Raw genomic sequence first — 274929 nt, 5'->3', positions numbered from 1 at the left:
GTCAAGTTAATCCGCCGCGATTTTGATCTTTGATTCACGGTGACTTGAGAGCAGTCATTCTCAACCGGAACTGGTATCGTGACTTTTGTTCGTTTGCCAAGTTCCCGCACGGAACGCAGCAGGAAAGCGACAAGAACAATTGCATATTTTGTACATTCCACGCGTCATGATTTGTGTCGTTTTGTCTTTTTGTCTTCCAGAGGGAGAAAACCAGAATCTTGTTCTTGTACAATCTCAGCCTGCACAGAAGAATGTTGCGCAGGCCCACGCGCACGGGACACGCACACACAAACGTACGCAAACGCATTCGACGTTCCGCACTGCATCGCATCGAAAACAAAACCAAACAAGCGGACAGCGAGTTCTCACAAAAATGTCTGCGCGCGCGCGCGCGTGTGTCCGCAGGTGTTGGCGTGTTTGTCCGGACTGTGTCGGAGGCGACGGGCGGCGGCGGGGGAGGCCGAGCTTCAAAGTGTTTAGGGAGCGCTGACGGGAATGTTCCGCCGTATTAAACTGATTTCAAATGTCAAAGGTCAAATGTCATGCCCGCACACTGGCACTCCACGCTCGCCCGTGACGTCACGGAGCCCTTTTTGCTCTCGGCACACGTGGGGCACGCGGGTCGAAAGTGGTCAAAGTCCAACAAGCGAAAGTTAGTTTGTTGTGCTCTGACACCACTGAAAGAAAGAAAATAGAAGGAAAAGGCCAATCACGCGGCGGGGACGACCGATCTCCGTCGGCTGATGGAAAGCGCACGCGCGCCGCCGCGTCCTCACGGGAACCGCTTACGCCCTCCTTTTCTCTCGCGCTGCGGCCCGGGAGAGGTCGGGCCATCCCGTCTGACTTTGGCCGCCGGGCGCGCTACACCCAGGACCGGTCGCCATCCCGTGTCAAGAGACGAGCTCGCACTCGCGCTGCGACCAATTAGAGGCGTGGCCGTTTACGAAATTACGAGACGAGAGCGAGCAGACGGGTACGCGAGCTCCCTCCAGTGCTACGCTAAAGACGGGCTACCTAAGCACACGTTGGTTGTATTTCACTTTCAAGTTTGTTTTTCAACATTTATTTGATGTGCCTGACAATTGAATCATTTAGGTCGCATTTTTATATTTACGATATTGAAAAGCAGCGTGCCGGCACCGGTCAGCACATCCGCCTCGCTGTTCTGGGGACCGGGGTTCGAATCCCGGCCTCTGCACGTTCTCCCCGCGCCTGCGTGGCTTTTCTCCGGGCGCTCCGCTTTCCTCCCACGTCCCCAAAATTGCCCGTCGGTGTGAATGTGAGTGCGGATGGTTGTTTGTTTCCATGTGCCCTGCGATTGGCCGGCGACCGGTTCAGGGTGTGCCCCGCCTCCCGCCCGAAGATAGCTGGGTTAGGCTGCGGCAGCCCGCGGTACAGAAAATGGCCGGATGGATGAAACGCAGTGTAAATGATCAGAGTGCATCACGTAAGTAGTTTACAACAATGCCAATATACTTTTTCGGAATGTCTCGCTTTTGGGTGAACACTTTGGCCTACTATGCTCCTGTACTTCAGTGTTGGTCATTATGGTCGAACTTGGTGAAAAACGTCGAGAACCTCCGATTTAGCGTGTTAAATGGGGCTAACGTGCGAGCACGGGACAACGTCCTAACCACACGCGGGAAGATTTGAACCCTGAACCTCAACCCTGTGGGGCAGATAAGCTAACCACTCGTCCCCAGTGTCAAGCGGAATGAAAGTTTCGTTGTTTTTTTTGGTTTCCATTTTTTCACAGCGTCACAAACATTTCAAAGTCAAAAGAAAAAAACAAGTTGAAAAGGGTGCTTTTATTTTGAAGCCCCGTTCTGCGACTTCCTGCGCGCCCGATAACGTCACCACTGAGTCCGTTATAAAGGTGCGTTCGTGACGGACTTCAGACGACTTTGGACTGCCGGGGACGGAACCGGGCCACACGCAGGTGGACTCGACATACTTCCGGTTGTGAGGTGCCCCGAGTTCGACGGCAGACGGACAGTCTGACCAGGTTCGGTTCGGTTTCACGCCGTCGACGGATGTGGCGCTCGACAAATAGGAAGGCAGCCATGGCGGCGAGATGAAACAACTTTTTCCGCCACTCTCGCTGCTGCTGATCAGCGCTGGCGTTGCGTTCACGGACGCCAGGTCCTTGAACCCAACGCGCGGCCCGGACACCGCAGGTAACGCGCGCACCCTCACCGAGACGGCGTTTGAGCCGGGGTGCGCAGTCATTTATATCCGCTGGACAGTGGACACGCCCACAGACGGCGCACGTCACGTGCTCTTACGCCAAATTAGGAGAGGTCAAGTGTGTTAAACATTAGGAGAGGTCAAGTGTGTTAAACAAAACAACACACAACAGGTGTGTGTGTGTGTGTCGGTGGTGTGTGTGGCCAGTGGATGTAGAAAGTCTTCACGCGCTTGTTGAAGTGCTACCGCTTCAAGGTTTTTGTGATATAAAAAAAAAAAAATGAGAGCCAAGATAAATCTTTTGTAAAATCTTGTCACCATTATTTTAAAATCTTCGCGAGAGAAGAAAGGAGTGAGCAGATGTGTTTGCACAAGTGTGCACACCCTCTTATAACTGGAGGTGGCTGTGTTCACAATGAACCAATCACATTCACACACACACACACACCTGCCACCATTTGAACGTCCTCGTTAACCCCAAATACATTTCAGATGGGGGTCTGCGGGTGTGTAGACTTTGTCTATCCACTCTGCTGTAGTGTTGTCACTGTGTACGAGCGTGTGTGTGTTGTGTTCAGGTAGCGTGCGATGGTGGAGCCCGCCGCTGCAGAGAACTCGACCCTTCGTGCTAGTGGGTGGGCAGAGGCGGAGCCTGAAGGAGGCGCTGCAGGTCAGAACAGGTCAAAGGTTATTGGCAGTACTTTTTCCACGATTAGGGCAGTTTTTCCGTGTGTGTGGGGAATGGATTCATTTCGGCATTGTGAAAACCTCGAGGAGCGCCGACGCCCTCATCTTCATCTTCGACATGGCTCCTAGGAGGATGTCATGCGTTGTGAGTCACATGACCTTCTCTCAGGAAGTTCCTGAAGAGGGCGTGTAAGGACGCACGCGTCTGAGATCGCTTCCTGTAGAAATCCCCCGACACGCACACACAATCACATAGGAGCACACCCACGCGGACACGCGAACCACACGCACACACGAGATGACGAGAGGCGCCCGTTGAGCAGGCGGGTGCCTCTCGGACTTTATTGTGACAAGTTGACTCCTTGTGTGATGTCATGACCAGGAAAATAATCACATTTCAAGAAAAGAAAACCCGACTTCCTGTCAAGCGTCTGTTGTGCAGGAAGTAGTGTCACCTGAAAGAACGGGAAAAGCCACCCATTGGACAGTGGATATTGTTAGCCCCGCCCACATCCGGAGGGACTGGTTGAATGGTCCCGGTTGCTTGTGGTTGTAGTTGATTGATTGTGTCCTGGTTGCGGTTGTTAATGGCGCTGATGTTTTCAGGACGGTCACCCGGAGCATCTGCAGTGTGGCCTGGAGGTCCGAGGTGAGGTCCTCGTGTTGGACCTGCAGAAGAACCGGTGAGTGAGCGCAGATGGAGCCACGTCAGCTGGAAAAACTGACTGCCGCGCTTTGTCCTCAGCGACCTCCTGCCCAAAGCGCCAAACGTTTTCTTCTACCTCCCCAACGGCACCGGAGTGTCCCTGACGGGCGACCCCGTGGTGAGTCCCTGAAGGCATCTCTCCGACTGACAGGCGGACTGACCGAGCTGGTTTGTTTGTGTCCACAGACGCATTGTTATTACCACGGGAACGTAAGAGGATTCCCGAGCTCTCGAGCGGCAATCAGCACCTGCTCAGGACTCCGGTGAGTCGGTGGTGGCGACCCCTGACCTCGGAGGGATTAACAGATTTGTTCAAGCGTCAATGCTACACAAGTCCTCATTGTTCTCGGACACGTGCGCGTGACATATCGCTCCTGGAACGAGTAGTGGCGGGCGGTGCGTTTTGTACGTGGGCCGTCAGTGTAGACTTTCCTGACTTAATCCGTTTGTAAATTCCACCATCAACACAGTTATACAAACCATCAATATGAAATGAAAATGCCACTGTGCACAATCAATACCGTGACCAAAACATCCATCCGAGATGCTGATTGTGAAGCATATCCGCGTGTGCAGATCGCTACAGACGGGTTTCTCTAGTCCAACTTGGCTGCAATGGGTTTTGCTCAGACCAACCAATCAGGATGGGAAAATGCTGAAGAAAAAGTCCCATTGCCAATCTAGTCGATGTTCCATGAGTCGGAACGACGGATTCTGAAGGCCCTGGGCTGGGATAGATTGACCTGTAGCTCTTTTCCACTGCAGGAACTTTACCCTGGAGCTCGGACCTTTTGGAAAAATTGAGTTCCGGGGTATTTTATTGAGGCCCACAGAGGACCCTGCTACTTGGGTAGTAGTTTTGACAGGTCCAGGAACCTGGGAGGGGTCTACCAGGAAGTACTTGTACCAAGAACTGAAACTTCCTGGATCTTTAGGCTGCACATTTCGACCAATCTGAAGTCATTTGCTTGGGTCATAAGAAGACCCTGTTGGGGGGGGGGAGTATTTCTTTTGGGAGGTCCAAAAACCTTTGGGAGAGGGTCTGCAACGCTGAATCTAACTGAATGGAACCTTTTTGTTCCAGTATGTAGCAAGAACTTAAAGCTTCTGGATCTTTAAGGCCGCCTGCCGCACAGCGAACGACGCGGCCCGACCCGACGGAACTGCCGCGCGGTGTGCGCGGTTTGGCGTCCATTTCCACGAGTGGCCGATCGGCCGGTCACTGGTTGCGGGTCAACACCGTCGCGATGTCGCAGCTTACAGCCAATCAAAATTGACAGAATCTTACATTTCCGGGTTTTAAGCGAGCTGCTCTGCCGCGCCGCCTCAAGCCGTATCCGTAGTATCTAAAGTAGGTATTCGTATCACGATTCGTGGTTACCGATGCGATTCACGGAGGATATTGGTTCGTTCAGAGCGATCCGATCTGAAAATGATTCAGTAGCCAAACATGCATCCAGTGTTACTGTGAAATAAATACCTGCATACTGGACACTGCAGGTAAAATTTCATAGATTCTTGTTGTTTCTTGTAAGAGACTTGGGTAAAAAGTAATTATGGACATAAAATATAACGATTTTCCTGATGGACTTTCCTTTTATCTGTTTTCTAAATGGACTATGAGTCCATTAAAGTTAATTGATTGTGTTGCTTTGCAATAAAATAAGGGGGGAAACAGTAAGTTATTGTTCTTTACAGTATTTCAGCTATGCTTTTACTTGTTGGGCCAGCATATGTACATATGTACATATCCTCAAAAGGAGATGTTTAATTGCTGTTAGAATTCTGAGGGGGTCGTTGTCAAAATGTCACCACTCTAAGGTGTCCCTCGATGGACCCAAAGTTTGAGAATCCCTCTTCTAAAGAGTCAAATACTAATGGCCAGAAACAAAGCACTGTGAGGTTTCACGAGGAAACTCTTGTTAGGAATAGTGGTGATAATAAATACAGAGCTAAATAAATGAACAAACCTGCTCCTTGTAGTACAAACGTGAGCCTGGAACAGCGACCAGTCGTTGAGGAGTTTGTACACTCTTGTCTTCGTTCTGGCAGCGTGCCAATCCTTAAGAGTGGGTAGGTGGGTAATTCATTTTTTCGTTAGTCTTGGCTCACTTTTGTGGTCGGATTTCGTCCTTCTCTGTGGCAGCACCAAACCAGACTGTGATTTATGAGCCGTGCCCCAATTCCAATGAAGTTGGGACGTTGTGTTAAACATAAATAAAAACAAAACACAGTGATTTGCAAATCATGTTCAACCTTTATGTAATTTAATACACTACAAAGACAAGATATTTAATGTTCAAACTGATTTTTAGCAAATGATAATTCCCTTTTTATGGCTGGGTTACTTGTGACTCGAGTCCCATGAGTCGAGTCTGACTCGAGTCCCAAGTCACGTGACTCGAGTCCTATGACTCTAGTCCCAAGTCAGGTGACTCGAGTCATATGACTCGAGTCCCAAGTCACGTGACTGGAGTCCCAAATCACGTGACTCAAGTCCCAAGTCACGTGATCGAGTCATGGGACCCGAGTCCCAAGTCATGCGACTCGATTCACGAGTTATGTGACTCAAGTCACGTGACTCGATTCCCGAGTCACGTGACTCGAGTCACGTGACTCAAGTCCCGAGGCATGACTCGAGTCATTTGACTCGATTCCCGAGGGATGACTCGAGTCATATGACCAATGCGGGGTTGGTCATATGACTCGAGTCTTGTGACTCGGTTCCCGACTCATGTGACTCGAGTCATGTGATTCGAGTTATGTGACTCGATTCCCGAGTCGTATGACTTGAGGCCCTTGACTCGATTCCCGAGTCGTATGACTTGAGGCCCTTGACTCGATTTCCGAGTCGTGTGACTCGAGTCAGACCTCTGGTACATCGCGATCATGTTCAAAGCCTTGCTGGCCCCGACCGCGTGTGAAAAGTGATGACGTCGTCACCCGTCTTCCTCCTCAGCGGCGTGATCGCCGTCAACGCCTCGCTGAGTTTTGAGGTTCGGCCGCAGGAGCTCCGCCGCAATGGCGAAGGAGGCGGGGCCAGCGCAGGTGGAGGAGAAGATGTGGGAGACCACCTGATCTTTTCCAGTGGTCACGTGGCGGACGAGGCGGCGAGGGGCTGCGGGGTGGCGCACGAGCGTGCCGACACGCGCCGGCACGCCGGCGCTTACGCTCAACACAGAGTAAGAGAAACAATGCAACATAATGCGGCACAACATAAAGTCAGTAAGACCACCCCGCATCGGTTTCTATGTGTGTGCGGGCAGAACAAGCGGGACCTCCTGTCCGAGACCAAATACATCGAGCTGGTTCTGGTGGCGGACCACCAGGAGGTGAGTGGACACGTGACGTGTTTGACCGCCGCTCTGCGATTGCTGTGCCAACCTGTGTCCTTGTTGTTGTGCAGTTCTTGAACTACCAGAAGAACAACAAGACCATCATCTACCGCATGCTGGATGTGGCCAATCAGGTGGACTGGGTGAGACCTTGGAACCTGCCGTCACCATGACGACAACAACAGCAGGACCCCCAAAACGCATGGCTCACCTCTCTCTCTCACATTTCAATGTGTGTGTGTGTGTGTGTGTGTCTCAGTTCTACCGCCCTCTGAAGGTGCGCGTGGCACTGACTGGTTTGGAGGTCTGGAGCGACCGGGACAAAATCCGCGTGGAGAAGAACCCGAGCGCCACACTCAACAACTTCCTGCTCTGGCGGACAAGGGAGCTCCTGCCACGCCTTCGTCACGACAACGCGCAGCTCGTCATGTACGCCCGCCGCCACAAGTGGTGCACGTCCTGCCACCGGCAGTTGACCTTCTGCTGACTCGATTTGCTCTTGAAGTCCTGCTAACTTCCTGTTGACCTCCATCTGGCTTCCTGTTGATCTACTGTTTGTGTGATGTCAGGGGCAGCGCCTTGGATGGCACCACAGTGGGCATGGCGGCGCAGGCGTCCATGTGCTCCAGAGACCGCTCGGGAGGCGTCAACGTGGTGAGTGCTGCGATGGCTTTGTCGTCGTCACCCACTGTCGCCATAGCAACACGCTGCCATTGCGACCAGGACCACCTGGTCAGTGTTCTGGGCGTGGCGTCCACGGTGGCTCACGAGCTGGGACACAACCTGGGCATGAGCCACGACTCCCGCGAGCGCCGATGCCACTGCGCCAACCAGCCTCGCATGGGCGGCTGCATCATGGAACCCTCCACCGGGTCAGCACCGGCACGCAACTCAACCCTGACTTCAACCCGCTTACTGACTTCCTGTTGACGTCCCGTTGACCTGTTGCCTTAAACCCACCGCCCCCCTCGCCCCCCTCGCCCCGTTCCCAAGGTTTCTGCCGGGTCAGCAGTTCAGCAGCTGCAGCGCGTCCGACCTGTCTGTCAGTCTGCTTCGGGGCGGCGGCATGTGTCTGTTCAACGTGCCGCCGCCCGAGCGCCTCCTGGGCGGGCCCCGCTGCGGCAACCTCTACGTGGAGCCCGGCGAGGAGTGCGACTGCGGCCTGCTCGAGGTACGGGCCCGGCCGGCGGCCGCCGCGCCGCGCCGCGCCGCAGGTGGGTCTCGCGTGTAACCGCAGCCTGCTGTGCCCCGATCGGTCAGGAGTGCCAGGACCCCTGCTGCGACGCGTCCGCGTGCCGACTGCACCCCGGCGCCCGGTGCTCGGCCGACGGCGTCTGCTGCCAGGACTGCGAGGTGGGCGCAACCTTTGCTCATTTAGCCCGTGTCCTCGCTATTTGGCTTAAGGTCTCTTCTCGTTCGCAGCTGCGGGCGGCGGGGTCCGTGTGCCGGGAGCCCATCGGAGAGTGCGACCTACCGGAGTTCTGCACGGGCTCCTCCCCCTTCTGCCCGCCCAATGTCTACGTACAGAACGGCGAGCCCTGTGAGGATGGCGCCGCCTACTGCTACGGCGGCGCCTGCGCCAGCATGCGCACGCAGTGCCAGACGCTTTGGGGACCGAGTAAGTCGCACTAAGCTAACTCGTCATTCGTGCGACGCAAGTGTTCTAACGGCGCCCTCGCCTGGTCAGACGCCACCGCTGCACCGGCCGTCTGCTTCTCGTCCGTCAACAAACAAGGAAATAAATACGGAAACTGCGGGCAGCTTAGCAACGGGTCGTATGCCACCTGCGCACACAAGTCAGTCAGACACACTGAGTGTGTGTGTGTGTGTGCGTGTGTATGTATGTGTGTGCGTGCATAGATCTTGTCTTGTCTGCTCTGCCATCCCCGCTGCCCACGTGTGGGGGCACGTCCGTACTTTCTGCGCGTCGCGTTGCAGTGACGTGCAGTGCGGCAGGATCCAGTGTCAGGGTGGGCTTGAGCGCCCCCTGCTGGGCACAAACACCGAGATCCTGACCACCACCGTGCGCTTCGACCTCCACGACCTGGTGTGCCGCGGGACGTTTTTCCACCTGGGAGACGACGTGTCCGACCCCGCCTCCGTGGCGCAGGGCACCGCCTGCGGCCCCGGCAAGGTCAGGCCTGCAACCCGCCCCCTCTGAGACCCCCGACCCCAACCCACCCGTGCAAAAATATCTTTAATGGACAAGTAAAGCGACACAACACAGATTGACAGAGAGTGCAATCATTTAGTCTCAATTTGAAACGGGGATGGGCAACTTAAAAGATGGCTGTCCGCGCTACCGATGGGGCCTCATGCGACGGCAATTTTTGTCTTAGCGCAGCTTTTAGCCATTGCGTCGTTCCTCGTGTTATTAGGGTTACCACATAGTTTGAAGCATGATTGGCTCCTGCTTCGCGGGACGGGCAAGCTACGCAGATGTAACGAGTTGACCTTTCCCAAACGTTTCACATTTGTACAAAATCCAAAGAAGTTTTTTGTGGTTTAGATTTAGGGATAGGGTTCGGGTTTAAGGCGGTTTAGGATGGATTAGGGTGGGTTAGGGTTAGTGGGAAACCTTTTAACGCCGCCACATTTAAGTCACATACTTCTTTTCCTGTCTGGCAGCAGAAGGGCGTGTTCTCCAGGGATACAGCAGCCAATCATAGTGCAGCGGCGCGTCGGTTGTGGAGCAAGTGATATTGCGGCAGGGTGCGTCCTGCCAGGAAAGCAGCGGGAGTCCTAGTAATGACCAGGCTGCGATGGATGTCCAGTCGGCAACATTTATCCCATAGTTTGCTGCTGTACAATCTTCATTAAGATACCGGAAAAGACGCCGCGGTGTAGGCTCCTTCGGCTCAGCGCCTGGCCCGGTCAGTCGGAGCGGGGTCCTCAATAGCGACGACTCCGGGGAGCTCGTCCCCCTCGGATCTTGTCGGAACTCAGACGGCGACGGCCTCAGAGTCGGTCAACGTCACCCGGCCCTCTCTCTGAGCGGGGGCCGAGGAGGGAGGCAGTAAAACAGGCCTATGTGTACTTTAACTAAATGCCAAAGAGTAGAAATGAGTCTTAAATGGGGATTTCGACATTTCGTCTGCGGTAGCGGCTCTCGGCATTCCAGAATACCGGAGCCCGAATAGAAAATGCCGCGGAGCCCGTGGACTTCTTTCTGGCTCTCGGAGTCGCCAGAGACCAGCGTGTTGCGAGTGCAGGTTTCGGGATGGAGCGTACGGTACAACTACTGTCAATCGGCGAGAGGAGGGTGGGTGCCCTGTCGTGTCATAGTTGATGAATATATATATATATATATATATAGCGAATAAATTCAGCTGGAATGCAGGTTTTGGGAATGCGGGAGGAAAGCGGGCTACATGGAGAAAAAACCCCACAGGCACGGGGAGTACACGCAAAGTCCACAGAGGAAGGCCGCGGCCCGGATTTGAACCCGCAACCTCTGAACCGCGTGAGGTAGGGTGTGCAAACCGGTCGGCCCAGTTTAAAGCAACATCAGATTGGGATGAATTAATTGTTCGGAATTACGGAAGGTTTTTGGTTAATTGTGCGACAGCAATGATGTCGTTAAATCCCAAATTGCTATCAAAAATGTGTAGCGGTGCCTTGAGATACGACTTTGAATGAGTTCCGTGACCACGCTCGTAACCCGCCGCACTTTGAAACTACCGTATTTTGGCGACCGTAGGGCGCAGCGTATCGAAAGGCGCAGGCTCAGTTACGGGGTCTTTCTGTGTTTAACACGCAGCGTATTATTGGGCGCAGGCATGCTAAAACATGCGCTAGCATGCACGCACGCTAAAACAATGTTTTGAAAAACGTATTTTGAAATACAATATCAGATCTTCAACAAACCTCTTTTCGCGGAGCGCTCGGGGGTCTGTCACGCAGATCCGGACTCGTCTTGGGATACCATCGGGATGATGTCGGGGCGGCTTCGGCTCAGTAGGTAGAGCGGGTTCGAATCCCTGCTACGAGCGTCCGCATGGCCAAGTGTCCTCGGGCGAGACGCCGAACCCTAATTTGCTGCCGGTGGGCCTGGCAGCGCCTCGCGCGGCAGCACTCGGCCATTGCTTCATGAATGTGAGGCTTTGTGAAGCGCGTTGGGCACTGCGATGGTGTAGATGAAGCGCTATACAAGCGCAGTCCAGTTACCATTTATTTCGCATACGATATCAAATAAGCTACATTTTTTTAATGCCTCACGAGATTCAAATGAACCTCGCTGGTTGCATTCCTTAACCGAAGGGCACTGACGTCCGTATTATTGGGAAGCTTTTATTTTGAAGGCGGCTTGTTACCGTAACGCCGAGTATGAACAAAATGAGGGGCGGCTGGCTTGACCGCAGTCGTTTTCGGGGGTCCTTAGCCAAACCGATGCGCTATATACCTACTGGGGGCGTGGCTTTAGCGTCCTCTTTCACGCGCACCCTTCCCCCTTTGACGTCCGCACGCTGTCCTCGGCCACGTCCGCCTTTCCTCTGTATAAGCGGCGTGTCGGCAGGAGATGCTCCCGGTCGGTCAAGCGGAGCGCTCATCAAAGTCACACAGCAACATTTACAGAATTTGGAACTCGGCGCCGCATTATAAGGCATTATCCGTCCATTTTGGAGAAAATTGACTTTTAAGTGGTGAAAATACGGTAGACAAAGTGTAGTCGTCTTGTTTTATGTTCCGTTTGACAGCTGGGCATGGCATCAAACAGCTTGAAGCCTCTTTTGAGAACAAGTAGTATTGCAGGTTGAAGCAAAACTCTGGTCTGAATGACGCATCACACGTGGCAGCGGTGTGAAGCGATTTGGGAGTCAAAGATGTTTTTGTTTTGACGATACGAAAATGCCTCAACGCGGCCGTTGTGTTCGCAGGCCTGCTTGGACAACAAGTGTCAGGACGTGTCCGTCTTGGGCGCGGACGAGTGCCGCGGGAAATGCAACGGCCACGGCGTGAGCGGCCGCCGCTCGCTCGCTCGCTCGCACGGCCGCCGCCCGTTGTCGTGGCGACCGCTCAGCCCTTCCTGTCTTCTCAGGTCTGCAACAGCAACAACAACTGCCACTGCCGACCGGGACGGGCGCCGCCCGACTGCGCGTATGCCGGCCACGGGGGCAGCGTGGACAGCGGACCCGCACGCGCCGCCGCAGGTACGCGCGCGCACACACACACACACACAGAAGTGGCTGCCCTTCGAATCAAAGTGCGCGCGTGCGTGTGTGTGTGTGTGTGTGTGTGTGTGTGTGTGCGTGCGCGTGCGCGTAGAGTCGGATCCGGTCCTGGTGGCCCTGCTGGTGCTCTTCCTCTTTATCGTGCCAGCACTTCTCCTCTTCCTCGCTCTTCGCCTCCCTCGTGTGCGTCGCGCGTGTTTGACTTTGGGAGGCAACAAACTCTTTCCCAAATCCTCACATAACCGGTAAACATGCAGTGTGTGTGCGCGTTTGCGTGCGTATGAGAGAAAGTCCGATCATGTGATGTCGGGGCTGTCCAGGACCCCGGCGACGGAGCGCAGTTCAGAGCGCAACGTGGATCAAGTCCGGCCGCTGAGGTTCCACGTCAACGCCCCCGAGACTCCGCCCCTCAAGGAGGTATTAAACACAAACAGGAAGTCGACGAGTTTGCGAACACGACGTGCAGGTGACATCGCTCTGCTACTTCCTGTTTTCTCTCCAATCAGCCTCTTGACAGACCAGCTCCTCCCACTAAGCCGCTCCCCCCCGCCCCTCCGCTAAACCCCTCGCCGCAGGTAAACTACTTCCTGTCTGGCGTGACCACGTTCTGTCTGCGTCTAACGAATTCAGCGGCGCTTTAGAACACGAGCTCTCAACTGTTGTCATCCTGGCACCCGCGATTTCCTATTGTTGCTGTCGAGACCCACTTATAGAAGCTAAGGACAATAAAAGCATTTTTTGGGTTAAAAAATAGCTCTTGAAAACATGTACTGCACGTTATATTTTTAAAGTGAGTTTGGCATATTTGGAGCCATGTTCCCCGCTAGCCAGAGGCTGAGCTGCATCGTATTTGAATGCGGCGTCAACTAGTGACGAGACGCTTCGTGTCACATATCTAATATATTCCATGTGGGAATGAAACAAATCTCAATACGAATATGACCGATGTACATTTTTGCTAGTTGTCCGTGACCTACTTTTGGGTCCCGACTCGGGTCGGGCGTCGAGAATCGAGAACCGATTGGCACCGATCGGAACCGGGACTTGCGTTCCGGTTCTCCCGGAACCGTTCGAACATAAACATTTCGGTTCCCGGTTTCGATGCCTCCGGTCCTCCGACCACGAAGAAGTGGGGAAAACCAACGAAGAAGAACGCGCACGAAGACGTGCTCGTGCCCGGCGGCGGCAGCAACGAGCAAAAGTGTCTTAACTTTGTTCAAATGAACGACCGGTCGCCTCAGTGCAACACTTGGAATAAGATGACATTGCGCAAAGGAGGCTTTCACGATGTGTAGCGTCGCGTCCGACAGGTCAGTCAAGTCGACCCTCAGACAATTGGGTGAGTGAAACAATCAAAATACGTCTGTGCCAACATTGAGACAGCTAACAGGGTCAACGGTTGGTTGCACTTTGGCACTGATGGCTTTTAGCGTTTATTTTAGTCTTCAAACCGACGTCAGAGCCGATAACGGGGAAAAAAAAAGAAAAAGCTGAACATTGAGATAAAACATGGCCGTAGCAACTTTACATCACAATGAATCGGGACAAAATTCACATCAACGTCTCACAGTATCACAAACGCTAACCTTGCGCCTCGTCAGGAATCAGCGTTTTACAGCATTTGGTTGCATTCATTTAAAAAATCGAATCAAATCACCAGTGCCGTGCGAAGTTACCATTCGTGCCAAATCGAGTTCTGGTGCGTAGCGTACCCTTCCAAATAAAAAGGCGACGAGCTTCAAACGGGAACGCACATAGAAACCATTTGACGTGGTAAAACGGTCCCAAATAACTTTGAACAAGGCGATATTTAACTCTTAGCTGAAACATGAATTCATGAATATTAAGTCAATCGGGTTGGTTCCGCACATTGCCTTTGAGTTCATGGGTTTGCTATTGATACCGGTTCTAAAGAACCCCGAGTCCGACGGTCATTTTACTCTCTGCTGCGGGCTGCTAAGAAAATGGATGTTCATAATTTAGGACACCCTTGATTTAAAACCTGCAAACCATTTTGACCCAATCGGAACCGAGAATCGTTTGGAACCGGAATCGAACGAATTCGAACGATGCCCAACCCTAGTCCCGACCCATCAGGTGAGTTGAGAATGTTCCAGAATGTTGTGTAGCGCCCTAGATTGTTCTCATGAGGATTCTAAAGCAGTGGTTCTCACCCGTTGTCACCCTGGACCCGCATTTTCCTTTTTGTTGCAGTCGCAACCCACTTGATGAACGTGAAGAGCAATCCAAAAAAAAAAATGTGTTTCAAAGTAGCCTCTGAAAACACATACACACACTATTTTATGGACCACCAAAAGCACCCACCAGTTGAGAATCTTTCTTCTACTGTTCTAGACTGCGGTGGAGTGTTGTTAGCCTTTCAGGGTTAGGAAAAGTGTGTCGAAAATTCCACAATGTTCTCATGTCAGTGGGTGTTGTAGAAAATTACATCTCAAATGTCGCTTTGTGTTCTAGAGCAGAAATTCCCGTCGTGGACTCAAAAGTGGGTCGCAGACAGCTCGTAAAAGAATGACGTATATTTGTCTTCTGATTTTTTTACCCTGCAGTACAGGGGCGTTCTAAGTTCCCACGTGGAACGTATTAGCTAAGCAGCAGGAAGGGTAACTGCCTCGCGCTGTAGCCACGAGTTGACTCCGTAAACAAATACAGTGCATTAGTATTCTAGAATAGGACGAGTGGCAGTAAAACAGGCCTTTTGAAACCGAAAGTGGAATGTTCTAGATCGGTAACAAGAGGTTGCTCTCTCTTTCAAAAAGGTTTGTGGCCCCTGCTCTAGAATGTTGTAGCAGGCTCTTAAATAGTGTGTACAAAGTTGTGTAGTGTCAAGAATGTTCTAGTATAATGTTCGAGAATGTTGTAGCGTGTTTTTAGTGTGTAGAATGTTGTGTAGTGTCAAGAATGTTCTCAAATAGTGTGTAGATGTTGTGTAGTGACTTGAATGTTCCAGAAGAATGTTGTAGAACATTATTAAATAGTGTGTAGAATGTTGTGTGGTGTCTAGAATCTTCTAGTAGAATGGTCTAGTGTGTAGCAGAATGCTGTGTAGTGTCGTAGAATCCAGTTGTGTTGTAGAAATCTGTGTAGAATGTTGTGTAGTGTTGTAGTGGAAAGCTCTACAATGTTGTAGCATGTTCTCAAATAGTGTGTCGAATGTTGTGTAGCGTTCTCCAATGTTTTAGTAGCGTATTCTCGACCGTTGCTGTCGGGTCTGAAATGTTAGCTAATTTGTTGTTGTGACTTCAGCGTCCGGCTCCGCCGACAAAGCCTCTTCCACCCGCCCCTCCCACCAGAGGAGTTCAGGTACGACCCATTGGTTGGACAGGAAGCACGCTGACCATTGATCGGTTGTACAGGAAACATGCTCACCATCGGCTGGTAGAGCAGGAGAAAACTGACCATTGATTGGCTGCATAAAAACAATGCCTGACTTTCATTGTGTGAGGATATGTCGCCCTCTCCTGGCAGTAGAGACAAGTGCCCAACACTCATGAAATGAGGTCATAGCAGGATGCGCTTTGACTGGCCCTAACAATCTCTCTATTTTAATTATTTATTTAATCAGAATATTAAAGATTGTGACATCCACCAAAAATTAATGTTTTAAACATTCCTCGCTTTCGACTTCCTGCTTGACTTCTTCTAGCCGTTTAGCTAGCAAACTCGTTGCATGCTAACGTTTAGCTTCAGATGTCGCAATGACACAACTTGGCCGGAAGTTAGCGTCCAATGCTGGCATTAGGATGTTTTATGTCTTCTGTCTTCACTCGTGCTTGTTAGCATAGTGTGGTGCGCACAGGATTTATCTGTCGCTACACATTTAATTGGAAACTATTACTAACTAAATTGTTAATCTGGTAAACGCAAAAATATAAAAATGTGTTTATAAAGTTAGCTGGGCGGCACGGTGGACGACCGGTTAGCACATCTGCCTCACGGTTCTGAGGACCGCGGTTCAAATCCCGGCCCCGCCTGTGTGGAGTTTGCATGTTCTCCCCGCGCCTGCGTGGCTTTTCTCCCGGCACTCCGGTTTCCTCCCACATCCCAAAAACACGCATGGTAGGTTGATGGGAGACCCTAAATTGCCCATAGGTTTGAATGTGTGCGCGAATGGTTGTTTGTTTCTATGTGCCCTGCGATTGGCTGGCGACCAGTTCAGGGTGTACCCCGCCTCTCGCCCGAAGATAGCTGGGGTAGGCTCCGGCACGCCCGCGACCCTTGTGAGGATAAAGCGGTACGGAAAATGGATGGATGGAAGTTCGCTGGTCCAACATCGCATGTGGCTTTTCTTCTTTGCTTTCGAATGCGGGCCTCTCCTGTGGCCCTCCACGCAAGGCAGTGAACACTGCTCCCTGCTGGTCAGAGTGAAACTTTGCAGCCGAATTCATCATCATAAAATGTTTTAAAATATTCAACAAATAACCAGTAAAATACAACCTATCCACACTCTGTTAGAAATCAACACTAAATAAATGCTGAAACAGTATAATTCATAACTTAATAAACTATGCTACATTAGCATTAGCACATTTTATTTCTTCACTACACATGAATGGTAGCATACTGAAAACAAAATTCAGTATTCATTTGTGTTTGGTAACATAAGCATGCTTTTATATCTTCACTTCATGCATGTTAGTGTTAACATGTTTTCATAGCTTTGCTACTCCACGCACATGTTAGCGTCAGCATGTTTTTATATCGTTGCTACTGTGCGCGCATGTCAGCATTTGCACGTTTCCTGACTTTCTTCTCTTTGTCGTCCTTGCGAACATTCAGCCGCTAGCAAGCCAGCCAGCTCCGCCCACTAAGCCCCTCCCCCCTGACCCTGTGCCCCCGAGTCAGGTACATGCGTCAGGGTCACCTCGTAGCATTTGCCTAGATGTAGGAAGTACATGTGTGTGTGTGTGTGTGTTGTAATGTCACACAATTCTCTTGTCAGGCATCAGCTCCGTCCAAACCAGCAGAGCCCAAAAAGCCGTTGCTTCTTCCGCCCCCCACCCATCTGGCCACCGCGTCGTGCACAGCGTCCGCTAACAGGTTGGAACCGTCGCAACACGCACTGTTGACCAATCAGAAGTAGCTGAGTGCGTTAGCCTGGAAGCCTTTTCACACACGTCTTGTTGTTGCCAACATTATGGTGCGTGTGTGCGCGCGTGCGTGCGTGCGTGCGTGTTGGCATCATGTTGCTAACATTGGGCTTCATTCACTAATGGAGGGACGGGCAAATGCTGAGCCGCATGTGGCCCACGCCCACACTCCGGGTGGCCCCTTGATTCATTTTTGAACTTGATAAAAGTGCTTCCTCTACAATACCTGATCAGTCACTTCGTAGCGCTTCCGCCGGTTCTTCTTCATTAGAGAAGAAGAACAGAGAAACACGTCAGCCTTGATTGATTTTTGCAGCGATGCCGGTGACTCCGAAAATCCGCCATTTTGAGTAACGAGCGAAGGGAAAGTAATTCGACTACAGTTACTTCTGTAATGCAACAACAGTTACTTTTGTATCATCAATGTTTCTCACCCAACAGTAATTTGTAGCTGGTGATTCAAACAAAGAGCAGACCAAATGTGCCGAAGAATAGAAGCACAGAAGAAAGCGGTCGGGACGCGATTGTTGATGACACGATGCGCGGCGATGGTGCAGTGCCATAAAAGTGCAAAGAAATGCACGATTTCACTGTCGCCACAATATTTGTGTTATTTTGCGTCGTAAAAAGCGTATTGGATTCGGTACGTTTTTATTGACACATTAAGAATACAGTTTTACTGGCGTATTAAATTATTCATAGCGAAGTGCGCGATCGTCAGTCGGTCATGGAGGGGAAGGACTGACTCATTGAAGGACTTACAATACTTAGCGTAAATAATATTTACAATGAAAAGTGAGAACTGTCAAGTTCGTCTGCGAGTTGGTTGAACGCGGTGCACGGCTGACGTCACGCAGTAAGCAAAAACGTTTTCTCGCTCTTCGCATCAAAATTACGTGGTGGGAGCGACGGTTTGTGTCCGTGTGTCAGTCACATTCACATTTACGTACACGCACGCATACACGCACACAGACACACGGTTACTTTCATGGACCGCAATCGGCAGTGTCGTGAGAATTGTGTGCTCGTTTACGTTCAGGAAGTTACTCTATTGTGTTGGCATTTGTCAAGTCTGCACTAAGTTGCTCATTTAATGTGGCTTCAACTACACGAATATTTAAGTTATTGGTTCATGTTGATGACATCATTCTGTAACTTGTCCATCCATCCATTTCTACCGGTTAGCCGAGGTCGGGTCGCGGGGGCAGTAGCTTTAGCAGGGACGCCCAGACTTCCCTCTCCCCAGCCGCTTCATCCAGCTCTTGCGGGGGGATTCCGAGGCGTTCCCCGGCCGGCCGAAGGACGTAGTCTCTCCGGCGTGTCCCGGGTCGTCCCCGGCGTCTCCTCCCGGCGGGACGCGCCCCTAACACCTCACCGGGGAGGCGTCCGAGAGGCGTCCGAATCAGATGCCCCGGCCACCTCGTCCGGCTCCTCTCGATGCGGAGGAGCAGCGGCTCTCCTCTGAGATCCTCCCTGAGCACCGAGCTTCTCACCCTATCTCTAAGGAACAGCCCGGACACCCCGCGGAGGAAACTCATTTCGGCCGCTCGTATCCGGGATCTCGTTCTTTGGGTCACGACCCGCAGCCCGTGACCATAGGTGAGGGTCGGAACGTAGATGGACCGGTAAATCGAGAGCTTCGCCTTGCGGCTTAGCTCCTTCTTTACCACAACGGACCGATACAAAGTCCAGATCACTGCAGACGATATGCCTGTCGATCTCCCGTTCCGTTCTTCCCCGACCCCAAGATACTTCAACTCCTCCACTTGGGGCAGGATCTCATCCCCGACCCGGAGAGGGCGCGCCGCCCTTTTCCGACCGAGGACCACGGTCTCAGATTTGGAGGTGCTGATTCTCATCCCAGCCGCTTCACACTCGGCTGCGAACCGCTCCAGTGAGAGTTGGAGATCACTGCTTGATGAAGCCAACAGAAGCATATCATCAGCAAAGAGCAGAGAGGCAATACTGAGGCCACCAAAGCGGACCCCCCCTCTACGCCTCGGCTGCGCCTAGAAATTCTGTCCATAAAAGTTCTGAACAGAATCGGTGACAAAGGGCAGCCTCGGCGGAGTCCGACCCTCACCGGAAACGAGTCCGACTTGCTGCCGGATATGCGGACCGAACTCTGACTCCGGTCGTACAGGGACCGAACAGCCCGTATCAGGGGTTCGGTACCCCGTACTCCCGAAGCACCCCCCACAGGACTCCCTGAGGGACACGGTCGAACGCCTTCTCCAAGTCCACAAAACACATTTAGACTGGTTGGGCGAACTCCCATGCACCCTCGAGGACCCTCCAGAGGGTGTCGAGCCGGTCCACTGTTCCACGGCCAGGACGAAAGCCACACTGCTCCTCCTGAATCTGAGATTCGACTTCCCGACGGACCCTCCTCTCCAGCGCCCCTGAATAGACCTTACCGGGGACGCTGAGGAGTGTGATCCCCCTGTAGTTGGAATACACCCTTCCGGTCCCCCTTCTTAAAAAGGGGGACCACCACCCCAGTCTGCCAATCCAGAGGCACTGTCCCCGATGTCCACGCGATGTTGCGGAGACGTGTCAACCAGGACAGCCCCACAACATCCAGAGCCTTGAGGAACTCCGGGCGAATCTCATCCACCCCTGGGGCCTTGCCACCGAGGAGCTTTTTCACCACCTCGGTGACCTCAACCCCAGAGATAGGAGAGCCCGCCTCAGAGAACCCCAGACTCTGCTCCCTCACGGCAAGGCGTGTCGGTGGAATTGAGGAGGTCTTCGAAGTATTCTCACGACGTCCCGAGTCGAGGTCAGCATCGCCCCATCCGCTATACACCGTGTTGATGGTGCACTGCTTCCCCCTCCCCTCGAATTTCCTCGAAGCCGTCCGTAAGTCTTTTTCCACGGCCTCACCGAACTCCTCCCATGCCCGGGCTTTTGCTTCAGTGACCACCAAAGCTGCATTCCGCTTGGCCAGCCGGTAACCATCAGCTGCCTCAGGAGTCCCACAGGCCAAAAAGGCATGGCTCTCGCCGTGGGCAACTCCAGAGTGGAAGAGAGTCCAATCCCTCTCAAGAGGACTGATACCAGATCCCAAGCCGTGTGTGGAGGCGAGCCCGACTATATCTAGTCGGAACTTCTCGACCTCGCACGCCAGCTCGAGCTCCAGACAACTTAGCTCCTAGGACCATTGGGACACACAAAACCCTCCACCACGATAAGGTGACGGCTCAAGGAGAGGTAACTTTGTGGCGTATATTACCAAGTGATGGGTACGGTTAAGCTCATGCTTTTTTTGTACTGTGAATAAGCGATATTACTGCCACACGGTAACTGCTAAAAAGTTACTTTTTTCTAACGTCGTTACTTTTGACCGGTTCAGGGTGTACCCCGCCTCCTGCCCGAAGATAGCTGGGATGGGCGCCAGCAGCCCGCGACCCGCGTGTGGAAAAGCGCTAAAGAAAATGGATGGATGGAAGGATAGTTACTTTTGAAATCAAGTCATCAGGAAAGTTACTTTTTCAAAGTGACTGTGGCAACACTGGATTTTTGTGACGCTGACGAGCCGTTGACGTAAACGAAGAGTCTTTCGTCACAGAAAAGGGAGAATTTATGGCGTATTATCAGAAAGCGCATGCTAGCATATCCTGGTGAGACACCAGGTAGCGCTAACCTTTGCTTAGCGTTCGACGGAACTGACCGCTATCACACACAAGTCACAGTTTCACGTTAACAACGTGCGACGTGAATTTAAGCCGATGGCCAAATAAGACCCACATTCGACCAACTACGGGTAACGTAAACACACTTAAACAATCATGATTAGCGTCCCTATTACGGTAATGTCGATCTCAACAAAAGTACACAAACAAATGATTTATTTCTTTTTTCTTCACAAGAACCGTTGACAGTTCCGTGAAAGTGCGCGAGGAGTTGGTCAAAGTTGCGTCCTCCTAAAACATGGACATATAACGGCAGCGTTAATAGCGTCGCCACCGAGAAGCGGCTCAGAAAATGGATGGAGGGAGCAACATTGTACAACATGACAATCTTCGAGGAAGTTGATTTCGGTGGAAAAACCTTCCACAATGAGTTCTTGCACTTTATGTCGGTTTGCCCTTCAGCAGTTTTGTGCCATTTTTCAACGGTCATTTTTATGCACGAAAATCCGTCGCTTGCTTCAAACCGTTTGTTGTCGAAGAGTGGATCTCTGTTATTTTGAAAGCTGACCCTTCATTTTGTGTCTGTACGCGTGATCTGAGGAGCTTCTAAATTTGTTTGCACCAATTCAAGTACGAACGTATTGATGAATCACGATTGTGCGTTACATTTCCACGTTTATGTGCACTGTTAGTGAATGAGGCCCCGTGTGTTTTGTTTTTCAATGTTGATGCCAAGCAGGAAGTAGTAAGCCTGCCTTTTTATTTCATTTTTTCCAGCCGTGGTGGTCGTCGTCCTCCGTCGCGTCCCACGATCCCGCCCAGACCGGAGCGACGGTGACGAGGCGGCGCCCCCCGCTGGTGGCTGCCGCGCATTCGAGTGCCTTCGCTTCTCGTTGGCTGTCTGCAGGAAGCCACGCCCACTTCCAACCACGCCTTCGCAGGACACCACATGACTATCGGAGGGAAAACCAAACATGAAATCAACTTTTTGGGGAGGAAAAAATATTATTAAAAAAAACCAAAGACGGTGGGCGTGATGTTACGTCCACAGGCGTGACGTGACCTTCACAACGAAGTGCGTGTGTCGCACGGTTGTGCCGATTTAAATGTCGTGCACGTCACGTGTGCACCCGACGACAAAAAAAGTCTCCACGTAAACCCGGCTACCGTGTGGTTGGTCAGCTGAAGACGAGCCCTTCGCCTGTGGATCAAATATACGTTGACGTTCGCTGTCCTCAACTGCTAGCCGAATAACGTGCGCCACCGAGGTTACGCTTAACGTTAGTTCACGTTCCCGTCTTTGTGTTGATCGGGGACTGACGCAACAACTCGGAGAGGCACCGACGTTTTAAACCGCTCGACCGCGGCAGAGCGAGCTGTTCCGCTCCTTAGCTCGCTAGCTCATTCAATTCGATCAAACGGTTAACTTTCCTGTGTGTGTTAATTGGAGACTAACACAACAACTCAGAGCGAAGCGCTGATGTTTTAAATGACTCCGCCGCGGTGGAGCAAGCTGTTTAGCTCTCGAGCTCGTTAGCTTGCAGGCTAGCGAACGTAATAAACGGTTAACTTTCCCTTCAGTGTCTCTGTTGTGTGGATCTACGTGCTCCACTCGGAGCAAGCCCGTGGAATACCGGACGGTGCCGACAACGGCGAGAGCGTACCGGTCCGCGGCTACGGCCGTCCAATTTTGTCGGCTCACCGTGGGCTCGCCGCAACGATGACAATTTGAGTCCGGAAAAACCATCGTGTCCGTTTTATTTATCGAACGATAAGTCGAATAGTAATTGTTGTGACTGGCCTGCCTTTGAGGCTCCAGCGCCTCCACGGGACCGGAAGTGATGTCATCCAACACGGAGGCCGCCTGTGCGTGTTTGACTAATATTTGTTCCTAATATTTTTTGCAAAATATTAGGAACAAGCACTGTTACGCTGTAAAAGCACAAAAGTAAACATTCTACATGTTGCATGTGAACATCATAGAATGCTGCCACATTTCTAAGCGCTCGTGAAAGCCATTTGACCTTCTAAGACGGGACAGTTTGTTGGCCTCGTGGAGCATTCTGCGCTGCGTTGGTGCGGCCGCTCCGAGGGGGAGTCGAGACGGGAAAGCCGAAGCTCGTCCGTTTGGAGAGCGTTCGTGCACTTTTGTGACCGTGTCCGGCTTTTGTGAACTGGCATTTTGTTTTCTGCGGGGCAGCTTGAACCGGCGCCTCCAGTCTCGTCCCCGATGGGACTCCAGGTGGGCCGATCGGGGTTTGGTTCGTTTTTGCTCGTCAGTCGATCGAGCGAACCTTTCATACTTAAAAAGCGAGGCAAATGATCAAAGACGCAAACGCATCCCGCCCGCCCGACCGACGGTGTGGAAAAAGAGTGACAGATAGCGAAATGCGTAGCGCAAGAGGTTGACACTTCGCATACTTGTGGCTACATGTATATCAATTATTGATGTGGACATGCGCCCGAAGTCAAGTTGCCCAAAAGAAAGCAGAAGACGATCAGCCGACCTTCAACCCGACGCGAGAGACGTTTGTTGCATCATCGAGCCGCCGAGAAGCGAAACGGGAAGTCTGAAGGCATCGAGCCCCCTCGCCGTGTCGCCGCTTCCTGTCTTCGCTCAGTCACTCTGCGCCTCGACGATGGCCGTCGCGCTCGTCTTGCTGCTCGCCGCCGTGGCGACGGACGCCGTTTTGCCGCCGCGCGCGCACGTCTCCTTCGTCTTCGGTGAGTCATTCTTCTCTTTTCGCTTCCTGCGCTGCCGGCAGCCGATCGGGCCCCGCTCGCGCGACGACGTGGTCTGTAACGTAACCACGGCGACACTGACCGTCACGACGAGGACGACGGAGGCGGCGGTCGGCGTCGCCCCGGCGACCGCTAACTAACAAACGGCCGTCGCCGTCTCGGCAGCCGGGACCGCTTCCTGTTTGAAACTCAGACAGGAAGCGGTCCGTTTGTGCGTGCGCTCAGACTCCCCCGACAGGCCGCTGGTGCGCTTCCCGCTCGTCGACGTCCGCAACTGTACCTCGCTGTTGCTAAGCGACGACCGGGACACGCTGTACGTGGGCGCGCGGGACGCCGTGCTCTCGTTGGACGTGAGCGGCGGCGAAGTCATCACGCTGAAAAGGAAGGTGAGTGGACGCCGCGGGCGGCAGTCGGTCCCGCGGTGCCCGAATGCAGCGTGTCGCACCCCGTCCGCAGGTGTCCTGGCCTCCGACCGACTCGGACGTGGACGACTGCCGAAGGAAAGGGAAGGACGCCGCGGTAACTTTGACCCGTGAGGATTTGTAGGCGTCTGTGTGCAGTGTGGAAGGTCAAAGGTGACGTGTGCGTGCGTGCAGGACTGCGGAAACTTTGTGAGCGTGTTGCAGCACCTGAACGCCTCGCACGTGTACGCCTGCGGCAGCTTCGCCTTCGCCCCGAGCGACACCTTCCTGGTGAGTGCGGGTTCGAATCCGGGGCCCCGCGCGTGCATTTATTTTGCTGCGTGCTCTCGTGTGAATGCAAAATGGCTGCCTCATCGCAGATCCCTCCGGTGTACTGCGACGACGACGAGGCGCTCTCCGGTGGCGTTAACGGAAAAGAAAGCTTGAGTGACGTTTGTTCACGAAGCAAAAAAAATAGGAACTGCATTTGTATGGAAAAGGAAAATGAAGCAGTAGGAGAAAAATCGGGAAAAGGACTTTTCATTGGGGACACGACAGGAAAGATATTTCTGTATTCAAAGTTTTCGAAAATATATGCTTTATAAAGATATCTTTTTTCTTGATAGCCAACAACTGCCAATAATTCAAATACTCATATCAGCAACGTGAATTGAATTTGAAGAAATTGGATGGCTGGATAGAAATAAGTGGATGGCTTCTTGTAAGCAGGAAGAGCAGGCATCCGGTTGTTGCATGCTGCCATGACACGCTTATTAGATGCTCGCACGGCCCGCAGGACGCCAACACTCTGGCCATGACCCCCCCGCGGGCCGCCCGAGGTCGCTGCCCGTTCAGCCCGACCCAGAGGAGCGCCGCACTCGTCGCGGGTTCGAACGCCGCCGATCGCCGTCAGGTGACGTCCTGTGCGTGAGCCCCGCCTCCTGACGCTTGGTTTGACGCTCAGACGGCGAGCTGTTCACCGCCGCCGCCAACGACTTCAAGGGCGTCACGCCGCTCATCGCGCGCCACTTCAGCAAAGACGGGCGCCCGGACGTCATTCAGGACTCGTCGCCGATCCTGCTGGAAGGTGCCTCCTCCTCCTCCTCCTCCTCCTCCTCCGCCCGCGCCCGCTCAGGCGTCGCTCGCGTGGCTGCCACCCTCACTTCCTGTTTTCAGAGGCCGACTTCGTGGGTTCCGCGTTGGACTCCGCCCGAAGGAAAGTCTTGTTCTTCTTCAGCGAGCCGGCGAACGAGTTCAACGTCGAGGAGCGGCCGCAGGTGGCGCGCGTGGCCAGCGTCTGCCAGGTGGTCGCGGCACCCACGCACGCACGTCAACACCAAACACGTGTGCGGCACGCACGCCGACCACGTCCTCTTAGCTGCGCGGCACCCGTCGGCCAGGTAGTCATGTGCTCGGCGTGCGCGCGCACACCCTCGTGAGTGTGCGGCACGCGCATGCTAAGCACGCATCCACAATCGCGCAGCCAACGCATGCCAGCCACATGCCAAGGACACGCCACACTCCAAAAAGGCAAAATCTCGCTTGGTCAACTGATCTTATTTCTGGTGAAAAATCTTCAGTTTTGACTTTTTTCCAAATTTTCATTGGCAGATTTTTTTCTCTTCTTTTCGGACCAAAATGTTGCATGACTGAACTTGATAAGAAGATCTTGTATCTTTTTGTCTTCAAATAAGTCCAGTAAGATCTTTTCACTGGCGATAATCTAAATTCAGCGGGTACAAGTTGGCCTTTTTTGCAGCGTTTGTCATGCCAAACACACGGCGGGCACACACTCGGCTCGCTGACATGCGGTCGCGCGGTTGGCGCAGGACGACGTGGGCGGCGCGCAGATCCTGCAGAAGAAGTGGACGTCGCTGGTGAAGACCACGCTGCGCTGCCTGACGCCCTTCCGCGTCCTGCGCGACGTCTTCGCCCTGGCGCCGCCGGAGGGGGCGGATGCCGCCCACACGCTCTTCTACGCCATCTTCGTCTCGCAGTGGTAAGCCACGTTTGGTCCAAACCCTGCGTGTCGGCTCTTAAGTCCACTAGTACACTCTTTGTCCTCTCAAGTAAGACAATTCAGCACACTCGTAGAGTGACTGTGTCTTAGTGACGAGTGACACTTTTAGCCTGCTCCTACTACTACTGTGCTGCACTAGTTACACTACTAGGCCCATCTAGTAGGCATGTGTCACGCGCTACTAGCCTCTTTATTTTCATAAAGCCGTTTCAGCATTGATATCCTTCGTGTCTAGCCTATGGACCAGGTACCAGTATGTGCTTTGTCCTCACTAGTAGGACAACTACACATTACTAGTGTGGGAAAACGGAGCGCCACTTGACATCTGCATGCTGCTAGTACTGCTCGTGACACAAAATTCAACTGGTTTACATCTGTTGCTTCACTAGTAGTACGAGTAACACGCAGCAGTCAACTGGTGCACACTTTTGCCTTACTGGTAACATGTAGTTGTCCTACTAGTGTTGAGATCCGTCTTACAGTACTGGAAGGCACTAGTGGGAGAAATGTTACTCTTACTCATGAGGACAAATAGTCTCCTCGTACATGGACGTTAAGCTGGCTTTCAAGGATCGCGACGTCAACCGCGTGAGCGTTTGTTCGACGTCCTCGATGTCAAGAAACCTAAATCGCAAAAAAAAAAAAGCATCACAAAAGATGTGAACATCACATTGTTTTCCGTGAGCCGGCACGCTTCCACGCCGACGTCGCGACCTAGCCACTTCCTGTTCCTCTTTCAGGTCTCTTCGCTCCGAGTCGGCGGTGTGCTCCTTCCGGCTGGCGTCCCTCAGGGCGGCTTTCGCCGGCTCCTACAGGAGCTTCGACACCGCCGCGCACCTGTGGAGCCCCCTGCTGGCCAAGAGCTCCTACTTTGGTCAGGTTAAGTCGGGTTCAATGTCTCCCACAATGCATCTGAAAAGTAGTCAACCGTGATGGTGACTCGAAAAGAAAGCAGGATGTCCCGTGGCGCCTTGATGACTCAGCTACGTACCGTTTCCCCGCCGCAGGCACTTCTGCTGTCACGCTGCGCTCACGCCAGATGCTAATTGAAACATTCGGGTACATAAAAGGTCCGCGCAGATCCGTGCCAGGCGACGTATCTGACACGGGGCGAGCACGCAAAAATTCACTCCTTCGCTCATTTGCTCGGGGTTGGGAAATTTGAACGTCAAGCCACAAATCGTGTCCCGACAGCCAATCAGCTTGGAGAAGGGTGAGCCAAGGGCTAGCCCGGGGGAGGGGTGGGGGTGGGTCCCGCCCACAGCGCACCGTCGCCGGCGGCGAGCTGTGCCGACGATCCGAGGCAAAAGGTCGCTGGGCGTCCGGTGTGAACGCAGCATTCAACTTCATTGGCTATATTAGCCGTCGTTCGATGAATTGTTTCAACTCGAGAGTCAACTAAAAATCTTGTTATAGTGATTGGGGGACGAATTAATGATTGCGAACGCATCTCCTCCCTCATCACTACACTGAGATTTTTGACATCGTGGACAATATAATTGACTCGAGGTTGGGTACGATTAATCGAAAACTCCCCATCACTACAATGGGATTTTTAGTGGACATTTTGAGGAACGATCTTGGTCCGCTATATCAAAGTCGCTTTACTGTATAGTGATAAGGAAGTAGGAAATGATATTGTGTGTGTGTGTGTGTGCGGTCAGTGCGGCCTGGAGGGGGCGCCGCATGCCAACTTGGAGGAAGTGAAGCGGACCTTCCTGACGGGCGGCCCCGTGGCTCCGGAGACGGGCGGCCCCCTGGTGGTCTCCGCCCACCTGCGCTACAGTCGGGTGGCGGCCATGAGCGTGCGGGGGGCAGACGGGCGGCGCCACCAGGTCCTCTTCCTCCTCACGGGTGAGACCCAAACACCAAAGACTCACTATTGATTTTTGAGAAGCATCAGCGAGATGTTGTCCAGTGATCTAGTTTGCGTTTTTAGAAAGTGGACTCCTGCACAAAGTGTTTCTGTCTGCACGGGGTCCACGGCTCATTGAGGAGATTGCGGTGTTGGAGAGCGGCGAGCGCGTCACGGCCTTCGTGTTGTCGACCGCCAAGGTAAAGTTCAACTTTACCTGGTGCGACGGGCTTCTGTTCAACGCGTGTGCGTCTATCAGGGCCTGGCGTTCGTCGGCTCGTGGCGCGCCGTCACCGCCGTGCCCGTCGCTCGATGCTCCGCCCACGCCACCTGCGGACGCTGCCTATTGGCCAGAGACCCTCTCTGCGGCTGGAGCCAAAGCAGGAAGCTGTGCGCCCGCTTGGAGCGGGAACAACCCAAAGAAGACAAAGAACACCTGTACGTAGCCCCGGTGCACTGATTCGACTTCCCGACGGACCCTCCTCTCCCTTGATGACACGTCATTCACCGACAGTTTCGATTTGTTACGTGTCACACATTGATATCCGGGTCACGTCTACATATTGACAAGCTATCGACGCGTCCGGTATCTTTCGCATATCGATGATGCATATATGGCCGTGACCGCGTACTGATGACGTATCGAGCGTGAGTGACAGGAAGTGTGCCGGTCAGGGTTCAACTGCTGGAGGGTGGCGACGTGGCGAAGGAATGTCGCGGAGAAGGCGGCACCCGTCCCGTCAACAGTGAGGCACGCCGGCCGCCGAGTTCTAAACGTCGACGGCGCGCGGCCTTTGACGTGACGCGTGATGTCCGACGTGACCTGTGACGTGTGCAGATGTGGTGGCGCGCGCCAATGAGGTCGTCAAACTTCCGTGCGACAAACCTTGGGAGTCGTCTACGCTGACGTGGACGTCGTCGCGATTCCGAGTCCTCCCGCCGCATCTTTTCATCCGGTCGGACGACGGCAGCCTGAACTTCTTGGCCAGCGGGGACACCGTGGGCACGTACCGCTGCCAGGCGGAGGAAGACGGCTACGCGGAAACGGTCGCCGGCTATGACGTCGTTCAGTCGGGCGCGCCGCGTTCCGTGTGCGCCGATTGCGCCGCGGGAGTCCCGGCGGAGTCGTCCTCCCCGCCGACGGCGCTCTGCGAACGGCGGGACTCCCGGGGCAGGCCGGTGGGCGTGGCCCTGGTGACGGCCACCTGCGTCTGTTTCCTGATGTCGGTCGCCATCCTGGCGTGCGTCCGCAGGAAGTCCGCCGCTCGCCACGAGGGTCCGCCCCGCGCCCAGGAAGGCAAATGCGAGTTCGGAGTTTCAGAGCCGAGGGTGGAGCTACGACAGCTGACCGACACGCCCACTTAGCTTAGTTTAGCAACGTTAGCGTGATGAAGCTGAACTTGAAATCTTTACTTTTCATTGTGATTGCTGAAATGTGTCAATAATGATGATTATTAAATCAGCTGTCTTCTTCTTCTGTTGAATGTTCACCTCATCATCCAAACATCCCTTTCCCCCTTCCGCTTTGTCTGAACTACGTGGGCGGGCGACTTCGGTACCCGCCGGACTGGTCGACATGTCGACAAACATTCACACGACTGAACGAAGCGCCAATCCGCCCGATCACCAAATCAACGAGATCTAAATATGTGGATATTATGATTATTATTATTATTATTATTATTATTTGTACATCGAACGAGGTAGAAAGCGTCGGGAAAGAGGGGATGACCTTTGACTTGTACGTCGTGACACGAGAAGTGAGATCGGGGTTACGGGAAATGTTTAGTGATGCGTTCGCGTGTCTTCTGGAACTCTTGCAGTCAATCCCCTCGTCAAATTCGACTTCCGTGTTTTTGGCTCGCACGTTTTGCGGTCCCAGTGAACACGTGACGGGCGTCCGCTGAGCCGAACTCCTGCTCTACACTCTGTATTTCTGATGTATTATGAGCGTCATCCAGAAAATAGGCCACATTCCTGCGTGGCAGATGTACGTCCCATTTCCGACCTTTCGAGGTGCCCGCAAACGCACCCACTCGCCACGGCCAAGTTGACTGGACTCGATCGCGCAACTTCTTGAAGCGAGTTCGAATATCGCACAGGAGGACTTTCAACGTCCGTCGAGCAGCAGGTGAGATTGTTTCTCTTGGTTCGTGTGACCCGTTCACGTCCCTCTTCTGACTAACTGCTTCCGCCTCGTCTCGTTGCAAGCATTCCGCCAGATTCCCGAACCGGGACAGGCCTTGCGTTCGCCCGCGCGACAACCGATCACCGATCACGCAAACGTCGCCTCGACGCTAGTATGAGTCTCGTGACCCCCCGCGGTGCAAATCTGCCATGCTGAAAGATCGGCAAATGTAGACACAGTGGCGTGAAAAAGGGTTGGATCCCTTCTCGAATTCGGATATTGTTGCATCATTTCCCCACTTGGTTTAAGATCATCAAACACAAGTCAATATCAGACCAAGTGAACTTAAGTTTGGGTTTTTGAAAAAGTTTTCAAAGTGACCCGGTCCGGTGCGAGGAAGCGCCGGGCCCCCAAACGCAAGCGGCGTGACCCGCAAAAGGCCGCTCGCGTTGGAAAAGCCTCCGCTTTTGCTCATGTGGTTAATTTCTTGCACCTGCGCTTCCCGGGAGAACTCCGACTTCCGTCTGGCACGGGGTGAATGAAGACTTCGAGACACTCGGCGTTTGGGCGAATTCGATTTATCGAACGGGCCTTCGTGTCCGAGCAGCTGCCCCGTTGTCGGAACGACGGAAAAGCCCCCGAAAACCCCGGGATCTCAGTTTATCGAGGTTCGGATTCTCTGGGCGTGGAATTTGCCCCCTCCCTGGATGCTGCTCCTCACGACCATATTTGGACTTGCACTCCCCTGCGGGGGTCTCTTTTCTCTGTCGATTTCCCCCCTCCTTGGGGCCCTCGGTTGCGATAATGAAAACCGGTCCTCTCTGATGACCCGACCCCGGTTGTAAATACCAGGTCAGGTTTCGGTCGAGGACCAGCCGGAAACCCCGCTATCCGTAGAACTGATTTAAGGATGTCCTGGGATTTCGACGTACAAAGAAAAGAGAGTTTGAGTGAATACAGGTCTTCCACCCTTTGACCCTCCCAAAGGAAGTCTGATTGTGTTACTATGAAAATATACTACACTCAATTCAAACAACTGCGCGAGGAAGCGGTGGGCCCCGAAAGATCTCCGCGGAGATGTGAAAGACTCGTGGCCAGTCGAAGAAAAGGCTTGATTTCAGTCGCTGCTGCTGCTGCTGCTGAGGAAGGCCCGAGCAGTTCCTGGCTTGAGCTTTTCGCACGGTTGATGGTTTTTGTTGAAATCACCTTTTAAAAAACATTTTAGGTTCACTTGGTTTATATTTGTTGGATGATCATATACAGGAAGTCCTCGAGTTACGACGCGCTCGACCTTACGACGCCCGTGCCTCGTCCGCCGTTTTGTCCCAGCGCCATACGTGCTTCTGCCTAGCTAGCGCGTAGCGCTTGTCTGTGTTTGTGTGCCAGGAGTATCTTTGCCTTTTTCGTCCTCCTTTTTTCCCACTCTCAGCACTAATGGTGAGCACAGCATCTTATTTTTGTATTTTCATGTTTATTGAACCCCAGAACCGTCAGGCGGATGTGCTAACCAGTCGGTCGGGCGGGCTCATAGCGAAGTGTTTACGTCCAATTTAGCTGCGGGCTGCTGGGCTAGCTCGCTACCTAGCCCCCCCCCCCCATAGCCGAAGGCACCAGCGGTCCAAATGTCTTTGACAGTTCAGGTTTCTGTTCGAAATGTTATCCAAAAATGAATCAACGCCCCGGTGAATAGTGAGTCGGCGCACCCCTGCTGGGGAAACACTGCAGCAGAGCTCAGTGCTGCCCGCGTGTTGTGGCACAACGTGGTACTACACTGAAGGCGCGGGACTCGAAATTCTAACTTGATAAAGCTGCAATTGTTCGTGAATGCTGTCTTAAAGAATCCCATGGCGGCGTCTTCGTCCGTCACGAGCGTCGGCGGCGTGCTGATCGTCACGCAGGTCATCCCTCGAGACGGAAGCGCCGTCCCGCCGCAGGCCGACACGCCGGCTCCGCCCGCCGATGCCCGGGCCGCACCCCCTGCCTCTCCCGCCAAGGAGAACGCTAAGAGCGCCGCCCACCGGCGGGGGCTGATCCCGGGCCTCGGGGTGAGTGCGTGCGCCCCGCAATGCGTCAAGATGGAGCGCCAAACAAGGACTTCATTTGTGTGCGCAGGTTGTCCAGATGGTCATCGGCTTGCTGTGCGTTCTCTTCGGCTTGACGGGCATCTCGCGCTTCCTGATTGAGCACGTGGCGTTCTGCGGCGGCATCTGCGTGCGTTGACCGCTGACGTGGCGGAACTTTGTTCACGGGATGCGTGTGGCGCGCGTGTCACGTGACAGGCCACGTGAATGTGACTTGTGTCGTGAAACATCACGCGTCATGTGACACGTGTCGCGATGTGCGTCACGTGACTTGTGAGTTGACGTGTCGTGACGAGTGACGCTCGACATCTGTCGTGTGGCGTGTCACGGAATGCGTGTCGTGATGTGGCTTGTGTCACGTGATATCAGGCATATGACATGACAGATGACGCGACACGCGTCATGTGACGGCTTGTGATATTTGTCCTTTGATGCGTTGTGATTTGCGTCGTGCGCCGTTTGACTACACGTGTGGTGTTAGGTGTCATGTGACACGTGTCATGTTAAGTAAGCGTTTGACTCTGCTGTCTTCAGTTTCTGGCGTCCGGTTGGTTGGCGGTGGCGGCTCGGAGGCGGACGTCCGCTACGCTGGTGAGTCTCGTCACGATGACGTCGCGGTGAGCGTCCCGCACCGCCGCGATCGGTCACCCCGTTTGTGGCGTGGTCCAGGTGTGGGCGTGTCTGTGGTCCAACGCCGTCAGCGTCCTGCTGAGCCTGGGCGGCGCGGCCTACCTGAGCTGGCTGCTGGCGACCGGTCGTCCCGCCGAGAGCGTATGCGGCGACCGATTGGCCGGCGACGGCAAAGCGTGGAGCGTCTGCGTCGAGAATCTGTGGTTGTTGGACGTAAGTTGGTCAGCGGACGCGCCCTCGGCCTCGGCTCGGCTTCTTCCTCCGGCGGGCTGACATTGAAGCCGGCCGAGCGACTGTTCCGCGGCGTCACGCGGCGCGCGAGCTGCTGACCGTCTGCGACGAGTTTGGCTGGATCGCAAATTTGAATTAGTGGCAACATCGCAGACATTCCCAAGCGATCAAAATGTCAGGTTGTATCACACGACAACGGATAGCTGAACGACTAATATTAGTGGCGTACTGAGAAGCCCGAGAGAGGAGCCGGGCGCCCAGTCCGCTCTGTCGGTCTTATGTTGCACCCGCGTGGCGAAGGCGCACGCACGCGAATGGTTGAGGGAGAAACCAAACCTAACCAAAACAGTTTCAATCTTGTACATTCTTTTTAATCATGGAATTACTGTATGTCAGGGCTGCGGGATAATAATCGGGAGTATTTGGATCAATATTGTAATCGCAATTATGAGTCACGAATATTCTTCATGCTAAGGAAAAATCTATTGCACGACCCTTCAAGGAAGAATATGCAACCGTTCTCTGTGCAAAGTGAATCTTTAAATAAGAATGAATGATCGATGATGATGATGATAAGCCCGAACCTGTACCCCCCAAAAATCTACCTTAGCGAGGGCTAACCGGATGAATGTGCTATCACGAATTGCAACTTACTGGAAACAAATGCAGTTCATGCATAAGAGGGAACAACGTTAGGCCGCAAGCACGGACTTTTCATTTGAAAATCCCCGTCGCCCCGACGGCGGTGCCTCGAGATACGAGCCGTCGATCGGCCGAGTTTTCGCTTTGGAAAGGAGCGGCGGGGGGCTCCGCTCGCTTGATAACAAGCGGCACTTTGGCAGTGTAAAGAGTCTTCCAAAAAGAGGCCTCGAGCTGCACATCGCCACCGCTAGCAGTTGGCGTTTCAGTCCTTAAAACCGAGAGAATGACTCGCTGTGTATTTGAAACAAGCGCAGCCTCCTTCAAGCATATGATGGAAACCACCACAGCCACGCGGCTAACGATATACACGCACAAGACAAAAAGAAAAAAAATCCGATAAGGCCAGCTGGGTGTTGAAAACAAATGAAAACGAGAGAAGTTCCGGAGCTACGTCCGCGGAGGACGCGAGCGTGCCATGTGGAGGGTTCACTCCAAAGTGATTCTGATTCTGATTCAGAAGAACTGAATGTCATGTGGGGTGCAGATGTTAACAACTGTGTCTTTGTACACAACGGCGTACTATTCGGTTTTGTAAAAGACGTAAAACAAACGTTTTTGGACCGTTGACGGCGGCTGCGCAACAGAAGCAGAGAGGGCGGGGCGGGGGTCGAGCGAGTGCAGAAAGAGAGAGAGAGAGAGAGCATTTAAAGGTACAGGCACGCAAAGGAAACCAGTTTGTGTGAGATATTTCACTTCATAAAAGCAGATGTTCTATTCTGTTTTTATGACCCTATTTTACAATATACTCCCACTTGTCTTTTTTAAAAACGTTGACAAAATGGTGGTGTCTTTTGGGGGACTGGAACTGATTCATTGCATTTCAATGGAGAAATGTGTTTTGAGATACGAGTCCTTTGAGAAGGACTCGTCTGCCTCACAGTTCCGACGACCGGGGTTCAAGTGGAGTTTGCGTGTTCTCCCCGTGCCTGCGTGGCTTTTCTCCGGGCACTCCGCTATTGTATCTACACGAACTTCACTTGCGTCCAGTTCAGCCACATATTTGGGTGTGCGCGTGTCGTCATGGCCACGTGTGTTTCCAGAGGGCGCTGTCGGGCCTTCGCGGCCTGTTCCTGGTTGTGCTGCTCCTGCAGGCCGCCGTCTGCGCGGCGCTCTGCGTCTTCACCGCCGGCGCCATCAGGACGCGACAGCGCTACGCGCCCATCACGGTAAGCCGCGGCACGTCTCCTCCTTCCCGTTGAGCCGCGTGACCCGAAGCGGCCGATCAGTAGTCGCCGCGTCTCGCTTTTGACCTCCAGGTGCCGGGAGAAGATGGCTGCTGTGGCGGGGAGCCAGAGGCCCAGCCAGAATCTCCGTGACAACCGACGCAACTTTGGGACAGCGTAAAAATAGTGGAATCACGGCATCAGAAAAGCAGAAGATTTGAGTTACAATCGGACGATAAGAGTCATAATTGCATATTAACATTTTAGTTATTAGTGTAAAAGCAACAGAAGCATTATAACCTTTGCATGACTTTTTTGTACACTTGCATTTTGGCTCATTAGCAAGCTAAAATGAGAATAAAATGTGCACAGCTTGCTGTAGTTGAAATCAACCAAAACCAATAAAGGGTCAACAAATGTCACGGCGTGCTTGAGTCATTCCGTGCGCTGAGCGGAGGTCACGTAACCGGCAAAGTCCTCCACGCCGCTTATAGCAGCGGTCCGCGGACCGGTACCGGGCCGTGAGGCGTTTGTTACCGGGCCGCACTTAGGACAGAAGTGAGTATTTGCCAGCGACAGTATGCTTTCATCCCTAGGAAGAGAAGCACAGATGCATTATTTGCCTTGAGGGTGTTGATGGAGAGGTACAGAAGTACAGGTCAGAAGGAGCTGCATTGTATCTCTGTCGAGCTCGAGAAAGCCCACGTGAAAGAGCGCCTAGAGAGGCACTGTGGTACTGCATGCGGACGTCTGGAGTGGCAGAGAATGTGTGTAGAGGTGGGAGTGCATCAGGGATCAGCCTTGAGCCCCTTCCAGCTTGCAATGGTGATGGATAGGCTGACAGATGAGGTTAGACTGGAATCCCCGTGGACCGTGATGTTCGAAGATGACATTGTGATTTGCAGGTGGAGGAACAGTTAGAAAGATGGAGGCTTGCACCGGAAAGGAGACGAATGAAGATTAGCCGTAGTAAAACAATATATGGGCACGAATGAGAGGGGTGGAGGGGGAAGAGATAGCGAGGGTGGAGGACTTGAAATACTCGGGGACAACAGTCCAGAGCAACGGGGAGCGTGGTCAGGAAGTGAAGAAACGAGTCCGAGCAGGTTGGAACGGGTGGAGGAAGGTGGCGGGTCGTAATGCGCTACTTTGACTCCGTTACATTTACTCGAGTAACATTTTCAATAAACTCTACTTGTCAGAGGTTTTCTCCGGGCACTCCGGTTTCCTCCCACATCCCAAAAACACCCACGAATTGAAGATTCTAATTTGCCCGTAGGCGTGACTGTGAGTGCGAATGGTTGTCTGTTTGTATGTGCCCTGCGATCGGCTGGCGACCGGTTCGGGGCGTACCCCGCCTCCTGCCCGATGACAGCCGGGATGGGCTCCGGCACGCCCGCGACCCGCGTGAGGAGAAGCGCGACAGAAAATGGATGCACCGTACTTTTGACTTTTACTCGGGTATTTATGTGAAGAAGGATCAATACTTTTAGTCCGTTACAATGATCGACGAGCCGTTCGCTACTTTTATTTATCCATTTCTGCGTGTGCGACTTTTTTTAGATTCCATTTTCGATTTCCACTTAGGGTGCCCGTTGCGCCGATCCAATTTGATCATTAATGTCATTTGACTCCAATTCACCAATCAGATGACACAAGGCAGTTACATGAGCGCGCACGTAGCCGTCATGAGCCAATCAAAATGACTTATTTTGGGGGTGGGGGGGACAGCTGCGCAAGTGTGTTTACTTTACAGACGCCCCAAAAAACAACAACAACAACAACAACGTTGTCATGCAGCTCTTAAATTGTGACTGCCCAAACTTGGATACTTCAGCCCACTTCTAACTTGAAAAAACACCTTGCGGTAAATTGCAGATGTTTCTATCGTTGTTTTGGCAGCGGCTATGGCAACGTTAGCCCTATCTTTTGGTGTCACGTACACAATCACTAAGTCTGCTCAGCAAACGGTTTCTTCATGAAGTCATTGAAGCGAATAAAGCAAATATTACTCACGCCAGAGTAGCATCTGCTCCATTTGCACACCGATTGAGGAGCATCTGCAACATTTGCGCAATCGACATCGTCCCAGATGATCGCGCTACTCGTCACTTGAAACCGCGTCCGCTCCTCGAAGTCTCGGCGCCCTTCGCACGACGGTCATTGCGCCGGACTATTGCAATAGGAGTCGGTCGAACTGCTCTAAGTGCTCGAGGACTCTGCATCTTTTTGCACAATTGTCCCAAAAAAATACAAAAATAAAAATGTACCGGCATTACCAGATAACGAGCAACCCTTTACTGCTCAGTGACTGTTTTTTTTGTTTTGTTGTTGTTGTTGTCAAGGTCTTTCTGTCTCCAAAGCGTCCTCTGTCAATCGACCGTCTGTTGTCGTACTGGAGCGGCTGCGACTCCCGGAGACAAATTCCTTGTGTGTTTTTTGCGCATACTTGGCAAATAAAGATTCGGATAATGTTTCTGTATGGCCCCGTGCGTGTGTTGTTGCTTTTTGGGCAGTTAAAAATTGAAATGGTGGCAGGTGTGTGTTGGCTTCCGTATATTATTATTTGATTTGATTTGATTTGATTTGATATTCATGCTCTGATTTCAAAACAGAAGTTACACACAAGTTCCTCTGTACTTGAGTCGTTCTTTTCATGGAGTGCTTTCTTTCTCTTACTCAAGTCAATACTTGGATGACTACGTTTGACTTTTACTTGAGTGATATTCTTCTCAAGGAACAGCCCTCTTCCTTGAGTACAATATTTGGCTACTCTCGCCACCTCTGATTGTGTGGCAGAAGAGTCTCTGCTTGGATGGAGGGCAAAGTTTCGGCCGGCCACGAAGTACGGATTCGAGACGGTGGCACCGAAGAGCAAATGAAGATGCGGCGCTTCTCCCGAGGAGTGTCGGAAAGCTCAGCACAGGTTAGGACGCGGCCAGACGAGAGGGAGAGTATGTCGGGAGAAGGACGAGGACGATGACGATGACGATGACGATGGAGCTGCCAGGCAAGAGAGAGAGAGAGAGAGAGACGAATTAAGACCGAAGAGAAGGTCGACAGACGTTGTGAGGGCACTCGGGTGCAGAAGATTATGAGGCTTACGTGCGCTGCGGGTCTTTTATTTTGTTGAGCAAAAACGGGAAGCTGCACCGCACTTCCGGCGGCGACAAAGATGGCGGCGCCCGACGAGTTGTTCGTGTGGGAAGGAGACTGGGGGCTGCCGTCCGTCAACAGCGACTGTCTGGTGGTTCTGGTCAGTTGGCGTTCACGATGCCAAGTTAGCATGCTAGCGAGCTGCCACCGAATACGTTCCGATGGTGAACAAATTCGCCACGATGACGTCACGACGGGGCGTCAGCGATCTCCACGAATGTATCAACAACTTTATATTGCAATGATTACTACAATTGAAGTTAGTTATCGACTGTGTTGGGAATCCCTCCCTGTCCAGCGGAGAGCGAGTTGGCCGTTTTGTCGTGCTATTGGGAATTTGGGATGTGTCGTGAACAGACGTTCGCCCCTGAACGTCCACATTGGGAGACGAAGAAAGGCTATGGTGATGTAGCCCACAATGAACCACGACGCTCGCTAGATAGAGCTCGCCCGTTTTGAGCTGCGTGTGTACGGCGAGAAAAGCAAAGGAGCAACGATGCTGCTCCATTGTGCCGCCTACGGTTGCGTAGCACAATTACCACAAGGCCACCGGGAGCCCTTTCACACCAAACGCTATCGCACGCATGCCTCCACGTTCCGTACCGCTTTAGCCTCCTCGCTCGGGTCGCAGCCGAGAGGAGGGCGACACCCTGAACGGTGGCAGGTAAAGTCTATTTCTTAAATGGTGCTTTCGTTTATTGAGGGGAAAAAAAGATTCCAAATGACCTTATAGCTATAGTTAAGTGATAAAAACTCACCAAGTATGTAAACTTCATTTTCATTGAACAAACATTCAAAACAAGAAAACTTGATCCCTCCCTCGGACGGCGCGACATCGTTGTGTGAAGGATATCACCAAGTGGGCTCAGGAACGCTTCACAAAACCAATGTCAGTAAATACACTTCGACGCTACATCCGTAACTGCAACTTAAAACTCTACTATGCAAAGCAAAAACCATTTATCAACAACACCCAGAAACGCCGCCGGCTTCTCCGGGCCCGAGCTCATCTAAGACGGACCGACGCAACGTGGAAAAGTGTTCTGCGGTCCACCGAGTCCGCGTTTCAAATTGTTTTTGGAAATGGTGGACGTCGTGTCCTCTGGTCCAAAGAGGAAAAGAACCATCCGGGCTGTTATGGACTCAAAGTTCAAAAGCCAGCATCTGTGATGGTATGGGTAACATACACATCTGTGAAGGCACTATTCATGCTGAAAGGTACATACAGGTTTTGGAGAAACGTATGCTGCCATCCAAGCGACATCTCATTCACGGACGCCCCTGCTTATTTCAGCAAGATAATGCCAAACCGCATTCTGCACGTGTTAACAACAGCGTGGCTTGGTAGTAAAAGAGTGCGGGTACTAGACCGGCCTGCCTGCGGTCCAGACCCGTCTCCCGTTGAAAATGCGTGGCGCATTATGAAGCGTAAAATACGACAACGGCGAAGCTGTACATCGAGCGAGAATGGGAAAGAATTCCACCTACCGCGCTTCAACAATGAGTGTCCTCAGTTCCCAAACGTTTGGTGAATGTTGTTCAAAGAAAAGGCGATGTAACACAACACAGCGGTAAACATGAGCCTGTCCCAGCTTTTTGGGAACGCGTTGCAGCCATTAAATTCTATGTTCATGATTATTTCTTAAAAAGTTTGAACATTCATATCATGTCTTTGTAGTGTATTCAATCAAATATGGGTTGAACATGATTTGCAAATCTTTCTATTCTGTTTTGATTTATGCTTAACACAACGTCCCAACTTCATTGGAATCGGGGTTGTAATATGACAAGCTACTATGCTATAAGATCTTATTCAGCTGTCAGTCCCTTGTAGTCGGGGCGGGACTCGCCTGGCCCGACAAGTAAGGTAAAACAAAAAAAAGTTGAACATGTCTAAACTCTTTTTAACATACACTCACCTTCTTCTGTTAGCACAAACTACAGGACGCTAAAATGCTGCTAAGTGAAGCCAGTGCAAGCTAAATTGCTGCTCGCACATGTTAATGGAAGCTCAAGCACCGCTAGCCGAGGCTAACACAAGCTAAATGCTAACGGGAGGTAAAACGATGCTACCATAGACGAGTAACGGGACAAATTGTGGTGAGGAATCCAGCGAGACATTCAAGGAGCGCGTATGTATCGAGGGGTTGCACAATATTGGAAAAGCATGACATTGAAATGTGTTGATTTATTTTTTGTAACCCTGCAATATATATTGCGATGTGAAAAACTTACAAGACTTCAAAAAAAAAAACCCATCACACATAGTTGAGATGACAATGAAGTTTTTGGCCAGCAGGGTGGGTTGTGTACACGCGAAACCTCTTTTCCGACCGATTGGATGGCAGCTCGAAGTCTTCACAAGACGTGACCCGTGCGTAGCAGGCGCGATTGTAACCTCGTGCCATGTTTTCTCGGCAGGCGTATGCTCGGTTTTCCGGCGCTCCGCTCAAAGTTCGCAAGGTGTGCAACCCGTGGAGGAGTCCCGGAGGTGAGACGCGCGCCCGCTCCACGCGGCTCCTGCACGGGCCCGCCCGCAGGGGGCGCCTCCTCACCTCTCCTTTGCCTTCAGGGTCCATTCCCGCGCTGAAGACCGCCCACAAGGAGGCGCTGTGGCGGCCCTCTGACATCATCATCCACCTCAGAAAACAGGCAAGCAACAATCAAGACGTATTTGCATATCAAGAAGGTCAACAGTGCGATCGTAAAGTCCTGTCATATTCATATTCGCAACTTTGTCAATGTATTTCTAGTTTGCATAGCTAAGTTGCACAATTGCTTTGTCAACTTCAAAGTATAATGCTATAAAGTTTGAACACCGATCGGTAAAGTTTAGCCTGTAACTTCACTGGTGATTTAGTTTTATTATTGAATCAAGTTGTTCTTCATAAATACGTTTTGGTTATTTATGAGTTTTCCCGTACAAGAACAGTAAGATATCTTGCAGTTCGGATTACATTTACATTCATGTCCTCCCCTCAAATCGGCTGCATTAGCTAGTGACAGTTGCGGATATTTTAGCCAAAATTCTTCGCCTATGACATCAAAAATAGAAAAAAAAACAAATATCCACAGCAAATCAGCATCTGATGGCCAGCGCTCGCTCAAATTGCCGTACGATCATCCGGTGACTTTGGGGTCGTAGTTGAGGGTCGTCGGGAGAGTTGGATTAGCTTAGCCGCGGAGAACCAGCGAGGCCTACGGAGGCGCGGCGTCGCTTAGCGGCACGGGCCGGCGGAGGCGGAGCCAGGAGAGACGCGGCTGCCGAAAATTTCAAATCATTGAGAACTTTCTGAAAAGCGAACTTTAAGCCTGGCCGTTGTAGCGGGGGAGACATTTAGCTGGAGAAAAGCAAGGCGGCATCCAAAAATGCCTTCCCTCCATTTTGTTTGTTTGTTTTGCAAGTGTCTTTACCGTTATTGAACAAATGATATGAACATGTTGTTTTGGACGATATACTGTATGTGTACATACTGCGTATGTTGTGTGTCTATATACACACACATTTAATATTCAGCGCTTTAACGTCTTTAAATTAATTCTTTTCAAATCTTGAGATGTATTGTTAAAAACGTGTTTAGCTTCCGACATGCTTTTTTTTCTTGGACCCCCATTTTCCTCCTCAGAACCCCCTGGCCGCTGCCGGCAGCTGGAAGACGTTACCCGGCGTGCCGGGGGGGGGGGGGGGCGACATTCCTAATATTCGTAGTGATGTGTGCGTGCGTGTGCGCTGGTTTATCTAACTGAAGCAGCCTCACGCACGCTTTGACCAGAATCCTTCCCATCGTAACAACAGGGGGGGCTTTTTCTTCCTTAGCATACTTTAGCTTAGCATAGCAAGCGAGGTGACGCAGAAGAGGAAAAGCAGACGTTGGCTGTTGATGGCGTCGCCATGACGACCTGATGTCTTTTTGTAATGTTTTTATGTTTTTGTCTTTTCCCAGAAGTACAACGCAGACTTCGACCTGTCGGCCAAGGAGGCCGCAGACAGTCTGGCTTTCGTTGCGCTCGTCCAACAGAAACTCACACCGGCCGTGGTGGGTGTGCGCGCGTGTTTGCATGCGTGTACGACGAATGCGCCACCCACGTGTGTGCCACCCAGGCGGTGACTTGTGCCGTGTGTCAGATTTACGCCCTGTGGGTGGATCCCAAGAACTTCGTAGAGGTGACTCGGCGCTGGCACGCCGAGCACACGGGCTTCCCGCTCAGCCTGTTCCTGCCGGGCCGCTTGCAGCGCCACCAGCTGGACAAACTTCGCCTGCTGCGAGGCGACGCCGGCCTGGAGGCCGACGACGAGCTGGAGAAGGAGGTGAGCGTCTACGCCCGCGACGCCGCAACACTTTCCGCCCTCTTTTCTTTTTTTTTTCCCCTTTTCTTTCCACGTGTGACGCATGCGAATGGAAAACGTGCGCAACGGAACAAAAACATCAGCCGCTGAAGAAGTTTCGTCTCGACTTTTAAGATCGCTCCCTATTTTCAGTCTGTGCTAACATGCTAACCAGGATGTAGCACCGCGCACGACTGTGTGATGTCATCAAGTTGTCCTCGCATAAAGCTGGGGATTCATTTTCTTGTATTTATCAGTCAAGTCAAGTTTATTTGTACTCACAAAAGAGTTTGAAAGGGCTTCACAGGAACATCATCATCCACATCCCCGTCTTTACCCCGACTGGCAAAGAAAAACCATTTGGGGGTCAAAGACGGAGACACAGATTTTCGGGGTCCTCCTTTGGTGATTGGCAGGCTACAATAGATGCCGAGTTTGTCGGGGGGCGGGAGGAGGCCACGGCAGTAAAACAGGCCAAACTCTCCCATCTTGTCAGGGGGTGAGGCAGGGTACAAGAATTATTTGCGTACTAGGTGCGCTTTAACGAAACGCGAGACTGCAGAAGTAAAGTCCTAATTCGGGATTGAAATGTTTGTACACAGGCGGCCGCTGTCATTTCCGCGAGGTACGGCGTTCGCGAGCCCCGGTCGCAATTGCCCCAGAAAGTCCTCACGTCTTTTGGAGCTCTCGCTCACCGATCGACCGGCCTGCGGTGAGCGTGAGGCTCCGTACGGACGATACCTTTTTTGCAGCTTGCGTAGTTGAACGCGTGTCCCTGGTGTCCTAATTCGGGATTGAAATGTTTGTACACAGGCGGCCGCTGTCATTTCCGCGAGGTACGGCGTTCGCGAGCCCCGGTCGCAATTGCCCCAGAAAGTCCTCACGTCTTTTGGAGCTCTCGCTCACCGATCGACCGGCCTGCGGTGAGCGTGAGGCTCCGTACGGACGATACCTTTTTTGCAGCTTGCGTAGTTGAACGCGTGTCCCTGGTGCTGATGTGCACTGCTTACACTAACAACACGGCTGCCAACACAGAGGAGGTGGTTTGAAAGCACACGCTCGTACGACCTTTACAAGCCCTGTAGTGATTCTTTTCAAAAAAGCAATTGGCGACTTGAATTCCCATAGGGCTGCAACTAATGATCATTTAAATAATCTATTAATCCTGATTATTCCTTTCAATTTATCAGTGATTTGAATGAATAAAAAAAAAAAGAAATGTCCTTCCCTTGATTCAAAAGCAGGTAGGTAATCATTCCAACTTGACTGTGCAGAAAATGCACAAACATAAATTGACTCGGCGGCACGGCGGACGACTGGTTAGAGCCACAGCAGAACAATAATCGGACAGTCGAGATATTTGAGCGCGGGTGACGTTACGAAGTCAAATTGCGTTGTTATTTGCGGACGGGGGGGACGCCCGGTGAGGACGTGCAACGACTCACCGAGAGAACGAGATGAGAGAGGACAGAAAAGGGGATGTGGGAAACGAGCGAGGCAGCGCTACAGACGAGCGGTGCGGCGGGCTGCTTTCATCGTGTCGAAACCCCCGGAAGAAGCTGGCAGAGGATGTCTTCGTATCATCCGCGGTCGCGGGCCAATTCGTCAGCCACGTGAGGCGATGCGGGCGTCGTCGGCCGCTGGAGAATAAAGAGGCCTTGAGGTTCGTTGCGCACACGCGCGGTTGCCTTCATGGACCCGCACACAATCGGCAGGGCCGCTACGGTCTGTCTAGCTATCAGTTAAGCGTCTTTCAAGAAGTGTAGTGGGAATGGGGTGCTTGTTTAGATTTAGGGGCCTGTATGGCATGTCAGGTCTGTTCCAAGTTGCTCTTCGAATGTGGCTTCAACTACACGAACATTTCAGTTACTTTTTCATGTCGATGACATCATTGTGTAACTTGTGTGGCGTACGTGACCAAGTGATGGCTACTTTTAAGCTAATGCTTTTTTTGTACTGTGGGTAAGTGATCTTCGTAGCACGAGACAGCTGCTGAAAGTAACTCAAAAGTTACTTTTTTTCTAACTTAGTTGCTTTTGAAATCAAGTCATCGGTAAAGTAACTAAGTTCTCTTTCAACGTAACTGTGGCAACACTGTGCTTCCGCCAAAGTACACGTATACACTCCGTCGGCATAAACGCACGCGAAGAAACTGCTTCGAGTGGCAACAACCACCGACGAGGTTTGAAAAGAGTTGAGGGCGACGAATGGCACAAGTCCCGCTGAGCAACGAGATGTTCGAAGTAGATTTTGCTTTGCGGACGTGAACTGCGCATTGAAACGGGAGTTTGTTTGGGAGACAGAGCCCACGGTGTTCATTGGTGGAAATGACGAGTCTGCGGTCTTAGTTCTGAGGGAGTCGTTTCTTTGTCGCTGTTATTTCGATGTATGACATTTGCAGTCAATCTGCCAGAGCAGATGTCTTCGTGTGGAAGGGAAAGTGAGAGATGGGAGCGGTTTATGTGTGCCCAGGAGCCCGGAACAAGGGGGGAAACCGGCACAACTGTGCGGCCCCCCCCTCTCGTTAACAAAGAATTTCTGGAGCGAAATCTCCGATCGCACCCTGCGTGCGCGCGATGGGGCTCTTTGCAGGAACGCAGTCGAAATCGTGCCTCCGAGCCTCCGTCCGGTCGGCCACCCCTGCCGCGGCGCCTTTATGGAATTCGTGCGTGTTCGTCAAGTGGCGTGCGGAGTCGCTGAGCCGGCACATCGGGGAAGGGGGGGGGGGGGGGGGCCGCCTGCTCCTCGGCCGAAGCCAATCGCCGCGGCCGCCGACGAAAATGTGCATCGATGATTTCCAAAGTCAAGGCAAATGTTTGCAAATATCTTATTTGGGGGGGAAAACACAAAGACAAACGGTCTGCAAAATCGGAGAATATTGACTGTTCAGAAGCGAGTTGAAGTTAAACGAGGTCATCATTTTCATTTGAAAATGGAGTCGTAGTTGATGAAGCGATTGCTTGTTGCGCGTCCAGTTCCCACTGACGTTAGGAGGGGAAAATCAGGAAATCTTGTTTTTTTCCGCCTTGCAGTTGTACCGCGACGCCACAGACTGCATGGACCTGCTGACACAAAGACTCGGGACACAGAAGTTCTTCTTCGGAGACTCGTGAGTCCTTCGCCGTTATGATTTTTATCCGCCGCCGCCACGACATTTTGCGTCATTCGCAGGCCTTCGTCTCTGGACGCGTTCGTGTTCGGCTGGCTGGCTCCGATCCTCAAGTGCGAGCTTCCCAGCGGGAAGCTGCGGCAGCATCTCAAGTCTTTGGACAACCTACAAGCGTTCTGCGCCAACATCCTCCTCGTCTACTTCCCCTGTCAGGACACGCCCCCTCGCCCGCTTCCGCCGGCGTCTTCCGCGGCCGCTGGGCTGACCGCCCGCCGCCGCGCGGGGTTTTGCTTTTTGTCCCTCCGCAGGTAAAGAAAGCCCTCGGTCCGGCCCGCCGGCCGAGAGCCGAGACGCCGGGCACGTCCCCGACCGGCGCCGGAAGCAACTGCTGTCCGCGTTGGCGGCGCTGGGCGCCATGTTGTCCTACGCCGCGCTCACCGGGATGGTGTCCGTCCGACACGGCCGCCGGGGGGCGCTGGAGCAGCGCCCCCGTTCGCACCGGGACGACGGCCGAGATCGGGACGAAGACTGACGTCGTCGGAGCGCTTGGGGAGTTCCTCCGCGTGTTCCTCGTGTTTCTTCAGCCGCGTTCCATCCGCATTTCCCCCTCGTTCCGCCGTTTCACGTTTTTTCCGCATTTCTTCAGTGTGTCATCCACCTTTCCTCGGTTTCATCCGTTTTGAATTGTTTTTCCTTCCGTGTTCACGTGTGGGCGTCTCTGAATCGAAGGTTGCTCGTTGTATGTGAATGTTCTTTTTTGAACTATTGACAATAAAGCTCCTGATAGCTCCGCCCCTCAGTCTGGACTCCAGCTGCACGCGTGACGCCTGGGCTCAGGAATGTGTGTGAGCGTGTGCGCGTGCGTTAACGAGCTGATCTGGAAACAGTTTGTTGTCGAGCTCGGGTCCAAAACGAAGGCCCGCCCCCTGCTGTGAGGACCGTTACCATGGCAACCGTTTACTCCAAACACCACTTGTGAATTCCCCTCTCCCCATCGATCGAGCTGACGTTTGATGGAGTCAGGTGACGATCGTCCACCCGCGGCGTGTGACGTCACGACACTCCTGCCCCCCCCGCGCCGAAAGAAGACTCGGACGTGGTGATGTGACGTCACATTTTCCTGCCCGGGTCGCGGAGCACTTGAAGCTGCTGCCGCTGATTTTCTTTTTCTTCTTTCTCATTACACAACTCGTCTTTTTCCCTTTTTCGTTTTTCTGCGTCACTGCATCACTTGCGCCTGCCAGGGTCCGAGCGCCTCAACTCGCTTGTCAGCCGATGAAGATGAAGATGAGGAAGATAACGTTCGTGCTGTCAACCATTTTGCTTTGCGCGGCGGCGCAACTTCCGGAGCAGCAAGGTACCAACACATCGTTGTGCTTTTGTCAGTTTTTCATCATCTTCACTTCTTCTTGATTGAGGGTGGTTTTGTGTGTGTGTGTGTGTGTGTGGGGGGGCGCAAACTTTGGGGGTGTTCAGCCCCTCCTGACGATGTCGCATGAAAACCTCGCGAACCTTACGCACCAAGTGCAACTTTTAAAAACTACTTTTGGTTCGCCAAAAACCACCGGCACGGCGAACAGGAAATGACTGAAGCATAGTGGGCCCAAGTGTTCAGCAAAAGCGAGGGAGAGGTTTTAATCCGTAAACATATTTACTACTGTAACATTGTACATAGTGTGAACAATATGGGAAAATAAAAAACGTCAATGTCATGAAGTTAACATGTGCCTCAAAAATAGACCTGAATAAATGCGACGAAACAAAGGTTTCTAAATGTTAAGTCGTAAAGATGATATGAAAATGTATTGTCCTTAACTATTACCTGTACCAGACAACCCAAAAATTGAAGCCAACGTTTGGTGATTTGTTTGCGTACCGCTGGTGGTGCTCCGACCGCACTTTGAGAACCCTGCACGACCTGGTCCAAAATGTTCCCCGAATGCAATTATGACGCACGTCGTTTGTGGCAAATTATTTTGTAATATCGAATGTGTCTCCCTCGGTCTGCTCCCCAGCGATGGACGTGCTGAGCGCTCAGGACTCCGAGCGCGCCGACCAGTTTTGGGGCGGCGCCGGCGCGACCGCCGACGTCTTTGTGGCGGCGGCCGTCCGCCTGCCGCCCAAGACGGGCGGAGTCCTCCTGGGCGTGTACGGGAAGCGCGACAACAGGAAGTACCTGGAAGTCGCCGTCACGGCCAAAATCAACAAAGGTGCGTAACCGCGAATTTTGTTTTTCATCACCACTTCCCGTCGGTCTCGCTCTCGGCGAGTTAGCGCTGCTCACTTTCTGTGTGCACGCAGTGTCGCTTCGCTTCTGGCGTCCGTCGGACGGTCGGGTTCACACGGTCAACCTGGCGAACGGCAACGTGTCGGACGGGCGACGCCATTCGCTGGTCATCCGTCTGGGCGACCTTCAGCGTGAGAGCGCGAGGGCGGAGCTCTACGTGGACTGCCGATTGGCCGACGCGGCAGATGGCGTGCCCCGTCCGCAGCCCCTCCCCCGGGAGGCGGACGCGGTGGAGATCCGACACGGACAGAAGGGCTACGCACGCGTACAGGTATGCTTGGCCACGCCCCTTAACGGTTCCCTATGAATATTAAGGAGACCGCGTGAGCGTTCGGAATCCTTATATCTGGTTATCTGGTATAGAAAGTCGGCCCTCGCCATATTTCACTTTCTGCGATGTTTCGGAGTTTTCGACTGTACATTTCTAACTTGACATCGCAAATGTTTCCCAATTTGGCGGCTGGAATTTTGCGGTGATCATCCGGATCCGGATCCGGATCCGGATCCAGCGCATTTTCCATGCTCTGGGACCCGCTCAGATTTGTGTAGACTGTGTTGCCTTGTCGGCCGGACATTTGGCTTCCCTGCAGAACCTCGTAGTCTCGCGGATTATATTTGCACGATGTCGCCGACCTACAGCGCTCGGCCGGCCTCTGTTAATTCGACCGAGATGCCAAAAAGACGAGATTAGCGATTCGTCCGTGTCCAACTTTAAAAGCTTTTTGACCGATGACTCCCCTACCGTATATAGGCCGCAATATAAAAATGCATACGCGGTTGCCCCTCACTATGTAGCGGTTCGCTTATTATTTTATTGTACAGTTCAGTTACTCAATTGGATGTTTCTCGTGAAGTCACGTAAATATAGCCTACCGCCACTCGTTAGAACAAATTGTAATCCGTAACGTGTGGTTTGGATAGAGGGAGGATGCAAGCAGCTGCTGGTGCTCTTTGAATCGCTTTCTTAAACAAACGGTCACAAACTAGTCCTCAAAAGCACCTTCTCAGCACATCTTCCAGTAGCCTCGACCGACGCCGTCACCGAACGCCGGAGCGGCTAACGCTACGGCCAGGAAACGGCGGAGTAATCCTAACCCCACGAGCCCAGACCCGCCATTTAAAGAGTCCCAGTTTCTTTGGTGTAGCGTGTGCGGAAGCGGAGCCCCCCTGGACAAAGGCGATAGCTGCACTCTATATGCATAATCTATTGGTTTGTGGTGGTGAAGTGTATGCGCTATCTAGAAATAATACCATAAATATTTGCTCAGTACTTAGCAGAGTTCGTCTTTGGCGGGGGTGGTCAGGAACGTAACCCGCGATAAGCGTATAGCGATCAGGGAGTCTCGGATTCACGGTTTCGCTACGTACAAATGTGAAATCGTTCATCATTCCCGACGACGGAGGGATTTTCAGTGGACATTTTAGGAACTGTCTCGGTTTTAGCGTATCAAAATCCCTATTTAGCGATCGGGAGCGAGTGGATGATTCCCAACCGGTGTGGTCACGATCCCAGAATTGCTACGCTTGCCATTTGCGGAGCAACCAATCTCAACGCAATCAACGCAAACTAGAACTAGTAGACATTCCACCACAGCTTCTTCCCTCTTGCCATCAACTTCTTAAACAGCTAACCTATAATTCCATGACAACAAGCTGGCAATTTTTTGACTTGAGTCGGTTGTCACATTTGTGTGGGGCCAACGATGTGTGACTCGTGCGCTCGCTGTCGTCGTCTCGCCACGCTGCGCTAGTTGCATATAGCGGCCACTCGTGCCAGAGTCGCATCTGCTCCATTTGCACACGGATCGAGGAGTATCTGCAACATTTGCGCAACCGACATCGTCCCAGATGATCGCGCTACTCGTCACTTTAAACCGCGTCCGCTCCTCGAAGTCTCGGCGCCCTTTGCACGACGGTCATTGCGCCGGACTATTGCAATAGGAGTCGTTCGAACTGCTCTAAGTGCTCGAGGACTCTGCATCTTTTTGCACCATTGTTTTTTGTCAATGTCTTGATGTCCCCAAAGTGTTCTGTAAATTGACCGTCTGTCGTACTCGAGCGGCTCCAACGACCGGAGACAAATTCCTTGTGTGTTTTGGACATACTTGGCAAATAAAGAGGATTCGGATTCGGATTCTGATCTCGTTTAGGAATTGCTCTTCCCGGGCCGCACGCGCGCAGACTTTGCAGGCGTTTCTAATTTGTCAGAAGCTTTTTGCGTACACAATTGGAGTGCTGTCTCCTTCCAAAAATTCCAAGAAATCACATAGTGAACCCTAACCCGATGAAAAGCTGGTACCGTGCTCTTTTTGCCGTCGAAATACCTCAGTTCGACACTGGCATCGGTACTTGGTGCAACACTACTCCCACCGCAACCGAACTTGCCGTTTGCCGCTCAGGGGGCCGTGGAGTCCCTTTGGTTGGCGCTAGGGGGCAGCGTGGCTCAAGCCGGCGCCCTGGTCGACTGTCCCTTTCAACGTGACTCCGCCCACAACTTAGGTGAGCGACACGCCCCGGCAGGTCACGTGACCCCCGGCCGCCTTCCTAACGTTTTTTGTTCGCAGCGAGCGGCGACCTGCACGCCGTCCTGGGTGAGTGCGACCGATCCGCGCCGATCGCTTTGAACGCCGACGATGTCGTCTGTTGACTGAGCTTTACTTCCTGTCAGCTGACCACGCCAAAGCTCTGATTGGACAGATGCTCCTCTTCAATCAGATGCTGGGGGAACTACGACAGGATGTCAAGGAGCAGGTGACGTGCGCGCACGCACGGAATACGCACACAAACACACAGATGATAACGCACACACATACAAACACGGCGGCCGACCGGTTCGAGCGTCGGCCTCACAGTTCTGAGGACCCGGGTTCGATCCCCGGCCCCGCCTGTGTGGAGTTTGCGTGTTCTCCCCGTGCCCGCGTGGGTTTTCTCCGGGCACTCCGGTTTCCTCCCACATCCCAAAAGCATGCATGCGAGGTTAATTGAAGACTCTAAATTGCCCGTAGGTGTGAATGTGAGTGCGAATGGGTGTTTGTTTGTATGTGGCCTGCGATTGGCTGGAAACCAGTTGAGGGCGTGTCCCGCCTCCTGCCCGATGACAGCCGGGATGGGCTCCGGCGCGCCCGCGACCCGCGTGAGGAGAAGCGGCTCAGAAAATGGATGGACGGACATACGAACATGCACATATGCACACACGTATACACGCGTGCCCAAACACAGACACGGACGCAATGATACAAACACACACGCATGCCGACACAGTGACACATGAAATGTTTTTATTTGCCTTTATTACACATACGTATGTGTGTGTGTGCAGGTGAAGGAGATGTCTCTGCTGAGGAACACCATCTTGGAGTGTCAAGTTTGCGGTGAGTTTGGAGTGTGCGTGCTTCAACTGAGGACCAGATTGAAACCATTCGTGTGTGTGTGTGTGTGTGCGTGCGTAGGTTTCCACGACGCGCGCTCTCGCTGCTCGCCCAACCCGTGCCACCCGGGCGTGGCCTGCGCCGACAGCCCGCACTTCCCGGGCTTCGCCTGCGGCCCGTGCCCGCCCGGCACCGTCGGGAACGGGACGCGCTGTCACGACGTGGACGAGGTTAGCTCACGCGCACACGCGCGCGAACGCGCGCACACGGAGGAGGAAGTGACACGTTTTGCGATCCCCGCGGCGGCCAGTGCGAAGCGCAGCCGTGCTTCCGGCCGTCGGCCTGCGTCAACACGGACGGTGGATTCCGATGCGGCCCGTGTCCTCCCGGCCTGCGGGGGGCGCCGCTCGCCGGCACCGGACTGCGCTACGCCAAGACGCACAAGCAGGTCGCGCACGCACACGCGTCGGCAACGCCGGGCAGGAAGGGGAGGGTCTCATGGTGTGTGCGTGTTTGTGTTGAAATGTTTGTGTGTTTGTATGTTTGAGTATGTTTTTTTGTGTACATGTTAGTGTGTGTTTGTTATTGTCTGTGTGTATTCATGTACGTGTGTTTGCTTGTGTGTACACGTGTGTGTTTGTGTTACTGTCTGTATTTGTGGAGGTTTCTTTGTGTTTGTGTGCGCGTTGTTTTCCAGGAGTGCGTGGACATCGACGAGTGCGTCGAGGTCGCCGACGCGTGCGTCCAAAACTCGGCGTGCACCAACGCAGTGGTGAGTCGATGGCAAGCCCCGCCCCTTCGCGCCTGGCGCTGACGTGACTCTATTTTGAAAATCGACTTCCTGCCTGGGCGCCGCTTTATTGCGAAAGGCTCGCGCGGGCGCCGGCAGGGCGACGTCCGTGTGTGACGTTGTCGTCGTTTCGCTCCTGCCAGGGTTCATTCCGGTGCGGCGCCTGTAATGCCGGTTACCTTGGCAACCAAACAGTCGGCTGCTTCCCCCGCAGCTCCTGTGCCACGTTGACCTTTAACCCCTGCGACACCCACGCCGACTGCGAGATCGAAAGGAACGGCGTGCCGTCCTGCACGGTGACACACGCGCATGCGAGTTCTATGAATGTTCAGTTTCCGTCACATGCTAACGCGCCCGCACGCGTGTAGTGTAAGGTGGGTTGGGCCGGTAACGGCAACACGTGCAGCGCGGACACGGACCTGGATGGCTACCCCGACCGCTCGCTGCCCTGCCTGGACAACAACAAACACTGCAGACAGGTCCTCGTGCTCCTCTTCCTCTTCATCATCCTCATCGTTCTCCTCTTCGTCTCCACGCCGTCAACGGTGTCATCAATGGCGAGCAACCACGTGACGAGCGTCGTGTCCATCAGGACAATTGTGTGTCGACTCCCAATTCAGGTCAGGAGGACGCTGACAACGACGGCATCGGGGACCAGTGTGATGACGACGCGGACGGAGACGGCATCAAAAACGTGGAGGTGTGTGTGTGTGTGTGTGTGTGTGTGTGTGTGCGTGCGCGCGCGCGCGTGCGTGCGTGCGTGCGGTCACTAGGGTTGGGCGTCGAGAATCGAGAACCGATTGGAACCGGGCCTAACGTTCCGGTTCTCCCGGAATGGTTCAAATGTCAAAATTTCAGTTCCCAGTTTCGATGCCTACTCCGCCGGCCCGAAGAATGGCGAAAAACCAACAAAGAAGAAGAACGTGCACCAAGACGTGCTTGTGCCCGACGGCGGTGGCGCCAAACACGAGTGCGTCTTAACTTTGTTCAAATGAACGACCGGTCGCCTCAGTGCAGCACTTGGAAGAAGGTGACGTTGTGCGAAGGAGGTTCCTTCACGATGTGTAGAAGTCTGACAGCCGACACCGCGCGCAGCCAAGTCAACTCAACTCTCAGTCAATTGGAAGAGTGAAAAATGAAAATACGTCGATGCCAACATTGAGACAGCTAACAAGGTCAACGGTTGCTTGCGCTTTTGCGCTGATGGTTTCTAGCGCTTATTTGAGTCTTCAAACCAACGTAAGCGCCGATGACAGAAAACAAAAGAGGCAAAACTGCAGCGTAGCAACTTTACATCACAATGCATCGGGACAAAATCCCCATCAACGTCTCACAGTATCACAAACGCTCACCTTGTGCCTCGTCCGTGGGTAAGGAAAGGAATCAACGTTTTACAGCTTTTGGTTGCAGGCATTAAAAAATAATACAAATCCAAAAACCACCGGTGCCGTGGCAAAATGCTGAGTTCCAGTGCTTACCCTTCAAAATAAAAGGCTGCGAGCTTAAAACGGGACCGTCAAGTTCAAACTTGCACATAGAAACCGTTTGACGTGATGAAACGGTCCCAAATAACTTTGAACAAGGCGATATTTAACTCTTAGCTGAAACATGAATTCATGAATATTAAGTCAATCGGGTTGGTTCCGCACACATTGCCATTGAGTTCATAGGTTTGCTTTTGATACCGGTTAGCAAGAACCCCGAGTCAAACGTTCATTTTAGTCTCCGCTGCGGGCCGCTAAGAAAGTGGATGTTCATAATTTGGACACCCTTTATTTAAAACCTGCAAACCATTTTGACCCAGCCCCCTAAAAGAATCGGAATCGAGAATCGTTTGGAAGCGGAATCGAAATAAGGAAACCGAATCGCTCAAATTCAAACGATGCTCAAACCTACTGGTCACGCGATGTGTTATCAATAATGTCATGTGTAGGAGTGGTATTGATACGAATTTCGCAATTTCGATTCGTTATCTAGTCTCTTATCAATGGAGATTTTTTTTCATGCGATAAGTTTCCGGTAAGCGATGCCCTCGAGCTGAAGGAGGAGTCCTCCGGAGCCTTTTTCGCCCGTGGGACTCCGGAGGTACCGGCGGGCCAAGCGGAAAGCAACTTTGATGGTCGCTGAGGCAAAAGGAGGAGTCGGCTGAGGTCGTAGAGAACGACTTTTGGACGGCTTTGAGGAAATTCTGGTCCACCGTCCCACGTCTCAGGCGACGCAGTGGGGACGGGCCGCCGCTGACTTCAACCCAGGGCGTTGTGAGTCGGTGGGAGCTCCTCAATTCTACCCACACCCCTTCCCTTCCAGGAAGCGTATGGGGACTCTGAGGTGGGCTCTCCCGTCTCGGGGATCGACATCGGGGACAGTGCCTCCGGATTGGCAGACTGGTGCGGGGGACCGGAGGGTGCGTTCCAACGACAGGGAGTTCACACTCCTCAGCCTCCCCGGTAAGGTCCATTCATAGGTTCCGGAGGGGAGGGTCCGTCGGTAAATCGAATCTCAGATTCAGGAGGAGCAGTGTGGTTTCTGTCGTGGCCGTGGATTACGCTAACCCTGGACCGCTACGCCCTCGGCGGGGTCCTCCAGGGCGCGTGGGAGATGGCCCGACCGGTCGACATGTGCCTCGTGAACTTGGAGAAAGCGTTCGACCCTGTCCTGTGGAGGATGCTCCGGGAGGAAGGGTTACCGGACCCCCTGATACGGGCTGTTCGCTTCCTGTGCGACCGGCGTCAGACTTTGGTCCGCATTGCCGGTAGTGTGTTGGATTCGTTTGTAGTGAGAGTTGGACTCCGCCAAGGATGTCCTTTGTCACCGCTTCGGTTCATTACCTTCATGGACAGAATTTCTTGCTGCAGCCGCGACACTGAGGGGGTCCATTTGGGTGACCTCGGCATTGTGTCTCTGCTTTTCGCAGATGATGTAGTCCCGCAGGCTTCATCGAGCCGCAATCTTCAACTCTCGCTGGAGCGATTCGCAGCCGGTTGTGAAGCGGTTGGGATGAAAATCGGCACCTCCAAATCTGCGTCCGTGGTTCTCAATCGGAAAAGGTCGTTGATCTTTTGTCGCTCGAAGACATGTCTCACGTCCCGTTTGGGAACGGTCAATGCAGAAGGGGGCGTCAGAGGAGTGACGGCGGTCGTCGGTGGCACGGCTAGGGAGGTGCGGGGCGGGAAAGGGTCCTTTTCATTTGTTTTTCTCCATCCGTCCATTTTCTACCGCTTATCCGAGGTCGGGTCGGGTCGCGGGGGCAGTAGCCCGGGAACGCCTCGGGATCCCCCCCGGAAGAGCTGGACGAAGTGGCCGGGGAGAGGGAGGTCTGGGCGTCCCCGGGCCGGCCGAAAGACCTGTTCTCTCCGGCGTGTCTTCGGTCGTCCCCGGGTTATCCTCCCGGCGGGACGTGCCCGCGACACCTCACCGGGGAGGCGTCGGGGGGGGATCCGAATCAGACGCCCCGGCCGCCTCATCCGGCTCTCCTCTGAGATCCTCCCGGATCGCCCGGTCTCTAAGGGAGAGGCCGGACACCCCGCGGAGGAAACTCATTTGGGGCCGCTCGTATCCTGGATCTCGTTCTTTGGCTCACGTGACCGTAGGTGAGGGGAGGAACGGAGATCGAGCGGTGAATCGAGAGCTTCGCCTTTCGGCTGAGCTCCTTCTTTACCGCGACGGATCGATACGAGGAGGAGTTCAAGTGTCTCTTTTTTCCCCCCAAATATTTCTTGTTTGGATTTTCCAACACAAATAGCCAGTAACGCACGATGCACAACAGGAAGATGGAGTCAGAATAAGACAACAGGCAATGCTTCCTTGCGGTGTGTCAAAAAGAGCATCAAATGCTCCAACTCGAAACAGAAGTAGCTGGGGCGTGAGCAGGCTGCGTAGCGACCCTTTTTCCACCCTCGACTCCTCAGCAACAACAACACGTACACGGACTTATTTCCGCTTTGGGATTTCCGGCTTCTGATGATACAGTTTCCGGGACAACCTCCGGTCGGGGGGATTTCCGGAGGATTTCCGCTCCTATTACCGGGGACGTCACTTCCGATGACGTCAACGCTTCCAGCCTAAGGTCATAATGGTCACGCCCCCAAATCTCTGGCGAGTTTACAGGTTTGCATAAAAATCTAAACAAGTATCGTTCACCGATTTGGGGTCGGTCCCGACTGCGCCGAGTGATGATTTCATCCTGGGAATTAGTCTCGAGAGGCCCGACGAGCGAGATGTCTGCCAGCTTCGTCTCCCCTTTCAAAGTAAGATCGCGTCGTCCTCCGCGGTTTTGGCTGCGCCCTCGCCGTCGTTGACACAAGGTCGGATTCAGCCTGACGTTTAAGGCGTTTGTCGTAAAGAGCGGCTGTCGGGGCAACAGCGTATCGTGTATCAGTTCTAGATCGCCGATCCGATAAGCGGATCAGCCTCCCGTCTCTGCTTTTCTTAGCCGAGAGGCAAACGAGATGGCTTCCCCCCTTCAAGTACGTCTTGCACGCCTCCCTCCCGCTTTCAAAAGATCGGGGAGGTCGTTGATCTGAAAAAAGCCGATTATTTCTTTCCGAAAAAAAGGTTTCAAACGTTGGTCGTTCATTAGAAAGTGAGAAAGTTTCCACTGAATATTTGGAACTCGCGCTCCGGGAATTCAATGTCTCTCGAAGTGGGAGCGGGATCGGACATCGCTCTACTGTGGTACTCGCTGGCGTTTACCCAGTCTGATAATCTATTGTCGACGAAAAACAACTCCTTCCTATCAACGGAGGAACGGACACGGGGAGAAGGATGAAGAAAACCCTTTGTTGGATGCATGTAGGAGCCTCCAAGTGTCACTTGGGCCAAGCGACTGCTTTCAGTGCGTTGGCCCAAGATAAGATAAAGTCAGGAATTTAGGAGAGGACCTATCCAAAGCGGGATCCCGGATCAGGTTAAAAGCGCCGCCGACCATCGGGTGATGGCAATCTCTGTCGAGAAGGGAGGTGAAGAGGTGGCGTAGACGCTCACCGGGAGAACTGGAACATTAAGCGGTGCCGTGAAAGACATTTGGGTCTTCGCTAGATTTTGTAGGTCCGGGAGATGTATTTTGGCCGATAATCCGAGCCCCGCCTCTCGCCCTTGCGGAAAACACGTGACCCGTCCAGGATCTCTTGAGGCGAGCGACATCGGAACTCGTAGGGTGAGTTTCTTGAATCAAATCAGCATCCCTTGTAAGTACTCTGTCCCTCTTTGCCATCCCATTGATTCCCTCGACGTTCCGTGCCACCAACCTGCGGCCCTGCTTTTGGGGCGCATTAGACGTTACTCACCCATTTGTAGGCCGGCGTGACGTGACGATGCGCTGTGGGAATGCGGACGGGAGGGAGGAGCAAAAAAACAACAACAAAAAACCCTGACAGCACACATACGTACGCGTGTCGCTTCCCGTCTTTATTCATAGCCACCAACTCATCCAATCCCATACCGTCCTTACTCCCACGAGATCAAATGTGTAACCCTCCTGTTATCATTTCAACAAACAAGTCAAACTACTCCAACTTGACAGCCCGTCATACAATTGACCCAAATATAAACTACTGGCAACAAACGATGCGACCGAATCAGACGCAGGCGTGCGTGCGCCAATGAAGGCGAGCAGAATAACCGAACAGAAGCCATTGAAAGATGCACATTCACATTTGGAGACGCTTGTATTGTAGCAGCGAGCGAGGCAGGCAGCCGAAAAGTCTGTGACAGTGACTGTGCTAGCTGCTAACAGTTTTTGTTCGACCGAAGACCGCCAAACCTGGACATTTAAGTCAAATGATCAAGCGGACGTTGATTTCAGGAAAGCAGTCGCTCCTTGGATTGACCAAAAGCTTTTTTATTCGCGTCTTTCTCGGTGAGTTGAAGCCTTGCCGGGTAGAGCGGAGCCGAGCGGAGGCCCGGTCCGTATCGCTTAGCCGTGACTGCGCGTCGCTCCGTGACGTGCGACGAGTAACCCTCGTAGATACGAACCCGCGAGTCCCGACACTCGAGGTCGGTCGTCCTCTCGCGGGCCTCCCGGACGATCGATTCGGTGCCGACGAAAGCCCGCGATCGCCGGCCCGGGATCGTCCCCCTGCCGTGGGTTAGCGGCAAGGCTACAGTGGGCCCGGTCCAATTCTGGCGGAGTCAGGAGCGGCTCGCCTCCAAATATCTCCGTCGGGACCTGGGGGGAAAAAAGGTCGGGGGCTCTGGACCTTCCGCAGACTCCGGTAGGTCAATAATATGAAAATTATTGCGCAGACTTTGCCCCTCCAAGTCTGGGGGAATGCTAATCTGGCTAGCCGCAGTGGATGGGTCATCGTTCTGAATGTCCTTTTCTTTCTTCTTCTTTTCTGAAGGCCATGGAGTATATTAGGGCTATTTGCGCCAATACCTCAAAGTCTGGTCGAGTACGGGTCGTAAAAAGGATTTATTAAGTCGGGTTCGACGCGGGAGCGCGCGATGCGTGCGTCTACTCCATTCGCCTCTCCACCGGAAGTCGGCTGCGTCCTTTTCCAAATCTGCAGGAGGAGCTATTCAAACGGTCAGTCGGCCCGTCCCTCGTTGTCGTCCGCTTGGAGGGGTGGTCTCCCGTAGTTAGGGTCGGGCATCGTTGGAATTGAGCGATTCCGGTTCCTTATTTCGATCGCGGGTAGACATGACCTCATGAACGGTCGACTCGGGGTTCTCGAAAACCAGTATCGCTATCAAAGGTGCGGAACTAACCCAATTGACTTAATATTCATGAATGAATGTTTCAGCTCAGAGTTAAATAAAGCATTGTTCAAATAAAAGGCTTGTAGCCTTTTATTTTGACGGGTACGCACCAGAACTCAGCATTTTGCCACGAAAGGTAACTTCACACAGCACCGGTGATTTTGATTTTATTTCTTTAATGGATGGAACCAAATGTTGTAAAACGTTGCTTCCTTTCCTTAGCCGCCGATGAGGCGCGAGGTTAGTGTTTATGATAGTGTGAGGCGTTTGTGTGAATTTTGTCCCAATTCATTGTGATGTAAAGTTGCTACGGTGACGTTTTGGCTCAATGTTAGAAAACAACCGCCAAAAGCCAGCCGACCGTTTACCTTGTCGGTTGTCTCAATGTTGGCATCGACATATCGTATTGTTCCGTTCACCCAGTTGGCTTCACCGAAGCGCCGCGCGGCGTAGGCTGAGGCTCGGCGCGGACTCGGGAGGGAGCGCGTCCGACGCTACGCATCGTGAAAAAACCCCCTTTGCGCAATCTCATCTCATTCCGAGTGTCGCGCTGAGGCGACTGGTCATTCATTTGAACAAAGTTAAGACGCACTTTTGTTCGCCGCCGTTGGGCACCGGCACGTCTTCGTGCGCGTTCTTCTTCGTTGGTTTTCGCCGCTTCTTCATTGGTTTTTGACACTCCTCCTCCGGGTTCGGAGGACTAGGCATCGAAACCGGGAACCGAAATGTTTTAATTTGAGCGATTCCCGGAGAACCGCGACGTTAGTCCCGGTTCCAATCGGTTCTCGACTCTCGATGCCCAACCCTACCTGTAGCATGTTAACGTTTGTAGGCCTCGCTACGCCGACGAGGGATCGTTAGCAGCAAACGGGGCAGTTGGACGGCGTAAGGGGCACCTGTGGAGAAGGTTGCTTCCTGAAGTCCACGATCATCTCTACCGTCTTGAGCGTGAAAGTGTCCTTTTGAAATCCGCAGTAGAAGGTATTCAGCCAGTCCTTTATTGTTGACCGCTTGGGGGGCTGATCGCTTGTAGTCGGTCAGTGATTGTAATCCTCGCCAAACTGATGCAGAGTCGTTTGCAGCAAGCTGGTTTTCCAGCTTTTCTGCATAATTTGTCTTTTGTCAGTTGGTTTCTTGCCCGACTGTCAGGGCTCCGTCCCCACTCCGATAGGCGTCCTCTTTAGCCCGGCTTAAGTTGACGAAGTTTGGCGGTGAACCACGGACACGCAAAATGTCTTTGTTGGTACGCACGCAGAAACTGATGTCGGACGTGACACTGTCCGTGTATTTACCCAGGCTGTCAGTTGCTTCAAAGACACTCCAGTCTGTGTCGTCGAAACGGTCTTGAAGTTCCATCTTTGCTCCATTGATCCACCTCTTCACTGTTTTCAGCACAGGATTCGTGCCTGTGTGTCGGTATTAAGTGAATTAAACGGTGATCAGACGGGGCCGATGCTTCAGGGGGAACAGCACGGTACGTTTCCTTCAGTGTGGTATAGCAGCGGTCTAGAATGTTATTTTCCCTGGTGGGACAGTCAATGCGTGCCACTTCGCGGTTGAGTTTTGCTTCGTTGAAGTCTCCATGAATAATGAGGGACGAATCTGGGTGCTTTTTTTTTTCAAGTTGGTTTACTTGGTCCGCTAGCGTTTGTGGCGCGGTGCTTGTGTTAGCCTCGGAGGGGAATGTAAACGCCGGCGGGTATAGATGAAGCAGACTTGCGTGGTGGATAGAATGACTTACAGTTCAAAAACTGCGACTCCAAGTCCGGGCTGCAATGTGTACACCGTTTTCCGTTCGTGTAGAAGCATATTCCGCCACCTTTGGGTTTCCCTGATAACTCGGTGCAGTCGGAGACCGGGCGGCGGCACGGCGTTGTCGGAGATGCGTTCACTAAGCCGAGTCTCCGTGAAGCGAAGCGTCCTGTGACAAGTATGTCGCTTTGCGTGCGCGGCAGGACAACTGCCGTCTGGTTCCCAATAAGGACCAGCAGAATTCCGACAGCGACTCGTTCGGCGACGCCTGCGACAACTGCCCCAACGTGTCCAACGGCGACCAGACTGACACGGACGGAAACACCAGAGGAGACGCCTGCGACCTGGACATCGACGGAGACGGTACCCGAGTGCAAACGGCATACGAGCAGCGCGCTGAAATTCGACTTGACTCACGACGTGTGTGTGTGTGTGTGTGTCTGTGTGCGTGTGCGTGCGTGCGTGCGTGCGCGCGCGCGTGCGTGTTCAGGCATTCCAAACGTGCTTGACAATTGTCCCAAGGTTCCTAATCCCATGCAGACAGACCGAGATCGCGACGGCGTTGGAGACGCCTGTGACAGTTGCCCCGAACTCAGCAACCCTACGCAAGTACGCGCGCGCGCGCACGTACACACATCTGTTCTATCGTGTTGTTTTGGTCATCCTTGCCATCTTTTTGTTTTTCAGACTGATATAGACGACGACTTAGTGGGAGACATTTGTGACACCAACCACGACACGTATGACACACGCACACGTTTGGTTTTGGGTTTCAACTGAAATCTACATCAATGTATAAACGAACAAGATTGGAAAAGTAAGCCGTAGGAAAAGAATGCGAACGAGGACGTTCCAACGTGGCGCGTTGTGTTCAGGGACGGCGACGGCCACCAGGACAACCGCGACAACTGTCCCGACATTCCCAACAGTTCTCAGTTAGACTCGGACAACGACGGCCTCGGAGATGACTGCGACCCGGACGACGACGACGACGGCGTCCCGGACCGCAGAGACAACTGCAGACTCATCGCGAATCCTCACCAGCAGGACTCGGACTGTAAAAATAACCAACTACAATCCGCCTCGTATGTGCGCGCGTGTTGACCTGCTTTCGTGTGCACGTGTGAAGTGAACGGCGTCGGCGACGTGTGCGAGTTGGACTTCGACAACGACGCGGTTCGGGACGCGCTGGACGCGTGTCCCGAGAGCGCCGAGGTGACGCTGACCGACTTCCGAGCTTACCAGACAGTCGTTTTGGACCCCGAGGGCGACGCCCAGATCGACCCCACCTGGGTGGTCCTCAATCAGGTCGGCCGCCGGCTCCTCCCGGTCAACTTCGTCTTCGGGATTCCGTGCCGATGCCGGACGCCGTTCACCTCGTTCTTATTGCTCGATAGGGTATGGAGATCGTCCAGACGATGAACAGCGACCCGGGCCTGGCCGTCGGTACGTCCGTCACAGGACCACGGAAACGGAACGATAATGATACTCATAGTTATTAGGATTAATATTACAATACAACAACCTGTGTGTGTGTGTGTGTGTGCGCGTGTGCAGGCTACACGTCGTTCAACGGCGTGGACTTTGAAGGAACTTTCCACGTCAACACGGTGACGGACGACGACTACGCCGGCTTCGTGTTCTCCTACCAGGACTCGTCCAGTTTCTATGCCGTCATGTGGAAACAGACGCAGCAAATCTATTGGCAGACGCGACCGTTTAGCGCCATCGCAAGCCCCGCCCTCCACCTCAAGGTAGTACTCCGGTCCTGGGCGATTCTTTTGAACCGGGGGCCACGTGACAAATCTGAACTGCGGTCAATTACTTGAACTTTTTTCCTTCTTAATAATCATTGTCTTTCATTGTTAAAAAAAAAAAAAAAAGGAAAAAGACAGAAAAGTGTAAACTATGTATTTTAGTAGCTGCTGCTACTAATCAGACTAAGGATGTTCTCTAAATATTTCAATGTATGAATTGCGGTTGCGAACAAAGAGGGAAACGGGTGGAAAGTAGTTTTCGGGGGCGGAGTCAAATACAAGCAGTGAAAGTCGCGAAGCGGTCCGGCAGAAGTGTCAACGGGTTCCATCTGAACATCAGGTGAAGGGCGAAGGAACCGTGTTCACGTCACTCTCGGCTGTCTTGCAATGGCCTCGGAAACTCAACGTGCAGCGATTGCGACACGGATGAGATGAGAGTGGGGCTTCATTCAAACGTTCCCTCGTTTGTCTTGAGAGAAGCAGCGACTTCCTCATGAAAGCCTTCGCCGTGCTCTACGTGCCACGCAAAACAAAGGCCGTTTTGCATTTACCTGCATGAAGACGGCGCTTCCTGCCGTCCCTCTCGTCGACTGCACGGAAGATGGGTAGCTCGCGTTCACCGCAACCCTCATCCAGAGCCAGGGAAAAATAGTTCCAGTGGAAAGTTCTGTTCTTCAGCTGAAGCTCAATATTCCCCGCGATGTGTCCGACCCTCCTGGCTCCGGTGTGTCGGCAGAGGGTCTCGTCGTCAAATGCTCGCTCCCCTTATCTCTGCACAAATCAGGGCAGCGGTGTCCGCCAAACTGCCCGTCAGAAAACGCTTGACTTTTTTGGGGCGATTTTGTGAGATGATGATGATGATGATGATGATGATGATGATGTAACTTGTCTTGAAAACTGCAGTTTTCTCAAAGGTCCCTGCCTTTGCTAGCAAAACCAAGTCCTTGGCGCGCGCTCCCTCAGTCAAATTCTTGTATTTTCCCTCGTGTTTGGTGACACGGCAGCGATTCAGTTTAGTCCTTGCACACGGGTCAGGTACCCGTGTGCCGCAAACCGCACACGACTTCGGTCAATAAATATTTAGCGCTCCGTTATCTTGCGGAATACGCAGCATTCGGTATCGACTTTTCCTTTTTCACCACGGGCTGACACTTTTACGGGATAGCCGCCCGGCAAGCGCTAGCTCGCCGAATCACGTGCGGACACGGCCGGCGTTTCAAAATACAAATACTCGTTCGCTTTCCTTTTTGAGAGACGGGGACGACCGAAGGCGCCCGTGTAATGCCCCGGCCTGTACTATTTGCACTCTGCTCTACTCAGACTCGACCGACTACTCCAACCCTGTCTCGACTATTCTAGAACTCTCCTCTCCGCCAACTCCTCTGTTGTGACTAGTTTTGCCGCTAACCCTAACCCTTCTACTCTCTACGCTAGTGCGTCTCTAATGTTTGGAGTGCTGTCCGTGGTGTCATCCGGTGTCGCGCTGTTAGCGTGTTAGCATGACCGTGCGCACGTGTGCCGGTTAGGCGGTGAAGTCGAGCACGGGTCCGGGCGAGTATTTGAGGAATGCGCTGTGGCACACGGGCGACACGGGTGGCGAAGCGACGCTTCTGTGGAAAGATCCCCGGAACGTCGGCTGGAAGGACAAAACGTCATATCGCTGGCAGCTCAGCCACCGCCCGCAGGCCGGATACATCAGGTCAGTCGGGAACACACGGATGCTAGACTAGCATGCTCGCCGTCAGTCACGTGGAACGCTGACGCCGACCTAGCACGTGTTGTGCCCCGCTCCAGGGTTCGTCTGTTCGAGGGCTCCGACGTGGTGGCCGACTCGGGCGTGGTGATTGACGGCACCTTGAGGGGGGGCAGATTGGGGGTCCTCTGCTTCTCCCAGGAAAATATCATCTGGTCCAACCTGCGCTACCGCTGCAACGGTAACGACGACGACGACGACACGCACACAGATTGTAGTATTAGCATTAGCATTAGCGTGTGCTCTGTCGTCGTGCTTTCAGACACGCTTCCCGAAGACTTCCACGCACACGGCCGGCACGTAACGATGCACGTCCAAGTGTGAACGCGCGCGCAGGACGGAGCCTGCGGCGGGAGGGAGGCGGGGCCGCACCGGAGTGATCGGCTGTCAATCGAAGGACAAACTTGAATGAATGGCGTAAATCCGTTTCGGGCGTAGTCTTGTCGTCCTATAAAAGAATAAAGCCACCGAGGAAGTTTGTCATTCTTTGAATACAAACATGATGACATCGTCAATGACATGAGATGTCGCAAAGAATTTGAACGTAAAAGTCATGCGTTTTTATTTCCATTTTATTTGATGTTTTGACAGATTTGCATATTTGACGAGCTCATGAGATGACTTTTGATGTTCGAATGAAAACCAAAATTGGGTGACATCTGGTCCAGCTGCGATGATTGACAAGATGGGCCAACGACGGCATGAACGGCGCCTGAAAAGCCGGCCAATGACATGAGAGTAGAGTCTAAGCAGAAGAGGGTCGGAGTCCGAGTAGAACAGAGTCACGTAGAGTCAGAGTAGTATGGAGTCAGAGTACAATAGAGTCGGGTAGAGCCAGTAGAGCAGAATAGAGTCCGAGTAGTCAGGTGCAGGAAGTTGACGCTTGGCAGGATGCTTTCCCAAAAAAGGGGGGCGTGTCCTGGGATGTCACTCTTGACAAGGCAGGTGGAAGCTCCGCCCCTCGGTTCCTGTCTGATGTTGTGAATCGCCACAACGGCCGGAAGTTCAAAAGTCGACTGGCCTACTTGGGACCCAGTGGGCGGAGTCAGCATCATCACTGCGGGTGGCTGTGTGACCTACGTGGGCGTGGTCAGCGTCCGTCATCTTATTGGTCGTCCTCAAAATCCTCCAGAGTTCCACGGCCAGCGCCAACTGCAGGACCTGACGGGAAGCGCGTGACGACGGCCGCACCGCTACCCACAACGCGTCGTCGCCGCCTGCTCACCTGCGCCACCATCAGGCAGACGTCCGCACCCACGATGGTCACGATGTTCTCGTGCAGCCAATCGCTGAGCTGCTCGCCGCAGCCCTTAACGCAGCCTAGCGTTAGCATCATTAGCATTAACTCACAAACATAGAAAACACAGTCCGGCGTACGTGTGTGTGCATGTGCACCTGCGTGTGAGTGCGGTTGGCGTGTGCAATGGCGTGCGGGACGTTGAGGTCAGGCGAGCACCAGGGCGTCGATTCCAAGTTACGTCGATGCGAGCGGAAACATGAGCAAGGAAGCACGCGCGTCGCGCTCGTGTTGAGCATCTGGACGAAGGAATTCCGCAGCCAATCGGAGGAGTCGGTGAGGCCGCAGCACGCCCCCTGCAGCCAGAGAGCAGTGTTACACTTTTAAGGCCTTGTCACTCATCTCCCAGTCCGTAATCACAAAATAGCCATTTTTTTATATGGTGGACATAGATAGTTCTTAAAATGTCTCTTGAAAATCTGCGCTGAAACAATTAATCGAGTGACAGCTGATCTAGCCAACAGAATCTAAATAAATAACTCTTTACGTTCGCAATTATTCATCATTCCCGACTTTCAAACTCATTTTTGGCCACGTTGCAGTAATGGTTCCACTCGGAGGGCCGTTATGGCTGCAAACCAATATGATTGCGTCATATTATTTCATATTCACAAATTAATGGATAATTACTTTTGAAATCAGAAGCCAGTAAAAACTGTTTGTTCAACTACAGTATGAATCCATTTTATTTTAAAAGGGGGGTTGGTAACAAAAAATGCTTGCAATATCTCAATATTTGTAAAAGTGAAGCCAATTTGCAATTTTGGTATTTTAGCAAGAAACACATAGTGGATGCACACACCCACAGGCCACATAAAATGACCTAGTGGGCCGGATCTGGCCCTCGGGCCACCAGTTTGACACCCGTGCAGGAAGGTGAGTGAGCAGAAAGCCCGGCCGGCGGGGGCTGCTTGGGGTCAGCGACGCTGTCCACCGCGGTGGAATGCAGAACTTGGACGTAAGCGGACGCGGAAGGCTGTTCGGTAGCGGAGCTCGCCGCACGCGTGTTCACGACTCACAACCGAAGAGCTTGCTGAGAGAGAGATCGAGGTAGGTTTTTGGGGGTTTTCTTTTTAAATCTCCCCACCTTTCCTGGTGTACATGACAACAACAACCCATAGTCCTTCGGTGAATGTGTTGAGTGAACGTGAACCTCAGGGATGGATCATTAAATGAATGAGGAAGCACTTGAATGAGTTTGTGAAAAAGAATCGCACGGTTCGGTGAACGAATCTTTTTAATGAACTGATTCGATTGATTCAGTACACTCAAAAGAACTGCCGTGCACATCGCTACTGTGTGACATCGTGATGACGTTTACTCACAATCAGCCTACACAAGTAAGCGATGTTGTGAGAAGATGCCGACGTGGCCTTTGAGCGTTACCGGAAGAAACGGCGCCGATGAGGCTTCCTGAGTCAAAGCAGATCCAAACGCCACAACAGGCCACACCCAAACCCAGAGCCTGCACACAGGTCAAAGGTCAGGCGGCATCGGCAGGGGAAATGAAGACTCGTTCCGACTCACCAGAAGGACGAAGCTCAGAAAAAGCAAGAAGAACTTCACGACGTCAACTTTCACCTCCAACTTCATCGCCGTCGGATCTTCACACAAAACACACGCACACACTTCCTGGTACATTTAGACTTCCTGATTGGCAGTGAACTTTAACCTCTGGTCTCCATGGACGCATGCTGAACTTTGGACATTGTGAAAAGCAGCACACACATAACACACGTGTCATAATATAAAAGTAAATAAAAGTGTAGGTTGGGATTTGTTCTTGAGGATTGTCTTCATCAAACACACACCTTTTATGCATGCATGCGTGTGTGTGTGTGAGAGAGGGTTTGTTGGACATTCTTCAGGACCGTTGTCATCGCCCCACGACTTTTGCGGGGTGAGTGTGTGTGCGTGTGCGATGTGGTGACATGGCCCCGCTTCGGTAGGTGACCTATGAACTCTGCCAAGGTAACGGACATCATCTTCCTCATGCTGCTCATCTTCATCAAAGCAGAAGTCAAGAGGGCGCCTCGGAGGATGACCTTGCGACCCCGACGCCGGAAAACAGCGACCTTTGACTACTACGACTACTGTAAGCACACACTAATGTTGTCTTGTATCACTCGTGTGCTTTGTATTGTGTTTCCATGAGTATTGTGTTTTGTCTCACACATAGAAATCTTTTTTTCACAAACATCTCATTTCAGATTTTAATTAATTTTCACCACCACTTACAGAAAACAACTGACATGATTCAAAACACTTTTTTGTTGGTGGAGTCCTCTTGAGCTGTGTGTGTGTGTGCGCAAGTGTGGTGGGGCGGGGTCATGCTTCACCTTCACGCCATGTTGCAGATTTGAAATATTTACTAGACGGGGAAAATATGTATAGTAACTTATGCTTTTGGATAATTGCAACCGATTTAAAAAGGACAATTTTGGCCTAAATGACACGCACACTTGTCTCCACAAATTTGTATGATTATGATGTGGGCACCAGGTTGGTGGTGCCCGTTGGTACGCAAGATGCGTGACTGCTTTGTGTGCGTTTCCATGAGCATGTCAGCCTAACATGTTTCTACCATGTGTGGAAAAGATTGCAGCACATTCAGCTACAAGAGAGTCATCTGCTTTCATAGTTTTGGTTTTAAATAAAAAAAATAATTGTAGCGCAAGAACACAACTTCAAATTAGATTGCATTAAATATAAAGCAAATACTAGAAGTAACTGAAACACGGTGATTAAAATGTTTAAAAAATAAAAAAATACATTGAGATCTTTAAAATATGTAAAAATATGCAAAACCTTGGTTAAAAAGGCTCAACCACTTTAATCCAAACATGTAACTGTTTGAAAAAAAAAAAAAAAAAAAAAAGGAATCCATTGTTGTAATGGACCAATCAGAGCCCTAAACGTTTGCGTTTGTGTGCAGTTTCAGCCACATCTCCACTAAAGCCTAAAAACAAGGAGCATAAAGGTCATGACCCTGACAGCAGGACAGGTGACCTTTGACCTCATCAGGCTGGCCCTCCTGCCGGCGTTGGTGACGGTTCAGCTGACGAACTTATACTAAACAAAACGAGCGCAACTCAAATTATTTTCTCGTCTTTTAATTCGAAAGATTTGCCAAAATTCTCGGACGTACATTTTTTTCCCCTCATAATGAAAAGAACTTAGGAGGAAGCTAACAATGCTAACACAGGAGCAATTCAAAGGCAACAGCTAACGTGCTGAGCGGACGCTAACGCAGGGAAACACAAAAGGAAACGACGAAAAGTGCGGACGCGTTCCCATTGGACGATCCCAAGCGGCCGGAGTTCAGTCCCACCAGGGCAGCGGCTGCCCCGCGAGCGCCATGTACTCCTCCAGCTGGGCGTCCAGCCGACTCTTGGACCTGGACATGTACTGGTCCAATTCGGCGTCCAGCCGGGTCTTGGACCGGGCCATGTAGCTGTCCAGTTCGGCGTCCAGCTCCGTTTTGGTGGGCACGTCTCGGCTCCGCCCCCTCGGCCCGCCGCGACGGAAAAGACGGGCCGTTCCCGGCGGGGTTCCGCCCGGAGGTACTTTCCGGAACGTCGCGGATGCGGCGGGGCGTCGCCGAGCCGGTCTTCCGCTGCTTCCTGCGCGGGAAACACAAAGCGCGGTGCCGGCCGCTTTACTTTGAAAAGCTCCCGCGACCGCGCAGACGTGAAGTGTCGTGGCGTGGGCACCTGCTCTCCTGAAGGCGGCGCGGCGGCACCCGGCTCTCCAGCCGTACTTGTTCCGGAAGGTCCAGTAGCCGAGCTGCCTCCAGCCCAGCCGGGTCCACACGCTCGCACGCCCGGTGGGCGGAGTCGCGACCGCCGGCGAGGCGCACGGCGCCCCGACCTGCAAAACGCTACATGCCTAGCATAGCGTAGCGTGTTCATGTTCGTTAGACTAGGACAAAACTTTAGCAAGAAAACCTCCATTTGAGGTTAGCACATTGGTTACATTTCATCCATTGTCCTCAAGTGGATCATAAAACACGCAAGGGTGCCTTATGTGTTTTACAAAACTTTTGTACGAAGATAAAACACTGTGACAAATGGACAGACCATGTTGAAATATGTTTAGACATAATGCACTTAAGATTATAAGACTTTTTTTGTCGAGTGTTCTGAGTGCTGTTCGCTGGCTGTGGAGTTGACATTTTACATTCACTTCACTTCACTTCGCTGAAACCGCTTTTGCATTTTCCCCAACAATTCCAAACAGCGTCTCCACGTGTCTTCATAACATTTCTGTGACACACTTTTGTCAAAATACCGCAACCTCCAGCAATTCGAGTAGCAACGTGACAACATTTCCCCCAAATGGAAGTCTCGTCAAAATGCTGAGCCCGCTAAGATTGGCCACTTCAACTTGTGGACCGCCTAGCTAGTTCCCCAAAATGTCCACAGAAAAAAATCTATTTGTAGTGACTAGGGCGTTGGGAAAGATGAATGATTGCGAACACAGCGACTGCGTTCAGAATCATTCATCATTCCCAAATCACTCATCAACTTTGTCTTAATTCAATTCAAATCACTCACAGAAGGGTCTCAGAGGACTTCACAGGCCCCCCAGGTGACAAAGATTGCCGACATCCCCTGAACTACAATTAGCCACATGACGAGATTTACTCAAAATGCCGAGTGTGGCCGGAACGGCCGCTTCCACCAGAGTACAACGCAACGAGAATTTGCAAAGTCAGATGACGGCTCCTGGAGAAACGGAGGTTTTGTGCGCGTGGGGATTCCTTTTCGGAGAACGTTTTCGCCCATTCAAAATCTGGTCCGAAAAACACCAAATAAGAGTAAATGTTTAACTTGATTCTCAAAACATCAACCGTTTCGATTGGTCGGCTACTTAGGGAAGCCCTTCTCTGATTGGCTGACAAGTTTCTGTTCAAACTAGTGACTAATAAGCTCGCACGGGCCGAAACTCCGAGGGGATGCGTCAAAATGACCGCAACCTTTCCAATGGCCGAGAAAACTCAGCGCAAAGCAGGAGAACAGATCACGTAGGTCAGTCGGCGATTGATTTTCCCAGCATTCTTTCATTATTTACATGAATTGATTATTATTTATTGAGTTAAAGAGTATTTTACGCTCATTGGAAGTGCTCGTTCCATGTTTTGGAGCAAATTCCACATAGATGGCGGCCACTTGCCACATTCCTACAGGGTGCGAGCGCCCGCGGCCACTGGCGGCAGAAGCGCTTTTTCTGACGCACCCTTTCGCTCTAGAGGTCGGTCCAGCCTAGCTGCCGAATCATTGGCTGAGAATCTCGTTCTTCTGCTCGTTATTTTAACGGCGCAGAAAGGCTCGCTCGCAGACAGGCTTTCACAAATGCTCACATTTCCAAAGTTCCACGACATGCTTGTTGCGGGTCACGCTCGATTCGTCTCTCCAAACCATTTGGATCGTAAAACATGAAAAAGTCGCTTTGCCTCCGTGCCCTGTCGGAAGAAAACGGAGCCTCCCGATTTCCTGATAGCTCACCTGCAGATTGAATGAAGACGTGGAACCCGCCAATAGGAGGACCGACTCGGGAGCGGCCGCCATGTTGGTCCGCATCGTTTGCTCAGCCCGCACCTGAGAGAAGCTAGATCAAAAAGTGTATTTATTTAACCTAGTCAAATTCGTCAAAAAGTACTCTAGACCCCCCGCCCCATCGATTCAACAAGGCTTATTCAATCATTTCAAAAGACAACATGAATTTCCCCACCAGCATTTATCAAGTATATATCCATTATTCGTAAATCACTTTAATCTCGACAGAAAGCCTTGATTCGGTCCATAGCAAGAAATGTTTGTAGTTAGAAAATTAAGTTCAAATGAATTCGTGACTTTGGTAAACATGAGAACATCTCAATTCTCACCGCTGGTGGAGGGAAAGGTTCGCCGAACTTTCCAGGCTAACGCGCGCTGGCCCTCTTCTCATCCTCTTCTTGAAAAACAACACAAAATGGACACATTTACCATGACTGACTCAAGTGCTGAAAGTTGGGCCTTCCTGCGCGCCGCAAGTGCTCAGCAAATGCAGGCGGAAGGCGCCATTTTCAATGCACGACGACGCGCGTTAGCATACAAGCTAACGCTAGCGTGACACACTTGACTCCATTTCACGCCCAAATCGTCATTCGAGCTTGCTAGCGTTACTTTTGAACTCTTCTCATAGGCCAAACGTGACTCAACAGCACGTCAAAGACCCAAGTGTTGCCTTAAAGGCTTCGAGTTTGAATTGGCAAAACAACATTACAGCTAAATCGTTGTCTACCAACGTGCAACTTCACCTTTTACATCCGTTGTCTCACACACACAAGAAGCAAAAGTATACTTTTCAAAGTTTTCTTGGCGTCTCAGTCCGCTAATTCATATTTAGCTCACCTGTGCGCATGCGGGGGTCCTTCGCAGTTTTTGAAGAAAAAGAAGACAAGGTGACAAAACGTTTTACTTCATGAACAGGTGTTTATGATGGAAGCCCATTCCCACCTGGATGGAAGAATACATAAATCAATAAAGGATATTTTGGGAAAGTAAAACGAAGATTTCATGCAGAGACCGATTTGGTCACCCACATGGCGCATGCTAGACTTGACTAGACTTAATGTGGCATCGACACATGGCCCAAACGTTCCACACATTGTTTGCCTTATGGAAGCGCTTGTGCAGGTGAACGCGTTGCGTTGCGTTGCGTTGCGTGTGTAAAAAAAAAAAAAAAAAAAAGACCAAAACTAAACATACATATATATATATATATATATATATATATCTCGGGTCATTTAAGAGTAACTCCCTATTTCGAACTACTTGCAATTTAGCGCTGAACTATAATTGGCTATATATATATATATATATATATATATACACACGCATATATATATATATATATATATATATATATATATATATATATCGGGTCATTGAAAAGTAACTCCCTATTTCGAAGTACTTGCAATTTAGCGCTGAACTATAATTGGCTATATATATATATATATATATATATATATATATATATATGCACACACACACACACACACACACACCGGGTCATTGAAAAGTAACTCCCGATTTCGAACTACTTGCAATTTAGCGCTGAACTAAAATTCTTACAAGAAACGAACAGGAGAAGAAAGGGCGTTGCGTGGCGTTGGATTTGAAATTGGATGCGGGCGCCGGCACTTTCTCGCGCCGCCTGGCAAGCAACCGCATCGCCTGCTTTCACAAGGAACTCCTGAGGGACGGAAGACACAACTTGGGAGAACGTTCTTCCAAAGTCGCCGCTTTGCTAGAATAGACTTGCTCCTCTAATCACGGAACAGACGCCAACAAAATTTTAGAAAAATATTACAACATATCAATAAATATTTTAAAATAGGGAGTTACTTTTCAATCATATATATATATATATATACACACACACACAGTGGGTACGGAAAGTATTCAGACCCCCTTAAATTTTTCAGTTTTATTGCAGTCATTTGCTAATCATTTAAGTTCATTTTCCCCCCCTCATTAATGTACACACAGCACAACATATATTGACAGAAAAAATGAATTGTTAAAATTTGTGCAGATTTATTAAAGAAAAACTGCAATATCACAGTCCTAAGTATTCCGACCCTTTGCTGTGACGCTCATATATTTCTTCTGATCATCCTCGAGATGGTTCTCCACCTTCATTGGAGGCCAGCTGTTTGATTATACTGATTGGACTCGATTAGGAAAGCCACACACTTGTCTATCAATATCAGACCTTACAGCTCACAGTGCATGTCAGAGCAAATGAGAATCATGAGGTCAAAGGAACTGCCTGAAGAGCTCAGAGACAGAATTGTGGCAAGGCACAGATCCGGCCAAGGTTGTCTTTGGGTGTTTCTTCACAGCTCTCACAATCCTTCCGTCATCGACCGCTGTCGATATTCTTGGCCGACCTGTTCGATGTCTGTTGCTCCGTATGCCAGTCGTTTCTCTCCTTTTCAGGACATTCCAAATTGTTGTGTTGTTATGCCAAATGTTTGTGCGACAGATCTGATCGATTTTCCCTCTTCTCTCAGCTTCAAAACGGTTTGCTTTTCTCCCACAGACAGCGCTCTGGTCTTTGTTTGCAGGTAAAAACTCAAACCCAAAAACAAGCACTAATGTTTAAGCAATCAATGTAAAAGTCAACACCTGAGCAACGAGAAACACCAATCAGTCACATGTTCCAATATATTTGCTCACTTGAAAGTGGGTGGCTTCAAACAAAATGTGCTCTGTCATCCGTTGTTTAACACAACTAGATATAAATACCACGAAATTAAAAAAAAAAAAAAAAATGGAATTCTGAACTTTTTTCTCATATTCATCTTTTGATCTGAAACCTAAATGTCTTCAGTATACAACAAAAACAAAAGGAAGTGACCTTGCCGTTCCAATACCTTTGGAAGGGACTTTTTATTTTTTACTGGTAGTAATGGCTTCCGCCATGGAGTAAAACGTTTAGCAGGTGCAGAAACAGGCTTCCCATCAGTAAAGCAACAACAAAAAATACCTGTGGAAATGAGCTTCCTGCCCAGGAATTTTGTATTTTTTTGGGGTGGGAACGAGCTTCCATAATTTATCCTTCTTGTTTCACAAGCACAGACCGTTTCAAGCGAAACCTTTCATCACACTTTAATTTTCATGGGTCCATGGCGCAATGAGCAGTACACGTTTTGAAAGGCCATTGAATTATCATTTGACTTCATTTGACATTTCCCAGTGACTGCCAGTATCAAGTGGGCGGGGTCATATTAGTAGAGGTGATGATTGACAGGTCACGGTGAACAAAAAGCAAAACGGAACAAAACGGGATGAAACCGAACAAAAAGAACGCTCACGCCAAAACACGACAAACATGTCGGGAATGTTACACGGAACGTTTCTCCACGGAACGCTGTCCGACACGCCAATGAAGAAAAAAACAGAAAGAAACACCTGAGAATGCAATCATCATGGTATGCATTATCATCATCTTCATCCTCATAGTCCTCCTGGAATGTGGTTGTCACATGATGCCGTTGGTGAAGTACTGGAATCCGTCGTAGAGTTTGGTGGTGAGCGAGCGCATGGAGCCGACCACCATCTGCTCCACCAGAACCTGCAGCTGCTCCTCGGTCAGGCTCATGTGGAAGCGTTCCTTCAGGCCTCGCATGGTGCTGGAGCCGTGGAAGCAGGGCAGCTGCGAGCCTGTCGCGCACGCGTACGGTCAGGTGACGAGGTCACGGGACATGTTAGCGTGTTCTTGGCGTGTGCCGACCTTGTTGCATGATCTCCACAATCTGGAGCACCCGGTCCATGTGCTTCCTGGCGGCGATCAGGCCCTGAAGCATCAACATCTTGTAGTAGTTGAACATGTCACCATCAGGACCGCCCATCACCTGACACACACACACACACACACACACACACAATGAGGGTGTGGCTACGGCAGCCGTCAGGGCCAACAGGAACGAGAAGAGACCTCGACAAACTCTGCGGTGAGTTTGAAGGCAGACGTCTCAAAGCCGAGGTTCTTGGGAGAGCTGGACAGGATGAAGCCGAAGTCGATGTGGATGATGTGTCCGCACGCGTCCAGCAGGATGTTGCCGTTGTGCCTGAGGGGGCACCGCAACGGAGACGTTTTAGGGGCAGCGCCTCCAAATGTCACTCAGGAATGTTTGAAAACAAAAATGAGCCTCTGACACCAGTTTGACCAATTGACACCATATCGGGTGGACATCAGAGCTGCCACTATCAAATATTTTTAGAATCGATTATTCCATCGATTAATCAAATAATCAGATAAAGATTAGACAAATTTTATTGCAAAATATTGCTTTTCTCAATTACTTAACAGATTATTGTTGTTTATTTGCTTTCACTGCCGATCACAATCTCATCTGCAAACATCATGGTCCAAGGGGATTCCAGTCTAACCTCATCTGTCATCACCACTGCAAACAGGAAGGGGCTCAGGGCCGATCCCTGATGCAGTCCCACCTCCACCTTCCATTCGTCTGTCACACTTACAGCACACCTCACCGCTGTTCTGCAGCCCTCATACATGTCCTGTACTATTTGAACATACTTCTCTGCCACTCCAGACATCCGCATATAGTACCACAGTTCCTCTCTGGGTATTCTGTCATTGGCTTTCTCGAGATCTACAAAGACACAATGTAGTTCCTTCTGACCTTCTCTGTACTTTTCCATCAACACCCTCAAGGCAAATAATGCATCTGTGTTACTCTTTCTAGGCATGAAACCATACTGTTGCTTGCAAATACTCACTTCTGTCCTGAGTCGAGCCTCCACTACTCTTTCCCATAACTTCATTGTGTGGCTCCTCAACTTTATTCCTCTATAGTTCCCACAGCTCTGCACATCACCCTTGTTCTTAAAAGTGGGCACCAGCACACTTTTCCTCCATTCCTCAGGCATCTTCTCACGCGCTAGAATTCTATTGAACAAGCTGGTCAAAAACTCCACAGCCACCTCTCCTAGATGCCTCCATACCTCCACAGGAATGTCATCAGGACCAACTGCCTTTCCATTTTTCATCCTTGTTAATGCCTTTCTAACTTCCCCCTTACTAATCATTCCTGGTCCATCACACTCTTCTTCTTCTACTCTTCTTTTTCTCTCATTTTCCTCATTCATCAACTCCTCAAGCTAGTATTCTTTCCATCCATCCAGCACACAACTTGCACCAGTAAACACATTTCCATCTCTATCCTTAATCACCCTAATCTGCTCCACATCCTTCCCATCTCTATCCTTTTGTCTGGCCAACTTGTATAGGTCGTTTTCTCGTTCTTTAGTGTCCAACCTGGCATACATGTCATCATTTGCCTCTTGTTTGGCCTTTGCCATGTGTCGCATCTCAATGTATTCCTTTCGCCTCTCCTCCTCGGTCCTCTCCGTGTCCCACTTCTTCTTAGCTAACCTTTTTCCTTGTATGGTTTCCTGTACTGTGAGGTTCCACCACCAAGTCTCCTTCTCTCCTTTCCTGCCAGAAGATACACCAAGTACTCTCCTGCCTGCCTCTCTGATCACCTTGGCTGCAGCGGTCCAGTGTTCTGGAAGCTCCTCCCGTCCACCGAGGGTCTGTCTCACCTCTTCCCGAAAAGCTGCACAACACTCGTCCTGTCTCAGCTTCCACCACATGGTTCTCTCCTCTGCCTTTGTCTGCCTAATCTTCCTCCCCACCACCACCAGAGTCATCGTCTTTGCTGTCTAGCCACACTCTCCCCTACCACAACCTTACAGTCGGTAACCTCCTTCAGATGACATCGTCTGCGCAAGATGTAATCCACCTGCGTGCTTCTACCTCCGCTCTTGTTGTTCACCCTATGTTCCTGCCTCTTCTGGAAAAAAGTGTTCACTACAGCCATTTGCATCCTTGTTGCAAAGTCGACCACCATCTGTCCCTCCAAGTTCCTTTCCTGGATGCCGTACTTACCCATCACTTCTTCATCACCCCTATGACCCTCACCAACATGTCCATGACAATCTGCACCAATCACGACTCTCTCTCTGTCTGGGATGCTCAGAACGACTTCGTCTAGCTTCTTCCAGAATTTCTCTTTCACCTCTAGGTCACATCCTACCTGTGGAGCTTAGCCACTCATCACATTATACATAACACCCTCAAGTTCAAGTTTCAGCATCATCACTCCATCTGATACTCTTTTCACCTCCAAGACATTCTTGGCCAACTCTCCATTTCTCTTCCCATCTACACCATGGTAAAATAATTTAAACCCTGCCCCTAAACTTCCAGCCTTTCCACCTGGTCTCCTGGAAACACAATATATCAACCTTTCTCCTAATCATCATGTCAACCAACTCCTGAACTTTTCCCGTCATAGGCTCTGTGCTTTCCTCTTCTCTTTCTGCCCAAGAACCCGCTTTCCACCTCTTCTTCGTCTTCGACCCACAGTAGCTGAATTTCCACCAGCATCCTGCAGGTTGACAGTGCCGGGGACGGACGTTGTTAACCCGGGCTACGACCGATCCGGTATGGAATTCTTTAGATGAACGCTCATATTTGTTTGGCAAAGTTTTAAGACGGATGCCCTTCCTGACGCAACCCTCTGCATTCATCCGGGCTTTGGATCGGGCTACAGTTTGCACTGGCTTGTGCCCCCCATAGGGCTGCATTGATGATTTGGATCTGACGATTAATCAATTGAAAAAAAAGTCGATTAACTGTGGATGAACCAATTAATTGTGACACATCTAGTGAACCAATCTATCATAAGGGAACGGCCCAAAAAGTCTGAAGGACTCACACAGCAAAGTGAAGAAGCAGCGTTCCGTCCATTTTGTTAGGAAGTCGATACCGTAGGCCGCGCACTGACCTGTCCTTGACCTGCAGCAGGTAGCAGATGAGGCTGTAGCCGGCGCAGCTCTGCACAAAGTTCCGCTGGGCCGACAGAAAGGCTTCGGTGGTGGGCGTGCCGTGCTCCTGCAGGAAGTAGTCCAGCAGAGACAGCTGGCTGTGCTTCTTCACCTGATGCAGCGACACGGCGTTCACCACCGGCTCGATCATGCCACTGTCCGAGGACAGCACCAGGATCTTGTAGGGCTTGATCCACAGCGGAACCCGCTCCGCCTCCCAGATGGACTGCGGGCCGGCCGGCCGGACAGAGAGGGAGACCGCGAGACCGTGAGGCCGTGAGCACGCCGGCCGGTGACGCGACGACACTGACTTACCTTCAGTTGCCGCAGCACTTGGAAGGCCAGCAGCTCCTGACGAAGGTCGTCGCCGCATTTGACGATGACGGACAGCAGGCGCCACGTGGGCATGTGCCCGTAAGGAGAACCTTCCCGGATCCGCCTGAAGAACACCACGAAGGTTACGGGACGTGCCGAGGCAGAGGCGGCGGAAGCCGACGCGATGGACGCCTACCGGACTTTCTCCTCCCACGGCTCCTTAAGGGCCACGGCCGACGGGTCCTCGGGGTCCCGTTTGAAAGTGGTGGGGGTCTGCGCCAGCTGCTCCGACAGACGCCGCCTGCGCACGCACATTACGTTATGACGGACACATCAACGCGTTGACGGACACACCGACATGTCGAGCGGGACTTTGACGGTACACTGAAGCGATGACAGACACACCAGCATGGTGTTGACGGTAGGGTTGGGAACGATTAAAGATACAACACTATAACTTTTTCTACTTTAACTACATTTCTCCGTAGCATCACTATTTTCAACATCACAGCACTACAACTTTTGTAGTGCTGTGAAAAAAGAAATTCGGCTAAGTCAACCACAAAAATTGGTCGACGCCAAAATTTCTGTCTCGAGGTAATAGAAAGTATTAATAAACACATATTGGCGCTGCCCGGAACAATTTGGCCACTGTCCATATTTCCCGCACGGACATTTGTTGCAGATGGACATACTGTCGGGCCAATGGAAAACTTTGTCAAAAACGACAGAGGAGCGTGATTTTTAAGACACTATTAGATGTGTAATGGTAGCGCGCACCCCCCCCCCCCCCCCCTTTAAAATGTCATCGCTAGCGCACTAATGCTAACCTAAGGAAAGGCTGATTTTTTGAAAGGCTCAAATTCTGTACAGGGTTTATACCATACACTCAATACCAACATATGCAGTTTAAAGGATAGAAATCCAGCCATCATAAATGAGAATAAAATGCATGTCAGTAGTAGTAAAAAAATTAAATAAAAATAATAATCTGTAGTAGTCTGGTGTTTGACATCCTCGGTCGGAAAGGACGGGGAGGTGGTGATTACTCGAGTACTCGACGTAATATCTAAAGGATAATTTAGTATTCTAAAAAGATTTGATAGTGACAGCCCTATACTTTGGCGATCACAGATGCTAGCTACATTTGCCCAGGAAGTTGTAAACATAAAATGTAATGTCACAGTACGTACGTTTTCTCAAGGCTGCTGTTGAAATGCGGGCAGCATAGTGTAAACACGCAACCGGAGACAATGGCAGAGGTGTGTACATCTCTGCAATTCCAATGGGCTAGTCCTCAGCAAATGAATGCTTCTTCTTGAGTCCTCACTGTCCACTTCTACATACCGGTGTCGGTACTGTGCAACCCCAAAAAATTCCAGTGAACATCCAAGGCGTCCGTTAAAAGGACACCCAACCAGGCATGTCCCAAAGCGAACACAACAATCACCAGCTAAGCCAAGATAGTCGTCACAACTTAAAGTTCAAAAATTCAGTCAGCGCTCAGCAAGCAGTGTGTTTATAGTCATAATTTTTTTCAAAACGAGCAGTGCGTACATGTACAGGGGCAGTCCTAGCTTGAATGGCTTCCCTTCTGGCTCTCAATAGTGTTGGTGTAGATTATTTTCTCTACAAAAATAAATTGTTGTGGTCTATCCAAATAATTGATTAGATTCTTGAAAATAAGATATTTAAGTCTTATTTTACACTTGAAAATACTTGTATGAATGTCATTTTATAGAATTTGAACTCAAATGTTAACTATCGAATCGTATAGTCTCGCTCCCATACTGAACTGAATCGTATCGAACCGTTCCGCTATTAAATTGTTTTTTAAAAATCAAATCGCAACCCGCGTATCGAGATATGTATTGAGTCGGCCTGAGGCCGGAGATTTGATGGACACGTCGGCGTGCCTGGCAGACATGCGGACACGTTGATGGACCTTGTTGACGGACACGCCAACTGACGGTTGACTGACTTGGCAACGTGTAGCCGAACGCTCGATCGAGGAGCAGGAAGGGAAGGACCAACCTGATGTCTCCGGCTGCGATGAAGACGGGTTCTTTGCTCTCTAGACTGCTGATGCTATCCACGGAGAACTGACTGATGTTGTCGCAGCTCGCGTGGACTTCCGGAAGCTGCCAGAAAAGAGAAACAGTCCCGTCGTGCGGCAGCCGTTGAAATCTTTTCGGCGAGAGCAAATCCGGGGCGACGCCCACCTCCACTTGCAGCTCGCCGATGTCGTCCACTGACCAGGCCTCGTCGTCGTTGTCGTAGTTGGGCACGGTGGAGAAGCTTCCGGCGCGCTGCTCCGTGGTCATGCCGCAGTCGGGGAGGTGCTCCACGGAGCGCGTGCTCCTTATGCGGTTCTCGGGGATTCGCGCCGGCACGCTGGACGTCTCGAAGTTGTCCACCTCCAAAACCTCCACGTAGATGAGGTAGGGCGCCTGTGGGGTCAGAGGCGGCGTAACGTGGGCACGGTCTGCGCGGGTGGCCAGATCGGACACTCGTTTCCCAACGCATTTTACCGCCAGCTTAAAAGCGGGTGAGCCAGGGGAGTGGACGACAAGCGGGCCGCCTTTAACGTGCGCGCTCGCCCGGCGGAGCGAGGCCAAGGTCGACCACACGTTTCAGGACCGAGCTCTGCTCTGAAGAGCGGACAGTCGCTACACCCACCCATAAAGGGTTGGAATAGCCTAGAGACACCACAAGATGGTGGCAAAGCATTTTTTTCTGTTAGGCCTTGTACACACAAGATGTTCAAAACTTTAAAGATTAAATCGATGAAGATTTAAAAAAACAAATTTAAATGAAAAAAATTGGCCATTTAAAGGTTTTGGTTCTACTGCACGTGGTGTGCTCCAATAAGCGCAATACACGTACACACAAACGCATAACGATTGTGTGCCACCACCGATCGAGAATCCAGTCCTCCAAGACAGAAATCTCATGTGATCAAATGTAATCAAACAAAAACCAAGAAGAAGAAACATAGCAACAGCAAGATACAAAATCAAAGAGGAGACAGAAATTAAAATTTTAAAAAATAAAACTTGGCGAAGATGCTAAATAAACACTCTTGCACTTCCCGCACTCCACAAGTTGGTCCTCCATTTCTGAGGTCAATCAGACTTTGTGTATGGTTGTGGTGTAACCTTGATTGGCTAGCAGATATGTTGCGGCGATGTTTTCTGGGTGTTTCCGAAGCGGCCAGAGGCAGGAGTGTTGTCGAATGTACATTCCGTTTCACGTCACAACTCACCGAGTCGTGACTCGGGAGACGTCAGATTTTTGGTCTTACATATTGAACACGTTTAATATTTAAGATTCAGACACACAAACACCAAAGGCATGAAAAAGGTGACCCCCAAAAAAAAAATTAAAAAAAGAATTGTAGGGTGGTCTGGGGGGGATCCCCGGGCCCCCGCAGAGAATTTTTGGGATTTTAAAATAAATTCAGCAATCTTGAAGACTCTGAAGAGTACCATAAGGCAAAATTAACAAATGTTCTTCTCGCAGAAAAACATTTATTTACAGCGCTCAAGTACATGTTAATGTACAAATTTAAGATTAAAATTAAATTTGTTTCATTTCTTTGGTTTTTTGTTTTGGCCTCCAACCTGAGCCAGGCCCATGTCCACCTGGACCTGATGCCTGCTTCAAGCTGTGCCACATGAATAGCATCCTCCTCTTTAAGCACTTTCCTCCTGGAAAAGAATTGACTAAAGTATCGTGTGTTTCACTTTATTTTTCACTATTACCAACTTCAAAGGCTAACCCCAAACCCAACCTCCAGGAAAATATTAGGTACAGTATTTTCCCGTTTTTATTGGCCATGTCTGAATTTGAAGTTAGTTCATTGTGTTGTGACATAATCCCTAACATCGCTACGTCGCCCAATACATTTAACATTAACATCAGTAAACTAATTAGATAATTGTAGGCGCGTTTCCTAACTAATACAAGATGTACTAGCGGATCAACGCTTGTCGCCGATGTTACGTGCACGTGACCGCGACCCGCAGCACCACAATGCGAAAATACAAAAGACCAGTGCAACAAATACGACACGGGCTGATCAAAAATGTTGGCCAAACTTTGTACTCAAGTAAGAGTACTGTTACTTGACAATAATGTGACTCAAGTAAAAGTAAAAAGTCGTCCTCCCTTACTTAAGAGTAAAAAGTACACGGTGAAATAATTAATCAAGTACTGAGTAAATAGTAAGTAACTTCAGATTTTTTTAACCGCAGCATGAACATCAATGAAATAAAAATACCAAAATAAAAATGTGAAAGTGCAAATTCTGATATTGCTGCGCGCAAGTGTGTATATGTGTGTGTGTATGCACAGCCAAAACTGCATCTGCAATTGACTGCAAGGTGTTTTAAGTGGGCTGAAATATCCACGTTTGGGCAGACAGTGCCAGACAAACACTACAATACATGAAAGCTGTTGCTTTTATGCCTCTAAATGTAAACATAAGTAGCGCGGCGTTGCCTTCCCAACATGGCCGCCACGTAGGTACGACAATCAGCGGGGCTGGCTTATCTAGTGTTAATACCTATGCCCGGGAAGCCCAATAGAAGACGTCGTGTGAGGTCATGTGACTTTGTGTCGTTTGACTGGTGAAACGGGACTTAAAAGTCACTAGCGCTTCAAATGGATTGGAGCAAACAGCGCCCAATGCGCAAGTCGTAGTCTCGCGCATGAAATAGTTGATAAATATGCAATAATTGTTAAGGGAGTAAAAGTACCGTTACTTCTTAACAGCAGAAGCGGCAGAAGTGTTTTTTCTGGTCTCGTCAACTGCTGTGACTTATCCAAAGTAAGTTCCGAGCGCACAGGCAGAAGCGCTGCGAAGTAATATTCACAATTAGATCTGCGTATGGATGGTGGATGTGTAGAATGGATCTAGCTGCCAGCGTTCAAGGAGTACGAAACAGCCTATGACGACGGCGACCCCACCCCAAGGAAAAACCCATCGGATCGATACGATTCACGGAAATGGCCTATTTTGAGTTAAAAAACGGTGAATTTCGCCAAAAGGCAACTGATTTGCATGTATGAAGATTGTCAGCCCCGACCTGTTTGGGACCCAATAATCGGGACAAATTCACTTTTGACAGACCTCAGACCACAGGATCATCTTACAAGAGTCAGGATAGTCTGGTGTTTGAAATCCTCGGTCGGAAAGGAACAAAATCAGGACCAAAAACTAGTCTGATTATCTTTGTGTGTGTACCAGGCCTTAGAGAAGGCTACTGCGAGACTGAATTAAGCTTTAACTTTGACATGAATCCTTGGCCCCAAGATGCCAAAAGATGGGACCAAAGCAATATCTTTATATTAGACATGAAAAGCCAATGAATTATTGAGTTTTGAACAAATAAAGGAGAAGAGGTCCGCCAAGAGGCAAACTCGCGAACGTCTAACGGCGAATATGCGAGGGCTGACTGTATTTCCGAATGCTATTGTGAAAGATGGCGTGCGGGTGCGTGGGCAGGCCTCACCTTGTCTTTGGAGTTGAGCACCACAGCCTGGGTGTGCGGCACACGCACCACGTGGTGCTCGAAGGCGGCGGTGGGCAGCCAGACGCGGGCGGGCAGCTTGTGGTTGAGCAGCGACAGCTCGGAGATGAGGCGCTGCGTCTTCTGCTCCTTGGTGGGCAGCGTCGCCAAACGCTTGCCGATGCCCATCAGAGACTTGATGAACTCTCGCTGTGGCGCCAGGCGCACCGGCTGCGGGCGGGGCCATCACACCAACACGAGCCGTCACTCATTATTTGTTAGGATTCACGACAACGCGCAAATGCCGGATTCTCAAGGTTAGGGTTGCCAGCATCAGGCGGTACTCGGAACATCTTGGAATCTCTGCGTTTGATATTTATTCTTCTTCTGCCCAATGAATAGCAACGGGACAAGATTTTCCAAAAATGACATGCTGAAGTTGGTTGGATTGGCCACTTCAACTTGTGGACCTCGTAGATAGTTCCTAAAATGTCCACTCAAAATCATTTTGTAAGGTATGAGTGAATGCTTGCGAACGCGGCGACTGCACTCAAAATCATTCACTCATTCCTTAATCCCGATTCACTTGAATGAATGACAAAAATAAATCAATCAATAAATAAAAAATTGGCCACAAATTCCTGGGGAAAATGTATGGATTTTAGGGTCACCAAACAAGACTCCCATAACTCATTCAGTAGCACCCCTTGGAAAGCTGGTAAAAATTAAACTCCGACACCAGTTCGATCAATTGCCATGAACAGAACACAGAAAAACGTCTCAAGGACTATGCCCCAAAATGAACAAGAAGCCCCTCCGTCGAAAAGATGACACCCGACACCAGTTTCAGTGATCAACACAAAGTTGGCAGGACATGCCAAAAATTCTCAAGGACCGTGCAGCAAATCCAACAGGAAGCCATTTTGGTTGATGCTAAAGCTCTTACTTTGCCAAACTCCTACTAAGGATTGCGCTCCAATCAGAAGCGGGTTCCCAAGACGGACGGATGGGCGAAGGCGCTAACCGACGGGCCGTTTGTCCTCGCCAACCGATGTGAGGGTCGGCCATGAGAAAGAGCCCGTTCGTCACTGCTTTCAGTTCTATTACGTCAGAATGTAAAACGTGTGATTGCGTGGACATAGCCCAACACACAAGAACAGGGGGAACTTGACTTGGGAGTTTGATCCCACGCTCCTGACTCAGATCAACCTTCCTCATTGAAATTAATGAAAATGTCCCTCGTCTGTTTTAATATCAAGAGAAAAAATTGTTTTCCTCTCAAAACACAAGTCAAGAAATAAACCGGTTTCACACGCACACACCGAGTACATTGGCGTTTTGGGCCTTTGAATGGCATGGCCGAGTGAGAGTCTTGTAGCGCTCTCTCTCTCTCTGCACTAAAGCTCTCTCAGCAAGCCGGGCCATCTGTCTGTCTGTCTGTCTGTCTGTCTGTTCATCCTTCTTTCTTGAGCAAAGGTTACGTAGCAAAAAGGAGCTTCCCTGAACAGCGGCGCTTTGCAACGTCCGTGCACAACCAGTGATTGGCGAGTTGCATTTCTGCGTCACAGGAACGGAAACATAAAATGGGTGGGAATGTAAGTGCGAATGGTTGTTCGTCTATATGTACCCTGCAATTGGCTAGCGACCAGTTTAGGGTGTACCCCGCCTCTGACCCTCGTGAGAAGAAGCGGTTCGGAAAATGGATGGATGGATACCACGGTCATCACGAGCACAACCAGCACCGGAACCCCAACCAGAAGAAAAGCCCACCAGAACAGAAGAAGCAGAACCGGCCCAGAACCACAAGACAAAGGTCAGCCTGATTGATTTCCCACAATGCAGCGCGCACGGGGTCAAGTTACAAAACTTACAGCAGCGTTGACAGTGTCAACAAAGTCCAAGTTGGAACCTTCCTGAGGGTGAGAGGTCAGAGATCAGAGGAAGCTGTGGACACGAGCCCCGACTCCTGCGTTACAATTTCCTGTTTGCTGATAGGTCACGTGATGTGGCGGAAGTCAACTCTTGACTTTTACTTTAGGAACATCTTGAAGACATTCTAGGTGACCTCCAACCAATCCGCACATAAGACACAGGCCAAACATGTACTGCACATCGGCGTGGGCGATATATCGTCTTGATATAATCCTGACCGTTGCTTTTTAACGATGTGCAATTTTACTTTAGAGAGTATTTATACGGTCTCTAAAAGCGAACAACCGAACGGGTGCATGGTGAAGGAGGAGAGAAAGGAGGAAGCGCAAGAAAGTCCTCATTCGCCGAATCAGGCTAACGGAGGAGCTAGCTAGCATATCCCTACGGCCGCAGCTGCTTGTAAGTGAATATTTCACGATCCCGTCACTGACATTTTCTTTCTGCAGAATTCTAGCCAAATTTGTATGCCAGTATGTGCTGTAGTGACAAACTTGTCTGTGTGGTTTAAAATATTTAATTAGGGTTACATTTTGATGTCATCTTAATTTTTGACAATTTTTTTTTTTTAACAAAAGCTTAAAATGCTGTTGCGCAAACCTGTTTTGGCATATTCTCCTGGACATAACGAAGTTATTCATTGTTGAATATTGCCATACAATATTCTTGTGCAATGTTTTGCAGAAGAATAACACAGTTAACAGACTGTTAACAGTTAACCCAGTCAGTCGCTACGTCTACAAACATCTTCTCAGGACATTGAAAGACTATTGCTTTTTTCAGACCTCGACAAACGTAGCGACTGGGTAACTTGCACATCTGTGAAAGCACCATTCATGCTGAAAGGTACATACAGGTTTTGGAGCAACATGTGCCGCCATCCAAGCAACGTCTTTTTCAGGGACAATGCCAAGCCACATTCTGCACGTGTTACAACAGCGTGGCTTCATTCGTGGTAAAAGAAGTGCGAGTATTAGACCGGCAGTCCGGACCTGTGTCCCATTGAAAATGTGTGCAGGTGCATTATCACGCGCAAAATACCACAACGGAGAACTCACGCTGTACATCAAGCAAGAATGTGAAAGAATACCAGCTACAAAGCTTCAACAATTTGTGTCCTCACTTCCCAAACGCTTCAACGAGTGTTGTTAAAAGGAAAGTGGGAAACATGCCCCTCGCCCAGATTTAACAACAACAACAACAACCTAACCTGTCGCAGGAATCTCACTCAAAATGAGAGAGTATTTGCAAAAAAAATCATCAGTTTAAATGTTAAATATCTTGTCTTGGTAGTGTATTCAATTGAAAAGGATTTTCAAATCATTCTATTTGTTTTACAGAACGTCCCAACTTAACTGGAATTGGGGTTTGGAAATCTTAAATTAACTTATGGGTCACAACTGTGTACATTTGAGTTTTAAAACTGCAAAATGCATTTATACTACTTTAGCCAATCAGAGGTCTGAAAAAAGCAATAGTCTTTCAATGTCATGAGAAGATGAAGCCACCAATTTGTCAATTGTGAATTTTGTGGCGACGCGAATCCCGACACGAACGGTGCAGTTACCTCATCGTGGCTGCTCTCCACCTTCGGGTTGCTGGCCGTCCTCTTCAGGTTGCTGCTGAGGCTGACGGCGGCGGCGGCGTCCGACTTGGAGCGTTGGTGCGTGCGTTTGGAGGGCGACAGGCCGTGCTCGGGCCCCGGGGGGACGGCGGCGGGGGGCGGGGCGGCGCAGAACGGCATCAGCGTCAGTGCGTCCCGGCGGGCCCGGGCGGCGGCCGGATTGAGTTGGTCGGACAGGATGAGCTTGCGCAGTTTGGCGCCTCGAGAGTGGCGCTGCGTGGAAATGTGCATGTCCGACGAGTACGCGGCCAGCAGCCACGCGCACTGAAGACTGAACGAGATGCTCTGCCTGCAGCGATGCACCTGAAGGCAACACGCATGCAAGAGTCAAGGCCTCTTTATACTCCTGCGCTCGCGAGGCCGACAACGCCCGTATTGCATCACGTGACCGACGCATTGGCCCGTGCGACCCCTCTGTGTCACATGACGCGAACACGGCAAAAAATGTTGCTGCGCGTAGAATGCCGCGGACATCATCTCTCGTGATTGGTCCGTTTTAGTCACATGCTGTGATGCCGTACTCAGCGTTCCTCTCGGTTCTACATACCACCTACGCCGCCGCCTTCTTTATCGATTTTGCAGCATAATTAAATGTATCATCTGGTCATCTAGGTCCATTTGTTCTAGCAGACACAGCTCCACGGTCGCCATTGTTGTTGCTTTGTTCCTTGTTACAGAAAGGAAAGGAAAAACGGCTACCGGAAATGGTCAAAAAATGGAGAGGAAACTCCACCCTGTGGCGTCCTAGCCAATACCAGACGTAGCGACACCACCGACTTGGAGAACTGCAGTACATTTTCAAAACTGCACGCGAAGGTTGTGCTCGAGTATAAAGGCAAAGTGCGTGCGGGATAGCCGCAGTGACGTCAGCGCGGTCGCCGCCTGCGCGAGTATAAAGAAGCTTTCACTCACGTGCGCGGTGCTCCGTATGCTGGATATGGGTTTGTGTATGTTTGTATACAGCTTGCATGCGTGCGTATACTGTAAACCGCGTTTAAAATTGTTATGCAAATTATTTTTTTCCCCAGATTTTCCTAAATAGTCAACACAAATGACAGTCAGTGACAGTTTTTACGTTCCATCACTGGAATGTTTTTGAACAAACCTCGTATTTTTGGGGGAAACATAAAAAACTTAAAATGAACTGTTCCAAATGATTACACACAACAGTTTCAAGACATTTTATCGATTTTAAAGAACTGAAAATAGTCACTCATTGAATTTGCAGCATTAGGTCGCCATATTTACTGAAATCAAACAACATTAATGCTCAACTCAACTTTTTTTCTAAAGCACTTTAAATACAAGTCACATTTTAAATATAGGCCCTATTTTGTATAAAAACCAAAAATAACACAGTTGTGTTTTGCGATCAGAGTTTAATTTGTTGCATTGCCACGCTGCATGTGTGCCTTTAAGGGGCGTGGCCTAGCAGGTGATGTCAGGAGCTGGAATTGGTTATCTGCGTGTGAGCGCCTGCACACGAGTTTTGGCCCTACAGCAGCTCCTTAAGAGTGTTTTCATTTTCGATTTTTGTGTTTTACGAAACCGTTCAATAAAGGGCGACTGTGGCTCTCCTTGCCCACATGCCAGGGCGTCACACGACCTCCACTGAACCATTGTTTTCACTTCACTTGAGCAGCGGCGCATCCGAAGACCGCTTGTAATCGAAATTTTGGCCAGCAACACGAAGCAAACAAAAAACAAACAAAAATATGACGAAGCAACAGCTCGGAACTTGAATAACTAAGTTGGATAACTCACTGTACTGTATGTAGCAAACTGAAAAAAATGTCAAAATCTGAAGTCCAGTTGGATTGGCTACTTCAAATAGTGGACCTCCGAGATAGTTCCCTAAAATGTCCACTAAAAAAAATCCCTTTGTTGTGATTGGGGAGTGAGGAATGATTGCGTTCGCAGCGAATGCCAGGCAATCATTAAATAGGACAAATGGAAGATTATTGGTGAGAAGAGCAGCAGAATCGAGGCATTTGAAGTGTACATCCCACGTGTGTGTGTGTGTGTGTGTGTGCGCGCGCGCGCATAGCTCACGCGTGTGTGTTTACCCACCACGTAAGGTTTGATGGCGTCGCCCACGTGCTCGTCCATGTGTACGTACATGTTGAGGAGCTGCGGCAGGAAGAAGTCGACGTCGTCGTGCGGGAAGCTGAAGAGTCGGTTGCCGATGTAGGCCTGCACGCCGGGCTCCTTGGAGTTGTGCAGATAGGAGATCGCCATGGAAACATCAAACAGTTTAGACTCGAACAGGCGCAGGAGCCACGACTGCTTGGATGCCGGGTTGTGCCGCTGGCGCCGTCGAGCGCCCTTTGCCGAGCAGTCCTCTTCCTCATCCGCCTTCGCCGGCGGGGCGGCGGCGCGGGCCTCCCGAGCCGTCCCGTCCCCGTCGGGGGCGGGGTCGACGTGTCTCAGCTTGAGCTGGTGCAGGACCTCCCGACACGCCCTCTCCGCCACCGCCGAGTCGATCAGCAGCCCCGCCCCGTCGGCCGCCGCCGCCTCACCCGCCCCCTCGCTGATGACGCCCAGCGGGGGCGTGGCCGAGGACGGGGACGGCGTGGAGGGGGAGGAGCACACAGAGAGGGAGGGGCTGTCGGAGAGCTCCGCCTTTGTTTCCTCCATTGAGGCCGCTGAGAGGCTCCACCCACCTCCGCTGCAGCGCACACAAAAACGCACCGTGTTGTTACCTCCCCCAAGGAAGGAGAATCCTCTGCCTGTAAAACCTCGGTCAACTTGAAAACTGGTCAGTTTGGTGTTGACTTTTTAACTGAACTTGCAGCATCACGCCAACAGGGCAGCGCTGCATCCGAAACAGTGGCAAGTGGCTCCTAAAACAGTAAAGGACAGATTGTTCTTGCCTACCGCGAATGCTCCCATGAACATCACCGGTGCTGCGGTGGAGAGAGTGCGCAGCACCCAGTTCTTGGGAGTGCACATCACAGAGAACCTCTCCTGGACCAACAACACCTCATCACTAGCCAAGAAAGCTCACCAGCATCTCTACTTCCTGCACAAGCTGACAAAAGCCAGAGCCCCGACCGCCATCATGTGCTCGTTCTACAGAGGGACCATAGAGAGCATCCTGACCAACTGCATACCTGCGCGGTACGGCGCCTGCACCGCATCCTGCCGCAAGACTCTCCATCGCATAGTGAGGGCAGCAGAGAAGATCATCGGAACCTCTCTTCCCTCCCCGCGGGACATTGACAGCACCCGCCTCACCCGCAAAGCCCTCCGCATAGCGGGGGATGCCACCCATCTGTCACACAGCCTCTTCAGTCTGTTGCTATCAGGGAGGAGACTGCGAAGTCTGCGGACCAGGACTAGCAGACTCAATGACACTTTTATTCATCAGCCTGTCAGGAATCTGAACTCTCTGCCCGCTCTGCCCCCTCAACCTCTTCTGTCCCCTGCCCACCTGAACTCTGATGCGCCACACACACACACACACACACACACACACCAGATTCAGGGTTGCACCAGCCACTTTAGCAGCATTGGGGTTTTGTCATTTCATTGACTTATTTGCCTTGGTTCTCTGACCTTGACTATGTTCCACACGTCAACTGATCTTTGATATTGCACATTCAATTTATAGTTTCTATACTGTATATACGATACAAAAATAAACTGATATAACATTGAAACGTGTTAAATGGGAGTCAGCACACACGGGCCACCATTAAATGCCGGAATTCAGTTCAGCCTACTAGAACAGCTGAACTTTATTTGGGGTTAATCAGGTGGAATGTGTATGTTGAATCCCGTGAAGGTGATTGGTTAATTCTGAACACAGCCTGAGCAGCCACATCATCCCAGTTTTGCTCGACCTAAAAAAAGATGATGTTTTCAATTGAGTTGTCAAGTTTATAAGTCACATTAATGGTGGGAAAAGTTTAGAAATGATTCCTCTTGGTCTCATTGTTTTGGTATAACCACAAAAACGTCGCATTTGAAGAGGGGTGTGTAGACTTTTATATTCACTACAGCCAAACAATGGACTGGTCGCCTGTTGGTCTCCGGACTGGCATCTGAGTGGACATCAAGAATAGCAGGCAGCTAACATTAGCGCACAGTCTCGGGATTAGCATTGAACACGAGATGTAGCAGCGCAAGTGTCGGCGAGTAGTAGTTAACGCAACTCTTTTTATATGTTGGAGCTATCGCAAGTCTGTGGGTTAGTGGCCTTGCTGTGTATCCATCCGTCCGTCCGGTTCCAAGCAAGCCTGCCTGAGCTCACTCGGAAGCTTTCCAGCTTCGTTAGCATTAGCCTCGGTGGCATTAGCCAACTGTTGCGACGTTTGCCGAGGACATGGCGGCGCTCGACGCGCAGCTAATGTCGTGTTGTCAGCTCTGTGACGTATTCACGTACCTTGTTATACTTTAGCGGCTGCCAATTGTGTCGTCAAGTCAACTTTGTTTCGCCATTGATGCTGTCGACTAGCCGCAGCCACACCGGATAATGGCCATTGATCACTAGGGGGGGATACGCAGCTTTAAGCGCCTCGTTGCTCGCTTGCTCGCACGCGTAGCTCGCCGCCATATTGGTCCGGTCAACATTCGCGTCGAAAGATGTCAGTAAATGCTTTTTACTGCGTAAGCACTTCTCACAGAAGGTCTCACAAAGTACTTAACATGGTTAAAATACAAAATCATACATCAACCAGGTAATTCAAACAAAACAAATCATCACAACAGAGTTTTGCGAGTCTGCAATCGCTGTGTTCTAACAGCTTTTTAAAAAATGTCTACAGGAGATGCACCTCCTCGCTCAAATGGAAATGTAGGCTACAACTTGGCAGCACCACTCCTGGCACACCGCAAGGCTCTGTCACCTTTGCTGTTTCAATATTGTGTGAGCATTTGTCAGTAAACAATAAAATGACACACCGAATAACAAAGGTGGGCAGTGTTAAGGACGTAATAAAATGTCAATGTTCAATAGATCACGGAACCTTCCATCGTCCTTGCGCGTTCGTTGTCTTTGTTCAAAAAGAGAGAGGAAAAAATAAGACACCAAAGTGCTGCGTCTCAGGGTTCATTCAATCAACTGCACACCAGAGTGCAGGTTCACTGAATGACACACCTGGTTTATTTGAGCTAACTCCTTTTATACACGTTCCGGAAGGTTTCGCTATGACTGTTTGGCAGAAGGTATCTCTGGCCTTTGGGTGTTATCAAAAATGGGGGAGTCATATTAAAACCATCATTCCTCAGTAATCTAAACTCCTACATAACTTCATGGATTTAATCATGTATCATTCTAGTGTTTTGGAAACGGAACTCAATTGTTCGATAATGGAACATAGCTTCATGAGTAAGAAATAGAACCTAGGGGCCCGTCCGTCAAAAGTCACTCTCATTTCAGCAGTCGAAAAAAACCTTAGAGAAATCTGACTTCAGATCTTTCTTGGCACAGTCTAGACACATCAGCTTATGTGTCTTGTTTAGCACTGGTCTTTTTTCAGCTTTTCTTATCTTGGCCGTGTCTCTGAACACTGGACGTCTTGTACTTTGAGGTATTACAGGTAGGTTGCAGCTATGTAATAAGACAGAGCTTGAAGATAATGGGTTCCTGGTAGCTTCACGCTTGATTCTTCTCAAGTCCTTGGCAGTTCATTTGCGTCTTTTTCTCTCAACACGTTTCTTTCAATCCTGTTGACGATTTGGATCAAAACGTTTTGACGGTTCTGCGATCACGTCCCAATGTCTTAGATATTTCAAGAGTGCTACATCCCTCCGACAGACTTCAGAGTCAGTTAAATCTCTTTTTTTTTGGCCCATTTTGCCGACAGAAGCCGCCTAATAATTTCACACACCTTTATGTCGAGTGTTGTACTCCACACCCACACTCATTACACAAATACACTGTAGCTGCTATGCTTAAATTCATTAAGGATTCAAGTTTATCCAGCTGGGAGCTAGGAAGTACTGGATGCCTAAAAGTGATAATATGGTCAAAATAATTGTCTCATAATCTTGCACACGGTGTCATTCATTGCAAACTCCTCAGTCGTTGTTGGTTGCAAAACACACGAATCCTAACTTTATATATGTATTCGAAAAAAAAATGTACCGGCATTACCGGATAACTAGCAACCCTTTATTGCTCAGTGACTGTTTTTTGTTGTTGTTGTCAACGTCTTTCGGTCTCCAAAGCGTCCTCCGTCAATCGACCGTCTGTTGTCGTACTGGAGCGGCTCCGACTACCGGAGACAAATTCCTCGTGTGTTTTTTGGACATACTTGGCAAATAAAGATGATTCTGATTCTCTGATTCTGATTTATGCGAATCAACGTGACCATTACTGTGATGCAATTGAAAGTAGTGAGTGCAATGTAGTACATAGTAACCAAGTAAAAGTAGCGTTCCTTCCTCATACAAACACGAGTATGACTAAAAAGGATGTTGCATTGAAATGACATACTTTCCCCAAGTCATTTTTCCCCCCTCAAAAGGTACTCCAGTAAATGTAATGGAGTAAATGTAGCGTGTTACTACCCAACTCTGGCGAATAAGGAGGAGTCTGACCATTGAGGGCTCTGGAAGCGACACTTTGCACAGAATGGTAAGATGAACAGGGAGCCAGTGCGAGTGACGTGGCTCAACCCAAGAGGTCGACAATCTGGACTCACTGGAGATGATGCTCTAATGACGTTTTGTTGGGAACATTACAATAGTCAAGACATGAGGAGCAATGTTCTTTTCTAGTTGACAATGTGCTAACACTGACCTAAGCTCAGAATTTGGTTTTTTTGGTGTGGAAAAAGTTACAGTTTGAATGTGGTGTTCCTCAAGAAGATTGGCCGGATCCAATATGAGCCCAAGGTTTTTCAAGCTGAGGCACGCACTTGTTGAAAGTGAGCCTCAACAGGTGGCAACTTCAGGATCCAAGCTGTCAGGTGCAACCATTTATTTGGCTGTAGTTAGCATTTGTCAAACAATGCACACAAGTTCTTTTTTGGCATAAACATTTTATTGTATCAAGGAGAGTCCTGGACCCTAGTGGTGCTGCTGTTAGTAAGCTCACAATCATCATCCAAGTGTTTATTTTGTCTTTTTTATAAATGATGCAATTACACTAGCAAGTAGTGCTGATCGTCGATGGGTTCTTCTTGGCTCAAGATTCAAATGAAATATTCTGATGATCTTAAAGTTTGATTGACAGGCATCCGAATAAGGAGCAGGGAATTTTTGGTGTCACGGCCAGATGTCGGACGTGCAGTCTCCTCCGGGGTACCTCAGCTCGTGGGCCAGTGCCGGACCACCGGGCTCTTTGCCAAAGTCCACGAGGAAGTTCTCGTTGAGGGTCAGACCCCCCTTGACGCAGTCCACGTCGAGCTGCATCATCGTGGATCCCTCCCTGCAAACAACATTAGCGACGTCAGCTTCAACATGGCCCAAAGTCATCCAAGTCCGCAAAATAATGCGTGTGCGAGAGGGTTAGGACTGACCGGAGCATTTCAGGGTAGAACTGTTTGTCCCAGCCACTGTACAGTGACGTAGTTACATAAAGCCTGCGACCATCCAAGCTTAGCTGTAACATCTGAGGACCACCATGGACAAGCTTCCCCTAAATACACACACACACACACACACACACACGTAGATAGACAGATACTGTAGACCTGGAGATGGGTTAGATTGGTAGGTAGAGTAGGCGTTTAGATCGAAAGAGAAGACGACTGATAGCGAGCTAGATACTCAGGTAGGTAGATAGTAGGTAGGAAATTCAGTAGAGGGAGAGGCGGATGTTCTGTCTGACAGACCTGGATAAAACGAGGGCGAGGCTGGTTTTCTGGGTCATCCGGGACTCGGACTGGTCCGTCGCTGGTGATACTGCCTCCCAAAAACACCTGCAGACAGACAGACAGAAAGTAAAACCGTCTCCCTTGAAGAGATCCGACTGTCGACCTCCTGACAAATGACACCAGACCTGTCCAACCAGTCGAGGGTTCCTGGTGTCGCTGATGTCATACTGTCTGATGTCACCATGCAGCCAGTTACTGAAGTAAAGGAAACGGTCATCCAAAGAGAGCAGAATGTCAGTGATCAGACCTGCAGACAGACAGGCAGCAAATAAGCGATGGACAGACGGGACGGACAGACGGACTCAGGTGGTGTTGATGCAGACCCGGCATTTCAGGTAGCATCCACCCTTCGACTGTCTTACTGGGAACACTGATGACCTTCTCTGCAGCCCACTTTCCTGTCTGAAGGACAACACAGAACACAGAATTCTGGACAAACAATGGTGGATAACGGTGACATAGAAGGCCTTGTCAAAACCAGACGGGCACAGCTGATCCTGGTGGCGTCACACAGATTGCACCTGCGGGCCTTGCAGGTCTCCAGGTAGGGGTAGTTAGGGTTTGCTCACTGGTGCTTTGTAGAACCGGAACACGCTTCCCTTGAGAGCGCAGCCAACAAAACCTTCAGTGGCGCTTGGGTCATGGAGGAACCGGATCTCCAGTGGAATGGCACCCTCTTCTCCCAGATCCAAGGTCTGCACCCTCTTATGGGTGGTCCAGTCCCACACGTGGAGGGAAGTACCGTACTGACCTGGAAAAACAAGGAACTCATATTGGTTCTGAGGGTAAAGATTCAAATGCTGCCTTGGTACCTACAAGAACCTGAACCTTAATCTTTGAAGTCTCGATTTAGGATTTCCGGTACCTGACTCTCAATCTGTGAACTCCCGATGTGATGTGGGACTTTGGAACCTGACCCCTCAGTCTTTGAATTCCTAATTTGGGACTTCTGCAACCTGAACCTCTCCCTGTTAAATCTTAATTTGGGACTACTAGAACCTGATACTTAATCTGTGACGTTCTTGTCATAGACACGTGTCTGTGGAGACCAGGGAAAGTCAACCAAAAAACCAAACATGCTTTATGAAAGGGCTTGAGAGTGCAGGTCAGCTATAGTCAAGATCTCTGCGTGAAAGAAACAAAGAAAATATTCGTTGTCTTTGTTCTCACCTTCTGCGACATGAGCGGGATTAAAACCATCTGCGAGGGCTTTGGGGGCCCCCCACTCGGTGCTGATCATTACATTGTGGCGAGGCTGGTACCAGAAGTCATAGCCGAAGGGGGCGGCCTCGCCGGGATGCTCCCAGTTGCCGATCACCTCAAACGTCTCGCCGTCCAGTAGCACAAAGCCCCCTAAGAGGGCGACAGAGAGGATGAGTCCCAAAACTTGTAGCTGCCAGGGGTCCGCTCTAGTGCCGGTCTAACCTTTTCCGCCCCCCGACGGGTCCCCCATGCAACTGATCAGGATCTGACCGGTACCCAGACAGTGGGTGGTGTGGGGGTTGGCCAGGCCGCACTTCCAGTACAGGTCCACGGGCTCAACAGTCTGAGAACACGACAAAAACAACAAGAGCCATGTTAGTTCTAAAATCTAGGACAGCGGTACTCAATGACCAAGACCCCGGAGACCAGGACCAGAGACGGGGAGTTGAGACATTGCGACTTGGTCTCGAGTCGACTCGAGTCACTGTTCTGATGACTTGACAAAAACTAAAAGACTTGAGATTAGATTTGGGAGTTAAAGACTCAGGACTCAACTTGAAACGTGATCATTCGTAAGCCTTGATTGTTGTTCATTTTGTGTGTTCAGTTTAAAGATTAAACATCAAATGATTTAGTTACATTATGCGAGCGCACGCTGGGAACGCTCGTGATCGGAAGCTTCGCCTGTCAGTCACTCAAGCCCCTCCCTCGCACAGAGGAGCACGCCCTCTCATATCAGACCGGGGACGGACAAGTGTGATGTCAAATGGACAGACACACAACAACAATCAACTTTGTTCATCATTTGATGAGGCATTCTGGCCAGTAAATAGCTGTCATTTCCTTTGCCTGTTCTTAAACTCAGAACAGTCGCTACCTGACATTAGCTCGATAGGATCCAAAGTTCAGGGTTGTTGATATTCAGGCAAAGACTCTCAGGCCACGGCCGAATCCCCGAGGCCACCTCTGCTCGGCTCGCACACAAGATCCTTTCATTTCATAAGTTGCAAATGCAACAGTTTGTCAAAAGGAAATGACGTTGAGATATTCTGCAAACAGACGCGAGTGCAGTCCTGGTGCCAGTTTTTTGGGGGGACGAAAAAGAACAAAACAAGATGAAGTTATTTGGAGAGCAGATAATTCAACTACATGATGATGATTATTGAAGTGGAGTACGTCATCTTGAGAGGTTTTACACATGCCGTATTCCGGTTGGAGAAATTGGCCAGTAATGCCATTATTTGACCATGTTGTCGTTCTCTCTTAATGAAGACCAGATACTGCAGGTAAGACCGCATTAACATGGGGACTCGGGCTGCCCGAAACAAAATCACTTGGGACTTGCTTGAGACTCGAAAGTTAAGACTTGAGACTTGCACGTGACTTGATCCTATCTCTGGTACTGCGTGACAAAAACCAGAGACCGGGACCACAGTACTCAGCAACTATAACCATACTGCTGGTGGACTTTGGCTATTTGCGAAGGGTTCTGTCCCTAGTTGACCGAAAATTGAAGTCTGCTCTTTTGTTATTCCAGTCTTTGGTGCAGACACCACCTGTAGTTGTGTTGAAGACTTGTTTTCACCATGTTTGAATAATAATTTATTTCAAAGGTGCAGCGAGCACTTTTTTACGACCTGGTTTATGGGACTGACAAGTGAACAAAGTCCATCATGTCCCGCTTGAGAACTCCACAATCGTCCCAGAAGAAAACTTTTAGATCTTTGGAGAAGGTGATCTCCAAGAGAGATTGTGGCAAGCCTAACACACGTAGTGTGGCTAACGAAGCAGACGAGCAGGCTGATACAATATGGCAACATTTGTTCGGCGGACCTTGTGGAGTCTCGGTTTCCTGGGGTCAGTGCCGACGTCGACCACGTAGATCCGAGAGGAGATGAGGGCGGGCAGGATGAGGCGGTTGCGCTTCTTGGACGCGTCGCCGAAGCAGCTGCTGCATGCGTTCCAGCCACTGTGGTGTAGCTCGTCGTTCATGTTGGGCATCGGAAGACGGTGGACCACCTGGAAACGGCCGATACGGGTCAAAACAAGCTGGACCGCATGGAGTGGGAACTGACTAGTAGCGGTTAGGGGGAAATCTTGGGAATTTTCAAAGTCAGAAATTTTCATGGGGATTCAATGGGAATAAACATGAATTGAACAAAATTGAAGGTTGGCAACTTGAATATAGATAGTTGGGAAATATCTTTACCATAATCCTGACAAAAATGAGCAGATTTCATGCGAGTTCCGTTGAATATGAAGAGTTTCGCACTCAGGCAGAGGGCTTTTTTGTTTGCATGTTAAATGAGCAAAAGGCGAAGCTCTTGATTTAGCGCTCAATCTCCGTGCGCACCCTCACCCATAGTCACCAACTGTGGGTTGTGACCCACAGAACAAGATTGCGGACAGAAGCGACCGAAATGAGTTTCCTCTGCAGCCCTTAGAGAACGGCTGAGAAGCTCGGTCACTCGGGAGAGGCTCAGATTCAAGCCGCTGCTCCTCCGAGTACGAGAGGAGCCAGATGAGGTGGCTCGGGCATCTGGTTAGGATGCCCCCCCCCGCGCCCCTGGGGTTGACCCAGGATACGCTGGAGAGACTATGTCTCCCGGCTGGCCTGGGAACATCTTAGGATTTCCCCGGAAGAGCTGGACCAAGTGGCTGGGGAGAGGGAAGTCTGGGCTTCCCCGCTTAAGCTGCTGCCCCCGCCACCCGAGACTGGATAAGCGGAAGAAAAGGTTGGATGATGTCAAATGACTTTTGTTTTCTTTTTCCATTCATATTTGAAATTGGACTTTGCTGTCAATCATGGGGGCAATTTTGAATGGTTAGCGCAGGGGACGAAAAATATTTAACCCAATATTCATGTTTTTGTTCTTCAAAGATGTATGTTCAATATTTCAACCTTGATAACATTCTAATGTTCTTACAGATCAATCTGTTGAAATGTCAAGCGTTTAATTGTATTATTTTTGCATGGTCGTCCGCTTATGACAAAAGGAAATGCTTCAATATGTTATCTTTTCATTGAGTTACCCTCAATTCCCAATTGAAGTTTTCAAATTTGAAATATTTCCAAAATTTCCCACCTCAGCTTCCCATGGAAATTTACTGGAAACCTTTTTTCTCGCCCCGACCCGACCAGTTAAAACAAGACGGAGGAGCGCCGCGACAATGACGACGATGGAGGCGTCACCTGGCAGTAGGATGAAGATTCAGGGTCCACGTCCACGGTGGCCAAGTAGTCGGCCTGACGAGTGGACGTGTTGCGGTAGATGCACGGCAGATACACGATCTTCTCACGATCGCCTTTTGACACACACACGCACACACACACACGAACACAATCTGTGACACACACACACACACACACAAACACACTCACCCTTCATAGCGTCGAGCGGGCTCCGGTATCCTGGTCCGCAACCTGAGCAGCTGGCTGCGCAGACACAGGGGCAAAGGTCACCAGACAGGAAGTAGTGACTGGGTCCAGCGTGACCTCTGACCCTGCCACCCATGTGGAGGCAGAGCCAGGAGAAAAGTCCCCCCCTTTTTTTTGTTGAAAAAATTTATGAAACTCATATTTGTCCCCCAAATTCTCCACACCACATCCTATAATGACAACATGATTTTTTTGTGTGATATTTGTGCGAAATTATGAAGAATAAAAAAATAAACAGTTTTCAGCTTTTGCCATAAAGCTGAAAAGGGAACTCCATAATGTGTGTCATGGAAAATTTCAGATTTGAAAATTGATGCATGATTCTCAGACCAGGGGCCTCATGTACAAAGACTTGCGTGGTCAGACATGAAGGTGGATGTGAAGCGGAGGACAGCTGCCCGCCGCCAAAGTGGGGCCCAAAAAAGGCGCGGAGGGCCTCACCCCGTTCGAGGAGAGAATCGCTGCGATCGTGGGTGACGCTGCTCTCTCAGGGGTGATGGGGGCACACGTGGCTCACTATGATCACCCACAAGGTTAATAGCATGGATTTTGAGAACTCGGAACAAATGTGTTCAGACAGTAACGTACACTCAGCCCGGTGAGATAAAGGTTCATGCGTAAATGTTGTGTGTGTGGGATTTGGAATCAATCTTTGGAATTCAAATAGAAGCACATCAGCGTATCAAAGAGGATATCAACAACTCCGACGCCTTTTATTATTTTAACACACACACTGACCAAAAAAAAAATCATGGGTTTTTTTTAGCAGAAGGGGGGTAAATGATGTCAATTTAAACACATTTTATTCACGTGCAACCGATGCACATGTTCAAATGAGTCTTTTTTTCCAGTGCATGTGCTGGAGTCACCAAGCGATTGTGAGGGCAAAAGGCGCCATAAATGATCGCCTCCATCAATTAATAGGTGTCCTCACAAATATCAGTGGTTCATTAAATACACCGGTTAACAAATGAATTCTGAGTCCTTGCCTGAATTGTATTGTTGAAATCAAATGTTGCCGGGCATGAATTGTTCATCAGTGCGAATTATTCATGCGTCTCTGGTGTGCAGATTTATGTGAACCGTTTCCCAGCATCTCCTCAAGAGTGTCGCCAAAGCACCGAAAGCCGCAGAAACGTGCGTACGCCAGCCATGCAGTTGGCGCGAGGGACCGCACATTTCCACGGTCACGCCACTCTTGATACGTCTGAACTTTGCCGTGAAAAAGAACAGACGCCACGTTTTTGTGCGTCCGCACCTTTTGTTCATGAGGCCCCAAGAGAGACAAAATGAGACAAAGGTCTTTTCGGCCTGAATGACAGACATCGAGCAGGCATCGCTCACCGCACGGGCAATACCCTGGTCCCCGTTCGGTGGGCGGGGCCAGGGTCAGCGCGGGGCCGGTAGCGTCCTGCTGCGGATTTGGACTTTGGCCCGCTATCGGGACTGAACGAAAGAGGAATGCAGTAACATAAGAAGGTGGAAAAGGGTTGCCTGTGATTATTCTCCTCCATCCAGGTCATTTCAATGTCAGGGTGTTGAATTGATGGCAACTGGACTGTTGTGGTTGGCTTGCAAACGGACGACAGAAGAACATAAGAAAAGGTTTGTTTGTAAGACAAACAGAACAAGTGTGGAAAAAGGGTTGTGTAGGTCAGGGCTAAAAGTCAGCAGGATGTTGATGCTGCAAGGAAGGCCAGTACACGCAAGGATTTTTCAAATCTTAAGATTTTTTACCCGTGACAGACTCCGCTCACAAAGAAACAAAATCTGGTATTTGACAGTTTTAGTGTACCGTTGGTCGGTCGCTTCGACAACAGTTCCAAATGCTCCCTAGTGCCTGGGTCCAAAGACACGACCAAAAATGTGCACAAGACTTGACGAAAACAACAGGAAGTGAGCTGACGAAGGCTATCGGTGAGGGGTCAGGTCACACTTATGTAAGGTCCCGCATGCACAGGCACGCACACACGCCGCACACTCATGCACGCACACGATGGAAGTGTGAACTTCGTAAATGAAGAAAGAAGAAATAAAGTGTCAAATGTTTTTCTGCTGGCGAGCACTCACCCATGTCGACTCTCGCTGGTGTTCAGCACGCACACTGGGAGCAACGTCGCCTCACGTACACGCATTTATGGCCCTGCCCCACCAATCAGACGCCAGGGGCGGGCCTAGGACCCCCACGGACATCAGAGGGTGGGCAGAGCCTCAAGCGAGAGGACAAACCCCGCTGGAGAAGACATTTCATGCAAAACAATGAACGTGCGCACGTGTGTGTGTGTGTGTGTGCCACCCAAACAAATGTGAACTTAAACAACCCAATCGTTATCTTCTCTTACTACAAAGGACATTGCATAATCACAATTTGGCCGACCTGCGATTGGCCGGCGACCAGTTCGGGGTGTACCCCGCCTCATGCCCGATGATAGCTGGGATGGGCTCCTGCACGCCCGCGACCCGCGTGAGGAGAAGCGGCTCAGATAATGGATGGATGGACGATTTGGCCGATTGTTTTTTTTCTCTTTTCTCTCTGTTCCAATATTTTTGCTTACTAAACTTACAAACAAAAATATCAAATAATTTCCGTCAATTATCCAGGGATTTTCACAGTTCGCGGCCCAAGGTGCTTGCCAGCAGCAGGGTTCCGCTGTACCTGCCCACTTGTTGGTTGCTTCACGCACACTCAACCCAGGAAAAACGGTTGAGTGACAACACAGCTCGGTCCTCTGCAAAACTTCGCGTCACATGCCAAAGACGGCGAATTCAGGAATAAATGGCTTCAATTTATTTTGGGGAAATTCATCAGCATTTGGGAACCACAATCGTGCCGCGTCCGGTCCCGTTTCATGGACGATGGCTTTGTAAAATAAGCGCACACACACATGCCGGAAGTGCATTTCGGGGTTTGGACAGAGCCACCCGGCCGGGTGACCGCCGCCGAGCCATGCAAATACAATATAGAAAAGTATGCAGTACATGTGCTGTGTTCTACAACAATAATGAACTCTTTCTAATGTTGAATGGAACTGTCGATTAAATAGCAGAGCGTGCACAAGAGATGAACGCCGCGAGCCAGTTAGTTGACGTGATTGAATGGGACCCGCCTATCAAAACATCATCATCTCGTATATTTTCAGCCTCGTCCCCTCCTCTTTGGGGTTCGGAGCCGCCAACTGTCATTTCAGTTCACATTACCGATAAGTGGGTACAGCTTGAAAAAGGACATACCGGGCAATTTCAAGCCAAATTGTCTTGCAAACCCGATAAAAAGCACATTAAAGATTATTTTTTTTAAAATTATTATAATCAAAAAAAACTTTCAAACATTGATGGAAGGGGACCTTTAAGAACGCCGCTTTTAATACTTTATCTCAGCAAGAACTCTGTTGCTTTTAGATCAAAAGTCATATTGTGTTGAGCAAGAAGAACTCGAAAATATGATTGAAAGCTGACAACGTCAGTCATTCCCTACAAAGTTTTCACAAGCAGTAGTTAACAATAAAAATACTTTTATACTGAAAAATGTGAAATGACGAGCATCATTCAGGTGTCTGATTGGCCCCACCCACCATAAGCATGTGACCTACGATGATGTCACATGATTGGCAGGAAGCGACGGACAGGAAGTGACAAAACCGCAACAAAAAGATCACGTCTCATTTGACCTTTGACGAGCTGGTCGCTCATATTGTGGAAGCTAGGCTATATGCTATAGTTAGCGTTAGCATGTAGCAATGCTAACAAAGTCACGCATTAGTTTGCATGGAGCGTTCCGATTGGGTTGGGTGCCGTTAAGTGAGAGGGACTTAGCATTACCAAAACTAGCTCAGTTTGGTAGCTAGAGGCTAGGAGCTAGCTTTCCATGTTTGGGCATCTGCTTCACACGTCGCAGTCAAAATGAATGATGATCAAGTTTTTAGAACGTCAATCGCGAGCGTCACGGAAGTGTCGGACACTTGAAGCCTTTCCAGCTGTGCATCCCAACAGTCCTGCCGGTCCACTTTGGGATCCTCGAATGACATTGAATGATCTGGAATGACCCTCAGCTCTGGTCCATTTGTTGAGGCTTGCCCTGGTTCGTCTGGGACCCCTCCATCCTGGTCTCTGTCCTCGTCTTCATGGTTATCTTCCACTCGTCGCCGACTTCCTCTCCGATCATGATCCTGGTCTCCCTGCGCTCCTTGGTAGCCTCCTTCCTGTACTCGTTCTCCTTCTCGACTTCTTCTTCGCTGTCCTCCTCCATCGTCATAAGCTGGTCTCCTCCATCTATTTCGGTGTCTTCCCCCAGTTCTTTTTCTCCTTCCTGACCGTCCTCCTCTTTATTCTTTTCCCGGTTCATGTTGGTGTCAGCCTCTGGATCTTCTTCTTCTGGATCACCCTCCTCTTTGTTCTCTTCGCGTTTCTCTTCGGACTTCTGGTCGTCTTCAGAGTCATCATCTTCCTCTTTATCTTCTACTTCTAGGAGGTCCAAACGGTCTTCAGAAGGCAGCATTATGTCTTCAAGCTTCTCCAGAAGGTTCTGTTGTTTCTCCTCTCTGTCAAGACCTTCCTCACCAGGGTCTGTCTTTGGCAGGATCCCTGTAATCTCAAAAGACGTCCTCCACAGCTGGCGGAGGTCTTTGAGACGTGTCAAGGCTTGGACCGTCCAGCGGATCAGCATCTGAGCAGCGCTGTCTTGCAGTTGTCCAGGCGCCACCTCTTCAGGCTCTTTCGGCTTGCCTGCACTGAACTTGTTCCAACGAGCTCGGAAGAAACGCTCCAGAGCCGGCTTGATGCCAAGGTCCAGAGGCTGCAGGAGGAAGGAACATCCTTCGGGGATTACGGCGGGGAGGGTGCCCCAGCCGCTCAGGTTACTGAGAGAAACGTCTCCCACGTGGTCTTGGTGCTGGTCCAACACCAACATGGACTTCCTGTGGTGAACTGGCCCAGAAATATACTGAAGCCAAATCCTTTGAGTCCAGAGCTTAAAGGCCTCCTCAGCGGACGGGTTCTGCGAACTGACTTCGAGCACAACAAAGTCTGGCAGAACCTCATCGATTGGCTGTCTGTTGGTCAGCACCAAGGCGGGCAGCATGGTTCCGTCGGCCAGTGCCGACAGACACACGGTGACCAGCGGTACCGATCCTGTGAACTGCAAAGCCTCAGCACGGTGACGCCGGTCCTGAAAGCTCCTCAAATCCACAAAGAAGTACAACTCATCCATCACTGCGACCGAACTGTCGGATAGATGGTGAACCCGGATCACGTTCTGGGTGAAGTCTTTGAACGACTGAACGCTAGCCTGCAGAGATGGCGGTAGAGCGCGAGCCCGCGTCCGTTTCCTGCCTGCGGGCGTCGGGCCGAGCTGGTACCGAAGCATGAAGAGCACGGCCCAGTCGTACGACATGTGGAAGGTGTCGCCCAACTCTCCGTTCTTGTTAAGCGTGGCCGCTTTGTGGAAGAAAACGCTCTCGCTGACAGGAAGCTGCTGCTCGCGCTGGCTCAGCACCCAGGCCACCAGGCAGGCCTCGCCACCCCCCTGGACCCGGACCTCAAGTTCACGGTTCTTTTGCTTCAGATGCTTCCTGGCCTCCTTCAGCCAGAACCGGATGAGCTGCGGCTCGGTGGCGAAGACCATGGAAGCTTGACGCAGTCCGCCGCATAAAGCCAGAAGCGCCACCCTCAGTTGGTGAGCCGACAGGAAGTCTACTCGCTCTTTGGGGACGGGAGCGGCCGCTTGGCTGCTGAGATCTGTCGGATGAGGCGAGGGGGGGGAAGGAACCTCCTCTTTTATACATTCGCTTTCCTCAAGCTCGTCCGGACCCTCGTCTTCAGAGAAGTCCAAGTCCTCGAGAGGGGCCAGATGGTCATGGACTTTGTCAGGCTCCGCCTCGCCACTGTCACACACAATCAACACACAAGTCACACACCAAGACGGCTGCCCAACTGAAATGACTGATTATTATTCCTCAAGTGTAAATGCAAGTCTTCCAGCAAAATCTAGGGCTGGGTGATTCACAAATTCTATCAATGAATTTGAGTTTGTCAGAGCGATGGTGGGATTTTGCAGCCTCCACAAAAGCACCGTAGAAGTGACTGGCGACTAATTCCTGCTAAGAAGCAGATGTAATGAGCATTTTCACAGCAACGAGCCCCGGTTGAAGCCAATTGCGCAGTCAAACACGCTGACCATTTATACGTTACGCAAAAGCAGTCATTTATCCACGGTGGAAACTTTCGAGGTACACTATATTGCCCGAGGTATTGGCCTTGACTCGCATAGGAGTATAAGTGGCATCCCATTCTTTTAAGTCAGTCCATCCTTTGTAACTATAACAGCTTAAAATCTTTCCACAAGGTTTGGGATTGCATTGATGGGAATTTCAGACCAAGCACAGTTGTGAGGTCACACAGTGATTTCGGACGGGAAGGTCCGGGTCTCAGTCTTGGCCCCAATTCAACCCAAAGGTGTTCGATCGGCTTGAGGTCAAGTTTCTGTGCAGGCGAGTCAAGTCCACACCCACCAGTTCCAATCAAAGAAACTCTCTAAATGCTTCAGTATACCAACAGATTCTGAACAATCTGTTTGGGGATGGCCCCTTCCTGTTCCAACATGACTATGCACCCATGCACAAAGCAAAGTCCATAAAGACATGGATAAGAGAGGTTGGTGGGGATGAACTTGACTTTCCTGCAGAGTCCTGACCTCAACCTGACAGAACAAACTTTGAATGAATTGGAGCAGAGACTGAGAGCCAGGCCTTCTCATCCAACATTCTTGTGAGACCTTGCGAATTCCCATACCCAACAGACTCCTAAACTTTTTGGAAAGCCTTCCCAGAAGAGTTGAAGCTGTTATAGCTGGAAAGGATGGACCAACGTCATTTTAAAGCTGGACGTTTTTTGTTGTTGTTAAAAAAATATAGATATTTTCACCCACGCCAATAGTAGAGGAGATGACAAAATGCTGATTAAGCTCCTCTAACATTTTTCTTTATTCTTCAATAGTTAATTTTTGTATATTTAGTGAATGCCCAATTCATTTCCCGTGTTGGCTCAGTTGGTGACGCACCAAAAATGACACGACGGCACGGAAATGAGGCATTTTGCCGAGCAACGGTGGAGTGTAGTTGTAAAACGCTCACTAAAAATATTATTTTGAAAATAGTTATACGATAATTACAGTGTTTCACAAATGAACAACCTCTACCTCTTTTCGAGGTGCTGTCAGCTTCCGTTTTCTTTTGGGATTTTCTTTAAAATCGTGACATGAATAATGTCACTGTCATTTGGTTTTTCTAGAAGGGAAAAATCTGACAATTTATTTGAAGACCCAGCCCTACCCAAACCTGAGCAACGGGATCTGATTACCTCTGGCCGTTTTCGAGGAATCCTACTTCTGTTAGGCCTGTGGAGAACAAGGGCAGCTTTAAGCAGCAATTCACATCAGCAATCAGCACTGAGACCTTCAGATGACCTTGAGAGAGGACAGACAGACCTTTGTTGAGAGGCGACAGTCCGTGAAACTCCCAGAAGCATCGCGGCTCTTTGCACAGTCCGACTCCGCACGCAACGCAGCCCCAGGCGCCGTCCATGTTCCCGTCGCAGTGTTGGCACCTCTTGGAGCAGCCGCCCACCTTGCCCATCTGGTGTCGTCGTCGGACGTTTTGATCTGCCCTTTCTGCTTTGGGCCACCGCACGGCGCTCTTTTCAGACAGCTTCTGGGCGCACTCGGCCAGCTGGATACCCAGACGCCTGCGGAAGGTGACCTGCGTGAAGAGGCCGTCCCGCACCCAGGCCGGCGGGCTGCCCTTGCGGCTCTCGCGCAGAATGATGAAGGCGTTGACCACGCTCAGGTTGACTAGAAACCAGAAGAGACCGCGCCAATGGCGATCCTGCAGTATTCCACCCAAAGGGTTGCAGGCCAGCAGCTGCTTGCAGATGTCCACCCCTCGCATGTTCTCCTGCAGGAGTCGGAAGGCCATTGGCCGGGTCATGGGATCCAAGCCGCCCACTTTGGTCAGGGACCGCCTCCACACGGTGTCCGCTTCCCCCGCATGGGCATTTGTGGACAGGCAGCCCATCTCCTTGGTGTCCCTCCAGCGTGTGGCCAGCAGGGAACCCCAGCGTCTCTGCAGGAAGTCCCCGGGTTTGTCCAGCCGGCCATCCTCCCAGAGTGCCGCGGGCAGGATGCGGCTGGGAGGCGGGAAGGAGCTGGAGGCGTAGATACCCTGCGCCAGAAGCTTCTGCACCAAAGGGACGGATATGAGCGAGTTGGCCATGTAGATCTGGTGGTGCTTGTTCTCCAGACCCTTGACCAGCTCCTGCACCACGTCAAAGCCCGCCTCCTGGCTCACCTTCTCGCCCATCTGGATGAAGAGGCGGTGGCAGTAGCCAGACTTGGAGTCACACAGCAACCACACCTGAGGCTGGCTCTTGGAGTTACTCGTTCTGAGGTCCCCCTCCAGACCGGGAAGCAGCGCTCTGTCCACAGTCAGGCAGCAGTTGGGCCGGTAGGCGTCCCACATGGCGCCGCTCAGGATGTCCAGCATGCGCCTGAAGACGCGCAGTGGGTCGCTGGCTTTGCGGCCACGCTCATACTCGTCAGCGCTGAAGCTTCCCATGCGGATGTTTGACGCCAATTGCTTAAAGCGTTCCGGGCTCATGGTACGCTGGAAGGTGGGGCCGTCGTCACGCTCATTGCAGGACCAGTACTGAGACAGCTCTGGCAGGTTCTGAAGTCCCATCAGGATGCAGAGACCCAGGAAACCTTTGATTTCTTGGGGGGTGACCGGAACCCAGTCCTGGCAGCCTGAGCCCAAGTAGCGGCAGGTCTTGGCGTGGGCATTGGTCTCGGTGGTGATCAGTTCTACCAACGCCGCAGGGAACAACAGTTTGAAGAAATCCACAGCGTCACCGTTCTTCAGTAGAGGCTGACGAGGTCCGCAGGGCTGAGTGAACGGCGGAATGCAGGCCTTGGCGTCCGGGTAGTCCTCAGGTTGTTTCCAACTGGCCGCCAACCTCCAGTCCTCGTTCTGAACTGGCTCGTCGGCCTCAACCACGCGTGGCGTCTCTTCGTCTGAACACAGCTGGATGTCTGGCTCGACGTACACTGGAAACAAGAAGAACTTTTTAAAGAAATGTTTCCGAGTATGGCATCCTCGGCAATGAAATTTATTCAGAATCGTTTTTACTAGGGCAGTACACAAATGGGTGGTGACTCCAATTGGGATTCAAAATGTTCTTTTCAATGAAAATTTCAAAATCCTGAGTCTTTTACTCGTGTCTTTCATACTCAGTTGACACATTTTGCAACCTCTGGACTTCCACCAGAATCAACCCTTTTCCCAGTATTTTTTTCCGTTTTTCAGTTCGCAGGTTCTCGCGTGAGTTCGATGTGTCCTGATAACTCAGAAAAAAATTAGTCACAAAAACAGAAAAAAATGGTCAGAAAAGCAGGTGGAAAGAAATTCGTCAGAAAAACTGACTCAGAAAAGTGTTGTTGTTTTTTTTTTTTTTTTACCTAAGTGAATGCAATACGCTTCCTTCCGTAAGGAAGCACTTGTCACAGATGAATGGAAAGATCTGTGCTATGCGTCTTCTCGCATTGTCTCAACTTCATTGGATCTGTGCGTCATGCAAGGTAGGCAGGCTACTGTATCGTTGTTGTTTTTGTTGCTCTTTATTCGACTGACACAAAATCTGGAAGCGCTCGCTGGTGAGCGAAGTAATTTAAAAAAATGATCAAAAGAAACGTGCAGCATATTGGTCAACAGAGCAATTCATCTTTTAAATGATAATGTGACATCCCACTTTCCGATTTTTTTTTTTGTGAAAAAAGAAAGACAACTTTTCCCGAATGGGTTTGTTATGCCAAAATTAACCAATGAATTTGAAAACAACAGACAAAAGAAAAAAAAACCCTGAATGAGAATTTCCCCGTGTTATTATGGAAGACTTCTTCGATGAGGAGCTGTAGTCCTCCTCTTTTCCTCCTTAGTTCAAGTTAATGAGCAATAAACTGTTATCATGTTTATTTGGTGTTCTATTTCTTTATAATACTGTGTTTTAATTTATTTCTATATTGCATTATGTTTATTTTTAACCACACACTGGTAAAACAGGTAAGTGAAATCTATTTTGGGGGATGGAACGGATTTATTGCATTTCCTTTCATTTCAACAGGAAACATGAGCTCGGTTTATGAATGTTTCGGGTAACAAACAGGGTTAGGGAACAAATTAAGTTGTTCATCATCCGAGGTTCCACTGTTAATGTATGCTCTATACAAAGTCGGTGTCGTAGAAAGTCTGTACATCGCTCCAATGACGGACTTTTTCTATTTTATGGCAGGTACCATTGATAGTTTAAAGCAGACATGCCCAAAGTCCGGCCCCCGGGCCAAATCCGGCCCGTGTTCATATTTCCACTGGCCCGAAGCCTCTGTCATAAAACCAATAATATGTGGCCCGGCAGTATAAAAGACACGCGCAATTTTATATTTCACCACAGGATGGCAGTAAACTTGTGGCTGAATACGGAGATGTTGTGTATCACACCGATGTAAGAGGGCCCAGTCGGGGGTCTGCACTGCAGCGTTTCTACTCACTCAAAGAGGAAATTGGACAATTCTTGGCAAAAAAGGGACAACCGATGCCGGAACTAAGCGATCCTGTTTGGCTTTTTAGTTGACATAACCCGACATCTTAACAACCTGAACACGAGCCTTCAGGAGCAAAATGCATTGATAAGCCAACTGTATTCACATATTAAAGCCTTTCGGACCAAGCTGCTACTTTTCCAAACCCACCTGTCACAAACGCAGCCCAATACCACACATTTCCAATCTCTGCAAGAAATAATGACCCGTTTTCCAGCGCACAATATCAGTGCGTAAATGAGGAGGTATGCCGCAAACATCTCATCTCTGACTGAGGAGTTTCAACAGCGTTTCAGGGATTTTGGAACTATTGAAAAGAAGATCATTTCCGTGGATCTCAGTGACGTTCCAGCCCACCTGCACTGCAGTTGGAGCTCATTGAGCTGCAGTGTGACACGGAGTGTCGCAGCCGGTACCAACGACTCCCTCTTGTCAACTTTTACCAGCAGCTGGATAAAGACAGGTGCCGAGAGATTGGTACGTTTGCTAAGAAAATGTTGTGCTTGTTTGGCTCGACATACTTGTGTGAGAAGACATTCTCAGTCATGAACATGAATAAGAACCGCGTGAGGACAAGACTAAGTGACTCCCACCTGCGTGACATCTTGCGCTTTAAAGTTAGCAGTGTGTAGTTAGCCACAACATCACGTGTTTATGTAGCTAAACCTTTGGCCAGATTTAGCCAGTCCTCGTCGCTGGGAAGCTTTAATGATGTGGAACCAAGTCAAACTCCCTGGACATCGATCAGAAGTAGGGATGAACAACTCGGGAAAATACTCTGAATGGCGAGGCTTCTTTGAAACAAATATTACCACTGCGATTTAACGTGATTTTTTTGGGAGGAGGTTTGTTATCTTCAACATTACTCCCTAAACACAAGAAATAAATGATTCTATAGTATGACTAACACATCATTCACTCTTTCCTGTAGGCCAGGCCTAAATGTTATGATGAATTGATATGAAGAACAAATCTTTATTTTACGACTAAATTGTAGAAAGAAAAGCCTTCAATCACAGTAGGATATTGACTTATTGCGTTAACTTCATGCCTTGTAAAAATGTTATACTGTAAAATGAAGCTCTTGCCAGTGGCAGTAGCGCTGTCGTCAGTGTCGGCCGAGTACAGAGATAAAGTGTGTGACGTGAGTGACGCAAATTGATTCACTGATTCATTTACTTGATAATCCTCGAGAAGGAATTTAAGGACTTTAATATAGAATTTTAGAAAATTCTGACTTTTTAGTTGAAGATAAACATCCATCCATTTTCTGTCGCGCTTACCGGTAAATAGTAGTAAGCTAACTTTGCCGTGGGCCCTTAAATGACCGGCTAGCCACGTACGGACGGCCCTGCTTTGAGCCGGCGCTGGCGCCGCTAGGCACGGCAACCAAAGTGGGATCAGCGGATTGTGCGTAGATGAAGAAGACAGCCAGCTCGTTGCGACAACTAACGTCGACACTTCAAACGTACGCCGCGCTAATACACGGGTGCTTGAATTCGGCTCCCAGCAGCCGGGGAAAGCCCGTGGGCCCGACCGCTTAGCCGGCAGCGGCTGGACGGCCAATTGAAACATTTTACGAAGCGGCGTGAAAACTAAACCATGAACACCGTTCCCACACAGCAGAATGGGCGCGCTGGACTTGAACTTTTATCAGGAAGGGCTTTTGAGTTTTGACGCAGGCAATTTTGATTCACCAGTGTGGCGAATGTGGGCAATATTGGCTTCGCCACATCCTGTTTAAATGAGCCAATGGCGAGGTGGCAAACAGGCAGCGCAAACCCGGCTTCTAAAAAAAGATTCCCATTCAAAAGGACCTCGAAAGTATACAGATAACGACAAGGAAATGTTATCGATTTAAATAAGAAACAAATGTCTTTCATCTCAAATTGGATTTCTCATGAGTTCATAAAATGTATGTTTTTTTGGTTCGGGATTCAGTATTTTAAGAAGTTTGCAAGTTTGTTTTCATATCTGGAGAGAAAGGAAATCACGCACAGTCGCGGTCAATTTTCAATAAATATTGATTTCGGCCAGCGACTTCTTCGCGTATCTGAATTTGAGTTTGAAAGCGCTGGCCTAACCGATCGGACCGCAGTGCGTGTGACAGAAAGCAGCGCGCTCACCTCTGGAGCGACAGGTGGCGCTCCGGTGCTCCAGGTTGACCAGGAGGTGTTCGGCCATCTTGTCCCCAGACACCGATGCGAAGTCGCAGCAGGAACACAGCAGGAAGAAAGGACTGAAAGACAACAACGCCCTGGTCAGCGGCTACTTCCTGGTTCTCAGCAACCAATCAGAGGAGGCGGAGAACGGGGGCGCCGACGCCGGCGTCTTACCAGGGGGGGGGCTGCCGATGCAGAGGAAGAAGTTGGTCTTCGGAGTGCGGCACGTGGTGGCTGCAATCGGACCGCGTCAATCGTGAGCGCCATCCAGATGGCCCCGCCCGCCCTCCCCCCGGGTCGGTGTGGTCTTACCGGATCATGTGGGCGGCGTACGCGCGAGAGCAGCAGCTGGCGAAAGCGCAGAGCAGGCAGCGCACGTGCGTGGGGTAGTGCGCCGAAAAGTCTGAGACCTCTCCGCCGCACTCCAAACACAACAACCTGACGCACAAAAAATCCACATCGTCTCAGCAAGAAATTTCGTTCTGCAATCAGCGACTCACATTTGACACACTCGTACCTTGACCTTCCAGTTCAACTCATTTGCTCGCCAGGCACATGTCACATGCATGAAAAGAATTTAAAAAAAATACAAATAAAAAAAATACACACCGACTCTGAAACGTCATCACAGTAACCCCTCGCTCCATCGGCGTTCAGTTATTGCAGATTTAGTGCATCGCGTTTTTTTTCCATTGGCTATTTGATTTGTCTGTTAGGGAGAAGCTAAATATAGCCTGGGTTGTTAGCAGAAATTACGAAGATTCTTGGCCATGCGTTGATGTTCTTGACCTGCTATTGGCAGTTGAAGCGCTAAGAAAAGCTAACAAACGACCGACGCCTCATTGTTTGACAAATTGCAATTTTGACACGCTGTGAAGGCAACGTTCACAACCGATGCAAAAGTGTACGTACAGTTCCCTCCGAAGGTATTGAAACGGCAAGGTCAATTCCTTTGTTTTTGTATACTGAAGACATTTGGGTTTCAGATCAAAGGATGAATATGAGACAAAAGTTCAGAATTCCAGCTTTTATTTAATCGCCTTGACATCTAGGTGTGTTAAACAACTCAGGACACAGCACCTTTTGTTTGAAGCCACCCCCTTTTCAAGTGAGCAAAAGTATTGGAACATCTGACTGACGGGTGTTTCCAGTTGCTCAGGTATTGCCTTTTAGATTGATTGCCTAAACATTAGATAGTGCTTGTTTTTGGCTTTGGGTTTCACCCGTGAAAACTGCATTTGATGTTAAGCAAACATGAAGACCAGAGAGCTGTCTATGGGAGAAAAGCAAATCATTTTGAAGCTGAGAAGAGGGAAGCGTCTCTGCTTCCTGCGCAAGCTGAGAAGAGCCAGAGCCCCGATCCCCATAATGTGCTCGTTCTACAGAGGGACCATAGAGAGCATCGTGACCAACTCCATCACTGTGTGGTACGGAGCCTGCACCACATCATGCTGCAAGACTCTCCACCACATAGTGAGGGCAGCTGAGAAGATCATTGGAAGCTCTTTTCCCTCCCTGCAGGACATTGACAGCACCCGCCTCACCCGCAAAGCCCTCCGCGTAGCGAGGGATGTCACCCGTCCGTCACGCGGCCTCTTCAGTCTTCTGCCATCAGGGAGGAGACTGCGGAGTCTGCGGGCCAGGACTCGCTGACTCAGACACTTTTATTCATCAGGCTGTCAGGAATCTGAACTCTCTCCCTGCTCTGCCCCCTCAACCTCTTCTGTCCTATGCCCACCTGAACTCTGACGCCCCACAAACATGCACACACACACACATCAATACATACAGACACACACTCACTCCAGACTCAGGGTCGCACCAGCCACTTTAGGAGCATTGGGGTTTTGTCATCCAATTTATGTCTTATTTGCCTTGGTTCTCTGTCCTCGACTATGTTGCGCACGTCACCTGATCGTCGCTATTTCCACATTCAATTAATACTTTTTATACTGTATATACCATAGTTTATTTAGCTTTTTCTATTGTTATTATTTTTACTGTCTTTTGTAGCGCCGCGGGCCCCTGAGTACCGTAATTTCAATCCTCTGTATGTGTTACGCATATTGAAGATTTGACAATAAAAGCGCCTTGAAAATCAATCAGAGCTATTGCACAAACATTGGGTGTAGCCAATGCAACAATTTGGAGTTGATGACGGAAACGTGAGAGCTGTGACGAAACACCCAAAGACAACAGCCGGTGACATCACTGCCAACCTCCACAGGGCAGCGGGGGTGAAGATATCACAATCTACTGTTCGAAGAAGACTTAGAGAGAAGACATATACAGGCCATACCACAAGATACAAACCATTCGTCAGCAAAAAGAATTGTAAAGAAGTACAGAGATGAGCCACAGAAGTTCTGGAACAAAGTTTTATGGACTGATGGGAACAAGATGAACCTCAAGCAAAGTGATGGAAAAGCCGAAGTATGGCGAAAGAAAGGATCTGCTTATGATCCAAAACACACAAGCTCATCTGTGAAACATGGTGGAGGTCATGTCATGGCTTGGGCTTGCATGGCTGCTTCTGCAACGGGCTTACTAGTCTTTATTGATGATGTAACTCATGATGGTAGTCTCAAGTCTACAAAACCATTTTGTCAAAAAAATGCATCCAAACTAATCGGGAGAACCTTCATCATGCAATAAGACAATGACCCAAAACACGCTGCCAACCACAACAAAGGACTTCATCAGGGGGGGAAAGTGGAAGGTCTAAGACTGGTCAAGTCAATCACCAGACCATAACCCAATAGAGCATGCATTTTACCTCCTGAAGAGGAGACTGAAGGGAGAAACCCCCAGAAACAAACAAGAACTGAAAGAGGCTGCAGTAAAGGCCTGGTAAAGCATTTCAAATGAAGAACGCAACAGTCTGGTGAAGTCAGCGGGTCGCAGGCTCGATGCAGTTATTGCAAGTAAGGGATATGCCACAAATATTGAATGTTATTGACTTTAAGTTAATTCAATGATGTCTGTTCCAATATTTTTGCTCACTTGAAAAGTGGGTGGCTTCAAACAAAAAGTGCTCTATCCTGAGTTTCTTAACACATGTAGATGTAAATACCATGAAATAAATGCCGGAATTCGGAACTTTTGTTTCATATTCATCCTTTGATCTGAAACTCAAATGCCTTCAGTATACAAAAAAGAATTGACCTTGCCGTTGCAATAATTTTGGAGGGGACTGGATTTGATTTTGAAGGGGTATTAAAGGGGATCATAGCTTGGTTATGGTTTATACTATTTTTATTGGTGGTTTTCTATCCCCCCAATATTTGGGATTTATTGTAGTTTTTCAAGTGTGGTGTTTGGTGCAAATGATTGTGGAATCGTCACCTGCTGCTCTGCACCCTGGCCGGCCCTCCTGGGGGCGATCTGGGGGGTTCGGCTGGCGGGGGGCTCCCGTTTTGCCGCTCTGCCTTGATCTTGATGGGCTGGATGAGGCACGCGGGGCCCTGCAGGAGTCGGGCCCCGCCCCCGACCGCCGCCACCGGAAGTCTTCTTTTCCCGTACATGCGAATGGTCACCTGCGTACACCGCCGCCGTTAACTGCAATCACGAAAATGATGGCTAACCGCCGTTGCGCACAGGCTGACCTTTGAACCCAGCGGCAGCCCGTCCAACTTGGCGGGTCTGCGGACGCTGCGGTGGCGCTCCAGCTTGTGGCGCTTTTTGTCCGCCAAGAAGGCAAACTGCAGGCGACATCGGCTGCAGTGGAAAGCCTGGCCCGCCTGACGAGACACGCCAAATCCTTTAGACCGCTTGGACATCAGATCCATCGTCATCATCATCATCATCATCATCATCATATTGAGGAAACCTCGAATTCGTTCACCAAAGCGGTCTTTGCAGATCCGATCTTGCGGAAACGTATATTTGAAAGACATTTTCGCCGTTGACTGGAATCACCGCACGATTGGACACTCGTATTGTGCAACGACACCCATATCCAAACTTTGGTGCCTTGAGATACGAGTCAAATTTGATCTGTGACCACGCTCATAACACAAAAATACTTAAAATTTAATCCGTTCCAGCCTCCCCACAAAACCCAACCACGAAATTGTAACATAGCTCTATATTTGACTTCATGAAATCATATAGTTATAAAGTAATTAAACAGTTTGTACATCAAGATTGCATCTCCTAAATAATAATAAAACGCAAATACAAACACATTGACAAAAAAAGTGTATCGGGGCGGCGGTGGTGGCTTTTATTTGCAAACTAGTCCCTCGAGGGGTTGAAAAAGTGGAGAAGTTGTCAACAGTGCCGAGTGAACAAGCTCCTCTCTGTTGGCAGCCACGATGTTCGCGTAAGCAGTACATATCAGCGGAGATGCGCTTTCCACAACAAAAGCCACCAAAACAACCTTCCTGACAAATAAAGACAATATATTTCATGAATTGCCCCGCCCTAAAGCACCAGTGCGTGCGTGCGTGCGTGCGCGCGCATGCGTGTACCTGGTGGCGCAGGACGTGCTTCTGGTAGCTGGCCACGTTCCTGCTGACTTTGAGGCAGAAGACGCAGAGCAGGTAGCGCGAATCTCTGTGGAAGCTGGCGAAGTGCTGCAGGACGTCCGAGTAGAAGGACGAGCGGTAGAAGCACACCTGAGGAGAGGCCAAAATGTTTGATGTTAACCATTGGGACTCAAGAAACGTACAAACGGTGCAGTGCCTCCAATCTCGGGTAGACTTCCAGACCTTGTGGTGGTCAGGAGGCTTGTTGTCTCCTCTGTTATTTAATGTCTACGCTGACCAACTTTCAGAATTGAATATCAGTGTAACGTTCGAGGCCTGTATGTGGACAATCTTGTTGCATTTTTCCTGTCCAGCAGGCTTTTGCTGTTTAATATGGCAGCTTAATAATACAGGTAAGAAAACTGTATGCATGCTAATGGGGCCAAAAACCTTTAGCGCCAACATCAAACCACTGCGAGTTAGAATATCTCTGAACATTCTCTAAACATTCTATCCGTGAAGGTAATGAACAGAATCGGTGACAAAGGGCAGCCTTGGCGGAGTCCACCCTCACTGGAAACAAATTCAACTGACTGCCGGCAATGCGGACCAAACTCTGACACCGGTTGTACAGGGACCAAACAGCCCGTATCAGGGAAGTCAAAAGGGGTTCTTCTCGTCCACAAAGCACATTTAGACTGGTTGGGTGAGCTCCCACACACCCAGGAGGACACTGCAGAGGGTGCAGACCTGTTCCACGGCCAGAATGAAAGCCACACTGCTCCTCCTGAATCTGCGATTGGACTTCCTGATGGGCCGCTCTCCAGCACGCCTGAATAGACATTACCAGGGAGGCTGAGGAGTGTGATCCCCCTATAGTTGGAACATACCAGCCACTCCCCACCACCCTGGTCTGCCAACCCAGAGGCACTGTTCCCGATGTCCACGCAATGTTGCGGAGGCATGCCAATCAGGACAGCCCCACAACATCCAGAGCCTTTACGAAGTCCAGGAAGATCTCATCTACCCCCTGGGGTCCTGCCACCGAGGTGCACCACCACTTCGGTGTCCTCAACCCAAGAGATATGAGAGCCCGCCTCAGAGTACCTGGACTTGGCGGAATTGAGGAAGTCTTCAAAGTAGTCGTCCCTAAGACTCACAACGTCCAGCGTTGAGGTCAGCAGTGTTGCTACTGCACTTCCCGCTCTTGAGACGTCGGCTGCTGGACCAGAATTTCTTCGAAGCCGTCTGGAATTCGTTCTCCGTGGCCTCAACAAACTCTTCCCCTGCCCGACATTTTGCCGCAGCGACTACGCTGCGTTCCGCTTGGTCTGCCGGTATCCATCAGAGTCCCACAGGCCAAAAAGCCCCGATAGGACTCCTTCAGCTTGAATAACCACCTTACGGCCACAGCTCCGGTTAGCCGCCTCAACATGGAGGCAAAGAACATGCTCCACTCTGACTCAATGTCCCCCGCCGCCCTCAGGACGTGGGCAAGGTTCTGCCGGAGGTGAGAGTTGAAAACACCTTCCCTGATGGGACTCTGCCAGACATTCCCAGAGTCATACCGCTCTCGAGACGACCGGTACCAGAGGCCAACCTGAGTGTCGAGGCGAGCCCAAATATACCTAGTCTGAACATCTCGACCTCGCACACCAGCTCAGGCTCCTTCCGGTGATATCCCGTGTCCCTCGAGCCAGCTTCTGCAGCCGGGGATCGGACCGCCCGCCTAGGTCCCCCGCCTTTGGCCGGCGCCCAATTCACACAACACCTGACTCCCTTGGCCCCTCCCACAGGCAGTGAGCCCGTGGGAAGTGGGACCCACCTTATATCTTTGCGTAGTGCCCGGTCAGGCCTCATGGGTGAAGGCCCAGCCACCAGGCGCTCGCCATTAAGCCCCGCCTCCAGAGGTCTGGACAACGGAAAATGTCGTCCATTAATTTTACTCATCTAAATCTAAGATTGTCTAAGTTGTGCTCAGCGTGGTCCGTCATGCAGGTTTTCCCTGGGTGATCCTGCCAGGGGCATAAAGCCCTACGATCACTGGGACACACTAACACAACCACAATGAGGTGACAGCTCAGGGAGGAGAGATTTTATCTCTCTGTGCAATTTTCCATTCATTTTCAGACCGACTGAAATGCTCTTGGAATCGTCTGGGGAATGAGATTTTTTTTTGGATAGTTTACATCCTCACAAGACATTTTTAAAAGTTGTGTAGTTGTGGTATTTTACAATGTAGGAGGTTTTAATTATTTTAAGCTAAACTGCATGTTTAATGAATCATGAGTTTGAAATAACAAACAAACAATAGAACTATGAAGCCACAGCACAGGAGGCCACGCCCACCTGGCAGACGTACGGCATCTCCCCCGGCTTGTGATTGGCCTTCATGTGGTTGAGGAACGCTGACTCGTTGTCAAAGGCCCACTCGCAGATGCGACACGTACCTGCGGAGACACGAAGGCAGGTTGGGGAGTGGGGGGTGCAGGGGTGTCAAGTGAGGTGATGTTGGCCGTATGTAAAGCGACTTACAAGAGGAGGGGGCGGGGCCGTGAACCCGCTCGCGGTGGCCCTGAAGATGGGTGCCGCTGGAAAACTGGCGGAAGCAGAAGGCGCACATTTTCTGGTCGTCGCCTCCTCGGATCAGCGGCGAGTGCTGAAGTGTGTGCTGCACCAGCCTGCGTCCAAACATCGGTTTCTCATGTCCACAAAGGTGAAGAAACAGCGACCGTGGGTGACGCTGTTGCATCCCCGCTCACCTGAGGTTGTCGCTGACTGCGCGCTCGCAAATGTTGCAGCTGAAGGTGTCTGCTTTGAGCGCCTGGTGATACTTCCTCCTCAGAGGCTGCTCCCCCCCGGCTGTCCCGTAGTAGAACTCGTCCACGCTGAGGACCACCTTGGCGGCCGTCGCATTCGAGTAAGACACGCAGCCGGGAGCTGCTGGGTCACGTGACACACAATCACGTGAAATTTGGGCAACGTTAAACAACACGCTAACTTTAACGTCGCTTCTGCGCAACATCAAACAAATAGCTAATTTGACTAATTTGATCAAAGAGCTAACATCGGTGTCAAGCGCGACGTGACAAAAAAAGCTAACTTTAGCGTTTGAGTGCAACGTCTAACAAAATGTGAGTTCCTCGGTAATCCCTGGGCGCTGGCCTGGCACGGGGGCGGGATAGGTTGAGCACCTTTCTGCCCTGGCGAAAGGTTGACTGCACGGTTTCCGCTGCGATCCAGAAGCGATCAGTACTGGACAGGCCCAGAAGCGGTACCGCATCAGTGTTTTGGGCCACAGCTGCTTTAAGCATCCCAGGTTTGCATGGATGTCGTCAATGCCGTGAAGCCCTTTGAGACTTTTGTGAGGATACAAATCAACTTGACTCCATTTGACATGTAGTACAAATGAGTCTCCTGTTCAATTCTCGCCTTTGTGTTCTCTGCCTGTCTTTTGCTGTCTTGTTTTGCTTCGCATGCGGTGGGTGGGTCACATCCTTTCTGGATGAAAGTGGTTTTAACTTCAAATAATAAAGAATTTAAATGCTGTACTTTATTAGGTTTTGTTCGCCGTTTGTTTTTAGCTCCAGAGAGGGCAGGGACAGGTCACTACTCGCACACTAAGAAAACTTGGATGCTGCAAGATGACAAATGCATGTTGTATCTGGATTGTTTTGACCAATCTTCTTGGCATTAACCACATAAAAACATGCAGGCAAGAAAAAAAATGCTAACATCACCATTGGAGGGCAACATGAAAACAAATTCTAACTTTTGCATTTAAGCGCAACGTGGGAAAAAAGCTAACGCTTGAGTTCAACTGGAAACTAAACGTTAATTTAATCCCTGAAGTACAACGAGAAAAGAGATAACTAGCGCTGGAGTGTAACATGAAAAAAGGCTAACATTGGCATGTCCGTGCCATAAAAGTGTGCGGCGTGAAGTGGCATACCTGACGAGTCAGAGGCTTTGGCGTCACCCGGCTGAGGCAGGTGAAAGTTCACTGGAAGAAAAATAATCCAATCAATCAATCAATCAATCAATCAGAGGACCGAGTAGCAGGGCCCACCTACTGACCTTGGTGCCCCCTGCTGGCACGGAGGGGCAGCTGGGCAGGAGAAAGGGCGTGGCTCCGTGAGAAGGCAGAGGACACGGCGGGTCGTACCGCGGGCGCTGCGCAGACAGGAAGCCGCAGTTAGCGCAAAAGGTAAACGCACATTTTTTTGGGTTTGAGGTTGCAGATGGCGGCGTCACCTACGGGGCATCTGTGGCAGGGTGACGAAAAGCGAAGGTCCGGGAGACGGCAGCGGAAACGCCTGAGCCGGAACAACACACACACACACATGCGCAGGCACAGGTTTTCAGCATACACGTACAGCGGGAGAGCACACATTGAATGCTGAATGGTACGTCCGCGTCGCTGCCATACTGGATGTGGCATCGTGGAGTTCCAGCTGGAGGTAAGAAAATGCCACAGCAGCAGTCTTTCCTATTGAACTCAATTACTAATTATTTAACTAACTTCAGGGTCCGATACACTCATTGACTGGATATAAAGAAGCTTTTTTCCTGACTCTAACATGAAATCAAACTAAACAGAATTTTCTGTTTTATGTTGATTAGGATTACATTATGCATTACGGTAAACCCCCACTATATTGCGGTTCATGCTTCGCAGCCCCGCTATTTCGCGTTTTCTTTTTTTTTTTAAACCAGTTAAGGCAATTGATAGTACAGGTAGTTTCCCTGGGATGCAAACACCTTATTTTTTGTACCGTATGTGTTATAAAATTTGATATTTTTTGCCATTTTTTTGCCCGCCCCTACCTTGGATAAGCGGTAGAAAATGGATGGATGGATGTGCAAATTCTGATGTTGCTGTGTGTGTGTGTGTGTTTATGCACAGTCAAAACTCTACAACAAAACATCTGCAATTTACTGCAAGGTGTTTTCTAAAGTTATAAGTGAGCTGAAATATCCACATTTGGGCAAACAGTGCCAGACAAATACTACAATACGTGAACGACATTGTGTGAGGAAATGTGACTTTCTTGTGTCGTTTGATTGGTGAACTAGACTTAAACATCCCTAGCGCTTAAATTGGATTTATTGAATTTAAGCGCCAAGTCGTAGTCTCGCGCACGAAATAGTTGACAAATAAGCAATGATTGATAAATAAAAGTAGCGAGCGACATTTTGATCATTGCAACGGAGTAAAAGTGCCGTTACTTCTTAACAGCAGAAGCGGCGGAAGTGTTTTTTTCTGGTCTCGTCAACTCCCGTGACTTAACCAAAGCAGGTCCCGAGCGCACAGGCGGAACCTCAGGCCAATGCGCTCGCATATTAGTCCGCCGCGGAGAAATATTCACAATTACATCTGTGTGCGAATGGTCGATGTGTGGAATGGATCTAGCTGCCAGCGTTCAAGAAGTACAAAACAGCCTGTGACGACGGCGACGCCCCCAGGAAAAACTCATCGGATCTATACGATTCACGGAAATGGCCTATTTTGAGTTCAAAACGGCAAATTTCACCGAAAGGCAACTGATTTGCATGTATGGAATACACATAATGGAGCTTTTGAAACCCAAGAGGGAAATAAAATGGCCGAGAGAAACTCTCAATAGTTCAAGATCCGGCTTACATATACGTTCTATAACCTCTGCGGCATTACAGTAGCTGTTCATGTAGAGAGACACAAATGAAAAAAAAATTTCAAACGGGTGGCCCGGGGGCCAGCTCCGGCCCACCACATCATTTTATGTGGCCCGCGAAAGCAAATCAAAATTGCTCATTGTGTTCTGGTGTAATACCATTGAGATATTTGCAATCATTTTTTTGTTGCCAATCCCACTTTGAAAAGAAATGTAATAGTCGAAAAACATGTATTTAAAGGCCTGTGATTTCAAAACTGGTTATTCATCAATGTGTTGTGTATACTGTATGTAATTACAGTATATGAGGTAATCTTTCATTTATACGGGTTCACAGTTGTAGCGGCCCTCCGAGGGAAGTCATAACTACGATGTGGCCCGGTCATGAACGGAACACGGGATAGGACCCAAAAATGCACGACTCCGAAACAAATGGACAGTTTCAAAAAGAGAGGTTGAATATACGGGCAGAGGTCGGGTACGCAGGCGGGCGATCCAAAAAAGGCAACAGTATCCGAAAACGCGAGGCAAAAAGGCGAGGTCGATCATCGGAACAGGGTCGATCGAGTCTTACTGTGAGTCTGTGACGTGGAAACGAGGAATGCCGGAACGCGACGACGAGGCGCGACGAACCGGCGACGAGAAAGAACGAGACACGGGGTTAAACCCGAGGGGTCGTTAGGGTGAACGAGGCACAGGTGGTGAAGATGCTCTCAGGAGCAGGTGTGTGTGAAACGGGGGGAAGACAAAAAACGGAACACGCACCCATGACAGGCCCGTGACAAAATGAGTTTGACACCCCTGCTCTAACGTTTCACAGTGCTGTGAAAAAGTACTGGCCCCTTTCCCAAATTCTTATATTTTTGCATAGTTTCCCCACTTTAATGTTTAAGATCATCAAACAAGTGCAAATATCAGACCAATATAACCCAAGTTAACTTAAAATTGTGTTTTCAAATGGTGATTTCATTTATTAATGAAAAAAAATATATTCAGTTACCTGGCCCTGTGTGAAAAAGTAATTACCCCTCTTGTTAAATCAGGAATTCATTGTGGCGAATCACAATTTTTGGTTACTTTTCAGTGATCACACCCAAGCCCGATGACCAGACTTGTTCAATCAAGAATTCACTTCAACAGAATCCGTCCTAACAAAATCAAGTTGGACAAAAGATCTACAAAAAAAAAAGCTGCAACAAAATGACACAATTCAAAGCAAGTCCAAAACAGTTGAGAAATAAAGTAATTGAGTCTGGAAAGAGTTACAAACACCATTTCTACAGGTTTAGGATTCCAGCGAACCATCGGCAGAGCAATGTTCCTCACATGGAGAAAACATGGAAGAGCACAGCAGTGACTCATCGGAGAGGCCACAAAGCAACTCAGGACAACTTGTAAAGAACTGCAGGCATCCCTTGCCTCAGTTAAGGTCAGAGTTCATGACACAACAATAAAGAAGGAACTGCAGGGCAAAAATGACATCCACGGCAGAGTTCCAAGGCCAGAACCACGGCTGACCAAAAAGAACATAAAGGCTCGTCTTACTTTTGTTTAAAAAAATAACAAATATGAATGACTTTTGGAAGAATATTATATGTACTGACAAGATGAAAGTTACCTTTTTGTGAGGTATGTCTCTTGTTACATCTGGCGTAAATGTAGCGCAGCATTTCAAAAAAAGAACATCATGCCAAAAGTCAAACATGGTGGTGGTAGTGTGATGGTCTCGTGCTGCTTTGCTCCTTCAGGACCTGGACAACTTGCTGTGATTGATGGAAGGAGAATGTTCAGCCATCAGTTTGTGAGCTCAAGCTGAAGCGCACTTGGGTTCTGCAGCAGGATAACGATCCAAAACATATCAGCAAGTCAACTTCAGAAGGGCTTTAAAAAAATAATAATAATAATAATAATGAAGGTTTTGGAGTGGGCTAGTCAAAGTCCAGACTTAATTCCAATTGAGATGCAGTGGCATGACCTTAAAAGGGCCGTTCATGCTTGAGAAGCCTCCATTGTTGGGGAGTTCAAACAATTCTGCAAGTAAGTGTGGGCCAAATATCTCCACGGAGATGTGAAAGACTCATTGCCAGTGCTAGAAAACGCCTGATTTCAGTTGTTGCTGCTGAGGATGGCCCAACCATTTCTTAGGTTAGGGCACCATTACTTTTTCACACAGGGTCATAATCACGTGGATTCAAGTTATTGCCAAACATATCGCGAGGTCACTAGTAAGTTAACTTACAGATACACATTAAAAGGACTAAGATAGGGATCAACAAAAGTCGATCAGTAAGGACGAGAGGAGTGCTGGGTCGTGATCACGTCGACGCCCACACCGCTGCTGGTAGCCAATGGCTCCTTGTTCGTTTGCGGCAATTTTTATTGTTTTCATTGACATAGCAATAATAGTTTTTTTTTACAACTGGGCTCCGCCCATATTACTCAGCAAAATGCCTCATTTCCGTGCCATCATTTCCGCTACTTCATTTGAAGTGCGCCACCAACCGGGGCAGCCTGGGACTGTATACGGTAGACAATAAATTGATCAAATCAAATATTGAAAAATACAGTAAGTTGTTAGAGGAGCTTAATATCCATTGGGTCATCTTCTCTTGTAGTGGCTTGGGTTTTTAAAACACAAAAGAGTTGTGGCAAGCATGTTTAACTGCAGGAGCGGCTGCTTAATAGCCATGCGGTTCCTTTGAACCTGGTACCTGATTGGCCGACTGTCGTATCACCGCACCTCAGCATCCCAAAATCGAAGACAAAGTTTAAGGTTTTAAGACCTCCGATATTGTTTATTAAAACTTAGAGTGGCTTCTTCATGACTTCAATTTAGATATTCTGCAAAAAAAGAAAATCACATTTTTTTTTTCTTTTTCCTTGTTTGTGCAACTTGCATCGGGTCAACTTGTGGTTGCTTTTCACAGTATGGGTCACATATGTTGCCTATGTACACGTGTGTGTGCGTGTGGTTTTGAGCACCTGTGTGGTGAGGAGGAGGTGCGCCCCCCCGCTGGTCTGCGTCAAGATGAGGGGCGGGGCCTGAGACACCAGTGGGGAGGCAGCGATGGGAGGAAGAGGTGGAGCCAGCGGTTTCCACAACGATGAAGACGATGACAAAGAAGCTGCGGAAGACAAACGCACTCGAGTCAAACTTCCTCTCAGCGATGGCGGGTGAAGCTGCACGAACGGCTCAATAGTGCGACCTGCTGTTCGATTTGATTGTCGTCGTACAAAGTACTGACACAACGAAAATGGCGTTCAGCATCCACACAGAAGTGCAAAATGTGTGTATAACTATGGAAGTGAAATAGAAGTCAAAAGATATAACCTCGATTTAACAGACTCCAAGTTAACGGACACGGGATGTCACGGACCGTCAGGACCGACCATTGTGTCCAAAAATCGTTTCCAGCTGTCACCTAAACGGGCGTTGACGAACTCTGTTAGTTCCAGAATTGGCCCCTGCTGTTTACCGGTGCTGTGATGCGATATAGGCAAAGGCCGGGACACACGTATTTCCGGGTTACAGATATACAATATAAATAGATCCAGCTAACTGACGTGCATCAGGTGCCTACGTGGTGGCCATGTTGAATGGGGCGACACTCCATCAAAGGCGATGCATTAACGTTGCAGCCATGATGGCAGGGGGGCGGATGGATATCTGAAATGCGGGACAGGATGCTACATGGGCGGCTATGGCTCAGTTGGTAGAGCGCGTCGTCCAGTGACCGAAGGGTCGATGGTTGGAATACCTACTGCTACGACTGTCTGCATTTTGAAGTGTCCTTGGGCAAGACACTGAAGGCTAACTTGCTCATTTGAAGCAGCCGCCCGTTGGTGTGTGAATGTGTGTGTAGTACAAAAGTTAAAACGTAATGACAGGTCTGGACTGAAAAAGCAAAATGTACGTACAGTGGAATATCGGGTTATGAACGATTCTGTTTATGAACAATTCGGGAATATTATTGTATTGCAAATGGTTATTTTCAGGCGGCACGGTGGACGACTGGTTAGAGCTGGTCAATCCCCGTCCCCGCCTGTGTGGAGTTCGCATGTTCTCCCGGGCCTCCGTGGCTTTTCTCCGGGCACTCCGATTTCCTCCCACATCCCAAAAACCTGCATGGTAGGTTAATTGACGACCCTAAATTGCCCGTAGGTGTGAATCTGAGTGTGAATGGTTGTTTGTTTGTATGTGCCCTGCGATTGGCTGGCAACCAGTTGAGGGTGTACCCCGCCTCCTGCCCGATGACAGCTGGGATAGGCTCCGGCACGACCGCGACCCGCGTGAGGATAACCGGCTCAGAAAATGGATGGTTATTTTTAAATGTTGTATTGCTTAAAAAATATGTGACATATGAGACATTTTTTTAATGGCATCCAAAATAAATATTTTAAATTTTTCAAAATATACTCTTATTTTTACTTCTTACTGAATCGATATCGGAACATTTAAATCAATATTGAATCGAATTGCAACCTTAAGAATCAAAATCGAATCGTGAGGTGTTTAACAATGCCGAGCCCTACCTAACAGGCATTGATTGATGCCCGATGTTTTATTTTGAAGTTGGTCCCACGACAATTCATAGTATGAACAACGCAATGAAAAACGAAATCAAGAAGGAAATCCCAACAGCGGACTCATTTGTAGTTTGCGACCGTTCACGTTCAAGCAGAACGACAGAGCCGTTCTCGTCCTTGACGAGTCGCGATATTGACGACGGGAATTTTCAAATGAAAAGTCGGCGCTTGCGGTCAAATGTTAGCGTCTTTGATGTATACCGTATTTCCACGACCATAAGGCGCACTTAAAAGTCTTACATTTTCTCCAAAATGGACGGGGTGCCTTATAATGCGCCTTATGTGTGCACCAAGTTCCAAAATCTGTCAATGTTGTTATGTGACTTTGATGAGCGCTCCGCTTGACCGACTGGGAGCATTTCCTGCCGACACGCTGCTTATACAGAGGAAAAGCGGACGTGGCCGGGGACAGCATGCAGACGTAAAGGGGGAAAGGTGGAGGATGCAAAAGGCACGCCCCCAGTAGGTATATAGCGCCGGGGGGGGTTGTGCAAAACAACATCGGTTTGGCTAAGGACCCCCGAAAATGGCACCTACAAAAAGACACGCTTACGAAGCACAGTTTAAACTGCAAGCTGTCAGTTACACGGAAGAACATGGGAATCGAGCAGCCGCGAGAGAATTCAAGATCAACGAATCCACGGTTCGCAAGCGGAGGAAGCAGGAAAACGAGCTTCGCCGAGTCAAGAAGACGGAACTGAGTTTCTGCGGAAACAAGGCGAGGTGGCACGAGCTGGAAGACCAACTCGAGCAATGGACTAATGAGCAAAGAACAGCCGGGAGAAGCGTCGCTACAGTCACCATTCGACTAAGGGCAAAAACGCTTGCAGAAGAAATGAAAATCGAACATTTTCAAACGTCTTGGTGCTTTCGTTTTATGAAACGGCGCCATCTATCCATCCGGGCAAGGACTACCGTGGCGCAGTGACTTCTGGCTGATTACAAGGAAAAGCTGGCCATCTTCCGCTCCTACTGCAGTAAAAAGATTGCCGACAAACACATCCAGCCCGACCACGTCAACAACATGGACGAGGTGCCGCTCACTTTCGACATCCCGGTGAACCACACTGTAGAGAAGAAGGGGACCACCACGGTAGCGATACGCACAACGGTGCACGAGAAGCCGGCTTTTACTGTTGTGCCTAGTTGCCATGGTAATGGACAGAAACTGCCACCTATGTTGATTTTTAAGAGGAAGACGCTGCCTAAAGAAAAGTTTCCAGGCGAAGTCATCGTTAAGACGAATCAAAAGGGCTGGATGGACGAGGAGAAAATGAGAGAGTGGCTGAGTGAGGTGGACGTAAAGAGACCGGATGTTTTTTTCCATGCGTCACTGTTGATCTGTGACTCCATGCGCGGCCATCTCTAACCCGCTGTGAAAAAGTGCAACTAAGACCGGGAGTCAACGCCGGGGCGAGTTACGCCACCATATGTGAACGGATTGTGAATGCCTGGACTACGGTATCTGCTTTGACTGTTGTCCGAGCTTTCACGAAAGCCGGCATCATTTCAGAACAGCCCCCCGGCAACGAGACCGACTCCGACAATGACGAGAGGGAACCCGGCGTGTTTGATGGAGAACTTGCCCGGCTGTTCATTTCGGATACAGAAGATGAGGACATTGATGGATTTGTGGATGAGGATTGGTCAAAAAATAATGTGAGTACATTGTTAAATACTTCAATAAAGTACAACTCAGTTTTGCTCCCGCTGCCTTTTTAAAAACATTGTTTTAGCGTGCATGCATGCTACCGTATGTTTTAAGCTAGCGTATGTTTTACCATGCCTGCGTCCAATAATACGGTGCGCCTTATGTATGTGTTAAATACAGAAATAGACCCCGTAACTGAGACTGCGCCTTTTGATACGGTGCGCCCTATGATCGTGAAAATACGGTAAACTGCATTTCCTTCCACTGAGTTGCACTTTGTGATTACACATTTATTCAGTCCTTGGGTACATTTTATTTTTTATTATCTATCATTCATTCTTATCTAGGCGGCACGGGAGACGACTGGTTAGAGCGTCCGCCTCACAGTTCTGAGGACCGGGGTTCAATCCCCGGCCCCGCCTGTGTGGAGTTGGCATGTTCTCCCCGTGCCTGCGTGGGTTTTTTCCGGGCACTCTGGTTTCCACCCACATCCCAAAAACATGCATGGTAGGTTAATTGACAACTCTAAATTGCCCTGCGATTGGCTGGCAACCAGTTCAGCGTGTACACCCCGCCTCCTGCCCGATGATAGCTGGGATAGGCTCCAGCACGCCCGCGACCATAGAAATAAAAAAGAAGAACTATGAACTAGTTAGTTCAAAGTTTTGAATTAGTGAACGACGAACTGATGGGAAATGCACTTTTCCAACACTGATACTGTATTATTTCACATCGCAATATCCATCGCAGGTTTACGAAAAATAAAAAATAAATGTCAAAAATGTCATTTTTTCCTAATATTGTGCAGCTCTATTGGGAACTGAAATATAGTATTGCACTATAAATTAAAATATTTATGAAGCTCTAAAAATTATTTTCACTCCATTTTCTACATGAGCCTAAAAATTCTTCCCAACCCCAACTGTATTTTTTCACTTTCAAATTCATTCATGCGGGCCAGACTGAACCCCCTTGCGGGCCTATTTGGGCCCACGGGCCGTACGTTTGACTCCACCGGACCGAGGTCCACTGTATCAAAATCCCGACTTGGTGAGAAGGGGGCAGTGACTGATTCCCAACATACACACGCACACTCGCAATTTTAGCGATGTACGTTACCTGGCTCACACGTGTCCCCGTCCCGGTTGTCCTCATCGCCGTCGTCTTCGTCCACGCCGTCGTCCACCTGTTGCCACGGCTCCAGCTCCTCCTCCTCACACTCCATAAACAACTCCGTGTCCATGTTGCTATGGAAACCGCATCACGCCGTCACGTTAAGAGCACAGCTAACACGCGTGACTCGCCATCTGTCCGTTGTCTTTCGCCAATGTCAGGCAACGGGCAGACAAAAACAGTCCGGTCGCCAGTCAACGTCAGGGCAAAACCTGAGCGAGCACAGGGACAACAAACTACGCACCAAGACCAAACGAATGAGTGCGCCTGGGCGTTCAGTGGTGGGCGGACGGGTCGTAGGCCCGGAATGGCAGCCACCCTTCTGTCGGACTGCCCCCTGCAGAGGAGCTGTGGCTACACCACTAGCTTACCACCACCAGGTGTGACTGAGGAGTCAATGAATAATGTGTCCGATTGTAAAGCGCAATAGAAGTGGTAATACGATATTATTCGTCAAGATTCAAACCCAGAGCCACAAAAGTGTGATGTAGACGTGCTAACCAATAGCCCGCCATGCCGCCCATCTGTTTTAAATCAACACAAACAAAAAACAGAATGTGAAATAAATGAAAAGTGTTGTTTAGTGATGTGTTTAGTTTGTTTGTAGCTAAAATAAGGTAAGCGTGGATATTTGTCGGCGTTTCCGCTGTTTGGGTGTAATGTGTGGCGGTGGCTGCAGGGGTCGCTGCGCCGCATCCCTGCTCGTCTATTTTCACGTCTTTCTTCTTCTGTCTCCGGTCGCGACGGCTCAAAGCGGGCCCGCCAAGAAAGCGGAAAAAGGCCCTAAGTTTCCGGATGGAAGCGGACGTGAAGCGTCCTCGGTTCTGCTCGGTTCGGGTCGGGTCGGTACCCACCTCGCACTCAGTCAGCTCCGTTGCGTTTGATTCGGCAAGCACCGCCCCTCCGGCGCTCCCTCCGCGCAGCAGCCACGCGGGCCAAACCGAACCGAGCGCAACCGTTCTTAGCTGCAGCGGGAGGGTGAAGCGGACAACAGAACCAAATAACGAACGCGGCCGGGCGGGCGCGCTCTTCGGGTCGGCAACAGACGAAAACTGGCGGGGGGGACTTCCGGTTGAGTCTTGCGTTTGTGCCGCAGATTGGTTGCGTGCGCTACGTCACTTCCTGGGAGGCGGCATGCTTCGGACAAAGCCGAAGAAAACAAAGTGTGGACAATGACAGGAGAGGGCGCCATATTGTCACCCACCGTGGCATGACGTCACCATGCAACGCAACTTCCAAAATGGCTCCTGTAGCCTACAACGCATATAGTGCTGTGAAAAAGTATTGGCCCTTCTCGAACGTTATATTTGTCTGATATTTACATTTGATTGACAATCTTATGGTTAAGATCATCACCTGGCACTGTGGGGGACCTAAGTTCAAGACCCCGACTGGACCATCCGGACCCACGGCCGTGGTGTCATTGAGCAAGACACTGATACCCCGAAATGCTCCCCGGGCGCTTCGGCTGCCCCCTGCTCCGGTGTGTTCCACTAACACTAATGTGTATGTCTTCACTGTGATGGGTAAAATGCAGACAAAATGTTCGTGTGCATGCATGCATGTTCATGACAATAAAAGATGATTCTTCTTCTTCTATTAAAGTGGGGAAATTATGCAAAAATGTAAGAATTTGAGAGAAGGGGGCCCATGCTTTTTTCATGGCACTGTATATCCTACAGTTAAGGCATTGCCTCCTACTATTTCTAAAATGAACCACATGTAAGGGATATTTTCCACAGAAACCTCACAATATTTATATTTGATCCAAGATTGATTGGCCACTTGGTGAACTACAAAAGAAATAGGCTCCAATTATGAAAATAATTATTAAGACAACATACATTTTTGTTTTTTACCAATGCCGTCAGAAGGGGGCGGGGCGTGCATTGGCGAACACCCTACGTTTTCCAAAAATATCCTTTTTGACACTAAATAATTTCATTATTCATCTCTTTGAAATAATGCTTGATTTTCTTTCAGTAATATTTGATTACTATTGGGTTTGCCTCCCATGGGTGCGTTTTTTGGGGGGCCTTTCAGGATTTGATGCACCCGCACGGCTTGTCTGTGCCAAGTGCAACAGGAGACCGACACACAACCAACCATGTTGCCAAAAATCCACTTAAAAAGGCTCAAAAGTGTCCAGGGCGAACACAAGGCAAAGGGACTAGAGACAACATGGCGTCTGTAACCATGTGATGTGGATTTAACCAATCCGGCGCGCAGTGTGCTGAGTTCAAGGCGTGTCCAGACTTCGGTTTCTAGGGCTTTGGCTTCTGTCTCTGCGATGCGCAAAAACACAACAACACAAAAAAATAGCAAAAAGTCGATAAGCGCACATGCCGTTTTAGTTGTATTGTCCCGCTTGTGGGCGGAGCTACACACAGTGATGTCACCGCCACGTCACACTGCGATTTGTCATAGTGGAATCGAAAAAGATGGAAACACAAAAACTGAATTGTCAGGAAGTTATTTGAATGACTGCGATTGGCTGGCGACCGGTTCAGGGTGTACCCCGTCTCCTGCCCGAAGATAGATGGGATAGGCTCCGGCAGCCCGCGACCCGAGTTTTTTATTTGTTATTATTTCTTTTTTTATTTTATTTTTTTGTCCTGTTCGGCTGTTAGGTCAAGCAGAATGGAGGATCTGTATCCCTTTTATGTCGGAAGAGTTTTACTGTGTCACAGTGGAGTTTTTAAGCTTCCGCTGTGGTTTCTTAGTATTATAATTGAGGTTTATTAAGAATCAGAGTCGAACAGAACAAAGTTTCTAGAGGGGAGAGAGAAATGAAGACAAAAGACAAAGCACTAATTGTAAAAAGGATGAGAAAAGTAAGTCATTACATTATCTCCAACAATGAAACATTAAATATGAGTGTTGCATGGGGCTGTAGTGCTGCATTGTGAGGGAAGGACAGGACAAGATAGGACAGGAGAAGAAGCTTGCAGGACAAGGGTCGTGAACCCGGCTGTACAACTGAAGTGGGGTGGGATTGAATATGTAAATGATAAAAGTCGATAGGACGAGAGTATGAGTGAGGGGATCCACAAGCAATTCATGAGTCAGACTCCCAGGGGTGTTTGCCTGCGGACACATGCAAGTCTATAGACACCGTTTTACACAAAGCACAAAGCACAAAGACTGACAGAAGTGTCCTGGAATTGCTGTGCCCGCACCGCGGAGGCTGAGGACCTCACCCGATCAATCGAGGGGCGGGATCGGGCGGAGGGGTCCATCCGAGAGCAGCCCGGCGGACGGGACACGTCCCACACCGAGGGCACCGGGGGCGGCCCGCCGGCCCCACCGAGGCGCCCCGACGGCCGGCTACCCGGCGGGGGCCGCAGGGACCCGATGACAGCCCCCCAGCCAACCCCACCGGCCCGCACCCCCCGTGACCCGAGTGAGGATAAGCGGTAAAGAAAATGGATGGATGATTTGAATGAAGTTGAACTGAATGACATTAACTTGATTGAATTACAAATTAATTCAAGTACAAATGTCATTCATTGATGGGGTCTGTTCATGCAGTATGGTCAGTTTGAACATTTATATGAAATAATTGATGTATACACAATAGACACAAGCTGTCCTCTTTGAGAGGAAGTCATGTGTTCAGTGTGCGTGTGTGTGCTTTTTAATCCGATCTAATCAGATTTAATGTAGCCCCGCCCCCTCCTTTTCCATCCTGGCTCACTGGCCAGCACAGCAGAACGCAGCAGTCTGTGGACCAGAACACTGCGGTGACCGGAACTGTCGGTAGACCACAACTCTGTGTAGACCAGAGCACTCTGTGGACCAGAACACTGTAGAACTGAACAGTGTTTGGAGCGGAACGCTCCGTGAATCAGAACATTCTGTGGAGTCGATCGGCGTGCGTCAGCATACCATGCCGGCCGGGCCCGGTTTCCCGGTTCTGCCTTGGCCCGCCGTCGGGGCAGAAGTCAAGGCGGAGGTTCCGGAGGGTCGGGGTGGCGTGCTGCTCCGGGGTGGTGCCCTGCTCGGAGCGGTCCTGGTCATCTGTGAGAACAGCATCACCTTCTCGTGACCAAAAACCAAAAACCTTGCCTCATCTATCTATCATCTTGCGTGTGTGCGTGTGGAGGCGTGGTGATGATGCGCAGGTGGATCGGCGGCGGCGTCTGCGTCAGTGGCGAGCGGCTGGACGGGAAGACGGTGCTGGTGACGGGCGCCAACACGGGCATCGGCAAGGAGACGTGCAGAGAGTTGGCGAGGCGAGGTGAGCGGGCGACGGGGATGGCCATCTTGGGAGGGTCGAGCAGGAAGTTGTCTCTTTGTGATGACATCATCACTGGAAACAACATCGTATAAGGTGGACACTCACACACACGCACGCTTAAAGCATCATGACATCACAGGTCAGAGTTCATGGTGAGGCTCAATAAAGCTGTTAAGATGATTACACAGATTTATACTTCCTGTTACACAGACGATGACTTGGGTTAGGGTTAGGGTTTGGGCCTTGATGTACGAGTGCCCCCATTTGCGCATTGTTTGAGTCACGAGCGGTCGGTCGGTTTTTTTTTTTGGTTTTGTGTTGCGAGCTACGGTTTGAGTTAGGAGTGAGCTTAGGTACACCGCCGCTCGACTGAAGTGAAAAAACAAATAAAAAAACGGAGCAGGAAAGGCGCTGCGATGCCCGAGCACGTGGGCAAGGAGAGCCGCCCTGGCCGATGATTGAACGGGACGAATGCAAAACGACAACACTCGCAAGGAACTGCCGTAAGCCGCAAGTCACGCCCGGACGCGCACACGCGGAGTATCCGGCCGAGACCACGCCCACTTAACTCCTGAACTGCCGTGGACGTTTCTCACGGTCAACTGGAATTCAAGCGTTCACTGCCACTGACGAATATATTCGTCACGCTCGACAAGCTCGTCTGTGAAATGCTAACTTTTACACAACGGTAACGACTAATAGATCCCTGCAGATGGCGGCATTACATGACTTTGGATTGGAGATCAGCACAGCTTTTGAGGACAAGATAAAGATTAGGCCCGGGTGGCCAAACTAAGACCCGCGGGCCACATCCGGCCCGTTGATCATTTCAATCCGGCCCTCCAAAGATTGGTACAGAATGGCCGAAATCCTATCAAAATCATGACTACGTTCATTTGACCTTGTTATGTAATGCCTGGTGCTTCCACCAGGTTCTGCTGTAATCCCCAGTGGTTCCATCAGGTTGTCCCGTAACGCCCAGTGGTTCCACCAGGTAGCGCAGTAGGTACAGTGATACATTGACTGGACTTTGGCTGTGCTGTTTTTACTCTGCCACTGCTCTGAACCCTTCTTCAACCATGAGTGGGCCAAAGAAAAGAAAAGTGTTTAAGTGCAGAATGGACGACTAAATACTTTTTCACTCAAGTCCGGTCAAAGGCTGTATGTCTAATTTGTTAAGAAACCATTGCGGTTTTAGAGGAATGTAACGTCAGCCGTCACTTTTCCACCAAGCATGCTGATTATGCTAACGGCCAATCAACGCAGAAACCGATGGCTTTGGCTCAGCGGTTAAAATCAAGCTTGCAGGCTCAGTAAAACCCCTTTTTCTGACAAACTGCCATCCAAGACTCAGTCACACAAGACCCAGAAACAGCACCACAGGAGCTGCAGAGGGAACTGATTGATCTCCAGTGTGATAATGTCTTAAAAGAGATGTTCAACTCTCAAACTGGATGAGTTTTAGGCTTCATTAAGCGCAGACAAATTTCCCAAAATCCAGAAGATGGCGCAGAGGATAGTGGTGGTGTTTGGCTCTACATGTGTGTGTGAACAGATTTTGAGTGCGATGAACACCAACAAAACATCCTACAGATCCCAGCCGAGTGACGAACACCTCAGATGTGTTCTGAGAATTGCCACAACAAAACTAAAACCAGACTTTGATGCACTGGCAAAAAAAAGGTGATCAACAACATAACACTTTTCCCCTTAAAAACAAATTCTAAGTATTAACACTTCAATGCCTTTTTTGTTTTTGTAATATGTAAGCATCTGGTCCTGGCTTGGCCCACCTGTCAAATTTTAAAAGTCAATGTGGCCCCTGAGCCAAAAGGTTTGCCCACCCCCGGAGCTCGTCAATTGCGAGGGAGAGTAATACCAACACGTCGGAGGTCCGCCGAGTTTGTACGTTCAGTATACGTGTGCCGTAAACGGTACGTGTGGCGGCAGGTCGGAGAAAGCGCGCGAAAAGATGACACGGTCGATGGCACGAATGGCCAACGGCACGTACGAAAGCCGCTCGAGCGGCGCTCACAGCTGGTTTCTTCGTTGTCGTCCATCTGTAAAGAAGTGATTATTTTGCCATCAAAAGCTCTTTAACAGTCTTGCGCTTGTTTTATAGTTTGCGGTGTTTGCGTCAAAGTCCGTTTTTTTTGGTTTGAATTCCAAACGACACATTTGAATGGGGAACATTACTTTTCAGACAAGGTACCATGGTAGTACTTCCTATTATTCAAATGAATACTTCCTGTTTGAGTGGCTCCACCATGTGTTGTGGCGTCCGCTTAGGCGCCCGGGTGGTGATGGCGTGCCGAGACCTGTCTCGGGCCGAGCGAGCGGCGGAGGACGTCCGCCGGTCCGCCGGGAACGGCAACGTGGTCGTACGACACTTGGACCTGGCGTCGCTCTACTCGGTCCGGCAGTTCGCCAAAGACTTCGTGGACAGCGAGGACAGACTGGACGTCCTCCTCAACAACGCCGGTCGCTCTGCCTGCCCGCCTGTGTCACCGTCCGCCCACCTGTCTGTCTACTCCATTGTCTACTAGTTTACCCACCCACCCGTCTGTCTGTGTGTCTTCATGTGGCTCATTTTCATAGCATTTGCGCAATAACGCTAAAGACGTGGCCCACTGAATTTCCTTTTGAAGATCAATTCATTTGACTGATATGAGAATTGGAATTATTGGCAGTTGTTGTCCATCAAAAGGTCCTCATTGTTTCGAAAAAGAAAATCTTTTCTTTCGGACTATCTTTCACATTTTCAATGCCAAAATATCTTTACAGTTATTACAAATGTACAAGGGCAAGAGTGTAATGGGTAGTTTGGCTCATTTATGCACTAGTATCCTCAGCGTGTGAAGGGCAACACGTCAATTGTGCAGCTGCCAGCCTTTGGATATCTTTTCCATTTGAACAAGGAAGCCGTTTTTATCGGTTGCACTTGAACAAGGATGTTATTCCAGTGGGCCAGCGCCATTTGCTGTGTCAGTAAGGACTGTCTTTACTAGGAATGTCTCAAATTGGAAATCATCAAGAACGTTTTGAAACTTGGCTATTTTACCCGCATGAAAGCGAGAAAGCTTCCAAAAATGGCGAAATTAGAAATGCTTTTTTTGTCTTAACCGTTATTGGCCAAAGGATATGAAAATGTCCCGTGTGTTCAGGTGTGATGATGTGTCCCAGATGGCTAACGGAGGATGGCTTCGAGACTCAGTTTGCTGTCAATCATCTGTCTCACTTCCTTTTGACCAATCTGCTGCTCCCTAAACTGAAGAGCTCCGCCCCCAGCCGCGTGGTCACCGTGTCGTCCGTCGCCCACCGGGGAGGTGTGACCTCTGACCTCTTAGCTTCCCGTAACGCTTCCGTGATGTTTGTTGAAAACGTTTGCGTGTTTGTGTTCAGGTGACATCGACTTTTCCGATTTGTTCTTCAGCTCTCGCGCGTACAGTCCGCTGCAGAGCTACCGGCAGAGCAAGCTTGCGAATGTGCTATTTAGCAGAGAGCTCGCGCGCCGTCTCCGAGGTTACGCACGCACGCACACACACAGCACCCATTTTCTTTTTGCTTTGCACACCTGCCAAATCTTGTCTGCATTCATTTCAATACGGGAGAAGAAATAATAACTTGCGATGACTTCAAATGGAGTGAACTCGTCAACTCACAGAAGCTAACAGGTGCCGACTATTATGCTGAGTTAGCAGAAACCAACAGACAAACAGGTGTTTACTGAAACTAACAGAAGCTAACGGAAGCTAACAGGTGCTAAAAGAAACTTTCAGGCTATCATGGCTGAGTGAAGAAGGGAAAAAAGTCCACGTGGTGTCGTCAACTTCACGATGTCATCACATGAGTAACAAACCTGTTTAGACCCCGCCCGTGGTGACCTTGTGCATTTGGCGCTCAGGTTCGGGCGTGACTTCGTTCTGCGTGCACCCCGGCGTCATCCGGACCGAGCTGGGCCGCCACGTGGAGGGTCGGTTCCCCCTGTTGGGGGCGCTGCTGAGGCTGCCGGCGATGCTGCTCATGAAGACGCCGCGCCAGGGCAGCCAGACCAGCCTGTACTGCGCCGTCACGCCGGGACTGGAGGACCAATCGGGGAGCTACTTCAGGTGCCGGGGGTGGGGCTCGAGGCCTGTGCGTCATCGGCCGTGTCGAAACGAAATCATTCACTCGTTCCCTTGCCCGAATCGCTAAGTAGGGATTTTGAGCTGACAGGGCTGAAACGATGAATGCGGCGACGAAGTCTAACGAAATAACTTCCCGTGGACTCTGGGCCTGAAATGATTGATATGAGGCTGCAACTAATGATTGTTTTAAGAATCCCTTCATCTGTTGATACATGATTGATCAATGAATGCCAAATTGACAGTTGAGAAAATGCACAAAGTGATGATGATGATGATTCCGTTTCTGGTTTGGTCTGTAAGGAAATGTGGGGAAAAATAAAAGCAGACGTTTGCCAGTCGGCTTTCGTGGCATAAGACTGTCGAGGGGCTCGAATGGTGAAGCCAGCGGACCATTTTAAGCTGAACGAGGTCCCTAAACGATTCATCGATGATCAAAATACTTTGATCATGAATTAGTCATCGATTTATTCATGATGGCACCTACACATGAATCGGATGTCGGCTTATGACGGCGTAACGGGCCGTCTCGTTCACGCCTCATCGTGACTGCGGGATTTTTAAAATGCAAATTAGTGCCCATCGGTTGTTCACAATTTTCAGGATGCCTTGTGGGATACACCATATCGGGGGTCACCTGGACTCACTTTTGTTTTGGGCTCTTTCAGCGACTGCGCCCTGAAGGAGGCGGCGCCGGAGGGGCGCGACGACCGGGTGGCCGCCAGGCTGTGGACAGAGAGCGCGCGATTGGTCGGAATCCGAGACACGTGCTGAGCTGACCCTCAGCGGACTCATTTGAGCCCGCCCCCGGTGGCCGGCTGTAGCGATGCCGTGTGAAGATCAAATAAAATCGTAAGATTAGAACTCAAGATCAGGTCCTCAGTGAAAATGCGATACGATCCTACGTCAAGACAAGATCGCGAGATGCAGCAGATGCTAAAGTAAGATCACGAGATCAAATAAGTTAGAAGATCAAAGATTTGTTGTCAAGGTGACAAAATCAACCAATAACATGACGATTTGTCAAGGTTTGCGAGCGATACGCTTGCAATTTTGCCCGATTGTGACGTCACGCGCCGGCAGCTCATTGACATAACTCCGCCGCCCACAGCGCGGTAGCCGGGCCGGGTGAAGATCCAGAACCATTTTCAAGTCACCGTCAGACGACACCGTGTGAAACGCTCACGTCTCAGTCGAAAGGTAAGCGGAGCTGCACCGGTACCGTTCGCTTCCGATAAGCGGTGCAAACTCGATAGCTCGCCGAAGTCGTCGCCTGGGGTGCGCCCCAACTGACGAGCGGATGAAGCGCTGCCCCCGCCGAGGAAAAGCGAGCGTGCCGGACGACCGCCCCGAGCTCTGCCTGTAGTTGTCGTGGTAACAACGGCCGTACTCGCCATTGGCCCAGGAGTATAGGGGGTGGCGAACAAAAACACTCAAAGCCACTCGCACCCGTTTCCACAGAAAACATCTTGAGTAGACAAAGAATGTATCTATATTTGAATGTTACAAGATCGCCGCAATCTTCAAGTTTCAAAAGACGGTTTTAAAAAAAGACAAAGAAGATACTCATGATTTACTTTCCAAAGCCGGAGGGGGCCGCAGAAGGGGGCTAAAGAGCCGCGTGTGGCTCCGGAGCCACAGCTTGCGGGTTGCAGGGGCTCCCTTGCGTGACACGGGACCGCCCCCTCCAAACTAGCTCATATTCACTGATTCGGAATTGAAAACTGATCACGTGGAATCTTCCCGCAATTGTTCATCCATCCGTCCATTTTCTTGAGCGCTTCTCCTCACGCGGGTCGCGGGCTGCTGGAGCCGAGCCCAGCTATCTTCGGGTTGCCAGCCAATCGCATGACTTCATCTTTTTTCTTCTTCTTCTTTTCTGTCTTTGACAGAAAAAAAAGACACAAGGTTAATATTTATATTCACTGCGCCAACTTTTAAGGGAGGAGCTTTGGTTGACACAAGATGGCGCTGCAAGGCTGCCGAGGAGCCGCTGAGCCAGCGGGGGGTCCGGGGTCCGGGGGGTGGGGCTTCGGAGTAACCGGACGCCGAGCTGTCCGCTCACGAGACACCAACAGACGGCGGGCGGAGGTCCGGCGGAGTGTGCGGGGCTCCGTGGCCCAACTGGAGGCGCTTTGAGCCGCCTGGACGCTCGCCGGACGGACGCCGACCAAGACGACAGAACGAAACAACAACAACAACAACAACAACAACAACAAAGAGCAGAATGAAGAAGAACCAATACTGCGACACTCGCACGGTGAGGAAGCGCGCGCACACAGCGGAACGAAGACAAACAAAAGATGTTAAAACAAGATGATGACTTCGCGGCCTTTACTTTGGAAGCAACCGACTTACTGGTTGGCTTCTGCCTTTCGAAATCAAACATTGCCAGCGCAACGAGAGAGCAACTTTTCGGAGGTCGAAAAATGACCGCACGACAAAAACACATTTTGTGTCTGCAATGCTGTATTGTGTGTAATTATGATACTCTTTGCGGCTATACACGATAAGCGTACAATACAGTAAGCATCAATGCAACATGGACATCTCAGGCCGAGGAAGCGTTGACGTCGCCGGTGTCAAACGGGTGGCCCGGGGGCCAGATCCGGCCCCCCGCCTCATTCTATGTGGCCCACGCGAGTGTGCGTCGACTTTGTGTTTCTCGCTAAAAGACCAAAATTCACTTGGACAAATATTGACATATTGCTAGCATTTTTGGTGACCAAATAAAACGGATTCCTCCAGTAGTTGAACAAGCGGTTTTTACTGGCTTCTGATTTCAAAAGTCATTATCCATTCATTTGTTGATGTAATAATATGAGGCAATCGGCCATAACGGCCCTCCGAGTGGAACCGTGACTGCGATTTGGCCCGCGACATAAATGGGTTTCACACCCCTGATTTACATGATCAAGAGTGACAAAATACTTTATTTAACTGCATTTATTTTGCAGTTTTTTCTTTTTGCAGTTGTTATTTTATTTTGGATTCATTTACAGTCATCGAATGCTGGATTGCTTTATTGTAAAAACAATGTAAAATATTACATTTAATATTTTCATGTCATACATTTTGTATTTCATTTTAAAATAGAAACAACGCAATTCAAATCGATATTAAATGAATGTCTATCTGCGTGCGCGCGCTGGCACGAGTCTGCTGACGTCCCTGTGCTTCCTTTTACGACTTTTAAACTTTGCTTTTTTTATAAAGATCGTTCCTCCCCGAGCTTCTTTGCTCCCAATTTATTTTCGGCTTACGTTCTTTTTGGAGAGCGAAAACAAACCCCCCCCAAAAAAAGACATTTGACCCATAAGAGAATCTTTGAAGAGAATCTTGCTCCATCCCGTTTGAGCGCTTTTCGCTTCAGGTCCCGCAAGTTGAAACGCAGACGAGGCAGAAGACCCTCCGAGCTGGCAGTTGAGGTTTTCAAAGGACTTCTTCAAAGCCCTTCCTCCACCAGTTGTACCAGCTTTGTTTCTGTTTGTTTGTTTGTTTTTTTCAACTTCTTACGACGGTATTCAGTTTTTCCTTTTTCATAACGGGGCGGCGCGGTGCCGACCGGTTAGCACATCTGCACACAGTTCCGAGGACTCGAGTTTGCACGTTGTCCCCGGTTTTCTCCGGGTTCTCCGCTTTCCTCCCACATTCCCAAAACACGCACGCCCGCTCGATCGCCGACTCTAAATGGTCTAAATGATGGCTTGTCTACATGTGGCTTGCGACCAGTTCAGGGTGGAGCCGCCTGTCGGCTTGTGCGCGACTTTTTGTAATGTGACCAAGTTTTATCTTGCCTGTTTTCAATGAAGTGTTCAGCACTTTGGCCAATTGTTGTTTTTAAATCGACTCTATAAATAAATCTGTATTGGATTAGTTTGAGGCGGCACGGTGGGCGACCGGTTAGAGCGTCAGCCTCACAGTTCCGAGGACCCGGGTTCGATCCCCGGCCCCGCCCGTGTGGAGTTTGCATGTTCTCCCCGTGCCCGCCTGGCTTTTCTCCTGGCGCTCCGCTTTCCTCCCGCATCCCAAAAACACGCATGAATCGGAGACTCTAAATTGCCCGTGGGTGTGAATGTTTGTTTGTTTGTATGTGCCCTGCGATTGGCTGGCAACCGGTTCGGGGCGTACCCCGCCTCCTGCCCGATGACGGCTGGGATGGCCTCCGGCACGCCCGCGACCCTCGTGAGGAGCAGCGGCTCAGAAAATGGATGGATGGATGGATTAGTTTGAATCTAGTTTTTGTTAAAATATTCAACAGCGGCGGCAAAAAACATGTAATAATACATTTAGCCTACATGTATCGGCATCTATCACAATATTGGAAAACCCTGCGATATGGCTGTTGATTATTGTGAAATCAATATTGAGCATGCTAAATCATTTTTGGAATGTGGCAAAATAAGTAGGCTATATGTATTCTCCCATAGTTCAGACGTGTTATTCGAAGGTTGTTCGTTGTTTTCGTCCTCGTTCATCTCCTCCTCTCCCGCGTCTGCCGTCCGTCCTCCGCTCTAGCCAATAGGAGACCAGTATGTAGGGAGGCGGACGGCATTTAAGGTGGCATCTGATCGGTCAAACTCAGATCAACGCCACCCGCGTGCAACCAAGCATGTAAGACCGTATGCGGATTCATCGATTGCGCGTCTTTGCGATACACATATTGCACGTGGCATTATCACGATTACGATATTATGCGATATATTGCGCGGCCCTAATGTACACTACAACGATACAGGAGGCGGAGGCGGCGTCCATTTTGTCAGGTCAACCGGGCCACGCGGCGGACAAAGCGGACAAGGCGGGCTGGCTGCGAAGGTTCTGCGGCAAAGGGATGTTCCGGGAGATCTGGAAGAACCGCTTCGTGATCCTCAAAGACCAACAGCTGATGGTCTGCGAGAAGGAGGTGGGTCCCGGCAGGTCAGGGGGCGGGGCCCGCACGTGAAAGACACCCGTCACCTCAGAACATCACAATTAGGCCCGGCGCACACATCGAGACAATCGGGCTGCTTTTGTCTCGATTTTGCCCCTTCCCGACAGTGGTTCTCAAACTTTTGACACCCAAGTACCACCCCCAAAACCTTGACACCAAAGTACCACCATAATGGCCAAGATTAAAACACAGTAGCTAGTACTAGGCGCAAGTGTCCACCAAAAACAGGTAGTCGTATTTAATAGTACTGTAAGACACTAACATGCTGCACAATTTGAACATCAACACTGCTCTTAAATACAGGAAAATAAAAATAAACTGTATTCCAACAATGATTCAATTAAAACGTATTTCACATAAAAGTTCAACAAAAATCTTAGCTTCATAAATGTTCGAGATGGCGCTTACCTGAGCGGTCGCCTCGCTGACACGCGCTCTAGTTTTCTCTCTGTTTTTGTCTTTTTCGTTCATCTTTGGAGACATCACGTGACTTACTTCCACAAGGGAAGACTTTCCAAACGTTACGGAGTCTAGTCCCAACTTTCTTTTACCAACTTTCACGACCCCACAAAGTGTTTTTCTCTGAGTTACTCACTAGCGGAACGACCGCACTCGATGACGCATGGGAGGAGGGGCGAAGGCGACGCTACCGAGGAAAGCGTCCTGGAGTGCAGGTCAAGCTCCGAAGGAGAGGATCTCGAATGCCGCTCCCATCGTTTCACCTTGCAAATCTACGCTCGCTACCTGACAAAATGGGCGAGCTTTATCTTCTCACAAAGACCAGTGAAGACTTTACGCGTTCTGCCGCCCTCTGCTTCAGGGAGCCTTGGCTTAGTGACCCCATCCCCGACGGCGCCGTACCGCTGCCTGGCTTCCAACGTCACCGAGTCGACCGCGACGGGGAGCTATCGGGGAAAACAAAAGGTGGCGGGATATGCGTCGACATTACTGTAAAAAGGTGTACCGACGTCACGGAGCTCAACACACACAGTAGACCGGACTCGGGGTCGCTGTTTTTGAATTAAGTCAAGTCATTCTACTCGCCGTGAGAGTTTGCTTCATTCATAGTCGCCGGTGTTTACAATCCCCCTCACGCCGCACTGAAAACCACCTTGAAAAAAAAGCCTCCGGATTCACCGCTCATTATTCTTGGGGACTTAAACAAAGCAAAACTCAACCACAAACTCCCTCAATACAAGCTTCACATTGACTGTCCCACCAGGAAAAACAACATTCAAGACCACTGCTATACCACGCGGAACTACTCGTACCGTGCTGGTCCCCGTGCAGATTTGGGCTTGTCTGATCACTGTTTCAATCACTTAATTCCAACACAAAGGCACAGACTTAAATGTGCGAAGCTTGTGGTGAAAAGTGGATCAAAGACGCAAAGACGGAACTGATTGGAGTGTCTTTGAAACTTCGACTGGCAGCCTGGATGAATATACGGACAGTGTTACATCCTAAACCAGTTTCTGTGAAGATTTGTGTTTACCAACAAAGACATTTTCCATGTTCATTAACAACAAACCGTGGCTCACTGCCAACTTTCCCAACTTTTCAGGCTAAAGACGACGCCTATCGGAGTGGGGACAGAACCCTGTACAGTTGGGCCAGAAACCAGCTGACAAAGGAAATTAATATTGCCAAAAGAAATTATGCATTATGGCTAATGACTCCAAGTCAGACTGGCGTGGTCTACAATCGCTAACCAACTACAAGCGATCATCCGCCCAAGCGGAGAACAATAAAGTACTAGCTGATGACTTGAACACCTTCTACTGCAGATTTCCAAAGGACACCTTCACACCCCGCACCCGCCCAGCCGCACCACCGACGACCACCGTCACTCCTCTGACTCCAGCTCGCTCCAGTCTTCACACAGATCTTCAAGAGATCTCTGGAACTGTGTGAAGTACCATCCTGTTTCAAATGCTCCACTGTCATCCCAGCCTCCGAGAAACCTGCAATCTCGCTTTTGAATGACGACAGGCCCGTCGCCCTGTCATCTGTAGTCATGAAGTCTTTTGAACGCCTCGTGCTGGACCACCTCAAGAGCGTCACAGGACCCCTGCAGGACCGCCTGCAGTTTGCCTGTCGAGCAAACAGGTCTGTGGATGACGCAGTCAACACGGGACTGGACTTCATTCTAGAACATCTCGACAGTGCTGGGACCTACGTGAGGATCCTATTCGTGCACTTCAGCTTCGCGTTCAACACCATCATCCCCGAACTTCTTTCCTCCAACCTTCTCCAGCTCAGCGTCTCGCCTGCCATCTGCCAGTGGATCTACAGCTCCCCGATGGGCAGGAGGCAGCAAGTGGGACTGGGGGACACCACCTCATCCACACGCACCACAACCATTGGGGCCCACCAAGGATGTGTCCTCTCTCCGCTGCTCCTCTCTCTCTCTACACAAACGACTGCACCTCAACGCACCTGGCTGTCAAATTGCAGAAGTTTGCAGATGACACCGCAGTCATCGGCCTTATCAAAGATGGTGACGAGTCTGCGTGTCGACAGGAAGCGGAGCGGCCGGAGCTGCGGTGCGGCCGACACAACCTGGAGCTGAACACGCTCAAGACTGGAGGGACGATCGTGGACTTCACGGCGCATCCTTGGCCAGAGCTGCCCCTCACACTGTCCAACTGCCCAGTGTCAACCATTAAATAGCTTCTTAAAGTTCCTAGGAATTAGTACCTCAAGTGGGAGACCAACATCAACTCCATCCTCAAAAAAGGCCCAGCAGAGGATGTAGTTCCTGCGGCTTCTGAGGAAGCTCGGCCTGACACAGGAGCTGTTGAGGCAGTTCTACACAGTGGTCGTCAGTCCTGTGTTCATCCATCCCAGTCTGGTTTGGTGCTGCCACAAAAAAAGACCAACTCCGACTGCAACAAACAGTCAGGACTGCCGAAAAAGTTTTTTTTTTTGCACATCTCTGTTGAGAGTCTCACTGTAGTAGTCTCGTGACATCTGTTGTCCTTGACGGATATGCGAGATTTGCACCACTTTTCGAGATTATCGCACTACTGGTCACTTTAAACATTTGTACAATTGTCATTGTATGAGCATTACCACATTACCAGTCACCCTTCATTGCTCAGTGACTCTCCGTATAGTGTGTTTTATGTCTCGAAAGGTTTTTTTGTCACAATGGCTGTCTGTTGTCGTACTGGAGCGGCTCCAACTACCGGAGACAAATTCCTCGTGTGTTTTTGACGTACTTAGCAAATGAAGATGATTCTGATGTTGAAAACAAACAGCTCTAAAAGATTCAATTAAACTGTATTGTACTTAAAAGGGGCAGCACGGTGACCGACTGCTTAGAGCGTCAGCCTCACACTTCTGAGGTGCGGGGTTCAATCCCCGTCCCCGCCTGTGTGGAGTTTGCATGTTCTCACCGTGCCTGCGTGGCTTTTCTCCGGGCACTCCGGTTTCCTCCCACATCCCAAAAACATGCATTCATTGGAGACTCTAAATTGCCCGTAGGCATGACTGTGAGTGCGAATGGTTGTTTGTTTGTATGTGCCCCGCGATTGGCCGGCAACCGGTTCAGGGCGTACCCCGCCTCCTGCCCGATGACAGCTGGGATAGGCTCCGGCACGCCCGCGACCTGCGTGAGGAGAAGCGGCTCAGAAGATGGATGGATGGATGGATGTACTTAAAAGATCGCTCCGACTGAGCTTTATTGAACAAATTCAGTTTTGGATTTTATTTTTTTTGTAAAGTTGAATCCACTGTAACAAGATGTAGTTTTGAACATAGTAATTATTCCACGTACCACTAGAGGGAGCCCGCATACCACTAGTGATACTTGTACCACACTTTGAGAACCACTGTCTTATAAGATGGTCCTATAAGATCCTTAGGTGTGAGGTGTGTTAAGAGTGAATTCTCAGGAACTAGCTGCCGTGACTCAAGACAAACCCGTCCTACCCGATGTTGGTGGGTTCTGCAGACTGCGAGAACTGTATTCCAATGCAAGTTTTTTTTTCTTGTTGTTTTATTTATTTATTTATTTTTATTTTTTGGGACATCGCCAATTACCGACACGCCTGCCTCCGGTCACTTGGGAAACACTCGGCAAACATCGGCGCAACATCCGCTAGCGTTTCTTCTTCTTGGTTTTTGTTAGATCACGTGTCACGTTACGATGGTATAACCCAGAAGCAAGCGGAGGCTGAGAGGGTTGTGGTGAAAAGTTTATTGGAGGAGAACGATCAAGGTGGATTCCAGGGGCGTACTGGCAGGTCGTCGGAACAGGGAACGTGCGGCAGGCGGTGGCGTGAGCGGGTGGATGGCTTGGTGGCGTGGTGGAGGGGGTCAGCGTGACGAGGAACACGGAAGGAGCACTGAGGACAAGGAAAAACACGGGAGGTCAGAGGTTAAGGCAAGACTGGCGTAGCTTACGTGCAGGTTTGAGAGCCGTTGTACCACAGGAGGACGATAATACTCTGGCGAGAGTTTCCGGGATCTGGCAGGATTTTATGCAGGTGATGATGAGGGTTGATTGACGACAGGTGCGCGGCCGAGGTGGAGCTGATTAGTGAGAGAGAGGGAGGGGACGAGAGAGGGTGAGAGGAGCGCAAGGGGCCACCCAAGCTCCAACAAGGGATCTTGGGTGAGGGAGGTAAGGGAGTTGTCCAATATAAGCTTACGGGAAATCCAGGAGCGTTCCTTCGGACCCTACCCCTCCCAGTCTACCAGGTTGTGGTAACCTGTCCCCCTGGGCCTCACATCGTTTCAGATGCGCAAAACCGTGAAGGCCGAGTGGTTGTCGATAACGGGGGGCGGAGGGGACACGGCCGGAGGGCTAAGGGCGCAGGTGGAGACAGACTTGAGTCGTGATACATGGAACGTTGGATGAATTTTCAGAGACTGCGGAAGTTTCAGTTGAACATACGTGGGATTCATGATTTTTGTGATAGGGAATGGGCCAATAAAGCGCAGAGTGAGTTTGCGGGATTCCGTCTGTAGTGGAAGGTCACGGGAGGAAAGCCAAACGGTTTGACCCACTTTGTACTCAGGCGTAGGGGAGCGACGAAGGTTCAGTCCCCTCCTAATTTAGTCCCTTCCAACCAGTGCCTCCACTCTTCCAAAGCCCATATGATGGCCAACAGCTCTCAGTTGCCATCATCATAGTTTTGTTCGGCGAGAGATAGCCGACGGGAAAAGAAAGCACAGGGATAAAGTTTTTGGGAAGAGGGGGTCCCTCTGAGACAGAATGGCCCCTGCCCCAGTGTCCAAGGCGTCAACCTCCACCACTATCTGGAGGGAGGGGTCGGGATGTCGGAGGATGGGAGCAGCGGTGAAAAGGGTCTTGAGTTGGTCGAAGGCTTGGGATGCTGCCGGGGTCCGTTGAAATGGAGAGCTGGTGGATGTGAGGCGAGTAAGAGGCATTGCAATTTTACTGTTATTGCGGATGAAGCGACGGTAGAAGTTGGCGAAGCCAAGGAAACGTAGTTCTTTGCGGTTGGTGGGAGTGGGCCAGTTAACGACCGCTCGGATCTTGGCAGGTTCGGGTTGTGGTTGTCCTTTGGAGATGATGTAGCCAGAGGTGGATTGGCATTTTTCGGGTTTCACATACAGGCGGTTTTCAAGGAGACGCTGGAGGACTTGGCGTACATGACTGCGATGTTCTTCCGGGGAGCGGGTGAAAATGAGAATGTCGTCCAAGTAAACGAAAACAAAGCGGTTCAACATATCGGGTAGGAGGTCATTGATGAAGGTTTGGATGTCAGCGGGGGCGTTGGTTAATCCGAACGGCATGACTTGGTATTCGAAGTGTCCGAGAGGGGTATTGAAAGCAGTTTTCCATTCATCCCCTTCTCGGATACGGATGAGGTGGTAAGCATTTCGTAGGTCCGATTTGGTGCATATTTGGGCGTCACAGAGGGGTTCAAATGAGGGGGTAGTGGTGATTTATTCTTCACGATACAGGGGTGGAGAGTGGTGTTTTCTTCTCAACAAAAAAGAAGTCGGCCCCTACTGGAGACGAGGAAGGACGAATGAGTCCGGAAGCCAGAGAGTCATGGCTATAATCCTCCATTGCCTTTTTCTCAGGGCGGGAAAGGTTAAAGAGACGGCTGGAGGGAAGAGGGGCCCCCGGCAGCAGATGAACCGCGCGGTCATATGGGCAGGGGGGGGGCGAGATCATGATATTCCTCAGGTACTCGGGAGAGGTCAACTGGTGTGGCAGGTGGTGAGGGCTCCATCCAGTGATTGACAAGTGTGTCCAGTCTATGGCGGGGTTATGTTTCTTTAGCCAGGGAATTCCAAGGACTAGTGGGGTCTCACGAGTAGGGATGACAAAAAGGGTGGCCAGGAATAAGCAGGGTGAATGGAACTGTTTGGCGGGTGACTCGCCCATCCAGGGCTCTGACTTTTTGGGGAAACGGGAGTGGTTGGAGAGGAAGTTGGAGCTGATGTGCCAATCCTTCATGAACGAAGTTATCGTCTGCTTCGGAATCAATGAGGGCAGCTACGGACGTGTTGTGAGCGGGACCAAGAATGCAAGTGGAACGGTCATACGGGAAGTAGAGCTTGGGGATGTAGTGGTTTGGCTCACCACGGCGCTCTCGGGTGGTGGTGAGCCTGGTCTTTTGGGCGCAAGGGGCACGTGGCAACGAAGTGACCGGAAGTACCGCAATAACTGCATAGTGGCTGGGTGAAATGGCGCTGACGTTCCTGAGGATCTAGTCTAGTCTTACTGAGTTGCATGGGCTCATCTGGTGCAGCGCGAGGTGACGAAGGGATAGACGGAGGTGCAGAAGGCGGGTGAGGTGCTAGTGTTGCGGTGCCCATAGCGGGAATGTTTTTACGAACACTAGCCCCCCTCTCTCGTGCTCTTTCCCGCAACCGGTTGTCTCGGCAAGTGGCGAGTGAAATGAATTCTTCGAGCCAATTCGAGCAGCGAGCTCGTCCTTAAGCTGCTCTGAAAGTCCGTTACGGAAAATCCCCCTCGGTGCGCCGTCATCCCACCCGCATTCGCCCGCGAGTATGCTAAACTCGATGGAATACGTAGCAGCAGAACTAGCGCCCTGAGTGAGGGTAAAGAGACGATGAGTGGCTTATCTGCCCTGGACGGGGTGTTCAAAGACCTTTTTTCATTCAGCAGAAAAGGAGTGGAATGACGTGAGTAGCGGGGTTGCGAGAGCTGCTTTGCCGCGTAACAGGTTGGTGATGAAAGTGGCTTTGGATTGTTCACAGGGTTAGCTTAACGGTTATAAGTTGAAGACCAGAGAGCAATTTAGGAGAAATTGGCTGCAAGCTCCTCAATCCCCTGAGGAGGGTTCGGGCGGAGGAATGTGAGGCTCGTTGTACAGAAAGCGGGATGGCTCGGAGGCTGCGGGAGGTGAAAGGTTTATTGGAGGAGGATTGCCGGGGCGTATCGGAACAGGGAACGTCCGGCAGGCGGTGGCGCGAGCGGGTGGGTGGCTTGGCGGCGTGGTGGAGGGGCTCAGCACGGCGAGGAACACGGAAGGAGCGCTGAGGACAAGGAAAAACACAGAGGTCAGAGGTTAAGGCAAGACTGGCGTAGCTTACGTGCAAGTTTGAGAGCCCTTGTACCACAGGAGACCGATAATACTCTGGCGAGGGTTTCTGGGATCGGGCAGGCTTTTATGCAGGTGCTGATGACGGCTGATTGATGATAGGCGCGCGGCCGAGGTGGAGCTGATTAGAGAGAGCGAGAGCGCGAGAAGCGCAAGGCGCCACCCAAGCCGCGACAACAAAACTGCAGGATTTTCTGCCTCGGACGACTTGATTCTGAACACAAGCTTTGTGCGGTGTTGCGGGTTGAGATTATCGGGGCACAACACACACGGTCCGACTAAAACTGTGAAATACGTGATTTCTTATCTTCGTGAGTGGGGTGTGAAACAGATGTGTACCGGGTCTTACATAAACACATTAGCATTATACAGACAGTTTGTCAGTTGGAAACTGCAACACTTTCTGTGGGAGGGTCACATTTCACAGAGCACACACGCACATGTGAGGGGGCGTGTACTGAGTTTCGAGGCGCTTAATAACGGATGCCGTTTCCATGATGATAAACCTGCTAAACCTTGACTACGTGTGCGCTTGCTGGACTACAACATGTGCACGCGAACAACGCTAACTTGTATGGAAGAGAAATAGACGTAAATACCTTTTCTGATCAATAAAAATCCATGGCGGCACGGTGCACGCCTGCTTAGCACATCTGCCTCACCGTTGTGAGGTTGCAGGTTCAAATCCGGCCTCGCCTGTGTGGAGTTTGCATGTTCTCCCCGTGCCTGCGTGGCTTTTCTCCGGGTACTCCGGTTTCCTCCCACATTCCCAAAACCTGCACGGTAGGTTAAGTGATGACTCTAAATTGACCGTAGGTGTGAATGTGAGTACAAACGGTTGTTTGTTTGTATGTGCCCTGCGATTGGCTGGCGACCAGTTCAGGCTGTACCCCGCCACCTGCCAGCAATTAGCTGGGATGCGACCCGCGTGAGAAGTGGTGTAAAAAAATGGATGCATGGATGGATACAAATCCATCTGCGCCGTTCGGCGTCGGTGAGCAGCCGGATTGTGTTGTGTGTGTCGCAGGGTCACGCAGGTACCGACGAGGTTTTGGACCTGAGCCACTTCGGCAGCTGCGACGACGTCAAGAACCACAAAAAGAAAAGTCGTAGCAAAAAGAATCACAGCAAGTTTACACTTCAACCATGTACACGCGCACACAACACGGTACACACACTTTCTTTTTGAACTGTACGTCAAGGGACCATCACCACAGCGTGTAAATGTTGGGTGTGTGTGTATGTGTGTTTTAGGTCGTTAACATTCTGTTCCTGGCAGTGAGTCCTGAGGACAAAGAGTCGTGGATACACGTGCTCAATGTCGCCATTACGAGAGCCAAGAACAAAATCCTGGACCAGGTAGTAGTAGCACCCTGCTAGTAGTAGTCACAGAAGCAGTAGTGGAGCTATTAGCAGTGTGTAGTCGACGGGTAGTCCTAAGGAAAGCAAGCAGGACGAGCGCTTGACTCATCACAGAAGCTACGCTACACTATGCTAATATGCTACCCAGCGCTACAGTACACGATGCTAAAATACATAAGTGATTTGCAACTGGCGGTTCGAGGCAGGAAGTCGGAAAAATATAGAGTATAAATCAAAGTGTTCCTGTTGCTTCAGATCAAAGCAACCTTCATCAGCCTTCATTTCTTAAAAAGAACATAAACTACTGAGGTTGCACTTTCTAAAAAGAAGAGATCAGTGCCATGATGAACATTTTGTACATGCAGTTATGTTGATCCTGTTTCTTTATTAAGTTGCTCTGAAAAGCACTTTAACCACGTAAGCATGAGTAGTTACGTTTAAAAATATGATATTCATGTCTTCAAAGGCTACTTTTGAACAATACATGCTTTTTATTGTTCCGAACTTCTGTTAAGGTGACGCGACAATAGAAAAATGCGGGTCTTAGGTGACAACAGTTGAGAAGCAGCGCACTGCACGATAGCACGCTACGCTTCACAGTGCTACGCTAATCGTACAGCATACTGTTATGCTACACCGCGCTACACATTGCTATGCTGTATGACACGACGCTAGACGATGCTATGCTACGATAAACACTGCTATGCGACATGATGCTAAACTAGACAAGTCCATGCTACACTGCTGTGAATAACTTTACACTTTGAACTTACTCATGTTAGATTGAAAAGCAACTCAGAAGTCAAAAAGGAAGTAGCAGTGACTGTGTTCTGCAGCCAACAGGAAATGTGTTTTGTGCGCTGCAGGTGACAGTGGCGGAGGCTCAGCTGTGTCACCTGACCCGAGACCGAGCCCGGATCGGTCATGGCCGTCGCCCGCCTAGCCGAGGTCACCTGCTGGCTGTGGTCAGTCATCACTTCCTGTTCTGTCCGTCCTCATTTTCTGTTCTGTCTGCTACTTACTGCTCGTCCCCGTTTTTCCAGGCATCCGCCTCAGATGGGACCGTGACTTTGGATCTGATTCAGGAGGAAGACATTTCGGCGCCACACGAACTCGATGGTCGCAATGCAGAAGAAACCCCACCCGCTTGGGACCGCGTCCGATCCGAACCCGACGGCGCACTCTTCCCCGGGGCCGCCGAAGTTTCTGGGAAGTCACAGAGTCTTCCTCGCGGGGGAGCGGCGGCTCAGCTGCGGATGTGTTCCGGTTGGACTTCCGGGTCGGGAAAAGAATCTAGGACCTCCCAGAAGAACCGCTGCGCCTCCATGGATGAGATATGCAGCCACTCGGACAAGAACCGGACCGTGCCGCCACGCTTGGACGCCTCCGCGCCCGTAGACCGGCTGCACCACCTCATCAGCCTCAAGGTGGCACAGACAGAGCGGCTGCTGGCCACGACGCGGGACCGACCCGAAGGCCGAGACGGGAAACGGACTCAGTCGGTGGAGGAAATGAGAGCGGAAGCCTTCGGTCTCCTGAAGGACGCGCTTGAAGCCCTGGAGCAGGCCCGCCAGGTTCTGCAGGAGGTCAAGGAGCTGAGCAAACTCCACCACCAACTGAACCGGTCCTGAGACCGGAACTGGCACCGGCACAGTTCCGCAACCCGAAGCCAACGCTCGGACAAACCACTTTCTTGGAATACTGGCTTTTAAGTCGGGGCGAAGAATTATGACGTCGGGTCAGGACGTGTTGACGAGAAACAGGGTACCAGTGGGATTGTGGGTCCAAAAAGAACTTCTGGTCAGGTTTTCATGGGCCATCCGGCACACCCGCTCAAATGTGAATCATAAATCACAGCAAACTGATCGATCACAAAAAAGGAAATAAGGAAATCAAGTAGCAACGTGACCAGAGGTCGCCATCTTTGTGGAATTTTCTCAAAAACATGGAACGAAGGAGCACTTCAAAGGCCTCGAAAATCCTCCAGAACAAATAAACAACCAATCGATGACTGAAGTGCATGCGAATAGTCTCCTTCTCAGGCCATTGAATGGATGGAAACTGGACTGCGGACAAGCAGAGTCCACTTGCGATCCATCCAATGCACCGAGAATGACTGGAGTTTTTCTTCTCTCCAATGATGTTCCTCTTGCGCTGTTTCGGTCAACCTTTTCGGGGAAGTGACACTGTTTGAAATGTTACGCTCATTTTGACGCAGCCACTTGGGGAACCTCTCCCCCGGAATTAGCCACTTACGAGTTTAATGGGGGAGATGTTGAACTGAAACTTGTCAGCCAGTCGGATAAACGAAACGGAGGATGTATGTTGACAAATAATCAAGTGAGGCAGTTTGACTCCATTTTGAAGTTTGAAGTTTTTATTTTTATCGGATTTGTTTTGTGTGACACAAAAAACTCAATTTCTTTTAAACCCATCATCTGATTTTCAAAAATCTTGCGGCGGCGTTCTCAGCTTGAAATAGCCATCCCAACCAGTTGCAGCATTCCCGCAGATTGTCATTTTGGCAAATCTTCTCACGTTGTTACATCAAGATCATCTGTGCATACAAGGCTAACTTCAATTTCACAGGGCGCAAGCTAACATTAGTGCAACATGTTCAAATGAAAGAATGAAACTATGAAAGGTGTGAAAAGAAGTCAAGTTGCTTGTGGCAGTTTTATTGAAAAACAATACCGCTATGTGACCACACGATGGCGCCAGCAAAATTTTTATTTATTTATTTTTTTAAAACTGGAGGAACTTGCAAAGTTTCAGTTCACTTGCACACCAGAACCAGGATCAAGAACCGTGTACCTCTGAGCAAAAAAGTGGGCGGGGCCTGACGGTGGTCAACTATTGGTCATCTTCGTCTTCGTCGTCGTCCCTCTTCCTCTTGTCGCCTCGGACCGCCTCCTCGTCTGAGGATCCGATTACGTCGTCAGCCTTTGATGTTGTTCACGATCTGTATTTGTTTCTCTCTGACACAAAACAAACCTCCATCTTCATCGTCCTCCTCCTCTTCCTCCACGTAGTCTCCGTCGTCTTCGTCGTCCTGAAGACAAGCGCGAGCCGGTTTTAGACCTTCCTTCCAGTTTAATGGTCAGCACGTTTTTTTTACACTTTCCGAAGTCCAAAGTGAGGATCAGTTGATGGGCGCTGCTAATGCTAACAACGTGGCTGCCAAGTGAGCTGTTTACAGACGCAAGTCTGTGTTGACAAGCGAGCATCTTTGTCACCATCTTTCGCCACTTTTCCGAGCATCTTTTTCAAAAAGGCGACTTGAATTCCCCGGCAGGGACTCACTCCCTAGACACTCGATCGTCCGTGAGATCTAAATCCCGACACAAGCGTGCCTCGAGGTTTCTCATGGTACGAGCTGTCCTTGAGACGATTTTGTGTTTTAACTTCTGAGAAACAAACTTGAGGTACGAGCAGAACAGTGAAGTCGACTCCACTCGAGCAGAATTTTGGCAGGAAGTCAACACATTTGAAGTCACGACCACGTAGCTTTGGCGCACACGTGTCAGCTAGTAATGCTAATGCATAAGCGCCATAAACAATATTCCACTTCCATTCATATAAACACATTTTGCACTTTCTGCTCTCTTTGCACTTCCGTGTAGATGCTAAATGATATTTGGTTGTCTCTTTACTTTATGCACAATTGAATCGAATATGCCTGTCGTCCACCGAATGGCAGTGTTCAGTGTTTCAATGAGGCCTTGTGTAATAAACCTTTTGCTGAAGCGAAGAGCTGGAAAGCCTCAGCGGCTCATGGGGTTTCACTTTCACTTTTTGGCAACTACATATACAGTGGGGCAAAAAACTATTATGAGTCAGCCACCAATTGTGCGAGTTCTCCCACTTGAAAAGATGAGAGAGGCCTGTAACTTTCATCAAAGGTATACCTCACCTATGACAGATAAAATGAGGGGGGGGGGGGGGGGGGGGGGGGGGGGGGGGGGGGGGGGGGGGGGGGTCCAGAAAATCACATTGTCTGATTTTTTTTAAAGAATTTATGAGCAAATGATGGTGGGAAATAAGTATTTGGTCAATCACAAAAGTGCATCTCAATACTTCGTTATATACCCTTTGTTGGCAAGGACAGAGGTCAAAGGTTTCCTGTAAGTCTTCACACACTGTTGCTGGTATTTTGGCCCATTCCACCATGCAGATCTCCTCTCGAGCAGTGATGTTTTGGGGCTGTCGCCTGGCAACACAGACTTTCAACTGCCTCCAAAGATTTTCTATGTGGTCGAGATCTGGAGACTGGCTAGGCCACTCCAGGACCTCTGCAGGTCATTCACTTGGTCCCCCCGTGTGGTTCTGGGGTTTTTACTCACAGTTCTTGTGATCATTTTGACCCCTCGGGGGGAGATCTTGCGTGGATTCCCAGATCGAGGGAGATTATCAGTGGTCTTGTATGTCTTCCATTTTCGAATAATTGCTCCCACAGTTGATTTCTTCACACCGAGCTGCTTACCTATTGCAGATTCAGTCTTCCCAGCCTTTGTGCCGGTCTACAATTTGTTTCTGGTGTCCTTTGACAGCTCTTCGGCCTTGGCCATAGCAGAGTTTGGAGTGGGACTGTTTGAAGTTGTGGACAGGTGTCTTTTATACTGATAACGACTTCAAACAGGTGCCCTTAATACAGGTAACCAGTGGAGGACAGAGGAGCCTCTTAAAGAAGAAGTTACAGGTCTGTGAGAGCCGGAAATCTTGCTTGTTTGTAGGTGAGCCAATACTTATTTTCCCCCATAATTTGCGAATACATTCTCCCAAAATCAGACTGTGATTTTCTGGATTTGTTTTCTCATTTTGTCTCTCATAGGTGAGGTATACCTATGAAGAAAAATTACAGGCGTCGCTTCATCTTTTTAACTCATTCCCTACCAGCCGTTTCCTGAGCAGGGAACCTCGAAACTGCCAGGCATTCTCGAGCAATTTGTCTTCTTTCATCAGAAAAACAATGATTGTCTCTTGCTTTTACCGTTCTTTAGTAATCAGCAGTCAAATACGGGCTACTTTCCGCCAAATCTGTTTCTGGAGGAAAAAAAATTGAAAACAGCCTTTTGGTGAAAGCAGACACATCAAGCAGAACAATGACTTTGACACCAATATTTTTTTTTCTTTAGTGAAACTCTCCAAACATCTGAACATAAAACAACACTGAGAAAATACTTTTGACAGAAAAAGTATTTATTTACAAATGTGTATAGAATTTACATTAGACAAAAATGCATGAACAAATGGACTTCCCGCACTTGCACTTTTTCCCACTAAATTCTCCTCCCTCTACCGTTTGCTCAATAGTCCAGGTTTTTATTACTATTTCCTATTTATTCAAGTTTTATCCACATCTGGATTTTGTTATTTGGTGGCGGTGAATGGGATCTTTTGTGGTATTCCTTCTCCTTGAAACCAATCCCTATTTCTGCTCGAAGCACAACCTGTACAATTTAGAAATATAACTATGACTATAAAAATACATTGTTGAAATCGCTGTCGTGGGACGTGGAGAAAAGAAAGCTTTCAGTTCCGTTTTTTGTCTACACTGCGTACTGGAATGGGAGTCGAACGTCTGCTGGATGCATAACCTGTAAGTTTTTAAAAATACATACGATTAGTAGAGAATTATTTTTATTGATGACGTGTTTTGCAAGGGTAAAAAAAAAACAAAAAAAACATTACTTTTCTTCATCGCAATCCTAAAAGCCGTTCGACTCGCGGCTCTTGAATTCCTGCAAGATGGAGGAGCTGTAAATGGAAAATTCTAATCAGTACTGGCAACAGATGTTCCTTTGTAATGTGAACTCGTGGGACCAAATTATGTTTTTATGTAACAAGGATCGAAGGAGCATGTTTGCTCGCTAAATGTAGCTAAAGCTAGCCGCAAACGAGTTACCTTAGCCTTCGTCGGACTTTGTCAGTCTTCGTCGGAGGAAGGTCGGGATGAAGCTCGGCTGCTTCCAGGCTATCCAGAGGGAGTTCACTCATCTGACGATACCGGATCCCATTTATTCAAATCCCGGTCGGCAGACGATCAGCCGGCAAGCGGCCGAGAGCATCTCGCTATACGCGTGGGCCGCCATTTTGGGCGATAGGTTTGCAAAAAAGCGATCGGCTCGGAGCGTCATCCTTCATTTCACCGCATGATCTCAGGCGTCATTCCTTTCGGTCGCAGGAATATTTTTCTTACAATACATTTCTAGTACCATTTTTTTTTGGTTTAATTTTGTCTTCTCTCTTTTACGCCATTATGTTTGCACTATACATTATGTCTTCTCAGTGTCTCTTGCACCCCACTGAGGGAGGGACATTCACCTCAAGGCATTGTTGCCCTCTACAGGGTGCCATTCCTCATTGCAGTTATCCAGAGGCTTGAGGATCACACATAAACTGCACAAGACCCCCCCCCCCACACACACACACAATTGGTGGCTGACTAAATGACTAAAACAACTTTTTTGCCCCACTGTACGTGTCTTGTTAAATCTTTTTCGTCAGATTGCACGTCAATCAACGACAACGGCCGACTCACCTGGATGCCCTCCTTCATCAGGTACGACAGCCCCACCTCCTCCTCAGAGACATCATCACCATCATCTTCATCTTCGTCGTCTTCATCGTCGTCGCCGCCGTGCGGACCGGCGCCGTCGTCCTGGTCTACGACACAAAAGTCCATAAAACCTGTCCAAAATCTCCAAGGAGGCCCACACAAAGTATCCTCAACATTTCGTGAGCAGGTTGTTCGTTCGCGCACCGCCGATGTTACCGTTGTCCGAGTGTGGCGCCTTGTTGTCATGGCGATCGTAGCCATCCAGGTACATGACGTGCGGCAGGAGGCGGAAGACGCCGTCGCGGTAGTCGTCCCGTGTGCTAACCTCGCAGCCCGACGCATCCAAAGTCTTCAGCTTCTTCAGGGGCTTCTGCGGGCAGAGAGGCGGGGCCCGCGTGCCTTGAAAAACTCCATCCCGATTGTGCAACTGCGACTTCCCGCGGGCACTCACCAGCGCTTCCAGGGCGGCTATGTCGCTGATCCCGTTGCCACTGATGTCGAGGTGCGTCAGGTTGGGACATTTTTGGGCCAGCGCCTCCAAACCTCCACATATGGCGTTGTCGCTCAGCTCCAGCTAACAAAGGAAGGAAAATGAGGCGGACCCCGATGCACGGTGGGAACAGGAAGCGAGCGCTGGCCGACCTTGTGTAGTTTAGGCAGCGACGGCAGTTTGGAGAGCGACGTGAGGCCCACGTTGACCATGCGCAGAACCTCCAGACCCGAAAACTCCTCTGTCACGCCGTCCACCTCGCCGTTGCCGGAACGACACGTGTCCAACGCCAACACGCACACCTACATAACGGCAACACAACTGTTGACACTTGAGAAGGTTGTGTTTGTGTGTATGTTTGTGTGTGTGCACGTGCGTTGTGCTCGGAGGTTGCCATGGCAAAATTCAACGATAGAAGTAACAACGTGACAAGTTTTCTCCAGAGTGACAGTCAGTAAAAATGCTGAGGACAAGGTAGCAAGTAGTTCTGGACAATTTGAGATTTTTGTGCGATATCGCCTATCGAGAATCTGGTCCAAAAACGCCATCAAATTAGATTAAAGCACTAGAACTTGATTATTTTGCAACATATCGCCACTACTCAGAAAGCCCTTCCCCAATTGGCTGACATGTTGCACTTGAAAATATCCACCAATGAGCTCGCACGTTCTCCAAGTTGACGGCGCAGGCAGGAGATGATGCCCAACTCTGGCTTGTTGTTACCCACCTTTTGATGTAGTCGTGCACGTCACAAAAACAAACGTGACTTTGCCTAATGTAAACGGAATTCGCTCTTGATGTCACACACGCGCACAAACACGCCGTCACGTGGTGGCGTGCGTTTGCTGGATGCAAATATGTCCGCGAGTCCCGACGCATTGGTGACAATTTCAAGGATTTTGTGCAAGTTTTGCCAACATTTTCTTCTATTTCTCAGTTATAACGCATCTTCTTTTCGTCACAGACTGTTTTCTGCTCCTTAGTCTGCCATTGCTTTTGCGGTGTGTCTGTTTTGTCGATTGTACACATCAATGTGAAAAAAATTCAAATGCTTGTCACAGTTGGCGAAATCATCGCAAGGGACCTGCAGGGTAAACGTAGGCCGCGTCGGCGCATCACAATTGCTGTGGCATTTCAAATGGCGTCACTTGCCCTCAAAAGTCATCAGGTGTTATGTTTTTGAGAAAATCTCTACAAAGATGGCGGCCACTTGTCACGTTGAAAACAGAAGGGAGCTCGTGGTGGACAGAGGCGCAGGAGACGGTCACCGTGGTAACCGACGACTTCCCTACCGGAAGCGGCCGAGCGAGTATGACAACAATGTTTTCGCGCTAAAATGTGCTTTTCTGTCACGTGACGTCGCAAGACGACACTTGAACAATGGCGGCGAAGGCGCGAAAGGACGCAAACGAGCCGGACACCGTGTTGGCTCTCACGCCAACAAACAACAAGAACAAGAAGATGGAGATGAAGAAAAAGAAGACGAAAAAAAACACGAAGAAGAAGCAAACAAAGTCATTTGGCGGCCGTCGCCGTTACGCACCTCAGCGGGATTTCTGTCCTTGAGCTCCAAGTGTACCCTCTTCTTCATGTCCATGTTCGACGCCGCAAAACAAAAGAAATTTTAATCAAATGTGAGGCTCTCAGCACGAAGAAGGCAAAAGGGGCTCAACTAGGCCGCCATGTTGGACAATCGCGGCCGATAGACCACGCCTCTCTCCTTGAACGCCAATAGAATCGCGACAGGCTCGCCTCCTATTAGGTAGACACTCACTAACCTCGCCCTCCCGTTCCAAGGCCAGGACAGAGATCTTCCTTTGACAAGATATCAAACACTGAATTACATCGCCGCCATCTTGTAGACCGCATTTGACTACAGCAAATTGGAAATGGTACACAAATATTCCACACAGTCTGACGTAAAACTGAAAGGAAATATAGTTCTTAATTAGTGATGTTACGAGATGTGCCGAGTCTTCGAGGCGTGTGTCGAGTTATGGAGGGGGCGTTTCCGCAAAGCGCGTATCCAGGCTTGCTTCATTTAGGGGCGGACCCGGAAGTGATGACGTCCGAAGTCTCGCTACCCGGCTGTACCACGTGACCGATTCGGCAAGCGCTTCAGGGTTTGCCGCGATGTTTGACAGCAATTTAAACCCCTCATACAGTCTCCATTCAAATGTGTGTGTGTGTGTGGCGCGTTTTATTTTGAGTTGCGGTCAGCTCAGTTTGGCTAAAGACTGTGTAGTTTTGGCTAAAGGTTGTTGCACTCGACTCGCTACCTGGGCTGTGGTGGTCGCCTGAGTTCAAACCCCAAGCAGGACATCACCACATAAAGAAATATCACTGAGGCTTATCAGTTACCTTTGTTAATCAAAAACTGCAAATTCCACCGATTCATATTTTATTCATGGGGAAGTATGTATTGTGTTCACAGAAAGCAAGGTAAAATAAAGCCTCACTGGGAGAGGAGAAATTACTGTTCCCCAATTTAAAAATCTTGGTCTTGAATGTATCATGCATCCATCCATTTTCTGAGCCGCTTCTCCTCACAAGGGTCGCGGGCGTGCCGGAGCCTATCCCAGCTATCATCGGGCAGGAGGCGGGGTACGCCCTGAACTGGTTGCCAGCCAATTGCAGGGCACACAGAAACACACAACCATTCGCACTCACGGGCAATTTAGAGTCTTCAATTAACCTTGCACGCATGTTTTTGGGATGTGGGAGGAAAGCGGAATGCCCGGAGAAAAGCCACGCAGGCGCGAGGAGAACATGCAAACTCCACACAGGCAGGGCCGGGATTTGAACCCCGGTCCTCAGAACTGTGAGGCAGATATGCTAACCAGTCGTGCTGCTGTTTCATGTGCAATGAAGCATCAAGAAATTAACCATTACTCGAACCAATGGCGGAAATGTCTATGTCTCCAAAGTGTTCTCTGTCAATTGACCGTCTGTTGTCGGACTCGAGCGGCTCCAACTAGCGGAGACAAATTCCTTGTGTGTTTTTGGACATACTTGGCAAATAAAGATGATTCTGATTCTGAAATGTTACAATGCTTCATGAAGCTTCATCTCGCCATCACTATTCTTAATAAATATCTTCAGTCCTGAACACCATTCGAAGCAATAAATACTCACAAATATACTTGAAATTGTCTTTTAGTGGCCTTGAAGGTGCCACAGAAGGAGCTTGTGGTCTGTTCGAGCGAACCATTTTGAAAACGCGTTGTTTTTCTATCCTGACAGCAGGGGGCAGGCATGTGTTTTCTCAGAATTACGTCGAGGAGGAGGCGTGGCCATACCTGTCCACACCTGCACGGACTCGACTTCCCTTGCTGCTCCGTCTGCCTCCAAGGTAGCCACTGTGTGCACACCAACCAGGTGGACTCATGTGGACTCATCTGCTCTGGTGTGACTTGTGAATCAACTTCAACTTTCCAGGAAGTGACAGAAACAGACATGGTGAGTTCAACGTCTTGGCGACACGCCCTTGTGCTGCTTTTGGTCCTGGTAATAGTTCTGATCCTAATGTTGATCCTGTGTTGTAGTGTACTTGAGGCTATCAACTCTTCTGTTCTGGAACTTCTTCCTTGACTTGTTTCTGGTTCTTGTATCAGATCAAAAGATCAAAATGAAAAAGTCTTACAGGCAAAATGGTGAAAAAAAACAAAACAAAACACACAAAGGTACATTAGCATGGCAAGTCTTGGTATTAATGCTCTGACACACACACACACACACACACACACACACACACACACCATGTAGTTCTGTCCACAAACATGAGCCAACAGGACTTTGGAATGCTGGAAATTCAGGAGGGGACACGCCTGTGACTAACATGATCAGGACCTTCTCTGACATTCTGAAACATTAAAGCCTGAACTCAGTCAAAACGCAAAACTACTTTTACCTTTGTCCTTCAATTTGTCTTTATCAGACTCATCTTTATTTGCCAAGTATGTCAAAAAACACCCAAGGAATTTGTCTCCAGTAGTTGGAGCCGACAGACAGCCATTTGACAAAAAATACTTTGGAGACATAAAAACATAAAACAGAGTATGCAGAGTTACTGAGCAATGGAAGGTTTCCAGCAATGTGGTAATGCTGGTCCAATTATTATTATTATTTTTTTTTTTGACAATTGTGCAAATGATAGAGTCCTCGAACAATTTAGAGCAGTTTGAAATGACTAAAAGAGCGATAATCTGGTACAGTGATAGTTGTGCAAAGACTTCAAGTAATCCGAGCAATTTAAAGTGACTAGTAGTGCGATAATCTAGAACAGTGCAGATATTTCTCAAGCACATGAGTGGCCATTATTGGTCAACAACAGATATGCAAATAGTGGGAAGTGACGAAACTACTACAGTGAGTGCACGAATAATGTATAATTGGCCCGAGAGAGATGTGAAAACAATCTCAAGACAAAATTGGCAGCATGTTAAAGTGGAATTGTAAGTTAACTGTTTAAGAAGTTAGAGGCAAGAGTGAAGAAGTTGTTGGAATGTCTGCTGGTTTTAGTTTGCATTGTTGGATAGCGCCTACCTGAGGGAAGGAGCTGGAAGAGGTGGTGACCAGGATATTGAGGCTCCAAAAGGACTTTGCACGGTCTTGTCTTCGTTCTGGCAGCGTGGAAGTCCCCGAGAGTGGGCAAGGGCGGTACCGACAATTTTTTTCGCCAGTGCTGATTGTCTGTTGCAGTCCGAGTTTGTCCTATTTTGTGGCAGCACCAAACCAGACTGTGATGGACGAACACATAACCGATTGAATGACTGTTGCGTAGAACCGCTTCAACAGCTCCTGTGCCAGGCCGTGCTTCCTCAGAAGCCGCAGAAAGTACATCCTCTGCTGCGCCTTTTAGAGGATGGAGTTGATGTTGAACTCCCACTTGAGGTCCTGAGCGACGGTAATTCCCAGGAACTTTAAGGTCTCGACGGTTGACACTGGGAAGTTGGACAACGTGAGGGCAGCCGTTCTGTGTCAAAATGAAACTGAATGTCTTCACTAACCCAACCCAAACCAAGATGGCGCCTACCCGTGTGGACGCTTCTGTTACGTGCTCTCTAGTATTGTCTATGTTTTTGTGTTTTTCGTTGGTCTTTGGAGACATTACGTGACTCACTTACACAAGGGAAGACTTGCTAAACATTAGGGAGTCTACCCCGGACTTTCTTTCACCAACTTTCGCAAAAGTAGTAGAGACTAACCACCCCCCCCCACCCCCCCCCCCCCCCCCCCCACCCCCGAGTTACTCATGGGGGCAGCGACTGTGGTCTATGGTGCATGGAGGCGAAGGCGACGCCACAGAGCGAACCGAGCCGACATCCAAGTTAAGCTCCGCAAGAGAGGATACACGTTGGCGTTCCTGTCGATCCACCTCGCGAATCTACGCTCCCTACCCAACAAAATTGCCGAGTTTCATATTCTGATGAAGACCAGTGAAGACTTCAGAGGTTCCGCCGCCCTGTGCTTTATGAAGACTTGGTTTTGTGAGGCTGTCCCCGACAGCGCCGTTATGCTTCCCGGCTTCCATCTTCACCGGGCAGATCGTGTCATGGAATTATCGGGGGAAAACAAAAGGTGGCGGGATATGCTTCTACGGACGTCACGGAGCTCAGCACACGTTGCAGCCCGCCTTTGGAGTCGCTGTTTTTGAACTGTAAGCCATTCTACTCGCCTTGTGAGTTTGCATCTTTCATTCTCGCCGGTATTTAAATTCCGCTTCACGCTAACAGAAATCCCGCACTGCTAACGCTCGCTGAACAAGTAAATTAAATTGAAAAAAAACACCCGGACTCACCCGTCATTATTCTCGGGCACTCAACCACGAACTCCCTTAAATACAAGCAGCACATCGACTGTCCTACCAGGGAAAATAACATTTTAGACCACTGCTATACTACGCTAAGTAACGCATACCGTGCCAAACCTCGCACAGCTCTGGGCTCGTCTGATCACTGCTTAATTCACTTAATGCCGACATAGAGGCAATAACTTAAATGCGCGACGTCGACAGTGAAAACAGTGAAAAAGAGGACCAATGAAGCAAAGACAGAACTTCAAAGCTGCACAGACTTGAGTTTCTTTGAAAATTCAGCTGGCAGCCTGGATGAATATACGGACATTGTCACATCCTGTATCAGTTTCTGTGAAGATGTGTGTGTACCAACAAAGTCATTTCGCACATTCAATAACAACAAGCTGTGGTTCACTGCCAAACTTAAGCAACTTCGCCAGGGTAAAGAGGACACACATCGAAGAGGGGACACGGCCCTGTATAATCGCACAAGAAACCAGCTGACGAAAGAAATTAACATTGCAAAGAGAAACTATGCAGTAAAGTTGGAAAAACAGTTTAGCGCTAATGACTCTAAATCAGTCTGGCATGCATGACAATCGCTAACCAATTACAAGCGACGATCCCCCCAAGCTGAGAACAATAGTAGACTAGCCGACGACTTGAACACCTTCTACTGCAGATTTGAAAAGGACACTTTCACACCCCACACCCACCTAAACGCACCACCGACCACAATCACACCTCTGACCTCTGCGTTGACCATCCACGAACAGGATGTGAGACGCATCTTCAAACAACAAAAGATTAACAAAGCGGAAGGCCCGGACCTTGTGTTCCCATCCTGCCTCAAAGTCTGCACGGACCAGCCCGCTCCAGTCTTCACACAGATCTTCAATAGATCTCTGGAACTGTGCAAAGTACCATCCTGTTTCAAACGCTTCACCATCATCCCAGTCCCCAAGAAACCTGAAATCTCAGGTCTGAATGACTACAGGCCTGTCGCCTTGACATCTGTGGTCATGAAGTCCGTTGAACGCCTCGTGCTCAAGAGCGTCACAGGTCCCCTGCTGGACCCCCTGCAGTTTGCCTACTGAGCAAACAGGTCCGTGGATGATGGAGTCAACGTGATGGAGTCAACGTGGCACTGCATTTAATCCTAGAACACCATGATGGCGCGGGGACCTACGCGAGAATCTTGTTCATGGACTTCAGCTCTGCGTTCAACACCATCATCTCCGAACTCCTCTCCTCCAAGCTTCTCCAGCTCAGCGTCTCGCCTGCCATCTGCCAGTGGATTTATAGCTTCGTGATGAGGAGAAAACAGCAGGTAAGGCTGGGGGACACCACCTCATCTACATGCACCACCAGCCCCAAAGTTGTGTCCTCTCTCCGCTGCTCTTTTCTCTCTACACGAACGACAGCACCTCAATGCAGCCGGCTGTGAAACTCCTGAAGTTTGCAGATGACACTACCCTCATCGATCTCATCAAACACGGTGACGAGTCTGCGTATCGACAGGAAGCGGAGCGGCTGGAGCTGCGGGCGGCCGACACAACCCTGACCTGAACACGCTCAAGACTGTAGAGATGATTGTGGACTTCAGGAGGCATCCTTCGCCATAGCTGCCCCTCACACTGTCCTACTGCCTTGTGTCAACCGTCGAGACCTTCAAGTTCCTGGGAATTATAGTCGCTCAGGACCTGAAGTGGGAATTCAACATCAACTCCATCCTCAAAAAGGCCCAGCAGAGGATGCATTTCCTGTGGCTTCTGAGGAAGCACGGCCTGCCACAGGAGCTGTTGAGACAATTCTACACAGCAGTCATCGAATCAGTCGTGGGTTCTTCCATCGCAGTCTGGTTTGGTGCTGCAACAAAAAAGGACAAACTTCGACTTCAACGGACAATCAAAACTGCTGAAAAGATTGTCGGTACCCCCCTACCCACCCTTGAGGACTTGCAAGCTGCCAGAACTAAGACAAGACCGTGCAAAATCCTCTCTGACCCTCCGCATCCCGGTCACCGGCTCTTCCGGCTCTTTCCCTCAGGTAGGCGCTGCCGAACAATGCAAACTAAATCTAGCAGACATTCCAACAGCTTCTTCCCTCTTGCGATCAACTTCTTAAACAGCTAACCTACAATTCCATTGCAAAATGCTGCCAATTTTTTTGTCTTGAGTTTGTTGTCACATTTCTGTGGGGCCAATGATACGTTACTCGTGCACTCACTGTAGTAGTCTCGCCAGGCTGCACTGTTTGCATATCTGTTGTTGACCAATACTGGCCACTCATGTGCCTGAATAACATCTGCTCCATTTGCACAATCGCGATTGTCCCAGATTCTCGCACGACTAGTCACTCTAAACGACCTACATTTCTTGAAGTCTCTGGGCCCTTTGCACAATGGTCATTGCACCAGACTATTGCTCATAGTCATTCAAACTGCTCTAATTGCTAGAGGATTCTGCATCTTTTTGTACAATTGTCAATAAATAAATAAATAAATTGTACCGGCATTACCAGATTACTAGCAACCTTTTATTGCTCAGTGACTGTTTTTTGTCAATGTCTTGATGTCTCCAGTGTTCTGTCAATTGACCGTCTGTTGTCGTACTCGAGCGGCTCCAACTTCAGGAGACAAATTCCTTGTGTGTTTTTTTTTTGGACATACTTAGCAAAATAAAGATGATTCTGATGTTACTGATTCTAAATCTCCTCACCCTTGCACTGGAAGTGTGTGTGCGTGTGCATATGTGCGTGTATAAAATTGAAGTGTCTGAGTTTGCCCGCCCACACAGGGCAGCAAGGAGCGCTTCCATTGGCTGGCTCAGGACGTGAAGGTGAGCGGCGTGGATGACATGGTGCTGCTGTCCAAAATCAACGAGGACGCCATAACGGAGAACCTCAAGAAGAGATACATGGATGACTACATCTTTGTATCCTCAACACAGACATGGCACACAAAAGCACACAACAGCCACTTCTACTGTAACCCTTGACCGGTTTTTGTCAGACCTACATTGGACCTGTTCTGATCTCCGTTAACCCGTTCAAACAACTTCCATACTTCACAGACAGAGAAGTGGACCTCTACCAGGGAGCGGTAGGCAGACATGCACACATACATGTGTTTATAGTCATAAAAATCAGATTAAGGTTACTTTGTATTTTTCCAAATAAGTCACATCCGGGGCTGTTATTCTCTACTGTTGTCGCCCATTTTCCTACTGTCAAAACAAAAATGCCTTTCACAAACTGAGGATGAACATACCAATACAAAAATCAATGAAGTCACATTAAATATCACAATATCACAAATACAGTTGCAAAATTTCACGCTTCTTGGCACTCATCCCTTCTTAGGAAAATCCCTAAACATGTTCTTCTGTGTGGGAACAAAGGCGTACTAAATACCAATACATGTAATTTTATACCCCAAGTAGTAACGTTTCTGATGCATGCCTGGCAAAATAGTTATTCTACAAATAAAAGGCAAGTCCCATCAGGGATACGCATGAAATATTTCACTGTACAAGGGGTTCTCGGTTTAAGGAGTTCTGTTCGTATAGCTGCGACGTAACCCAAATTTGGATGTAATTTGGAACATGTTGCAGTTAGCTAGGCTAACACAGTAGAAGTCAGAATGACAGTAAATATTTCTTCTTCTTCTTTTCCTTTGGGCTTGTCCCTTTAGGGGTCGCCACGGCACGTCATCCTTTTCCACGGAAGCCTATCTCCTGCATCCTCCTCTCCAACACCGACTGCCCTCATGTGTTCCCTCACGACATCCATCAACCTTCTCTTTGGTCTCCCTCTCGCTCTCTTGCCTAGCAGCTCCATCCTCATCATCCTTCTACCAATATACTCACTATTTCTCCTCTGGATGTGTCCAAACCATCCAAGTCTGCTCTCTCTTAACTTTGTCTCCAAAACATCGAACCTCGGCTGTCCCTCTGATGAGCTCATTTCTAATTTTATCCAACCTGGTCACTCCGAGAGCGAACCTCAACATCTTCATTTCCGCCACCTCCAGCTCTGCTTCCTGTCGTCTCTTCAGTGCCACTGTCTCTAATACATACATCATGGCTGGCCTCACCACTGTTTTATACACTTTGCTCTTCATCCGAACAGAGACTCTTCTGTCACATAACACACCTTACACCATTGCTCTGGACGGTTGACCCCAAGTATTTAAAGTCCTCCACCCTTGCTATCTCTTCTCCCTGTAGCCTCACTCTTCCCCCACCACCCCTCTCATTCATGCACATATATTCTGTCTTACTTTGGCTAATGTTCATTCCTCTCCTTTCCAGGGCACGCCTCCATCTTTCTAACTGTTTCTCCAGCTGCTCCCTGCTTTCACTGCAGATCACAAAGTCATCTGCAAACATCACGGTCCACGGGGATTCCAGTCTAACCTCATCTGTCAGCCTATCCATCACCACTGCAAACAGGAAGGGGCTCAGGGCCGATCCCTGATGCAGTCCCACCTCCACCTTCAATTCGTCTGTCACACCTACAGCACACCTCACCGCTGTTCTGCTGCCCTCGTACATGTCCTGTATTATTCTAACATACTTCTCTGCCACTCCACACTTCCGCATGCAGTACCACAGTTCCTCTCTGGGTACTCTGTCATAGGCTTTCTCTAGATCTACAAAGACACAATGTAGCTCCTTCTGACCTCTGTACTTCTCCATCAACATCCTCAAGGAAAATAAGGACTCTGCGGTACTCTTTCTAGGCATGAAACCATACTGTTGCTCGCAAATACTCACTTCTGTCCTGAGTCTAGCCTCCACTACTCTTTCCCATAACTTCATTGTGTGGCTCCTCAACTTTATTCCTCTATAGTTCCCACAGCTCTGCACATCACCCTTGTTCTTAAAAATGGGCACCAGCACACTTTTCCTCCATTCCTCAGGCATCTTCTCATCCGCTAGAATTCTATTGAACAAGCTGGTCAAAAACTCCACAGCCACCTCTCCTAGATGCCTCCATACCTCCACAGGAATGTCATCAGGACCAACTGCCTTTCCATTTTTCATCCTTTTTAATGCCTTTCTAACTTCCCCCTTACTAATCATTGCCACTTCCTGATCCACCACACTTGTCTCTTGTACTCTCTCATTTTCCTCATTCATCAACTCCTCAAAGTATTATTTCCATCTAGCTAGCTCACTGCTGGCATCAGTCAACATATTTCCATCTCTATCCTTAATCACCCTAACCTGCTGCACCTCCTTCCCATCTCTATCCCTCTGTCTGGCCAGCCTGTATAGATCTTTTTCTCGTTCTTTAGTGTCCAACCTGGCATACATGTCATCATTTGCCTCTTGTTTGGCCTTTGCCACCTCTACCTTTGCCATGTGTCGCATCTCAATGTATTCCTTTCGCCTCTCCTCCTCGGTCCTCTCCGTGTCCCACTTCTTCTTAGCTAACCTTTTTCCTTGTATGGTTTCCTGTACTGTGAGGTTCCACCACCAAGTCTCCTTCTCTCCTTTCCTGCCAGAAGATACACCAAGTACTCTCCTGCCTGCCTCTCTGATCACCTTGGCTGCAGCGGTCCAGTGTTCTGGAAGCTCCTCCCGTCCACCGAGGGTCTGTCTCACCTCTTCCCGAAAAGCTGCACAACACTCGTCCTGTCTCAGCTTCCACCACATGGTTCTCTCCTCTGCCTTTGTCTGCCTAATCTTCCTCCCCACCACCACCAGAGTCATCGTCTTTGCTGTCTAGCCACACTCTCCCCTACCACAACCTTACAGTCGGTAACCTCCTTCAGATGACATCGTCTGCCCAAGATGTAATCCACCTGCGTGCTTCTACCTCCGCTCTTGTTGTTCACCCTATGTTCCTGCCTCTTCTGGAAAAAAGTGTCCACTACAGCCATTTGCATCCTTGTTGCAAAGTCTACCACCATCTGTCCCTCCAAGTTCCTTTCCTGGATGCCGTACTTACCAATCACTTTCCTTCACCAACATGTCCATTACAATCTGCACCAATCACGACTCTCTCTCTGTCTGGGATGCTCAGAACGACTTCGTCGAGCTCCTTCCAGAATTTCTCTTTCACCTCTAGGTCACATCCTCCCTGTGGGGCATAGCCACTCATCACATTATACATAACACTCTCAAGTTCATGTTTCAGCCTCATTACTCATCATCCTGAGATTTTCCTGTCATAGTCTATCTATCTCTCTGGAAATAAATCTCCCACAAGTATGTGTGCAAACATTTGAGATGGAAATGTGAAAGGATTTGACTATATTTTATGAATGGATTTGAGGATGGTATGTGAATAGATCCGACATGTTCATGTGAGTGTGTTTGAAGTGTATGTGTGCAAACATTTGAGGCGTGTATTTATATGAGTTGAAAAGTAAGTGGTTTCAAAATATAATCTGGCATTGACCAACAGCCATAAAGTACAATAGTAAGCCTAACTTAAGCAATTGCGTTACATAGCATTATACATACATTTATATTTTTAAAGTATATATGTCGTATACTTGTTGATTATTGTGTTACAATAACGCTTTTCCTCATTGATTTAAAATGGCTGCTTTTAATGTGTAAGTGCTGTAGGATATGACGTAATGGTCGGCCAATCAGAAGCCGTGTCGTGCATGACGTAGGGCTAGGTTGGCTCGTCTATCAAGAGCGAGACGCTATTATTCGGACGCGGGTGCTGCCGAATAAATGTGCCTTTCGAGCTAAAGCGCAGTGGACGTGTGTTTACTCTTAGACTCAAGGCAGAGTTTCAACACCGCTGCGTTACAATCTGAAACGTATACGGTTCGTTGCAGGCAGGACGGCCGGATAGTCGCGTTTAAGCTCCCCTGCGCCGGTGTACCTAATGACGTGTCCAAAGGGAAAGAAGGAATTGAATTGTCGTAGTGAAACTCGTGTCATAGATATGCACTCCAGACTACACACAGTCGGAGTCAAGTATTTTTTTAAAATGAATTTATATTCAATAAATTAGAATATAGTTGAAAAGTTTTTCTTCAGTACTCATAGTGATTAAACGCTGAAGTACTTTTCAGAGGGCAAATTCCAGCCCAATTTCTACATTAAAAGTCACTATTTCTTGAATTAATTCACTTTCGTTTGACTTTATATTTTAGCTTCTCAATATGGGGAATTTTTTTATTTGCTATGTGCTGCAATCATCAAAATAATACATATTTTAAATATGAAATACTTCACTAAGTGTGTGCAGTTTCTCTATAATTTCACTGTTTGAATTGAACTATCTAGTAAAAGATTTACACTATTCACTTGTGAGTAGTTGACATGAACTTGTGAATGCCGGCGATGTGTGCGAGAATGCGACTGACATGCTCGCGTGAACGCATTTGAGTAGTGTTGATGAGACCAAGATGGGTGCGTATGAGTGCATTTGAGTAGTGTAAATGAGAGCATTTGACTAAATGAGAGCATTTGATTAGTGTGAATGAGAGCATTTGAGTTGTGTGAATGCGAGCATTTGACTAGTGTAAATGAGAGCAAGACTCGTGCATATGAGAGTGTTTGAGTCCTCCTTATGAGAGCCTTTCAGTAGTTTGTGTGTGTGTGAAAGCAATTGAATAGTAAGTGTGAGAGCTCATCCTGAATAATGTCCCTAACGGCCCCTCATAAGCGAGCCTTCTTTTGCTGCGTGACGGCGTCATTCTTAAGCCGCCCAGCAAACTGCTTGAACCTAATTTATTGCGCGCCGTTTGTAACCTTGAAGCGTCGAATGACAGGACAGCTGTAAACCGAGCTGCCGCTACCCACTCAAAATGGCTCCATCACTCACTTTTGGGTCCCAACCCCCTCACTTGTTGAGAACCAGTGGTGTAGCATGTATGTTGATGATGATGATGATGAAATAATGTGTCCCAGGCTCAGTACGAGAACCCGCCTCACGTCTACGCGCTGGCCGATGATGTTTACCGCAACATGATGATTGACAGCGAGAACCAGTGTGTCATCATCAGGTGGGTGGGACTTTTTTGTCAAAGACATCCTGTCTTACTTCCGGTGTGACTTCCTGTGCAACTTCTTGCTGGTCGTCAGCGGTGAGAGTGGGGCCGGGAAGACGGTGGCGGCCAAATACATCATGAGCTATGTATCCAAGGTGTCAGGGGGTGGAGACAAGGTTCAGGTGAGTGGAGGGGCGAGGCGGGACTTGAGGTAAGGTGGAGTCCGGGTGCTGGTGCACTACTCTGTCTGTGTCTGTGTGTGTGTGTGTGTGTGTGTGTGTGTGTGCGCGCGTGTGTGTGTGTGTGTGTGTGTGTGTGTGTGCGCGCGCGCGCGCGCGTGCGTGTACAGCACGTGAAGGACATCATCCTGCAGTCCAACCCCCTGCTGGAGGCATTCGGGAACGCCAAGACGGTCCGCAACAACAATTCCAGCCGCTTCGTCAGTAGTCACCGCTCACACCCGCACAGAGACACACGTACGGCAACACACACACGCGTGACACGTGCACTCTCCTCACAGGGAAAGTACTTCGAGATCCAGTTCAGCCGTGGCGGCGCTCCCGACGGAGGAAAAATCTCCAACTTCCTGTTGGAGAAGAGCCGAGTGGTTTCACAAAATCCAGGAGAGAGGAACTTCCACATCTACTATCAGGTACCACCAAGGACTACTGGGTACTGCCAGATACAACCAGGTCATACCAGGCACTGCTACAAATCAAATCCAATTGTTTATTTAATCATTGTGATTAAAATTATTGTGATTAAAACCTCTTTTACAAGAACAATCTGGCCAAGCAAGGCAGCCAAAAGACACAGTTACAACACATTCCAACAGACAAAAAAAACCATTCACAATAGGTTCAGATTACAAGTTATCAGACACAGTTGCAAGCACCGTTGCAAGCAACCTGCTGAAAGGCATCTTGGGATCGAAGGGTTTGCTGGCTCTGCTTTATGCGCAAAAATACGCTTAAGTAATCAGGTAGCAGCCCAATCAGAGCTTTGTGCGAGAGAGAGAGGCATCGTGTCAGTCTGCATATGGGAAGAGATGGGCACTTTGCGGTCGCATAGTGTGTAACGATGCACTTGATTGCTACATCTGGTAACAAAGCATCCCAGCACAGAACCCTGGGGTTCACGCTTAAGTATGGGGAGGAAAGAGGATGAAAAACCTGATGGCCGGACACACTGAGCTCTACCAGTCAGGTTATTTGAGAACCACTTAACACCCTGCCCAGATAACCCCATCTTTTGAAGACACTTCGATAAAACGGCATGGTCAACTGTGTCAAGGAGTTTACATAAGTCTAGAAACAGAGCTGCACAGTATTTCTTGCAGTCCAGAGCCGGAATGACATTGTTGATAACCTTCAGAGCAGTGCTAATTGTGCTGTGTTTTTTTTTTTAAACCTGACTGGTATCTGGAGAGAAGACCACGTGTATCTACGTAAACTTTAAGCTGCTCACTTATTAGTTTCTCAAGAACTTTGGTTAGAGGACACAACTTTGAGATTGGCCTGTGGTTTTTAATAGATAATGGATCACAACCTTTAAACAGGGGGAGAATGTATGTCGATTTCCAAAACAGGGGAATCTCAATGATGTCGTGGTGAAATTAAAAATATGAGTTAAGGGTTCAGCAGTAAAATCAGCAGCTGGCTTTAAACAAATGTCAGGGCCTGCTGATTTATCAGACTTGAGTTTTTTTGTTGTTGTTGTTTTTTTTTTTTAGAGCTTCAACCACTTCAAAAGGAGATACTGTAGATTGAAGGATTCCATCGCAGAGTTCTGATGGGATGATATACAGTATTGATTTCTAGGATCTGATGGCAACAAATGTCCCGAACGATGACCCGAATAAGATAAAATGCTTGTTGAAATAATTCAGAATGTCTGATTGATCGGTTACGGTACCAGATTCTGTTTCTATGCTGCCTGGTAAGTCCTTAGTGATGTCATGCCCATTCGATATCTTGATAACGTTCCAAAATCTTGGGGTCCTTTAGGTTCCAGTCAGTTTTAGACCTCTTGAATGTGGGAGATGAATGGATTTCTGAGCTGTCTAAATGTCAGCCTCTGACTTGGATGGCCTGGCTTTAGACCAGGCTACCTGTACATTTCTCTCTCCACAACCTGGACAGTGGGGAGAAATCCAGGGATTGTCACAGCCTTTCACTCTAAATTTGCAGAGTGGCGCATGTTTGTTTATTATATTGAGAAAGGTATCATAAAAGAATTTCCACTCTGATGCCTATCATTAATTAAGGAGATTCTCGACCAGTCAAAATTCCATAAAACATGATGAAAGGCTTGTTCACAAAAGTGCTTAAGGTCCTGTTTCTGAACAGTCCGTGGTTAGGTTGTTGGGAGTTTACCATGCCTGAATGTCTGACTATGGCAATAACACACTCTCATTCGCAACAACACAGATTTCAGAAAATTTGTGCCATGAATTAGTTAATAGGTCATGAAGGGAAGATTTAGTTGGGCATTTGGAATTGAATCTGGTCAGGCTAAGGCTTGATAAATTGAGTCAAGTTAAAAGAATCACAGATGGATTTAAAACCTCCAGAGGCGGGAGAAAACCAATCCCAATTGAAGTCTCCAGTAAGTAGAAAGTGGTAAGACTCTGGGGTTGATAATACGTTGTTCAGAGATCTTCGAGTCTGGCTACATCAGCTCTGTGCTCTCAACTTGAACCAAAAGTTCATCTTACACCTTCAAACCCACACCTTTGATCTCTGACCCTCAGCTGCTGGAGGGGGCGAGTGGGGAGCAGAGGGAAAACCTTGGGGTCACGACCCCTGACTACTACAACTACCTCAATCAATCGGAAACGTTCACGGTGGAAGACGTCAACGACAAGAAGGAATTCTTTGACACCTTGGTCCGTCTATCTGTACCTGTCTGTCTCTGTATCCGTCTGTCTGTGCATTTATCGGACTCTCTATCAGTCTGTCCGTCTGCCTGCATTTACTTGTCAGGGCGCCATGTCCGTGGTGGGTCTGTCCGTGGAGGAGCAGGATTCGGTTGTTCAGCTGGTCGCAGGCATCCTGCACCTGGGGAACATCAACTTCCGCGAGGAGAACAACTTTGCCGTGGTGGAGAGTTCTGACTGTAAGTTTTCGAACATTCCGCGTAGCACCGCGTTGCCGGTCGGTGGCTCGTGTAACGCCGTGCGCGTGCTTCAGTTCTGGCCTTCCCGTCCTTCCTGCTGGGGATCCCTCAGGATGCTCTGTGCGGCAAACTGACCAGCAGGATTCTGGACAGCAAGTGGGGCGGGAAGACCGAGTCCATCTCAGTCACCCTGAACACAGAGCAGGCCTGCTTCACCCGGGACGCCCTCGCCAAAGCCCTCTACAGCCGCCTCTTTGACTTCCTGGTCGACGTCAGTCTGTATCCACTCGGTCTTGGTCCATCTGCTTGGGCTCGCCTGTGACTGTGTGTGTGCGTGTCAGTGTGTCAATAGAGCGATGCAGAAGGATCAGGAGGAGTTCAACATCGGAGTTCTGGACATCTACGGCTTTGAGATCTTCCAGGTAACACACACATGGACATGCGTGCACACACACTCGAACATGCATGCACACACACACGCACACACACACACGCACTCCTCGCTAATCCCGCATTTGTGTTATTTTCGTACTTTAGCAAAACGGTTTTGAGCAGTTCTGCATCAACTTTGTCAACGAGAAGCTGCAGCAGATTTTCATCCAACTCACGTTGAAGGCAGAGCAGGTGTGACGACCGTATCACCTTCTCAGACAACTTCTGTTCCTCCTCCAAGCTCTCACCATCAAAGCACTTCCCACATGTATATATACGCATGTGTGTGTGCGTGCTTGTGTAGGAGGAGTACGTTCAGGAGGGAATTAAATGGACGCCCATCGAGTATTTCAACAACAAAGTTGTGTGTGACCTCATTGAGTCCAAACTGGTGAGTTGTCCACTCCAAAAACATTAGATACTCCTTTCAACATCATCGTTAACGTCATCTTCACGTCAAATGCATGTTTCCACACCAAATGTCCGTGTCGATGCTCAGTCATCCAGGTCATAGTGATCAGCAAAAGGTGACTTTGGGCAACTAGATTCTTCTTGTTTGTTGAAGACGTCTCACCTTTTAATCCAAAATGTTTTCTCACTTCTAAATCTTAGATGTGGAATGTGGATTTGTCACAGTTGGGGGTGGTCACATGTTTTGTTGTTGTTGTCTGGTGAGTGACAGGTTTGCATAATAACGGCTGGTCGTTCAGAAACGTCTCATTGATGTGCGCTTTTCCTATGGCGTGAGACAGTCTTTGGGTGAGATGTCAGGACATTGTTGTTAGATGACTTCTCTCAAACCAGCAGTCCTCTCTGTCCGCCAGACCCCAGGGGACACACCCACCAGAGACAAAAATATGGGAATCCCACACCTAAGCTTTAGTTGGTGAAGAAGCCTTTTGGATTAAAAGGTGGCATGTCTTCAACAATCTAGAGTGCAGTTGCCTCCATTCAACTTTTGCGGATTGCCAGGACTTGTTTGACTCCATATAAATACAGTAGCTCGCATGATCTTCTTTGTTGTCCTGCCCAGAATCCTCCTGGCATCATGAGTGTGTTGGATGACGTGTGTGCGACCATGCACGCCAAAGGTGACGGCGCAGACCAGACACTGCTGCAGAAACTCCAAGGTCAAGTTGGTTCACACGAACACTTCAGCAGCTGGAACAAAGGATTCATCGTACACCACTACGCCGGAAAGGTACATCGCCGAGACAATGACACACCTCGTCTGTCGGTCTTGTCTGCCTGTCTGATGAGCCGTGTGCACGGTTCAGGTGTCGTACGATGTCAGCGGCTTCTGTGAGAGGAACAGAGACGTGTTGTTCAACGACATCATCGAGCTGATGCAAGGCAGCGAGTTGTAAGTGCTCCGTGGCATATTATGCGACGACCCCTTCGGCATGACCTCAGGCTGACGGCTGCGCCTGGTGCTTTTATGTCAGTCCGTTCATTACAGCGCTGTTCCCTGAGAACCTGGATGCCGAGAAGAGAGGACGTCCGACCACGGCCAGCAGCAAGATCAAGGTGAGCATCTGACCGTCCATCAGGTGGCCCGGTCTGACCTCGTCTTCACCTGAACTCATTATGGTCCTCCCCTCTAGAAACAAGCCAACACTCTGGTCCAGACACTTATGAAGTGTACACCTCACTACATTCGCTGCATCAAACCCAACGAGACCAAACGTCCTCAGGACTGGGAGGAGAACAGAGTACGACACCAGGTGGAGTACCTGGGCCTTCGTGAGAACATCCGGGTTCGTCGAGCAGGATATGCGTATCGTCGTGTTTTCAACAAGTTCCTGCAGAGGTCAGAGAGCAGAGCCAAAGCTGATAGTGGGTCACGTTGCTCGGTGTCGTTAACCTTTTGGCCACACAGGTACGCCATCCTGACTAAAGAGACGTGGCCCACCTGGCGAGGTGACGAGCGTCAGGGTGTCTTGCACCTCCTCAACTCTGTCCACATGGAGGAGGACCAATTCCAGCTGGGCAAGACAAAAGTTTTCGTTAAAGCTCCAGAGTCGGTATGAAAATGTGTAGAAGTAGTGCAGTTCTGGAACTTTACCCCATAGTAAAGATCCAGTGTGGTTTTGTCTCTCCTGCAGCTCTTCCTGTTGGAGGAGATGAGGGAGAGGAAGTACAACGGTTACGCTCGGGTCATCCAGAAGGCGTGGCGTAAACACATTGCTGTCCGCAAGTACGTGAAGATGAGGGAGGAAGGTGAGACCTGGTCGCTCACTCACTTGGTCGACAGATTCTTCTGCTCCAAACACAAGTTTCTTCTTTTTCTTCCTTCTTCCAGCGTCTGACATCCTGCTGAACAAGAAGGAACGCCGCAGGAACAGCTTGAACAGGAACTTTATGGGCGATTACATCGGCACCGACGTCCACCCGGAGATCCGGCAGTTTGTCGGCCGCAGAGAGAGGATCGACTTTGCCGATGTGGTCATCAAATTTGACCGCAGGTTCAGGGTAAGAGGTATACTGAACTCAAGGAACCACAGAAGAAACCCATTTACCTCACAACACCAGAGTTGTTGTTCTTTGTTTCTCTTGACCAGACGGTGAAGCGTGACCTCATACTCACCCCCAGGTTCTTGTACCTGATTGGTCGAGAGAAGGTGAAGCAGGGACCAGATAAAGGTCAAATCCAGGAAGTTCTCAAGAGGAAGATGGAACTCTGCAATATCCAGTCTGTTTCTTTGAGGTACAAGTCCAGGCTCAGAACTGCATAATGGGAAATAAAACCTGGATTTGACCCGGGAGTACAAAAAGAAGCACAAGAAAACCCGCAAACAGGATGAGAACAATGACTGAAGCATGTATAGCCAATTGAATTATAATAATAATTATTATTATTATACTGTAGACCTTCATGTGCTTGACTGGTATTAGAATATTCTCAGCAGACACATTTCTTGTAGGGAGTGAATCTAAGGATCCCAAACTAGAAGCATTAGATAGGGAGGGGAAACTAGACACATGCTGAAATGTGTGCTAACTGAATCGGTCTGGATCGGTCTTTGTTTTTTTGTGCATCTGTAGCACCCTGCAGGACGACATTTTTATCATCCACGAACACGAATACGACAGCGTCCTCCAGAGTGTCTTCAAGACCGAATTTCTCAGTCTGCTCATCAAACGTCATCACGAAAACACTCAGAGTAATCTTCCGCTCAAGTTCAACAACCTGTTAGTACTCAAATACACTCTGCGTCTTCCCACCTGACTTTGTCTATCGGTTTAGGTCTTTCTGCATCGTCGTCTTCTGTGCTTTCAGTCTGGAGTTTAAAGTGAAGAAGGGAGGCTGGGGTCCATTCACCTCATCAGGGTCCAGACAGATCCAGTTCCAGGTGGGTCAGGGGGACGAGGCAGTCCTGAAACCCAGTGGGAAGGTTCTGAATGTCTCCATTGGACCGGGTCTACCCAAAAACTCACGTGAGCTCCAACCGGTCTCGTAAGCGCAACCAGAATTTCCTGAGTCTTGTCTGACTTCCCGTCTGTTTTCAGGACCTACCAGGAGGGACAACCGTAAAAGTCTGTACCGGGACAACCGGGCTACACCCACCAACCAGAAAAACTTGGGTACCAGTTGAACAAACTGCTGTTAATGAGTCGAGTGCTGTGCTTATTTGCACTGTCGACTTGCTCAGGTCCTCACAACGAGGGCGTCGGGCACCGGCGAGGAAGGTCCTCCAGAGGCTCGTTACTGAGGCAGCATTCCAGCATGGAGCAACCCAGTTTGCCCCGCCTCCAGAACCAGAACCAGCATTGGCACGACAGCGGGCGCGCAAAGCACGTGGACATGGGTTTCATGAACGTCCCGGAACAGGGCGCCGCTGGGTGAGAACGCTCGGACCGTAGCTCGTACTGACGCTACCGACGTGGGGTGGGCGGGCGTCTGGCCGGTCGGGAGGTCAAATGAGTTGTATGATTTATATGCAGGAGAGTACATAAAAACACAAGCAAAGCCTGTAAAAGTCCACGCGCTAGGTACACTCACTCGGATCCACGGAAGCCTCAGTGACTCAGTCGAGGTGCCCCTGAGGGTCCATAGCCCAAGAGCGCATGTGAATCAGGGGACGTTTGCGACTGCAGTCAGAATAGAACGTTTGACATGTGAAGTCTCGGACCTGGTGGCAACCTTTTAGTCGGACCTCGGAAGACTAATGATGAAGACGAACGCGTCAGGTGACTACCACGGCTTCACTTAGTTTGTTTGCCTTTAGTCTGCAGCGTCGGCGTTCCAAGGAGGTGAAGCCGGTCCCTGGAGCGGGTCGGCCCAAACCGGCCCCCAAACCAAAGCCTCGTTCCCCGCAATGTCGCGCTCTCTACGCTTACGACGCCCAGGACACGGATGAGCTCAGCTTCAACACGGATGACGTTATCGACGTTCTCACTGAAGGTCTCGGCATTCTTCTTCTTCTTACTCTCCAACTTTTTTCTCCTTTTCAATTTTTCCTTTCATTCTCCACCTTCTCCTTTTCATTCGTCCTCTTATTCTTATCCTTTTCACACGCACCTCTACAACTGTCGAACCGCACTGAAGGGGGGGAGAAACTGACCTCTTTCTCCTTCTTTTCCACTTCCTTCATCTTCTCCTTCTTACATCTTTTCCTGCTGTCCTCCTTCTTATTCCTCCTCTCTCCTGTTTTTCTTCTAACGAGCCATATGGTTGTTGTTTAGATCCGTCGGGCTGGTGGTTCGGACGTCTGCGCGGCAGAGAGGGAATGTTCCCCGGAAATTATGTGGAGAAGATCTAGACGTCGAGGTCAGAGCTCACTGACCATTATTTTACTGTTTCAAAAAAATAGATCTTTTTACAGACTGACGACTGTCAGTCATCACCCTTCGGGGTCACAGGTCAATGTGCCGCCAGCTGGACCCGAAGCAGGCGGCAGTGACGTGTTGTCATGGAAACTGGAGAGGATGTCAACGTGAGGACTGAGATTCATGAGGCCCCGAGAGTGTTCATTAACATTCATTTATGTAAATTCATGATAATGAGTGTTAATTAGAGTTAGTGTTCTGTTTATCCGCTTTGAATGTGATTTGATGACTGAAAGTCTCTGTGCAATCGCAAAGAAAGCAACTAAAAGTTGCTTGTATTCAATAAACAAACAAGTTGGGATAAAACAAAAATCATTCTTTCACACTTTTGTGTTTTTGAGTGTAGAGCGTATCACGTGACTGAGTGACGCCAGCAGGAGGACGCTGAGAAAAAGCGATGTCCAGTTCTGCCTGAGCGCCGTACTTGACACACTTCATTTGATCGTTTCCCAGTGCCTCAGGTGCTTGTGGAAAATGTGCTTTCCGTGACATTTAAAGATAAAAAAAAAGAACAAATTATAAATTTAACACAGCTACGTTTTTTTTTTTAACCAAACAAACCAAAACAAAGTTTTGCACATGGTTTATGTACAGGCGACCAAATCGTCCAGATGTAATAAGAGTATATGTGTAATGATGACATCAGCGTTGAGAGAACTTTTTTGATCCCAAAGCAGCAAACAATATATATCATGTTTTACAAAGCATTTTGTGTTGCTTTTGAAGTATGAAATGTTTTATAAAATAAAGGTTTGTTTGATTGATTAATTGATGAGTTATGAAAACAAGCGTTATCACCATAAACAAGATGTGACGGACAAACCTATTTAACAAACAGGATCACGTTTCGAAAACTCTCAAACTTTGTGTGAGCTGCATTGCATGTGCAGAAAGGATTGCACCCGTGGCATTAGAACGTGTTTTGTGTGTGCAATGTATATTTATTGCAAACGGGGGACTTGTAAACCACCTCTTCTGTTGACCGAAAAACGGACAGTTGGGTCGCGTCTTTTGGAGCGAATCGACACTCCTCTTTTAACGACCTCAACCGTGTCCCTTCTTGATGACGTCAAAATTGGCCGCACAGACAACCAACAGAAAAACAAAGAGGACGAGCAGGCGTCTCTCGCAGCAAGCGCTTATAACAACAACAGTAATCCGAATATAGCCAGGATATATGTAGCGCCTTTGGAGGGACCCGAGGACGTTTGTACAGTCGAAATGTGAAATAACTCAAGAGTAGACGAAGCAAAAGATTCCAATTGGGAAAGGACTATAAAGGCAACGTGACCTTTCACACGCCAACGTCACTTTTCTTTTCTTTTTTTTTTGTCGTCTAGCGAGTGTGCACACTTGACGCACACACACTCGTTTCACGCGATCACCGGACCGGAACCGTGGACCATGGACGACTTTCTCTCCACTTGCCACGCAGCCGCCAAGGTAGCACGCACGCACGCACGCACAGTGCGCGAGGATCTCAGCCATTGAAGGAGGAGGCCTTTTCACACTTTGCCCTCGCTCATGCGTTCCCATGTGCACGTGAGCTTGTCCGAATCCCGCGAGATATTACGGACGTTTGGAGATGCGCGAGTTAAGTCTTTCGTGAGCCCAAATCACAACACGAGGATGTCGAGCAATCACACGAAACAACACATAAAAAGGCAGCTTTTAAGTTTGGAATTGCAAAAATGGGACGGCGAGTGGATGGCGGATGTTGGCCGTTCGATGTCGAATGGTTCATAGTGGCAGTTGTACTGTATGTCGGATGTTATAAGTCGGATGTAGAGTGTCTCCGGAAAGTATTCAGACCCCCTTCAATTTGTCACTTTTTGTTATATTGCAGCCATTTGCTAAAATCATTGAAATTATTTTTTCCCTCATGAATGTACACACAGAACCCCCCTATTGACAGAACACTGAACTTTTGGCAGATTTATTAAAAAAGAAAAACCGTTGTTTTCTTTCAAAATGGGGTGCTGTGTGTACACGAGTGAGGGGGGGCGAAATGAACCGAAATGATTTTAGCAAATGGCTGCAAGATAAGAAAGAGTGAAAAATTGAAGGGGGTCTGAATACTTTCCGTTGCTGTTATTTGTCGTGTGTCGATGTTGGATTCCGGACGTCCCTGTTCCACGTCGGATGCGGTTTCCCCAGGCAAGTGCTCGGCTCCCGTCAGGCCCCGCGTTCCACGTGGTTCTGGGAAACGAGGCGTGTGACCTGGACTCGATGGTGTCCGCGCTGGTGTACGCCTACTACCTGTCCAAGGTGAGGCCGCGTCCCGGCCGGTCGGACGTCACGTAACGTGACGTCACGTGACGTCGGCCGTGTCTCTCTCGGCAGACGCGCGACGACCGAGCGGCGCTCAGCGTGCCGCTGCTCAACATCCGCCAGGGGGAGCTGCTGCTCCGTTCCGACAACATGTTTCTGCTGCGCCGGACCGGCCTGTGTCCCGACACGCTGCTCTTCCGGGACCAGCTGGACTTGGCGGCGCTGCGGCGGACGGGCCGCCTCCGCCTCACGCTCGTTGATCACAACGTCCTTCCCGGGTAAAAAGCAAGACAGACGGCGCACAAAATGTTTCAAAACACAAAAAACAAAAGTGTAATTAAAAAAATCACGATGCAATTTATCAGCGGGGATGGGGGGGGTGAGTGACAGCCACCCGTTGTGATTGCAGTTCAGACGCTGACCTGGAGGGGGCGGTGGTGGAGGTCATCGACCATCGCGAGCTGGAGAGAGAGCCCGGGCCCTCCTGCCCGGTTACCGTGGAGATGGTGGGCTCCTGCGCCACCTTGGTGACCGAGCGCCTAATCCAGAACGCTCCGCACATCCTGGACCAGCAGGTGGCGCTGCTTCTCTACGGTAAATCTCCCTTAAACTCCGCCCGCCGCGTCTGCCAGCCCTGGCTGATTAGTGTCCGCCTGTTGCTTAGCTACCATCCTGACCGACTGCGTGAACATGGCGCCCGCGGCGTGCAAGGTGACGCCCAAAGACAGCCAGTACGCCGCCGCCCTGGAGGCGCGCTTCCCCTCCCTGCCACCGCGCGGCGCTCTCTTCCAAGCTGTGCACAAAGCCAAGTTTGACGTGTCAGGTGAGGCCGCGTCACGTGTGACGATGACGTCGCATGTGACATCACACGTGGTAATGACGTCACACCCGACGGCACGTGGGGTGACGATGACGTCGTGGTCTCCAGGTCTCAACACGGAACAAATGTTGATGAAGGACATGAAAACGCTGGCAGGAAGTTTCTCCATTGCCGTCTCCGTTCTCTACCTGCCCATCGAGGTCGCTGCAGTCACACACGTACAATGCTCACACTGGGGCTGAACGATTTTACGGTTTCTGATCGAAATTGCGATTTCAGACGACGCCATCATGCGCTCGCCAAAGTTGTGTTTTTTTGCAGCGCTCCCGACTGACACGGAATCTGTGTGTCCCGCGGAGCTCACCAATCAGCAGCAGCGTGCTCCTCGTGGACAGTTCACGCAAACCAATCAGCTCTGAGCCGGTCAAAAGAAACAGCCCGTCCGTCCATCCTCCCTCTTTTCCCGGCTGCTCCCTAACTGGGGGGAATGGTACACGCTAAGCTAACCTGCGCCGATTCTGCACCAGCTATGAGCTGCGCGGCTAAACACAATCCCTCGCGGTCCCGATCCTCCCTTTTAAGTAACAGATCCTCGCATCCGTGGCGGCAAATAAATTCCACTTGTGACACGTAGCGTTATCACTAAAAGTGGACGAGGAGTAGCTAAGCGTGCGACACACCGAGCGAGAAGAGATTACAAGCTAATAGCGAAGTTAACGCAATCGCAGGGTACATAGAAACAAACAACCATTCGCGCGCACATTCACACTTACGGGCAATTTAGAGTCTTCAGTCAACCTAGCACGCGTGTTTTTGTGAGGCAGATGTGCTAAGCAGTCGTCCGCCGTGCCGCCCAAAACAATATTAGTATCTGAAATATTTAGAATGTCAGTAGTGTTATTTGCAATTGTTTTCACTATTGTGCCCCATACAGTGCTGAGTTTTGAGATTTACACAATGATACGTCTCAAAATACAGTCTTTGTTTTCAGTTTAAAAAAAAAAAATCAATTTAGCTTTTCTAAAGGACTCATAAAAACAAATTATTATTATTATTAGGGTGGAACAGTGGACGACTGCTTAGCCCATCTGCCTCACAGTTCTGAGGACCGGGGTTGAAATCTGGCCTCGCCTGTGTGGACTTTGCATGTTCTCCCCGTGCCTGCGTGGCTTTTCTCCGGGTACTCCGGTTTCCTCCCACATCCAAAAAACATGCATGCTAGGTTCATTGACAACTCTAAATTACCCGTAGGTGTGCATGTGAGTGCGAACGGCTGTTTGTTTCTATGTGCCCTGCGATTGGCTGGCGACCGGTTCAGGGTGTACCCCTCCTCTCACCCAAAGATAGCTGGGATAGGCGCGAGCATGCCCGCGACCCATTTGAGGAGAAGCGCTACGGAAAATGGATGGATGGATTATGATTATTATTATGGTATCACTGGCGCCAGGTTGAATGGCAAAATTAGGTCAATTTAACTTTTTTTTTTTTTTTTTTTTAAATCTATATTATTGGTTAGTCCCCACATGTGTGTGATAAAATTTATATTACAAATTACTGACCAATCTAAAATTGGAAAAAGCTTACTCTATTTGACAATGACGCAATGTTCATGGTTCACCACACGCTGTTTTTTTGGTCCCATGAAAAAGTGACAGTTTTGGAGGTACGCGGATTCTGCCCGACGCCAGCGACACGTTTTTTATTTGTTAAATTTATTTCACACATAAAAGAAAAAGAAGATGCTAATGCTTAAAAATGCTAAATTTGCATGAAAAGAAGCAGACAGAAGAATAAAAAATCTCATACTTTTTGTCCCATTAAACAGAAAATATTGACATGTCACATTTAAATAATCCATTCAGTAACACTTCCGTTTTCATTTTTAGACTGAAGTTGATAACGTGAGCGTGTTGCGTTGCTGTAAAGGGATTGCATTACAAAAACATGATATGAATTTGAGGCCATGTCACTCAGCCCTCATCTCCGTTTGAAGCAGTTAGCCTATGAGAAAAATAGGGAAAAAAACATTTACAAGCGATCTTGCATTTACAATGAACATGTACATTAGTGTGAGGTTAAACATTTTTGTTAAAAAAATTTTTTTTACATACAGTATTACATGTTTATATATGTATGACAGCAAGCGCTGAAATTGATGCGATTGCTTTATTGGACCAATTTTGCAACCTTGAAAAAGGACTGTCTCACACAGCTCTGCATTATTAGACTAAAAGATTTTAATGTTTTGTTGGTATGATGTGTTTGTAAATGTTACTGAACACAGTGAATATTGCACTGAAGCTTGATTTGAATCGAATCGAAATTGCCAGAATCTACCAGAAAAATCCCAATTAGATTTTTTTTCCTGAAATCGTTCAGCCCTAGCTCACTTATAGTGGGGGTCCTGAACGTGTGTGTGTGTGTGTGTGTGTTTGTGGGTGTGGGTGTGTACACGCGCGTGCATGTATCAGGCGTTCATGCAGAGAGCGGAGCTGGAGGCGGAGCTTTCCGTCTTCTGTCGCAAGTTGTCTTTTGATCTTCTGGTGCTGATGAGCATCTGCTTCACGGAGACCAAGCAGCCAATCAGGGAGCTGGCACTCTTCAGTCACAGCGACTCCCGCAGAGAACAGGTACAGTGCGAGCCTGTAACCGTGGCGACCGTCGGACTCTTACGACCCCTCCCCTGCCCGCCCGCCCACGACAGGCGAGCCGCTTCCTGGAGCGGGCCGGAAACCCCGCCCTCGACCTGTGTCCGATCAGCAGCCCCCATCGTCACGTGGCGGCCTATCACCAAGGTAACGCGCGTATTCGCGAACTGGGGTCCTTGGACCCGCGCGGGGCTGTAAGTCGTAGCGCACACAAAAAAAAAAGTCCTGATGGGGTCTGATTTGAAAAGAGTGCGGTGGGGACCGATGCAATTTTCCACAATGAACCGACCCGGTAAATGCGCAGCCTACTTCTGCATTCGGGAAAAATCTGGAAGCGCATCCTCCCGCTTGGGAAACTTTAAACGTCTACAATATCATTTTTGTCACAAGAGAGTCACCAAAGATGACAATATTCAATGTTTAGGCCTCGTTCGTGTTTACACACAGGTTGGTCCTCACTTTCTTGGCTTTTGGGCCAATTAGAAGCCGGGATATGATTGAGACGAATCATCACATAAATTTGACATCACCAAATGAAGACATTTCAACAAAAGGCCTATTACAGAAATCAAGTCCTATATTTCCTGGAAATAGAAGGACTATATTTTGAAGAATATAGCCCTGTTTTTCAGACAATAAAGAAATCCCCCAATCCCCCCTCCCCCAAAATATATTGTGAGACTAAAGTTGGATTTTTGATGATGCGTGCCAAATTTGAATGAGTGAAAAAATCGGCAAGTAGAGAAAATGAAGCTTGAAAATGGCAAAAAAAATCTAACTCAGCGCTGAAACCACACCCGCTCACCTGCTGTCAATCAAATACCTCAGCTACCACCTGGAAAGATGAATGCAACTTCTTCTAGCGACTATTATGCCCCCACAAAACTACGTTGGAGCCGCCAAAATCTATCTGGCTGGAATAGATCCCACAGAGTCGTCGTGGGGCTTTTGCACAGGCTCTCTAACGCGGCCACGCCAGCAGACTATCCAAAGGGAAGACGCATTTTGGGGTTGTAGGCTTCGCTAGCTAGATAAGTACAAGTCACAACTGATGTGGATGAAGGCACTTAAGTTCTTCTTGTGGGAGAGGGCCATCTCATGTCGGACTCCAGTGTGCGTCAAGCGGTGCCTTTTTAAAATGGTAAAAAACATTTGAATGCTTTAACTCCACAATTGATTACCGACATCGTTCTCAGTCTTTGCATGTTTTCAGCAATAAATATATAGAATGTATTTATCCATCCAGCCATCCATCTTCTACCGCTTATCCGAGGTCGGGTCGCGGGGGCAGTAGCTTTAGCAGGGACGCCCAGACTTCCCTTTCCCCAGCCACTTCATCCATCTCTTCCGGGGGGACCCCGAGGCGTTCCCAGGCCGGCCGAAGGATGTAGTCTTTCCAGCGTGTCCCGGGTCGTCCCCGGGGTCTCCTCCCGGTGGGACGTGCCCGGAACACCTCACCGGGGAGGCGTCTGGGAGGCATCCGAATCAGATGCCCCGGCCACCTCATCTGGCTCCTCTCGATGTGAAGGAGCAACGGCTCTAGATCCTCCCGGATGACCGAGCTTCTCACCCTATCTCTAAGGGAGAGCCCGGACACCCTGCGGAGGAAACTCATTTCGGCCGCTTGTATCCGGGATCTCGTTCTTTCGGTCACGACCCACAGATCGTGACCATAGGTGAGGGTAGGAACGTAGATGGACCGGTAAATCGAGAGCTTCGCCTTCCGGCTTAGCTCCTTCTTTACCACAACGGATCGATACAAAGTCCGCATCACTGCAGACGCCGCACCGATCCGCCTGTCGATCTCCCATTCCATTCTTCCCTCACTCGTGAACAAGACCCCAAGATACTTGAACTCCTCCACTTGGGACAGGATCTCATCCCCGACCCGGAGAGGGCACGCCACCCTTTTCCGACTGAGGACCACGGTCTCAGATTTGGAGGTGCTGATTCTCATCCCGGCCGCTTCACACTCGGCTGCGAACTGCTCCAATGAGAGTTGGAGGTCACGGCTTGATGAAGCCAACAGAACCACATCATCTGCAAAAAGCAGAGATGCAATACTGAGGCCACCAAACCGGACCCCCTCTACGCCTCAGCTGCGCCTAGAAATTCTGTCCATAAAAGTTCTGAACAGAATCGGTGACAAAGGGCAGCCTTGGCGGGGTCCAACCCTCACCGGGAACGAGTCCGACTTACTGCCGGATATGCGGACCTAACTCTGACTCCGGTCGTACAGGGACCGAACAGCCCGTATCAGGGGGTTCGGTACCCCATACTCCCGAAGCACCCCCCACAGGACCACCCGAGGGACACGGTCGAACGCCTTCTCCAAGTCCACAAAACACATGTAGACTGGTTGGGCGAACTCCCATGCACCCTTGAGGACCCTGCCAAGGGTGTAGAGCTGGTCCACTGTTCCACGGCCAGGACAAAAACCACACTTCTCCTCCTGAATCTGGGATTCAACTTCCCGACGGACCATCGTCTCCAGCACCCCTGAATAGACCTTACCAGGAAGGCTGAGGAGTGTGATCCCCCTGGAGTTGGAACACACCCTCCGGTCCCCCTTCTTAAAAAGGGAGACCACCACCCCAGTCTGCCAATCCAGAGGCACTGTGCCCGATGTCCACGCGATGTTGCAGAGGCGTGTCAACCAGGACAGCCCTACAACATCCAGAGCCTTGAGGAACTCTGGGCAAATCTCATCCACCCCCGGGCCCTGGCACCGAGGAGCTTTTTAACCACCTCGGTGACCTCAATCCCAGAGATAGGAGAGACCGCCTGAGAGACCCCAGACTCTGCTCCCTCATGGGAAGACGTGTCGGTGGAATTGAGGAGGTCTTCGAAGTATTCTCCCCACGAGTCGAGGTCAGCAGCGCCCCATCCCCACTATACACAGTGTTGATGGTGCACTGCTTTCCCCTCCTGAGACGTCGGGTGGTGGACCAGAATTTCCTCGAAGCCGTCCGGAAGTCGTTCTCCATGGCCTCACCGAACTCCTTCCATGCCCGAGTTTTTGCTTCAGCGACCACCAAAGCTGCATTCCGCTTGGCCAGCCGGTACCCATCAGCTGCCTCAGGAGTCCCACAGGCCAAAAAGGGCCGATAGGACTCCTTCTTCAGCTTGACGGTATCCCTCACCATTGGTGTCCACCAACGGGTTCGGGGATTGCCGCCACGACAGGCACCGACCACCTTACGGCCACAGCTCCAGCAATGGAGGCGCGGAACATGGTCGGACTCGATGTCCCCCGCCTCCCCCAGAACATGAGCAAAGTTCTGTCGGAGGTGGGAGTTGAAACTCCTTCTGACAGGGGATTCCGCCAGACGTTCCCAGCAGACCCTCACAATACGTTTGGGCCTGCCACGTCGGACCAGCATCTTCCCCCACCATCGGAGCCAACTCACCACCGGGTGGTGATCGGTTGACAGCTCCGCCCCTCTCTTCACCCGAGTGTCCAAGACATGCGGCCGCAAGTCCGATGACACGACCACAAAGTCGATCATCGAACTGCGACCTAGGGTGTCCTGGTGCCAAGTGCACGTGTGGACACCCTTATGCTTGAACATGGTGTTCGTTATGGACAATCCGTGACGAGCACAGAAGTCCAATAACAGAATACCGCGTGATCGGGGGGGGCCGTTCCTCCCAATCGCACCCTTCCAGGTCTCACTGTCATTGCCCATGTGAGCATTGAAGTCCCCCAGCAGAACGATGGAGTCCCCAGCGGGAGCGCTCTCCAGCACCCCCTCCAAGGACTCCAAAAAGGGTGGGTACTCTGAACTGGTGTTTGGTGCATAGGCACAAACAACAGTTAGGACCCGTCCCGTCCCCGAAGGTGGAGGGAGGCTACCCTCTCGTCCACCGGGGTGAACCCCAACGTACAGGCGCCGAGCCGGGGAGCAATAAGTATAACCACACCTGCTCGGCGCCTCTCACCGTAGGCAACTCCAGAGTGGAAGAGAGTCCAACCCCTCTCAAGAGGACTGGTACCAGAGCCCAAGCTGTGCGTGGAGGCGAGTCAGACTATATCGAGTCGGAACTTCTCAACCTCACACACCAGCTTGGGCTCCTTCCCTGCCAGAGAGGTGACATTCCACGTCCCTAGAGCCAGCTTCTGTAGCCGGGGATCGGCTCGCCAAGGTCCCTGCCTTCGGCCACCCCCCAGCTCGCACTGCACCCGTCCCCTATGGCCCCACCCACAGGTGGTGAGCCCATGGGAAGGGGGACCCACGTTACCCTTTCGGGCAGGCCCGGCCACCAGGCGCTCTCCTTCGAGCCCCAACTCCAGGCCTGGCTCCAGAGGGGGGCCCCGGTGACCCGCGTCCGGGCAAAGGAAACCTGAGTCCATAATTTGTCTTCTTCATAAGGGGTCTTTGAGCCGTGCTTTGTCTGGTCCTTCACCTAGGACCTGTTTTGCCAACTTAGCACCTTGGATCATTGGGATACACAAACCCCTCCACCACGATAAGGTGACGGCTCATGGAGGGGAGAATGCATTTAGAAAAAAAAAAAAAGCGAAGCCGTGTGGACGGTCGTCGCCATTGACGACACTTATGTGCATCCGTCAGGAAACGCGCTGGCGTCGCGGAAGAAACTTCTGCCGCTGCTCAAAGATTTTCTGAGGACGAGCGACGATGAGGACGACGAGGACGAAGGCCGAGTGCCGCCCACGCCCATGAACAGCCTGGTGGAGGGCTGCCCTCTGGATGCCGGCCCGCCCCCCATCAGCGCGGACGCTCTGCACGACAAGTTCAGCAAGATGGACGCTTACTGACCCCACGAGAACACTACACAACTTTGCAATATCTTACATACATGTACTATTCTCAAGTGATATCATTTCCCATTCTATGCAAAATAAAAGGCGAAAAATTCACATACATTGTTTTACCCTGGACACACACGCAGTCCCGCACACGCCTAACATTTGAAAAAGAACAAGCTGATATTATTTGGACATCACAACTGACTCCACATTCAAGGATCCAAAGAGTTTAATTGTCATACCAACACACGGTTGCACATACAGTGCCGTGAACAATTATTGGCCCCCTTCTCAAATTCTAAAGAGTTTTGCTTTGTTTCCCCTAAGATCATCAAACAAATGTAAATATCAGACAAATATAAGTACCATTGTTAGTAACCCTAACCCAAGTGAACTTAAAATGCTTTTTTTAAATGGTGATTGCATTTATTAACCCTCATGCATCATAATACAATACATACGTAGGAATCATTTTGAGACAAAACATGCTTCAGGCTTTTAAATATGATATAAATAAGTCATATACATATTTTCTTTACTTTCAACCCCTCAAAATGTTCAATGACATCAGATTTATCCATAGATACAGTGGGTACGGAAAGTATTCAGACCCCCTTCAATTTTTCACTCTTTGTAATATTGCAGCCATTTGCTAAAGTCATTCAAATCATCACACAGCACCCCATACTGACAGAAAAAAAAGGAATTGTTGAATTTTTAGTAGATTTATTAAAAAAGAAAAACCGAAATATCACACAGCCATAAGTATTCAGACCCTTGGCTCTGACACTCATATTTAGAACTCGGGTGCTGTCCATTTCTTCTGATCTTCCTTGAGATGGTTCTGCACTTTCACTGGAGTCCAGCTGTTTGATTATACTTGATTAGGAAAGCCACACCCCTGTCTATATAAGACCTTACAGCTCACAGTGCATGTCAGAGCAAATGAGAAGCATGAGGTCAATGGAACTGCCTGAAGAGCTCAGAGACAATTGTGGCAAGGCACAGTTCTGGCCAAGGTTACAAAAAAAATTCTGCTTCACTTAAGATTCCTACGAGCACAGTGGCCTCCATAATGCTTAAATGGAAGACGTTTGGGACGACCAGAACCCTTCCTAGAGCCGGCCGTCCGGCCAAACTGAGCCATCGGGGGAGAAGAACCTCGGTGAGAGAGGTCAAGAAGAACCCAAAGATCACTGTGGCTGAGCTCCAGAGATGCAGTCGGGAGATGGGATAAAGTTCTAGAAAGTCAAACATCACTGCAGCCCTCACCAGTCGGGGCTTTATGGCAGAGTGACCCGACGGAAGCATCTCCTCGGTGCAAGACATGTGAAAGCCCGCATGGAGTTTGCTAAAAAAATACCTGCAGGACTCCAAGAGAAATAAGATTATCTGGTCTGATGAGACCAAGATCGAACTTTTTGGCCTTAATCCTAAGCGGTATGTGTGGAGAAAAGCAGGCACTGCTCCATCACCTGTCCAATACAGTCCCAAAAGTGAAGCACGGTGGTGGCAGCATCATGCTGTGGGGGTGTTTTTCAGCTGCAGGGACAGGACGACCGGTTGCAATCGAAGGAAAGACGACCTTCCACCTTCCAACAAGACAATGACCCTAAGCACAAAGCTAAAATAACGAAGAAGTGGCTTCAGAACAACTATGTATTATTAACACGATTCCTAAAATATTTTCTTCATCAAAACCTTACAGTGCTCCGTTTTAGCCATTTTAGCCAGCGAGGGACACCTTATAGTCTAAGGTATAAAGCTTATACAGTGACCCCCTCATATTTCGAACACCGATTAAACATCTCTTTTCTTGGAAAAAACTGGCCCAATAAAATCATACCTGAAATAATATAAAACAATAAGTTGCTGTTCGCCCCTTTGTTTTATTGCAAAGCAATACAATCAACTTTTATTAAACTCATATTTCATTAGAAAACACATACAGTCCAGTACACAATAAGACACATAAAAGGAGAGTACATCAGGAAAACCTTTATATTTAATGACCATCATTAGTTTTTACCCAATTCCCTTCCAAGAAAACAACAAGCATCCAAGAAATTTCACCTGCACTGTCCAGTATGCAGGTATTTATTTCACAGTAACACTGTATACATTTTCGGCTAAAAAGTTACTGAATCGATTTCCAGTCACTGAATCGTTTCATATCGTATCGTTCTAAATTAACCAATATCGTCCTTAAATATGTGTGTGTGTGTGTGTGTGTTTAAGTACAACATTATTATTATTAATTATTAAGGGCCTTTCCATGAATTTCATTGGGGAAAGATGCTTTGGCATACGAATGTTTCAAGTTACAAACGTGTTCACGGAACGAATTAAACTGGTATCTCAAGAGACCACTCTATATTGCATGTATGTGTGTGTATTGTGGAGAGGGCAACACGCCACCTTGAGGACACTTGGGGGAAGACAAGGCAACAGCCTTTTTCCTCCTGTCGCCCATCTTGTCATCTTGTCTCTGCTCTTCTTGGACGTCCTCACGCTTCGCCTTCTCCACAAGCCATTGATAGAGTTCCACACGCTGCTTGGAACCCTTTCCGTTCTGGTCCTTCCGGGCGGGGGGGACGGGAAGTCTTCCGTGTCCTTCAGGCCGGTTCTGGGTGCGGGGTCCGTGAAGCCAAAAGTCCGCGGCCGGTTCCCGCCGACTTGAGCGGCAGCAGGCGGCCACATCAGCCCTGAAGGAAGGCGTATAGAAGCCATAGATGAGCGGGTCGCAGCAGGTGTTGAGGTTCCCGAACAGGAAGAGGCCATGGTGGACGTACTCGGGTGTGAAGTGGACCACTTCGGGCTGGAACCAGTACCACACCCCCAACAGGTAGTACGGTGTCCAGCACACCACAAAGGACAGTACGATGATCACCGTCATCTTCAGCGTCTTCATCCTGGCCTTGGAGATGCTGTTGCTGCTGCTGCGACGCAGTTCGCCTGAGGACGCGCGGGGAGACACTTTAAACTAGGGCCAGACCAATTATTCGGCTGTACGATTTAATCGGGCCTGGAGGTGGGGCTCGAAGGCGAGCGCCTGGTGGCCGGGCCTGGCACAGACCGAAAGGGTAACGTGGGTCCCTCTTCCCATGAGCTCACCACCTGTGGGAGGGGCAATAGGGTCGGGTGCAGTGTGAGCTGGGGGGTGGCCGAAGGCAGGGACCTTGGCGAGCCGATCCCCGGCTACAGAAGCTGGCTCTAGTGACGTGGAATGTCACCTCTCTGGCAGGGAAGGTGTGCGAGGTCGAGAAGTTCCGACTTGATATAGTCGGGCTCGCCTCCACACACAGCTTGGGCTCTGGTACCAGTCCTCTCGAGAGGGGTTGGACTCTCTTCCACTCTGGAGTTGCCCACGGTGAGAGGCGCCGAGCAGCTGTGGGTATACTTATTCTCCCCCGGCTCGGTTCACTACGGTGGACGAGAGGGTAGCCTCCCTCCGCCTTCGGCTGGGGGGACGGGTCCTGACTGCTGTTTGTGCCTATGCACCAAACAGCAGTTCAGAGAACCCACCCTTTTTGGAGTCCTTAGAGGGGGTGCTGGAGAGCGCTGGGCCAATGACAGTGAGACCTGGAAGGGCGTGATTGTGAGGAATGGCCCCCCCAATCAGAACCCGAGCGGTGTTCTTTTATTGGACTTCTGTGCTCATCACAGATTGTCCATAACGAACACCATGTTCAAGCAAAAGGGTGTCCACACGTGCACATGGCACCAGGACACCCTAGGTCGCAGTTCGGTGATCGACTTTATGGTCGTGTCATCAGACTTGCGGCCGCATGTCTTGGACACTCGGGTGAAGAGAGGGGCGGAGCTTTCAACTGATCACTACCTGGTGGTGAGTTGGCTCCGATGGTGGGGGAAGATGCCGGTCCAACCTGGCAGGCCCAAACGTATTGTGAGGGTCTGCTGGGAACGTCTGGCGGAATCCCCTGTCAGAAGGAGTTTCCACCTCAGACAGAACTTAGCTCACGTTTCGGGGGAGAAGGGGGACATCGAGTCAGAATGGACCATGTTCCGCGCCTCCATTGCTGGGGCGGCCGAACGGAGCTGTGGCCGTAAGGTGGTCGGTGCCTGTCGTGGCGGCAAACCCCGAACCCGTTGGTGGACACCAACGGTGAGGGATGCCGTCAAATGATGGTTACTGATGGGTACCAGCTGGCCAAGCGGAATGCAGCTTTGGTGGTCGCTGAAGCAAAAACTCAGGCATGGGAGGAATTCAGTGAGGCCATGGAAAAAGACTTACGGAGGGCTTCGAGGAAATTCTGGTCCACCATCCAGTGTCTCAGGAGGGGGAAGCAGTGCACCATCAACACTGTGTATCGTGGGGATGGGGCGCTGCTGACCTCGACTCGTGGGGAGAATACTTCGAAGACCTCCTCAATGCCACCAACACGCCTTCCCATGAGGAAGCAGAGTCTGGGTTCTCTGAGGCGGGCTCTCCTATTGCTGGGGTTGAGGTCACCGAGGTGGTTAAAAAGCTCCTTGGTGGCAAGGCCCCGGGGGTGGATGAGATTCGCCCGCAGTTCCTAAAGGCTCTGGATGTTGTGGGGCTGTCCTGTTAACACGCCTCTGCAAAATTGCGTGGACATTGGGGACAATGTCTCTGGATTGGCAGAATGGGGTGGTGGTCCCCCTTTTTAAGAAGAGGGACTGGAGGGTGTGTTCCAACTACAGGGGGATCACACTCTTCAGCCTCCCTGGTAAGGTCTATTCAGGGGTGCTGGAGAGGAGGTCCATCCATCCATCAATTTTCTGAGCCGCTTCTCCTCACTAGGGCCGCGGGCGTGCTGGAGCCTATCCCAGCTATCTTCGGGCGAGAGGCGGGGTACACCCTGAACTGGTCGCCAGCCAATCACAGGGCACATACAAACAAACAACCATTCGCACTCACATTCACACCTACGGGCAATTTAGAGTTGTCAGTTAACCTACCATGCATGTTTTTGGGATGTGGGAGGAAACCGGAGTGTCCGGAGAAAACCCACGCAGACACGGGAGAACATGCAAACTCCAAACAGGCGGGGCCGGGGTTTGAACCCTGGACCTCAGAACTATGAGGCAGACGCTCTAACCAGTCGACCACCGGGCCGCCCGTCGGGAAGTCGAATCTCAGATTCAGGAGGAGCAGTGTGGTTTTTGACCTGGCTGTGGAACAGTGGACCAGCTCTACACCCTTGGCAGGGTCCTCGAGGTTGCATGGGAGTTCGCCCAACCAGTCTACATGTGTTTTGTGAACTTGGAGAAGGCGTTCGACCGTGTCCCTCGGGGAGTCCTGTGGTGGGTGCTTCGGAAGTATGGGGTACCGAACCCCCTGATATGGGCTGTTCGGTCCCTGTACGACCGGTGTCAGAGTTTGGTCCGCATTTCCAGCAGTAAGTCGGACTTGTTTCCGGTGAGGGTTGGACTCCGCTAAGGCTGCCCTTTGTCACCGATTCTGTTCATACCTTTTGTGGACAGAATTTCAAGGCGCAGCTGAGGCGTAGTGGGGGTCCGGTTTGGTGGCCTCAGTATTGCATCTCTGCTTTTTGCAGATGATGTGGTTCTGTTGGCTTCATCAAGCCATGATCTCCGACTCTCACTGGAGCGGTTCGCAGCCGAGTGTGAAGCGGCTGGGATCAGAATCAGCACCTCCAAATCTGAGACCGTGGTCCTCAGTCGGAAAAGGGTGGCGTGCCCTTTCCGGGTCGGGGATGAGATCCTGCCCCAAGTGGAGGAGTTCAAGTATCTTGGGGTCTTGTTCACGAGTGAGGGAAGAATGGAACAGGAGACCGACAGGCGGATTGGTGCGGCGTCTGCAGTGATGCAGACTTTTTATTGGTCCGTTGTGGTAAAGAAGGAGCTAAGCCGAAAGGTGAAGCTCTCAATTTACCGGTCGATCTACGTTCCTACCCTCACCGATGGTCACGAGCTGTGGGTCGTGACCGAACCGAAAGAACAAGATCCCGGATACAAGTGGCCGAAATGAGTTTCCTCCGCATGGTGTCCGGGCTCTCCCTTAGAGAGAGGGTGAGAAGCTCGGTCATCGGGAGCTCAGAGTATAGCTGCCAACTGTAGCCCTTTTCAAATAATTTTTCCCAATTTTTCCTTCCACATTAACACATTATCAGAAAACTACGATAAAGAGACATTCCCCCAAAAAATCTGAAGAAATTTACCTATTTTTGCCCATTTTCCTCTCCTGTAAACACATTTGAAAGGACAAAGTATTGCAAAACAGTCAAATGTTCTGCCTGTATATCATATCTTTGTTGTTGTAAGCGTTAAGGGACACAAAAATATGTATTTTTAATTCATCATATTTTTTTAAATTAACTGGCCAATTAATCGGCTATTGGAATTTTGTTCTGCCAAGTATCAGAATCAGCATCGGCCTCCAAAAATCCATATTGCTTGGGTCCTACTTTAAACCCTTTTCTAGGTGCTTGAATGGAAACAGGTGGAGTCACAGGCACACAACTGGACCTTCTGCCATCTAGTGGAAGAGCATTTCATTGTTCTGCCTGTCACTATATGTCGGTGGCATAGCTAGATGAACAAAGATACATTATTTTTAGTAAATAGTCATGTTTGGACCAATGAGGTGAAACTGGATCAGGAATCACCTAGGCCAAGCACATGCTCAAGAGGCGTCGGTGCTCTTCACGTGTCGTAAGCGTGTTGTCGGTTGAGGCGTGGTTACCTTTGTTCTTCAGGTGCGTGTTGTTGATGTGCAGCATGATGCGGCCATAGCAGCAGCTCATCACCAGCAGGGGGAGCACGTACAAGGTGCTGAAGTGGAACATGTTGTACAACGTTTCCTGCCAGCGGACGCTGAAAGTTGTGTGGGTCGCACACTGGGTGAAGTGAACGCCCACGTCGCCCAAGACGACATCTACCGTGCCGAACACGAACAACTGCAAATGGGAGCATGGCATCAACGTCATTGTGACACCGGGACAACATGAAAACATGACACCATGTACTGACACAGGTATATCCAACAATGCTGCCAATGAGACTTTATGTACCCGTCGGTCTGAGACCATGTTATCCCAGTTATGTGGTCACAGGAGCGTTGTGCCGCTCATGCACTACGCCATCGCAACAGACCTCACATGTCCACCTCCAACCTAAGGTCCCTAGCCTGTGTGGACCATGCTCTTCCGACCACAGTTTGCTACTGTCAGCAACTCTGCCAAGTGACCAATTTCATGCTGCTAAGTATTTGCTCCTTAAATAATAAATCACTACTCATCCACAACACCATTTGTGACCATAAACTGTACTTTCTCTGTCTAACCGGTACATTGCAACATCAATTGCACTTCCTCTCCCCAAACCAAGCCACACCCCTGGGTTACATCTACACCCAGAAGCCCCGCCCTTCCAGTACTAGAGATGGTCTGGCTGTGATCCATCGGGTGATATCCTGGTAAAACAGCTCCCACTTCAAAGCACCACCTCCTTTGATTGCATTGCTCTCTCGTTGGATGGGTCCTCACTCCAGGTTGTCCTCATTTACTGTCCCACAAACCATCTACCACCTTTATGTCTGATTTAGCTTCTCACTACAGTCTGTGCCGTGCCCCCATCCACACTTCTCCCCAGTGACTTCAATATTCATCTGGACTCCACCAGCAGCACCTTTGCGGCTGAATTCATGGCACTACTGGACTGCTTCAATTTGGCATACCTCATCACCTGGCCATCCTCTTCACTGCACCTCTCCCTCTCCCAAGACAGCGCCACCAGCGGACCATCTATTCAATTAAATATAGGTTAAACATGATTTGCAAAAAATATTATTCTGTTTTTATTTATGTTTAATACAACGTCCCAACTTCATTGGAATTGGGGTTGTAATAAAAACCCACAAAGACAAGATTGCTTCCTTACTTATTCTGTCAGAAAAAGATTTGCCAGAACAGCATGTAGTTGTAAAGTGTTTGAGTGCCTTGAAAAGCGTTTTATAAGTGCTATGCATTATTATTATTATTTACATGCGTCTCGCCCCTCACTAACACTCCTGTCCCTGGGCATTACCCCTAGCACTCTACACCTTCCTCAGTGTTGCCTCTCCTCCTTTTCTCCTGTGGATGCCCCCACTGTCGCTAAACTGGTCTCCACAGCTAAACCCTCCACCTGCTCTCTTGACCCCGTACCTTCAAACTTGGTCAAGGTATCTCTTCCCACCATCATGCTGAACATTATCAACCACTCCCTTCAATCTGGCTCAGTTCCCCTCAGTTTAAAAAATGCCACAGTCACTTTCATCCTAAAAAAAACAGCCCTGGACTAGGATCCATCCATCCACCCATCCAACCATCCATCCACCCATCCATCCATTCATCCATTTACTTCCACTTATACGAGGTCAGGTCACGGGGCCAGCAGCTTAAGCAGGGCAGCCCAGACTGCCCTCTCCCCACCTACTTTGTCCAGCTCTTCCGGAGGGATCCCGAGGCATTCCCAGACTAGCCGAGAGACATAGTCTCGCCAGCGTGTCCTGGGTAGTCCCCTGGGCTCCCTTCCGGTGGGACGTGCCCGGAACACCTCACCAGGGAGGCACCCGGGAGGCCTCCTAACCAGATGTCCGAGCCACCTCATCTGGCTCCTCTTGATGCGGAGGAGCAGCGGCTTGACTCTGAGCCCCCCGAACCCGGATTACCGAGCTTCTCTCTGCAGAGGAAACGGAGTTCGGCCGCTTGTATCCGCAATCTTGTTCTTTCGCTCGTGACCATAGGTGACAGTAGGAACATAGATCGACCGGTAAATTGAGAGCTTTGCCGTTTGGCTCAGCTCCTTCATCACCATGACAGACCGATACAGAGTCCGCATCACTGCAGAACCTGCACCGAGCTGCCTGTCTATCTCCACACCTGCTGGACCTGGATGACCTCAATAATTACCGCCTGATCTGCAACTATCTCTTCCTCAGCAAAATCTTGGAGAAAGCAGTTGCCACCCAACTCCATCGGCACATGTCTGGCATGCATTCCAATCGCTGACAAATTACAAGTGACGATCCTCCCAAACTGAGAACAATAGCACACTAGCCAACGACTTGAATACCTTCTACTGCAGATATGAAAAGGACACTTTCACACCCCACACCCACCCAGCCGCACCACCAACCACTATCACACCACCGACTTCTGTGTTAACCATCCGCGAACAGGATGTGAGACGCATCTTCAAACAACAAAAGATTAACAAAGCGGCAGCCCCAGACCATGTGTCCCCATCCAGCCTCAAAGTCTGCACAGACCAGCTCGCTCCAGTCTTCACTCAGATCTTCAATAGATCTCTGGAACTGTGCGAAGTACCATCCTGTTTCAAAAGCTCCACCGTCATTCCGTTCCCCAAGAAACCTGAAATCTCGGGTCTAAATGACTACAGGCCTGTCGCCTTGACATCTGTGGTCATGAAGTCCTTTGAACGTCTCGTGCTGGACCACCACATGAGCGTCACAGGCCCCGTGCTGGACCCCCTGCAGTTTGCCTACCGAGCAAACAGGTCTGCGGATGATGCAGTCAACATGGGACTGCACTTCATCCTACAACACCTCGACAGTGCAGGGACCTACGTGAGGATCCTGTTCGTGGACTTCAGGTCAGCATTCAACATCATCATCCCTGAACTCCTTTCCTCCAAGTATCTCCAGCTCAGCATCTCACCTGCCATCTGCCAGTGGAATTACAGCTTCCTGACGGGCAGGACACAGCAGGTGAGGCTGGGGGAGGCCACCTCATCCACACGCAGAATCAGCACTGGGGCGCCCCAAGGTTGTGTCCTCTCTCCGCTACTCTTCTCTCTCTACATGAACGACTGCACCTCAACGCACCCGGCTGTCAAACACCTGAAGTTTGCAGATGACACCACTGTCATCGGCCTCATCAAGGACTGTGACGAGTCTGCATATCGACAGGAAGCGGAGCAGCTGGAGCTGTGGTGCGGCCGACGCAACCTGGAGCTGAACACGCTCAAGACTGGAGAGATGATTGTGGACTTCAGGAGGCATCCTTCGCCAGAGCTGCCCCTCACGCTGTCCAGCTGCTTTGTGTCAACCGTCGAGAGCTTCAAGTTCCCGGGAATTACAGTCTCGCAGGACTTGAAGTGGGCGATCAACATCAACTCCGTACTCAAAAAGGCCCAGGAGAGGATGTACTTCCTGCGGCTTCTGCGCAAGCACAGCCTGCCACGGGAGCTGCTGAGGCAGTTCTACACAGCGGTCTTCGAATCAGTCCTGTGTTCTTCCATCACAGTCTGGTTTGGACAGGTCTGGACTGCAACAAAGGACAAATTCCGACTGCAACGGACAATCAAAACTGTTGAAATGATTGTTGGTACCCCTCTACCCACCCTTGAGGACTTGCACGCTGCCAGAACTAAGACAAGAGTGTGCAAAATCCTCTCTGACCCTCCGCATCCCGGTCACCAGCTCTTCCGGCTCCTTCCCTCAGGTAGGCGCTACCGATCAATGCAAACTATCACTAGCAGACATTCCAACAGCTTTTTCCCTCTTGCAATCAACATCTTAAACACCTAACCTACAATTCCATTGCAACATGCTGGCAATTTTTTGTCTTTTTGTCTTGAGTTTGTTGTCACATTTCTGTGGGGCCAATTATATATTACTCGTGCACTCACTGTAGTAGTCTCGCCACGCTGCACTATTTGCATATCTGTTGTTGACCAATACTGGCCACTCATGCCAGAGTAGTATCTACTCCATTTGCACACTGACTGAGCACTATCTGCAACATTTGCACGATCAACATTGTCCCAGACTATCGTACTACTTGCTTGAAGTCTCTGTGCCCTTTGCAAAATGGTCATTGCACCGGACTATTGTAATATTAGTCATTCGAACTGCTCTAAGTGCTTGAGGACTCTGCATCTTTTGCACAATTGTCAAAAAAAAAAAAAAAATGTACCGGCATTACCAGATAACTAACAACCCTTTATTGCTCAGTGACTGTTTTTTGTCAATGTCTTTATGTCTCAAAAGTGTTCTCTGTCAATTGACCGTCTGTTGTCGTACTAGAGCGGCTCCAATTACCGGAGACAAATTCCTTGTGTGTTTTTTGGACATACTTGGCAAATAAAGATGATTCTGATTGTGATTCTGATTCTGACACGTCCAAACATGAGCTCTATGAGGCCGTTCAATTCAGTATCAGAATCCACCACAGCTCACACACTGCCCTCATCAAAGTTATAAATGACCTCCAGCCATGGCCCAATGGTTAAGATCATTGCCTGCCACCGTGGGGGACATAGGTTCAAGACCCCGACTGGACCACCCGCCAACATCCCCCGGACTCATGGCTGTGGTGTCCTTGAGCAAGACACTGATACCCCGAAATGCTCCCTGGGTGCTTCAGCTGCCCCCTGCTCCAGTGTGTTCCACTAACGTGTATGTCTACACTGTGATGGGTTAAATGCAGAGAACAAATTTCGTGTGCATGCATGAATGTTCATCACAATAAAAGATGGTTCTTCTTCTTCTTCTCATTGCTGCCGACACTGGCCAATTCAGCTTTCTCATTCTCTTCGATCTGTTCGCAGCTGAAGACACAGTTTCTCACACCATTCTGTTTTCGTGGCTGAGACCAAAGTCATGCCGTCATCACATTCTGCCCAGGCTACTGCAACGTAGTCCTGTCCGGCCTACCCAGCAAAGCCCTGAACTGGTACCAGTTCGTCAAAACTCAGCAGCTGGGGTGCTCACCTGCACCAAGCCCTGGCAGCACATCACTCCCACACTTCCATTTCCACTGGCTACTGGTCAAGTCCCTCATCACATGCAAAATCCTGCTCCTCACCTACAAATCCCTCCACTAGCCCCCAGTACCAGTACCTATACCTCTTTCACTCATACACCCCATCCCGGGACCTGAGGTCTTCCAATTCTGGTCTATTGGCCAGAGCCTTCAGTGTTGCAGACCCCACCCTCTGGAACTCTCTTCCTTCAGACATCCGAGAGGCGCATCGCTGGAGACTTTCAAACAAAACTTCAAAACCCACCTGTTTTACTCAGCTTTTGATGTACAGTGTCCTTTGTTCTGTGTTCTTGTCTGTCTAATTTTTGTTAAATGGCCTTGGGATCTGTGAAAGGTGCTATATGAATCCATATTATTATTATTAGTATTATTATATAAACATGACATCTTGATATCTTGAAACCCTGACAAAATGACATGATGGCGTACTTTCTTGTGCTCAACAAGAGTGTCGTTGTGTTGCTGCGGGAAGCCTCTAAGCATAGCTAGCATTCCTCATAGACACAAAGGGTGGTGTTAGCCCAAGCTAGCAACAGGTGGTCTTTTTCTTTTTCATTAAATTTCCAGAACATTCCAGCATGGATTTACTGCTCACGGCAGCATCTGCTGAACACAAACACACCGATAGAGAATGTTATCGGTGCTTTGGGTGTCACACCAATCGATCACCTGCAAATCATGCCACCCTTGTACCTGCTTGTCCACTGAAGTCTGGAATGTGAATCACCGCATTTCTACTTCATGAGGGTGGCGTGCTCTCACAGCACAGCGAGTTAGTGTGAAAGCACACACCTGTGGCACGGCCAGCAACAGGCTGAGGCTCCAGGCCAGCGCCAGCATCCGTCTGTTCCTGCACCGGGCGCTCAGCGTGTGCAGCGGCCGCACGATGGCGTGATGGCGGTCCAGGCTGATGACCACCAGCACCGAGGCAGATGCGTACATGGCCAGCAACTTCAGGAAGCTGAGCAGCCTGCAGAGGGCGTCGCCGCCGTGCCACTGCACCGTGGCGTTCCATACGGCGTCCAGGGGCATCACCACAAAAGTCATCATCAGGTCTGCCGACGCTAGGCTGACGAAAAGGGGGCGCAGGTGAGAGGCCAAATGACGGCCGCGCCCGCCACACACGCTGGCCATGAGCGCCAGGTTGGCGGTGGCGGCGGCAGCAAACAGCAACGTCGTGCCTCCCACGCGGAACTGAGCCGCCCCACCGAATGAGGGGGCCTCCCACTGGGACGCATTGGCAGGGGGCCATGCCGACCGTGATGACCGCTCGGGAGACATCCTCGGAGTCTGTGCCACCACACTGACCAGATCAAAAGATGATGGCGAAAGGAGGGAGAAAAAGGTGGAGAAGGAGAGAGAGAGAGGGCTCAGCTTAACTTTTGGGCCTGCCTTTTGTCAAGCTCTGCCCTTTTGCCACCTGGCAAACCAGATGGATAATTGACGGGTTGATAGATCAATAGCGAGCCTGCGCACGCGCGCACGCACACACTCACACACTCACACAAGTATACACACTCAGCACATACACAAATATATACACGAACACATTCACACACTCAGATTTCGACATGCACACAGTTAGGCACTCACATGCATATACACGCACACACACACACGCACGCACGCACACACACACACACACACTCTGAAACCAGTGAACAAATCGTCTTTTAACTTCCTATGAATTGATTCAGTGTGGTGACGTCAGTGGTGATTTGGTTTCCATGGTAACGTTGAGAAAAGAGGGAAACGATGTAATAAAAAGTAAATGTTACATAATTCGTTAGAAAAAGAGGTTACGTATGTGTGTATAAACATCAAAAGCGTTTTTTCAACTGTTTTGAAGGGAACATCCATAGATATAATATATAGGTAAATCCGACACGCCCCTTTTGAGCAATAGCGACGCAGAGTAAGTGGGGGCAAAGTCGTCAGCAAATTCGGTACCTAGCTTTTCGTTCCCCAAAACATTGAACGTGACCCGTAAATTGTTGTCACTCCTCCATATTAAGGAGCGTCTCAAGTCTCTTAAACGTCCATGGTGGAGCCAGGATCGAGCATTGAGGAGCCTCCACGGCCTGCTTAAATCGAGGGACGTCTGATGTATACTGCGCGGAAGTCCCATTGCCCCTCGATGTGACGTTTAAAATGGCCGTTGGAGGGCAGGACGGATTTGGCATTGATCAATCACAATTGTTTTTGCATCTGCCAAGTTGTAAAGAGTAACTGTGTTGATTATATTTAACTTCAATGTAATCCCAGTTCGTATATAAAGCATAAAGCGGACATTTGTGGTGTAATAATTTAGACACGCAGAGGGTTCATTTGTGACACAGCAATGGCATGACCTCATCTTTAGTAGACGTCTCCATGAAATAACGCCATCGAGGAACGATTGTTTTATTTCTCCCAAGCATTCCTACTTCCTCCTGCATTGCTCCTCTGTCAATATCCTAGCTCCTGGCGGAATTTCTGGTTGAAGGAGTTAGGACCTAGGAAGTTCCAAATATAAAAATGAGATGCACCTCGTGTGCATTGCAAGAAAGCCAAAATAACAAGGATGCCGGCACATTGTGTTGCATATGGTTGTACACGACGCTGTACAATCACAAGGGAACTGGGAATGACTTTTCACAGGTAAAATTATTTTGCTTTATTTTTAAATGTTTTGTATTTATAGCACATGCTTTGACGTTGCCAGAGAATAAACCTCGTGAAAATCGGTTGAGAAATGACCAAGTTATGACTTATTTTCAATGTAAATGCATTGCCTTTGTCGTCACTCCCAACAGGGACGTCACGTAGGCACGTGGTTTTATAGCTCTATGGGCGGCCGGCAAGTTAGCGATGTCCCACAGTGCAACGCGGTGCGGCCAGCCAATAGGAGGTGCTTCTTATATCTCGACCAATCAGAAAGAGGCGCGAGCTTTCAAACCTCAACCGGAAGTGGGCGATTTGAGCAGTTGGCTTTCAGTTGGTCGTTGTCGGTCTGTTCGTCGCGCTCGCTTCATATATATTTATTTTAAACATTGACTTTATTCCGCTTGTGGGAAATAAAAGTTTGACTATTCCGCGTGTGGAGGAGTGAAGACGTCAAACATGGCGGAGTCCACCGCTCTGAGTCACTGTGAGTTACCGAGGTCTTCATCACATACAGTAAACTACTTTATCATTTCTAAGTGTAGAATTTATTATTTTACTATATCGTTAGCCTGATAGCAGAATTGCCTAGATCATTTTTGAGCTGTATATGTATTTATATTTTGTGACACTTGGAGTACTAAACTAATGATATGCAATATATTCTGTCATGTCATTACTACTTTACTTGGACCGGCTTGTTTAAGATTATTTTAATATATACAAGCAGCTTCCTAAATCATTACTATTGTACTAGTCAGGTATGTTCGGAGAATTAGGAGTATCCCGTGATGCCATATTATCAGAACTGTCGATGTTTTTTTTTTTGTCATGTGAATGGAAGTGTGTGAGATGAAGAAGGACGTGTGAGTGCTTGTTGATTTGTAAAGTGTGTTTGCCCGCATGAATAAGAGTTTGAATGCTTGTTGTGTCCTGTGAGCAGATGGCCGTCTGACCGCCGAGCAGATGGACGAGCAGAGGCACCAAAATGTCGCCTATCACTATTTGTGTCGACTGGAGGAGGCAAAAAGGTCGCTTATTTACGTATTATTCATTTTCACGCTGCCCTACTTGGGTATTAATGTGAAGGGTTACCAGTTTGATACACACTGATGAAATAACACATTTGCTCAAATGGCCTTAACCAAATTAGAATTATCTAATGGCATTATCTATTGAAAATGAGATGTAAACAAAGATGGTAATGTTATTTTTAATGATGATATTCAGCTATGCGCAGACACTGATCTTTTTAATTACTCCTCAATTATCGACAATGACTTTATAAGGTAGGAAACATAAATAAATATCAATTTGCAAGTGGTCACATTTTTAAAGGATCACTTGTACAACATTCCTAGGAAATCACAATGTTCCATCACTGGTGAGCCCTGCATGCACAACACACACACACACACACACATACATGCATATTGTAACATGTTGTATGGATACACACTCACAGACAGGCATATTGTAACGTGATGACAAGATGTAACAAGATGACTGCGTCCAATGAGACTTTCATTGCTCGGATCACGAGCTCGCACTGGGTCAATGGCGGCCATCCCCACAGGTGGATGGAGGCCTGTCTGGAGGAGGAGCTTCCCGCTCCCACGGAGCTAGAGGAAGCCTTGCGGAACGGCGTCCTTCTCGCCAAACTGGCCCATCGCTTCTCACCCGCCGTCGTTCCTCGCAAGAAGATTTACGACTTGGAGCAGCTGCGCTACAAGGTCGGCATTTCCTTCCTGTCAATCACGTCCGTCTACCGTGTTCATCCATAATTGTCAGTAGACACAAATTTTACTCAAGTTACAGGAGCGTTACTTTAGAATAATATGACTCAAGGCCAAGTCAAAAGTAGACCTCCAAATAATGACATGAGTTCAAGTATTCCATGAAAAAATAACACAAATGCGAACTGGTGAGTAACTTCTTTTTTAAATCAAAGCATGAGATCAACTGGAAAAAAATCTCAAATGGGAATCCGCAAATATAGATATTGTCCAGCATTATCACTTTAACTGAAACAATAACTTGAATCTTTATAAAATAATATAAATTAGGGAGAATTCCGCCACTAGAATTTTTTTGAAATAAACTTTTTGTTTACACTAATGAGACAGTGTAAAAGGCTCAGCAAACACAGATACTTTTCTGTTTTTACAGCTTTCATGAGAATGAGTCCCATTGAAAAAAATGTTCTTCTGAATGAGGCCTTAGAGACTTTTTTGTGCAGCCATGTGACTGGCAGTCTCTGTTTGATTGGTCTAATGCAGTTAAATGTCATTGGATTGGTGAAACACAGTCATGTGACAGCACGCAAGTCAGAGGTTACTCAGACAAACCAAAATAGATTGCACAAGTAATATTAGATGAATGAAAATGAAAGTAGCTCATTGTCACCGATTAAAAGTAGCTTTCCTTAGCGATGTCCCGATCACATTTCTTATTCTTTATTTGCTCACCTTCCTTGACTTGCATAGGAACTGAAGTGAGAGTCCACTCTTAATCCATAGGGTTTAGTATGACATCACTTCACCTTTTGCAGCTATAACAGCGTCAACTCTTCTGAGAAGGGTTTACACAAGGTTTAGGAGTGTGTCAATGGGAATCTTTGGCCATTCTCCCCAGAGTACATATGTGAGGTTGCACACTCATGCTGGATGAGAAGGCCTGGTTCTCAGTCTCCGCTTTAATTATTCCCAAATTGTTCTATAGGGTTGAGGAGAGCGAACTTCTTCCACAGCAAAATCTCTCTTCCGTGTCTTTATTGACATTGCTTTGATGTTGGAACAGCAAGCGCCCATCCCCAAATTGTTCCCACAAAGTTGTGAGCATGGAATTCTCGTGACCTGGGATTCCCATAAACACACTCCTAAACCTTGTGGAAAGCCTTCAGAGAAGAGTTGAAGATGATATAGCTGGACCGACAACATATTAAACCTTATGGATTAGGAATGGTGGTGACAGCACGTGCGTGAATCTGCTAATCTGCAAACAACACTCTTGATTTATGGCCTCTTTAAATGCAACAAGCTTGCTTGTCGCAAAATAATTCACACTTGTTAAACTTCGATTTGAAGTTAAAGTTGTTTGAATGCATCATAATTGCTAACCTGTCTGTCGCTCTTTGACCAGAGAGTTCAGCTTCCAGACTTATTTGCAATTATCTTTCGGCGTGCCGTTTAAGCAGAATGTAATATCACATGATTGTATTAACGGCTGTGAAAGGATCTTTCTTAATTCAAAATGGTTTTGGTGACAAAGACGCCGCCTACGTTTTATGTTGCAGAGGGAAGTCTGTGTGTGTGTGTGTGTGTGTGTGTGTGTGTGCGCGCACGCGCGCGATTGCGTGACACCCACACTACGTGCGTCTCTTTTAGTGACTCTGCCGGTACTAAAACTAACCTATTACTGTTCCAGTTGGCCAGATCATTGTACCTTTGGATTATTTTATCACGTAGTAATCTTTAAAATTTTAGAAAATGGATAATACGGATCTTTTTCACCCGATCTCGAGCAATTGAAAAGCCCGTGATCGGATCGGGACGTCCCTACCTTCTTAACAAAAATACTCAAGTTAAAGTAAAAAAGCATGTTGCATTAAAACTACCCTGACAAGTACAATTTAACCCCCCAAAATTACTGAATGTAGCTCATTACTAATGTTGCTTATTGATCAATAATATTGCGTTTTCAGGCTGTGGGTGTTGAATTTCGTCACACTGACAACATCAACCACTGGAGGGATGCGCTAATGGCGCTTGGACTGCCACCAGTGAGTAAGCAACTGTTAAAATGACCACAGCAGCACATACCGAGCAAGCAACTGCTAAGGCTTCGTTTATGAGATGGTCCCAACGGCCACAGCAGCTGGCTTGGCCTGGTTCAGTCAGTGTCAGCGTCGGTGGGCGCATACTGCCTGATGCCGACCGCTTAGCTTTAGAGGCGTTGTAGGCGCAGTGATGTGTGGAAGATGGCAGGTACTACATTTCCTTCCCGCCACAGACTGCCGTGAGAACCGAGATGGCGCCTACACGGGTGGACCCCTGTGTAACACGCTCTTTCAACATTAGGGAGTCTACTCCAGACTTTCCTTCTCCAACTTTCACAAATCCACAAAGTTTTTTTCTCAGAGTTACTCATTAGTGGAGCGGCTGCACTCTATGATGCATGGAAGAGGCAAAAACGGCGCCACAAAGGGAAGCGTGCCGGAGTCCAAGTTAAGCTTCGACAGAGAGGATTTCCAACGGCACTTCCGGCGATTCATCTCGCAAATGTACGCTCTCTACCAGACAAAATGGACAAGCTTCATCTCCTCACAAAGAACAGCAAAGACTTTACACGTTCTGCTGCCCTCTGCTTCACGGAGACTTGGGTTTGTGAACGCATTCCCGACAGCGCCGTACTGCTGCCTGGCTTTCAACTTCACCGAGTGGACCGCGACACGGAGCTATCGGGGAAAACAAAAGGTGGCGGGATATGCTTCTATAGCAACGGAAAATGATGGACTGATGTCACGGAGCTCAGCACACACTGTGGCCCGGACTTGGTCGCTCTTTTGGAACTGTTAGTCATTCTATTCACCACGCAAGTTTCCTTAATTTATACTCGCTGGTGTTCCCCCCCCCCCAGGCTAACACGGACACGCACTGCAAACGCTGACTGACCAAGTAAACTTTGGGGGGAAAAAAGCACCCAGATTCACCCGTCCTTATTCTTGGGGACTTAAACAAAGCAAAACTCAACCACAAACTCCCTAAATACAACCCCTATTCCAATGAAGTTGGGACATTGTGTTAAACATAAATAAAAACAGAATACAATGATTTGCAAATCATGTTCAACCTATATTTAATTGAATGCACTACAAAGACAAGATATTTCATGTTCAAACTGATCAACTTGATTGTTTTTAGCAAATAATCATTAACTTAGAATTTTATGGCTGCAACACATTCCAAAAAAGCTGGGACAGGGTCATGTTTACCACTGTGTCACATCACCTTTCCTTTTAACAACATTCAATAAATGTTTGGGAACTGAGGACACTCATTGTTGAAGCTTTGTTGGTGGAATTCTTTCCCATTCTTGCTCGATGTACAGCTTCAGCTATTCAACAGTCCGGGATCTCCGTTGTCGTATTTTACGCTTCACGATCCGCCACACATTTTCAATGGGAGACAGGTGTGGACTGCAGGCAGGCCAGTCTAGTACCTGCACTCTTTTACTACGAAGCCACGCTGCTGGAACACGTGTAGAATGTGGCTTAGCATTGTCTTGCTGAAATAAGCAGGGGTGTGCCCCCTTCTGCATTGACCATTCACGGAGAGGACGTGAAACGGTTCTTCAAACAACAAAAGATCAACAAAGCGGCAGGCCTGGTCAGTGTGTCCCCCACCTGCTTGAAAGTCTGTGCGGACCAGCTCGCTCGGGTTTTCACACAGATCTTCAATAGATCTTTGGAAACGAACGCTCCACCATGGTCCCAGTCCCCAAGAATCCTGCTATTTCAGGACTGAATGACAACAGACCTGTCGCCCTGACGTCTGTGGTCATGAAGTCTTTTAAATGCCTCATGCTCGTCCACCTGAAGAGCGTCACAGGGACCGCTGCTGGACCCCCTGCAGTTTGATGACCCCCTCAGGGCCCACCAAGGATGTGTCCTCTCACCGCTGCTCTTCTCTTTCTACACGAACGACTGCACCTCAATCCGCCCGGCCGTTGCCATTAACTTCTTAAACAGCTGACTTACAATTTCATTGCAACATGCAGCATTTTGCACGTCTCTGTTGGGTCACAACTACATTATTCGCACACTCACTGTCTTATCACGCTGCACTGTTTGCATACTGTAGTTGATTACTACTAGGCTTTACACGATCAGGATTTTTAGGGCCGATCAGCGAGTTGAAAAAACACCGATCCGATCACAAGATGGAGGAATGTGTCAATTTAAATGACCTGTTCATTTACTGTATATACTTGTGTACTTAATTGCTCAACCAAATATATTTACAATGAATAATGTACCTTTGTTCATCTATTTATGCCAGTGAGGCATAGTGACAGATTATAAATGGTCTTCTATTAGATGGCAGGAAGTACATACAGTAATTAATGTATCCACTTTTTGTGACATTTTTGTTTGTTGGTGTTCCGTGAGATTTAACCCTAACCCTAGCAACCCTTTATTGCTCAGTGACTGTTTTTTTCCTTTTTGTCAATGTCTTTCTGTCTCCAAAGTGTTCTCTGTCAATTGACTGTCTGTTGTCGTACTCGAGCGGCACCAACTACTGGAGACAAATTCCTTGTGGTTTTTTTGGACATACTTGGCAAATAAAGATGATTCTGATTCTCTAGTCAGATCGTGTATTCTGATCAGTCAGGTCAAACCAACATTACAACATGACAGAAATAATGGGTGCTAACTTACTGTAATTAAATTACTTTATTTTTCATTAAATGACTTCACCCACTCTGAAGCTTGAGAGCATGATTCGACAGAACGGCGGCATGTTTACATCCAACCGTTCGTGGTACCACTAGCTTGCTAGGCTACATAACATTTTGTTGCCTGCTTGCGAGCCGTATCGTATTCAAAGTACGGGAACATACCTGAAGCAAGCCTTAAACGAACGTCCTCTCCTGTCCTGAGCACCGGTGACCACCAACACACGTTTTTCCCTATTTTGTCCTTCTAATACAGTCGGCGCGATCCACTCTTGTTGTTGTCGCCACGGTAACGAGTGTATCCGGTCGCATTTGAGTTGACAAGATAAAGCCCAATGATCGTAAAAAACGGGATGCGGTGGTATCGGAATACAATATTTTATTGCAGTAGTCTGACAGTGCAATCGTGAAAGAGCAAATTTGTCTTGTAGTCTGATCCTGGCATGGCATGTTGTCTGTTCCACACCGCCGACGTTTTTTTTTTTTGTAACTTTATTGTCCATCAGATATTTCCAATACTACGTCAAAAGACGCACGACAAGGCTAAAAATAAACTAGCTTTTTGATTAAAATACACTGCACGATGGCGATGCGGAGTAAATGTCATTTGGAGAGCCGATCAATGGCGTCATTGATCAGATCGGCGAATTATTACTTTAAAGCCGATCAGCATAAAATGCTAAATATCGGCCCATAATTACTACTGCCCACTTGTGTGTTTGAGGACTCTGCATCATTTGCACAATTTCCATTATATCGGCATCACAGCACTAGTGGTACACTTTCATTGCTCAATGACTCCTACAGTCGTGTTTTTTTTTTTTTCGGTTCATGTCCTAAATGTATATTTTGTCATAGGGGCTGTTTGTTTTCATAGTATAGTGGCTCCAACTACTGGAGACAAATTCCTTGTGTCTTGTAACATACTTGGCAAATAAAGCTGATTCTGATTATGATTGCGTACCAACAGGTTCAGTTGCGTGCAACTCGCTTTTCTGCGTCTGACGAGGTTTCCGTCTGCGCCGTGACCGCCGTGGCAAATTATTTGAGGGTTTAAAAATGTTACTGGGCACCGCGTTTTATCCACTGTGGCCTGAACAACGTTTTCACGACTGTATGTACTTGAAGGCCACGGCAGCCGTTTCACTGTGAGCGGTGAGGTGGGGTGTTCATGTTAGTCTTCGTCGTAGACCAACATGACCACACCTCCTTCTTTTTTTGTTTTTATTCTTTTCTTGCTTTTTTATTGCTGCTCTTGTTCCTTCAGATCTTCCATCCAGAAACCACAGACATTTATGACAAGAAGAACATGCCCAGAGCTGTTTACTGCATACATGCACTGAGGTGACGTCTGTCTGTCTTATGAGTTAATGCAGGGGTCGCAAACATGGGGCCCTGTGCTAATGCTTCTATGTTCTTTTTGCTGCTGTGTTTTATTTTACAGTACTAGTCAGCTGTCAACATTGGTGTTGAGAGAGTGCCAGGGCACAGCATATTTTATTTCATTAGAATGTATATTGTAATTTTTACATGAACATGACAAATAAACTAAACTGAAAGCCTTACCCACTGTGTTCGTGCGTGTGTGTGGTTTTTATGTAGCTTGTACCTGTACAGACTTGGCCTGGCTCCACAGATCACTGACCTTTGTGGGAAGGTCAAGTTTACAGGTAAGCACAGATCCTTATTGGCTGAGCTTCAAGCGCCGCCTCTCTCCTTTATTGATCATATTGATAGTGATGGCAGAAGTCTATCATGTTTGATCCAGCGGATGCATGTTGATATTAATGTTGCTCTTGCGTGTTCAGAGGATGAAATCAACAACATGAGGCTGGAGTTGGACAAATATGGCCTCCAGCTTCCCGCCTTCCACAAAATTGGAGGAATTCTGTCCAATGAGATGTCTGTGGACGAGGCCGCAGGTATGACAACATGTAAACACGACCGCATCTTATATAATTTGTCAAAATGTCTGCTGTGTGCGTGTGAAATCACACCTGAGCCACTATATAGTGAGTAGTGTTACAAAACTACTTTTTCCATTTAAATTTTACATTAAAATTGATTTATAATGGAAGTATAAATTCCGCTACATAAAAAAACCCTATATAGTGGTTAGGGAGTTGGCAATGATTCAGGAATGAATGAATCATTCCCAACTGCATAATCGCTACAAAGGGGTTTTTAGTGGACATTTTGAGGAACTATCTAAGTCCGCTATGTACAAAATCCCTCTACTGCAGTGGTGAGAACTGTTGTCACCCTGGGACCAGCATTTTCCTTTTGTTGCACAGTTGTGATCCACTTTCATAGAAGAACAATAAAGGATTTTTTCTTTTTTTTTTTGCTTAAAAAGAGCCTTTGACAACACATGTACAGTGTACTATATTTTTAAATGCTTTTTCAAATGAGTTTGCTGTACCGCCAAAGGCAAATTGCTTGCGATCATATTCGCCAGCCAAAGGCTGAGCGGTACTATAGTTGTTTACAAAGTAAACTAGTGGCTCGAGCACAATGAAATAAAAGAAATGTGTCACTTCTCTACTATGTTCCGTGTGGGAACTTGGTACGCCTCTGTTATGGTACTCAAAATATCAGAATAGGAATAGATCCAATTAATTTTCCAGCTGTCTGCGACCCACCCAAAATGGGTCCGCAATCCACTTTTGGGTCCCGCCCCACCAATTCAAAATCACTGCTGTACTGTATTTGTCAAGCATTTTCTCTCGTCCGCCTTCAGTCCACGTGGCGGTGATCGCCATCAACGAGGCTGTTGACAAACGTGACGCCGGGGCGACGGCGGAGGCGCTCAGGAACCCCAACGCTCAGCTCGCCGACCTGCAGGAGGCACTGATGAGCGTCTACCAGGAGACGCTGCTTCATGCCAAACGAAGGAAAGCGCAGCAGGCGGCCAGCCGGGTGAGTGCGGCTCCGGAGCGCCACCTAGCGGAAACCCTCAAGGGAGTGGACGGACCCGTGAGGTCGTGGGGTTCCTGATTCGATACCTGCTTCCCTCATAGACCCGTCGACAGGTTCTACAGCAAGACGGCCAACCGGTCCATGTTTATCAGCTAATTGTAGGAGTCCTGAATGGAGCTGAAAATGTGATTTAAGGCTTTCTAGCATTTGAGGGGGGAAGCATTAGTGTTTGAGGTACAGGTGCGACAATTGATCCACAGCTAATCGATAAACAAATTAATCGACAACTGTTTTGATAATGGATTAATCGTTTGGCGCACAGGTCTCAAACTCACGGCACCGGAGCCGGCCCGCCACATCATCTTATTTGGGCCACGAAAGCAAATCAAGTGTGTCTACTTCATGTTTCTTGCAAAAATCTGTTCCAGAATTGCAAATAGTCTTCACTTTCAATAGGGATATCCTGATCCAACTTTTTCAATTCTGATCTGATACCGTTATTGCAGCCTTGAATTTTTGTTTTGTGCTATTTTGTAGTATGAAATGTTAGAAAAGGCTTGAGTGATATTAAGTGATATTACTCAAACAGAGAACAGTAATCACCAACAGGAGATTTGAGAAAAACTGACCCATTTATTATTAACCAATGGGTTTCAAAAGGTAAATGAAGGCAACACCGCGCTACTCTTGTTTACATTTAGACAAACAAAAACAACAGCTTACATGTATTGTTGTATTTGTCTGGTAAATACATATATTTCAACTCACTTATAACTTGAGAAAACTCTGAACAGATGTTCTTTTTCTTTTTTTTCTTCTTTTTTTGAGTTTTGACTGTGTATAGACAGACAGCAACCTCAGAATTTGCACATTCACATTTTATTTTGTAATTTTTTTTGTTTGTTTTTATTGATGCTCATGCTGTGGTAAAAAAAAAAATCTGAAGTTACTCACTATTTACTCAGTACTTAAATAATAATTTCACTGTGTACTTTTTACTCTTGTTTGGCTACTCTACCCACCTCTGGAGCGGACATCCTCTATTGCTACTCTTACGCTTAAGCAACATTTTTGCTCATCAGATGAGCTAGTGCCGTGTTTGTTGCACCGGTCTTTTGTATTTTCGCGTCTAGGTGCTGCAGTTCGTGGCCCTGGTTGCTGTCCCAGCGGAACCGCGAAGGACACGTAACATCGGCGACAATCGCTGATCCGCTAGTACATCTTGTATTAATTTGGAAACGCGCCTACAATTATCTTATTACTTTACGGATGTTAATATTAAACGTATTAGGCCACAGAGCGATGTTAGGGATTACGTCACAACACAGAATAAACTAACTTCAAATTCAGAAATGGCCAATAAAAACAGAAAAATATTGTACTTAATATTTTCCTGTAGGATGCATTTGGGATTAGCCTTTGAAATTGGTAAAAGTGAAAAATGAAGTGAAACAGACAATGATTTTAGTCAATTATTTTCCAGAATGAGAGTGTTTAAAGAGGTGGATGCTATTCATGTGGTCCAGCTTGAAGCAGGCATCGGGTGCAGGTGGAGATGGGCCTGGCTCGTTGGAGGCCAAAACAAAAAAGCAAAGTGATGAGGCAAATTTAATTATAATCTTAAATTTGTACATCAACATGTACTTGAGCGCTGTAAATAAATGTTTTTCTGCCTGCGGAAAAATTTGTATTTTTTAATTTTTTTTGCCTTAATATTGTACTCTTCAGAATCTTCCAGATTGCTTAATTCGTGTTAAAATCAAAATAATTCTCTGCAGGGGCTCGGGGGATGCCCCCTAAATTTTTTTTTTGTCACCTTTTTCATGCCTTTGGTGTTTGCATGTCTGCTTCTAGCACATTAGTTTTTTTTCTCCACAGTTTACGCTCCAAATAACCAAAATTCCACTGATTAACTGTAGTAAGACTTGCCAGCTGATTACGATTGGACTCATCTACAGCTACATTGCAACTTTTATTTGTGCAGTCACAAATTGAGACCGTGCAGTGAGAGGTGTGTGCAGCTCCCAGTAGGTCAGTACTATCAATATCAGCAAACAGAAAGCTAGCATAGTAGGAATTAAGATTTGTGCTGGCTTTTCTCTTAACCTTGTAACCATCGGCATACCGTTGTAAATTCTATTTTGTTTTGTGCTGTTTTTTTTTAGTTTTCAAAGCTTGTAACTATTCCATCTTAGTGTTTTATTTACATAGGTATATATATATATATATACCCTTTGTTGCAATTTGTTCTCACTTTGCTCAAAAACTTGACATGATGGAGAAAAATCAGTTTTGGATTCCACACCCAAAAATGAGTTAAAAACAGCTGTCAGACCTAACTCAACAAAAATTGTGTTCCCCAGTGTAATTGATGGACGATTCAATGGAATAATCGATTCTAAAAATATTTGAAAATGACAGGCCAAGTTTCAGGGTTAGCTTTAGCATCTGAAGGCTAGCGTAAGGGTTAGTGTTTGAGGGCAAGGGCTAAGTGACGTGCGCGATGTGACTTTCAGGGTGGAGCCTCTGAGGAAAAAGATCTGTACGAGGAGTTTCTGACCCGCAGAGAAATACAAAACAACATCAACACGGTCAACGGTGAGACCGTCGTCACGGTAACGTGGAGGCGCGGCTGGCGCTGACGTGTGCGACGATGTCTCCAGTGAGATCGGCGGTGGAGCGGGTGGATGAAGCGGTGGACGCCGCTGACGAGCCGTCGCTCGTGGGCGCTCTGCGGCTTCCGTGTTTGGCCCTCGTGGGCGTCCTCGACGCCAACGGGCCCTGGTACCTGGAGGAGCTGGCGGCCGACCGACACGCAAAGGCACTGGTATGACATGCGGTCCACGAACAAATCGTATGGTGATAGGACCCCACTGATATAGATTTTTTGAGACCGATTCTGATATATGGCAGCGAAAAAAATTCTGATACCCGAATAATCGGACAATTTATTTAGAAAATATAGAATGAATAAAATAACTTCTTTGTAGTTAGTCCCTTTATGCTTAAAACAATAAAGACACTGTATGAATTACAGACAGATCATTTGACTATTTTACATTAAAAGACTTTGTCTTTTAGTATTTGTTTAACTTTACAACAGAGAGGAATTTTCAAGTGCAAAAACATTAACGTGTATTTATCTTTAGAATTAGTCCATGAATGTATGCAGCGTATAAGCAACATAATGAATGAAGTTACTGGCAAAACAATAATGCCCTTCAACGTTAAATCCCATTTCTTCTACTCCATTATTTTCTTTGCCATAAAGTGATGACTTCAAAATGAAAACCACAGACCCCTCTCTCAGGTGTCATAATGTCATCTTTTTTTTGTTTTGTTCTTTTCTTCCTCTTTGTTCCCAATGTCGTCTTTGACAGAGTTGTGTTTTAAATATTTGATGTTCAAAGAGAGTTCACCTGAAACGGAAGCCAGTTTTTTGTCATTTCGATTGGTTATTGTTTTGTGCATTATGAATGTTTTTGTTTTATTCTGCATTTCTTGTATTGTTATTTGAATTTCATCATCTTTGACTTTGTCTCATGCTGTAATGTGTAGGCAAAAAAAACAAAAAATCCCCCAAAATTCGGCCGTCCCCCCCAATTTGAAAAGGGCTACTATCGGCAGGGTCCTGGTTTGTCACACTCACATGGTGGATGGAATGTTTTTCTGCACGCCTTCAGAACCACGCCTTGGTGGACCCGCTGGAGCCCGATGAGCTTCAAGAGTCCGTCAACGCAGCGAATCGGGAAGCCTGCAGAGACACTGAGAGTGAGACGCTTCCTCTTTGTGTGACTGCCGTGTGTGTTGCGTGTCCATGACGCGTGCGTGTGTATTTGCCACAGTGCAGAGAGCAGTAGACGGAGTGAACGTGTCGTTGCGGGGCAGCGACCCGCAACACACGGTCAGCTGTCTGATGTCCTCTGACCTTCAGCTGCCCCCCGTCTTCCCTTGCGCGGCGGCTCTTTATCATCAGCAGCTGCGGCTGTTACAAGCGCACGCGGCACAGGTATGCACAGACACACACAAAACACCAGTGTTGGGGTGTAACTAATATACATGCAGGGAGGTTATGTAATTTAATTACCAAATGGATGTAATTGTAATCCATTACATTTCTGGGAGAAAATGTGTTTTAATCCGCCTGTCCTGGAACCGTCACCTTATCGTGGTGGACGGGTTTGTGTGTCCCAATGATCCTAGGAGCACGCCTTCTTATGAGGAAGCTCAGTCTGGGGCCTCTAAGGTGGGCGCTCCTATCTCCGGGGTTGACATTACTGAGGTGGTTAAAAAGTTCCTCGGTGGCAGGGCCCGGGGGTGGATGAGATCCACCCAGAGTTTCTAATGGCTCTGGAGGTTGTGTGGCTGTCCTGGTTGACACGCCTCTGCAACATCACGTGGACATCTGGGACAGTGCCTCTGGATTGGGAGATCAGGGTGGTAGTCCCCCTTTTTAAGAAAGTGGAGCAGAGGGTGTGTTCCAATTACAGGGGGATCACACTCCTCAGCCTCCTTGGTAAGGTCTATTTAGGGGTGCGGGAGAGGAGGGTCCGTCAGGATGTCGGATCTCAGATTCAGGCGGAGCAGTGTGTTTTTCGCCCTGGCCGTGACCAGTGGACCAGATCTACACCCTCGGCAGGGTTCTGGAGGGAGTTCGCCTTACCAGTCTAGATGTGTTTTGTGGACTCGAAAAAGGCGGTTGACCATGTACCTCGGGGAGCCCTGTGGAGGGTTCCCTAAGAGTATGGGGTAACGGACCCCCTGATAAGGCTGATTGGTCCCGATACAACCGGTGTCAGAGTTTGGTCTGTTTTGCCGGCAATAAGTTGAATATGTTTCCAGTGAGAGTTGGACTCCGCTGAGGCTTCTCTTTGGCACTGATTCTGTTCATTACTTTCATGGACTGAATTTCTCGGCACAGCCGAGGGGTCGAGGGGGTCCGATTTGGCGACGTCAGTAGTACGCCTCTGCTTTTAGCAGACGATGTGGTTCTGATGGCTGCATCAAGCCGCGATCTTCAGCTGTCGCTGGACCGGTTCGCAGCTGAGTGTGAAGCGGCTTGGATGAAAATCAGCACCTCCGAATCTGAGACCGTGGTCCTCAGTCAGAAAAGAGTGGCGTGCCCTCTCCAGGTCGGGGATGAAATCCTGCCCCAAGTGGACGAGTTCAAGTATCTTGGGGTCTTGTGGGTCAAGTGAGGGAAGAATGGAACGGGAGATCGACAGGCGGATCGGTGCAGCGTCTGTAGCTGTCTGTCGTGATAAAGAAGGAACTGAGCCGAAAGACGAAGCTCTCAATTTACCGATTGATCTACGTTCCTACCTTCACCTATGGTCACAAACTGTGGGTCGTGACCCAAAGAACAAGATTGCGGATACAAGCGATCAAAATGAGTTTCCTTCGCAGGGTGTCTGGGATCTCCCTCATAGATAGGGTGAGAAGCTCGGTCATCCGGGAGGGGCTCAGACTTGAGCCGTTGCCGCTCTGCACCGAGAGGCGCCAGATGAGGTGGTAAGATGTTCCATGCACGTCCCATCGAGAAGACGACCCGGGACACATTGGAGAGACGTCTGTCTCCCGGCTGGCCTGGGACCACCTCGGCATTGCCTCGCAAGAGCTGGAGGAAGTGGCTGGGTAGAGGGAAGTTTGGGCATCTCTGCTTAAGCTTCTGCCCTCACGACCCGACAGCGGCTCAGGGGAAGCAAATGGATGGATGGTCATTACTATTAAATTTTTAACAGGATAACTTGTAATTGTAAACGACTACATTTCTAAGGTCATCTTCCTAGTATTGTGAGGATAAGGCGGTACAGAACATGGATGGATGGATGCTCAAGACACACACACACACACACACACACACACACACACACACCCCTGAGCTGGTTTGTGGTGATGTTGCCATGCGTCCTGCAGGGGGCACTGCAGCTGGAAGAGCTGTTTGTAGCTGTGGAGATGCTGTCGGCAGTGGTGCTTGTCAATCAGGCGGTGGAGGCGGGAAATCTGCGGCATTTCAGCTCCTTATTGGTCAATTCATCAGTGGGCTTGACAGATGTGGACCAAGCCCTGATGGACAAGTAAGGGGTGGTGGTGATGATGATGATGATGATGATGATGATGATAATGATGAAGAACGTGCCCAGGTACTTGTTGCGTCTGTTCAACATGAAGCAGTCGTCCGGTCGTGAAGCGCTGACCTGGAATCAGCTTCAGGAAGGAATCAAGCTGGCCAATGAGGACGCCCAAGCCCAACATCAGCGTATGTCCAAAATGCCACATCCTGAACTTGGCTAATCATGTCAACGCCTGTGTGACCTCTGACTAGGGCTGGGGGTTGGGGGGGAATTGAATCATGCTCTTAAGTCGACCGTAAAAATAGGTTGACACAACCACACAGGGAACCACGTTTGCGTCACCGTCCAGGTTTTCCACACGGACATTTCTTTCATGTACGCAGACCTCCCAACATGGCCGCCACGTAGCCGGGCTGCTACAGCGTGTCTTCCTATCTATGGTTGGGACCGCTGCTGTAGCCAGATGATGTCTCAGGTTTGGGATTACTTTACATGAAAAACGGATGAAAATAAAATAATTTGCAATGACTGCAAAGTGGAGCTGGTGTTATTGAGCACCTTGAGAGAGAAAACATGCGCACAATTGCAACTGCAGATCATATCATACAAAGAGTGCAAAAAACATGGTAAAGTTACAAGATAATTATTATCACCTAATAAAGGTAACACAGTGAAGGGCTAAAATTGTAATATGTAAAATTGCTAACCTACAAGACTCTTATTATGTGACCTTATTTACCATCTTAATTGAAACAGGAAAAAACTAGTTTTTGAGTGTTTAGTCTGCAGTGAGAAACTGAACCTTCTACCATATGAGAGCAGCTCATTCCCACCATGATGGATGGATCACAAATAATCTTATTTGCTCGTTGCAGCGTAAACTTTTCATAAATACTCTGGAGAAGCACTCTTGAGCACCAATTCTTTTTCCAGTTGCATGAATTAGCCAAGGCAGTTTATTTAGCTGCACAGAGAGATTAACGAACCAAGCTGTGATGCTATACCTGATTAGACTTTCCAAAAATGCCTTTTAAAAAAATCAACATAAATCTTTGATCAACAGCACGAATTCTCAGATGACGTAAAAAAATGCAACCGTTGCTGTAATCTGCAGCAAAGGCTGTCAACGTGTGTGCTCCGTGTTAGTGCGTTGTCAAACAAAAAACATAAAAACATTTGTAGCACTGCTCTAAATGCACAAATAAATGGAATCATTGATTGTAAAACGATGAGATAGTGAAACTTGACCTCTGACCCTTTAGAGATAGCGACTCTTTGTGCGGTTAACGAGGCTTTGCTGGGCGGAGATGCTCGCAGGCTGCTTTCTGCACTGCTGCTCCCCTCTAGTGGTGTGGAGGACATCCTGCCCGCCAACGCCTGGAGGTACCTCAGCTTGATGAGCGCTGCCAGGCAGCGCAAAGCACAGGTGAACAAATATGCGCGCGCACACACCGACATCCCATACGCACGTAACTAAATGTGATTTAGGATTCAAACATACAAACCTGAGGTGGATCAGTCCCAATGTAGCTTCCGTGTTTAATGTGAGGTCACGTGTTCCGTAGACCTATCAGCTCAGCAAAGATGCGGGAGCTGAGCTGTGGTTGGCTGAAATCCAGGAAGTAGTCAGACAAACCAACGTGGAGACTCAGAAAGCTCTGAAGTGTGAGTCAACCACATGATTCTTTTTGGCTTGTTGCTGCATGCGCTACAAAATATTTTAGTTCACAATATTTCAGGGGTTTATCACTGTAGCGCTATTTTGCAGATTTATCCATTAAACATATCCGCTTTTCCGTTGAATACATTTACAAATGAGTTCAAATGCGACAAGTGGCATTTCGCCAAAAATAGCGCCACGCCCACTAGAAGACAGCCTCTCAAACGGTTATGTGAAATGTTGCATTTCCTAACCTTGCAAAACCAAACAACTCCTATGTAAAACAGATGAAAAATATAGGTTCTATTTCAGAAACCGACATGCGCCATCCGCATTTGACTGCAGGTAACGTCTCCTTTCAAGCCAACCACGAGCTGTACGTACCGTACGTATTTACGTCAGCACGTAACTTGCGTGAAACAGTCCATCAGAGATGATTTCATGAAATTCATTGAGATTTTGTAGTTATCGGGGTCCGCAGATTCAACGAGTAGGTCATCGTCGGCAGGATGCAACCAAGAAGAGAGAAGTATCAATGTGACCCCTTTTCAATCGTTAGGATTAAGGGTTAATTTAAGGTTTAGTTCAAGAGACTATGGTTCTCGTACACTCACCTGTTCTTAATTCTTATTCAGAAAGCATAATACTTACAATTTCAGTGTAATTTTATAGCTATGCAAACATTTTTGACTTGTCTATTTTGAAAGTATTTTCTAGGAGTTGTCTGGTTTTGTGATGCAATGACATCAAAGAGCTCTTTGAAAGAGTTTTTCAGTCAGATTTTAGTTTTAACCTGTAAACCAGAAATGGAAAAACTCATTTTCCAAAATTTGCACAAAAAAATGGAGATGTCTGCTTTCGCATTGAACTCGTCAAATGTTTTCTTCCGTTGTCATTATTATTTATTTTATAAATACTTTAAGCCTGCAATTTTTGTGTAAAAATATGTTAAGTGGGTTAGTTCTAAGTGTGTGAAAGGGATAAAAATATTCTCACATTTTTTTTCTTCCCGATATTGTCTGTCTATATGGTGGATTTTCAGTATTGTCTGGAACAGGTTAAATGAGGGGGTGTTTTATTGTGTGTTTAGTGTGTCTGGCGGTGGCAGCAGTCAACCAAGCGGTGAAGGAGAAGCAGGCTGCGCAGACGCTGCGAGTGCTCTCTCTACCAGAGGTGGCGCTGCAGGGAGTGACGCGATGCTGGGCAGTAGAGTATCAGCAGCAGCTCGCTGCTTTGGTGCATCGGAAGGCGAGCGCAGGTGACATGTACGCCCTTGCTGTGGCGTGAGATCAGAGGTTAGCCGCTGAGAGTTTATGGCGTGTTTGCAGGAGACAACAAGAGTCCGTGGGTTAGATTCCGAATGCAAGACGGCTCCTCGTTCTTCTTCCACCTCATCAAACTGGAAGGCACGTGGGAGGAACCTCCCAAGTTCGTCCACAACAGCGTGTTCCTGGACCAGCACGACATCCAGGTGACTCCTCGTCTCGCACTTGCGCCACGCCGCCTCTGTCATAAACGTCCGCTCACGCCGCTCCCTCGCAGGAGGTGGTCAACGGCGTGTTGTCCGCGCACCGGCGGCGAGAGCTTTGGGCCGACAATCGAGCGCTGGTCACCCGCTTGCAGTCGGCCATTCGAGGATTCCTCACCCGACGCCGACTGGCAGCTCGCCGGAGTTACCTGCGCGGCCGTGCCTGCGCCGTGGTCCTCATCCAGGTGCACAGAGCGACACCTGGCGAGCGGTCACGTGACTCCAGCCTCTGCTGACCGGCCGCCGTTCGTTTTGTGTACAGGCTCACTGGAGGAGATTCGTCCAGCAGAGGGCGTACAGGCGGCGGCTGCAGTTCCTCTACAGCAACTTGAGCGCGGCGGTCAAGGTGACGCACTCGTGCCGTGCACCCACATCTGCATACGGTGACCTGCTGCAAACAGCCAAAATCCACAACTAATCCACTCCCCGACCCCCAAATTTGACTGATGGCCTATATTAATAGTTCCCCAAACTATGACCATTTCAAAGCCATCGCTCAGCCTTATCCATCAAGATAAAAAGCTTGTGAGTGCGCAAGGTGCGGTCATGGACACTGTGTAAATGGGAGGGAATGTGTTCTTTTGTGATACAGTGCATAAGTGTAAGAATGTTTTACTAGGAAAATTATTATTGGTTTGAGAATGCTTTATTAAAACACCGTGCAATCACACTGGATAATATGGAATTTATTTTTTGTAATATAAGAATAGATCAATTATTTTGTTAATGTAGTCTGGAATGCAGAGTTATCAATGTCCTTTCACCATCGCTCCTGTAATACTGTGTTGTGTGTTTTTGTTTGAACTTTAAGGACAAAAGTCCTGTTTTTGTTTTAATTCCTCATTTTAAAAAAGCACTTCAAGCAAAATGTTTTTCCTCATGTTTTTGAAATTGTAGGCTGAAAGCTGCAGCTGGCTACTAGTGTGGACTGAATGAGTGGCAACAATGGGGAAATGAAATGCCAGTGTTTGGAGGGTAATTGCCCGTCAGCAACATATTGAGGAGGGGAGGGGAAGAACGATGAACGACTTCATTGTTGGACCGGTGAACTTTGTTCCAAATTTTGAATTATGAACTGAACTAGTTCATTATGGGAACGAGGAACTGAACTCTGAAGTAGTTCGTGTCGAAAATAAACTTTTCCAGCACTGATCCTGTATTATTTCACTTCACAATATACTGTGTGTGTATGTGTGTGTGTGTGTGTATATATATATATATATATATATATATATCACAGGTTTAAAAAAAGATCGTAATGTCATTATTTTTTTCTATTATTCAGCCCTAAGATCCATCACTCGCCAGCTCTCAGAGAGCGCATCTATTCACATTATTTGTGATGTTTGTTTTCAGATTCAAGCCTTTGCGAAGATGTGCTTGGCCAGGAGAAAGTATCTCACACGGTTGAAGTTCTTCCGACAAAATGTGAGTGTGGCAGTTGTTAGCATGCATGTGCGGCTGCCATGGTAACCGTGCGGGTCCACAGGTGGGCGCCGTCATAAAGATCCAAACCTTCTTTCGAGCAAGTCGGGCGCGGGCCGAGTACAGGATGCTGGGTAAGTTCTCCGACGAAGCAATTGGCCGAAGGTCACCCGAGGACTAACGGCTGGCCGACCAATGGTCACTGCCGTCCGTCTCAGTGCAATGGGACACGCTCCCCCTGAGCGTGCTCAGGAAGTTCGTCCACTTGCTGGACTTGGGGAACGCCGACATCAGGGAGGAGGTGAAACTGACGTGTCTTCGGGAGGAGGTGGTCCGGACTGTCCGCTTCAACAGGCAGCTGGAGGCCGACCTGGACCTGATGGACCTGAAAATCGGGCTGCTGGTGCGCAACAGGGCCACGCTGCAGGTGAGCCGCTCCCGTCGGCTCGCCGGACCCGTGGACGGTGCCTCACCTGTGGGCCTCCTGCAGGAAGTGGAGTCTCACTGCAAGAAGCTGACCAGGAAGAACAAGGAGAAGCTGTCGGACTTGATGGACGTGGAGAGGAGCAAAGGCTTGAAGGCTCTGAGCCGAGAGCGTAGACAGAGACTGGAGGCCTACCAGAACCTCTTCTACCTGCTCCAGGTGGGTCCCGGGGAGGGGCCGGGAGAACGGGTTTGTTTGGGGCGACTGCGAGTCCACTCACCGTGGCGCTGTGTTTCAGACTCGGCCGTCCTACTTGGCGCATATGATCTTCCTGATGCCGCAGAGTCGCTGCTCGTCCTTCGTGGAGATGGTGGTCTTCAGCCTGTTCAACTACGGAGCAGACGATCGTGAAGCCTTCCTGCTTCTGCAGCTCTTCACGCAGGCGCTACACTTTGAGATCAGGTCTCATACCTACTCGCCTCTACTTGACTCTACTCGTCTTTACTCGCCTTTGTGTCTCTACTTGATTCTAGGTGCCTTTACTTGTCTGCTTGCTTCAGCTCAGAAAACATGTTGAACTCATTGACTGCCAGCCGTTTTAGAGCATCTTGACTAATCTATCAAGACCCACAGAATATTGTCTTCTGTGGCAATAGAATCACCGAACCTACCAAAAGAAAGAGTATACTCAATTCTTTCACCAGAGAAAAAAGTTTGTTTCTAGCTTTTTGCATTCTTTAGTAATCAGCAGTAGAACATGGGTTGGTTTCACCAGAATGCCGTTTTCTGGCTACAAAGCAAAGAAAAGCAGCTTTTTGTGAAACCGAACAACATGGACATGACTTTACACAAATATATAAAAATATGCCATTAGATTCATGTCGGCAATTGAAGACCTTGGGTGCATTATTTACAGGAAAAGGCCATTTATACCAATATTTACTCACAATAGAGACTGCCCACAGTGTAGTCAACATTGGTGGTTCTTAATGTCCATCACTTATAATACGTGGATTAAATAAATTACAATTTGAAAAAAAAAGACAGTTTTCAAGGTCAGTCAAACTAATGAACAATAAGTTACTGTAACTGACTATTCTGATTAAGGGCAACCTTAGACAATAGTAATGGTTAGTAATGGCAATAGTTAGAAATAGTTGTCATAACTCACCTCCAGTTCCTTTTGTAGGACAGATTGCCCTTGCTCTCCCCGTATAGTATAAGCAAGGCTGTGCCCACATTCTGCGACGTCTTCTCTTCTTGTTGATATTAGTTGGTTTTTTTTATGTACAAACTAGGGCATCTGTAGCCAAAAGCTTCTGCTTCTCCATTTTGTAAGTTTCTACCAAGAGCATGATGGGGAAAAAATTGCCGAAAGAATCTAGTTCTAGTCTTGTAAATAGTGTCCCTGCAAGATTCACAGTCTTTGTAAAATCTCAGTCTGAGACTACACTGTGACTAAAAACTCTACTTGTGAGCAGGTGTGAGATGATAGTTTTCCAATAGTCCAAATCTTTAAAAAAAAAAAAAAAATGCATCGTGAGCGGCACTGCCTCACTGTATTGCTTAAATTGAATTTCATTGGCTTTTGTACATGGTGTTCGCTATTCACTCCAACTGCGAGACACTTTCTTCTAGCTGCTGCCACACATCCTCTTTTTACACCAAACATATACTGTACATACTCTGCTGGCGTATCAGGTGCCGATACTTGCCCGACTTCCAGCGCGTTAACATTTCTCTCCCTTGCGATTGACGTGACAAGCCGAGATTCACCAACTAATCTTTATCTCCACTCCAAAGCTGTACTGATCTTAAATCCAAAGCGCTGCAACGCCAACATCTACAGGGATGTGTTACTCATTACAGTGCTTTACAAATCTGAATTTCATAGACAAGCTGGGCAAGACCCTCTTCCACACCTGCCCGTTGACTTTGTAACGTCACTGTTGCTCAAGTATCTCGACTGTCCAACTGTTGTTCTGATGTGGTTCGCACCCCGATTAACCTTGTCCGTTCTGTCCCTCTGTCTGTTCCCTAAAACCCTTTTCTGTCTGGCTGCATTTTCAATAAAACTTTAGAATAATTAAAAAAATAAAAATAAGCAGAGGGAGTAATTCAAACTCCCCTGTTGCGCAGCAAATCTGTTCCAGCACTAAAGGCATACAGATCCACCATTCTGCATGGTCATGCAGCTAATCAAGACAGGTTTAAAAAAAAAAAAAAGAATATAAAATATTTCCGCAGGCACGGAGACCGACTGGTTAGAGCGTCTGCCTCGCAGTTCTGAGGACCGGGGTTCAATCCCAAGTTTTAGTGTTCCCACCCACAATGAAAAAGTACAGATAAGAATACCGTGAAAGTACCAGACCGATAAGCAGTATCGTTAAGAGTAGTAGTATCGTTAAGATCTGATCGATACCCATCAGTAGCCTTTGCCAAGGTTGGAAGGAGTCCACCAGGTGGCGCCGTGGTGATGAGTGTGATGTGATCAGGTCCAAGGTGACGGAGCCCCAGGACGTAGTCAGGGGGAACCCCTTCGTCATCAAGATGCTGGTCAACTTCTACCGACACGATCGTGGCCGCAACGTCCTGCGGGAGGCGCTGGGTCCCGCCCTGCAGGACGTCTTGGCTGCCCGGAACCTCAGCGTCAGGACCGACCCGCTGGACGTCTACAAGAGCTGGATCAACCAGACCGAGAGCCAGAGCGGACTTAAGAGGTCCGAACGTACGCTCCTGAATACCCCACGAAGCGTCCGCTTACCCCCTTTCTCCCGTCGTGTCCCCCCGCCAGCTCGCTTCCCTACGACGTTTCCCCCGAGGACGCTCTGTCCCATCCCGAAGTCCGGCGCCGCGTCGACATTGCTGTGGTCAACCTGCACAACCTGACCCAGAGAATCCTCAAGGCCATCACCTCCAACATTAACAAACTCCCGTATGCCCCCCCAACAGCCTCCCTCACACCCACCCACCATCCTCTTTCCACACGTGTGTTTGTGTTTGTGCAGATATGGCTTCCGCTACTTGGCGAAGGTTCTTGGAGATGCCCTGAGGTCGAAGTTCCCTGCTGCCAGTGAGGATGATGTCTACAAGGTCACTACAAATGTTTCTTCTTTATGTGATGATGTCATCAATCGATGGGCAAACTTTTGGTTTTGAAAACAGATGGTTGGGCCAGCTCATTTGTCGATGAGGTACAGAAAATAAATGAATTGAAATTGATTATAATGAATTCACCCATTTTGGGGCAGCGTGCCGGTTGAGTGGTTAGCACATCTGCCTCGAACTCTGACGTTGGGGGTTGGAATCTGGGCTCTAGTTTCTGGAGTACCCCGGAGAATACCCACACAAGCGTGGGCTTTTCTTCCTCCCACATTCCAAAAACCGGCATGTCAGCTTCATTGATGGTGTGAATGCTTGTTTGTCTGTAAGGGCCCAATCAGATAAAAGGAATCATTTAAAAAGTAGCAAACACATTTTGGAGCTGCAGTCGCTCGGTCTGTGAGGACTTTGGCTCGGAGGACACGTGTTCGAGTGCCGCTATGGTAAAAAATGAAAAAAGGACAACTAGTTGTAGGAGAGATGCTAGTGTGCTTGCTGGCTATTGTGGAGGTACCCTTTAGCAAGGCATCATCACCACCACCCGAGCTCAAGTGGTGCAGCTCTTTTTGCGCTTTCCCTTTCACTCAATCTCTCCTTGATTGCCTGCTGCATAGTACTTGGCGTCTGCTTCTATGCACATATAAACAAACAACCATTCGCACTCACTTTCACACCTATGCGCAATTTAGAGTCTTCAATCAACCTAGCATGCATGTTTTTGGGATGTGGGAGGAAACCGGAGTGCCCGGAGAAAACCCACACAGGCACGGCGAGAACATGCAAACTCCACACGGGCGGGGCCAGGATTTGAACCCCGGTCCTCAGAACTGCGAGGCAGATGTGCAAACCAGTTCCGTGCCGCCTAAAACCAGCATGATAACATAAAATCCATTAATAAATGCATGAATAAATAAATAAGTACATCTATAAACATAAAAACAACAAGATTATATCAAAGCCATGAATAAATTAATGGCTGAAAATAGATGCCCAATAAAATGAATTGGAATAAAAATATGAATGAATAAAAAAAACATGTTTTTGTCAGAACACATTTTAGAGTGTAAATGGCTAATGAATGCAACATTCCAGGACTCTGATTAGAAAAGCCTGATCATATTGATGTGAGCTTGATGAACCCTGACCTTGTGATCCCTCGTCCAATCACGTCTGTTGCTGTGTAACCTGTTGTCTTGTGTCTTGACACAGGTGGTTTGCAACCTGGTATATTACCGCTTCCTAAATCCCGCCATCGTGGCTCCGGACACGTTCGACGTGTTGGAGCGTACGGGTGTGCCGGGGGGCCTGCGGCCAGCGCAGCGCCACTTGCTGGGCTCCGCGGCCCGCCTGCTGCAGCACGCCGCCGCCAACAAGCTCTTCCTCGGGGACGGCGAGCACGTGGCCACGCTCAACCGCTATGTCGCGCACACACACTCCACCTTCAGGTCAGTACGCAAACTGTCACCTCTTCAGCACGAACCAAGTGCCAGTTTACGGCAGCAGGAACTTCCTGTTGTTTGTTGGACAAGCGCGTCCAATCGTGCTTCACTTTTTGCGGTCTCACCGTAGCGGCCAATTTTAAATCCTAGCATATCTCATTATATATCGCTGACTTTTTCACTATATCGCGGGACTTTGCAGGGATTGGTTTTCAACATGGACTGGCATTACTGCAGACTTACGTAGCAAAAAGCGCCAGCCAGGAGAAAAGAGTACGTGAAACACTGGGAATGGCCAAAGTAGCGGATCTTTACGCACTTAATAAAGAAGATAGTTTGTGTCGACTGCAAAGCAGAACTGGCTAACGCAGTTCCACGTCCACGCTAAGCATCATTAGCTAATTGAATATAGCGTAACCATTATTGAATGGACAGACTAGCTACCAGGTTAGCTCAGGGGTGGGCAAACTTTTTGGCTCAGGGGCCACATTGACTTTTAAAATTTGACAGGCGAGCCAAGCCAGGACCAGATGCTTACATATAAAAAATAAACAAAACCAAAAAAAAAAAAAGGCATTGTAGTGTTAATACTTAGATTTATTTGTAATGGGGAAAATTGTTATTTTGTTGATCACCTTTTTTTTTGCCAGTGCATCAAAGTCTGGTTTTAGTTTTGTTGTGGCAATTTTCAGAACACATCTGAGGTGTTCATCACTCAGCTGGGATCTGTAGGATGTTTTGCTCATGTTCATCACACTCAAAATCTGTTCACACACACATGTAGAGCCAAACACCACCAGTATCTTCTGTGCCATCTTTTGGATTTTGGGAAATTTGTCTGCGCTTAATGAAGCCTAAAACTCATCCAGTTTGAGCGTTGAACATCTCTTAAGACATTATCTCATTGGAGATCAATCAGTTCCATCTCCAACTCCCGTGGCACTGTTTCAGGGTCTTGTGTGACTGAATCTTGGATGGCAGTTTGTCAGAAAAAGGGGTTTTGCTAAGCCTGCAAGCTTGATTTTAACCGCTGACCCGTAGCCATCGCTTCCTGCGTTGATTGGCTGTTAGCATAATCAGCATGCTTGGTAGAAAAGTGACGGCTGATGTTATATTCCTCTAAAACCGCAATGGTTTCTTAACAAATTAGACATACAGCCTTTGACCGGACTTGAGTGAAAAAGTATTTAGTCGTCCATTCTATATTTAACACTCTGCACTCACTGTCGACTTTTCTTTGGCCCACTCATGGTTGAAGAAGGGTTCAGAGCAGTGGCAGAGTAAAAACAGAACAGCCAAGGTCAAGTCAATGTATCACTGTACCCACTGCGCTACCAGTTACGGGGTCTATTTCTGTATTTAACACATACATAAGGCGTCCCGTATTATTCGGCGCAGGCATGGTAAAACATACTACGGTAGCATGCATGCACGCTAAAACATACCCTAGCAAGCATGCCAGCGTATGTTTTTAAAAAGGCAGTGGGAACAAAACTGAGTTTGGTTGTACTTTATTGAAGTATTTAACAATGTACTCATGTTATTGTTTGATCAATCCTCATCCACAAATCCATCAAAGTCCTCATCTTCTGTATCCGAAATGAACAGCTGAACAAGTTCTCCATCAAACATGCCGGGTTCCCTCTCGTCGTTGTCTGAGTCAGTCTCGTTGCCGGGGAGCTGTTCAGCAATGATGCCGGCGTTTTCCTGCTTCCTCCACTTGCGAACCATGGATTTGTTGATTTTGAATTCTCTCGCGGCTGCCCGATTCCCATGTTCCCCCGCGTAACTGATAGCTTGCAGTTTAAACTGTGCTTCGTAAGCGTGCCTCTTCGTAGGTGCCATTTTCGGGGGTCCTTAGCCAAACTGATGTTGTTTTGCACAATGCACATACCGGCGCTATAGACCTACTGGGGGCGTGCCTTTCGTGTCCTCTTTAACGTCCGCACGCTGTCCTCAGTCACGTCCGCCTTTCCTCCTATATAAGCAGCGTGTCGGCAGGAAATGCTCCCAGTCGGTCAAGCGGAGCGCTCATCAAAGTCACACAACAACATTTACAGATTTTGGAACTCTGTGCACACTTAAGGCGCGCCGCATTATAAGGCGCCCCTTATAAGACTTTTAAGTGGGCCTTGTGGTCGTGAAAATACGGTGCGCTATTAATAATAAAAATGCAAATATGGTCGCTGCGTTACAGTTTTTGCCCATCTTTCACGGAGGGTTCTGGAACGTAGCCCCCGCGATAAACGAGGGACTTCTGTAGCACTAAGTCTGAGCGTGACCATGTCACATGACAGGAAGTTTGTGTCGCACCTGTGCGACGTTCCCGATCCGTCGGAGCGCTTCCGGATGGACGAGTACTCAGAGGCGCTGGTCGTCAGCCGGCCGCTCGTCTACATCTCGCTCGGTGAGCTCGTCGGTACGCACGAGGTACGTCCCGAACATTCATTGGATGGTCGCCAGCCTGCCCGCAACAGCCGATGATGTCATCACTTGCAGCTGCTGTTGGAACATCAGGAATTTTTGTGTCCCGAGCCCACGGATCCGCTCAGACTTCTGCTCAGCGATGTCGGTCCTGTTCCCAGCCTACAGGAACTCATGGGTACCACAAATACTACGGCCCTAGGTACTCGCAACATCGGTCCCGTTATTACTACTGAACGATGATGATGATGGTAACGTTTGCGTTCCGCAGCGGATCCAGGATCCGCGTTGGGTTGGGGAAAGACCGAAGTTTCTCTGACGCTCACAAACAAGTTTGATGTTTTCGACGACTGCGACGACTCGGCTGACGTCGGCGCTTTGCTGCTCTCGTACGTCGTCCTGCTCATTTTTATTGCCGTCAGCCGCTAACGTCGGTGTCGCTAGGCGTGCTAACGCCGCTTTGTGTTCAGGACCAAGCAGCTGATCATGGATGTGATCAGGACGCAGCCGGGGCACACGCTCAGTGACGTCCTGCAAGCTGATGTGTCGCCCGACCAGGTCAGACACCTTCCGCCCAACTCCTCTGCACTACTAATATTACCAGTACTAGTAGTAGTGATGTAGTTGTAGAAGTCGTCTTGTTGTCTCATGTCGTGTGTTGTAGTCACGTTCTGTTGTTGTTTCATTGTAGTCATAATGTGTTGTTTTTTTCATGTCTTTTAGTTTCTTTGTGTAACAACACGTGTGTTTTAGTCTCGTTGTTGTCTCGTGTTGTAGTCTCGTTGTGTTGTCTCCTGTGTTTTGGTCTTGTTGTGTTGTAGTCTCGTTGCATTGTTGTCTCGTGTTGTAGTCTTGTTGTTGTGTTTTTGTCTCGTGTGTTATAGTCTTGTTGTGTTGTTTTCTCATGTGTTTTAGTCTCGTGTGTTTTGGGCCCATTGCTGTTTGGTGTGTTGTGTTTTAGTCTCGTGTTGTCATATTGTTGTTGTCTTGTGTGTTGTCGTCTCATCGTGTTGTTGTCTCCTTTGTAGTAGTCTCATTGTGTTGTCTCGTGTGTTTCAGTTTCATTGTGTTTTATTGTGTTTTAGTCTCGTGTTGTTGCCTGGTGTGTTTTAGGGTCGTTGTCTCCTGTGTTTTGGTTGTGTTGTGTTGTCAAGTTGTTGTCTCCTGTGTTGTTGTGTTGTAGTCTCGTCTTGTGGTCTTGTGTGTTGTAGTCTCGTTGTGTTTTAGTATCATAGTTGTTGTCACGTGTTTCAGTCGCGGTGTGTTGTCTCGTGTTTTAATCTTGTGTGTCGTGTTGTAGTCATGATGTGTTGTTTTCTCGTGTTTTAGTCTCGTTTTGTTGTTGTCTCATCTGTTGCTGTTTTTGTGACGACGTACAATGGGAAGGCGTTCCAATTATTGGGCCCGGCGGGAAGCCTTGTGGTTTCCCAGGATGCATTCCTCACCGTGATTTATGAAACAGGAAATGCGTCACAAGCAGCTGATGCGTCGCCGCGCTCTCCAGGACGCGCGTACGCCGGACAAGATGAAGAGGAGGGCATCCACGATGGATGCCGCCGTTCTCAGCCTGGAGGAGAAGAAACGCAAGATTGGCAGAAGCATTCGGCGTCTGGAGGCTTTGGGTGTCCTGCCGGCGACGCGCGGCCATCGCCGCATCCTTGACATGATCGCGCAGGTAACACACCTAATAACATCGCCCCGCTCCCCGCTCGCCATCACCGTGGCCGCCGCTTCCTGCCGCCGCAGGACATCCGCAACCGGCGCTTCCACCGCCAGCGCCGGGGGGCGGAGCTTGTGAAACTGGGCCAGACTATGCACAGTCTGCGGGCCAAGAGCAGCTTCCTCGGCCAGCAGGCGGACTACTACGAACATTACATCGCTTCCTGTCTGGACAAGCTGACGGCCAACGGGTAAGTCGCTCACGCTCGGCTACGCGGGGGCCGTTCCCTCGCTCTCATCGCACGTCTGTTGCAGCCGAGCCACCGGTAAGAAAATGGCAGACGTGCGCGGGAAGAAGAAAGTTCCTGTCGTGAGCTACACGGCCACGCGCCTGCACGACAAAGGCGTTCTGCTGGAGATCCAGGAACTGCCCTCCACGCAGTGAGTGCTCGCGCGCGCATGCTGACCACACTCGCCATTGCTCTGGACGGTTGACCCCAAGTATTTCAAGTCCTCCACCCTCGCTATCTCTTCTCCCTGTAGCCTCACTCTTCCCCCACCACCCCTCTCATTCATGCACATATATTCTGTCTTACTTCGGCTAATCTTCCTTTGCAGTGCGTGCCTGTTCCTCTATGGGTCATTTTGGTCGGCCAGCCACTCCTGGGAAGGTTCACCGCTGCTCTGTGTTTTTGCCATGCTCTCATTGTGGTTCACTGGAGTCCCAAAGCTTTAGAAATGGCTTCATAACTTTTTCCACACTGATAATTTCAATTACTTTTTTTCCTCATTTGTTCCTAAATTTCTTTAGATCTTGGCATTATGTCTAGCTTTTGAGGATCTTTTTGGTCTGATGATGGGAAACGTTTAAGTATGACAAACATGCACACAAGAAAAAGAAAAAGAAATCAGGAATGATTTGATTAGATTTTTCAGAATACACGAATATGCACAGATGCTTATAAATAAACAGTAGCTATAGGATCACAATTGGATGCTATCAAATCCACTTTGTCTTAGACAAGTTAAGTATCCCACAATAACGCCGGTGTCTCGTTTGGGTGAAGGTTCAAGAACGTGGTCTTCGACATCTTGAACGGGGCCGAGAAAGGAAGCTTCCTCGTCAAAGCTCGCTTCCTCGGCGTCGACATGGAGGAATTCCACATCAAATACCAGGTAGCCTTCAAAATCACCCAATGAGTCGATGCCAAACCGTCAATCGATCGATCCCTCCTGTGCGTGCGTGCGTGTGCCTTCAGGACCTCCTCCAGCTGCAGTACGACGGCGTCACGGTGATGAAGATGTTCGACAAAGCAAAAGTCAACGTCAACTTGCTCATCTTCCTCCTCAACAAAAAGTTCTTCAACAAATAAAAATCGACTTGTTTTGGTTTCATTTATTAATGAATCAGTAACAGTCTTTTATACATATTTGTTTGTTTTTAATAGCATTTGTCAATAAATAGTGCAACACAAAACATGGGAATGTGTGTTAATTTAATTGATCATCGTTGACAGTTGTGTGTGCTGTAATTCAAAGGCAACACATGCACGCACGCTCATGTTAATGTGTGCTAGCTCCCCTTAAAAGTTAATCGACAATATTAAAGTGCATCTTGAACAAAAGTCATCAGACTGGCAGACGAAAAGTATTTTTCAACAAAAGTAAACTCGTATGAAACAATGTTTTTTTGTTGTTGCTTTTAGCGAAATCAGTCAACACGCGACTTCCTCCATTTGCCCACAAAAGCATTTAATGAAAAACAAAAGTTTGGGAGCAAATCAAGAATTTTGTCCGGAGGACTGAAAAGTGAAGACGAGAACATTTCAGCACAGCAGGGGGTGACATCAGTCTGTCCACTTTAGCCCCACCCCCTTTCACTCCTTGCTTCCTGTTTCAGCAAAATATGAAACACTAAACCTCCCTCCGTCCATCATCACTCTGATTGGCCCGAGAACCGTGTAAACAATGTTCTTATTGATAATATCATACATTATCAAATACTGTATTTTTAATGTATATAGATGCAAATGTCTTGAAACCTTATGTCACAATTGTCCAACTCAAGGCCTGAGAGCCAAATCTGGCCCACCGCTTCATTTAATGTGGCCCGCGAAAGCAAATCCTGGTTCTTGCTAAAATCCATCCATTTTCTGTACCGCTTATCCCCATTAGGGTAGCGGGCATGCTGGAGCCTATCTTAGCTATCTTCGGGCGAGAGGTGGGGTACAGCCTGAACTGGTCGCCAGCCAATCGCAGGGCACATAGAAACAAACAATCATTCGCACTCACATTCACACCTACCTTTCGCTTAAAAATAATTTGAGAATTGCATTTTTTTACCACTTCCCCTTTTAAAATAAAATGAATAGTTGAACACAGTTTTAATAAGCTTCTGATTTCAAAACTACTTATCCATCAATTTGTTTTATATTTTTAATATGAGGCTATTATTAGACAATTGCAATATATGGTTTCATAGTCATAACGGCTCTCAGTGTGAAACCATAACTACAATGTGGCCCGTGCTAAAAATTTATTTGGCACCCCTGCATTATACATACATACTTTATACTTATCTACAATGTGTACAAGTATGAAAGAGATGTGATCAAACATGGCAAAGATAAATATACTGTAGTTGAGAGTTGTTGTTTTTTTCTAGTTAAGTGCGAGCCCTCATCATCCCTTTAAAGAGACGCATTTGTCAGGCCGCCCCTGTGACACCCCTCCATGAAGATATCAGTCGCCGTTGGACTCTGTGACCTTCTCAGCCAGAATTTCCTGGAACGTGGAAAGCTGCTTCATCTGCTCCGTCTGCATAGAGTGCCTCCTCATCAGCTTCTTTTTGCTCTTAAAGTCTGGACCTCGTTTGGGGGAAGCTGGGGCCACGGGAACCAGGATCTTGTGGGCGCCATGGACCGGCGAGGGGGGCTTGCTGTTGGAGCGGATATCCGGGATCGGTCTCTGGAGGTTGATATTGAGCGGCGGCAGGAAACCAGGTCTGGTGTGGGCTATGTGGTCCAGAAGTAAGGTCCCGGAGCCGCGGCGCTCCAGAAGTCCGGGGCTCCGTTGGCGCACTGCCACGGGAGACACAGAGTTGGGGATGTTCTCGAGAGAATCCCGAGAAGAGTTGGGGACCAGGGAAAGGGAGGATGTGTTGTACCGCCTCCACTCCACGGACACCCACCCAGAGTCAGGAGATCCGGGGATGGATTCCGGGTCCGCGTGGTTGTCGGCCTCGTAGTGCTCTGTTCGGGTTAGTTTGGGATGAGCCGAGATCTGCGTTCCGGCGTTCTCCTGGGACTCCGGCGTGTTCCTGCAATGAAGGATTTGGTGGTGTTGAACCTTGTCCGCCAGGGAGGAGGGGGCGAGGACCACGTGGTCCTCGGAGCAGGACTGGTCCGTTACTTTCGGGGAACAAGGGTCGTGGGTCTCGATGCTGTGTCGCCGTGACAACAGAGGTCTGGCGGACTCGGTGAGGCACAGTCCATTGATTCGTTTACTCAGATGGCAGACGCCCTCCACCTCCTCCAGACGCCCCCTGACGGTTTCCTGAGGAGGCCCACTCGAGGTCAAGGGTGCCACCAGGCCCCAAGGCTCCGAGTTAAGCCTCTTGAGCAGCTTGCGAGGAGGCGGCGCCGCTCTCTTTTCTCCCTGAGGCCGACCATTGGGCAAAGGCAACGCGGAGGCCGGCGAGAAGGTGAAGATTCGGTCGTTTTCATGGACTCTGCCGCCGTCCGCCAGAGACGAGGTCACAATCTCCACCTCCGACGGCGACATGCAGGCGGCGACGGGTGTGGCTGGGGGCGACGCCTTGTCCTCTACGCCCGGAGACGGAGGAGAGTTCAGGTACTGCTTTGTCTTTTTGGTACCAGACGGAGATGTGTCGGTGGTGATGATGATAACCTCCTTGCCTTTGGCCCTGCAGGCATCCAGCAGGACCTGCAGGGTGTCCCGGTCACCCTTATTGAGGGCATGCATGAGGGCGGAGCATCCAGAGTAGTCCTTGAGGCTGGGGTCGGCTCCGTTCTCTAGCAGGAGGGAGACTGCCTCCTTCCCGGCCCGCTTGGCGCAGGCATGCATCAGGGCCGTCCTGCCGCTCTTGTCCGGGATGTTGGGGTCGGCGCCCTTCTCCAGCAAGTAGCGCACCATCCGGAGGCGGGTCCGAGGGTCCTCGTAGTCCGCCAGGCAGGCGGCCGACACCGGAGTTTGGCCCAGCTCGTTGCCCTCATTGATGTACGCGCCGCCCTCCAATAGCAGACGGCTCAGCCTCAGCCTCCCCTGGAAGACTGCTTTGAGGAGGGCATTGCCCTCGATCTGCAGGGGGTCGCCCCCGTCTCCCATGGTCCTCCGCCCGACCCACCTGGAGTTCTTCTCAAGATGCTGCCTGATCTGTGGGAGGAGCCCCGAGAATTACATCACAGCTGGTTTCAATATGACAACACAATGATATTTTTGTCGATTCTACAGTTATTTACCACATACCCCACAGTAAAATACTGTAAAGTAATTATACAGTAATTAACTGTAGTTTCCACTGCATCATGGGATTTTGTTTCATGACACAACAGTTTATGTGTTTTTTTTTATTTGAGTTAAACTGCAAAAAGGGGGAAAAAAGGAGTAAAAGAAAAAAACGGATGCAGAAATAGCAGCATCGAGTAGAAATATCACTCAGGCAAGATTTAATTCAGTAAAGTACTATTTTCAGAATGTTATTGTGAAGTCACAATTTTACTCTGACTTCACAGTAAAATCTTAGACCATTTTTTATGATTAAAACTAAATTAGTGGAGGCGCCAAATGATAGGCTAAGTTTGTAAGCAGCAGAATTGTGAAGCTGCGTGGCTCCCAGCATGCATTGTGCCGTGCAGTGTTGAACTGTTGCCGTAACATACATTGATCCTTCATGTTCATGAATGATAAGGATTGATGTAACATGAATCATGCGTGGGTGGCACAGTGATGGACTGGTTAGCACATCAGCACATCTCAAACTTCTGAGGTCCTGGGTTCAGATCCGTGTTGGCTTTGCATGTTCTCCCTGTGCCTGTGTGGGTTTTCCCCAGGTACTCCGCTTTCCTCCCACGTTCCAAAAAACATGCATGGAAGATCCACGTGCCTCCCACCCCCCATTTTTCACACTATGTGGCCCCCCCTTTTTTTTTTTTTTTTTAATTTTCAATCTTGTATGCTCCTATGTGTATGTGTGAAACCTAAAAGTACAGTGCCCCCCACTTTCAGACGTGTTCCGCCGCCCCTGGGTGGATGGATGAACCACGTATATGTTTGCTACCCGCAGTCCATTGAGTGTGTTTCTTATTGAACTGTCGGGTTACTTTTACAGTAGGCTGCACTTTGTTTTCATGAAACCCTCACTGTGGCTTGTGTGTGATAGTAAAAAAATAAATAAAACAACTATGAAGTGTCCGTGTGTGACGATGACGTCACAGTTACATAACCATGACGGCGCTTGCATGGTGACGTCACAGTGACATCACAGCAAAGCAGCAAGTATGCTAACGTTAGCAGCTAACTGTCGCTTCATTTTGGTGTTAGCGTACCATTATTTACCTGACATGTTGATGACGTCACGTTGCAGCACAGCGACCGCTTGAACGCGCACCGACGTTTGGCCGTGCGTGTCACGTGATGAGGGTGATGATGGTGAAGAGGAAGAACAAGATGTGACGCGTGCGCACGCTGCCACATTTCGTTCGACTGTCATCAAAATGCCGCACGCACACACAAACACAGGCGCATGAACGTGTGAACAAAGATGTTTTTTTCCCTACCACCGAGCGACAGAATCTTCATCATCCTTTTCATCAGGAGCCCGTTGAGCGACTGACGCATTGATCCTCCTCCTCTTCCTCACTCAGGACTTTAACCCTTCGCTGACTGCCTCTGAGTCACGTGGCTGCGTTAGCATTAGCACATGTCAAGCTAACTTGACCCGTCACCATGGCAACTGTGAACCGCCTTCTGTTTGCAGGTAATAAAAGCCCCGCCCACTGACCAATCAGGAGCTGCGAGGGCTGATTTATTTTAGAGTAGCACCAAAAATAGGATGCAGCATTTAGATTTTTACGATCTAAAGATCAAAGACTTTTTCAATGTACACAAAAGGGCGATTTCTGCAAATTTTGTTCACAAATCTGTTAGCATTTCTCCTCTGCCGAGATGCTCCATCCATCTCATAGGTGTGGCACAGAGGGATGCTGATTAGACAGCGAGTTTATATGATATGCTGCCATCATCCTGGCAAAGGAGAAGTGCTCACCAACATGGATTTCGACAGATTCTTGAACAATATTTGTGAGAAATCGGCCTTTTATGTACATGGGAAGTCTTTGAAGTGTTGCGTTTATATTATTCTTCCGTGTATGAATATGATGATCATCCTTTTACACTGTATAGATACTTTTGTCTAATTTGCGCAAGCAAAACTTTGTACTTTTGTCCAACTCGCTGTGCTCTGTGATTGTCTTAAAGAGGCTGTGATGTCGTCGATGATGTCAGCACTCGTCATCATGCAAAAAAGCATGACCTGAACCAATTATCCATCGTGGAAACAAACACAGTCACTGATGGTGTAGTGGTACACTCGCCTGACTTTGGTGCGGGCAGCGTGGGTTCAGTTCCCACGCAGTGACGGTGTGAATGTGAGTGCGAATGATTGTCCGTGTCTATATGTGCCCTGCGACTGACTGGCGACCAGTTCAGGGTGTAGTCCGCCTTTAGCCTGAAGTCAGCTGGGATAGGCTCCAGCGTCCCGTGACCCTAACCAGGATAAACGGTGTTGAAAATGGATGGAAAATGGAAACAAGCACACGTAGAGCGTTACTATAATTGAAAGACTGTTGCTATGGTAACTGATGTGGTGGAATCCTGCAGCAGTGTTGCCATGGTGACACAAACAGGATAGAGAGTCTGCTGATATGACGACGCTACAAAATACAACAAATACTGCGCAACTCTGGAGATTATGTTGTACGAGACTTGAGTATCAAGATGCTCGCTAGTTCTTCTTTTCCTTCTCCTCCTCCTCTGGGTCATCATAGGATTCAAGGACTTTACGTGTCATACCGCCACACATTTACGCATGATGTGGCACGAACTTTGATACCCAAGGTCCCAGATTAGCCCAATAAGTGTCAAGACTTGTGCAAAATCAATAAAATAAGAAATACAATAAAATAATACAACTCGTTTGCAGTTGTGAATGTTTGCAAAGGAACAATTTGGTGAGAATGAAGTGTTCATTGTCAATTTTTGCAGATGTATTAAAAAAGAAAAACTGTAATATCACGCATCCATAAGTATTCCGTTTTTCACACCTGGATTCAGAATCAGAATCCTCTTTATTTGCCAAGTATGTCCAAAACACACAAGGAATTTGTCTCCGGTCGTTGGAGCCGCTCTAGTACAACAAACAGTCAATTTACAGAACACTTTGGGGACATAAAGACATTGACAAAAAACAATTGTGCAAAAAGATGCAGAGTCCTCTAGCACTTAGAGCAGTTCGAACGACTAATATTGCAATAGTCCGGTGCAATGACCATTGTGCAAAGGGCGCTGAGACTTCAAGGAGTGGATGCGGTTTAAAGTGACGAGTAGTGCGATCATCTGGGACAATGTCGGTTGTGCAAATGTTACAGATACTCCTCAATCAGTGTGCAAATGGAGCAGATGCTACTCTGGCATGAGTGGCCAGTATATGCAAATAGTGCAGCATGGCGAGACAACTACAGTGAGTGCACGAGTCATACATAATTGGCCCCACAGAAATGTGACAACGAACTCAAGTCAAAAAATTAAAAAAATTGCCAGCTTGTTGTAATGGAATTATAGGTTAGGTGTTTAAGAAGTTGATCGCAAGAGGGAAGAAGCTGTCGGAATGTCTACAAGTTCTAGTTTGCGTCGATCGGTAGCGCCTACCTGAGGGAAGGAGCCGGAAGAGCCGGTGACCGGGGTGCAGACGGTCCGAGAGGATTTTGCACGCCCTTGTCTTAGTTCTGGCAGCGTGCAAGTCCTCAATGGTGGGTAGAGGGGTACCGACAATCCTTGATAGCTGGGATAGGCTCCTGCACGGCCGCGATCCGTGTGATCCGTGTGAGGAGAAGCGGCTCAGAAAATGGATGGATGGATGTGTTAAGTGAAGTCTAGAAAGACCGTCGTTATTTTCCATTAAAATTTGTAGCCTATTTATGTTACGTTAAATCAAGAAAGACTCAGTTTTAGTTTTTTTTAAAGTACTTATTTAAGGGAAGTAAAGAAAAACTGTATTTTATCTTCATAAAAACTTTATTATTGAACGTTAATGTTAAAAATGCACTTCCCATAAAGTATTGGCAAAACCAGTTGTCATTTTTATGTTGATGTGTTGTCGGCAGCTGCTGAATGTAGCTAAAAAGTGACTTGTCATCTAACTGTGTTACTTTTAAAACCAAGTAATCAGTAAAGTAACTGAGTTACTTTTTCAAGGTAACTAGAGCAACACTGGTCATAACGGCCCTTTGAGGGAAACCGTAACTATAATGTGGCCCGTGGCAAAAACACTTTTTGCACAGCCCTGTTCCAAGACAACCAGAACAATCACTTGTCCTCCGTTCAATGCCGGCAGATTGGAATGACCTGCACGAATGAGAATATTCACAGGCAACCCGGGCGTAGAAAACGTTCAGAATTCTCCCATAGAGCTGAAATCTAGAGTGTAAAGTACAAAAAAACAAATATATGTCAAGCGTGCGGACACCAGTCGTACGCAAACTAATACTACATTTGGAAACTTCCGTGCTTGCGCATGTTGCGCAAGTGTGCTCTTCATACATGACTTCCTCCTCGTCGGCAGGTGGCGTCATGTCGCTGTCACGTCGGTCTTCACTTCGGTGCCGCCATTACAGCGGAAGCGGCCTTGTTATTAGCCGAAAAGATGCTAGAATGCCACAGTAGAGATCAACGACGAACACTCGACGCTAAGTTCCCTGCGTTATCTTCTTTTACACGTTAGTATTTATTTATGTCTTTTCAAGCGTACATTTATTGAACAAATTTGGATGTTATACTGCAATTTTCAAGCGTAGTGGCATTCGCCGCTTTATTTTGCCTCGCTGGTTTCGTCACACTGTCGTGTAATCGATACAGAATTTGAATATGACACTTTTGCTGATAGAACAAAAAGTCCTCGTGAATTTAATGTTTAATGAGGCAAGCGACAAATGCACCATCTATTAAAGCGTCAATTGTGGTATTAGTTTATCGCTTTTTCCCCCGCTTCTCAAATATTTTACTTCACCTTCGGCTCATATTCTTGTGTGATGTGATTAGTTGCTCTATTATTTAATTTACTTCATTAAATATGTCCTCCCTGATAAATAAATACATTTGATGAATACAGTCATGGTAATAATTATGGAATATTTGCGTGCTGTTCTGTAGGTATGTTACTAAAAATTTCAAACAACTGTATTTCGAAATAGCATGATATCATTGCATTGAAATTTAAACCACGAATAAAATGAGCCGTAGTTTGTAAGGGTCGGATGAGGATCAAGGATTTTGTGACACATTTTATGTCGCAAATCGGCTCAAATTGACTTGTTCAGGGGGATTTACATTGATTTCTTTGTGAAACCGAGAGCTACTTCGTGCTACTGATGAATGCGAAGGACTACCAGTTTGTTACTCACTCATGAAATTTTTTTGAAATTTGCTCAAATTACCTGTATGTTATCATGAATAATTATTCATTATTACTGATCACAACGATCATATTAATGATTTCTCAGAATCCTCTTTGTTTGCCAAGTATGTCAGAAACACAAGGAATTTGTCTCCAGTGGTTGGAGCCACTCTAGTACGACAACAGACAGTCAATTGACAGAGAACACTTTGGAGACATAAAGACATAAAAAACAGTCTCACAGTATTTATTAACAACAATTTAGGAATCAGATAAATATCAATGGTCAACACAATTTCTTTAAATCTCTGCAACTGTAGGAAATCACAGTTTCATCGCCACAAATAATTTGTTTACAAATCATGATGTACCGTGTTTGTACAAATGTGTTATGAATTATGTAACACACAAAGATTTGCTTTCACATTTTTAAATCTTACCACTTGTAAGCAAATCTGCAGTGTTATTAAAACATTTTCAATATCCATCCATCCATTTTCTGAGCCGCTTCTCCTCACGCGGGTCGCGGGCGTGCTGGAGCCTATCCCAGCTATCATCAGGCAGGAGGCGGGGTACGCCCTGAACTGGTTGCCAGCCAATCGCAGGGCACATACATACAAACAAACAACCAGTCGCACTCACATTCACACCTACGGGCAATTTAGAGTCGTCAATCAACCTACCACGCATGTTTTTGGGACGTGGGAGGAAACCGGAGTGCCCGGAGAAAACCCACGCAGGCACGGGGAGAAGATGCAAACTCCACGCAGGCGTCGTTTCACAGGTGCTGTGAAAAAGTATTGGCCTCTTTCTCAATTTCTTATATTTTTGCATAATTTCCCCACTTTGTTTAAGATCATCAAACAAATGTAAATATCAGACAAATATAACCCAAGTGAACTTAAAATGCTGTTTTTAAATGGTGATTTCATTTATTAAGGAAAAAACAATTCAGAGTTACCTGGCTCTGTGTGTAAAAGTAATGGGCCCCTAAACCTAAGAACTGCTTGGGCCGTTCTCAGCAGCAACAACTGAAATCAAGTGTTTTCTAGAACTGCCAATGAGTCTTTCACATCTCTGTGGGGATATTTTGGTCCACTCTTCCTTGCAAAAATGTTGGAATTCAGTAACAATGGAGGTAACTTTGAATAGTTTTTTACCTTAGTAAATGAAATGACCATTTAAAAACAGCATTTGAAGTTCACCTGGGTTATATTTGTCCGGGGGAATATGCAGAAATATAAGAATTTGTTAAGGGGGCCAATACTTTTTCATAGCACTGTATGTTTCTTTGTGTGTTAGTGGGAAGCCTGGCACTGCCTGCTGTACAGCCGTGTGTTCTAATCTGGGCTGTAATCTGACACTGGAAGTCTGAATGAGTCTTGCAGGTGTCCGTCGGTGAGGCATGTTCTGTTTTTTGTTTTTGATGAAGTTCATGTCAGAAAAAGCAGATTCACATGGATAGTTTGATCGAAACAAGCTGACAACCTTTATAGCTGCTGTACACACACTACTTTACTTTTCTGTGTCAACAAGACACCAAGGTTTGGTGCAGCCTGATCGGCTTTCAGGTTCAGATCATTTTGCAATGTTACAATTTCAATCTCCACCTGTCCAGCATCCAAGCTCAACATTTAATTTACAGTAGTTGCTCAGCAATGTATGTTGTGTCCATGTTCATTAAGGGTTGGAAATGAGCGACAAACATGGTTCAAGCTGACAAAGGTCACAAAACCTGCTCTCAAACACTTGCCCTAGTCTGTTTATGACGTGAGAATATTTTTCTACAACATTTTCCAAAGTTCCTGATGTATTAGCGTTGTCTTTCAGGACCCGGAGAAAATGTTCATCTGATCTTTAAATGCATTTAGAGCACTGTATCATATCAGCAAGAGTCTTACCGTTGCCTTGCAGCTCCCAGTCCAAATGGTTGAGTTTCACAGTAATGTCTGTTAAAAATGTGAGGTCACGTGTTCACTCAGTGTCCTCCGGCAGCAAGGTGTCCTCGCCTTTGGATGCATGAACTCTTTGATTTGTCTCAAAAGTGGGGAGAAAACCCCCCCCCAAAAAAACGAACCAAAAGGGAGTCATCCCGTTTTCAAAGCAGATCATGTTTGCACATAACACCCGCTGGTGAATGATGCAGGGGTAATCAGTGATTACTTTGCAACGCGTTACTCCAAAATGAGTAACGGGACTTTTCCCGGGAAAGTAATCAGACTACAGTTACTTTTTCAAACCAGCAATGGCTACTTTTGAGTCATCAATGTCCGTCCCCAAGTACAAAGTTGTGGCTGGTGATTCGAACAAAACGCAGTCCAGCTATTCATTAGTATTTAACTGTTCACACAGACGGCTCATTTCAAAACACACAGAAGAAAGCGATTGGGAGCTGATTGTTTTGTCTACAATGCACAGTGACGTCTCAGTACCATAGAAGTGCAACGAAATGCACAATTTCACTATTGCAGCACTATTTTTGTTCTTTTCGTTAGTAAAAAGTGTATTTGATTGTTGTTACTTTATTTACACATTAAGAATACAGTTACTGGCGTGTTAAGCGCGCAATGCATTGTGGGTTAATTATTCATACCGAAGTGCGTGGCCATCAGTCGGTCATGGAGGGTAAGGACTGACTCACTGAAGGACTTACGATACTTACCTTAAATAATAATTACAATGAAAAGTGAGAACTTTCAACTTTGTCTGGAGTCCGGACTGTGAGCTGGTTTACGCGTCACGTAAGTAAGTGCGTCAATCAACCACAGCTTTGCTAGTTAAGCACTTGCATAATCTTGTCACCATTTCTCGCTTTTCGCATCAAAATTACGATGGCGGGAGCAATGGTGTGTGTATATGCCCCCAATATCGAGCTGCCACTCACTTTCACGTTTACGTACACGCACGCCCAAACGCACGCGCACACACACGCAGTTGCCTTCATGGAAGTCTTTACAGACGTGAACTGAGAGTGGTGTGCTCGTTTACGTTTCGGTACTTACTGTACTGTGTTGGCATGTCAAGTCTGCACTAAGTTGCTCATTTAATGTGGCTTCAACTACACGAATATTTAAGTTATTGGTTCATGTTGATGACATCATTCTGTAACTTGTGTGGCGTACATTACCCAGTAATGGGTACGGTTAAGTTAATGCTTTTTTTGTACTGTGGATAAGAGATATTCCTGCCACTTGGCAGCTGCTGAAAGTAACTAAAAAGTTATGTTTTTATAACTTAGTTACTTTTGAAATCAAGTAATCAGTAGAGTAACTGTTACCTTTTCACGGTAACTGTGGCAAAACTGGCGGTAATGCAGAAACTTTGGGAACTGTGTGGCACCTTTACGGTGAGCAATAAATCTTGTATGTCGGCCGATCATAGCAGCAGCCCAGTCTGTAGTCACCAATACCCATTTTTCCCAGGGTACTTTTTTCCCTGAGGAAAAATTCCTTCACCACATAAAAGAGGACAACTCCCCTCCTAGTTGTCTTTAAAGCTCAGAGGACAAAGATGTTAACACTTTTCTTGATAACTCTAGTACCCCTTTTCAAACCATATCTGCCATTTCAAAGTGATTATATAGCAGATATATAGCAGTTAAGTTTTCCTTATTAGTTGATGGGAGACGAAAATGTGATGTTTAAACAGACCGCTTTCAGATTTTTCAGTGGCGGCGTCCGCTCGACCCGTCTCGTTCCGGACCACACCGAGAGCAAGCAAATTGTCAGAATTACTTCCAACTTCACAGAAAACAAGACTAATAATAGTTCGTCACGTCTATTTTTATTGTGGTTGATTGCATGAACCTATTTTTGGACGCAAAAGTCTAAAGAACATTTTCATCTTTGTCATTACCACAGAAAATCTAAAGTGAATTGAAAAATTAAAAAACGAGGTGGTGAAGGGATTTCCCAACAACGGCATCTGAACAGAACAACCATTACGTTTTCATTTTGTTGGACCACGGCGAAATCAAAGTGCCGGAAATCCGGCAAAGCGAATTGGAAAGAAAATGGCGGCCGGTTTTCTGGTTTTAGTAACATACGTACTGTCTGTCTGCCATGTCGATAGCTACGATAGACAAGAATCAAGTCTCTGCTTTGTATGGCTTTCATCAGCGAGGATGCATGAGGAGGCTGCGGACGAGGGGCAGGAGACTTCGTTAAAATTAAGGGGCGCTGGACTTGAAGATGAGCCGAGACCTTTGTCAGGTGACTGAAAATGTGACGTCATCGCGATCACGTGACATCGTCGGCATCACGTGACGACGTCTGCCTTGTTGCTCAGGAAGCCGACAGACGGAGGAGTCTGGCGAAGACGAGCTGAGCCGACTGGACGTCGATCTGGACGCCAAGTCCAGACGACACAACTTGACGTCCTGCAACGTGCGCACCATTCTGCACGTCAGTGACACACACACACACACACACACACACACACACACACACACACACACAAACGCTAGGGCCCCGCTTGTTTGCCATTTTTGGGGTCGATACTAATATTGGGTGCTAAAAAACAAAAAGCCAATACCCTGCTGTTTCATATGCACAGGACCTATACTGTACATGGACACACACATTCTTATAATGCTGAAAATGTGATTGAAAACAAAGAAGAAGAGTGCTCCAAAATTAAAATAAGAAACCCAAATGAGTAGTAACACGGCAACATAAGGACCCAACTTTAAAAGGCTGCACAATGATGTTAAGTTAGGTAAGGGTGGACATGGGAATGAACACTTTCATATATTGGTATCTGCTGGTCCTAAGCCCGAATGAGAATGGGTGACTTGCGTCAGGAAGGGCATCTGGTTTAGATTGCCAAACAAATCACATTGGGTGACTCACTGTGGTTTATTTCACAACGAAGCAACTTACACGACTACTTTCGACGTTCCCTAATGGGTTGTTTGCGCCAGGACATGATTGTCATAGGTCACTACGGTGCGTTACGCTCTTTCACAAATTCTCAGGGCCTTGAATCGGTTGCAACTGGACTGTTGTGGTTGTCTTACGGTCGATTTAATGTCCTGAGAATGAAATGACCTGGATGAATGAGAATATTCACAGGCACGTTGTTTCTTAACTCATTCACTGCCAGCCGTTTCCTGAGCAAGTGTCAAACTCAAGGCCTGGGGGCCAGATTCGGCCTGCCACATGATTTTATGTGGCCCATGAAGGCAAATCATGTGTGTCAACTTCCATGATTCTTGTTAAAATCTGTACCGAGATTTCAAATTGTCATATTTCGTAAATAACATTGAGATATTGCAAGCATTTTTGTGTTACCAAATATGAACAGTAGTTGAAAAACACATTACCCTTGATTTCTGATTCCAAAATGAGTTTATAAATTTTGGGTGTAATAATATGATGAGGTGATTCGGCTGTTACAGCCGAACAGGACAAAAATATACAAAATAAAATGATGAGGTGATGAAAGATTTTTATGGTTTCACAGTCATAATGCCCCTCTGAGGGAAAGCGTAACTACAATGTGGCTCGTGACAAAAATGAGTTTGACACCCCTGCCCTAGACTGCCAGGCATTCTCAAGCAATTTCACTGATATTTCAAGCCCCACAGAATATTATGTACTTCTTCTTTTCCTTTGGGCTTGTCCCTTTAGGGGTCGTCACAGCGCGTCATCCTTTTCCATGTAAGCCTATCTCCTGCCTTTAGCGGTCGTCACAGCGCGTCATCCTTTTCCATGTAAGGCTATCTCCTGCATCGTCCTCTCGAACACCAACTGCCCTCATGTCTTCCCTCACGACATACATCAACCTTCTTCCTCTAGCGCTCTTGCCTGGCAGCTCCATCCTCATCACCCTTCTACCAATATACTCACTATTTTTCCTCTGGACGTGTCCAAACCATCGAAGTCTGCTCCCTCTAACTTTGTCTCCAAAACATCGAACCTTGGCTGTCCCTCTGATGAGCTCATTTCTAATTCTATCCTCCCCACCACCAGAGTCATCTTCTTTGCTGTCTAGCCACACTCTCCCCTACCACAACCTTACAGTCGGTAACCTCCTTCAGATGACATCGTCTGCACAAGATGTAATCCACCTGCGTGCTTCTACCTCCGCTCTTGTTGTTCACCCTATGTTCCTGCCTCTTCTGGAAAAAAGTGTCCACTACAGCCATTTGCATCCTTGTTGCAAAGTCTACCACCATCTGTCCCTCCAAGTTCCTTTCCTGGATGCCGTACTTACCAATCACTTTCCTTCACCAACATGTCCATTACAATCTGCACCAATCACGACTCTCTCTTTGTCTGGGATGCTCAGAACGACTTCGTCGAGCTCCTTCCAGAATTTCTCTTTCACCTCTAGGTCACATCCTCCCTGTGGGGCATAGCCACTCATCACATTATACATAACACCCTCAATTTCAAGTTTCAGCCTCATCACTCCATCTGATACTCTTTTCACCTCCAAGACATTCTTGGCCAACTCTTCTTTTAAAATAACCCCGACTCCATTTCTCTTCCCATCTACACCATGGTCAAATCATTTAAACCCTGCCCCTAAACTTCTTACCTTACTGGCTTTCCACCTGGTCTCCTGGACATACAATATATCAACCTTTCTCCTAATCATCATGTCAACCAACTCCCGAGATTTTCCTGTCATAGTCCCAACATTCAAAGTCCCCACAATCAGTTCTTGACTCTGTGCTTTCCTCTTCTCTTTCTGCCGGAGAACCCGCTTTCCACCTCTTCTTCGACTTTGACCCAGAGTAACTGAATTTCCAATGGCGCCCTGCAGGTTGACGGCGGACGTTGTTAACCCGGGCTACGACCGATCCGGTATGGAATTCTTTAGATGAACGCTCATATTTGTTTGGCAAAGTTTTAAGACGGATGCCCTTCCTGACGCAATCCTCTGCATTCATCCGGGCTTTGGACCGGGCTACAGTTTGCACTGGCTTGTGCCCCCCATAGGGCTGCATTGCAGAATATTATGTACTATGACAATGTAAACACCAAAACCACCAAATGAAAGATCAGACTCTCTTCTTTCATCAGAAAAAAAATGTTTGTCTCTAGCTTATACCGTTCTTAAGTAATCAGCAGTCAAATACAGGCTACTTTCAGCCAAATCTGTTTCTGGAAAAAAAACGGAGAAAACAGCCTTTTTGTGAAAGCAGACACATCAAGCAGAACAATGACTTTGACACCAATATTTTTTTTCTTTTGTGAAAATATCAAACATCTGAACATAAAACAACACTGAGAAAGTACTTTTGACAGAAAAATAATTTATCTACAAGTATAACTCAACAGAATTTACATTAAACAAAAATGCATGAACAAATGGGCCTCCCACACTCAATTCTCCTCCTACCGTTTGCTCAATAGTCCAGCTTTTTATTACCTTAAATAAAATCTAGCAAAGTTTTATCCACATCTTATTTTATTCTTCTGTTGGCAGTGAATGGGATCTTGTGTGGTTGTCATTCTCCCTGAAACCAGTCACTAATTCTGCTTGAAGCACAACCTGTGCAGTTTAGAAAATATATATAAAAATACATTGTTGAATTTGTGTCGTGGGACGTGGAGGAAAAAAAAGCTTTCAATTACCTTTTTTGTCTGCACTGTGTACTGGAATGGGAGTCGGATGTCTGCTGGATGCATAACTTGTAAGTTTTAAAAAAATACATGCGATTACAAGAGAATACATTTTATAGATGTGTTTTGTGTAAGGGTAAAAAAAATACATTACTTCGCAATCCTAAAAGACGCTTCAAGATGGACGAAATGGAAAATTCAAATCAGTACTGGCATCAGATGTTACCTTGTAATGTGAACTAGTGGAACCAAATTATGTTTTTATGTAACAAGGATTGAAGGAGCGTGTTTGCTCGCCGAATGTAGCTTACGCTTGCTGCAAATGAGTTACCTTTGTCTTCGTCGGAGGAAGCTCGGGATGACGCTTGCCTGGCTATCCAAAAAGTAGTTCACTGTCTGACGATTCCGGATCCCATTCATTCAAATCCTGGTCGGCAGACGATCAGCCAGCAAGCGGCCGAAAGCATCTTGCCATATGTGTGGGCCGGCTTTGTTCCAAAGTGATCGGCTCGGAGCGTCATCCTTTATTCCCCAGATGATCTAAGGTGTCATTCCTGTTGGTCGCAGGAATATTTTTCTTGCCTTGGCGCAATACATTTTTTGCACCGAAAGCTTATTTTTTATTTTTTTTTTTTAAATAGAATTTTAAAATTTATTTATTTTCTCTCTTTCCCATTTTGCCGTCTCTCTTTTGTGCCATTATGTTTGTCTCTTCTCATTGTCTGTTACATCCCGCCGGCCCCCCCCCGTCCTTCTTCTTCCTCTTCTTCAATCTGAGTAAGGGACATTCACCTCAAGGCATTGTTGCCCTCTACAGGGTGCCAATCCTCATTGCAGTTATCCAGAGGCTTGAGGATCACACATAAACTGCATAAGACCCTCCCCCACCCATCCCCATTAAAAAATGCCAATGACGTCTTTGGAAAGCATTGGCAGGGAATGAGTTAAGACCACAGTTTACCATGAGGTTCGAAAAAGGTTTCTCTGCCAAGTGAGTGGGAGCTGTGTGCCATACTTGGGCGGTTCGTGTGCGAGGGGGAACGGCGAGAGCAGCGCGGACAAACTGCAGCAAAATGAGAACGCCTCGTTTGCAGACTGACCAATTATCAGCGATAGGCTGTAATCGGCCATATTAATTGGCGGGGACCTCGTGCGCCCCCTGCCCTTCGCTTGCTTGCTGTTGTCTGCTGAGGTTTACAGTGGGGCAAAAAAGTTAGCTATGCTTCTTACGAAGCCATTCCTTTGTTGCTCGGGCTTTGTGTTTGGGATCATTGTAATGCTGAAAGACCCAGCTACGTTTCATCTTCAAAGCCCTTGCTGATGGAAGGAGGTTCTCACTCAATATCTCACCATACATGGCCCCATTCATTCTTTCCTTTAGTCGTCAGTCGTCGTGTTCCCTTTGCAGAAAAACAGCCCCAAAGCATGATGTTTCCACCCCCATGCTTCATCGTCGATATGGTGTTCTTTGGATGCAACTTGGCATTTTTTCAAGTTGAGTTTTGACCAAAATGTTCTATTTTGGTTTCATATGACATTCTCACAATCCTCTTCTGGGTCATCCAAATGCTCTCAAGCAAACTTCAGACGGGCCTAGACATGTACTGGCTTAAGCAGAGGGACACGTCTGGCACTGCAGGATTTGAGTCCCTGGTGGCGTAGTGTGTTATTGATGGTAGCCTTTGTTACTTTGGCCCCAGCTCTCTATAGGTCATTCACTTGGTCCCCCTGTGTGGTTCTGGGGTTTTTACCCACTGTTCTTGTGATCATTTTGACTCCACGGGGGGAGATCTTGCGTGGATTCCCAGATCGAGGGAGATTATCAGTGGTCTTGTATGTCTTCCATTTTCTAATTGCTCCCACAGTTGATTTCTTCACACCGAGCTGCTTACCTATTGCAGATTCAGTCTTCCCAGCCTTTGTGCCGGTCTACAATTTGTTTCTGGTGTCCTTTGACAGCTCTTTGGCCTTGGCCATAGCAGAGTTTGGAGTGTGACTGTTTGAGGTTGTGGACAGGTGTCTTTTATACTGATAATTCAAACAGGTGCCCTTAATACAGGTAACCAGTGGAGGACAGAGGAGCCTCTTAAAGACGAAGTTACAAGTCTGTGAGAGCCAGAAATCTTGCTTGTTTGTCGGTGACCAAATACTTATTTTCCACCATAATTTGCTTATAAATTCTGTAAAAATCAGACGTGATTTTCTGGATTTTTTTTTTTTTTTTTTTTCCTTCCTCTTTTTGTCTCTCATAGGTGAGGTATACCTACGATGGAAATTACAGGCCTCTCTGATCTTTTTAAGTGGGAGAACCTGCACAATTGGTGGCTGACTAAATGTTTTTTTTGCCACACTGTAACTTCTGTTGTTTTCTCAGGAGGTGATCACTCACGAACGCGTGGTGGCCATGATGAAAGCTGCCATCAGAGACACTCAGGACATGCCCATGTTTGTACGTCACATCGCCGCATCGCTGCACTGACATCGACGATATGTACGATTACGATTAGATGGATAATATACGATGATTATGAGGTCTCGTCATTTGTGGCTTCAGCAGGAGCCGAAGATGACTCGCTCAAGATTGAAGAGGGCCATCCAGCAAGGACAGGTAATTGATTAGCTAACTAGCCATTCCTTCTTCCTCACCATCATCATCCAGTTGACAAGCTGTCCTTTTGTGTTGGGGATCAGTGCCTCGACTGGAGTTTGTCTGCAGAACAAAGTTCCCTGGTAAAGCATCCCAGCCGCATGTCCCACGTAAGCAGGCCCAGTCGAACGCTGACTACCAAGTTTTGTCATTAAGCCTCCTCAGTTTGTCGACATCCATCTTGACGCCGACGAAGACTCATCCGACGAAGAGTACTGTCCTGAAGATGATGATGATGATGACACTGCGGAAGAGGTTTGCCTTTGAACACAAACACGTGCGGGCACACACATCCACAAACGATGTTTGCATTGTCGCATTGTTGTATTTTCAAGTGTGGTGAAGGTGTGCGGCTAAGCAAACTGTAGACCCATCTTAAACCTTGGTTTTTAATCAACTCAGCAATTTTCTGAACTTAAATGGACTTTTGAAAAATTTCAGTCTGGGTTCCAACTTCATCACAGAACAGAATCACCTTATATCAAAGTGCTAAATGAGATAAGTTTGAACACTGACTCGGGAAAGATGTCAGTTCTTCTTTCATTGAATCTCAGTGTGGCGTTTAGTATAGTAGATCACTGGTGTCAAACTCAAGGCCCTGGGGCCACATCCTGCCCGCCACATCATTTTATGTGGGCTACTAAGCAAATAATTTGTGACAACTTCCATAATTTTGCTAAAATCTGGATCAAAATTTCAAATCGTCATATGTAATAAATAATGCATTAATAAACATTGTGACATTGCGAGCATCTTTGGTTACCAAACCCCTTTTTACAGTAACTTAAATATTTGAACAAACTATTATCCTTGACTTCTGATTTCAAAAGTACTTATCCATCAATTTGTTGCGTATGTCTCATATTATGACGAGGTGATGTCACATTTATATGGCTTCACAGTCATAATGGCCCTCTGAGGGAAACTGTACCTACAATGTGGTCCGCGACAAAAATGCGTTTGACATCCCTGCAATAGATCATAACGGTCCTTAAAAGGTTCGGGTCCTACTTGGAGGAAAATAGTTATTTTGTGACCTTGCAAGTTTTTAATCTGATCAAATGGCAATGACAGATGGGGCCCCTCAAGGGCTAGTTCTTGGACCCCTTTTATTCAGCCTGTATATGCTACCCAAAACAGTGATTGTTTTTCTCTCTCTCTCATGCATATGAATGAGCTTTTTAGAAGCATTTCAAAATGCTTTTTTAAGTCTTGCACTGTTTTGTTGTTGTTCTAGTTTTAGTAAACTGTCTTTTATTTATGTATTTAGTTTTTATGCGTCTTTTGCTCTTTGTTTTTAAATGCTTTTAATCATATAAAAGCACATTGAGTGACCTTGTGTTTGAAATATTAATAACGCTGCCTTCTGTCATGATGCTTCAACACGACTTGATGAGGAGCAAATTTTCTTTTGCTGGTTGATTGGTGCCCATTTTGTGCGCACGTAGTCTTTCCTCAGTGACGGTGACATCGTTTCGCCTCCCAAAGTTCAACACTGTGACTGCAGATCCCAGGTAACTTTTGACCTGTCCGGTCATTAGTGGTGTGCTTTTGTGTGGAGAGCATACGCTTTCATATGACCTGGCGCCATTCTTTTTTTAGGGGGACTCGAGGGCCGCCGTCCTCGACCTCACAGATGCCGCCGCTGGCCCCTCCTTCCTGGAACGCCTCAACGCTGTTGAGGAGGAGCTTGACTGTGGCCCCGCCTACACATCTTTTTCGGTATGTTTGTATCTACTTATTTCAAAGATAGCCCCTTGACATGCATCTCATTTTCAAGAGGGTCCTTTCAACACTTAAGGGTTGCCACAGCTTGTCATCCTTTTCCATGTGAGCCTATCGCCTGCATCCTCCTCCCTAACACCAACTACCCTCATGTCTTCCCTCACGACATCTATCAACCTTCTCTTTGGTCTTCCTCTAGCTCTCTTGCTTGGCAGCTCCATCCTCCTCATACTTCTACCAATATCTTTCCTCTTAAAACCAATACCTTTAAACACAGGCGCATGCAAGCACACGCGCGCACACACACTGCTCCCTTATGATTAGCTTCCCACCAAACATTCAATATTTCACATTATGCAAGTACATGTACAGGTACAGTGTTCCCTCATTTTTCGCGTTTAATGGGTACCAGAACCCCCCGCGAAAGGTGAAAAACCGCAAAGTAGGATTTACCCCCAGGAATTTACGTGGATGTGTATGTGGGTACCAGAATGTTTAAAATATGTAAACAGTATTTATACTTTACATATTTGAGACAAAGACACGTATAATAATAATAATATAATATAAAAAGGTATCGGCCGATAATTAGCATAAAATGCTAATTATCGGCCGATACCGATCAGGCCGATAAAATCGGTGTGAAGTCTACTGGTAACCAGAGTAATAGGGTGGAAGGTGGGTATTCACGTCTCATGGCTTGACTCCTGGGTCCTGCGTTAACTGCCTCAAGTTATCGCCCTTGTCTTTAGATTGGTCCTGTTTATGTGTTCCCTTATCTTTCAGGGATGACGTCATATTGTTCAAAAGAAAATTCTCCAAGTATGCTAATATAGTTCTCAAATAGTCAAGTACGCACAGCGCGTTCTCTTCAAGCTGCTGCTTGCAGCGTGACGTCACCGGAAGTCGATGGCTCATTTTATGATGTTGAGTTCTTTTAACATAAAAAAATTCTTATGGAATATGTTTACAGAAGGGCCTTTTTTTTCCAAGCGGAAGCACTTCTTTCACTATCAAAAGAAAAGCATTTCCTGTGAAAGTTGTTGTAAGTAATGGTGGAGGGGGGGGGAATGCTGTTAAAAAATGTTCAAAGCTTGTTGGTATGAGGAGAAACAGAATATCACAAGGGGGGAAAAGATGTGATTTGATTGAAGGCCCTACAGTACATTCTCCTGTATTGTGTGCAGTCTCACAGGACTGACGAGGACGAGGAGAAGGATGAAGCCTCCAGCAGTCTGGCATTCCGCACACGGTCTAAACTTCGCCTGGTCAACGTCCCCCTGGAGCAGCTGGAGGCGGAGCTTCTGGCCCCCGACATCACGGCCGACATGTATGAGCAAAACCCTGCCCGCAAGGAGGAAGACCGCCATTGGACGCGCTGGCTGCACGGACTAGTGACGCCCGACAACGGAGGTCAGGAAAGATGACGGTCACCAGACAGGTGTTTATTTGGGAAAAGCATCCAGACAGGATCAAATGAAAGGAGAAAATGTTCAGTGGGCAGATGTTCTCATGTTTTGACTCATGTCAGTTATCACACGCGTAGTAGCCAGCAACACAATTGGAATATTTTTTGAACTGTGAATAGTTTTTTTGTAACCTGATTTGTTTGGAGATGATAGTCTTTTGTTTTTGGGGTTTTCTCAAATGGGTTCAAGGTCACGAAGTAAATTTAAATGGTCATTTTCGGCTGCACTTTTGTGTTTGTTGTTTTCAGAGGAAGTCGATGACGACGACGACCCGGAGTATAACTTCTTGGACGACCTGGATGAACCCGACCTGGAGGACTACAGGACAGACCGGGCCGTTCAGATCACCAGTAAGCTTCCTATAATCAGAATAAGAATCATCTTTATTTGCCAAGTATGTCCAAACAAACACACAAGGAATTTGTCTCCGGTAGTTGGAGCCGCTCTAGTACGACAACAGTCAGTCAATTGACAGAGAACACTTTTGTGACATAAAGACATTGACCAAAAAAAAAAGGAAAAAAAAGTCACTGAGCAATAAAAGGTTGCTAGTTGTCTGGTAATGCCGGGACAATTTTTTTTTTGACAATTGTGCAAAAGATGCAGAGTCCTCTAACACTTAGAGCAGTTCGACTGACTAATATTGCAATAGTCCGGTGCAATGACCATTGTGCAAAGGGTGTCGAGACTTCAGGGAGTGTATGCAGTTTAAAGTGACAAGTAGTGCGATAATCTGGGACAATGTTGGTTGTGCAAATGTTACAGAGACTCCTCAATCAGTGTGCAAATGGAGCAGATGCCACTCTGGCATGAGTGGCCAGTATTGGTCAACAACAGATATGCAACGTGGCGAGACGACTACAGTAATATATAATTGGCCCCACAGAAATGTGAGAACGAACTCAAGTCAAAAAATTGCCAGCATGTTGTAATGGAATTGTAGGTTAGGTGTTTAAGAAGTTGATCGCAAGAGGGAAGAAGCTGTTGGAATGTCTGCTTCGATGACTGCTGTGTAGAACTGCCTCAGCAGCTCCTGTGGCAGGCCGTGCTTTCTCAGAAGCCGCAGGAAGTACATCCTCTGCTAGGCCTTTTTGAGGACGGAGTTGATGTTGGTAACCCACTTCAGGTCCTGAGAGACTATAATTCCCAGGAACTTGAAGGCCACGACGGTTGACACAATCATCATCATGGTGATGATGATGATGATCCTAGGGCCATATGTACTGTACATCCCCATGGTCGATTGTAATATTAAACCTAGGGTTGGGCATAGTTCGAATTTGTCACGTGACATTTGGTTGTACGAATGGTTCAGGCAGTGGCAAGAGTTTTTTTTAGCTTTCCAAGTGAAAAAGGAATACGTAACCAGTGGATAGGGAAAGTCAATCGACAGGGGAAGAAGTTTGGTCAGCTATGGGTGCCTAACAAGTATTCCAAACTCTGTGCTGATCACTTCGAACCGCCGTGTTTTGAGAAAGACTGAGCAGAAAGCATTGGATACAGAGCCACAGGCTGTAACTAGCTGCGGTGCCACCTATTTTTCCTACGCCATCGGGAAATCTCGCAGCGCAGATAAGAGGTGAGGATTTCCTTGTATATACCGACGACTGTAATATGGTTACTATGCACTAGGCAGTAGCGAAAAAAAGACCCACGCAGTACTTTTCAGTACTGTCGTCTGTACTTTTGCCTATATGACAAGCCAACAGTGACGGCAAAGACTTTCTCTGCGGCGTGTTATAACACTACTCGAGCGAGGGGCACAGTAAAAGCTTGTGCCGTGTCATTGAAACATGCAGTGGGTATGGAAAGTATTCAGACCCCCTTAAATTGTTCACTCTTTGTTATATTGCAGCCATATGCCAAAGTCATTTAAGTTCATTTTTCCCCCCTCAATGTACACACTGCACCCCATATTGACAGAAAAAAACAGAATTGTTGACATTTTTGCAGATTTATTAAAAAAAAGAAAAACTGAAATATCACACATCCATAAGTATTCAGACCCTTTGCTCAGTATTTAGTAGATGCACCCTTTTGACCTAATACAGCCATTGGACAGGTGATGAGCAGTGCCTGGTTTTCTCCACACATACCCCTTAGAATTAAGACTAAAAAGTTCTATCTTGGTCTTATTAGACCAGAGAATCTTATTTCTCACTATCTTGGAGTCCTTCGGGTGTTTTTTTTTTTTTTTAGCAAACTCCATGCAGGCTTTCTTGTGTCTTGTGCTGAGGAGAGAGTCTCTAATCCGTACATCATGGCTGACTTTGCCCTTCATCCTAGCAGAGACCCTTCTGTCACATAACACACCTGACACCTTCCTCCACCCGGTCCTACCTGCTTGTTACCTGTTTCTTCACTTCCTTACCACACTCACCACTGCTCTGGACTGTTGACCTCAAGTATTTCAAGTCCTCCACCCTCGCTATCTTTTTTCCTAGTAGCTCCACTCTTACCCCTCCACCCCTTTCATTCTTGCGCTTACTGTATATTCTCTCCTAATTTGGCTAATCTTCATTCCTCTCCTTTCCAGTGCATGCCTCCACCTTTCTAACTGTTCCTCCACCTGCTGTCACTGCAGACCACAATGTCATCTACGCACATCATGGTCCACAGGAATTCCAGTCTAACATCATCTGTCGTCCTATCCATCACTGTCATGAACGGAACAGAGGATAGGACCCAAAAATGCACGACTCCAAAACAAATGGACAGTTTCAAAAAAGAGAGGTTTAATATACGGGCAGAGTTCGGTACACAGGGAGGCAATCCAAAAAAGGCAACAGTATCCAAAAACATGAGGCAAAAAGGCGAGGTCGATAATTGGAACAGGGTCTAATCTTTGATGTGAAAAGAATGAGACACGAGGTTAAATGCAAGGGGTAATTAGGGTGAACAAGGCAGAGGTGGTGAAGATGCTCTCAAGAGCAGGTGTGTATGAAACAGGGGGAAGACAAAAACCGGAACACACACCCATGACAGTACCACCCCCCTTTAACGGCCGGCCCCAGATGGCCCCGGAGCCCCAGGATGCGCGACGTGGAAGTCCCGAATGAGCGAGTCATCCACGATAAACGCAGACTGCACGCATGAATGTTCCTCAGGCCTGTAGCCCTCCCAGTCCACCAGATATTGAAACCCCCTCCCCCCCGACGAGACGACAACAGCCGCCTCACAGTGAAGACCGGGCCCCCATCCACGAACCGGGGGGGAGGAGGGGGCCTGGAAGGCGGGACCAGAGGAGGCTGGCTAGAGCAGGGTGACGTGAAAAGCAGAGTGGACCCGGATCGACCTTGGGTGCCTAAGCTTCACGGTGACAGGGTTGATGATCTTTGTGATAGGGAAGGGCCCAACGAACCTGGGAGCGAGCTTCCGGGACTCCACCTGGAGTGGAATATGCTTGGTGGGGAGCCAAACTCGCTGACCCACGTTGTAGTTCGAGGCCGGTGTCCTCCGACGGTCAGCAGCGGTTTTGTAGGACCGTCCCTGGCGCAGCAGCATCTGGCGGACTCGCTCCCAGGTCCTCCTGCAGCGTCTCACCAAGGTCATTGCCGCTGGAACTGCAGACTTTGGGGCTATGGCAGGAAATAGAGATGGTTGGTAACCATGCACAATGTGAAAAGGCGATAGACCAGTGGATGCAGAGGGGAGGGAATTGTGAGAGAATTCGACCCAAACCAGCTTCTGAGACCAGGATCGTGGCTCCTGTGAAGCGAGACATCGGAACACAGTCTCCAGGTCCTGGTTCAGCCTCTCGGTTTGTCCGTTGGTTTCAGGGTGAAACCCAGATGACAGACTGACGGTAGCACCTATGAGATTGCAAAACTCCTTCCAAAATTGCGAAATGAATTGGGGGCCCCTATCAGATACCACATTCTTGGGGAAACCACGGAACTTGAATACCTGGCGTGTCATTATCTCGGCAGTGTCTTTAGCTGAGGGGAGTTTCGGGAGTGCAATGAAGTGTGCCATTTTAGAGAACCTGTCCACGACTGTGAGAATTGTGGTATTTCCTTTTGAGGCCGGTGATCCCGTCACAAAGTCTACGGAGATGTCTGACCAAGGACGTTGTGGTATTGGCAGGGGTCGCAACTCCGTAGAAGGACGTTTAGGAGAGGACTTGTTAGCAGCACGTACCTGGCAAGCATTGACATAATTTGTAACATCCCTTCTAACATTGGACCACCAAAAGCGCTGTTCGACCACAGATTGAGTCTTGGCAATGCCTGGGTGACATACAGTCCGGTTAGTGTGTAGTGCCAAAGATTGGTACAGAATCCCCCAAATCATCAAATTCATGACTACATTCATTTGACCTTGTCCTGTAATGCCGAGTGGTTCCACCAGGTTGTGCTGCAATGCCCAGTGGTTCCACTAGGTTACCCTGTAATGTCCAGTGGTTCCACCAGGTAGCGCAGTAGGTACAGTGATACATTGAGTTGACTTTGGCTGTTCTGTTTTTACTCTGCTACGGCTCTGAACCCTTCTTCAAGCATGAGTGGACCAAAGAAAAGAAAAGTCGACAGTGAGTGCTGAGCAGTGTTTCCGGTAACACGTTACTCCTGAATTCCGCCATTTTGGGAAACGAGTAAAGTAACGCATTACTTTCCCCAGGAGAGTAACCAGACTCCAGTTACTTTTGAGTCATTAATGTTCCTCAGCAAGTCGTGATTTGGTGCTGATGACTCAAAAGCTCACGCTCCAGCCAATCATTGCCGTTTGATCGCTCACATAGACTGCTGATTTCTAAAAAAAAAAAAAAAAAAAAAAAAAAAAAAAAAAAAAATACAATACCAATACCATAAAAGAAATGCACGATTTCAGTATCGCCACACTATTTTTGATATTTTCCCTTTGTAAAAAGTGTATTTGATTTTTGTTACTTTTTTATTTACACAAATAATACAGTTTTGCTGGCGTGTTAAGTGCGCAATGCATTGTGGGTCATACCTAAGTGCGCGGTCATAAATCGGTCATGGAGGTTAAGGACTGTCTCACTGAAGGACTTACAATACTTATCTTAAATAATATTTACAATGAAAAGTGAGAACTTTCAACTCCATTGTAGTCCGGACTATGAGCTGGTTTAACGCGCTGCACGGCTGACGTCACGTAAGTGCTTCTCCTCCCGTCAATCACCCACAGCTTTGCTAGTTAAACAGTTGTGTAATCTTGTCACCTTTTCTTGCTCTTCGCACCACACGATGGTGGGAGCAATGGCGCGTGTGTGTGTCTGTGTGTGTGTGTGTTTGTGTGCGTGTGCGTGCATATGCCCCCAATATCAAACCGGCACACACTTTCGCGTTTACGTACACAAACGCACACACACACACAGTTGCCTTCATGGACCACAATCGGCATCCATCTATCAGTTAAGAGTCTTTAGAGAAGTGTACTGAGAATCGTGTCCTTGTTTATGTTAAGGTACTTACTGTACTGTGTTGTCATGTAAATTCTGCACTAAGTTGCTGATTTAACACTAATATTTAAGTTGTTGGTTCATGTTGATGTAACTGTAACTTGTGTGGCGTACATCACCAAGTAATGGGTACAGTTAAGCTAATGCTTTTTTTTGGTACTCTGGATAAGTGATATTCCTGCCACTTGGCAGCTGCTGAAAGTAACTTAACTGTGTGGCTCATCAAGATTCCCATGGGACCCGCTGGGAATCCCCCAAAAATATCAGCTTCTAGCCCGGAGAAACTGCAGGATGAATTCCACGCGGGCAGACCGAACACACCTCCCAACGTGGAGGCTTGCACGAGGAGACACTGGAGTTAAACTTAGACTAAAATGCACTCGGCACATTTAAAGTCCACCTTGAAGAAGTTTGTAACATGTTTTACGTGTGAACTCATCTGTCGTGTGTAGCGCATATTGGTTTTGGATAAAAGCGTAATTAATTTTGGAAAAGATACGGTGGAAGCGAACGCCTGCGTTTACTTCCGGTGTCGTTCGACGTACGTTTTAACGTTGCAATCGAACTGTCTCGAAAAGGGGAACCACGTCTTTTTTATGTGTGTAAACTTTAGGAAAAGTGACAAAAAACCTTGCTCAATCTCAGTAATTTAGAAGGCTGCTACATGAATGAAATAAGAGTTCTGGATTACAGCAGTTTCACTATTAAACTCAAACACACAAAAAACAAGTGGAAGTGGAATTCTATAGACATTTTAATCTAAAAGGAAAACTACAGGGAAAACTGCAGAGGGGCTTGACTATGGAAATAATCTAATAATAATGGTAATACGAAAACAGGCATACGTAAAGAAAAATGACATCGTGTGGGGCTGGACTAAAAATGTGCATGAATGGGTTACAGCGTGTTGAGCTAGTACAAAGTTAGAACTTGTGAAGCTGGTATTCTACCCCAAAATTATTAGGCACTAATTTTGTACATTCTGACAACGATTGTCATGCTCGACTCACCACCGTAGGTCAGTTGGCCCTGGGGATGATCTGTCTCCGAGCATCTCGGAAGGAAAGGAGGCAGGTTTAGTTGAAGATCATCCACAAAAAGTAAAAAAAAAAGAGATTCAAAACGGAAGTGGTTGTCCCTTTGGGGTGTGCCCGTAACTTTCCCTGCTGTTTGAACTTGTTCCTGGCGCCGCTCTTGCTCTCAACTGCGGGCGTAACAGGTACGGCTGCTGGGAGTTGATTCCTGGAGCGCCGCTATCAGATCGAGGCTGGGAAAAAACGATTGAAGCCGCATGGCCGGCGTCGCTCGCTCACGTGGTGGCAACAAAGGAAAGGGGAGGGAGGAGGGGTTGGCCGAAGCCGCCCCGTAGCTGAAGGGATGTTAGCCGGGAAGGGCAGAGAGCCAAGAAAAGGAGCCCGAAGAGGTGGAAGTCAAAGGGTTAAATACCCACGGGGCGTATCTAAGGGACGGGGAGTGGAGAAGACCGCACCCCTCGACTTGGATTTAGTCTACAATTTTGGCCCATAAAATGAATTTAAAAAATCATATATTAATCAAAACACTCCCAACTTTGTACTTTTACTCATAGATCAAGCATATAGAATTATTAAACTTTCGTCTTGGCAAATCAACTAATTGTTCAATACAACATCATTTCGTACTGTCTGGCTTCAAATCAAGAGGACAGTCCTCAAAGTCTTGTAGCTGAACCTGTAAACTGACACATTGACACAGACATCAAGGCATATATTTAGAATTTTCCTGGAGGTTTGTTTGTTACAAACATGGGATTTCAATGTCCACAAGCAGTGTCTCTAACCACCGGGGGTTGATCGTGTTCCATTGTTCAACAGTCATCAATCACTTCCTTCCACAATCAGCTGTGCAAGTCATGAGGAAGTTTTATGGTTCCAGATGATATAAACCAGGTCTTGTGAAAGCAATCTGGTAGGTTCAGGAGGCAGGAATGCAACAGTTTATCAGTTCTTGGAGTTATCATGACAACTGGACCATAGTCACTACGTTTGTTTTTCAGAGCGAGAGGTCAACGAGCTGCTGGAGGAGCTCTTCGACAGGGTCTGTTCATCTGCTTACGCTTCCCCACATTCAAGATGACGCATGCTAAATGCTGACCCGCAATCCACCGGAAAAGCTTCATTCATAGAATAAGTTGATATGCGTCGTGTGTACAGCTCCAGGATCAAGAACCAGCTGATGATGAGGAGGAGGAGGAAGAGGAGCATCCAGCTGAGGGGGAGGAGCAAGAGGCCGGCCCCAAATTCAATGTCCCTCAGGCTTTGTGGTAACTCTACGGCACTCGATTTTTGTGTCCTGATGCGTGATTGGAGGTGGCGGGTGGGCGTCCTCCTGTTGGGACGCTCCAGCAAAGATGTGCTGTGAGCGTTTGGGTCAGGAGGAAGAACATGGGTCCTCTTGTGCAGCTGCTTCAGTTGAGCCCGAAGAACAAGAGCTGACCTGGAGAGGAAACATTCGTAATAGCCATCTGTCACTTTTGTTGCTTGGTGAGACTTGGTGAGGGCGTGTGATCGCTTAGTTTGCCATTTCTGCCCTTTGTAGCTTCAAACCACCTTTAGCCGGCATGCTAACGGAGCGGCGGCGAGCGGTGCGACAACAATTTCAAGCCGTGCAGCACAGGAGAGCCCTGCAGGACACCACCAACCATCCCGCTGACAAGACTGCCGTGCCACCTGCACCCCCACACGCTACATGGCTGCTTCATGGTCCACTATGCCCCACCTTGCAGCTGGACTGCGCCCACAAACTGCAACTGCAACAGCAAATCCAGCAGGTGCTCGCCCTTTACCTTGATTTCTCACAGACTCGGAAAGTCTATCGTGAGGGACGGAGGAATCGAGTGTTTCCAAGAAAACGTGCAGCCTAGTGTCTCCAGAGTTCCTTTTTGTTTTGTTTTGTTTGCTTCCTTTACAAACGGCCCTTCTTTGTCACTCAAGCTGTCTTTAGCGTTAATGCCACTGGAGAGGACATCATGATGATGCAATACACCAGAGGGATCTGTGAGCCGAAGTGCCAGGATGAGGCAGCCATTTTGCATTCACACAATAGCAACCGCAAAAGAAATTATTTTTGCGATATGAATGAATATGTATGAATTTGTGAAGGTGTGGGAGCAATTCTCAGGGCATTGAATCGATCGCAACTGGTCTCTTGGCTGTCGCGTTGATGCAGTTGCGATCTATTCAATGCCCTGAGAATGAAATGACCTAGATGAATGAGAATATTCACAGGCCTTTTGGAACTATTGCATGTCTTTACCGTTACGACGATTGTACAAGAGTGTAATGGGTTTTAATAAACGGTTAGGATCATTTAAGAAGGGTTGCCTTTACTATGAATGCCTACCACTTTAAACTTTTTAAAAATAGGACTTGAAGTGTTGCTGTTTCAGCATGGGAGACATTTACCTATAGAAAACCAAGGTGGCATAAAAAATGGCTAAATTTGAATTTTTATTTTTTTTTTTTCCCCCCAATGTCTTTACTGCAATTGATCCAATTCCATGCAAATGACCCATCTCCTCTGGTCTTTCAGCACGTGCAGCTTCTGACGGAAGTTCATTTGCTGAGTTGCGGCATCGGCGGCCTAGAACACGAAGCGTCCGTTACCAAACACTTCCTTGTCGGTCAAGTACACAACAGAAATGCTGCTGACCAGCAAACAAACAATCAAATGAACAAACCTGTTTTGCAGGAAGAGCTGCAGTGTTTTGCCATGCGGCAGGAACAGCTCTTCTGCGTCTCATCTTTCCGGGCGTGCAACCTGCAGGGGGCGCTGGACCTTCTTCAGGAGAGCGAGCGCAGATTGGACCTTCCTCCTCCTCCACCCCGCGTTTCCAGGCGCTGGCTCCCCGTCATGTCGTCCTCCACCAATAGTAAGGACAACCGACGCCCCCGCTTAGTCACATTTGGTTCTCCCGCTGACGTTCCTGTTGTATTTAGGCCACGCCTTCCCCGTACTGCCCTCTGACACCGCCTGGCTGCTTGCCACACGACCGGTCTTCCTCTACCCAGAACTACTTCCTGTTTGCAGCCTGGACCCTTCCCACCACACGCGACCCCATCGCAGTCTTTTTACTGTAGGAGAGGACGGGTGACTAAACAAATACATTTGCTCTCAAATATTTTCAGAATAGCTAGCTAATATGTGCACCAAAAAAATTGACATTTTAAAATAAGCAATGCAGTATCTGCTTTCCCACAACACGCCAAAAAGTGAGCGAGAGATAGAGAGAGCAGAAAAAGTCAAAGCGGGTACCGGGGTCCGTGTACTTCCGTGAACTTTGCAGCCATTCGTTTTTCCTTCTAATGGTGAAAAACAGGAAACGTCACTTTGTTTTTTGTCTGTTTTGATGTATGTAAACAAAAAACGGAGAACGAGTTGTCTCCCGTTTGTTTGAAAATCTGAAATTGAAAAACGGAAAACGAGCCTTTATATAATGTTCTATTATTTTTTTCTTTGACACGAGTCGAGAAATCAAATATGTCCATAATTATTTTTCTCAAGTTTGCTTTATGCAGCTTTGCCTGCTGCTGCTATTTGCTCTGAGATTCACCGTTGGACGTTTCTCTCTGAAAACTAGCTCTCTTATAGGGAAAAATTGGCTGTAGCGATCAGTAGGTGTCACTAAGGTTTCACTAAAAGCGACAAAATATCGTAACAAATGATGTCTCTGGGTAGGCTGATTGTTTTAGGTCTGAAGCACTTCGAGGGGGCCATCCAGCCAGTGCAATTGATCAGCTCCTACATGGTCTGTAAGAGTGCGTGGCACTTGACAAAACACATCCGAGAGATGAGCGGCTCCAGAGCGCCGCGCGAAAACATCCTCAAGGTGAACACAACAAAATTCTTACGGTGAACGCATGAAGATGTCCTCCAGGTGAACGCATGAATGTCCTCAAGATGAACACACACACTATATTGCCAAAAGTATTCGCTCACCTGCCTTGACTCAGATATTGATTTAAATGACGTCTCATTCTTTATCCATTGGGTTGAATATGATATCGATCCACCCGCTGCAATTATAACAACTTAAACTCTTCTGGAAAGGCTTTCCACAAGTTTTAGGAGTGTGTTTATAGGAATCTGTGACCATTTTTCCAGAAGCGCATTTGTTGGGTCACACACTTATGTTGGACGAGAAGGCACACTCCTAAACCTTGTTGAAAGCCTTCCCACAAGAGTTGAAGCCGTTATAGGTGCAAAGGGTATACCAGCATCATATAACACAATTTAGAATGGGTTATCACTTAACGGTCCCATATTTTGGCTAGTTCATTGACAATTTTCTATACATTCAAGGCTCCTTCATATCTCTCTGATCTCCTCCACGTCAACAATCCCACTCGAATTCTTAGGTCTGCTTCCTCCATCACCCTCATCGCTCCCTCAGCCCATCTGTCCACCACGGGGTCCAGAGCCTTCAGTCGCTCGGCTCTGGAACTCCCTCTCTCCTGATATTAGGAACATGGACTTTTGATCAATTTTTAAAAGTCGCTTGAAAACTCTCCTTTTTAGACAGGCCTATTCACTGTGATTGTTGTTCTTAGTTATTCTGCTGCAGTTTTATATATTTTGACTGTATATTTTTTATTTTGAATTACTGTTTTGATTTTGACTGTCCTGACCTTGAGTGTCCTGAAAGGCACCTTTAAATGAAATGTGTTATTATTGTTATTTATTTAGACCTCCATAGAGTGACTCTTTAACATGAGCACAGTATAAAAGTGTCAGTTTCATTTGAAATGGACCCCTGTGACAGCTACTTCTGTTTGACCCAGTTTTGTATCTGTTTTGTCCATATTTGACTAACACTGCCCCCTTTCCTCTGATTGGTTGCTTCCGTGTAGAAGACCCACCCCTCACTACTTGTGAGAGGACGCGCGTTTATGTTGACAGCGCTGGCTCGGGGGCAGAGAGGTAGGTGGAGATCTTCGCCAGTGACGCAGATAAGCTTGCGAAATTCCAATGAGTTGGTTTGCTGAAATATGGGACCTATAAAATCATGTGAGTCAAGGCAGGCGAAATAATACTTTGGGCAATATAGGGTGTATCATCAAGGTGAGCACATACATTTGCCCACAAGGTATACACAAGTTGGTTTTCCTGCCCGTTGCAGATGTTCCTTGCGCAGCAGCTCGTCACCCCCCTGCCACTGGCCTGTGCAAGAGTGCAACCAGAGGACCAGCGCCCCCCAGTGGAGAGAGACCCCTCCATCATGCCCATCTGGCTCAAGGTGCTAAAGATGCAGATGATGGGGCTTGAGGGAGTTCTCTGTTTATGGCAGAGTTCCATTCCCACAATCAGAAGGCGGCATAGTAACCAAAGTAACCTCCATCGTAAACTGACTGAGGCAATTACTAAGCTACGGTAACACAATGGTAAAGCCATATATACAGCAAACCCTGGGTCATAAAAATCAAACACTTTAAGTGAATGTGCCTTATTGTACCGCATGACCACGTATTCTTATCCCACCCAACAAACTAGTTATTTTCGTGCCATTCAGATCCTTGGACTGTTGTAAACTGAGGACCCCTTGTATAAATGGTTTGGGTTTAAAGCAGGGCTACTGAAATACAAATCTGAAAAGGCCACAAATACATTTTTCAATGAGTCAAAGGTCTGTTTATTGTGGGGCAGTCAGGCCAAATGCGATAATATTGTAATATTCAAAACAATGTCCATGTCATTCAAAATACAAATGGTGTGTAGCATGAGATTATGGTGACACTTTTGGATTTGGCGAAAAACCTCCTGTCATAATGTGAGCGTTTATTTGGTTATCACTCTGAGGGAGCCGGTGGCTGCTTTTACAGTATAATTGCTGCTTCTGTGTGGGGCCTCATCCTGATCGTGGCCTTAGTATGCTATTGTTTTGTGAAGTTCTGTCCGAACTGCCGCTGGATCTTTTTCTTCAGTGTCTGCTATAATATCTTTATAATTAACTACCAGAGGACTGTATTTTCTCACTTGTTTAATGCCAGAAGAGTTGATATCACAGCGCTGGGAGACAGACTCTGCATGGTGGCTGGAGAGTGTCTGTCGCCCCCTAGTTTAGTTCCTCCTCCTTGGTCGACATCCGGGCAGGGGTGTGACACAGCCGAACGGTGTCTCAGCACTTCTCCTATGTGTGACTCAACGGTCTTAGCTGTTTTTTTTTCTAGTTTGAGCAAGACCTAGGGCGGCTATAGAAGAATACAAGGCTGTAGCAGTGAAAAGGTTACAGCAGTACACAAGTAAGACTCAGGCCTGAACCCATTTAACATCTGCCCCTGAAGGAGACTTATCCTAACAACTCTTTGCTGTTGGAAGCTCGTGTTCTACCTGATTAAGTCCAGCTTGTTTCACTGAGCCCCATTAATGACATTTTGATATTTGTCAGTGCTTTGTACATTGTGCGGTTATTCTGGGCTAGTATCCTTGTCATGCATGTGGTTGTGAGTCCGCAAAGGTTGATTTAAGGAAAGTGGACGCTTCTTATTTGTTAAAGATGTTTCTCCTTTAATCCAAAAGGCTTCTCCCCTTCTAAAATGTTATTGGGGTGGTGTGGTATTACGGCCGTCCTGCGTACCAATCCGTCGTTCACACGTCTTGTTGCAAAACAGCTCGTTAGGGCCAACCTTGAATTAGACCAATTGAGGGAGAGATTTCAGGACTTTGTTGCATGCAGATGATAGGTGACCTCTCAAACCTCCTCCTCTGTTCAGCGATGGCTTTTCTCGTTTGACGTAGATGGCTTCTCTTAAGTGTCTTTCAAACCAGCAGTCCTCCCTATCCAGGGTTTGGAGGTTGTTGTCTTCGAAGGAATGCATGTTCTTCTTGAGATGCTAATGAACCGCTGATTCCGGACCCAAAGTAGCTGGCCGTCAATGCTGCGCCATGCGCCTGTGAAGCGGTTGCCCTTGCACTCCTCAGTGCATTGCACTGCGTAAACATTGCTGAATTTGCTTCTCCGAATTCTGTCCATGAGGTGAACCAGTTTTTGCCTAAGGGTGTTGGTGTGTGTGGTGGTGAAACGCATTGGTAGATCATGTTTGGAGTGGTAATCACAGCATCACTGCAAAAATATTGGTGTTATGCAATTGGTCAACATGAATATACTTGGTAGTAAAGTGAAGTCACCCTATGAATGTGGCAGAAATGATGTTTTTAGCCACATTTTAATAGGTCTAAATGGCGAAATGCTGAAAAAAGGTCGCATAGTCTCGAGGCCTGGTCTATTTGCTACCTCAGTTTGGATCTGCATTACTGTATTTCATGCATACTTTACACATTCTCACTGGCTTCCTCTTATTATCAGTCACTTTACTTGCCTGTGTGTATTATACAGTGCTATACTCACCTGTTGCCTACTTTTTTTGTACCTGTTAGGGATGCCACAATCGTCACCATATCACAATATCGCAAAATTAAAAGTGCCTCTATATAGTTGTGATCTTGTCTCTGTATAAAATAATGAGCCGCTGTGCTTCAGATTTTGTTTTGAGCCAACTGTATGAAGCCACGCCGCTTGTTGGAGACTTAGCCAGGCTGCTAGAGCGTTTCACTTCCTCATTTGAGTGTTAACACACCGATTGGATGCGTAACCTCTGTGACCGTGTAGGTACGTCTCAAGAAATACACTGATTGGCTGACTGGCCCACGTGACCGAAAGGCTGCGTTGGAAGGGATGCGGCAGCATTGCAACTGGCTATGGTGTACTACGCCTGACAGAGCGTGGCTTTGCAATCGATCGGGCGAGAGGCGCCTCGTCGTTCGCGCCGGCTTCCGTCCCAGCAAATGCCGAGCCACGGGCCGGGATCGGCTGCGAGTGGGGTTCAGCTTTGAGCAAGGCCCACGAGTCTGCTGTCCCGCGTGCCGCCGCCCCTTCCTCAAAGAGATGAGCCGCCAAATTATTTAAACATACTGTAACAGTGAGTTTATCTCAAGTCGAAGCTTGTGGGTGATGGAACATCAGAAAAAGAGAGTATAACGATTCCGACTCCCCGTTGCAACATATCCCTCCTCAAAACATTCCATTAGCCCGAAAAATGAAATAAGAATATAGGGTTCACTCCATACAAATACAAATTAAAACACATTACACAGGCTGCTCAGAAAAAGAAATCTTCTTACAATATCACTAAGCGGAGAAAACGAAACTATGTCGGAGTCCCATAATTATTTGATTCATTGTTACTTGGCTGTTTCTAAACCTGCGTTTCTGACTCTTTTTTGGGGGGACTTAAGCAAATACATCACATTTATTAGGCAGTATCCAATTTCAAATGTTATACATTTAAGGAAATATGATAATAAATACTGTTAAATTAGTGAACTGACTATTTCTCAGTGGACAGTTTTGTTATTGTGAGTATAGCATGATTATTGCTGTAGCAATAATAGCATTTTTGTTTCTGATTTGTTCAGACATGCACAGAATTGTTTGGGATGGAAATAACTTATCTCTGAGGTTTTGTACACACTTTGAATCCTTGGTTTCATTTCCTCTTGTTTTTAAACTCAGCAAACAAGGTCTGCGGATTGCAATCAAATCACCATACGTATGGATTCTTGTGCTAATTACCAATAAATGCCAAGCTCGGAAAGACGTTTGTGTCTTCTGCCTTGCTTTTTGCTGTTGGCAAGGTGAAAACAATTGCTGTGCAAGTTCTTGTCTTCACTGACTGTTGAGTGGATAAATGTCTTTGAAGCTGTGATGAGTAAGGTGAAGCCGCTCGAGGTTGACTTGTTTGTATATAGAGTCACACAATATTTGCGTAAGGCATATCGTTTGATGACGTGAAAAGGAATTCGCGTTCCCATTCCTGATGGCAATAATGTACCTACGACGTCTTTGCTTTCTTTCTTTTTTTTGCCGGAGCAGATCAATCTGACTTACCTCCGTTAAGTTTGCAGGCACACCAGCAGCGGAACCTTTTTGTGCTTTTCAAAATATGATTTATCATACGACCCATTGGGGATACAATTGAAGGAAGACCCTAGTCGTAAACGTCTAGCCAAAAAGTATGGAAAATAAGAAAAAAATAAATCATGATATTACTTTGTTCTTTCTTTTTTAAAATTAGGCCTAGAAAATGACTTGCTCTTGACTACTCAAGAGGGAATTCTCGTACTGCTATCAGTCTAAAAAAAGAAAAGAAAAAAACATCGTGCATCCCGAGTCATCCTCATCATCATTTTGTTTGCAGAACAGCCAAGAGATCATCTGGAAGACACAAGTGAACACCTCTGCTCCATGCTACCCTCTCTTCCATCCCAGAGGCTGCAACCTTCGACTTCACCCCTCCCGCCTCAAAAGGTCCTTACGCCAGCCCGGCCCCTCCCAAAGACGTCTTTTCACCCTGGCCCATAATGCATCTCTGCACCCCATCTGCCCGGCCGAAAGAAAGGCGGACTTTCTCCGTTCCTCTCGGCCCGAAGTCTCCGCGACGAGTCCTGCGGTGCCTCGCTCGGTCGCTCCGCTCCAACCCAGCTACATCCTCCTTCAAAGAGATGCTACGTTGCAACTTCCGCCCACTGCTGAGTCGCAACCCAAACCCGTCCCGGCTCTGAAGGGACCGATCGCGTCACACGCACACCGGCCAGAGGAGGGACCCAACACGTACTATGAAAACACATCATTGTGTCAACAGGCTGGACGCCACTGGACCAATGCAGAGGAGAAAGGACAAGGAGAGGAAGATGATCAGGCAAGAGGAAAAGAAGCACAAGAAGAGCGAGTGCGGCAGGCAGAAGGAAAGGAAGGACAAGGAGAGGAAGAGGAGCAGGCAGGAAGAAAGGAAGGACAAGGAGAGGAAGAGGAGCAGGCAGGAAGAAAGGAAGGACAAGGAGAAGAAGAGGAACAGGCAGAAGGACAAGGGGAGGAAGAGGAGCACAGAGGTGGAAAGGAGGGACAAGGGGAGGAAGAGGAGCAGGAAGAAGAAGGACAAGGGGAGGAAGAGGAGCACGGAGGAAAGGAAGGACAAGAGGAGGAAGAGGAGCAGGAAGAAGGACAAGGGGAGGAAGAGGAGCAGGCAGGAGGAGAGGAAGGACAGGGAGAGGAAGAGGAGCAGGCAGAAGAAGGACAAGGGGAGGAAGAGGAGCGGGGAGGAGAGGAGGAAGAAGAGCCAGGAGACGGAGAGAAGGATGAAGATCAAGAAAGGCAAGAGGAGGAGGAGGATGAAGACTTTGATGAGCTCACGCAGGATGAAGACGAGGAGGAGGCATTGTCGTCTGCATCTGAGGAGTCTCTTCTGTC

The 274929-nt window shown here is 48.6% G+C and overlaps 20 protein-coding genes across 75 annotated transcripts in view; 12 read left to right on the top strand and 8 right to left on the bottom strand.

The window, feature by feature from the left end:
- The window catches only part of dcst1 (DC-STAMP domain containing 1), a 6334-nt gene extending 4587 nt beyond the window's left edge, over positions 1-1747 (top strand). The window contains exons 15-17 of the mRNA XM_061696861.1: positions 201-293; positions 406-1447; positions 1537-1747. Coding sequence (XP_061552845.1) covers positions 201-293; positions 406-480 — 168 coding nt within the window. The 3' untranslated portion in view covers positions 481-1447; positions 1537-1747. The remainder of the gene's footprint in view (positions 1-200; positions 294-405; positions 1448-1536) is intronic.
- A 96-nt stretch (positions 1748-1843) lies between these two features.
- On the top strand, positions 1844-21817 carry adam15 (ADAM metallopeptidase domain 15). Of its 11 annotated transcripts, none has more exons than XM_061697359.1 (25): positions 1845-2177; positions 2766-2857; positions 3481-3557; positions 3620-3698; positions 3767-3843; positions 6540-6762; positions 6847-6912; positions 6987-7058; positions 7175-7344; positions 7485-7569; positions 7639-7787; positions 7909-8086; positions 8176-8268; positions 8338-8533; positions 8603-8711; positions 8854-9049; positions 11793-11870; positions 11954-12065; positions 12181-12331; positions 12407-12503; positions 12593-12661; positions 15351-15407; positions 16884-16949; positions 17047-17144; positions 21607-21767. In XM_061697359.1, the coding sequence occupies exons 1-25, from the start codon at positions 2075-2077 to the stop codon at positions 21665-21667; spliced, it is 2754 nt and encodes a 917-aa protein (XP_061553343.1). In that variant the 5' UTR covers positions 1845-2074; the 3' UTR covers positions 21668-21767. The 11 variants fall into 11 exon arrangements, 10 of the variants coding, with proteins under 10 accessions (XP_061553343.1, XP_061553347.1, XP_061553344.1 ...); XM_061697365.1 differs by having other exon boundaries at positions 2090-2177; positions 2766-2874; XM_061697363.1 differs by lacking the exon at positions 11793-11870.
- A 1464-nt stretch (positions 21818-23281) lies between these two features.
- On the top strand, positions 23282-29309 carry LOC133413249 (semaphorin-4A-like). Of its 6 annotated transcripts, none has more exons than XM_061697373.1 (14): positions 23282-23553; positions 23797-23957; positions 24028-24090; positions 24168-24263; positions 24769-24859; positions 24937-25059; positions 25149-25276; positions 25802-25971; positions 26733-26871; positions 27657-27846; positions 27932-28047; positions 28107-28285; positions 28523-28593; positions 28686-29309. In XM_061697373.1, exons 1-14 carry the CDS (start codon positions 23286-23288, stop codon positions 29210-29212), a joined length of 2322 nt encoding a protein of 773 aa, XP_061553357.1. In that variant the 5' UTR covers positions 23282-23285; the 3' UTR covers positions 29213-29309. The 6 variants fall into 6 exon arrangements, with proteins under 6 accessions (XP_061553357.1, XP_061553356.1, XP_061553355.1 ...); XM_061697372.1 differs by having other exon boundaries at positions 25149-25372; XM_061697371.1 differs by having other exon boundaries at positions 23797-24090; positions 24937-25276.
- Positions 29310-31299: 1990 nt separating this feature from the next.
- Positions 31300-35204, top strand: LOC133412706 (uncharacterized). Of its 3 annotated transcripts, XM_061696274.1 has the most exons (7): positions 31300-31412; positions 31814-32020; positions 32088-32186; positions 32591-32647; positions 32726-32899; positions 34660-34785; positions 34876-35204. In XM_061696274.1, exons 1-7 carry the CDS (start codon positions 31410-31412, stop codon positions 34933-34935), a joined length of 726 nt encoding a protein of 241 aa, XP_061552258.1. In that variant the 5' UTR covers positions 31300-31409; the 3' UTR covers positions 34936-35204. The 3 variants fall into 3 exon arrangements, with proteins under 3 accessions (XP_061552258.1, XP_061552260.1, XP_061552261.1); XM_061696276.1 differs by having other exon boundaries at positions 31814-32113; XM_061696277.1 differs by lacking the exon at positions 31300-31412 and having other exon boundaries at positions 31727-32020.
- Positions 35205-37829: 2625 nt separating this feature from the next.
- Positions 37830-46173, top strand: LOC133412359 (metaxin-1-like). 2 transcript variants are annotated; one of them, XM_061695454.1, is made up of 8 exons: positions 37830-38038; positions 40360-40429; positions 40511-40590; positions 41883-41975; positions 42065-42247; positions 45298-45374; positions 45437-45634; positions 45720-46173. In XM_061695454.1, exons 1-8 carry the CDS (start codon positions 37958-37960, stop codon positions 45904-45906), a joined length of 969 nt encoding a protein of 322 aa, XP_061551438.1. In that variant the 5' UTR covers positions 37830-37957; the 3' UTR covers positions 45907-46173. The 2 variants fall into 2 exon arrangements, with proteins under 2 accessions (XP_061551438.1, XP_061551437.1); XM_061695453.1 differs by having other exon boundaries at positions 37838-38038; positions 45437-45582; positions 45683-46173.
- Positions 46174-46215: 42 nt separating this feature from the next.
- Positions 46216-64248, top strand: thbs3a (thrombospondin 3a). 5 transcript variants are annotated; one of them, XM_061695452.1, is made up of 23 exons: positions 46219-46731; positions 47390-47584; positions 47676-47932; positions 50061-50160; positions 50226-50252; positions 50330-50412; positions 50981-51032; positions 51111-51259; positions 51340-51477; positions 51727-51801; positions 51963-52115; positions 52188-52376; positions 52412-52519; positions 60474-60633; positions 60761-60879; positions 60958-61010; positions 61146-61327; positions 61400-61578; positions 61668-61716; positions 61828-62024; positions 63554-63726; positions 63822-63961; positions 64043-64248. In XM_061695452.1, the coding sequence occupies exons 1-23, from the start codon at positions 46650-46652 to the stop codon at positions 64102-64104; spliced, it is 2922 nt and encodes a 973-aa protein (XP_061551436.1). In that variant the 5' UTR covers positions 46219-46649; the 3' UTR covers positions 64105-64248. The 5 variants fall into 5 exon arrangements, with proteins under 5 accessions (XP_061551433.1, XP_061551432.1, XP_061551436.1 ...); XM_061695450.1 differs by having other exon boundaries at positions 46221-46731; positions 52188-52298; XM_061695449.1 differs by having other exon boundaries at positions 46216-46731; positions 52188-52298; positions 60761-61010.
- Positions 64249-64785: 537 nt separating this feature from the next.
- Positions 64786-66670, bottom strand: LOC133413006 (tetraspanin-12-like). Its single transcript, XM_061696860.1, has 6 exons — positions 66605-66670; positions 66464-66542; positions 65931-66028; positions 65176-65373; positions 65006-65089; positions 64786-64941 (listed from the first exon to the last, which is right to left on the bottom strand). Exons 1-6 carry the CDS (start codon positions 66668-66670, stop codon positions 64786-64788), a joined length of 681 nt encoding a protein of 226 aa, XP_061552844.1.
- A 668-nt stretch (positions 66671-67338) lies between these two features.
- chtopb (chromatin target of PRMT1b) lies at positions 67339-71712 on the bottom strand. 3 transcript variants are annotated; one of them, XM_061696738.1, is made up of 4 exons: positions 71473-71712; positions 70965-71032; positions 70585-70687; positions 67339-68965 (listed from the first exon to the last, which is right to left on the bottom strand). In XM_061696738.1, exons 2-4 carry the CDS (start codon positions 71024-71026, stop codon positions 68399-68401), a joined length of 732 nt encoding a protein of 243 aa, XP_061552722.1. In that variant the 5' UTR covers positions 71027-71032; positions 71473-71712; the 3' UTR covers positions 67339-68398. The 3 variants fall into 3 exon arrangements, with proteins under 3 accessions (XP_061552722.1, XP_061552723.1, XP_061552721.1); XM_061696739.1 differs by lacking the exon at positions 71473-71712 and having other exon boundaries at positions 67339-68700; positions 68791-68965; positions 70965-71141; XM_061696737.1 differs by lacking the exon at positions 71473-71712 and having other exon boundaries at positions 70965-71141.
- Positions 71713-73714: 2002 nt separating this feature from the next.
- On the bottom strand, positions 73715-91422 carry pi4kb (phosphatidylinositol 4-kinase, catalytic, beta). 2 transcript variants are annotated; one of them, XM_061696368.1, is made up of 13 exons: positions 91259-91422; positions 88942-89539; positions 86815-87174; positions 85190-85231; positions 83322-83549; positions 80028-80255; positions 79840-79946; positions 78002-78106; positions 77806-77929; positions 77451-77716; positions 74570-74702; positions 74366-74486; positions 73715-74295 (listed from the first exon to the last, which is right to left on the bottom strand). In XM_061696368.1, exons 2-13 carry the CDS (start codon positions 89506-89508, stop codon positions 74114-74116), a joined length of 2463 nt encoding a protein of 820 aa, XP_061552352.1. In that variant the 5' UTR covers positions 89509-89539; positions 91259-91422; the 3' UTR covers positions 73715-74113. The 2 variants fall into 2 exon arrangements, with proteins under 2 accessions (XP_061552352.1, XP_061552353.1); XM_061696369.1 differs by lacking the exon at positions 85190-85231.
- Positions 91423-93840: 2418 nt separating this feature from the next.
- On the bottom strand, positions 93841-102596 carry selenbp1 (selenium binding protein 1). Of its 2 annotated transcripts, none has more exons than XM_061696883.1 (12): positions 101410-101742; positions 99283-99336; positions 99094-99206; positions 97734-97919; positions 96123-96243; positions 95868-96050; positions 95267-95448; positions 95021-95099; positions 94823-94944; positions 94656-94742; positions 94341-94459; positions 93841-94249 (listed from the first exon to the last, which is right to left on the bottom strand). In XM_061696883.1, exons 1-12 carry the CDS (start codon positions 101411-101413, stop codon positions 94087-94089), a joined length of 1413 nt encoding a protein of 470 aa, XP_061552867.1. In that variant the 5' UTR covers positions 101414-101742; the 3' UTR covers positions 93841-94086. The 2 variants fall into 2 exon arrangements, 1 of the variants encoding a protein (XP_061552867.1); XR_009769823.1 differs by having other exon boundaries at positions 94160-94249; positions 94823-94892; positions 95000-95099; positions 101410-102596.
- An 84-nt stretch (positions 102597-102680) lies between these two features.
- Positions 102681-130748, bottom strand: pogzb (pogo transposable element derived with ZNF domain b). Of its 3 annotated transcripts, none has more exons than XM_061696865.1 (18): positions 130532-130748; positions 129624-129751; positions 125249-125391; positions 120871-120928; positions 120690-120785; positions 120565-120615; positions 119375-119555; positions 119148-119293; positions 118962-119062; positions 116616-116762; positions 115749-115883; positions 115489-115679; positions 112456-112581; positions 112318-112377; positions 112108-112220; positions 106820-108433; positions 106693-106729; positions 102681-105218 (listed from the first exon to the last, which is right to left on the bottom strand). In XM_061696865.1, the coding sequence occupies exons 2-18, from the start codon at positions 129745-129747 to the stop codon at positions 103385-103387; spliced, it is 5157 nt and encodes a 1718-aa protein (XP_061552849.1). In that variant the 5' UTR covers positions 129748-129751; positions 130532-130748; the 3' UTR covers positions 102681-103384. The 3 variants fall into 3 exon arrangements, with proteins under 3 accessions (XP_061552849.1, XP_061552850.1, XP_061552851.1); XM_061696866.1 differs by having other exon boundaries at positions 119375-119552; XM_061696867.1 differs by lacking the exons at positions 129624-129751; positions 130532-130748 and adding an exon at positions 123885-124029 and having other exon boundaries at positions 125249-125318.
- A 2626-nt stretch (positions 130749-133374) lies between these two features.
- si:dkey-23o4.6 (retinol dehydrogenase 13) lies at positions 133375-140018 on the top strand. Of its 2 annotated transcripts, XM_061696887.1 has the most exons (7): positions 133375-133699; positions 133783-133917; positions 136207-136398; positions 137082-137243; positions 137320-137439; positions 137822-138026; positions 138710-140016. In XM_061696887.1, exons 1-7 carry the CDS (start codon positions 133567-133569, stop codon positions 138813-138815), a joined length of 1053 nt encoding a protein of 350 aa, XP_061552871.1. In that variant the 5' UTR covers positions 133375-133566; the 3' UTR covers positions 138816-140016. The 2 variants fall into 2 exon arrangements, with proteins under 2 accessions (XP_061552871.1, XP_061552872.1); XM_061696888.1 differs by lacking the exon at positions 136207-136398 and having other exon boundaries at positions 138710-140018.
- Positions 140019-140219: 201 nt separating this feature from the next.
- On the top strand, positions 140220-154446 carry plekho1b (pleckstrin homology domain containing, family O member 1b). Of its 2 annotated transcripts, XM_061696885.1 has the most exons (6): positions 140220-140301; positions 142780-142947; positions 151555-151695; positions 151782-151889; positions 152756-152854; positions 152933-154446. In XM_061696885.1, exons 1-6 carry the CDS (start codon positions 140269-140271, stop codon positions 153518-153520), a joined length of 1137 nt encoding a protein of 378 aa, XP_061552869.1. In that variant the 5' UTR covers positions 140220-140268; the 3' UTR covers positions 153521-154446. The 2 variants fall into 2 exon arrangements, with proteins under 2 accessions (XP_061552869.1, XP_061552870.1); XM_061696886.1 differs by lacking the exon at positions 142780-142947 and having other exon boundaries at positions 140230-140301.
- LOC133413019 (acidic leucine-rich nuclear phosphoprotein 32 family member E-like) lies at positions 154226-160669 on the bottom strand. Of its 10 annotated transcripts, none has more exons than XM_061696891.1 (8): positions 160482-160662; positions 159091-159240; positions 158900-159022; positions 158623-158818; positions 158431-158555; positions 154884-154941; positions 154704-154807; positions 154228-154446 (listed from the first exon to the last, which is right to left on the bottom strand). In XM_061696891.1, the coding sequence occupies exons 1-7, from the start codon at positions 160533-160535 to the stop codon at positions 154743-154745; spliced, it is 771 nt and encodes a 256-aa protein (XP_061552875.1). In that variant the 5' UTR covers positions 160536-160662; the 3' UTR covers positions 154228-154446; positions 154704-154742. The 10 variants fall into 10 exon arrangements, 9 of the variants coding, with proteins under 9 accessions (XP_061552881.1, XP_061552875.1, XP_061552878.1 ...); XM_061696894.1 differs by having other exon boundaries at positions 154229-154446; positions 158653-158818; positions 160482-160658; XM_061696895.1 differs by having other exon boundaries at positions 154229-154446; positions 158665-158818; positions 160482-160657.
- On the top strand, positions 158580-181454 carry myo1eb (myosin IEb). 4 transcript variants are annotated; one of them, XM_061696876.1, is made up of 29 exons: positions 158602-160830; positions 162182-162397; positions 167534-167671; positions 167749-167838; positions 172622-172716; positions 172796-172883; positions 173051-173140; positions 173222-173353; positions 175454-175588; positions 175686-175818; positions 175893-176089; positions 176160-176240; positions 176356-176442; positions 176555-176641; positions 177284-177451; positions 177528-177613; positions 177696-177777; positions 177855-178060; positions 178130-178274; positions 178356-178470; positions 178553-178722; positions 178812-178957; positions 179296-179442; positions 179531-179688; positions 179761-179835; positions 179904-180093; positions 180480-180655; positions 180937-181021; positions 181114-181451. In XM_061696876.1, the coding sequence occupies exons 1-28, from the start codon at positions 160828-160830 to the stop codon at positions 181011-181013; spliced, it is 3513 nt and encodes a 1170-aa protein (XP_061552860.1). In that variant the 5' UTR covers positions 158602-160827; the 3' UTR covers positions 181014-181021; positions 181114-181451. The 4 variants fall into 4 exon arrangements, with proteins under 4 accessions (XP_061552861.1, XP_061552862.1, XP_061552860.1 ...); XM_061696877.1 differs by having other exon boundaries at positions 158580-158635; positions 180937-181454; XM_061696875.1 differs by having other exon boundaries at positions 180937-181451.
- Positions 181455-181506: 52 nt separating this feature from the next.
- On the top strand, positions 181507-191701 carry prune (prune exopolyphosphatase). The gene is made up of 10 exons (XM_061696884.1): positions 181507-181541; positions 182421-182523; positions 183238-183348; positions 183424-183629; positions 183761-183945; positions 184016-184174; positions 184280-184371; positions 186643-186801; positions 186876-186966; positions 191394-191701. The coding sequence occupies exons 2-10, from the start codon at positions 182485-182487 to the stop codon at positions 191597-191599; spliced, it is 1248 nt and encodes a 415-aa protein (XP_061552868.1). The 5' UTR covers positions 181507-181541; positions 182421-182484; the 3' UTR covers positions 191600-191701.
- An 11-nt stretch (positions 191702-191712) lies between these two features.
- Positions 191713-205723, bottom strand: LOC133413004 (gonadotropin-releasing hormone II receptor-like). The gene is made up of 5 exons (XM_061696859.1): positions 205719-205723; positions 204160-204670; positions 198282-198495; positions 194009-194545; positions 191713-191717 (listed from the first exon to the last, which is right to left on the bottom strand). Exons 1-5 carry the CDS (start codon positions 205721-205723, stop codon positions 191713-191715), a joined length of 1272 nt encoding a protein of 423 aa, XP_061552843.1.
- A 599-nt stretch (positions 205724-206322) lies between these two features.
- iqgap3 (IQ motif containing GTPase activating protein 3) lies at positions 206323-236585 on the top strand. 7 transcript variants are annotated; one of them, XM_061696869.1, is made up of 39 exons: positions 206323-206497; positions 206855-206876; positions 206954-207041; positions 207476-207743; positions 209714-209791; positions 213734-213810; positions 214069-214136; positions 214275-214388; positions 215207-215385; positions 217902-217983; positions 218049-218212; positions 219069-219156; positions 219231-219394; positions 221302-221462; positions 221529-221644; positions 222722-222885; positions 223025-223124; positions 224210-224377; positions 224448-224590; positions 224662-224832; positions 224910-224993; positions 226004-226075; positions 226137-226206; positions 226291-226499; positions 226563-226715; positions 226795-226958; positions 228992-229216; positions 229291-229431; positions 229505-229589; positions 230808-231043; positions 233335-233467; positions 233537-233663; positions 233733-233850; positions 233932-234019; positions 234924-235136; positions 235208-235371; positions 235436-235561; positions 236188-236296; positions 236380-236585. In XM_061696869.1, the coding sequence occupies exons 3-39, from the start codon at positions 206977-206979 to the stop codon at positions 236491-236493; spliced, it is 5001 nt and encodes a 1666-aa protein (XP_061552853.1). In that variant the 5' UTR covers positions 206323-206497; positions 206855-206876; positions 206954-206976; the 3' UTR covers positions 236494-236585. The 7 variants fall into 7 exon arrangements, 6 of the variants coding, with proteins under 6 accessions (XP_061552853.1, XP_061552855.1, XP_061552852.1 ...); XM_061696871.1 differs by lacking the exon at positions 206855-206876 and having other exon boundaries at positions 207587-207743; XM_061696868.1 differs by lacking the exon at positions 206855-206876.
- LOC133413014 (ankyrin repeat domain-containing protein 34A) lies at positions 236512-241003 on the bottom strand. Of its 3 annotated transcripts, XM_061696880.1 has the most exons (3): positions 240919-241003; positions 240698-240826; positions 236512-239515 (listed from the first exon to the last, which is right to left on the bottom strand). In XM_061696880.1, exon 3 carries the CDS (start codon positions 239465-239467, stop codon positions 237863-237865), a length of 1605 nt encoding a protein of 534 aa, XP_061552864.1. In that variant the 5' UTR covers positions 239468-239515; positions 240698-240826; positions 240919-241003; the 3' UTR covers positions 236512-237862. The 3 variants fall into 3 exon arrangements, with proteins under 3 accessions (XP_061552864.1, XP_061552866.1, XP_061552863.1); XM_061696882.1 differs by lacking the exon at positions 240698-240826 and having other exon boundaries at positions 240919-240997; XM_061696879.1 differs by having other exon boundaries at positions 240698-240989.
- Positions 241004-244027: 3024 nt separating this feature from the next.
- gon4lb (gon-4 like b) overlaps positions 244028-274929 on the top strand; it is a 44240-nt gene continuing 13338 nt past the window's right edge. For 2 of the 6 annotated variants that reach the window (XM_061695466.1, XM_061695471.1), the window contains exons 1-19: positions 244028-244134; positions 248930-249022; positions 249099-249214; positions 254760-254834; positions 254940-254993; positions 255077-255115; positions 255189-255287; positions 256481-256546; positions 256635-256754; positions 257945-258170; positions 258475-258576; positions 265684-265724; positions 265841-265950; positions 266226-266457; positions 267219-267558; positions 267626-267776; positions 268365-268515; positions 269806-269922; positions 273881-274929. The exon at positions 273881-274929 is cut by the window's right edge and continues 16 nt beyond it. In XM_061695466.1, the coding sequence (XP_061551450.1) occupies positions 244062-244134; positions 248930-249022; positions 249099-249214; positions 254760-254834; positions 254940-254993; positions 255077-255115; positions 255189-255287; positions 256481-256546; positions 256635-256754; positions 257945-258170; positions 258475-258576; positions 265684-265724; positions 265841-265950; positions 266226-266457; positions 267219-267558; positions 267626-267776; positions 268365-268515; positions 269806-269922; positions 273881-274929 (3254 nt within the window). In that variant the 5' untranslated portion in view covers positions 244028-244061. Of the gene's footprint in view, positions 244135-248882; positions 249023-249098; positions 249215-254759; positions 254835-254939; positions 254994-255076; positions 255116-255188; positions 255288-256480; positions 256547-256634; positions 256755-257944; positions 258171-258474; positions 258577-265683; positions 265725-265840; positions 265951-266225; positions 266458-267218; positions 267559-267625; positions 267777-268364; positions 268516-269805; positions 269923-273880 lie in introns of all 6 variants that reach the window. The other 4 variants (XM_061695472.1, XM_061695469.1, XM_061695468.1 and 1 more) reach the window with 4 other exon arrangements.

This window comes from Phycodurus eques, chromosome 14 (genome assembly GCF_024500275.1).
Source record: "Phycodurus eques isolate BA_2022a chromosome 14, UOR_Pequ_1.1, whole genome shotgun sequence".
NCBI lineage: Eukaryota > Metazoa > Chordata > Actinopteri > Syngnathiformes > Syngnathidae > Phycodurus > Phycodurus eques.
This window is presented reverse-complemented; position numbering and strand designations above follow the sequence as displayed.

Excerpts from the sequence above, each read along its gene's own strand:
- adam15 (XM_061697359.1), top strand. The coding sequence starts at position 2,075 with ATGAAACAACTTTTTCCGCCACTCTCGCTGCTGCTGATCAGCGCTGGC. Across the intron at positions 3,844-6,539 it reads AGCACCTGCTCAGGACTCCG|CGGCGTGATCGCCGTCAACG; the intron begins GTGAGTCGGTGG and ends CTTCCTCCTCAG. Across the intron at positions 6,763-6,846 it reads GCGCTTACGCTCAACACAGA|AACAAGCGGGACCTCCTGTC; the intron begins GTAAGAGAAACA and ends GTGTGCGGGCAG.
- LOC133413249 (XM_061697370.1), top strand. The coding sequence starts at position 23,286 with ATGCGCCCGAAGTCAAGTTGCCCAAAAGAAAGCAGAAGACGATCAGCC. Across the intron at positions 25,373-25,801 it reads GCGCGGCACCCGTCGGCCAG|GACGACGTGGGCGGCGCGCA; the intron begins GTAGTCATGTGC and ends CGGTTGGCGCAG. Across the intron at positions 28,048-28,106 it reads TCGTGTTGTCGACCGCCAAG|GGCCTGGCGTTCGTCGGCTC; the intron begins GTAAAGTTCAAC and ends TGCGTCTATCAG.
- LOC133412706 (XM_061696274.1), top strand. Across the intron at positions 32,187-32,590 it reads CGTTCTGCGGCGGCATCTGC|TTTCTGGCGTCCGGTTGGTT; the intron begins GTGCGTTGACCG and ends TGCTGTCTTCAG. Across the intron at positions 34,786-34,875 it reads AGCGCTACGCGCCCATCACG|GTGCCGGGAGAAGATGGCTG; the intron begins GTAAGCCGCGGC and ends TTTGACCTCCAG.
- LOC133412359 (XM_061695454.1), top strand. The coding sequence starts at position 37,958 with ATGGCGGCGCCCGACGAGTTGTTCGTGTGGGAAGGAGACTGGGGGCTG. Across the intron at positions 40,430-40,510 it reads CCCGTGGAGGAGTCCCGGAG|GGTCCATTCCCGCGCTGAAG; the intron begins GTGAGACGCGCG and ends CTTTGCCTTCAG. Across the intron at positions 45,635-45,719 it reads GCGTCTTCCGCGGCCGCTGG|CCGAGACGCCGGGCACGTCC; the intron begins GCTGACCGCCCG and ends GCCGGCCGAGAG.
- thbs3a (XM_061695448.1), top strand. The coding sequence starts at position 46,650 with ATGAAGATGAAGATGAGGAAGATAACGTTCGTGCTGTCAACCATTTTG. Across the intron at positions 46,732-47,389 it reads GCAACTTCCGGAGCAGCAAG|CGATGGACGTGCTGAGCGCT; the intron begins GTACCAACACAT and ends TCTGCTCCCCAG. Across the intron at positions 50,413-50,980 it reads GACAGGATGTCAAGGAGCAG|GTGAAGGAGATGTCTCTGCT; the intron begins GTGACGTGCGCG and ends GTGTGTGTGCAG.
- LOC133413006 (XM_061696860.1), bottom strand. The coding sequence starts at position 66,670 with ATGAAGTTGGAGGTGAAAGTTGACGTCGTGAAGTTCTTCTTGCTTTTT. Across the intron at positions 65,374-65,930 it reads CCTGCACGGGTGTCAAACTG|GGGGCGTGCTGCGGCCTCAC; the intron begins GTGGCCCGAGGG and ends CTCTGGCTGCAG. Across the intron at positions 65,090-65,175 it reads CCAACCGCACTCACACGCAG|GGCTGCGGCGAGCAGCTCAG; the intron begins GTGCACATGCAC and ends GGCTGCGTTAAG.
- chtopb (XM_061696738.1), bottom strand. The coding sequence starts at position 71,026 with ATGAGAAGAGGGCCAGCGCGCGTTAGCCTGGAAAGTTCGGCGAACCTT. Across the intron at positions 70,688-70,964 it reads AACCTTTCCCTCCACCAGCG|CTTCTCTCAGGTGCGGGCTG; the intron begins GTGAGAATTGAG and ends TTTTTGATCTAG. Across the intron at positions 68,966-70,584 it reads CGTCTTCATTCAATCTGCAG|GCATGTAGCGTTTTGCAGGT; the intron begins GTGAGCTATCAG and ends ACGCTATGCTAG.
- pi4kb (XM_061696368.1), bottom strand. The coding sequence starts at position 89,508 with ATGGAGGAAACAAAGGCGGAGCTCTCCGACAGCCCCTCCCTCTCTGTG. Across the intron at positions 87,175-88,941 it reads ACGCCATCAAACCTTACGTG|GTGCATCGCTGCAGGCAGAG; the intron begins GTGGGTAAACAC and ends TGTTGCCTTCAG. Across the intron at positions 77,930-78,001 it reads CCGTGGGAGGAGAAAGTCCG|GCGGATCCGGGAAGGTTCTC; the intron begins GTAGGCGTCCAT and ends GGTGTTCTTCAG.
- selenbp1 (XM_061696883.1), bottom strand. Across the intron at positions 94,945-95,020 it reads GATGCTACCTGAAATGCCGG|GTCTGATCACTGACATTCTG; the intron begins GTCTGCATCAAC and ends GTCTGTCTGCAG. Across the intron at positions 94,250-94,340 it reads TTCTACCCTGAAATGCTCCG|GGAGGGATCCACGATGATGC; the intron begins GTCAGTCCTAAC and ends TGTTGTTTGCAG.
- pogzb (XM_061696865.1), bottom strand. The coding sequence starts at position 129,747 with ATGGACACGGAGTTGTTTATGGAGTGTGAGGAGGAGGAGCTGGAGCCG. Across the intron at positions 120,786-120,870 it reads CACCCTGCCACAGATGCCCC|CGCCCGCGGTACGACCCGCC; the intron begins GTAGGTGACGCC and ends CTGTCTGCGCAG. Across the intron at positions 119,294-119,374 it reads GCAGTCAGCGACAACCTCAG|GCTGGTGCAGCACACACTTC; the intron begins GTGAGCGGGGAT and ends GTTTGGACGCAG.
- si:dkey-23o4.6 (XM_061696887.1), top strand. The coding sequence starts at position 133,567 with ATGCCGGCCGGGCCCGGTTTCCCGGTTCTGCCTTGGCCCGCCGTCGGG. Across the intron at positions 136,399-137,081 it reads CGTCCTCCTCAACAACGCCG|GTGTGATGATGTGTCCCAGA; the intron begins GTCGCTCTGCCT and ends CCGTGTGTTCAG. Across the intron at positions 137,440-137,821 it reads GCTCGCGCGCCGTCTCCGAG|GTTCGGGCGTGACTTCGTTC; the intron begins GTTACGCACGCA and ends TTTGGCGCTCAG.
- plekho1b (XM_061696885.1), top strand. The coding sequence starts at position 140,269 with ATGAAGAAGAACCAATACTGCGACACTCGCACG. Across the intron at positions 151,696-151,781 it reads GTACACGCGCACACAACACG|GTCGTTAACATTCTGTTCCT; the intron begins GTACACACACTT and ends TGTGTGTTTTAG. Across the intron at positions 152,855-152,932 it reads GAGGTCACCTGCTGGCTGTG|GCATCCGCCTCAGATGGGAC; the intron begins GTCAGTCATCAC and ends CCGTTTTTCCAG.
- LOC133413019 (XM_061696890.1), bottom strand. The coding sequence starts at position 160,535 with ATGGACATGAAGAAGAGGGTACACTTGGAGCTCAAGGACAGAAATCCC. Across the intron at positions 159,023-159,090 it reads CGCTGCCTAAACTACACAAG|CTGGAGCTGAGCGACAACGC; the intron begins GTCGGCCAGCGC and ends TTCCTTTGTTAG. Across the intron at positions 157,647-157,794 it reads AAAGTCCGACGAAGGCTAAG|CTCCTCCATCTTGCAGGAAT; the intron begins GTAACTCGTTTG and ends TTCCATTTACAG.
- myo1eb (XM_061696876.1), top strand. Across the intron at positions 176,090-176,159 it reads TCTTTGACTTCCTGGTCGAC|TGTGTCAATAGAGCGATGCA; the intron begins GTCAGTCTGTAT and ends TGTGCGTGTCAG. Across the intron at positions 179,689-179,760 it reads GGGTCTACCCAAAAACTCAC|GACCTACCAGGAGGGACAAC; the intron begins GTGAGCTCCAAC and ends GTCTGTTTTCAG.
- prune (XM_061696884.1), top strand. The coding sequence starts at position 182,485 with ATGGACGACTTTCTCTCCACTTGCCACGCAGCCGCCAAG. Across the intron at positions 182,524-183,237 it reads CTTGCCACGCAGCCGCCAAG|GCAAGTGCTCGGCTCCCGTC; the intron begins GTAGCACGCACG and ends CGGTTTCCCCAG. Across the intron at positions 184,372-186,642 it reads TTCTCTACCTGCCCATCGAG|GCGTTCATGCAGAGAGCGGA; the intron begins GTCGCTGCAGTC and ends TGCATGTATCAG.
- LOC133413004 (XM_061696859.1), bottom strand. Across the intron at positions 198,496-204,159 it reads TGTTGCTGGCCGTGCCACAG|TTGTTCGTGTTCGGCACGGT; the intron begins GTGTGTGCTTTC and ends TCCCATTTGCAG. Across the intron at positions 194,546-198,281 it reads CACGCACCTGAAGAACAAAG|GCGAACTGCGTCGCAGCAGC; the intron begins GTAACCACGCCT and ends GCGCGTCCTCAG.
- iqgap3 (XM_061696868.1), top strand. The coding sequence starts at position 206,470 with ATGGCGGAGTCCACCGCTCTGAGTCACT. Across the intron at positions 215,386-217,901 it reads CGCAGCAGGCGGCCAGCCGG|GGTGGAGCCTCTGAGGAAAA; the intron begins GTGAGTGCGGCT and ends TGTGACTTTCAG. Across the intron at positions 235,372-235,435 it reads GACAAGCTGACGGCCAACGG|CCGAGCCACCGGTAAGAAAA; the intron begins GTAAGTCGCTCA and ends CGTCTGTTGCAG.
- LOC133413014 (XM_061696879.1), bottom strand. The coding sequence starts at position 240,835 with ATGTGGCAGCGTGCGCACGCGTCACATCTTGTTCTTCCTCTTCACCAT. Across the intron at positions 239,516-240,697 it reads TGACGTCATCAACATGTCAG|ATCAGGCAGCATCTTGAGAA; the intron begins GTAAATAATGGT and ends CTCCTCCCACAG.